The following is a 288,358-nucleotide window of genomic DNA, read 5'->3' as shown; positions in this document are numbered from 1 at the left end:
AGATGATACAAGGTCATGGTTATTGATAAGCAGAACTAGTGCATGTGTTTTGCACAAAGATTTTGTGATATGCAAATTGACTGTTGATTCCTCTGTTAAGCATCATCTAACACCTTTTCTGCTTGACAGGAAATAATTCTGTCTAATGCTGATACATTCTAATTAATTCAAAAGTAGCATTCCATCCTTCCAATGGATGCACGGCTATACTTAAACTTTAAAAAATGCATTTATTACGTTGCATGAATTTATTACGTTGACACGATGGGGATAATTTTATCCAAACTGGCTGAGTGAGAAACCGACAGAACTGCGTAAAATACTGGTTTTACATCCAGCCCAATATTACTTCCCATTGGCTTCAATGTTTTGATAGTTGAGTTAAGTCAACATTCCCCTGAATGTCTCTATAGAGTTAAATGCTAGTGTATTTTGACAGCTCTATAAAGAAAATCAAGAAATAAGGGCAAGTTGATCACCGTGAATCTGTTTTATGTCTCACTTAGAAAATTATTAAATTGTTGTGCCTCATTTTTCCCTCTGTAATTCAAGGGAAACGGATACCTGCATACTTCTAGTTCAGTTTGAGATAGGGAGATAGCACAGTGATTATGGAGCTCAGACACACCAGATCTGGCATAATAACCCATGTTTAAAGAAATATAAAGCTGATTTCCCATTTGGGTGTCCTCTCAGCTGTTAATAAACTGCTGCCTCAGATTTTCCATTTGTTAATGAAAATGGATGGAGAATCGAGTACTGTTGGTGAATGCTTTCTCAACCAGCGCTGCACATTGTCTGGAGCAGCTGACTAGGAAATCAGCTTTATAGCCACCACAATCTAACATGTATATGCAACATTACAGAAATATCGACAAATCGGAATTTAACAAGTTTATGTATCAATCTAGATAGGGAGGGAAGGAAAAATAAATAATTTGCTGCTTTGGCTATAAGTAAATGCAAAGTAAATGGCCAATTGTAAATTCATGCAGGTTGGCAAATATTAGTTGCAGATGCCACAAATAGATATGTTAGGGAGAGCAAATGCAATGAAACGAGGAGTTGGTTTTTTTGTAGAGAATGGTTATTCCAAATTTTAAGAATTTGTATGAAACATCACATATGAACCTATGAATTAGGAGCAAGAGTAGGCCATTTGGCCCCTCGAGCTTGCTCTGCTATTCAGTAAAATCATGGCTGCTCTGGTTGTGGCCTCAGCTCCACTTGCCTTCCTACCCCCAAACCCGTTGACTCCTTTGTCAATTACAAATCTAACTCAGCCTTAAAAATATTCAATGACCCTTCCTCCACCATTCTCTGGGGAAGAGAGTTCCACAGAACGGTCCAAATAAAATGATAACGCCCACCGTTGGCAGCTGGTTACAAATATTGTCCAATATAAATGGGTCATTAATATTAAGATCGATGATATAGTGCAGTGTTAGTTTATGTGCAGCCTATAGGTGATCCCACCATGACTATTAAACAAACCAGAGTGTACACATTTTACTTTAACAGCATCATGTAATATTGTTAATTTGAGAGGAAAATATCCTATTAGTTATTTATAACAACAGGCAGACAATAATACAGATTTTGGCCACTGCCTCAGCCTCATTAACAAGTTCTGCACATTGCACCATATGGACATGGTGACAGTAAATTCATATTTGGGGAAAGAATCAATACTTGCAACCCAAATAAACTGCACAAGATCTTTTCCATTCTGTAGAAGTAGGAGAAGGCTTTCTTCTGCCTGGGTGCATGAAATTATTCAATATAATTACTTCATACAAGGGATATAATTCTGTTTTATGAGTAACCTCACAGGATAGAAAGATCAAATGACTCCTGAGCAACAAAATGGAATTATTGAATAACATAGGTCTTCACTGTCAATGAGAAACATTGGAGCCTTCCGGTATCTCTGTGCAACACAACCTTTAAAAGGTCAAAGGTCAAAGACTGAATGGTTCATAATTATATCTATGTTTTCTTGATCAGCAAGCCTGAGGTCTCTGCTGATTGTTGCTTCTCACTACAATATATTTTCAATTTCTACTTTACAACACAACTTTATCATAATATTTCAATACATCAAAAAAAAATTTTTAATCAAATTTCAATACATAAAAACATCATTAGATAGAATAGGATAATAGGTAAGTTGACAAAAGGACAAGATTAAAAAAAATGGAAAAAACTCTTGAGAATCATTTGCAGTGTAAAATGTCTTACTGATTCATTATGAGCCTAATATGCACTCCTGTCCTGGCAATTACACTCCACAAAGCCTGCTCACAGTAAACTTTCATTAGAAACAAAATAAACAGAACTCCAGCCATGTGTCAACCCTCTGACTGCAAGATAATTATGGATGACAAAGGCCATTTAGTCCAGATCATCTCATCCAGAATGACATATTTATAAGGATCAGGAGTAGGCCATTCAGCCCCTTGAGCCTGCTCCACAATTTGATAACATTGCCTACATTATACCAGTGACTACAACTCAAAAGTACTTAATTTAATGTAAAGCGATTTGGGACATCATGAATGATATTATATAGGCTTTGTCTTTCTTTCATTATACCTGCATGCATTAGGGAGAGTGACTGCGGAAATGGTGAAATTGGAGGCCCAATGCTGACTGTCTAAGGATAATTAATCATAGAACATTCAACTGATGTTAGGAAAGTGACTACAAAAAAATTACTACAATTACAAAACACTTAAACTCTGTAGCTAATACAACCTTACCATTCTAACTTCTCTGGCACCAACACATACAATTGTGTTATACACAGAATTTGTAGCCTATCCATAGGTTTCATATGATGTTGCATTACATTTGTACTAAATAAATGTGCAAATAGTATTTTTTTTAATCTAATTCTTTGATGTGTGAGAGAACAGGCAAATTAAGTGGAAAAATGTAATTAATAAGTAACTGCAATAGCAAAACAAGAGTGTGACAGCAAAATCCTGAGAGAATTCATTTTTAGAAGCGTGTAAATCATAGGATTGAGTTTCTATAAATGCCCTTTATGGTAAAAGCCCTTTATGTGTTTCTATGCGATTTCAATAGATTTTTTGCCAAAGTTATAATGGATGATTGGGAATCCTGAGAGTTCTGACTTTTTTTAAGTTGGTTATTTCAGGTCTACAGCTCAGGCTGCTCAGGGTGGATGACTTGCAAACTCAATTTAAAACACTGAGTCTGAGCTTCCCCAAGTCCACTGGCCCTAGTGTTTGGTATCATCTGCAACCCCCCTCTCCCGGGCCCTGCATCCAGGCAGGTAGAGAGCATTCCATTACGCTACTGACTTTAGCCTTGTAGGTGGTGGAAAGGTTTTGGAGAGGCAGAAGAAGAGTCACTTGCCACAGAGCATCCACCCTCTGACAAGTTCTTCTGGCCACAGTATTTATAGGAATGGTCCAGTTCAGTTTCTGGTGAACAGTATGGTGGAGGATTTGATAATAGTAGTACAGTTAAATGTCAAGGGGACCTGGTTAGATTCCCTTTTGTTGGAGAAGGATATTGCCTTGCACTTGTGTGGCACGAATGTTACTTGCCATTTATCAGCCCAAGCCCAAATGTTGTCAAGGTCTTGCTGCAAATGATCGTGGACTGCTTGAGTATTTAAGGAGTTGAGAATGGTATTGAACACTGCGCAATCAGGGAACATCCTCACTTCTGACCTTATAAGGACATAAGAACATTAGAAAATAGGAGCAGGTATAGGCCATTCGGCCCTTCGAGCCCACTCTGCCATTCAATGAGATCATGGCTGATCTTCTACTTCAACACCATTTCCCTGCACTACCCCCATCTCACTTGATGTTTTTAATATGTAGAAATCTATAGATTTCAGTCTTAAACATACTAAATGACTGAGCCTCCACAGCCCTCTGGGACAGAGAATTCCAAAGATTCACCACCCTCTGAGTGAAGAAATCCCTCCTCATCTCAGCCCTGAATGGCCTGACCCTTATTTTGAGACTGTGTCCCCTGATTCTAGAAAACCCCGCCAGGGGAATCATTCTTCCTGCATCTACCCTGTCAAGCCCTGTAAGAATTTTGTATGTTTGAATGAGATTACCTCTCAATCTTCTAAACTCCAGAGAATAAAGACTCAGTCTATTTAATCTTTCTTCATAGGACAATCCCTCCATCCCAGGAATTAGTTTGGTGAATCTTTGTTGCACTCCCTCTATGGCAAGTATATCTTTCCTTAGTGTGGTAAAGTGGAGTACCATGTACCTTTAAGAGAATGCAAGTGGGCTAACCATGTGACAGTACTGACCAATTAATGTACAGCGCTGGCTACTGGTTAACGGTAAGTCTAGAGCTGGAGGTGGTTTTGGGAGCATGCAAGCATTTAGTGCTCTGCCTTCTGTTGTAATAAACAATCACGGTTTGTTCTTATGTCGGCCTCTCTCCGTTATTGATAGCGAGCATCAACTAACAAGTGTATATGAGGATGTGCAATTCGAGTTTACTTGTCTAGTGAACTCATAGACTCAAGACATAAAACTTAGGTAAGGAGACCAAAACCGCACACAATACTCCAAGTGTGATCTCATCAAGGCTCTACATAATTGTGGCAAGACACCTTTACTCCTATGCTAAAATTCTCCAGTAATAAAGGCCAACATACAATGTTAGCTTTCAGTTGCTTATGAACAAGAGCACGCAAGTCTCTTTGAAGTTCAACACTTCCCAGCCTCTCACCATTTAAGAAATACCCTGTTTTCATGAGGGTCATTGATGGGGCAGCTGAAAATGGTTGAGCCTAGGACACTGAACTGAGGATCTCCTACAATGATGTCCTGGGACTGAGATGATTGACCTCCAGCTCCCACAACTGTTTTCCCCTGTACTAGTTATAACTTCAGCCAGTGGTGAGCATTCCCCCTGATTCCCATTGACTTCAATTTTACAAACCTTGATTCCACAGACCTCGATTAAATCGCCCCTGAATCTCTCCAAAATACATAGAGACGGCTCTGTTAGCTATCTGGATAACCAAGTTATTTCAAACTGAAAATTAGCCTTATGCTCATCCTCTGCACCCTTTCTAGAACCTCAATACCCCTCATCATGTGAGGAGACTGAAACTGGATAAAGCATTCGAACTGAGCAATAACCAAAGACTTGCGCTCAGACAAAATGGTGGGCCTTTGTTTTATTGTGAACTGATCTGTGAATACACCTTGGTAACCTGTTTGCTTTAGCCATCACCATGGGGCTTTGGTCAGTCATGAATTTGATGCACTAAAACATTCAAATGTCTTTCCTTCACCACTGCAAGTTCATTGGCTTTAGTTCTGTTCGCTGGAGGGTGCAAGTAGCGCATGTCCAAATGCAGAAAGACCTGGACAATATCCAGGCTTGGACTGACAAATGGCAAGTAACATTCGTGCCACACAAGTACAAGGCAATGACCATCTCTAACAAGAGAGAATCAACCATCACCCCTCAACATTCAATGGCATTACCATTGCTGAATCCCCCACTATCAACACCCCGGGGGTTATCATTGACCAGAAACTGAACTAGAGCAGCCATATAAATACTGTAGCTAAAAGAACAGATCAGAGGCTAGGAATCCTGTGGCGAGTAACTCATCTCCTGACTCCCCAAAGCCTATCCATCATCTACAAGGCACAAGTCAGGAGTGTGATGGAATACTCTCCACTTGCCTGGATGAGTGCAGCTCCAACAACACTGAAGAAGCTTGACACCATCCAGGACAAAGCAGCCCACTTGATTGGCACCCCATCCACAAACATTCACTCCGTCCACCTCCGACGCACAGTGGCAGCAGTGTGTACCATCTACAAGATGTACTGCAGGAACTCACCAAGCCTCCTTAGACAGCACCTTCCAAACCCACAACCACTACCATCTAGAAGGACAAGGGCGGCCAACGCATGGGAACACCACCACCTACATGTTCCCCTCCAAGCCATTCGCCATCCTGACTTGGAAATATATTGCCATAACTTCACTGTCGCTGGGTCAAAACCCTCCTTAACAGCACTGTGGGTGTACCTACACCACATGGACTACAGCGGTTCAAGAAGGCAGCTCACCACCACCTTCTTAAGGGCAATTAGGGATGGGCAATAAATGCTGGCCTAGCCAGTGAAGCCCAAATATAAATGAATGTAAAAAAATATGTTCAGTATTTGATCTGCTCATATGTGTGACATTAATTTTCCTAAGTTAAACAAGTTGTCGCTCACGAAACCCTATGTGCAGACATCAGGCTGATTAGTTGAATTCTCCTTTTTTCAGCTGGAGTGTGATGTTTGGCTCTTCCCTCATGCTTTTAGATGCTTAGAAAAGGCTGCATATCTGCCATCATTATTTTAATCTCAATATACATCCAACTTGTTTATAACACATTTTGCTGACCTGGTCATCCAGTGACCATCCATTGGAACTATTCTAGCACTAGGAAGGACAATGATCAGTTAATTCCATTAGACAATTGGATTAGATATCTATGGGTAAATTATGAGGCTTCTTGCCGAGTAGAAATGGAGCATAAAAGCTCTGGGGATAGTGGAAAATGACTTAATGCCCTTATCTGCCATCACTGTGGCAGACACATCCTTTTCCTGGGACTATAGCTGGGTGGCTAGAGCACTGCCTGAAGCAGGCGGTATCCGAATTCAAAATGCAATCGGGGGTTTTTGACTTACATTATATTGGACTTTGTTTGCTATTTTTTGAGAGTACCAGGCAAAGCACACTCAATGCTTGTTAAGCCCAGTATCAGCCTGCAGTCCAACTGAAGGGGAGCTGACAGGTATGTTCATGTTTATTTATGTGGGCCTGAAAAGAGCAGGAGAATTCTTCTGGGCTGGGCTGGGCAGTCTGGAAGTCTGCTGCTTAAGGACCCCCTGCCCCTCCCCTCTCCCTTCCCCCCGCCCCCCCACCCCCCCAACCCCACAACAACACAAGATCACTTCCTCCCATAGACTTACCTTCTCCTGTTCAAATCTTTGAGTCGTTAGTCTGAACTCACAGGATATTATTTTAGACACGGTTATTTGTTATGCAGTACGTGCCACTTAACTAAAGCAGCGTATCTAAAAATGCTCAAAGTATCAGTGTGCAAAGTTTTGAGCTTTTAGTTTAGCTGCTATGTTGCGCTGTGAACATAAACTACATTAACCACAGTCACAGTTGTGACTTTAATTAAATATTTCTAAATATATTTCTGAATACTGTATATCTAGTAATACCAAAACCATGATGTGGATGTTGCATTATATGCAGGGTGAAAACACGCTGGTGTGAAGATCTGCATTTTGATAATTATAACAAACATCCTGTGTGGGCAAGAATATGGGGGACTTCAGTTGCACCAGTCACCAGCTACACCTTTTCACATTTGATATATGTGTGCCATTTACCTGGGTCATGGTGATATGGACAACATTCAGGGGAGAGATTACGAACACTATATGCCTAATTTTAAGTGTTAACCAAATGTTAGCTGCAAAGTTTCCCCATGTGACAGAAACATGTTGCATGAGAGACAGCAATGACTATGTTGGCCATCAGAAAGTTCCCCATCGCTTCACAAATTTGCACCTTTCTCTGCAGCTCCTTCCCCAGAAGCACATCTAGAGTTTGGGTAGCAGTTCTTGGCCTTGGTACTGTTGCAAAGCAGTCTTATTGAGCATAGACAGTATGAGGGAAGAATCGTGTTGCAGTCCTTTAAGAGTTGCTGCATGTATCCTGTCCACTTGTGAAAACACAAAGATTACAATATTATGATAACATTAACAAGCTGGTCTTGCTGAATATGTGCAGCACAGTTTCAAGACTATTTTCTTCATGATTGAGAACCAGCTCAGGAAAACCTGTCAGAAAGACTGAGCGACTTTAAAACCTGCTTGTGATTGACGGCTGTATTCGCTCGTACTTTGCCCTAGATTCGACTTCGAAGTAAAGACGGAAATTTGTGGGAATCCTGCAGCAAGTTTTTTTTAAATGAATTTCTGCTTCTGTTAGAGCAAACTGAAGCATGTGAACATACTGTGAATGCCTGAGCTCATATATCTGAGCCGGTTTTATAAATGTGCGCATCAAGGATCCTTGCCCATCAGCCAGCCTTAGGAAATTATAGTTGTACAACTGTAATATTCCCACACTAAAATTGATGGATGGAAAATTGATGGACGGGTAGTACACTTCAATTCCCTGACATACACAGTCGAGTTTTCCCACTGGCGGTGCAGCTTCATGAAACTATACATTTTCTCTTAAATGTGAGTCCCAGATTACAAGAATTGTTAAAAGTTTGGAACAATTTTTAAAAATTGTGTTTAAAGCACAGTTCAGAATTAAAGTAGTCATTCGTTGTGGTCTAACAATGAAAATACATCTGTATGATACCTTTCATGTCCTTGAGATATCCCAAAGTTATAACCAACAAGCGGAATCGTCCCAGATTTGCACTAAGTGCGATAGTGGGCGGGTGAAGCAGCGTTTTAACCGCCGGCTGCGATGGTGGTTTTTCATGCCCTATCATCCCAAACCCACTGCATTACATATGCATTCCCAGGAAACACATTGTTTTGATAGCGGGCAGGCTCACATTCGCCCACCATGCCATCACCTCGCCGCTTCAGCATTCCAGGTGCCATATTTAAAATCCAGCCACCTGCACATATCTCAGTGCTTCCAGCCCACGACTGCAGCAGGGAAGATGTCCACAAGAGGCAAAAAGACTGCAGCCCCCAGGTTTAGAGATGCGTCACTGGAATAACTTTTGGATGCCGTGGAGGCCCACCGCGATGTCCTCTACTCCCGCTCTGGCTGCAGGATGGGCAGCGGTGTGACCAACCAGGCTCGGGAGGCAGTGGCAGTGATGATCAGTGCCAATGCCCTACAAAAGAGGTCAGTCACCCAGTGCTGCAAAAGAATACACGATCTCCTTCATTGCACCAGGGTAAGTCACTCCTCTCACACTCTCAGCTCAAACAATCACAGGCCAATCACACATTCACAGGGATCTCACTCACTGCCAGTTCAAGGGACATCACCATTCACTCCCTCATACACACTGTCATTGTCCTCATCCCGTCCATGGGACCACCCACACAGGCCAGGCACACTTGTTATCTGGCCTGGCAGGCATCCTGCTTCCACTCTGTCCATCTCTATTCATGCAGGACAAGCTGGCACACAACAAGAGGGAGAGGTCACTAACCAGTGGAGGAATGCCTGGAATCAAGGTCCTCACTGACTTTGAAAACAGAGCCACCCAGCTGGCCAGTGTCGATCTGGATTGGTCCTGTGCTGATGGTGAGATTGGTGCTGCTCTAGCAAGTGCGGATCCAGCAGTGCAACATCCATCAGACAACCATGCTGTGAGTGATGTGTCCTCTTTCACAGGCCTCTGCCATGCACTAATTATCTTTCCTTGCTTCCACAGACATCTGGGAAATAGCTGATGGAGTCCATGACCCAGGGCCTCCAATCAAGCCCCAAAGAAACCTCTGAAGAGGAATCTGAAGGCACCCTCCTTGAAGTCCTGTCACAGCGCTCTAGACCAAACGTAAACTGGGCGACCGCTTTGCAGAACACCTGCGGTCTGTCCGCAAGAAAGACCCAAACCTCCCTGTCGCTTGCCATTTTAACACTCTACCCTGCTCTCTTGCCCACATGTCTGTCCTTGGCTTGCTGCATTGTTCCAGTGAAGCCCAACGCAAACTGAAGGAACAGCACCTCATCTTCCGACTAGGCACTTTACAGCCTTCCAGACTGAATATTGAATTCAACAACTTTAGATCTTGAACTCCCTCCTCCATCCCCACCCCCTTTCCGTTTCTTCCCCCTCCCTTTTGTTTTTTCCAATAATTTATGTAGATTTTTCTTTTCCCACCTATTTCCATTATTTTTAAATCTATACCTGTAATGACATGTCAGTCTTTCCACCCCATCCCCACTAGAGCTGTACCTTGAGTGTCCTGCCATCCATTCTTAATTAGCACATTCTCTTAGATAATATCACCACCTTTAACACCTCTTTGTTCCTTTGTCTGTGACATCTTTTGATTATCTGCTCCTATCACTGCTTGCTTGTCCCTAGAACCACCCCACCCTCAACTTCTCTCCCCCCACCCCCCCACCTTAAACCAGCTTATATTTCACCCCTCTCCTAATATTACTCAGTTCTGTTGAAGGGTCATGAAGCCTCGAAACGTCAACTCTTTTCTTCTCCGCCGATGCTGCCAGACCTGCTGAGTTTTTCCAGGTAATTCTGTTTTTGTTTTGGATTTCCAGCATCCGCAGTAGTTTTTTGTTTTTATCTCTATGATATGACCCTGGTCAGAGAGTGTAAGCGAGCTGCCCTCGGCCAGACAGGAGTCAGACATTCTCAGAGGCTATGTGAAGATCTATGGAGTGTCCTCACTGCATGTTGTCATCATCCTTCTACAATTGAGCGACTATTACAGCCTCCACTGCGTCTCCAAGACAGGGGCATTATCACAGAGGGTATATGTGCTGTTATAAGCCAGGCTGGAGTCAACAGATGCAACGTGAGGATCTATGGGGTCTCCTCACTGCATGCTGTCATCATGCTCCACAAATATCGCAGTTATGAGGGCCTCCCAAGCATGCCTGCCTTGTCTGGCCAGTGTGGGTGCCTTATCCCCGTCATCATCACCTTCAAGGGCCTCCTCACCTTCATCCCTGTCGGCATCCTCCTCATCAGAGGAGACCGCCACCTTCTCCATGTCCTTCTCAGCCAGCTCTTCTCCCCATTGCAGCACCAGGTTGTAAATGACACCCTCTGTGGACTGTATTGCAGGGCTCCACCAGACTGGTCGAGGCACTGGAACCTCATTTTCAGCATCCCGATGGTCTGCTCCAAGTTGCGAGTTGCAGCATGACCCTCCTTATACTTTCGCTCTGCTGCAGTCTGAGGCCGCCGCAAGGATATCATCAGCCATGTCCTCTGCAGGTAGCCCTTGCCCCTTAGGAGCCATCCCTGCAGCCTCTGTGGACCCTGGAAGACGTCAGGGCTCTGTGACCGACTGAGAATGTAGGAATCATGCACACTCCCTGGAAACCGTGCGCAGGCCTGTAGGATGCATTTGAGGTGGTCGCACACCAGCTCCACATTCAGCGAATGGAGTCCCTTGCGGTTGACGTAGTTGACCGTGTGTTGTGATGGAGATCTGAGTGCCAGGTGAGTGCGGTCGATGGCACCCCGCACCTGTGGGAAATGCGAGATCCGGGCAAATTCAATCGCTCTTGCATCCTGGCTGTCCTGGTCCCGGAAGAAATGCACAAAGTTGTGTCCCCTCGCCAAGATGGCATCTGTGACCTCATGGATGCATCTGTGGGTGGAGGCTTGTGATATCCCATAGAGGTCACCTGTGGAGCCCTGAAAGGAGCCACTGGCGTGGAAATTGAGTGCCACGGTCACTTTCATGGCCAGTGGCAGTGGATGTCCTCCGTGTTCCTGTGGCGCCAAATCCTGCAGCAGGTGTGACCGACCAGCCCCTGGACATGCTCAGTCTTCAGCGACACTGGTTCTCAGTTATCTGCAGGAATGAAAGACGACATCTCTAGACCCTGGGTGCCACTAAGCGCTGACCAGCAATGGCTCACTGTGGCTCTTCAGCGGCGTGTGTGGAAGCCCCAGCCTCTCCTCCTTCCTCGCTATGGGCAGCCAGGAACCTCAGTCACTCTCTCCTAAAACTACTTCACCAGGCTCCATGATCCTGATGTACTCCTCCTGCAGGATGAAAGAGAGAGAGAGACATGTGGGTTAGCATAGTTATGCTAGGAATCTGTCTTGGTTAAGTCTGAAGGTCTCTTAATGCATCCCAGAGAATGCTGATTCCACCCACCTCCGCCCCACTTCACCTGACCGATTGGCAGCGGCTTTGCCCATTGGACTACATGCTGTACTCTCAGCTCAGGCACAGGCATTCTCCTAACCCGCACTGCAAGGCTGCACTGTTAGCTTGAACCATGGGGGAGACTGGTCCAAACCGGGATGATGACATTTCAAGGGGCTGTGAGCGCCTGCACCACTGACTGCTCCATGACCAACTTTAGCAAGGAGATTGTACAATGTGCCCAGTTGTCCAACTGTTCTGCAATCCACTAAAACGCTCATTAGTTGTGCCTGAGGGGTGAAAAGCTCTGGAGCACTTGGTGGCACTTTGACGCCTCTATGTTGCTTGAGTGGGCAGATAAGCTAGGAGCCCGAACCCAATCATATCAATGTGGCTGTGCCTGAACTGTCTCAGTTGCAGAGGGATGGTCACTTTATACAAGGTGTCCCTAATGTGTGGCCACTTCCCTCGCCCACCTCACCCCCCACCCTGAATTCTTGTGTGCTACATTCAACCGCAGGGCAGCCCTAACCACCCCCCTGCCAAATTACCTCAACCGCAGGACTGCCCTGGCCCACCCCCCACCCCAAATCACCTCAACCACAGGCCATCTTCCCGCAATGTCCCTCAATTTTGAAGTCCAACAGGCGACCCTGCTGAGTGCTGTGCAACGTTACTGTGCACTCATCTCTGAGTTCCCCTCAAAGTGTAGCCCGTCAAGTGCATGCCTTTTATACGCTGCTGTGAAACACGTTAGCTTGCTTTCCTGCCGACGTGGGCGGGCGATCCAGCGGGGATGACGATTCCGGCGGGCAGGCCTAATAAGGATATGCAGATGTATTACAATGAGCTTCTCGACGTTCGATGGTGGGAAACGCGGCTCACCATCAGCGGGCTGAGCAGACAATCGCAAACTGGTTTCACACCATCATGAAACCAATCGCGCCATATCGACCGCTCGCACCATCAAATACGCTCGATGCCAGCAGGCAGGGAAAATCCAGGCCAATGATTTGTTTTAAGAGGAGCAGTCTTTGTTGTTATGCAGCATAGCATGGTCCCTGAGATGAGGAGAAATTCCTTCACTCAGAGAGTGATGAGCCTATGGAATTTGCTACCACAGAAAGTAGTTGAGGCCAAAACATTGTATGTTTTCAAGAAGGAGTTAGATATAGCTCTTGGGGGTGAAAGGGATCAAAGGGTATGGGGAGAAAGCGGGAGCAGACTATTGAATTAAATGATCAGCCATGATCATGATGAATGGCGGAGCAGGCTCGAAGGGCCGAATGGCCTACTCCTGCTCCTAGTTTCTATGCTTCTATGTCCCATAAACATGTGAGTGAGTGAGTGAATGAACAGTTCATCGGTTTTAATGGCAGTGGTTAAGGGAGGAATTTGGACATGACACCAGTAGAAATCCCTGCTCTTAAAATAGCCCCATGGGATAATTTTATGTCAACTTGAGTGGGCAAATAGTTTAACATTTCTACTTAAGATGACATCTCTGACACTGAAGCACTCTCTCAGTACTGCACTGAAGTGTCGATCTCAATATGTACTCAAGTTTTGGAGTCGGGTTTGAAACCACAGCCTTTTGGCCCAGAGGTAAGACAGCTACCAACTGTTAGCTCAGCAGGTCTGGCAGCATCTGTGGAGAGGAACACTGTTAACGTTTTGAGTCCGTATGACTCTTCAACAGAACTAAGTAAAAATAGAAAAGAGGTGAAATATAAGCTGGTTTAAGGGGGAATAGAGCATTTAAACCAGCTTATATTTCACCTCTTTTCTATTTTTACTTAGTTCTGTTGAAGAGTCATACGGACTCGAAACGTTAACTGTGTTCCTCTCCGCAGATGCTGTCAGACCTGCTGAGTTTTTCCAGGTATTTTTATTTTTGTTTTGGATTCCCAGCATCCACAGTTTTTTTGCTTTTAACCAACTGTTAGCTGATGGATAAATTCTGAGATCCTTTGCTGTCAGTGGGACCTTGCACGCAGTTGACAGGAATTGCAAAATCAAGGGCAAATTGCCTGGAATCTTCAATCATAGGAAGAGAAGCAGGCCACTCTGCCCTTCAAGCCAGTTCTCCCATTCAATTAAAACATATCTAATCTTTAGCTTTATTATCCTATTTCAGGTGAGACCTTAAACCGAGGCCCCATCTGCCTGCTTGGAGGATGTGAAAGATCCCATTGGCACTTTTTCAAAGAAGAGTTGGTGAGTTATCCCAATTGTCCTGGCCACTATTTATCCCCCAATTAATACCACAAAAACAGATTTTTTTAAATTCTTTCGTGGGATGTGGGCATCACTGGCAAGGCCAGCATTTGTTACCCATCCTGAATTGTCCTTGAACTATGTGGTTTACTAGACCAATGCAGAGAGCAGTTAAGAGTCAACTGCATTGCTGTGGGTCGGGAGCCAGTATAGGCCAGACTGGCAGATTTCCTTCCCTAAAGGACATTAGTGAAACAGATGGGTTTTTACAACAATCAATGATAGCTATCATAACTAACTTTTTAAAAAAAACATTCCAGATATATTAATTCAATTTAGTTGCTATGGTGCAATTTGAACCTTTGTCCCTAGAACATCAGCCTGGGTCTCTGAATTACCAGCCCAGTGACATTACCATTATGCCACCACCTTCCTGAATGTAATGATTACCTGGTCATTATCACACTACTGTTTGTGGGTGTTTGCTGTGTGCGTATTGGCCCCTGCGTTTCCTACATTACAACAGTGACTACACTCTGAAAAGTACTTAATTGATTAAAAGCACTTCAAGATGTCTGATGGTTCTACAAAACGCTATATAAATGGAAGTCTTTTTTTATTTCCCTTTACTTTTACTTATACCTTCATAGAGGCTGAGTAAATTGGGTCTATATTCTCTGTAGTTTAGGAAAATGAGAGGTGATCTAACTGAAACATTTAAGATTCTGAAGGGGCTTGACAGGGCAGACACTGAGATGTTGTTTGCCTGGCAAGGGAACCTAGAACAAGGGGGCACAGTTTCAGGATAAAGGGCCGGTCATTTAGTACTGAGATGATGGGAAATTTCTTCACTCAAAGGGATGTGAATCTTTGGAATTCTCTACCTCATAGAGTAGTGGATGCACCACCTTTGAATATACTTAAGGCTGGGATAGATGGATTTTTGGACTCTCAGGGACTCAAGGGATATGGGGAGTAGGTGGGAAAGTGGAGTTGAAGCCCAAGATCAGCGTTGATCGTATTGAATTGCAGAGTGGGCTCAATGGGGTGCAGGATCCTGCTCCCAGCTCCTGTGTTTTTAAGTTCTAAGACCCTGACCTAGCAAAAGTTTATCAATCTCAATCTTGAAAATTTAACTTAACCCAATATTCGGAGCCTTTTGTGGGTGAGAGTTCCAAGACCGGGATTTTCTGGCTCCGTTGCAAGTGGGACCCACCGGGGGCGAGGCGGTGCCCCAGCCATAAGTCCATTGACTTTCGCTGGGACCGGAAGATCCCAGCAGCGGGTGGGTGCGGAAAATCTTGCGCCAAATTTCCACTCCCTGCTATGTGAAAAAGTGCTTCCTGATTTTGCTCCTTAATGTCTTAACTCTAATCCTCTGTATTATAGTGTTTGTAGTAAGGCATTGTAGGTCAGAGGTCAGCAGCAGTAGGATAGGACTCAGGGAGTCGGCCATAGACATTGTCAAATGGCAGACTTTTGTGTTAAGGTGGCTTTTGAAAGTCGAAAGCAATGTTACAAAGCAGGGGGATTTAGCAAGAGGGCTGCAGAGGAGAATCCTGCCACCATTGGTTGAGGGAGGGGAAATGTGTTGTAGGCCACAGTAGTGCAGGCGGTGGAGGTAGGGCTCGAGGATGTTAAACAGGGAGGAGCAAGACAATGAAGGGATTTGTAAATGAGGATGAGGACCTTTAAGTTAGTGGGCTGAGGAATGGGAAGCCAATGAAAGTTGACAATTCTAGAGGTAATGGATGAATAGGAATAAGTGCAAGAAAGCTTGCAAAAAGTAGAGTTCTACATGAGCTGGAGCCTATGTAAGGCAATTGTGTACCACCTAAATACAGAGAACTCCATCCTGTATGACTATTGGAATGGGATCAAATATAAACAGGCAGCAGCCTAGCGATATAGGTCTTCACTTCTATATCCTCCCAATAACTAGTGCATATATAGCATTAGAGCAGATGGAAGTAATTGACACATGGAAAGAGAAAGGCCACCACAAGCTATTTTCATTGCCTTCAAATCAAATGTTTTTTCTGATTAGTAACTCATATTGATATTAGGACCTGAAAAGAAATCAACTGGTTTTCTTTCTTTCTTTCTTGCTCCTATGCCACAAGTGATGTGTGGTGCACTCAAGAAACCAATGGTCTTTTACCTCACAATAATATTGCTGTAGTACAGACTATCAGCCACCAGATGGCATGCTTATGCTTTGAGCCAATAAGTTCTGTTAAAGGAGCAAATGTGGTTTTTCAACTTTTATCAATACTCTCAAAATTTGTGAAACTAATTCTAAAAGTCTGGCCCTGGTCTGACTGATTAATAAATGAGCTTTTACCTCAAATTGCAATAGGTATATTTTTAAAAATGGCTTGGCCAGCCAACTGCCTGCATGTGTGAAAATGCATTACCATATTTGAGAAATCCATGGAAGCAGAGATTCCATTAGGCTGCTACAGAGCACAGGTTCTCTCTCTCTCTCTCTAGGGACAACCCACAAACCTAGGTGCCTTTTTGGCAAGATCCACATGTTGGAGACTCCTAGTGTGACAGGGCACTGTGCAATTTACCAAGGCAGGACACTAATCTTTTCATGCTTGTTAAACTGGAATCACTGATTGTTGGATCCTGTATCCTGGTTTGTTGGGACTTAAGGATCCAAATTGCACGCTTGTTTTGGGGTGACCAAGTTGGTACTATAGGCAGCAAAGATCAGTAGATCATTCTTAGAAGAAACACATTCTGTTTATTTGCAAAAGGAATTCAGCAGCTACACTTGTGCACATACAACTTAAAACTCTGTCTTTACACTTCAGACTCTAACTCAAGACTGCTGAAGACAAAGGTAGCCCGTGCTACTCTGTTATTGGATACCAAGATCATATGATCTTACATTACAACATTCTTCTTAAAGGGATATTACACATTAGATTATTACATCCCTCCCCCTTTACTCAGAAATACATTTTACGATATTACTCAAAAAATCAAATTTCTCACACAGATAAGTAATTTACAAAGTCAGTTTCCTTTTGTGTCTCAGCTCTACAGCTTCTGAGGTTTTATCTGGAACCTCCTTCACTGGAGTTGTCTGAGCATCTGGTTCTTTGGTAGGTACTTCCAAATCTGTTTCCTCAGTCGGCCGTTCAGACACATCTATACTCTTGAGTTCTTTCAACAGGAGATGTTGACTCAGTCACGAACACTGGTGGAATCATTTCTGGTTATTTGTTTCTCCTCTTCTTATATGATTCACATGTCTCCATCTGACCCGATCTTCCACTTACACATGGTAGGAAAGAGGTCCAGTTATTGCACTTATTTCACCAAACAATCATGTTGATCCTTCTCTAAAATTTTTCACTTATAACTTCTCTCCTATATTAAACATCCTGTCATGACTATGCCAGTCATATCCAATTTCCTGACTTCCCTGACTTCTTTCAATCTTCTCCCCCAAATTTGACATAATTAGGCTGAATCTCGACCGGGGACAGTGCTTCATCAACAATTCTGCAGGTGTGACACCTGTCGTTGTATGAGGGGTGGTCCTATAATGGAAAGGAAAATGTGCTAGTTTAGTCGCTATAAAATCTCCAGACAATTTCTTCATACCACACTTGAATATCTGAACCGCTCCCTCAGCCAGTCCATTTGAAGAAGGGTGGTACGGTGAAGTTTTTACCTGAGTACTACCATTGAGGCTGATAAATTGGTGGAACTCAGCACTCATAAATACCATTCCATTGTCTGATACGACCACTTCTGGTCGTCCATTGATTGCGAAACTTTGACGTAGCTTGTCAATTGCAGCAGATGTTGGCGACTTCATTTCATAAATGTCCATCCATTTTGAATGTGCATCGATGATAAGTAGAAACATTGTTCACCTAAAATGACCAACATAGTTGATGTATAATCGCACTCATGACCTTCCTGGCCACTCCCACGGGTGTAACAGAGCTGCTGGAGGTAACTTTTGCACTTGCTGACACTGCATACAACTTCTCACTTAGTCCTCTATTTCTCCATCCATCCCAGGCCACCACAAATAGCTATGTGCTATTGCCTTCATTCAGGAAATTCCTGGATGTGCTCTGTGAAGTTCAGACGACAATGGCTTTCGTCCTTTTGGAGGAACAATCACTCGTACTCCCCACAGTAAGATACTTTCCTGGCTGGTCATCTCATATCTTCTCTGAAAATATGGTTTCATTTTGTCAGATTCCTGTTCTTGTGACCAACCATGAAGAATTTGTTCTTGTACTTTGGATAAGACTGGGTCTCGACTTGTCTAATCTCTAACCTGTCTGGCACATATTGGTGATGAATCCAGGAAGTTCAATAATAAAACAAATTCTTGAGGAATTAGAACATGCTCATCTTTTACTTTCATGGGCAAATGACTGAGTGCATCTGCTTTTGCAATTTGACTTCCGGGCCTATGAATGAAAGTATACTCATACACTGCCAAGATCAATGCCCATCTTTGTATTCTTGCTGAGGCTATAGGGGTTATAGCCTTGTCTTCGCTGAACAATCCCAGCAATGGCTTGTGGTCCGAAATGATAGTAAAATGATGACTGTGTACACACTGGTGAAATTTCTTAGCACCAAAGGTGATTGACAGGCCTTCTTCTTCTATCTGAGAGTACCTCTTTTCTGCTGGATTGAGTGTTCTCGATACATATCCTATAGGCTGGTCTGATCCATCACCCATTAGGGGGGAGAGCACTGCTCCCACTCCATAGGGAGATCAGTCACATGTCAACACCAACTCTTTCTTCAGGTGAAAATGTACTAGAAGGGTAGGTGCTTGCAACAATTGTTTCACTTTTGTGAAGGATTCTTCCTGTGGTGTTTGCCAAGAACATTGCCGGTTTTTCTTGAGCAAGCAATACAGGGGTGCCAGTTCTGTCGACAAATTAGGCAAAAACGTCCATAGTAATTGATCATCCCAAGAATGATTTCAGTTTGGTTGTATTCTTTGGTGCTGGTGCTTCTCTAATGGCTTTCACTTTTTCCACAACTGGGTGTAGACCTTGAGAGTCTACCTTGTGATCTAGGTAGGTTACCTCTTTCGCTTGGAATGTGCACTTTTCTTTTTTCAAATGCAATCCCACCTGCAAAAACATTTCAAAACTTCTTCCAAGTTTACCAAATGTTCCTTTTCAGTGAGCCCTGTCACCAGAACATTTGAATAAACTACAACATGGGGTAGTCCCTGTAGTAAACTTTCCATGATTCTTTGGAATATGGTGCAAGCTGAAGATATGCCAAAAGGTAAATGGGTGTATTAGTACAACTCTTTATGTGTATTAATGGTGACAAACTTCCAGGAGGCCTTTTCTAATTCCAATTGTTGATAGGCATGACTCATATCAAGCATCGTGTAGGCAGTTCCACCTGCTAATTTAGCATACAAGTCTTCAATTTTTGGTATGGGGTGTCTGTCCAACTTAGCAACTTTATTGACTGTTAATTTGTATTCTCCACAAAGTTGAACACTTCAGTCAGGTTTGAGAACAGGTACAAGTGGTGCTACCCACTCTGAAAACTGCACTGGGTGTATCATTCCCAGTTTTCCTATTCTGTCCAGATCGGTGTCTACCTTTTCCCACATTGCATAAGGTACTGGTCTTGCCTTCATGAATCTGGGTGTTGCCTCTGGACAACATTAATCTTTGCTTGTAGCCCCTCAATTTTCCCAAGTTCGCCCTTGAAGACTGAGGCATATTTTTGTAGTAGCTCTGATAGCCCATTAGCTCTCAGTTGGAAGATTTCAGTCCATTCCAATTTAATTTCTTTCAGCCAGTTTCGTCCGAGGAGGCTAGATCCCTCGCCTGCTACTACCATCAAGGGCAATTTCTCTGTTTGACCTCCGTAGTGTACTGTGACTTTACTTATGCCCTTGACTTGTATGTCTTCTCCTGTGTAAGTTTTCAATTTGGCATCTGTTTCTTCCAAATTTAGTTTACGTTCTCCATGATTCAGGTATTAAAAGTATGCTCACCTATCACCACAGTGGACACTCATGTATCCACCTCCATTCTGATCGGCCTCTCATTCAATCTCATGGTTACATAGATAGGTTCTGTTCTTCCTATCTTTAAATTATACAATGAATAAATATCTGCATCTATTACATCAGGTTTTTCATGCTGTAGATCATATTGGGTTTTTGCTTTTGTTTGAAAGTCTGCCTGATTCTATCTTTACAATGATGTCTCATGAGGTGTCCGCTTCCATGACAGAAAAAAGCAATCGATTTTTTTAAACTGCAATTCATTACATTCATCAGGATAAAGAAGAAAAAGAGTGATTATGACATGTGTCAGGTAGAAAATACAACTGAGAACCAAGAGGAATACAGAAGGTTCAGAGGGGAGGTGAAAAAGCATATTAGAGAAGCGAAGAGGGATTCTGAGAAAAGACTGGCAGTCAACATAAAGGGGAAGTCCAAATTCTTCTATAGTCATATAAATAGTAAAATGGTGGTAAAAGGAGGAGTAGGACCGATTAGGGACCTAAAATGGAATTTACACATGGATGAAGGGGCCATGGCTGAGGTATTAAATGAATACTTTGCATCCGTCTTTACCAAGGAGGTAGATGCTACCCAGGCCATGGTGACAGATGAGGAAACTCTGTCACTAGAAGGGTTCAAAATTGATAAGGAGAAAGTGTTGATTAGACTGTCATCACTTAAAGTTGACAAGGCACTGGGGCTGGGTGAGATGCATCCAAGGATATTGAAGGGAGAGGACTGGAGAATTGCAAACATTACCCCCTTGTTCAAAAAAGGTTGTAAGGATAAGCCCAGCAATTACAGACCAGTCAGTTTAATGCCAGCAGTGGGCAAGATTCCAGAAACAATTATTTGGGATAGCATTAGGAGTCACATGGAAACATATGGGTTGATAAGTAAGAGCCAGCATGGATTCTAAAGGGAAAATAGTGTTTAACTAACTTGCTGGAGTATTTTGAAGAGGTAACAGAAAAGGCCGATGAGGGTAATGCTGTTGGTGTGGTGTATATGGACTTTCAAAAGGCATTCAATACAGCGCCACACAACAGACTTGTGAGAAAAGTTATTGCTCAGGGAATAAAAGGGACAGTAGCAATGTGGATACAAAATTGGCTGAAAAATAGGAAGCAGAGAATAATGATCAATGGATATTTTTCGGGCTGGAGGAAGGTTTGTAGTGAAGTTCCCCAGGGTTTGGTATTGGGACCCTTGCTTTTCTTGATATATATTAACGATCTAGATCTTGGTGTGCAGGGGACAATTTCAAAGTTTGCGGATGATACGAAACTTGGGAGTTTGTAAACTATGAGGAGGACAGCATAGAACTTCAAAAGGTCATAGTCAAGTTAGTGGAGTGGGCAGATAGGAGGCAGATGAATTTCAATGTGGAGAAGTGTGAGGTGATACACTTTGGTAAGAAGAACATGGACAGACAATATAAAATAAGGGGTGAAATGTTAAAGGGAGTGCAGGAACAGAAAGACCTGGGTGTATATGTGCATAGATCATAGAAAGTGGCAGGACAGGTGGACACAGCAGTTAATAACGCATATATTATCCTGGGCTTTATTAATAGGGGTATAGAGTACAAGAGCAAGGAGGTTATGTTGAATTTATATAAGACACTCATTAGACTTCAGCTGGAGTATTGCGTACAGTTCTGGGCTCCACATTATAGGAAGGGGATGAACAGATTGGAGAGAGTGCAGAAGAGGTTTGCAAGAATGGTTCCAGGGATGAGAAACTTCAGTTACAAAGACACATTGGAGAGGTTGGGTCTGTTCTTGTTGGAGAGAAGAAGGCCAAGAGGATATTTGATAGAGATGTTCAAAATCAAGAAGGGGCTGCGAAGAGTAGATAGGGAGAAGCTGTTCCTGCTTGTGAAAGGATCAAGAATGAGAGGGCACAAATTTAAAGTGATTTTCAAAAGAAGCAAATGCGACGTGAGAAAAAACTTCTTCACACAACGAATAGTTTGGGTCCAGAATGCACTGCCTGGAAGTGTGGTGGAGGCAGGGTCAATCGAGGCATTCAAGAGGGCATTAGATGATTATTTGAATAGCAACAATGTGCAGGGGTATGGGGGAAAAGGCAGGGAAATGGCTTTAGGTCATAATGCTCATTTGGAGAGCCGGTGAAGACACAATGGGCCAATGGCCTCTTTCTGTACCGTTAAAATTCTGTGATTCCGAGATTCTTTTACCACTGGCAAGATGGTCAATGGCCTTGTTGAGCTCTACACTGGTGGACTTGCTGTCCAGCTCCTCCATGACAGGGAAGACTGGAATGGCGCTGAGAGCTTCTTCAGTGACAACATTCTCTGCTGCATAGAGTTCGAGGTAGTGCTCCCCCCACCTTTCCATCTGCTTACTAGGCTCAATGATGATCATCGCTGTCTTTGTCTTCAAGGGAATTGGTTTGTTTGCTGCTGGGCCTGTTGCTTTCTTGATTCCTTCATACATCCCTCTAGCATCCTTGGATTCGGCAGCAGGTTGCATACTGTTGCAGAGTTTCAGTCGGTATTGATTAGCGCAGTGCCCAGTAGTGCGCTGAGACTTGATTCTGGTCACTCTGAGCACATCCAGGTTTTGTTTGCTGGGGACTTGCTTGTAGTTCATGAGGGCTCTCCTCTTGGTTGCAGTAACTGGCTCCATTTCAGTCAAAAAAGCCTCAAACCAGTCAGCATTCCTCTGATCTGCAGGGTTATAGATGGCGTTACGCAGATGATCACACTTCGACACCACACTCTGGCCTTGGGCTTTATTGTCCTGGAGAGCCAGTTTGAGGATGTTGAGGAACTCCTGGGTCCTTTCTGGGTCAATGCTATTGCAAATGTTGATCCGAGGAGGACATTTCTCCTTGTGTGGTATATTTTCCTTGGCTCAAGTCTGACCTTGTTACACACCAGAGAATGGTCAGTGTCACAGACCGTGCTGTGATAACCAAAAGTGACGAGGACACTGAAGGTGGTACATATGGTGATGATGAGATCTAACTGATGCCTGTGGCATGACCTCGTGGTCTCCAGGACACCTAGTGGCAGGGCTTGGTTTGGAAGTAGCTGTTCGTCACACAGAGTCTTTGGTAACAGCATATCTCCAGCAATTCCTGTCCATTTTTGTTCAACTTGCTGATTCCCTGGTGCCCTATGCACGTTGGCCAAGCTATGTAGTAAGTTCCCACCCATGTTACAACTGAGAAAATACCAACATGCATACCCAAGGCAACATTTTTAATATATAGGCATGTGCCAACATTAAACTGAGATAAGCTAGGTTACATTTTAAATATTTGCTTATTATCATCCATGGTCCAATTTTGGTTACTTCAGATTATCAGTTCATTTGTACCCCCATATCATTTAACTTAGATTCTGCTTTAACTCATGTTGCTTGTGAGTGTGATCTGAATAAACCAAAACTTTGTAAAATCTCCACTTTAAATGTAGGAATGCAAAAACCAATGAAAAATCCTGCTGAACCAGGAAAACTGGTTGTTGTAAAATGAGTTGGAATTCTTCTGTCAAGAGAGAAACTGAAACAGTTTAATATCATCACCATGGGTAAATGTCAGGGATGGATGGAAACCAGTGGGCTAGAGCGATGTGATCTTTTTAATATCTGTTAGTATACATCAGGAATTATAGAAACAGAACATCTAACCCTGTTCACTGTACGTTTTGGCAGCCTCCTAGTATTTCAGTTTATAAAAACCTGTTGAGGGAAACTAAATGCTGAACCTGATTTCCTTGGGTGTGTCAGTGTCAAAGTACAATGACGTGCACAAGTATCTCACCAAACTCTACTGCCCACATGTAGTAAAGGAAAATCTGCTTTAAAAAATTTGAATCCATTCCCATTTATTTGCCCATTCCTCAAGCTGCATGATATAAGCCTGGTGTTCTTCAATGTTTAAGATTTATTCGCTATAAAGAGTGTCAAAAATAAACTTTTTCAAACTTCCAGCCCATAACACCGAAAACAGCATTAAATAAGAAATGTAAGTGCAAATAGGATTGGGTAAGGCTGAGTTTTGAGGAGTGAATGACCAAGACTCAGACCCTGGGGTTTCAGCTAGTAGCTCAGCCTTGGAGCAGCTCTGTATCTGCAGTCTCAGATATGAGTGATTTAAGGAGACTTCAGCAGATAGAAAATAAGCCAATAAATAATAAACTACCAAAACAAAGTAAGTATTTTACCTGCTGGTATCAATGGGGAATAAGTTGATGCACCAACCAAACTTATAGCTCCTCCCACTCTAACTTTCTGCCCTTCTCCCCTTTAACCCAAATCTTTAATTCCATTGCCTCCCTGTTAGACTGAAAAATTAAGTTGCAAGGTTCTTGTATTTTTGCTATTTTCAGGTCCAAAATGGTACCCACACCACTTCTGGTGTGGGCTGTACTGGACTCCATTTTGGGTAGTTCATTACTACAGGTGCTGGAAGCAAGAAGTGTGCAGAGTAGGCAGATCGTGACATCAGTCTTTATGCAAAGCCGATTTGAACCTAATGGTGCCATTTTGGACCTCAGCTCTCCAGCTAATGCCCTCTACTTACCATGCCACACAACTGAATATGCGTTCAGCAGTGAGATCATCAACCACTTTCAGGTTAGATGATGATCGATTTTTCCTGGCTTTTGCTGAATTAGCAGTTTGGAAGTTTGTACTGTTACTTAAAGTTGCTGAAGTCTACTGGTGTGGCATGTGGTGAGGGCCTTGCTTCTCACTTCAAGGGTTCTGGTCAGGTCACTTGTTCTCAGTCATGGCTTCAATAGTTTCTATACCTCTTGGCTGGTAGCATGATGGAGAGAATGAGCACATATGGCATAGATCGATATTGGTAACAACTGATTTGTTTGAAGAAGGAGGAGGAGTAGGAGAAGGGCTTTCAGGAGGCAATTCTCCGCTCCCAGCCTCAGTAAGGAACAGGAGCCTGGGTTTTTTAGGATGCAGTGTTCTCCTGCCCCCGACTAAGAACTCAGTCGGGAGCCTGCCCATAAAAAAGCCAGCTGCCCCGTACTATTTTACGTTCAGCTGAGGGCAAGGCTTCCGCCCCCATCTGGGGTGGACGCCCCACCTTAGCGAGCTGCCAGTTAATCCCATTAGCTGTCAGCTCTGGGGCCACAGCAGTGACAGGTTCAAGTGGTGGCCACTGTTGTGACTCCAGACAGTCCCCAAAGAAGAGGAGGTTATGGAGGCCAGACTTAAGGTCAGCCCAGAGTACCGGCAAGGCTTGGCTGACAAGCCCCAGCAAGATGGGCATGGGGCTGAGTTTGAGAGGCCAGGGGGGAGGCTTAAACGGGGAGTATGAACTTGATGGGAGTGCCTTCAATGGGCACAGGGGACTCCCAAAGGAGGTCCCCACCCCTTGTCCTACACCAGCCTGCTCAGTAAAGCTGCTAGGCTACCGTTTGACATGGCCTTCCCACTGCTGTGGTAAAATAGTGGCATTAATTGGCCACTTAAGGGCCTCTATAGGCCCAAGGATGGACATGCCTCCACCACCCTCCCGTAAAATGGAAGACAGGTTGGGGACAGGCGGGAAGGAGGTGGGCAGGCCACGCGCTGGATTTTACAAGTGCCTCCGCACTCCCCGCCCCAGTTGGACTGCTCCATACTCCTTGAAAGTAACTGCAGGTTTTCTGACAGGTCTGCTGGTGTACCATTTTATTATGCATACCCATCAGCTTTTTCTTGTAGGCGTCCCATTGAAGCCCCCATTTGCCCTCTACTGAGGAACTTATGTACTGCATCCCTTTGGTGAGCTGATATTTGCACTATCTTTTCCCCTTAGCCCTGGCTGCAGTTTTACCCAGTGCCTCCCCACAGACAGAGCAGCCTCTACGTTATCCTCGAAAGAACGTGCAGGGCCAGCGTCTGAACTGGTGGCTGAGAGCGTGAGAGCGAGTGATGGTGTTTCTCCATTATCAACCTCCTCCTTCCCTTCCACTTCCAGCTCCTGCACCACCGCCTGGTCAGGTTGCAACTCTTGGATATGTGAAAGGAGAAAGGCACAAAAGATGGGATTTTCCGCTCCCGCTTGCGGCGAGCGTCATAGAGGGCGGAAGCGAAAAATATCGGCAGATTGCAAAAATCGGTTTCACGTTGTCTTAAAATCAGTTTGTGATTGTCCACTCCACCCTTCAATGATGGGCTGCATTTCCCAGTGCCACACATCAGGAAGCTAATTTCAATAAATTAGAATCTCATTATAATCCCTACTCGCTGGGATCATCACCCCCCAGCTAGATCATGAACTCACATCACGCCGACGTGTTTCACAACAGTACATAAACGACATGTACCTGGCGACCTACACTTCACTCGGGACTTTGAGGTTTGTTTGCCTTCCTTGCCCTGGGCAGCACTTGCAGTCATCAGTGCCACAGATCGCAGGCAGCCCACATTGCTTTTAAGGAGGCTCACGGGTGACTCTCTACCTACCAGACCAGCCATAAGGTGGGAGTGGCTTTTCAACACCTGCAGAGCTTAGTGCTTGGGGAAGAGGGAGAAGTGGCTTCAGGAAAGGAAAGAGGCTGCAGGGTGAGGGCTGTACTGGGGAAGGAGGGTATCCCAGGGTGTGTGTGGGGGCACATGTTGATCTGTGCAAGTGGCCTCAAGATGGTGAGGGCTGAGCAGGCAGTCCCCAGAGGAGATAAGGCCAAATGGTGATGTGAGGGTATGCGTGTGTGAGAGTGAGTGGTGATGTCCCTTGAGCTGGCAGTGAGTGAGATGCCAGTGAATGTGTGGTGGGCACGTGTGTGTGTGTGAGTTTAGAGTGGAGAGATGGTTGCCTTACCCTGGCGGCACGGATGAGATAATTCATCCTCTTTCTGCACTGGATGGCCAACCTCTTATGTACAGCATTGGCACTGAGCATCACTGCCACTGCCTCCAAAGCTGGAGTGGTGAGATTGCTCAACCTCCTGCGGCCAGAGCGGGTGTAGAGGACATCACGGCACTCTTCCAAAAGGCATTCCAGTGACGGGTCACTGGACTCTTCTTGGCTTTTGGGGCCATGTCTTCACTGGAGCAGTTCTGGGCTGCAAGCATTGAGAACTGTGTGGGCGGCTGTAGTTTAGATATGACACCCAGAGTGAGGAAATGGTGAGGTAATGGCATGGGGGGAGGGGGGGGGGGGGCAATTCAGGGTCGTGTTTCCTGTGACTGCATAATTAATGAGGCGGGAAGTAGACAATATGGCACAAAAACCCGCCCTTGCGGCTGGCGGGAAAAGCGCTTTTTTTCACACTGAGTGCAATTCAGGGAAAATTCCGGCCAAAGGTGAAGGAAAGGGAAGAAAACAAGAGGCACATGTGTATACAATCTGCAGTTTGTAAACCAGGGGAGATTGTAGGTTGAGGGAGAAATGGGAAATGAAAAGAAGGATTAGGAATGAACGTACCATCACGTTCACGTTTGCCTCTGGCCATTGGCCTCAGCCGGGTCGCTCCAATATTGGAGACCACCATCTACTCCACTTTGGTACGGACATACAGCCGTGCCTGACCCGCACTGGTTAGGTTATGCTGCCTGTGGTTTTGCACCATCTTGTCTTGGAAGAGAGAGGGAAGTGTGCCAGTGAGCGTAGTGCAATCTGTTTGGGTGATGTACCTGTCATGGTTGAACAGCTGGCAGTGTGTGCAAGCTGTGAAATGTTGGTTTGAGGCTTGTCTCAGAGCTAAGTGAGGTGAAGCTATGAATATGAGGTTTTGAACCATGATTGATATAGATTATTAGTAGGTGAGTGAAGGGCAGTGATCAATTGAACAATATGTGATGCTAATGGCTCAGGTATAAGGATATGGCATTAGAAGATGCAGTCACTGACCTTGACCACTCATATGAGATCATTGGACTTCTTGCATCACTGCATCCAGGTCCTCAGAGCTAGACTACTGCCACTGATGGCAACGGCTATTTGTTCCAACTGCCTTCACAGAGTTGTCTAGAAACCCTCCTGGCCCTTTGTGGATAGAGGACATTGCTCCTCATGTCCACCTCTAATGCCTCACTGGAGAAAATTAGAGCACACTCTCTGCTCTCTTGTGCCATTATTCAGTGCTCTTTCTGCTGGATCCTCTTCCCCAGTCGTTTCCAGAACCTGCTGAAGTTAAAACACCCTTTAAGATGCTCAGGCTGGTTTTAAGTGGCCTAACCGCTGAAGATTTTGCATCCTGTGCTTGGATGTGCAGCTATTCAGTAGCACGCTTAGTGCTGGCAGAGCACTGAAATCATGGCATTGAGCTGCCATGCATGCATCGCAAAGAATGGGCACAGGTTAATGATACATCATAATACTGTCAGAAATAAGATTGTTTTGGGACTGTCTCTACAAGTTAAGGTAAAATGGAGGAATGAAGGGGGTCATGTGATCTGCTCTGAATTCTTCCCAACAACAAGTTTGGTTGTTAAAGTTAAAGAGGGTCTTACTGGGAAGAAGGTGCTAGATGTTCGCACCTGTAAGCAATGGCAAGAGCATCTGTGCTGACTGTGGGTAGACTGTTACTATCACAGTGAAGTGATAGGGATGCCAGGTTTTATAAATGGTTATACTTTAAACTGTCTATTTAATTCCAAGCTAGAATGGAGTTGAGGGAGGGGGTCTAGCGGATAGGAAATTGGCATTTCTATGTGGATACAAGGTCCATGTGATTCACGTTGCCATGGAAAGAAGAGTCCATAGCAAGCCATTGTAGTGTCAGGTTACAAGGTTTCATAAGAAATCACTGAACCTCACAGACCCAAGTCAGTCCGCAAGAATCTAAGAGAGAAAGAGAGCAGAAAAATAGTGGCAGCCAGTCCCGCACCTGAAGCAGAGAAAACACTGACTCTATTGTTCACCATGCAGAATACGGTTGGGAGCTTGCACTCAGATTGAAAAGAATGAATTCTTGAGGTCCCTAAAGAGGATGGAAGATTCACCCAGCTTGGGCTAGAAGGAAGGAATCTCCAATGTAACCCTCACAGTGAAAGTCACTCCTGGACCTAGAAGTTACCCAGCTGGGAAAGGAAAATGGGAGCAGGTCATTTGGAATAGTAAAAGGGTGCCTAGGACTGGTTCTGGGAGAATAAAACATCTAGTTTGGGGACAGTGTAAAGTAGAACCATGGCAGAGGATTTTGGATGTTTCAGAAATTACATGGGGAAACTTTTCTGCAGTTGAGAGTATAAGTTGCCTACAAAAGTAGTGTTTAGTCATTGTTGCTTTTAGCTTGTCTATTATAACAAAAGTCTTAAAATTTGAAATATTTTCATGCGATCTTTTCAATCGGTCACTGGACTTCAAATATCTTTTTAAAAGTTATCAGTCTCTATGCCTGTTGTTGAGCCTTATCACATTTTGTGGCATTAATCTTTGGAATCCCTTTCTGAAGTTCATCTTCATCTTCACCTTTCTTTCTACTTTTAAAAATCTTCTCAAGACACATTTCTCTGACCAAGCTTTCAGTCCGAATTTTTCTCTTCCTGGGTCGGGGTCCACTTTCCTTACACTTATTGTGAAGCACCTTGGAACATTTCTTGACATTATGGGTGTAAGTCATCGCTGTAAATGATACTTTCATAACATACTAACCAAGTATTTATTCTTTCATCAAAGTTAATGATTTCTTTTCTCTTATCTTCAGGATGAGACAAATGAAATGATACTTCTGGGAACGCAGGTGATCAGACTTTGTGTTTTGCTTCAATTCTTTCTAATTGCAGGTAAGACTTAATTCAAGTCTAACATCATAAAAGACTGCAGTCACCATTAATTGCGGGGGGAGGACAAAGATAATAGAAAAAAAACCTAGAGTTAACGTTTCGAGTCCGTGTGACTCATATGGACTTGAAACGTTAACTCTGTTTTTTCACTCCACAGATGGTGTTAGGCCTGCTGAGTTTTCCAGCATTATCTGTTTTTGTTTCAGATTTCCAGCATCCGCAGTATTTTGCTTTTAGTACTTGCAGTAAAGGCCATTTTTATTTGATATTATGTTGAGTGTATGCAGGGGGAGGGAAGAGAGCAGAAATTGTGAAGAAAAGCACAAAACAATGAGCTGAGAACGAGAAAAAAAATCATGCAAGGGTAAGCAATAATTTGACGAAAAGAGGTCAATAAATGATAGAATTTTAGAAATTCTATCATTTACACAGGTTTCATTTAACAGATTGGTGCTGGAAGGTAAGAAATCATCAATACATCCAGACAATTTTACTTCTCTTCCGGCAAAAAGATTCACATTGGTCTTTATTTTTACTCAATTCGTTGAACTACAAACTACAAATGGAGTTTTATATCCAGTGCAGGGTACATTCATTACTGATGGGAGATTCTATATTGTTAATCCTTTTTGTTTTTACTTCAGTGAGAAGCAAACAGCTAACTGTGTTCCAAACACCACCAGAAATCAGAGCGCTGAAGGGGGGCATTGCAGAAATAAATTGTTCATACAGCGATACAGCTGAACAGTGGAGGATTATATGGAAGAGAAACACCAGTGAAGAACCATTCTGTCAACACCTGGAAAATATAAACAACTTTACTTCTCTCAGGCATTGTGCAAAACATGCCAACATTACAGTGGACCTCTCAACAAAATCCTCATTGTTAATCATCTATGATCTTCATTTAAATGACTCCGACATTTATTTCTGTGAAGTTTCTTTTGAAATACCTCCCCCTCCACAAAAGAAAATAGGTAAAGGCACACGCATTGCAGTGGAAGGTGAGTTTTACACCTACAACTCAAAAACACCATACATTTATCACTCCTCTGGTTTTAACATTGTGTGCTTAGCTGTATATATTATAGTTCAAAAGTAGAGGTAAAGGAAAAAAACTCCAATAGCAACTTGCATTTATATAGCAACTTTAACACAATAAAGGTATCAAGGCACTTCACAGGAGCAGTTTCAAACAAGATTTGGCAATGAGCCACATAAGGAGGTTTTAGGGCAGACAAGCAAATGCTTGATCAAAAAGTAGGTCTTAAGTGCTGTCTGAAAGGAGGAGAGACAGATAGAGAGGCATTGAGGCTCAGGGATGGAATTACAGAGCTTTGGGCCTTGGCATCTGAAGGTAAAGGCCAGAATTAGGGGAGCTGCAGGAGATTACAGGGATAGAGAGAGGCATGGTCATGGAGGGATTTGAAAACAAGGATGGGGATTTTAAAGTTGAGTCATTGTCAGATCGGAAGCCACTATAGCAAAAATGGGTGAACGGAACTTGGTCCAAGTTAATAAAAGTTGAGAAAACACAAATAGTGCATTCAATGTGAGGCAGGAGAGCATACTGTACTGAGGGACAGCCATACAGTAAAAACCTAAACTGACATTCCCCTAACATGTTTCAAAATAATTGTGTAACATTTTCTTTCCTTGTGTAAATGGTCAGGCCTGGTAACAAAGGAAGTTATATTAACTTTGGTTCACAAAATGAGAATGTATTTGGTACAAGAGGTTGTGTGGGGGTGGTGGGAAGTGCTGGGGGGTGGTGGGCAGAATGTGGTGGGCGTGGGGTGCGGGTGTGAATTTCAGGTAGCATCCAAAACAGTGCAAAGTGAGGCCTGAGCAGCCCTGCTCTTCCTGGCCTGGCCCCACCTTCTACTATAGGCTTCTCAATGCCTTTATAGAACTGGGAGGAGTGTTCACAGCACAAGCTCTGCCCAATTACACTCGATGATACTCAGGGTTCCAGAGCTGCCGCATGTTTAAGTTACCTCTCACTTGTTTCAGACAGGTGGGCTGCTCAACCACTTACGGGCTTGCCTGAAAATTGTATCAAGAGTGGGTCCTTGGGCATCAATGGGGTGGCCAGGGTGCCACCTCCTCAATCTTCAATTGCCAATCTTCTGTTTTTCAGATGAGCTACAGGTAGTTGATAGTTGAAAATTGCTCCCTATGAGTCCTCGCCAAGCCTGAGGGAATATTCAATACAAACTGAAAAACAGCCTCAGCGATAGAAGTCTAAATAACATGTTACAATTGATTTTCAGCTGCTCCCACTGTCCAGTTACGAGCAGAGACTCTGCCTTTCCCCAATGAAGACCTACAGCTAATCTGCACATCACTGGAGTTCTATCCTGAGAGCATTCAAGTGTCCTGGTTTAAAGATGGACAGTTAATCACCAATGGCACTAAGAATGGGACCCCCTATGCTAACAGTGATGGCTCATTCTCCATGACAAGTTTCTTGAATCTTTCTATATTTGACTGGAATGAAGGTGGAAATTATTCCTGTCAAGTGAACCATTCAACACTGTCTGCACCCATCACTGAAAGGATTTCTGTTAGTGACCAAGGTAAAAATGTCCACTTGTTTTGTTATAAAAATCTTAAGTTGTGTGATTCCAATTACGTTTTTGGCCTTTTATGATTTAAGTAAGATGTTTACATGAATGTGGCACTTATTCGTTGGATCATTCTCCACCCATTACCCCCTCCATGCCCAACCCTACCTCCTCCTGTATCCACCCCTGGAAAAAAAAACTATTTCCAAATTCACTTACATCTGCACTCTCAAAATCCCAACTCTCTAACCTTTGCCCCTCCATTTGCCACAATTTACCTGCTCAACTGCACCTTCACCTCCAGCTTTGATGCCCTAGTGCCCAATAAGACCAGTACTGTCTCACCATTACTCTCATTCACGCACAATTTGGCCACTAACATCGAGATAAACTGATCAGCTGTCTCTGCTGCTTCTCTCCCTTCCACTAGCCCACGAGCCAAACTTCCTCAAAAGCTACCCCAGGCCCAACCCTGAACTCACATTCTTCTCTAGTTTCCCTCCCAGCTTCCCTCAGGCCCACTCTGAGCTCATCTTGTCCTCTATTGACCTTATTTCCACTAAACTGCTGACCACACAACTTCCCCTCCTGGTCCCCATGTTAGCTGATACTATTCACGGTTCGGTCTCTTTAGATTCTGTCCCTTTCGCTTTTAAACCTGCCATCATTACCTTCTCTTAAAAGAGTAACCCTTTGTTGTTTCACGATGCAGCATGAGTGGTATTCACCACTAACAGGATGCTGCGTCAAGCCAAAAAGACATTCTGCCTATCACACAAATGAGTATTGTGGAATATGAATTTCAGTGCCAGTGTGATGGTAGGTATGTAAGCTGTACGTCCCAAAGACTGGCAGGTCATATCAATCAGCATGTCCCTTCCGCTGTTCACAATGAGCAAGATGTGGACCATACCCAACAACCCCTGCTTGTAAACCTCAAGACACAGTTTCTAACATTGGATGTGATTTGGCGATTGGACAGCGTTTGCTAAATAATCCTCAATGTGCTCAGGATTACGCTGACAACCAATTTAAAATTGTCAGTTGGGCTCACAGTGTGGCACATTTGTATGTTCTGGAAGCTACATATATTAATATGCAGGGCTCTGTGCTTTGCAGATAGAAGAAACATTGGCTGGAATCTTCCCAGATTTGCGCTAAGTAGCGGGCGGGTAAAACCTTGTTTTACTCACCAGCCGCAATGGCAGCTTTTCATGCTGTATCATCCCAAATGTGCCACATTAATTATTTATTCCCGGGAAACACGCTGTTTCCATGGTGGGTGGGCTCTCATCTGCCCACCACGCCATCACCTCGCCGCTTCAGCACGCCGGGCACTGTATTTAAAGTGCAGCCGCGTGCGCACCTCTCAGTGTTTCCAGCCCATGACGGCTGCAAAGAAGACATGGCCCTGAAAGGCAAAAAGACTGCAGCCCCCAGGATCAATAAAGCTACAGATGTGCCTTTTGTATGCAGTAGAGGCTTGTCATGATGTCCTCTACGCTTGCGCTAGCTGCAGGATGGGCAGCAACCTCACTATCCAGCTTGGGAGGCGGTGACAGCAGTGGCCAGTGCCAATGCCCTTCAAAAGAGGATAGTGCCGCAAGAGGATGAATGATCTCCTCCGTTCGGGTATCCTCTGAATGATCTCCTCCACCAGGGTAAGTCACTCTTCTCATCATTCTCAACTCACACACTCACAAACCTATCACACATCCACAGGGCCCTCACTCCCTGCTGGTGCAAGGGGCATCACCATTCACTGTCTCACATACACCGTCATTGTCCCCATCCCGTCCATGGGACCACTCACCACCCACACAGGCCAGGTATATTTATCATCTGGCATGGCAGGCGTCCTGCTTCCACTCTCTCCATCTCTATTCATGCAGGACAAGCTAGCACACAACAAGAGGAAGAAGTTGCAGACGGGTGCCGGAATGCCCCAAATCAAGGTCCTCGCTGACTTTGAAAACAGAGCCATCCAGCTGGCCGGCGTCGGTCTGGCCCATTCCTGTGCTGACGGTGAGGTCGGCGCCGCTCTACCTAGTGATGACCCAGCAGTGCAACATCCATCAGACAACCATGTTGTAGTGATGTGTCCTGTTTCACAGGCAACTACCATGCACTAATTATCTCTCCTTGCTTTCGCAGGTACAGCTGGGAAACATGACCCAGGGCCACCAATAAAGCCCCAAAGAAACCTCTGAAGAGGAATCTGAAGGCACCCTCCTTGAGGTCCCATCACAGCGCTCACCCACACCCTCCACCAGTGCAGAGACACACCTCTATACGATCTAGCTTTAGAATAGCCTCGGGATCACAACCTGGTGAGCATATCGCACTGTCTGATCCACTGCAGGTGGCAGCAGGGATTTCCCAAATGTCCGGCACTCGAGGAACTGCTGGAGGCCAGAAACCTGCTGAGTCCGAGTCAGATGATGAGCCTCTGGACTCGGTCATGTCATGGTTGATGGAGCTGCAAAGGCAAGCTCGGGAACATCGGAAGGGATATCTGCTGCATTCCTCAGATTGCAACACATGATGGAGGAGTCTGTCTGCCTTCAGTCTGAGGTGATAGCGCCGGCATGCCAACGCACTGAGGTCAACACTGGTAGGATGGTGACTGCCATGGAGACCTTGTTTCAGGACGTCGCTCCTGCACTGCTGCACGGGCTCAACTCCATTGCCGACATCATGGTTGATCTCCTACAGTGTGTACGCGAAAGGTGGACAGGGCAGTTTGATCTCACTCCAGCTGCCCCTTCTCCTCAAGGAGTCAGCCACAGGCCCTTGGGCAGCCATAGGGAGGAGGATCAGCTGATGCACACCCCGGGCAGGCGTCACAGAGTACCATCATTCTCTCTCTGTGTGCTCTCAGCACCTTTAAGGTGGGGCTGGCCCCCACCTGTTCAGCATCTGTGACCAGTGGCGCTGTGCTCCTGAAGGGGTCAGATGCTGAAGGCAAACAATGGATCAGATGCTTTTAAAGTTTCATGGCTACTTCTCGACGACATGACCCTGATCACAGAGCACAAGCGAGCTGCCCTCGGCCAGACAGGAGTCAGACATTGACAGAGGCTATGTGAAGATCTATGGAGTGTCCTCACTGTATGTCGTTATCATCCTCCACAAATCTAGCAGCTATGAGGGCCTCCTGAGCACACCTGCCTTGTCTGGCTAGTGCGAGGGCCTCATTCCCATCATCGCCTTCGATGACCTTCTCACCCTCATCCCTCCACACAGGGACCTCCATCTCCTCCTCAGCCAGCTCCTCTCCCCATTGCAGAGCCGGGTTGTGAAGGTCGCAGCAGGCAACGATGATGCACTACACTCTGTGAGGATGTATTGCAGGGCTCCATCAGACCGGTCCAGGCACTGGAAACTCATTTTCAGCATCCCGATGGTTTGCTCCACCAAGTTGTGAGCTGCAGCACGAGCCTCATTATACCGTCGCTCTGCTGCAGTCTGAGGCCGCTGCACAGGTGTCATCAGCCTCGTCCTCTGCAGGTAGCCCTTGTCCCTGAGGAGCCATCCCTGCAGCCTCTCTGGACCCTGGAAGGCGTCGGGGATCTGTGACCGACTGAGAATGTAGGAATCATGCACACTCCCTGGAAAGAGTGCGCAGACCTGCAGGATGCATTTGAGGTGGTCGCACACCAGCTGCACATTCAGCGAATGGAGTCCCTTGTGGTTAATATAGTTGACCACGTGTTGCGATGGAGATGCGAGCGTCACATGAGTGCAGTCGATGGCACCCTGCACCTGTGGGGAATGTGAGATATGGGCAAATCCAATCACTTGCATCCTGGCTCTCCTGGTCCCAGGTGAAATGCACAAAGTTGTGTGACCTCGTAAAGATGGCATCCGTGACCTCATGGATGCATCTGTGGACGGAGGCTTGTGATGTCCCATAGAGGTCACCTGTGGAGCCCTGAAAGGTGTGACCGGTGTAAAAATTGAGCACCGTGGTCACTTTCAAAGCCACTGGCAGTGGATGTCCTCCATGTTCCTGTGGCACCAAATCCTGCGGTAGCTAGCAGATGTGACTGACCAGTTCTCTAGACATGCGCAGTCTTCAGCAGTTCGTGGTCAACTACAGGAACGAAAGGCGGTGCCTACAGACCCTGGGTGTCTCTAAGTGCCGACCAGCGACGGCTTACACTGGCTGTTTGGTGGCGTGTGCGGGAGCCCCAGCCGCCCCTTCTTCCAGATGATGCTGCTCCTCCCTCTGCGCAGCCAAGAGCCTCAGTCACTGTCTTCTACATCATCTTCACTCTCTGTAAGCCACGAGGCATACAGCTAGTTCACCAGGCTCCATGACTCTGATGTACTCCTCCTGCAGGTTGAAAGAGAGAGACACATGGGTGTACTAAGAACCTGCCTTGGTTAAGTTGGAAGGCCTTTTACCACATCCTGGAGAGTGCTGGCCTACCACTTGGATGGCCAGAGATTAGTGCGCTGCATGGCTGCCCAAAACCCCACTCATCTCTACTCCACGCCAACTGACCGATTGGCAGCAGCTTTGCCCATTGGACTACATGCTGTGCTGTCAGATCAAGCACAGGTATTCTCCTAACCCGCACTGCAAGGCTGCACTGTTAGCTTGAACCATGGGAGAGACTGGTCCAAACCGGGATGTTGACCTTGCAAGGGGCTGTGAGCACCTCCACCAGTGACTGCTCCATGACCAGCTTTAGCAAGGAGATTGTACAACGTTCCCAGTCATCCAACTGTTCTGCAGTCCACTAAAATTATTTTGCAGTCTGTGCCCTAGGGGTGAAAAGCTCTGGAGCACTTGGTGGCACTTTTATGCTTCTGCATAATCACAGAATCAGAATCACAGAATCACCGTTGGCCCGTTGGCCCATCAAGTCTGCACCGACACATGAGAAACACCTGACCTACCTACCTAATCCCATTTACCAGCACTTGGCCCATAGCCTTGAATGTTATGACGTGCCAAGTGCTCATCCAGGTACTTTTTAAAGGATGTGAGGCAACCCACCTCCACCACCCTCCTAGGCAGCGCATTCCAGACAGTCACCACCTTCTGGGTAAAAAAGTTTTTCTTCGCATCCCCCCTAAACCTCCTGCCTCTCACCTTGAACTTATGTCCCCTTGTGATTGACCCTTCAACTAAGGGGAACAGCTGCTCCCTATCCATCCTGTCCATGCCTCTCATAATCTTGTACACCTCGATCAGGTCGCCCCTCAGTCTTCTCTGCTCCAACAAAAACAACCCAAGTCTATCCAACCTCTCTTCATAACTTAAATGTTTCATCCCAGACAACATCCAGGTGAATCTCCCCTGCACCCCATCCAGTGCAATCACATCCTTCCTATAATGTGGCGACCAGTACTCCATCTGTGCCCTCACCAAGGTTCTATACAGCTCCAACATGACCTCCCTACTTTTGTAATCTATGCCTCGATTGATAAAGGCAAGTGTCCCATATGCCTTTTTCACCACCCCACTAACATGCCCCTCCGCCTTCAGAGATCTATGGACACACACGCCAAGTTCCCTTTGTTCCTCAGAACATCCTAGTGCTCAAGTGGGCAGAGAAGCTAGAGGCCCCACTCTAACCTTATCAATGTGGCTGTGCCTGAACTGTCTCAGCTACAGAGGAATGGCCACTTTATACAAGGTTTTCCTATTGAGTGGCCGCTTCCCTCACCCACTACCCCCTACCCCGCACGTGCTTGTGTGCTACCTTGAACCGCAGGACAGCCCTTGGCCCCCACCAACGTGCCTCAACCGCAGGGCAACCCGTGCCCCCCACCCAAAAGGCCTCAACTTTGAAGTGCAACAGGCAATCCGGGTGAGTGCTCCGCTATGTTACTGTGCACCCACCTCCGGGTTCCCCTCAAAGTGCAGCCTGCCAAGTGCACGCCTTTTATATGCTGTTGTGAAACACGTCAGCGTGCAATCACACTGACGTGGGCGGAAGATCCAGTGGGGGTCCGATTCCATAATGATGTGTAGGTGTTTTAGAATGAGGTTCCCGACGTCTGATAGTGGGAAATGAGGCTCAGCATCGCTGGGCGGAGCGGACAATCGTAAACTGGTTTCACGACATTGTGAAAGTGATTTTTGGCTTTCTCGTCATATTGTCTCCTCACGCAGCCGAACATGCCTGACGCCAGCGGGCATGGAAAATCCCAGCCATTGTGCCTGTTTCAGCTAAACAAAATAAGTGACAGCCATTTGCTGGTTCATTCCTCAGGGAAATGCTTTGACCAATCAGAGTCAAGCTGCCTGGTTTGAATTTCAGACAATACTTGGCAGTTAACTGTCAGTCACAGTGCAATCTCCATGGCAACGTCATGACCAATCAGAGTCCACTTGCCATCCAATCAGCGCTCTCTTATACAGAATAAATTGTTATTCCCTTTGGTATTCTTGCGAATTGTCTTGATGAGGGCAAGATGAAAATATTTGACAAAAATATCTCTTCTTTCAGCAATACTCAAAATAGCATTTAATCATCATTTGTGACACAAAAGCTTAGGTTTTTACCACCCTTCACATCTTACGGCATTTACACACCTCAGTTAACGGGTGTATAACAATCACAAGTTGCACAATCGACAAAACATGTGAAATCACTCTTATCCAGGGATGTACCTGGGGTTTCAGGCCCCAGTTTCATAATGCCTTCCACCATGGATCTCCCTCTAATTCAGGTATCCCCTGCTCGAGTTCCCCGGTCTTTCGGGTAATTTGTTAGAATCTCGTAATTGAGCCTCTTATTTTATCTTTAAGATTGGTAAGGTGTTCTGGTGGTTGGGGAATATCATATGTGGTCAGTTCATGACCACTCATTCCATTCCCAATGGTGACATTAAGACCAGATGGCACATTAATCAGGTACATTTTGCATGTTCCAATGTCTCCTGGCCAAGTAGGTACAATGCATCTCTCATGCCTTATGGGACACGATTGGTTACTCATCACAAAGAGTTGATGCTTACTGCTGTAACAATATTCCCCATGCCCCTTATAAGCCATCCGAATGGGAACACTATCCAAGTCCTCAATTACCATAGTACAACTGATGGCCTCCTGATGTCAATTAAACCCGCACAAAGGAATTTCATGATCCAACAGGTTATAGGGACAGACCTACACATTCCTCTTCCTTTGAGAGCCTCCCAAATCTGGGGTTACCCATGCAGTCCCATCCATCCAGACTAGCCTGGAGGGAGGGTGTAAATACCTGATTCAACTGGAACCTTGAATGATGCCCAAATTCTGAATCCTAACTAAGGGATTATCTTTTGTGGTCTCTGGAATAATTGGGGTTAGCAATAACAATGCCATCTGCATTAACAAATTTTTGTCACAATCCTGTGGGACTGGAATCATTTGGGTTAGTTCCCTCATTAGTATGGTATCGTTTGACATCTCATGTTTGAGGCTCATTTCAGGTGCTCACCTGTAACCCAGGAGGGTAAATCCTTCTTATGATCTTCCTAAAGTTAGCCCTGGTCTATCCCACAAGCCAAAAACCATACATCACATAGATATCATTCTCAGCTGCCTGTCGAGATACATCTCTCCCTTCCTTGATAATTTCATTGATAATGTGGGCCTGGCGCTCCTCATCTTCCACTAGATCGCTTAACTTTACTAAGACTATCTCCTCTTCTGTACCTGCCTGTTTCTGAGTCTCCGCTATCCCCAGGATAATCTCCCCTAACCTTCGACTTCACTGTTGAGCTGACGCTTCCAAACTTGCTACATCTAGGCTATTCATTATGGACATCCCAGTGTGAAAAATCATGGCCCCATCATTCAGTAAATCTCTCCCTCATTTTTGTTTTTACTCCTGCTACCTCATTTCTCTCCTCCTCCTTCAGCATGTTAAACTTATTCCCTTTGTTTTTCAGTTCCACTGACCTCTCGTATTCCAACAATAACTGTGTTAACATTGCATTTGTGAGTGCATAGGTTTCTGGTAGACACCAGGATGGCAACAGCCCTTTGTCCTTCTGTCTATGACATCTTTGGTAATCTCTCCTCTGCCTCTACCTATCACTGGCCCCCTATCCAGCCCTACCTGTCCCACCCCCTCTACCAGCTTATATTTCACCTCATTTCTCTATTTCCTTAGTTCTGATGAAGAGTCATACGGACTCAAAACGTCAACTGTATTCCTCTCCACAGATGCTGTCAGACCTGCTGAGTTTTTCCAGGTATTTTTGTTTTTGTTTCAGATTTCCAGCATCCGCAGTATTTTGCTTTTACCAGGATGGCAAGGTTAGGTTACTTAAATTAATCATAACTGGACCAGATGTATAGGTTATGTCATGATAGAACTTGTCTTGGGTAGATATGATTACTAATCCATTGTTGCTCATAGCACTCTCTGAAGGGCATGACCTCCCTTCTTTTAATTCAGATAAGACTGATGGCCTGGATGCTGGGGGTCTTTTCCTTTGTTCTAAGCTCACTTTGGCGTTTGCTCCAGAGCAATCCACCCTCCCCGCCAAACCCCAGCATATAGAGCCCCATTTTTACCATCCCTTTCTTTCCTGCATCAGCTTCATTCACCTGCCAAAATGTTGGTTCTAATGGGCCTCCTACATAGTTCAAAATCGAAAGGTGCTGTTGTTCTGATCACACCATTTTTCAGGGTCTGGATCTATTATCTGTCCCTGCTACTTGCTCAGTAAGGTCCAAGACCCATGCCACAGCTCGTAAGACCCTTGTCCCTTTTTGTTGGTATAGTCCGCAAGCACATTAAGTTTCCTTGATCATACTTTTAGAACAAAGACATTGCACAAGCCATGCAGTGCAATTTGAAACTTTTTCTTGAACAATGGAAAAACCCCAAACCACTTGCTTTAACTTCATTTGTTTCAGACTCCATTGATAGGAAGTTGTAGGGAAGCTCAAATTTCATTCCCCTCAGAGAATACAGGTTGAACTAGTTTTTTTTTCAAATTGTTGTAAGTTTAAACTGCCATTCTTTTTTCAACTTCTTCAAATTCCAAATGAAACTCCACTGTTGTTTCTAAAGTCTTTCCCTTTTTTTTTGTTTTCCAATGGCCAATTTGCACCAATAAACATTTTATTATGAGCAAGTTTTGTTATCTGGAGTTAAAGATCTACACGTATGTAAAATAACAATTGAAGTTCACCCTGGGCAGAAATGAAATTCCAATTTTCACAACTCAACCTTTATCAGCCTAAACTTAAACTGATAGTTAATCAACTAAATGTAAAACAAAATAGCATGTGCCTTTTAAAGAAAACAAAAGGGAAAAGAAATTTTGTTGTCTTAGTTCTTCTTTCTTCAGGCACCTCTCTCAACCGGCTATAATTAGAAATTAAAGAAGAGGTGAATTTTCACAAATAAACAAAAATTTCAACATGTTTCCTCTCCATGAGGAGTTAAGGACAGCGGAGTGCCCCGAAGCTTCAAGCATTGACATTCACACTGGCGTTTAAAACAGTCAACACTGCAGCGGAATTTTACACTCTAATGATTTTAACAAATGATTAAACTTAAAACATACAAACCAGAGCACCAAGGGGTAACCAGCTTTTAGTTCAGCGACACAAAACACTGAAAGTTATTTTATTTCAGCTGTAGGTAATGTTTAAACAACAATCATTAGCTCTTAAGGAAGGTTCCTAAAGCAACAGAACACTAGTGGTAAACAAAAAACAGAATTTTCCATTCTCCTCCATTCCAACATAACTTAATTTACCTTTCCCTGCTTAAACCAATTAAAATATGAATGGGCATACATATTAAACACACACACTCAGAAAAAGTAAAAGGGTCTTTCATCCACATGTAGGAAACTTTCTTACTTGCACACCCACACACATACACACACACTTACACACATACACTCTCAAACACACACGCTCACACACACGCTCACACATACTCTCACACAAACTCTCACATGCACACACTCTCTCTCACACACACACACACACTGTCACATACTCACGCACACACACAAACTCTCTCTCTCACACACACAATAGTTATCTCCTTTCTCACATCATTTAAACATTTGATATGGGCCATTAACTTATTTCTTTTCATCCTAGCCATTGTCAGTAACTTTGAATATCCTTGCATGTCTTGACTTGTGGCTCGGTGAGATTAAGAGAAAGAGGCTTGTCCTTTTCATCTCCTGTTCTACCTTAATCTCTGGAGTTCCCTTCCTAAACCTTTCTGTTTCTCTACCTCTTTTTCTCTGTTTCAGACGCTCCTTAAAATCTACCTCTTAAACTTTTGGCCACCTGCTCTAGTATCTCCTTATGTGACTCAGGTTCAGATTTTCGCTCCCGGTTCGAGTGCGCAGAGACAGGAGAATTGCCCACTCTGCGAACCCAACCTCTAAAACTGTCTGTCCAAATGTCCAATTTTCGGTCTGGGGGTTGGGGTGGAGGGTGGCCGGGCTAGAATAGGGTTTAGGGCGGGCAACTCCAGAAGTAAAGAGTGGCTGGAGGTAGGCCCAACGCAGGTTGGGCAACTCAGGCACAGATAAAAAGCGGGCCTTCAGAAAAGCCCATTTGAGAGGTAGGTCATCAATGGTGAAGTCCCTGTGCCTCGAAGGAGATGTCATTGCCTTGTCAGGTGAGTTGCCAAGCTGTAAAGGTTGTCCAACTGTTAGCTGACCCTGGAATGGATGGCCCATCATGGGCTTTCCCTATGGGAGAATTGTCATTGTTGCTGCCTAATTAATGTGTACTCTACTGAACCACTGGAAGCACAGAATGGATTCACAAAACACAGCCATGGAGATAGCTTCGCCTTGCCACTAATACCTGTACAGATGTTATGCAGTCATGTAGATAGCTGCCAAGCCTCAAAGGGTGGATGAATGATGAACAGCTAGCGCCATGCTTATTATCCCATCCATTTCCACTTTTGCCACCCAGGATGCACCCACACTGTTGTCCTTTGACCAGGTCCATCACAGCTGCACACTGTCATGGCATTACAGTGTGACTAAAAGGGGGTAAACTAGTAGGGCTGTCAGTGGTCGCTGAACACAGCATGTTACCTTGGAATCACAGCCGCAACATACATGGCACCAAGCATTTTCTCCACCAAACTATTCCTGACAATCTACTTACCTTCCATAGTTTAAGACAAGAATTCATCAGGCCCTCTTCTGAATGCTTGCAGTACTTCTCAGAAAGAACCAAGTAATCGTGATCATTAGTATAAAATACAGACTGCATGACCGGAATTTTCTGGCCCCCCCCTTGGTGAGGCACCTCATGACGGGCAGTTGGGAGGAGCAATATGGCGAGAAGGCCAAAATTCATCTTCGCACCATCGTGAAATCAGTTTCCGATCGTCCGCTTCACCCATCAATGGCGGGCAGCGTTTCCCACTGCCGCACGTTCGGAACCTAATTTCAATACTTAAGCATCTCATTATTAGACCTGCTCACCAGAATCAACCCCCCCATGCTACATCATCCGGGCATATCAGCGTGATTGCACACTGATGTGTTTCACAATTGAACAAAAGTGACGTGCATCTGGCGAGCTGTACTTCCCTCGGGACTTTGAGGTTTTGTCACCTACCTTGCTTTGGACAGCACTTGCGGCTATCAGCGCCAGGCTTTTCAGGCAGCACCATGTCACTTTTAGGGGGGACCACGAACAGGTTTCTACCCACCAGGCCAGTCATATATTGGGGGTGGCTTTTCAACTGCTGCAGGGCTAGGACTTTGTGCTTGGGGAAGAGGGAGAAGTAGCCTCAGGCAAGAGAAGATGCTGCAGGGTGTGGGCTGTACTAGGGAAGGGGGTGTCCCAGGTGTGTGAGAGAGTGAGTGGTGATGTCCCTTGAGCTGGGTGTGAGTTAGATGCCAGTTAATGTGTGATAGCCTTGTGAGTGTGTGAGTTTAGACTGATCAGATGGTTGCCTTACCCTGGTGGCATGGATAAGATCATTCATCCGTTTTCTGCACTGGATGGTCGCCATCTTGTATTCAGCATTGGCACTGACCATTTCTGCCACTGCCTCCCAAGCTAGAGTGGCGAGACTGATGGGCCTCCTGCAGCCAGAGCAGGAGTAGAGGACATCGCCTCAGGCCTATACGGCATCCAGAAGGCATCCCAGGGATGTGTCACTTATTCAGGGGAGGGGGGCTGCACTCTTCTTGGCCTTTGGGGCCATGTCTTCACTGGAGCAGTCCTGGGCTGTAAGTTTTGAGAAGTGTGCACACAGCTGCAGTTTAAATGCGGTGTCCTGCATGAGGGAACAGCGAGGTAATGGCATGGCGGGCAAATCAGAGGCCACCCACCAGCAAGACGGCGCGTTTCTTGTGGCTACATAATTAATGAGGTGGGAATGGGACAATATGGCGTGAAAACCCGCCATTGCGGCCGTGGGTAAAATGACTTTTTACCTGCCCACTACCGCACTTTGTGCAAATCTGGGACAATTCTGCCCTATGAGTTATGTTAGTTTAAGTCAAGAGAAACCAAGCTGTAGACACCTGACCAATAATTCCTGTGGAGAATCGGCATTTGTTTCGAAGCAATTCTGTGAAATAAAGGTGATAATGATCTTAATAATAGGAAGATGACCCATGAAGGATGTTGATCAGGAATATAAATAGCACTAATTTGAGTTTGGACAAATTACACTATTTCAACTTCAATAACTGTTAGACATATTCCACTCACATTTGGTTGCACGCTAATGACCTTCCTATAACCCATTCTAATAGGAAGGCTTTGTGGGACACCAACTCTTAGCAACCTTGAAATCGAATTATTGCCTTGTTGAAACACTTTAGCTTCTTCAAACAGGTTCCAGATATCCCATCTCCAATAAAAACACTATGACCTCAAATTTCAGGTCCATCTTAGATATGGAATCAACACAGGCTGGGTAGGGGAGAGGATTTTACAGCAGCATCTGTTTCACCAGGTTTCTACCCCTTACTAGTTTCATTGCTAAGTCCCAGAGTGCCTTTGTACCATCATATTTAAAAGTCTGATTGGTGGGATCATTAGCTCCTTGAAAATCACTCCATCTCTGGCCAGGGTATGACCAAAAGTAAGTATGTCAATAGACAACAGCTATAAGTAGGCTCCACAAAGCTTATCCCAATAACAAGAGATTTCTATAAGATCAACTACGATTAGAGAGTTGGCCCATAATGAAAGGAGCATTCAGGAAAAACTCTGTCATTGAATTTTCTGATCAGACCAGCCTGAACTCTTCCCCCATAGCAGCCAAGTGCTAGTTTGAAACTCCACTGCTCCACCAGCGTTGCTAAGAACACAAGGCTGCACCATTTGTTTAAATGAGTAAACAAGTGACTGGCCCGCCCTGCCTCATTTGTGGTAATGAAGTCACGTTCCAGGAATTTCTGGGCTTTTGACTTATTAAAGGCGTGGCTTCCATTGTCAGCGTGCCGTTGACTCACCTGAGCAGGGACATGTTATAAATGGAATTTTAAAACATTTATTTTATTCTTATTTGCTGTTGGAATCCTCATCCCGCCCGTGGATGAGGTTTCCTAAAAAATCCAAAGGCCGCTTGGTCTTTTCACCTGTCCGCCAACCATAAAAATGTCCTTTTTAATGTTCTTAATAGGCCTTTTAATTGTCAGCGAGCGAGCTGCCAACTCCTGTGTGCGCTGGCTGACCGAAATATCTCGCAAATGTGCAATGACATTGGGACGCTCGCCCGACGTCATTACGTGTCATTTTAAGCTCGGTCAGGTCGGGCGAGCGCCCGCCCAACGAGCTAAAAGTTTCCCCCATGATGTTGTCATACAAATTTATTTAATAGTTACATTTAAAGCAAAAAAGTCAGATGAAAGTCTAAAGTGCTGCTTTATGGTATGCTATTCAACATAGTTTTTAATGCATGTCCTCAATAATTCTCAACAGGTTCTGCCAGTGATAAACAATTGTGGATAATACGAATAGCTAGCAGTCTAAGTGCACTGATGGTGCTTGTGGTTGTTGCAATACATTGTACGTGTTCAATTTCAAGTAAGTGCTCATGTTTTTTAGGTTTCACTCTAACTTTACTTTTAACCCAAAAAGAGTTGTTGTAGCCAGTACCTTTAGAGTTGATGTTAAATTCACAGCTGTAAGGCCATGGTTTATGATATGAAGCGAACACACAAGTCTGATGCAGTGGACTCTTCTTACTGAACTCACTGGTTCTTCAGGGTTCACAGAGGCTCAGGATTATCTGAGCCATTTACAGGCTAGTTTGTAATTTTCAAATGAATCTTACTGGAATTGTTGACAAACAAATTGAGCACTCAAAATCAGTAATCTGGCTCTGGTAAGGAGTATTTCAATATAGATTTAAATATTTACCCACATGCCCCTGTGAATTACCATCCCATCTTCTATTTCCCTTTTCTTAACAAAGTACTAGAACATTTTTTTTCTCAATAATTTATATAGATTTTTCTTTTCCCACCTATTTCCATTATTTTTAAATGTATTTCCATCCATTGTTTTATCTCTACCTTTTAGCCTTTTTCGATTCCTTCACCCCACCCCACCCCCACTAAGGCTATCTGCACCTTGCTTGTCCTGCTTTCTACCCTTAATTAGCACATTCCTTTAGATAATATCACCACCTTCAACACCTCTTTGTCGTTTTGTCTTTGACATCTTTTGGTTATTTGGTTATCTCCACCTATCACTGGCCCTCTATCCAGCTCTACTTGTCCTCCCCCCCACCCCCCCCCACCTTAAACTAGCTTATATTTCAGCTCTCTTCTATTTTTACTTAGTTCTGTTGAAGGGTCATTCGGACTCGAAACGTTAACTGTGCTCCTCTCCGTAGATGCTGCCAGACCTACTGAGTTTTTCCAGATATTTTTGTTTTTGTTTTGGATTTCCAGCATCCGCAGTTTTTTGCTTTTATACTTGAACATGTTGTTACCATCCAAATCTGTGACCATCTTCAAACAACTTGCTGTGTGAATCTCTCCAATCAGATTTTGTCCTGGCACAGCATTGAAACAAATTGTATCTGAACAAATTATATCTTCCGTGAACATAACTGTAGTGCATTATCCCTCCTGCACCAAACCTGGTTCAGTAGCAACACTCTCCTCTGAGTCAGAAGGTTATGGGTTTAAGTGCCACTCCAGAGATTGGAACACAAAATCGAGGTTGGCATTTCTGTGCAGTACTGGAGCAGTGTTGCAATGTCAAAGGTGCTGCCATTTAGATGAAATGTTAAAATGAAGGCCCATCTACCCTCTCTGCGGAACATGGCACTATTTCAAAGAAGTGCAAGGAGTGTTCTCCCCAGTGTCCTGACCAGTATTTATCCCTCTACCAATGGCATGAAAAAAACAGATTATCCAGCTATTATCACATTCCTGTATATGGGAATTGCACAAATTGGCTGTTATTTTCACACATGACAAAATAAACCAAAAGTAGCTGTAAAATTAGTTGCATTGTGCATTGAGATTGCGGAAGACCCCATACAAATTCAAGTTTTTTCTTTTTTTCTCCTCATCATCTTTGATTTCTCTGCAGTCTTTGGCAAGGTCGACCACACCATCCCCTTTTGTTCTCCAGCTCAGTGGAACTACTGATATAAACAGAAAATGCTGGGAATACTCAGCAGGTCAGGCAGCAGCCGTGGAGAGAAACAGGTTCAATGTTTCAGGCTGAACTTTCTGGGTCTTTTGTGGATGGGCTGGGAGGCGGGAAGGCTGGCAAAATGGCACAGGTAGGCATTGGGGGGTGCCCCCGTCCTCCCGCCTCCATGCCATTTTGCCAGCAGGGGGATATTGGCAGATCAGCTGCCGCCGGGAGGCCAATTGAGCCACTTAAGTTGCCAATTAGTGGCCACCTCTTGCCTCCATGGGCAATTTGCCTGCACGGGAGGGCCTGCTGCTGCATGTGGAGACTGCCAGGTGAAACTTGGTGGCCTCCCAGTGGGCACCAGGGTGGGAGGGAGCCCTCCTTTAGGGGAACACCATGCTCCATATTGTACAGAGGAGCCTCCTGGTCACAATGGCCACCCTTTTGGCTACCACGCTGCCTTTGCTCAGTGACACTTAACTGCAAACCGCAGGGCCTGTCTGCCTGGACCCAGCATCCGCCAAACCTACTTACCAGTCCTTGAAGTTGCCCTGCCATTGAGATGCCCTCTCCCTGGTGTTCAGGATTGGCCACTGTTAATGGCGGAGCTATTGAAGCTGCTGAGCTACCGGCCCTCTGATTAGACGGCAGACCTGTGCTGGCCACTCAATTAGCTGCCACTGGCAATATGCCTCCTCTGGTCCAACTGCTGGCTAAAGCAGGGTTGCCTCCCATTTTCGGTTCTTTCGGTGGGACTTGTGGCATCTCCACAAAATTCAGCCCATTATATCTGCTCTCTCCCTACAGAGACTGCCAAACCTCCTGAACATTTCCAGTATTTTCAGTTTTTATGTCAATTTTCCTACATCTGCTGTATTTTGCTCATGTATGTGGGATTACCCTTGCTTAGTTCCACTCTTATCTATCTGTTGGTAGCCAGAAAACTTCCTGTGTTCAAATCCCTTATGATATTGCCCATCCATCCCTATCTCTGTAACTTCCTCCATCCCTACAATCCCTTCACTCCTTGAACTCACCTTTCCTCTGACTCTGGCCTGTTGTGCATTACCCCTCCCTTCTTCTCACTATTGGAACCTCTGGCTCCCATAGTTTAGAATCTCTTCTATAAACCTCTCCACTTCCCTGTCCTCCTTTAAAATCCTCTTTATAATTCATTCTTTGAATAAACTATGGCTCTCCCCTCCTAATATCTCTTTCTTTTACTCAGCATTCATTCCTTTCTTTAATTTCTGGGGAACACCTTGGGACATTTCTTTCATATTGAAGGCAATTGAATGGCTTGCTAAGCCACTTCAAAGGGCATTAATTGGTCGTACTATCCAAAAGGCCCAGACTTGTGCCTCAGATGTAGTTAAATCAATGCATAATGAGATGGGTGAGGTGGGAGATATTTGGCAGAGGCCATTTTATTTATTATCAACATAATCAACATAATCAATTATTCAAACTGTTATTTGCTCTTTATTGTAAAGAAGAGCACAGGTGTTCTCTGTGTCCTGGCTAATATTTATACCTCAACTAATATCACTAAAATTGGATTATCTAATTATTATCACCTTCCTTTAACTGGGATCTTGTTGTGCAGGATGTCTTGAATATTCTTTGCTCCAATTCCTACTTAGACACTCCTCCTGACCCATTTGGCTGATTTTTTTATCCCATGCAAGTGCTTCTACATTCCTCATTAAGATTATCTCTGTGCCCTCCATTCCTCTTTGATAAGCAGGCCAACCTGTCCCTGACCACAACAATCCTCCTCTACAAAAACAAAAATACCTGGAAAAACTCAGCAGGTCTGGCAGCATCTGCGGAGAGGAACACAGTTAACATTTCGAGTCCGAATGACCCTTCAACAGAACTAAGTAAAAATAGAAGAAAGGTGAAATATAAGCTGGTTTAAAGGCGGGGGGGGTGGGGGGGGGTGAGGTGGGACAAGTAGAGCTAGATATAGGGCCAGTGATAGGTGGAGATAACCAAAAGATGTCACAGGCAGAAGGACAAAGAGGTGTTGGAGGTGGTGATATTATCTAAGGAATGTGCTAATTAAGGGTAGAAAGCAGGACAAGCAAGGTACAGATAGCCCTAGTGGGGGTGGGGGTGGGGTGGGGTGAAGGAATCGAAAAAGGCTAAAAGGTAGAGATAAAACAATGGATGGAAATAAATTTAAAAATAATGGAAATAGGTGGGAAAAGAAAAAGCTATATAAATTATTGGAAAAAAGGGGGGGGATCGGAAAGGGGGTAGGGATGGAGGAGAGAGTTCATGATCTAAAATCGTTGAACTCAATATTCAGTCCGGAAGGCTGTAAAGTGCCTAGTCGGAAGATGAGGTGCTGTTCCTCCAGTTTGCATTGAGCTTCACTGGAACAATACAGCAAGCCAAGGACGGACATGTGGGCATGAGAGCAGGGTGGAGTGTTGAAATGGCAAGCGACAGGGAGGTCTGGGGACAGACTGAAGGTAATCCTCCTCTACTTGACTGAACTTATTATCATTTGGAGTAACCTTTGTTTTAACTCCAGAAAATGGCAGAAACAGTCAGCAGATTGCACCTGAATCGTTAACTTGCTACTTCTCTCCATGCTGACCCGCCTAGTGAGTGTTTCCTGCATTTTCTACTCTTATTTCAGAATTTTTGCATTTACAGTTTTTGCTTTGGTTGTGGACAGGAGGGGGATTAATTTAAATAGCCCTGCTTTTTCCTCTCACTAACCATCCAAAAACAGAAAGGTGTTTTTGATTTCTGATTTCACCCTTTATAAGTGGTGGCATGTTTTCCCCAACCTTTCAATTTGGAGTGACCCAGTCCTCTACTAATAAACTAGAGATAAGGTAAAATAAAAGGGTTGGTTTACTTACACGCACACAAAACGCAGGAAGGGGCTTTCACAATGTCTGCCCCATTTGCACTCATACAATAAAAGAGAGATAAGGAAATGAAAGGGACAAGACCACAATACAAGTAAGAGTTATGGTTTCATGTGAGTCCAGGGTACAGAACCAAAAGTCCAGAGCTGATCCATCTTCCCAGAAGTGAGGAATTCCACAATTCCACACATGTAGAGATGAATGAGTCTTTTTTTTTCCTGTCATTGGATGTGGGCATCACTGGCAAGGCCAGCATTTATTTCCCATCCCTAATTGCCCTTGCTCAGAGGCATTTAAGAGTCAACCACATTGCTGTAGATCTGGAGTCACATGCAGACCAGATCAGGTGAGGACAGCAGATTTTCTTCCCTAAAGGGGCAGATGGGTTTTTACCACAATTGACAATGGTGTCAGACTTTTAATTCCAGGTTTTTATTGAATTCAAGTTCCACCATCTGCTATGGCAGGGATTTGAACCCAGTAGCATTACCCTAGTCTCTGGATTACTAGGCCAGTAGCAATACCACTACGCCATTGCCTCCCCAAATACAAATACACAAATACAGGAGTTCTGATGTTCCAGTAGTTCACGGTGTAGATAAGGGCCAGGCACTTTACCTGGACAGAGCTCTTTCTGCTACTGCCTGTTAGATGGTAAAATGGTAGACTGCCTGGGTTTAGTTCCACACAGCAATATTACAAGTTCTAGCAGCTTGGGGACGGTCTTGTGACATACCTCCCACATCTTCTCCTGGATGTTGGACAAAGGATGTATTTTTCCAGGTCTGGAATCTTGAAGTGTTCAAGAGAGCTGTCAAGGTTCCTTTTGTCCTTGCATACTGTCTCCGTTGACCAGCTCTGCCTTAGAAATGTAAAGGGGGTTGGTGCATCTCTTTGGAATTTGATTTTCTGCAGTCACAGGGGCATTAGCACCTGTTTAAAGATAACAAGGTTTCTGAAGGTTAGAAATTCCTCTGGTATTAGTCATGGCTAGTCAGGGTAAAGCCTTGATCCATGTAAAAAAAAAAATTTTTAGAGTAGCCTGGTAATCTGGTTCATTCAAATGTATGATAAGAGGCTTGTCACAAGGAATGAGGATAAAATTGTTTCCCTTGATAGAGAATTCTAGAACCAGGGGACATAGATTCCAGATAAGTGGCAGAAGGTGTAGGGGGGACATGAGGAAGAACTTTTTTACGCAGAGGGTAGTGGGTGTCTGGAATTCGCTGCCCAAGTTGGTGGTAGAGGCAGAAACTTGAAACTCTTTAAAAAAGTACCTGGATGTGCACCTTAATTGCTGTAAACTGCAGGGCTATGGGCCAGGTGCAAGAAGGTGGGATTAGAAAGGGCACCTGGGTGTCCTCGGGCTGGCATGGACAAGATGGGCCGAATGGCCTCCTTCTGTGCTGTAACTTTTCTATGGTTCTATGATTAACGTAGATATATATATATATTTCTTCCTGTCTTCTGGTCAGGACACTTTTTATTTTCTTTTAATACTATTGACTTCCTTCAGGTAAAAGTTGTTGTCATGGGAATCCACATTAATCCTTTCTCTTTGTAGGACATCTTGAAAATTCCTTATTCCAATTCCTATTCGGATACACTTCCTGATCTCTTCCTCAATTATATTGGTGACTGTGTTGATTCTGCTTCACCTGCTCTCTCTATTCTCAAGGATTGCATTTACTGTACCCACATTCCAATTCTTCATTCTCCAGGTTTACATGCTCCATCTGTGAGTCCCTTCTTGGACGATTTTGTCTCCACTGATCTAACTGTTTTCTATTAAGCAGTTTGCAGCTTATTCAACCTATTTAGTTCCCATGTGTGATTTATTGATTCTCTATTTTGATCTTCCTCTTTTTTTACCTCTGATTTTCCTAACCTTACTAAGGCACCTGTTATATTTCAATCTGGTGTTTTACTGACACGTACACACAGAAACGTTTTAACTTCTCATCTCCCTTTACAGATGTTGATTGTCTTATTGTGTATTTACAGCATTTTATGTTTTCATTTCAGATTTCTAGTATTGCCATTTTTCTTTCACCATTGCTATTCAGTAACTACACTACCAACATGTTGAATTTATCTACTGTTCATTTTAAAGCAAACTCTCCAGACTGCAGTTGACATTATTTATGTGCTGCAACCATTCTCTAAGAATTTTCCTGTTTGGTTTGTTGCAGAAAAAATAGCTTCATCGTCAAAGAAAAGAGCCATGCCTGAAAGTGATCAAAGTGCAAGAGAGCAGTCTACCTATGTTGATAATGTTATCTACTCACTGCTTGGCCAAGAGCACCCTTATGATATATGAACTGACAATCTTTTTAATCAAAGACTGTCTATTGCATTATTCAAAATGTTCAAAGGCATCTATACTTCATTTTGAAAATATCTATGACTATCTTGATGGCCTCCATTTTTTCTCTTTCTCATAAATGGAAACACTCTATGAGCGCAAAATTGGTTGATGTAGCAATGCTCCAGTATCACAAGGTCTTTCATGGCTTACTGAGTGTGGGCCATGCCACACTGCCGACTGCATCCTGGGCACCAATGGTGCTGAAGGAAGGTGCACACCGTGTGCCAGAACGCTGTGAATGGATGCTACCCTGACACGAAACAGTGTGAGGCCATTCTTTTTCTTCCTGTTTTGCTGCCACATCTGTGACACCAGACTACAGGTCATGTGATCCCATTTCCTCTTCAGGGTGAGCCTGGAGGGCTTCTATCACACCTGGGGAAACATTACCACCCTCCTGAGTCCACCTCAGTGACCAGAGCATTCAGTGCAGGGTCAAGGGGGGGGACCCTCTTGTTTAGCTGTTGAGACATCCTTTCAATGTTGAAAACTGGTTTTCTTTCTGGCAAGATTACAGGTGTACAGCCTCCCTTTAATAGGCAGTGAACCTTTAAGAGGAGCAGGCCGCCTGGATCATTTGTTTGGCTAACCATGCTGCTTGGGCCTCATGCTGTGTGCAGCTGCTGCAGGTAGATTGGCTGACAGAGAAACAACGCTGGAGTCACACGTGCTAATATAAAAGTCATGCAGATGAGGTGATAAACAAAAATTGTATCATCCCAACCTCGATCTGCATGGATGCAGACAGTTTGTGAAACATGAATCATGAACCCCCACCCCCCATCCCCACCAATAAATTGGCTTAAGTCAATTTCTAACATTCTATGACTACTCGATCAAAACCATTCACAATTTTCAAGACTTCCATTAGGTTACCTCTTAGCTTTTCTCTTTTCCTGGCAGTTAAAATCTTGCATATCTGATATCATCATTGTAAATCTTTATTGCACCTTCTTCAGTTCCTCTATATCCTTTTTATAATATGGCACATACGGCCTGCACTACTCCAAATATGATTTAACCAAAGTTTGATACAGGTTCAGCATAATTCCATTATTTTTCATATCTATCCCTCTTGAAATAAACCCTTTTGCTTGGTTTGCTTATTTAAGGCCTTACTAAGCTGTCTCACTACTTTTAGTGATTTAGTATTCCAGATCCCTTTGCTCCTCTACCCCATATACATTCTTATTTTTCAAGTAAAATGTGACCTCACCTTTAGCCATTTTGAAATTCATTTGCCAATGATATGCCCATCCCACACATCTATTAATGTTTCTTGTCATTTGTTGCAGTAGTAACTATGTCAGTTGGACGTGTGGTGCAGTGATTATGTCCCTGTCTCTGAGATAGAAATTCTAGGCTCAAGCCCCACTCCAGGATTTCATGGCCAAGAAGAATGTGTCCATAAGACAGGTTAAGTATCTGTTTGTAAGTTTTTTTTTCCAACATACGCCAATGGCAGACAATAAGATTGAGAGAAATACCTGGTCAGCCACATGACAGAAAGAAAATTGGAGCCTCTACAGTCACTATTCATAGCTCTGGAGTACAATGTGCATGTTGCCACAGCAACGTGGACCCTTCGGGGAGCCAGTTGGCTGCATGGCTAGCATGGATCAGTGTGGTGCCAACAGGATGGGGTTTGATCCCTGTTCTGGCTGGTTTAGATTCAGGACCTGCCTCCTTGCCCTACCCATGGTGGAGATTTGGTGCTGAGGGTTGCACCTGTCTTTGGGCAGAGAGCTGAAGAAGAAGACTGACTATCCTGCCTGTTTGGTGTCATTTGCAAATTTAGTAATTGTGTTTTTTGATTTCTTAGTCAAAATCATGAACATAAATTGTGTCCCAGCACTGACGCTTGTAGAAACACTTTCCACCTTTTGCAAATCTGAATAATCATCTATTATCCCAATTCCCAGCTTTCTGTCTTGCAAACAGCCATTCTGATACTCGTCCCTATGACTCCCCATGCTCTGATGTTATTCATTAACCTATTAGGTGGCACCTTATTGATGACCTTTTGGAAATCTAGATAAATGACATCTATTACCCTAACCCTTGATTACTCACTGTTAATTTTCAAAGAATTAAATGAGGTTGGTTTTGCAAGACTTTCCCTTTTGAAATCCATGCTGATTATTCATTATTATATCTTTAGTTTCTAGATCTTTTTCTATTTTCTTCATGAGTAAGGATTCCATTATTTTTCCTACCACCAGTGCTACGCAGACTGGTCTATAATTCCCTGGACATGTTCTATCATGTGATTCTTTGCACAGAAAATAGCATTACATTTTTGAAGTTGATTCACATTTCTTTCCCTAGGGCTGGGATATATACTGCAGACTATATTGAGCATTTTTAGTTCAGTGATTAATTTTAAGTCATGTTTTAGTTAGACCCAGTTTCTTGGATTAGCATCAGACTCTGTACAATGGACAGGAACACCATCACCTGCATGCAAGCACCACATTAAGAGGTTGATGAAAAAAGTGTTTCCTCCAAAGTTTTACAAATAAAAAGGAGTAAGACTTATAATTTTTAAAATAGGCCTCCCTCAGGTTCTCCAGACTTATTGATTTTTGGGAGCTGACAGGCCTTTCAAGCCCCCAGTATAGGAGCACAAAGTGTATACAGATTTCCAGCCAGGACTGAGCCTGTCGTCATATTAGAAAATGGTCAAATATTGTTGGGCATTACCAACATCTCAAATAGAAGTTAGGCTCCTTGCATTTATGAATGAGGAAACTAATGCCTGTTTGTGGAGATTGGTTCACCTAAGGCCAATGGAAATAACAACCAGGAAAAACATAAATGGATTTCTGATTTGCCCAAAGTCAAACCCATGCACCATTTAAGAGGCTAAGGTCTAATGAAAAAAAGGAAGTTGTTTTTTAATGGCATTAAATTTGAAATGTGACAAAATGAATTCAACTTCAATAAGCACAAACTTGGAGTTCATTATAACATTCTTTTTATTATGTAACTGTCAAACATATGGCACAGGAAAATGCATTCAGGGTTCAACAAAAAGCCAAAGTTCAAAGTTCAAAAATGTTGCTTATATCTGGTGCTTCTAACATTTCATTATACAGGACTGGCCTCTGCCACTAAAATGTTTCACATTTAAATGAAATAACAAACATGAACACATCATTGCCTCAATTGTTTGCTTCTCTTTAGTTTTAAAACTTCACCACCTTATTCATATATAGATGTGTTCTGATTGTATTAGGTTAGTTACAGGCAGCACTTTGGTTTATGACATCATTACATTCACCTTTATGGCTATAGACATTGCACCCGTTAAACAATTAGTTACTTACTGAGTAGATTTATTTGAGAATATACAGTTTTCCACATCTGTGACATTCCTTCTTAACTATGAATATGTTTAACTTTAACCAATTACTTTATTCAATCATAGCTCGCATTATGCCAGAGCCTTACTCATACAGATACCAAGATATTTATTTAGTATATCAAGAGAAAAGAGAGTAGAATGTACAGCCAACATGGCTCATATCTTAATGTTTAACACCCTTGTATTGCCTTCTCTTGACAACAAAATAGTTTTTCAATAAGTCATCTCTTTCAATGCTGAAAAAAAGAAAAATCGAGGCCAGATTTCGCAGGCAGTTGTGCAGCGATGGTGCATGTAGTAACTGAAGGTAAAGCCTCTCCTGCTGTCTATCAGGGGTCATGTGATGTTCTGGGAGGCTCTGACCAATGAGCCCTTAGCGTGGGCAATCCGGGAGGGGGTGGGGCTTCCTGATGACAATCCCGGCCAAGCATCTAGCACCTGAAAAGCTCTCTGTAATAAAGTTTATCTGTTTTTTTGTCCACTCTGTCAAGTCACTACATTTGGCAACGAGGGTAAAATAACTCCGATTCTGCACCAAAACCTTGTTAATGTGAGTACGTCGAATCTTAAGGAAAAGAAAGATACTACTCACTAGCCTTGCCACTCTTCAGCAGAATCGATCCTATTGATGTGACAATGGAAGACTGGAGACAGCATGTAGAGCACCTTGGTTTTTATTTTATAGTGAACATAATTACCGCGGAGGAAATGCAGAAAGCCATCCTTTTGAGTGTATGTGGAGGTAAGATAAACAATCTCGTTCGCAACCTGACAGCCCCAAACGCGCCCAATTCTAAGTCCTACAAGGAATGAGTGGACCTCATGAAAACACAATTCCAGCCAAAGCCATCTACAATCATGCAGCGTTTTAAATTTAATCCAGGGTTAGGGCCCCGGGAGAGTCCAACGCAACCTATGTAGCAAACCTAAAGCAGTTGACAGAACCGCGACTTCGGGGACACATTAGATGATACGCTGCGGGACTGATTAGTTTGTGGAGTTCAGGATGTCGCCATATAGCGCCGTTTACTCGCTGAGGTCGACTTCGATTTTAAACGCGCTCTAGATATCTCCCTCTCCATGGAAAGCGCTGCAAGAGACTTACAGGCTTTGCAACACATATAACATGGCACTGTTATTCATGTTGGGCAGGAACCTACTGCCGAGCGTGGCATGAAAACCAGACCCACAGCATCAAAGCGAGATGCACTGTCTGTTGTTAGAAACATGAAACGGCCTAGCAGAAACACTTCAGCAGTGACTCCAAATTTAAGTTGTTATAGATGTGGGGGTGACCACGGACTGAACACCTGCAGATTCAAGGAGGCAGGATGCCATTACTGCCATAAGAAAGGTCACATAGTAAGGCAATGCAGGACAAAGTTGAAACAGCCCATAAAGCAGCAAACAAACATGATTGAATTAAAATATACAGCAGAGCCTGAAGCTGCTGACACCGACATCTATTCCCTGTACAACATCACCGCTGTAAAAACTGAACCTATCGCTGTCATAATTCAAGTTAATGAGAAGCTACTAATAATGAAGGTGGATACGGGAGCCTCAACTACAGTGGTGGGAGAACACACTTCCAAATGCCTTAATAAAGGTAGGCAGCCACTAACCCTGGAGCGGACTGCTAAATTAAAGACATACATTGGAGAATCAATTCAGGTAAAGGGTATCACTACTGTAGCAGTGTCTTACAGGCAGCAGACAGCCCAGCTGCCTTTGATAATAGTGAAAGGAGAAGGACCTAGTCTTCCAGGCCGAGACTGGTTACAGAAAATCAAGCTTGACCAGTCTGATGTATTCTGCCTGAAAGCAGGAGGTGTTCCTGAATTGCTAAGGAAATATGACAGCGTATTTTGGGATGAATTAGGGAAGTTAAAATATGAACATATGAACATGCGAATAAGAAGCAGAAGTAGGCCATTCAGCCCCTCGAGCCTGCTCCGCCATTTAATAAGATCATGGCTGATCTGATAGTAACCTCAAATCTGCATCCCATCTACCCCCAATAACCTCTCACCCCCTTGCTTACCAAGAATCTATCCACCTCTGCCTTAAAAATATTCAAAGACTCTGCTTCCACCACCTTTTCAGGAAGAGAGTTCCAAAGACTCACGACCCTCTGAGTGAAAAAATTTCACCTCATCTCTGTTTTAAATGGGTGACTCCTTATTTTTAGACAGTGAACCCTAGTTCTAGATTCTTGCACAAGAGGAAACGTCCTCTCCACATCCATCCTGTCAAGACCCCTCAGGATCTTATATGTTTTAATCAAGCCACTTCTTACTTTTCTAAACTGAAGCGGATACAAACTTAGTCTGTCCAACCTTTCCTCATAAGACAACTGCCCATTCCAGGAATTAGTCTGGTAAACCTTCTCTGAACCGCTTCCAACACATTTACATCCTTCCTTAAATAAGGTGACCAATACTGTACACAGTACTCCAAATGTGGTCTCACCAGTGCCCTGTACAACTGAAGCATAACCTCCCTACTTTTGTATTCAATTCCCCTCGCAATAAATGATAACATTCTATTAGCTTCCCTAATTACTTGCTGTACCTGCATACTAGCCTTTTGTGATTCATGAACTAGGACATCCAGATCCCTCTGCACCTCAGAGCTCTGCAATCTCTCACCATTTAGATAATGTGCTTCTCTTCTATCCTTTCTGCCAAAATGGACAATTCCACATTTTTCCAAATTAAACTCCATCTGCCAGATCTTTGCCCACTCACTTAACCTATCTATACCTGTTTGTAGCTTCCTAATGTACTCTTCACAATTTACTTTCCTACCGATCTTTGTGTCATCAGAAAATTTGCCAACCATCCCTTCAATCCCTTCATCCAAGTCATTTATATTAATTGTAAACAGTAGCGCTCCTAGCATTGAGCTCCATGACATGCCACTCGTTGCGTCTTCCCACATGAAAAAGACCCATTTATGCCTACTCTCTGCTTTCTGTTAGCCAGCCGATCTTCTATCCATGCCAATATGTTACCCCCTATACCATGAGCTTTTATTTTCCATATTAGTCTTTGGTGTGGCACTTTATCAAATGCCTTCCGGAAATCTAAATACAGTACATTCACTGGTTCCCTTTTATCCACAGTACATGTTACTCCCTCATAGAACTCCAATAAGTTGGTTGAACATGATTTCCCTTTCACAAAGCCATGTTGACTCTGCATGATGACCTTGAGCTTATCCAAGTGCCCTGCTATAACTTCTTTAATAATAGTTTCTAATATTTTCCATATGACAGATGTTAAGCTAACTGGCCTGTAGTTTCCCACTTTCTGTCTCCCTTTTTGAATAATGGAGTTACATTTGCTATCTTCCAACCTAATGGGACCTTCCCCGAATCTAGGAAGTTTTGGAAAATTAAAACCAATGCATCAACTATCTCACTAGACACTTCTTTTATGACCCTAGGATGAAGTCCATCAGGACCCAGGCTCTTGTCAGCCTGCAGCTCCAACAATTTACTCAGTACCACTTCTCTGGTGACTGTAATTTTCTTGACTTCATCCCCCACTTCCATTTTCTGGTTTATAGCCACTTCTGGGATGTTACTTGTATCCTCTGTAGTGAAGACTGTAGCAAAATGCCTATTCAATTCATTTGCCATCTCCTTGTTTTCCATTATCCATTCTCCAGACTCACTTTCTATAGGACCAATGTTCAATTTGTTAACTCTTTTATTTTTAAATATTTATAAAAACTCTTACTACCTGTTTTTACATTTCTAGCTAGCTTTCTCTCATACTCTAATTTTTCCCTCTTTATTAGTCTTTTAGTCATTCTTTGCTGCTCCTTACATTCTGTCCAACCTTCTGGCCCTCCACCTATCTTGGCACAATTATATGCTTTTTCTTTAAGTATGATAGTATCTTTAACCTTTCTAGTTAACCACAGATGGAGCGTCTGTCCTTTGGACTTTTCTTACTCATTGGAATGTATCTATTCTGTGCATTCTGAAATATCCCCTTTAAATATTAGCTACTGCATCTCTATTGACCTACCCCTTAACTTAATTTGCCAATTCACTTTTGCCAGCTCAGATTTCATGCCCTCATAATTGCCCTTATTTAAGTTTAAAAACTTAGCCTTAGACCCAGTTCTCTCTCCCTCAAACTGAATGAAAAATTCAATCATATTATGGTCGTTGCTTCTAGGGGCACCTTTACTACTGAGATCATTAATTACTCCCACCTCTGCACAATACCAGGTCTCGTATAGCCTGCTCCAGAACATGCAGTTCCAAGAAACTATCGCGAAAACATTCAATGTACTAGGCTATCTTTGCCCATCTGACTTTTCTAGTCTATATGCAAATTAAAATCTCCCATGATTATTATGTGTCTTTCTGACAAGCTCCCATTATTTCTTCCTTTATGCTCAACCCTACCATGTGGTTACTGTTCAGGGATCTGTACACAACTCCCACAAGTGACTTCTTGCCTTTACCATTTCTCATCTCTACCCAAACTGTTTCCACATCCTGGTTTCCTGAACTTAGGTCACCCCTCTCCATCGCACCAATACCATCATTAGCTAACAGAGCCACCCTTCTACCTTTTCCTTACTTCCTGTCCTCCCTAAATATCCTGTACCCTTCAATATTCAGGTCCAATCTATGCCCTCCTTCAGCCATGTCTCTGTGATGGCTATCAAATTGTAATTATTTCTTTCTATGTGCGCTCTCAGTTCATCTGTTTTGCTTTGAATGCTACGTACATTCAGATACAGAGTGTTTAGTTTTATTCTTTTATTCTTTTTATAACTTCTAGTTTCATCTGTTGATTTACTGTTAGATCTGTAATCTCTATATCCCTTCCTGTCACGGTCTGCTTTTCATTTCTCCTAATAATACTTTTTTCTTTTTTCGGCTTCAACAAGGCCCAGCAGCGCTGTGTAATACCGGTGAAAATGGCAGTCAGCTGTGGGTGTGGCTTTTAATCACAGCACCACATAAACTGTACTAAGCAGATAGCTGCAGGAAAAAAGCATTGGAAAAGCAGATTTAATGGACATGATTAATTTTACAAATTTAAAATTTAGACATTTTTAAAAATTACAATAATTTTGATCAAATAAATCATTTTAAAAAGGGATATTTTAAAAATCTGAAAAATAATGCTACGAAGTCCTAGATTTTACGTTTTAGTAAGTGGATCAGATTTTTAAAAGGCTTCATGTTAAAAAAAAACGAATCCATTTTAATTTGCAAAGGATCCTTTCCGGTGTGAACCACCTCACTAAGCATTTGCTAACTGAGGGGAGGCTCCTTACACCAGGAAATATCAAGTCTAAAATTATCAAGTGCAATCAATTAATGATTAGTGAGCAATTCGCCCAAGCTCATGTTGGTTCCATACTTGCCGTCTGAAGTAGTGAACTCTTGAGAGTAGCATTGGTTGGACCACCCTGCCTTTCAGATTAGCACACTACAGGGTTTGCACTCTGGAAGTTGTGAGACCTCCAGTATCAATGAACCCTGTGCTATGACCAGGTGAGGAGGGTTCTAATGGCTCCCCTCTTTGCTCTCTCCTCATTTGAAGTCGAATGGCTCCCTTGTTTTTCCTCGCCTCGTTTGACCACAACAATTTTTTTGTTTGAAAAGGATGTGAGTGCTTAACAGTTTATGTGCTGTGATCATGAGAGAACCAGTAGGCCAGGTTTTCTTGAATCTAACAAAGAAAGAAGTTAGCTTTATTATACTTAATCCTATTTAAATTAAATAATAAAGTACGCACTGACTTTCACAGGCACACACTCTCGAAGTTCGCACCCATAATTACAAATTACAGTGTGGGGAAGGATAGGTTGGCCAAATTAGAGTCCATGAAAAAAGCAGAAGAGTATACAGACTGTAGTTAGGTGACTTTCCTGACTTCAGGCTGAATTTGATCGTCTTGATGCTTCTGATTTAAAGATGCAGACGACTGAGTTGGTCGTTCTTCGGGAGACAGTAGTGTTGGGTTGGGTTCTATTAAGAAATCTATGTCTGCACTTGGATGATCACAGTCAGTAAACAAGGCTCAAAGCTTACCAGGTGGGTTGGAGAGAAAAGTTGGCAGGAGGGACCCCGTTTAGGTCTTTTGCCTAAGCTGCTTGACCTCACTTCTGCTGAGAAAACATCTGCTTAAAACATACTGTTGTGGTCACTTTGACAAACGGACCACAGCAGTCTCAGGTACAGGTCACGATCGTTTATTCGAGCAATTGCAAGGAGAGAACCATCCCAATGCAGCTTGAGATAGCACTCTGCTAAATTACATGTATTCAGTATATTTATACATTATTGATCACGTATAAGAACAGTTTCCAGATTCCGATCTCGTCAACATATAGGTTTACATTAAACAGACATCTCTGGTAACAAGTACATGCACCGTATGTCCCTATTTGTTTTTACCCAGGCAGAGACCATCCCTCCTAGCTAAACTAGGACCATCTGTTCTTCCCCTATCTGTTGAAGAGCACACTTAATCTTAGTTGTTATTGTCAATGCTCTGACTCCAGTCCAGCTCCCAAGGCCTTTCTGTTGTTTGTAGGCCCTAAGGCTGTGCAAGGTTCATCTGGTAACCTTTAACTGTCAATGTGCTTGGTAGCACTGGCTGCTTGGAGATTTTAAGTAATTTGTTCCCTTTCAATAAGTTCTTACTGTACCCCTATATTCCCCCCTAAAAATACAAAGGGTTGGTTTGTCATGTGACCTTCCTTCTGCAACTGCCAGGCAATTCAAAAAATACATTGTCCATGTATTCCAAAGGTGACTTGATTAGCTCATGTCTGCAAGCTAACCTAGTCAGGGTTCCATTGTCCAAACGATGAGTTTCAATGGCTTACCGCTACAGTTGAATATCTGTGGTGATTGCCATAGATGACTTGCTCATGATACAGGAAGTGTGAGTCCTTCACACTCACCTGAAGTCATTGGGCTGAATTTTCCATGCCCACCGGCAGCAGGCATGATAGGTGGCGTTGTGCGGACAATATGGTGTGGTCGCTTTCACAATGGCGGGAAGGCAGGTCGCGATTGTCCACTCAGCCCGCCGATGGTGGGCTGCATTTCCCGCCAACAGTCATCGGGGACCGCATTATAATACATCAGCATATCAATTAAAGGCCATCCTGCCAGGCTCTTGGACCCCCGCTGGATCGCCCGTCCATGTCGGCGGGAAAGCACGCAGGCGTTGTGCACTTGGCAGTCTTCACCTTGCGGGTACTAGAGGTGGGTGAACAGAATCATTTTGCAGAGCTCACCAGGGTTGCATGGCACCGGGGGACCGGGGTGAAGTGCCGCCCTGCCATAGAGACGACTGTTGTTGGGGGGTTGTCGGGGGCAACTGCTGCCCAGCCTCGGAGGCGACAGTTGTTGGGGTGAGCGAGGAGGGGGGGCAACTGCTGCCCTGGCATAGGATCCCGCACACAAAAAAATCGAGGGAGGGGGTGCAGGGTAGGCAAGGGAAGTGGCCGCACAGTAGGGACACCTGTATAAACTGACCATTCCTCTGCAGCTGAGACAGTTCAGGCGCAGCCACGGTGATATGATTGGGGCTGGGCTCCTAGACTGCCCACCCATGCAAGCACACAGTGGATGACATCAAGTGCAAGGACTTCCATTTGCTGAATGTGCAGCTGGTGTGCCACCACCATAAACGTATCCTGCAGGTGTGCGCACAGTTTCCAGGGAGTGTGCACGACTCCTACATTCTCAGTCGGTCACAGATCCCTGGAGTCTTCCAGGGACCACAGAAGCTGCAGGGATGGCTCCACGGGGACAAGGACTACTGGCAGAGGCCATGGCTGATGACACCCGTGCGGTGGCCTCAGACTGCAGCAGAGCGACGCTATAATGAGGCTCATGCAGCAGCTCGCAACTCGGTGGAGCAGACCATCGGGATGCTGAAGATGAGGTTCCAGTGCCTGGACCGGGCTGGTGGAGCCCTGCAATACTGTCCAGAGAGGGTATCACGCATCATCGTCATCATCTGCTGCGCCCTTTACAACCTGGCACTGCAGCGGGGCTAGGCAGGCGCGCTCGGGAGGCCCTCATAGCTGCTAGATTTGTGGAGGTTGATGATGACATGCAGTGAGGTGTCCCCTTGTCTGGGCTTTGCAGATAGACTGACTCCACACCAGTGAATTGGGATGTGGAATGAATGGAAATTGGGGTTGCGAGTTCAAGTAATTTTAGTCTCTGTGTTCTTAAAATGTCTGTTTTAAAAAGTTCAATTCAGGTTTCTATCTGGTGGATTAAAAATTATTTGGTGTAAAGCCCATTTTTGTGACACCTGAATGTGTTGTCATTATTGGTACGGCAAAATCCGGCCCCATGTTAAATTTAGGGACAGTTCTTTTTCACTCCTTTCAATCTGATGTTTCCCCTTTAAAGTGTGACTGCGGGCAGAATTCTGTCGCAGCGGCTAGTGCCCCGACAGTGGGTCCAGGACCACACCGGACTTCTGCTTGAAAGCGGGATCACTGGCTATGCGCAGTCACGTGGCAGCCAGCCAAGGATACATTCAGAGTTGAAGGGCCCAGCTGATTGTGCAGTGGGGCAGGTAGGTAGTCACCAACCCCGTCATTACCTCATGGGGCTGAAGGTCTGGGTGTCATATTTAAACTGCACCCGGACAAGCACCCAGTCCCTGCAAGTAAGCAGCATCATTCTGGACTTTGAACTGGAGCTGCTCCCTCACCACCTGTTTTTTCCTGATCACCATTCAAAAGTGGAGACAAGTGCAGAGAACGAGTGGCCCCATGGCTTGGCGATGCCTCCCTGCAGGTTCTCCACCAGGAGATCCTATTTCCCAGCAATGGCAGCCAGCAACCCTCCTGCCTGACTGAGACGGCCTGGCAGAGATTGCAGCAGAGGTGAGCAGCTGTGGGGTCCACGAGCGAAACTGGGTCCAATGCCACAAAGGGGCCAATGACCTCATGCACTCCATGATGGTAAGTGGCACGGTGAAGTCACTGCAAAGTGACTCTCATGATGGCATCAAGCAATGCCAGTGGAGTGGTATGCCAGGCAGGAATTTGCGTTCTCATCCTCAGAATCAGATGGAACATGTGGATGGAATGTGTGGGAGGCCGTTCATGCTGTGAAAGTGGTACCAGGGGCAGGTGTGTGTGTGGAGAGCTTACTCGGGAGGTGACATAACAGCAGAAAGTGCTGGAAAATCTCATCGGGCCTGGCAGCACCTGTGGAGAGAGAAACAGAGGTGACAGGGAGGTGACATGTGCGTGCTCTTTAAAGGTTTTGCTGTCAATTGAGATGAAACTCACTTCTTCTGCAGAACAAAAGACTGCATAACGTAAGGGAGTGCTCAAAGATTGTTCCTGATATCTGCAAGTTGACCCCTGGAAGGGAGGACAAAACAAAAACAAAACTACCTGGAAAAACTCAGCAGGTCTGGCAGCATCTGCGGAGAGGAACACAGTTAACGTTTCGAGTCCGAATGACCCTTCAACAGAACTGCTGCCAGACATGCTGAGTTTTTCCAGGTATTTTTGTTTTTGTTTTGGATTTCCAGCATCCACAGTTTTTTGCTTTTATCCTGCAAAGGAGGAGGCTGTCAAACTGGTCAGGAAGCACGGCAGGTGCTCAGTTGCAGATGGTGAGGCCAAAGTGTCAAGACAACAGAGTAGGATGTCTCCAACCTGGTGTCGAGAACTGGGCATATAGGAGACTTGTGACACTGCACTGGGAAAAGGGATTGTGCATAATGGCAAGGTAATTCTTTGTGTTCTCCACTACAGTTCGTGACAGGCAGGAGAGATGACGTATACAGTCTGCAGGAAGACAGGACTCCATCTCGGAGGATGATGCTGCTCTCCAAGACGATGTACCATCACATCATTCCTCTACACCCTCCACCTGTGCAGGGACAGTCACGTCGGTAGGGGTGCATTTGTGATTAGACTCAGGGTCACAGTCTGGTGAACACATCAAGGACACGTTGCAGCAGCTGATGGAGGATTTGACAGCCAAGGTCCCTGACAGTCAGAGGACTGCTGGAGAAAGGGCCATGCTGAGCCCCAGGCTGATGATTGGAACGGCCACAAGAAACCAGCTGAAGATACAGAGACAAGCTGGGGAACATTTGGAAGAGATGCCAGAGGCCATGCGCAGCTTAGAGCGAACATTGGAGGGGTTCATCCAAACCATGGGTTCTCTCATTGCTCTGGCTTGTAAGTGCATGGCTTCCTCCAGGAAGAGTGTGGTGACTACCATAGAGAGCCGGGTCTAGCAGAACACTCAATGGTTATCAGATGTGAGCTTGGACCTGCATTCTGTCGGTCTGGCCATGGGTTGTCTACAGCGATGGCTAGGCAAGAAGGGGGCAAGGCACTTCAAACTCCCTGCAGGTACCCTTTTATCTCCTGGAGTCAGGAAGGTACCATCACTCTCTGAAAGGGTGGAGGAGCGCTAGCAATCTGCCTAGGGGATGTCATCTCATAGTGCACCAAAGGTGAGCTAGCACCTCTCTTCCTCTCTGTCAGTGACCCCAGGGCCTCCAGTAGGTGATGCCAAAGAGGGTGCACCTGCATAAGAGACCCTCAGCAGGCTGGAGCCCTCTAAGCCACAGGCCACCAGAGGACTCCCGCCAATGTAATCTCAAGCGACAGGCATAACACTCAGCAGGCAGCCTCCACCTCGGCTGTGGGTGTTGGGGTCGCACCAAGAAGAAGTGGCATAAAACATAAGCAATAAAACTTCAAATGGCACAAAGGTGGCACAGGTGTCCAATCATTCTATGACATTGTAAGTTGATGTGTATATATATAATTTTGTTGACTTTATTCCTGTGTGATAAATGTTCATGTTGTTGGGACTTTTTGTCATGCCAGTAAAGTTACCATATTCCTAACTTTCAAGATACAAACTTTATTCAACCTGAACTTTTTGAAATTGACTTTATGGACAATGTGCTGCAAAGGTGGCCACCGAGGGTCATGTGACCTTTTATGATTTCTGCACAAAGAATTAATTCAATTCTCTGGAAAGTTCTTAAAATGTAAATGACTGTGGGTGGAATGCCCTCCTTTGAATAGTCATGTTGGACTCAAAACCACTTGTGAATTTACATTTCCTATTGTTTGGATTGCCCCAAGCCTCAGTGTCTGTAAACTCGAAGCTTAACAAAAAGAGATATGAGGAAACCAATTTATCACAAGCAGGTGTGAACAGCCATCATTCACCACACCCCCAATTGTGTAGCAATGTCTTCTAACTTCAAATCATCCATCTAGACAATAGAAGCATTGATCGTATGGTCATGTGATCAAAACTGACTTCAGATAATAAATCTTATTATTCCAAAAACTATTCAGAGATATCTCAGTCTGGAAACCAACAGGGTAAGAGGGACAATTCCTCCAACAAAAGGAATAGAAAATGCCTGAACAACCAGTCAACCCAGGCAATGAGAGAGGGGGACTAATTTATCTTCACCTACAAAGATTTGCCTCTACAGAAACTTGACCATGACTTTGTCTGTAAACCCAGAGGCTTCCAACTTCCATTCATCCAAGGAACCACAAGAGAGAACCCATACAGGCCTGCAATAGTGCATCTTAAAGGACTAAATTTAAACATATGATTTGCTTCTTGTATTTCTGTTAAAAACCTAAACGAATGCTACTTCTCTAGAATCGATCTTCACTCGTGTGCATGTATCTGTGTTGTGTGAAGAAGTGGTTGTTTCTCATTGTGCTTACATTTTGTGGTGTGGTGTGAATAAACATTATCTTTTCTTCTGATTTAAACTTACCTGAAGGCTTGCTTTGTGTCATTACTGAACGTCACAACATGCAAAAGGTTTAAAACACTCCCTCTAAAACACACACTTTGTTGCAGACAACCAAGAGGTAAGGAGAAAAGAGAAAAGTTATCTCTCCACTTTTCTGCCTGTCATAATATTTTGGGGGCGCTTTTAAGGGCTTGGCACTTCATTGAAAATCAAAGATTGCTGCTGTGGGGGTTGTGGAGATATCACTTACTGTGGAACCTTGCAAGCAGTGGCAAATCTAAGCATCCTGATGCACTGTCATTTTCATGTTTGTCAACTTTTGTTTGGTTGGAGGATTGGAATCTCGCTGGCAAGCCAACATATGTCAATCACTCCCTTCTCACACTCTTAGAAGCTATTGCCTCAGTTGGAAAGTGAGCACTCACTTGTAGGATTCGTTTTGGGTGATCACAAACCAACAGCATATTGATGGAATGCAATACCTTTTGCTTTATGAATTCTGTTGGCTGTTCCCAGGGAGCTTTCATCAGCCTACCCTTGTAGCTCAGTGGCATAAAACACTGGAAAAAAGAAAACAATGAAAGAAAACCACATTTACTTCTGTAGTCTGTAACTTTTCAACAGCAATCATTCAGTTAGCTCTTAACAAAGGCTCTTAAAGCAACAGAACACTAGTGATAAACAAAAGTTTTCCATTCTCCTCCAGTTCAACATAACTTAATTTACCTTTCCCCGCTGTTGGATCTTGTGCCTTGGTTTGCTGGGACTTAAAGATCTGGGTTGCACGCTTGTTTCGGGGTGACTGAGTTGGTACCAAGACAGAGAAGATCAGTAGATCGTTCTTAGAAGAAACACATTCTGTTTATTTACAAAAGAAACTCAGCAGCTACACTTGTGTGCTTACAACTCAAAACCCTGTCTTTATACTTCAGACCCTAACTCAAGACTACTGACGACAGAGGCAGCCCATGCTACTCTGCTTGGATACCAAGATCATGTGATCTTACATTACAACATTATTCTTAAAGGTATATTACACATCAGATTACTACATCCCTCCTCCTTTACTCAGAAATACATTTTACAATTCTTCTCGAAATATCAAATTTTTCACACATAATTAATTTACAAAGTCAGTCTTTCTGGGAGTTTCCTTATCCGTGTAGAACATCTCAGCTCTACAGCTTCCGATGTTTTATCTGGAACCTTCTTCACTGGAGTCATCTGAGCATCTGGTTCTTCAGTAGGTACTTCCAAATCTGTTTCCTCAACTCTTTCAGGTATAGTCGGCCATTCAGACACACCTGTACTCATTTGAATTCTTTCAATAGGAGACGTGGACTCAGTCACGAACACTTGTGGAAACATTTCCAGGTATTTTATTTCTCCTCTTATATGATCCACATGTCTCCATCTGACTCGATCTTGCACTTTCACGTGGTAGGAAAGAGGTCCAGTTATTGTGCTTATTTCACCAAACAAACATGTTGATCCTTCTCTAAAATTCTCCACATATACCTTCTCTCCTACATTAAATGTCCTATCACGCTGTGACAGTCATGTCCAATTTTCTGACTTCACTGACTCCTTTCCACCCTCCCCACCAAGTTTGGCATAATTAGGCTCAATCTCGATCAGAGTCGGCGCTTCATCAACAGTTCCACAGATGTGACACCTGTCGTTGTATGAGGGGTGGTCCTATAATGGAAAAGAAAATGTGCTAGTTTAGTCGCTATAGAATCTCCAATTTCTTCATACCACACTTGAATATCTGAACCGCTCTCTCAGCCAGTCCATTTGAAGAAGGGTGGTACGGTGAAGTTTTTACATGAATAATACCATTAAGGCTGATAAATTGGTGAAACTCAGCACTCATAAATACCATTCCATTGTCATGAAGATATTAATGTACATAATGTTATTGGAAATTATTTTAAACTGGATCTGTAGTAGGGTCTGTGTCTGTGGGTGTGAGTGTGTGTGTGCCTTAATTGGATTAAAGCCAGCTAGTCTGGCTGCTTTGATGTATAATAGTTTTGAGATGTTAAACAGTAAGGTAAAGGTACATTTGCATTTTGTTGAATAAACCATTCAAAGACTGGGGGTGAAATCTTGCACCTAGCTAGGAGATAACAAGCAATATGTTTATATTACTAACAAAATTGGTACTATGAAAGGGGTTTATTGTTAGAAGAGGTGGAGTTCAAAAGGGCATGGGGATACAATGAGAATTTACATTCAAAGGGAAGGCTAGGTATATATAGAACGGAGTTTTGTGTGTGAGTCAGAGGCATGCCGCCTGTAAACCTACAACTGTGCGAAGGAACCAAATTGAAAGGAACCTCATTTTTGAATTTGTAGGATAAAATGTGCTTTGCTTGGTGTCTGTTTAAGTCTATAGGTTATTGTTGCCTTGGGGAAGATTTATCTGGGAGTGATTACTTTGGAGATTTGTTTAAAAGTTACTATGGTAGTAATTTGTAGACATGTGTATGTGTTTAATTCCTTGTTAAATTAATAAATGTTTGATTCAATTTATATAAAAACATCTAGAGGCTTGGTGGTTTCATTTCTTAATTCAGAGCTGCAATTCAAATATACCAATTGAAAATATAGGTTATGACAGTTGTTAAAAGTTTCCCCCTGAGATTTTAAATAACTCAGCCTTTACCAACTGCTGTGTCATAACACCATTGTCTGATATGACCGTTTCTGGTAGTCCGTTGATTGCGTAACTTTGACGTAGCTTGTCAATTGTAGCAGAAGATGTCGGTGACTTCACTTCATATATGTTCATCCATTTTGAGTGAGCATCGACGATAAGTAGGAACATTGTTCACCTAAAATAACCCACATAGTCGATGTGTAATCGCACCCATGGCCTTCCTGGCCACTCCCAAGGGTGTAACGGAGCTGCTGGTGGTAACTTTTGCACTTTCTGACACTGCAAAAACTTTCACAAAGTTCTCTATTTCTCCATCCATCCCAGGCCACCACAAATAGCTGTGTGCTATTGCCTTCATTCTGAAAATTCTGGCATGTGCTCAGTAAAGTTCAGACAACAATGGCTTTCTTCCTTCTGGAGGAACAATCACTCACGCTCCCCACAGTAAGATACCTTCCTGGCTGGTTATTTAGTATCTGCTCTGGAAATACAGTTTCATTTCATCAGATTCCTGTTCTTGTGACCAACCATGAAGAACTTGTTCTTGTACTTTGGGTAAGACTGTGTCTCAACTTGTCTAATCTCTAATCTGTCTGGCACATATTGGTGATGAATCCAGGAAGTTCAATAATAAAACAAATTCTTGCGGAATTGGAACATCCTCATCATTTATTTTCATGGGTAAATGACTGAGTGCATCTGCTTTTGCAATTTGACTTCCAGGTCTGTGAATGAAAGTATACTCATACACTGCCAAGATCAATGCCCATCTTTGTACTCTTGCTGAGGCTATAGGGGTATAGCCTTGTCTTCGCTGAACAATCCCAGCAATGGCTTGTAGCCTGATATGACAGTAAAATGATGACCGTGTACACACTGGTGAAATTTCTTAGCACCAAAGTTGATTGACAGGCCTTCTTCTTCTATCTGAGAGTACCCCTTTTTCTGCTGGATTGAGTGTTCTCGATACATATCCTATAGGCTGGTCTGATTCATCATCCATTCGATGGAAGAGCACTGCTTCCACTCCATAGGGAGATCAGTCACATGTCAACACCAACTCTTCTTCAGGTCAAAATATACTAGAAGGGTAGGTGATTGCAACAACTGTTTCACTTTTGTGAAAGCTTCTTCCTGTGGTGTTTGCCAAGACCATTGCTGGTTTTTCTTGAGCAAGCAATATAGCAGTGACAGTTCTGTCGACAAATTAGGCAAAAACGTCCGTAGTAATTGATCATCCCAAGAATGATTTCAATTCGGATATATTCTTTAGTGCTGGTGCCTCTCTAATGGCTTTCACTTTTTCCACAACTGGATGTAGACCTTGTGAATCTACCTTGTGACCTTTCACTCAGAATGTGCACTTTTCTTTTTTCAAACGCACTCCAGCCTAAAAAAAATTTCAAAACTTCTTCCAAGTTTACCAAATGTTCCTTTTCAGTGAGCCCTGTCACCAGAACATCATCTAAATAAACTACAACATGGGCAGTCCCTGTAGTAAACTTTCCATGATTCTTTGGAATATGGTGCAAGCTGAAGATATGCCAAAAGGTAAATGGGTGTATTAGTACAACCCTTTATGTGTATTAATGGTGACAAACTTCCAGGAGGCCTTTTCTAATTCCAATTGTTGATAGGCATGACTCATATCAAGCGTTGTGTAGGCAGTTCCACCTGCTAATTTAGAATACAAGTCTTCAATTTTTGGTTTGGGGTGTCTGTCCAACTTAGCCACTTTAATGACTTTTAATTTGTAGTCTCCACAAATTTGAATGCTTCGGTCAGGCTTGAGAACAGGGACAATTGGTGCTGCCCACTCTGAAAACTGCACTGGTTGTATCACTCCCAGTTTTTCTAATCTGTCCACTTTGGTGTCTACCTTTTCCCGCATTGCATAAGGTACTGGTCTTGCCTTCCTGGATCTTGGTGTTGCCTCTGGATCGACATTAATTTTTGCTTGTAGCCCCTCCGTCTTTCCAACTTCATCCTTGAAAACTGAGGCATATTTTTGTAGTAGCTCTGATAGCCCATTAGCTCTCAGGCAGAAGATTTCAGTCCATTCCAATTTAATTTCTTTCAGCCAGTTTCGTCCAAGGAGACTAGGTCCCTTGCCTGCTACTACCATCAAGGGTAATTTCTCTGTTTGACCTCCATAGTGTACTGTGACTTTACTTAAGCCCTTGACTTGTATGTCTTCTCTTGTGTAAGTTTTCAATTTGGCATCTGTTTCTTCCAAATTTAGTTTATGTTCCCCATGATTCAAGTATTTAAAAGTATGCTTACCTATCACCATAGTGGACACTCCACCTCCATTCTGATCGGCCTCTCATTCACTCTCATGGTTACATAGATAGGCTCTGTTCTTCCCACCTTTAGATTATACAATGAATAACGATCTGAATCTATTACTTCAAGCTTTTCAACACTGTTACTCACATTGGGTTTTTGCTTTTGTTTGTAAGCCTGCCTGATCCTATCATTAGAACGTCTCATGAGGTGCCCGTTCCAAAGACAGAAAAAAACATTTGATTTGTTTAAACTGTGGTTCATTACAAGGTTGTTTGCTTCCACCTCTGTTACTATTATGCCATGTTTTCTCTGCTTCTTTTTATTTGCCTGCTAGCAGTGGCTGCTTCCCACTTCCGAGCCTTGCACTTTCGTGCTCTTTTTGACTGAGGCCCCTCGCCCAACATGGGAGACGGCGCCATTTTGAGCTCCCTGTATGGCTTTCGAATCCTGCACTGTGCCTTCCATTGCCAGAGTGATTTCCAATGCATTCTGAAAATCTAAATTTGTTTCAGACAGTAATCTCTTCTGAATTGCATCTTCATTTATGCCAAACGATCTCTAAGCATATCATTGATATATATATCAAACTCACAATATTCAGTTAGTTATTTCACACTTGCCACATAACAAGCAACTGTTCCCGCAGCTCTATTCCTTGGCTTAAATTTGAACCGTTGCATCATCACCGATGGCTTGGGTTAGTAATGATTCTTTATGAGGTTCACTAAGTCATCAAAACTTTTCAAGTCTGGGGCACTGGGTGCCAGCAAATTTCAAATTAATCCGTATGTCTCACTCCCACATGTGGATAAGAGGATCGTGCGCTTCTTCTCCTCCCCCGCAATGTCGTTTGCCTGGAAGAAGAACGTTAGGCGTTCAACATAATGAAACCAATCATCCAAGGTTGGATCGAAAGTCTCCACTCTTCCAAATGGCGGCATATTTTGAGGGGATTGCTTCAACAATCAGGAAGGAAATTTTTCTTTACTTACAACTACCGTGCGAGGTACGGCCCGATTCCGGTTCTCTTGATTTCCTTTGTTCTTTCTTGCTTCTTCTCATCCTTTCGTGCTTTTTTTCTTGCTTTTTACTCTCGTCGCCAGTTTGTTGGATCCTGTACCCTGGTTTGTTGGGACTTAAGGATCTGGATTGCACACTTGTTTCGGGGTGATCGAGTTGGTACCAAGACAGAAAGACCAGTAGATCGTGCTTAGAAGAAACACATTCTGTTTATTTACAAAAGGAACTTAGCAGCTACACTTTTGTACTTACAACACTTCTTTACTCTTCAGATTCTAACTCAAGACTACTGACTACAGAGGTAATCCATGCTACCCTGCCATTGGATACCAAGATCATGTGATCTTCCATTACAGCATTCGTCTTAAAGGCATATTAAACATCACATTACTACACCTGCTTAAACTAATTGAACCAAACATATTAAGCACAGACACTCAAAAAGAAGTAAAAGGGTCTTTCATCCAAATATAGGAAACTTCCTTATGTGCATACACACGCACAGACACACATAGCTGAAGACTGGCACTGGTGATGGTGGGAAGGTCAGGAGGAGGCCTAGATGAATTGAGACTTCTGGTTGAAAATTGGTTACAAATGCATTAGCTTTCTATCTTGCGCTCATGTGCCCTATCATCGTGAAGATGAGGATATTTATGGAGCTTTCAACAATGGTAGAGCCCTGCTTGTGAATCATTTAATTTTGCATCACCATCTTGTTCTCCAATACTGACAGATATTGTTCCAGACTGCTAATGGCAAAGTGACCAATGTTGCAATGGTTTCTACACTGCCAAAGATCACGGTACAGGATTCTAATTCTACAAGTGTTTATTCCTGTACAGGAGCAATAACAAAGCTACAAGCTTTTACTTTGGGGGGGACTGCAGCTTCACTTTTCTTGCCCATGATGCATCTTGGAATAAAGTTGCCCCAGTTGGTGTTTTCAAGGGAAGTCAATTAATGTCTTCCACAGTTTGGCAGGGATTCTCGGTGCCCACCAGCTTTGGGTGTGTTCAGTGATGTGAGACAATAATATGGCGCAATTGGTTTCACAACGGCGCGAAACCGGTTCACGATCGCCCGTTCACCCTGCTGATGGCGGGCCACGTTCCATGCCATCGGATGTCAGGAACCTCATTGTAATACATCAGCATATCAGCTGGAATCGTTCTCCACCCACCCCGCTCCTGACCCCGCTGGATTGTCTGCCCACATCAACAGGAAAACATGCCAACGTGTTTCACAATAGCATATATAAGATGTGCACCTGGCGGGCTGCACTTCACTCGGGACTTCAAGGTCTGTTTGCTTACCTTGCTTTGGGCAGCACTCGTAGTCTTCAGTGCCAGGCTTCATAGACAGAACCACATTACGTTTAGGGGGGTTCACGGGCCCGTCCCTACCTACCAGATCAGCCATATGTGGGTGGCTTTTCAATGGCCACAGGGCTAGGTCTTGCTTGGCGAAGGGAGAAAAGTGGCCACAGGGAAGGGAATAAGCTGCAGGACGAGGGCTGTACTGGGGAAGGAGGGTATCCCAGGGCGTGTGTGGGGGCACATGTTGATCTGTGCAAGTGGCCTGATGATGGTGAGGGCTGAGGAGGCAGTCTCCAGAGGAGATGAGGCCAGATGGACATGTGAGGATATGTATGTGAGAATGGGTGGTGATGTCCTTTGAGCTGGCAGTGAGTGAGATGGCAGTGAATGTGTGATGGGCTTGTGAGTGTGAGTCTAGAATGATGAGACGGTTGCCATACACTGGCTGCACGGATGAGATCATTCATCCTCTGTTTGCATTGGATGGCCAACATCTCCTGTGCAGCATTGGCACTGATCACCACTGCCACCACCTCCCAAGCCTGGTTGGTCACATGGCTGCCCGTCCTGCGGCCAGAACGGGGGTAGAAGACATCCCGGCGGGCCTCCATGGTATCCAAAAGGTGTTCCAGTGACACATTGTTAAACCTGGGAGCTGCAGTCTTCTTGCATTTCGTGGACATCTTCCCTGCAGCAGTCATGGGCTGGAAGCACTGAGGTGTGTGCACGCGGCTGGACTTTATGGTGCCTGGCGTGATGAAGCAGCGAGGCGATGGCAGACAGGCAGGCGACTGACAGCCTGCCCGACATGGAAATGGCGTGTTTCTCGGGAATGCATAAATAATGTGGCGGGTTTGGGACGATACAGCGTGAAAACCCTTCATCGTGGCCGGCAGGTAAAACATTGTTTTACCCGCCTGCTACTGCACTTAGTGCAAATCTGGAACAATTCTGCCCTTTGTGTCTGTTCCTGGTATCATGTAACACCTCGTTATGCAAACAGGGAAATAGTTTTAGATATTGTAACTTAGGTTCAGCTGCAAAGTTATGTAGAATGGGTCAGAGATAATATTGCATCAAGTTGCCTGACAATGTTTGATGTCATGCATATCTACACAAATGCCTGGTCATTTTTTCCATTTTAAGGTCGGCTTACCTTTGCTGCTTTCTTAAGGTGTAACACCTTTGTATTCACTACTAAAATAAACTTAGTACTAAAACAAATTTTAGATAAACCTGGGAAGAACTCTGCTGATTAAATTAACCTATTGTTTTTAATCAGCTACCCAGCCCACTAGGTTAAAATATCATTGCTTCCCTTTACAGTCTGTTGTGGATTATTTAGCAGCACCATTGCATTGATCCATTTGACCCATAGGGCCCGATTTTAACTTACTCAAAGCCGATTCACTTACACAGTTAAAATCAAGCCCTTAGTTTTTCACCATGCTCATCAATTTCCTCACAGCTACTCCTGCTGTGTCACTGAAACTTCACTGAAAGTGACATATAAACTTTTTAATGTGCAGAACTTTAAAATAAATAAAATCAAAATACTGCGGATGCTGAAATGGAAACAGAAAATGCTGGAAAAACTCAGCAGGTCTGGCAGCATCTGTGGAGAGAGAAACAAGAGTTGACGTTTCGGGTCGACTCTTCTTCTCTCTGTTTCCCTCTCCACAGGTGCTGCCTGACCTGCTGAGTTTTTCCAGCATTTTCCGTTTTCAAGTACAGAACTTGTTTATTATCTAACTGGTTATCTGACATCCAGCCCTGGATAAGCAGAAATTTCTTCCAAATGAATATGTAGAAGACTGAGGCCATTGTTTTTGACTGATGACATTGGTGAGGAGCCCTCAGGCCGATGCTGTAGAGCGCTACAATACGAGCTACGCGACCAGATCCACCATCGAATAGAGCATCGATCTGCACAAGTTGAGACTTCGATGCCTGGCCTGATCGAGTAATGTCATGCAGAATGCTCCAGCACAGGTTTTCCTGGTTATGACTGTTAACCACACCTTACTTACAAAACAAAAGATATATCAGGATGGAAATTGGCCAATAACAAGCTCCACCTTAAATTTTTGTTTGACAAGCAGTTTCTTTACACGTCTTCAGAAACGATAACGTTAGTGAGCAGTGGCCAACACGATCCAAGGCTAAATAGGACTGAGAGAAGCTTAGAAAATGTAAGTAAATTAGTTTTAAATGTAACAAAATCTGTAAGCAAGTTAAAACTTGTGTTCAGGTTTAATCTTTAGTGCTGGAGTACTGTGTATACTGGAGATAAGTTGAATACGACTGTTCTTCAGAACTGCAGGAAAATAGGAGTTCTGCCCTGCGCTTGTCAGTGGCCAGTATTACTGTGTGCCCTGGGCAGCTATTTTGCCAAGCCTGATTAGGTCCATTGATGCCCACAGATGCATGATTTCTGAGTCTACATAGGAGCAAAAATGTTTTTGTTCCTTCCTAATCTGGAAAAACTGACTTATTTAGCATTCCCCCTGTCACCCTGGCTGAGATAAGAAAATTTAATACAGTCCAGGGATCAATCCAGGGACCTTCTTAATATCGATTGCCCAGCCTGATCTGTCATCAGAAAACTCGCAGCACCACATAACTAACAACAGCCTCCAGAAATTTCCTTAGGAATTCTCCCTATTGTTCAGGCTGGAGAAACAGGTCTTTATTTAGAATCATAGAATGGTTACAGCACAGAAGGAGGTCATTGTGCCTGTCGTGTCCATGTCAGCTCTCTGCAAAAGCAATTCACCTCGACCTCATCCCTTCAATTTTTCCATTTCTCTTCGGATAATTATCCAATTCTCTCTTGAAGGCTTTGATTGAATCTGCCTCCATCACACTCTCAGACAGTAAATTCAAGATCCTAATCACCCACGCTGTGTAAAAGGGTTTTTCCTCATATTGCTGATGCTTCTTTAGTTTTAAATCTGTGCCCTCTGGTTCTGGATGCTTCCGCCAATGTGAACAGTTTCTCCCTATCTTCTTAGGCCCTCCATGATCAAATCTCCTCTTAATCTTCTCTTGGAGAACAGCCCCAGCTTCTCCTATCTATCCACCTAACACCGCCCCCCCGCCCCACCCACCTTTCCTATTCCGGAGTCTGCGTGCATCTCCTCCCATTCATATATGTGGTATCCCATCCACCCCCTTGTTTGTCAGCATTTCAGTTTCCCTTGTTGGACTCCAACTTCCCACTTCTCAGTCACCCTTCTGCCTGCCATCGTTCCCTCTCCCCCATAAACCCCTTGCAACGCCTTTCTGTCCCTTTACCCTCATCTAGTATCCTTCCGCCACACACCCCTCTCCACCCCTAGTCGAACTGCTGGTCTTTCTTTGAGTGTTCAGCCCTGCCTGGGTGCCACTGCACAGTGGTGTCCTTCAGAACTACAGAGGCACCCAACGGGAGGAGACCAAACCTACACCACCACACTCCCACCTCCGGGTAGAAATGCTGAGCTCTGTTTGAAGATACAGCTCTGCCTGCGTGCCGCTGCACAGTGGTGTCCTTCAGGACTGTGGAGGCACCCAATGAGAGCAGGCCAACTCTAAAGCCCCAGCATTGTGGCATTCCACTGGCATCGCAACGAGACCAGCGCATTGCTGGGGCACATAGGATATGAATGTTGCACTCACTTTGAAGCCACAAGCGAGGTGAGGTCTGATCGCTGCACGCCACTCTTTTTAAATGTCATTCAGACCTGCGTGATTTCCAGCTTGCATGCCACAAGATTGGAAGGCGCCACATAATTCTGGCAAGAACCATATTTAATGAGCATTCATGAGATGGTAATGAATGCAAATTGCATTCACTCCACTAGTCAGCAGTATACCCAACCTGCCATTAACCCACCATCAGGAGAATTGCAAACTGTTTTCATGCCAGTGGCTTCCGATAGACTCTCTGCTCCAACTGCCACAAAACCCACCACAGGCAGGATGGGAAAATTCTGACATCTGTGTTGGGTGTACTCCTGTCTGTAGGTGGGGGTAGGTGTATCAGTGGTTTGACACAAAACACCAATGGTGTAACCATTGTCATCTGCCATCTCTCCATTGATTTTCCTCCTTACCCTCCAAAAAGCTCATATAGATGGGAAATTTGGATCAGAATGACCTTTGATGGTTCTAATGGATACTACAAGCTAATAGGGAAACAAATAGAAGAGGTCAAGTGATTACCACAAAGACTCATGCAGAAACAAAACAAAAATAGCAGTCCTGAAATGGCCTTAAAACTTCCAATTGAATCATCCTACTGAATAATTTGAAAGAACTCTATCTAACACTGGCCTCCAAGCAACTCTGGGAACTCAAAATGCATAGATATGATTTGCACCTAGTGTCTTGCATGCTTAAATGTCAGAAAATAGTATGTAGAATAAAACAATAGCATTCCACTTCCATTTTAATATTTTATTGAAGCTTCTGTTTGGTTCAGGTTTGAGTTTACAACCCCTGTTAGAAATGGCAGTGAACCTGCATGCAATGTGCAAGCAGGGCAGAAAGAATATGCAACAGATCTGTGCTCATACATACGAACGTACGAAATAGGAGTAGAAGTAGGCCATTTGGCCCCTCAAGCCTGCTCTGCCATTCAATGAGATCATGGCTGATCTGTATGTGTTTCGAGTTCTACATTCCCATCTAACACTGATGACCTTTGATTCCCTTGCCTAACAAGAATCTATCTGCCTCTGTCTTAAAAATATTCAATGACCCCACTTCCACCGCCTTCTGAGGCAGAGAGTTCCAAAGTCGCGCAACCCTCTGAGAGAAAAAACTTCTCCTCATCTTGGTCCTAAGAGAGTGACCGCTAATTTTAAAACAGTGCCCCCGAGTTCTGGACTCACCCACAAGAGAAAATATTCCTTCGACATTCACCTTGTCAAGAACGTTCAGGATCTTATACACTTCAATCAAGTCGCCCCTCACCATTCTAAACTCTAGTAGAAACAAGCCCAGTCTGTCCAGCCTTTCCTCATAAGACAATCTGCTCATTCTAGGTATCAATCTGGTAAACCTCCTCTGAACCGCCTCCAATGCATTTACATCCTTCCTTAAATAAGGAGACCAAAACTGCACACGGTATTCGAGGTGCGGTCTCACCAATGCCATGTATAACTGAAGGATAACATCCTTACTTTTATGTTCAATTCCTCTCGTATTAAAGGATAGCATTCCATTAGTCTTCTTAATTACTTGCTGTACCTGCATACTAAATTTTTGTGACTCATGCCATCGAACACCTAGATCCCTCTGCACCTTGGAATTCTGCAACTGTTTTCCGTTTAATAATACTCTGCCTTTTTATTCTTCCTGCTAAAGCGAACAACTTTACATTTTCCCACATTATATGCCATCTGCCAGACTTTTGCCCACTCACTCAACCTAAGTATATGCATCTGCAACCTCCTTATGTCCTCTTCACAACAAACTTTCCTACCTATCTTTGTGTCATCCACAAATTTAACTACCATGCCTTCACTCCCCTCATCTAAGTCATTGATATAAATTGCAAAAAAGTTGAGGCCCCAGCGCAGACGCCTGTGGGACTCTACTCGTCACATCCTCCCATTCAGAAAAAGACCCATTTATGCATACTCTCTGTTTTCTGTCAGCCAGCCAATCTTCTATCCATGCTAATATGTTACCACCTACACCATGAGTTTTTATTTTCCACCATAACCTTTGATGTGGCAGCTTATCAAATGCCTTCTGGAAATTCAAGTACAGCACATCTACAGGCTCCCCTTGATCCATAGTGCAAGTTACTCCATTTTCTTGGTCTGTTACATCCTTTGACAGCAATTTATGGCGGTGGGGGTGTTGCAGAAATGGAAATTAAGGTTATGTTTTGGAGAGAGTTAGTGGGTTAGATATTTTACAGAGGAAAGGATTGAAGGTTATGAAGGCTAGAGCGGACTAAATTCTGCAGTTGTTCTAATGGAATTCTGCTGTAAAATGGGTCAGGACCATGATGTGCTGGGTCCTGACTTTACAGTGTTGTTTCCTGGGTCGTATTGTGGGTGAAGAGATCTTAGATGCCAATGACGTAAGCTATGTGACATAGCTAGAGCAGATAAGAGGAATGAGTGTGCCTTGATGGTAACTTGGACACATGTTGTTTTCCACTAAATGGCTGACAAAGAGCTGTTCTTCATTGCTTACTTTGGTCCCAGTGTTAGGTATATAAATGAATAGGATAAGGAAAAGTAACAAGAAAAGTTGGGAGCAAAGCTATGGCTAGGAGCAAGCATCCATCCCCTGTTTCCTCTTTATTTCTCTTTACAATGGTGACTACATTTCAAAATGTACATAATTGGCTGTAAAGTGCTTTGAAACATCCTCAGATCATGAGAGCCACTATTTCAATGAAACACTTTCTGATTCTTTCATCTCTCAATATTTTCTTTTCCCTTTCTCTCAATGCCCACTCCAGGTTTGGTTGTCTTTGAGACCATGCTGTTGCTCTCTCAATTTCCAGTAAATTCCTGAGTATTTAACTCCCCTTCCAGGCCCCATGCTACCAGACATCATTGGTGGTTCCCTCTCTTTAGTCACTAAGCCTGTAGCTTTCAAAACCTCTGTCACCAACCTCCTGCACAAAATTCATCTCCAACTATCTTTTCTCATTTACAACTTCCTTTCCTCTCCAAAGTTCTGAAACATATTGTTACCTTCCATATCCAGGCCTATCTCATCCATATATCCATTTGGATTCCTCCAATCAGGCTTCTAGCCCTCCCACACTTTGGAACGGCGATTGCATTTAAAAAGTATTTCATTGGGTGTAAATTGCTTTGACATGCACAGTGGTCATGAAAGATGCTATATAAATGAAAGTCTTTTTTTCTTTCTTTCTTTCCTTCCTTTCTTCCTCTCTCTCCTTTTGTCATAAATTATGTTTTTTGTGACTGTGACCACGATGCATTTTCTCTCCTCATCCTCTTTGCAACCTTTGATGCAATTGACCATACCATTCTCTAGTACCTCTTCTTCAGTGGGGCTACCCTTGCATGGTGCCACTTTTTCCTATGCAATTGTAGCCATGCCATATATATCAATGACTTCTCTCCCCAACCACCTCAGGAGCCCCCCAAGAATACATTATTGACCTCCCGCTCTTCCTCATATACATAGCAACATTACCAGTAGATGTGAGGTTGGCTTCCGCAAGTACATTGATAACACCCAGCTCGATTTATCTGTCAATTCTCTCACCCTCTCCATTACCTCAGTATTTCTGAATTATTGTCCAACATCTAAGCTTGGATGAACCATAATTTTCTTTGGAAAGACCAAAGTCATTTTCACTGACCCCTGTTACAGCAAACTCCATACTCTTACCCCAACATCATCCCTCTACCCAGCCACTGTCTCAAATTAAACTAGTCTGTTCACAACCCTGGCATCTTATTAGGCTCTGATTTGAGTTTCCTACATCCTCTGCATCACAAAGAATGTTGACTTCTTCTCAATAACATTGCCCTGCTCCATCTCTACTTCAGCCCATGTACTGATGAAGACTCATTCATGCCTTTATTATCTGTAGACTTGATTAATCCAATGGTTTCCAGGCTAGCTTGTTAGAGCCCAAGGCCGGGATTTTCTGGCTCTGTTGGGGGTGGGACCTGCCATGGGCGAGGTGGTGCTCCAGCCAGAAGTCCATTGACTTGCGGTGGGACCGGAAGATTCTGGCGGCGGACGGATGCAGAAAATCCAGCCCCAAATTTCTCAAATGTCAGCTCTTCCAAAACTCGGATGCCCACATCCTACCTTGATCCAAGTTCCGTTTACACTGTTCCCCATTGGCTGAAATTTAAATTTCTAATTGTTTTATTTATATTCCTCCTTGCTGTACCCTATCTCTGTAACTTCCTCCAACTCTACAATCGCTGTCCAAATGTTCTACCCTCTGATGGCTGTGCATCCTTCCCAGCTTCCTTCATCCCACCATTGGTGACCAGACCTTCAGTCATCCAGGCCCCACACTCCGGAATTTCCTTCCTAAATTCCATCATCTCTTCTCCTTAAAACACAGTTTTTGTTTATGGCTCCTAACCTTTCCTTCTTTGCCTCAGTTGTTAATTGTATAAATTAAGGTTAAGCATTTACAGGTGGAAGGCATTCATTGGATGATTATTTGAATGCATATAAAGAGACTCTTCTTGACAATGATAGTGTGGATTAGAGTGAGGAGCTATATAATTGTAATGTTTTACTTTGTGAATAAATCTAAAACTGAGTAAAGATTGGCTTCTGGACTCCTACTTCACCAACTGGCAGCCAGGAATTTCACATTGTTCTTACACACGAACAGGAGAGTGAGCACATCCTGAGTGGGGCAAAGCCAGAGTGGGAATTCAGAATTTGGTGCAAAGCATGAATTAGGTGCATAGGGGACGAGGTGCTCTTTGCATTTTTGCCTTGCTATCCAACTTCTTAAATCTTCAGAGTGTGCTACAGCAAGAGAGGCTACAAGGGAAAGGAATCACTGGTAAGTAGTGGGTAAGGTATTTACTACTTTAATTGCTTATAGATTAAGGTCTTTTTGTGGTTTACCGTTTGTATATTCTACAGTAATGAGGATCAGGAAAGAAGGGCCCTAGAGTAATTGACATAAAAGGTTTAATTTAAAGGGATAAGTCATGGCAGGAGCGCTCAAAGCCGTGGTGTGCTCCTTGTGCTCCATGTGGGAAGCCAGGGACATTTCCAGTGCCCGGGACCAGCATGTGTGCAGGAAATGTGTCCAGCTGCAGTTCCTGGAAGCTCAGGTTTCAGAGCTGGAATGGCGGCTGGGGACACTGTGGAGCATCCGCGAGTCTGAGAGCATCGTGAATAGCATGTTTAGAGAGGTGGTCACACCGCAGATGAAGGGACTTGAGGAAGTAAGGAAATGGGTGACCACCAGGCAGTCCAAGAGAAACAGGCAGGTAGTTCAGGAATCCCCTGGGGTCCCGCGCACAGATCGGTATTCTGTTTTGGAGGCTGATGAGTCCGCTGGTTCCTCCAGGGAGTGCAGACAGAGCCAAGCTTCTGGCACCACAAGCAGCCTGTCTCTACAGGAGGGGAGGAAGGGAGGAAGAGCAATAGTAATAGGGGATTCTATAGTCAGGGGAACAGATAGGCGCTACTGTGGCCGTCAACGTAACTCCAGGATGGTATGTTGCCTCCCTGGTGCCAGGGTCCAGGATGTCACTGAACGGCTGCAGGGCATCCTGAAGGGGGAGGGTGATAAGACAGAGGTCATGGTATATGTTGGTACCAATGACATAGGTAGAAAGAGGGATGAGGTCTTGCATCAAGAATTCAGGCAGTTAGGCAGTGGACTAAAAAGCAAGACCTCTCGGTTTGTAATCTTTGGATTACTCCCAGTGCCACGTGCTAGCGAGCTCAGAAATAGGAGAATAGCACAGATGAATATGTGTTTTAAGAGTTGGTGCAGGAGGGAGGGTTTTAGATTCCTGGATCACTGGGACCGTTTCTGGGGAAGGTGGGACCTGTACAAGCGGGACAATCTACATCTGAACCAGAGTGGGACTAACATCCTTACGGGCAGGTTTCCAAGTGCTGTTGGGAGGAGTTTAAACTAATTCAGCAGGGGGAGGGGACACAGAATGTTAACAGAAGAGGGACACATTATAATACAGTAAAACAATCAAGTCAGAGGGAGTACTGCTGCAATAAGCTTCAAGGGAGTAAGGCAAGGCTGGGTGGCCTCTACTTTAATGCCAGGAGCATTACAGGTAAAACAGATGAGTTAAGGGTGAGGATTGACATGTGGAATTGTAATATAGTAGCCATCACTGAGACATGGTTGAGGGAAGGGCAGGATTGCCAGCTCAACATTCCGGGATATAAAATCTTCAGGTGAGACAGGGGAGGGGGTAAAAGAGGAGGAGGCGTTGCATTATTAGTTAAGGAGTCAGTTACTGCAGTAAGGAAAGATGATATTTTGGAGGGGGCATCGACTGAAGCTTTGTGGGTAGAGTTTAGGAATAAAAAAGGGGCAACCACATTATTCAGTGTTTATTATAGACCCCCAGATAGTCAGTGGGAAATTGAGGAGCAAATATGTGCACAATTTGTAGAGGTGCGTAAAAAGAATAACAATAGGGTAATTATATTAGGTGATTTCAACTTTGCCAACATTAATTGGGATAGACATAGTGTTTGGATGGGGCTTGGATGGAGTAGATTTCTTGAAATGTGTACAGGAGAACTTTTTAGGTCAATATGTAGAGCGTCCAACAAGGGACGGTGCAGTGCTGGACCTAATTCTGGGGAATGAAGCCGGACAGGTGGCTGAGGTGGTGGTGGGGGAACATTTTAGCGATAGCCACCACAACATGGTACAATTTAAGTTTGTTATGGACAAAGAAATCAATAAGTTGCAAAAATTGTTTTGGATTGGGGGAGAGTGCATTTTAGTAAAATAAGGCAGGATCTGGCCAAGGTAGACTGGGAACAGTTACTTGTGGGGAAATCTACAGAGGAACAGTGGGGGGTGTTCAAAAAAGAAATGGGGAGGGTACAGGCTCAACATGTTTCCTCTAGGGTGATAGGAAGGAGTAACAAGCACAGAGAACTATGGATGACCAGAGATATTCAGGTTATGATGAGAAGGAAAAGAGAGGCTTTAGCAGGTACAAGGGAAGCAGATCAGTGGAGGCATTAGTGGAGTACAGGCAGTGCAGGGTGGAGCTTAAGAAAGCAATTAATAGAGCAAAGAGGAGATATGAGAAAGCTCTGGCTGGTAAAAGTAGGGAAAATCCCAAGATATTCTATAAGTATATCAATGGGAAGAGGATAACCAGGAAAAGAGTAGGGCCCATAAGGGACCAAGGGGGCATTCTATGGATGGAGCCAGAGGACATCGCTAGAGTGTTGAATGAATACTTCACGTCCGTCTTCACCCAAGAGAATGAGGATAAAGGTATGGAACTCGGGGAGAGAGACTGCGAGGTTCTTAAGCAAATTGATATAGGGAGTGACAAGGTATTGGAGGTGTTGGCAGGCTTAAAAGTGGACAGATCTCCAGGTCCAGATGATTTGTGTCCCAGACTGCTGAGGGAGGCAAGGAAGGAGATCGCAGGGGCTCTGACCCAAATTTTTAATTCCTCTCTGGCCACGGGGGAGGTACCAGAGGACTGTAGAACAGCAAATGTGGTTCCGCTATTTAAGAAGGGTCGTAGAGATAAGCCAGGGAACTACAGACCAGTAAGTCTCACGTCAGTGGTAGGGAAACTATTGGAGAAAGTTCTGAAGGAGAGTATCTATCTCCACTTGGAGAGGCAAGGTTTGATCAGGGATAGTCAGCATGGCTTTGTCAGAGAGGGGTCATGCCTAACAAATTTGATTACATTTTTTGAGGAGGTGACCAAGTGTATAGATGAGAGTAGTGTAGTTGATGTAGTTTATATGGATTTCAGCAAAGCCTTTGACAAGGTCCCACATGGGAGACTTATAAAGAAGGCAAATGCACATGGGATACAGGGTAATTTGATAAGGTGCATTCAAAATTGGCTTAGTTGTAGGAGGCAGAGGGTGATGACAGAAGGATGCTTTAGTGACTGGAAGCCATTGTCCAGTGGCGTACCACAGGGATCCGTGCTCAGTCCCCTATTATTTGTCATTTATATAAACGACATAGCTGACTATGTGGGGGGTAGGTTTAGTAAATTTTCGGATGACACAAAGATTGGCTGGGTGGTTAGCAGTGAGTTTGAGTGTCTTGGGCTACAGGAAGATATAGATGGGATGGTCAAATGGGCAGATAAGTGGCAGATGGAATTTAACCCTGAAAAGTGTGAGGTGGTACACTTTAGAAGGAGTAATTTGACAAGGAAGTATTCAATGAACGGCATGACACTAGGAAGTTCTGAGGAACAAAGGGACCTTGGTGTGTGTCCATAGATCTCTGAAGGCGGAGGGGCATGTTAGTGGGGTGGTGAAAAAGGCATATGGGACACTTGCCTTTATCAATCGAGGCATAGATTACTAAAGTAGGGAGTTCATGTTGGAGTTGTATAGAACCTTGGTGAGGCCACAGCTGGAGTACTGTGTGCAGTTCTGGTCGCCACATTATAGGAAGGATGTGATTGCACTGGAGGGGGTGCAGAGGAGATTCACCAGGATGTTGCCTGGGATGAAACATTTAAGTTATGAAGAAAGGTTGGAAAGACTTGGGTTGTTTTCTTTGGAGCAGAGAAGACTGAGGAGCGACCTGATCGAGGCGTACAAGGTTATGAGGGGCATGGACAGGGAGGGGGGAGGGTGTGAGGAAAAACATTTTTACCCAGAGGGTGGTGACAGTCTGGAATGCGCTGCCTGGGAGGGTGGTGGAGGTGGGTTGCCTCACATCCTTTAAAAAGTACCTGGATAAGCACTTGGCACGTCATAACATTCAAGGCTATGGGCCAAGTGCTGGTAAATGGGATTAGGTAGGTAGGCCAGGTGTTTCTCACATGTCGGTGCAGACTCGATGAGCCGAAGGGCCTCTTCTGCACTGTGTGATTCTGTGATCAGTGTCCGTTCATTTTCCTCTAAAAAGCACCCATGTTAATGGCGCTAAGGGCTAGATTTTCCAGCCTTACTGGGATCGTCCGGTCCCGCTGAAAGTCAACAGGCTTTTGGCTGGGCCACAGAATCTCCCACGGTGGGTCCCGCCACGATGGGACCGGAAAACCCCGGCCTAAATCACTGTACGCTACTGTTCTTATTGAATATTATGCAACTTACTTTTTATGGATAAAAGCAAAATACTGCAGATGATGGAAATCTGAAATAAAACAGAAAACGCTGGAAAAACTCAGTAGGTCTGACAGCATCTGTGGAGAGAGAAACAGTTAACATTTTGAGTCTGTGTGACTTCTTCAGAGCTAAAGTAGAATTTTTAAAAATTCATTCACGGGATGTGGGCGTTGCTGGCTAGGTCAGCATTTATTTCCCATCCCTAATTGCCCTTGAGGAGATGGTGGTGAGCTGCCTTCTTTAACCGCTGCTGTCCCTGTGGTGTAGGTACACCCACAGTGCGGTTAAGGACGGAGTTCCAGGATTTTGACCCAGCGATAGCGAGGAATGGTGATATATTTCCAAGTCAGGATGGTGAGTGACTCGGAGAGGAAGAGGGCCCTGCGGGGGGCCCTGTGGGGTTGTCTGGGGGTGGGTGGGTGGGTGGGTCGTTGAAGAAAATGGCTAAAAAGAGGATGAAGAAAATATTTATATTAAAAATTTAAAAGAAAAAATGAATCAATAAATAAATAAAAACGTTTAAAATGGATTAAAAAAGTGATAAAGATGGAAGAGAGAGTTTATGGTCTGAACTTGTTGAACTTAATGTTAAGTTCCAGAAGGCTGTAAAGTGCCTACTCAGAACATTTTTTTTATCCTTTTTCCCCAACCCTCCCCCTCCCCACTTGTCACTTGTTTCTATGCTGTGCTTTCATAAAGCGCTGACCCTTCTTCTGCTATTAATACACCCTGCTATCTTATTTTAATACCACTATCAGCACATTCTTTAGTTTTTACACTACCATTAACACTCCCTTTGTCTTGAGTTCATGACGTCTTTGTCAATCTCCCCCCACCCATCCCTGACCTTCGAACTTGCTCCACTCCCTCTTAAACAGTATAAAATCCATCACATTTCTACATCTCTTTCATACTGGAGAAGAGTTATGTGGACTGCAAACGTTAACGCTGTTTCTCTCTCTACAGCTGCTGCCAGACCTGCTGTTTCTCCAGCATTTTCTGTTTCTATTACTTTTTATGAAAGCATTTACTTAGTCGGTGATTTTTTTCAGGATTATGTTTGTTTTCATAGTTGTTTTCACTTAAACTATTTATGAAATGAAAGAAAATTAAAAACAAATTTTTCAGCTTACATTAACACCCTGTGAATTGGCAACAATAATCATTACGGTTATTAATAAATTTGATCAATTTTCAGTAAAGCCTCGATCCCATCCAGCTATTGTAAGTGGCTTTGGACTTGATAACTAGAAACATTACTCATCTTGCTCCATTTTTCCTACAGACAACGCTGGTTTTTATTGCATGTGGTTCGAAAGATCTAAGGTTATTTCAAGCTTTGGCATTTACGTACTTTAGTCAACCTTTAATCGCAACCATAAAACAAGTTTCATGCGTTGCATAACCTTTGAACTGATTTTTCCGGGCCCTATGATGACGGCTCCCTGACTCATTTCCACCGCCGGAGAAGTTCCCTGTGGGTGGGCTACCAGCACCATGGGGGAAAGGCAGCTAACTGAATTATTACAGACCCAGTTAGATCCGATGTTTGCAGGTGAGCTGCTATTGTGCTGCTGCTGGAGCAGCCCCCTGCCATTCACAGAGGCCTCTATCTCCACCGAGACAGCCTCCCTGTGGCAGGCCTTCAGAGCAAGACACTCCATGCCCCAAAGGGGTAGGAAAGGCTGCACCCATGGTCCAAACAATCCATTCAGAACGCTATCCCCTCTGCTTCAGGAGGCTTAACAACTTCACTTCCAATAAATTTATCATCAATCACATGCCTCACTGGGCAACTTGAGATGGAGGCGCCCTTGCAATTCCCAACCAGCAGTGCTCGCCTTTGCCTGAGGCCTTGGGTGGATGCCGTAACAGTAGTAGCCACTCCCTGCCCAGCAGTGCTGCTGAGTGTAGAAGCGCTGCCTGCCTCTAAATGGCTGGCAGCTCTCAGTAGGTGGGACTTCCACCTCCTGGGTCCTTGATCCTGGTGGAAGGCCTGCTGCTGGCCTGTTAAGTGTCTGAGTGGCATAGGATGTGGCGGGCCTTCCCATAAAGAGGCAATGCAGGGGTCTCACTGGCTATCTAGCAGTTAGTTATAGACCCCCATCGCTGCCATAAGACTCCCTGCATACAGTTTTGGCCTCCATATTTAAGGAGGGCATTACTTGCATTGGAAGCAGTTGAGAGAAGATGCACGAGGCTCATTCCTGGGGTGAAAGGGCTGTTTTATGAGGAAAGGGTGAGCAGGTTGGGCTTATACACATTGGAATTTAGAGGAATGAGAGGTGATCTTATTGAAACGTATAAGATTCTGAGGGGGCTGGCAGAGTAGATGCTGAGATGCTTGTGGAGAATCTAGAACTAGCGGCAGAGTTTCAAAATAACGGGTCTATAATTTAAGATGGAAATAGGAAAGAATTTCTTCTCTCAGAAAATTGTGAATCTTTGGCATTCTCTACCACTGAGAGCAGTGGAAGCTGGGTAATTGAACTTATTCAAGCTGAGTTAGGTGGATTTTTGACCTTGAAGGGAGTCAAGGGTTATGGACAGCTAGGGTGAACAACTATCCCTTATTTTATGGGATTGTACCCTAACTGAGTTCATTGTCCTGTATCCTGGGCTGCGTGTATCCGGGATGCTGCTCTTCCTCTAATTCGGATGTTTAAATCTTCCACATGCGCAGTGTCCACTCTGCTCCTGCGCCCTCAGGCAAACCTTGCAGAACTCCCTCCGCTACCGCTCTCACAGCTCTGACAGCACACTCCCCCCGCAACAACGCACTCACAGCTATGACAGCACCACTCCCCATCTCGTTCCAATGGACCACCATGCCAGAATATCCCTTAATTTTCTCCACGAGAGTTGGTCACCCTGGAGCAGGCAAGGAAATGGAGTTAAGGCAACAATCTGATCAACCATAGGCTTATTGAATGGTGGAGCAGGCCAAGGGGCCTATTCTTGCTCCTATTTCATATACTCTTATTAACTGCGAGAATTGTTTCTCATTGCAGAAAGATAATTCTTAAGGAATAAGTTGGAGTGTTCAACTGAGAAATGAAATGAAGATTCTGTCTACATGTAACTTTATTTGTGAAGATACTTTGGATGCAACCTACTGTGAACTGAAGGAAGAACAAGGATGTTATGTCGAATAGTCTGGTTTTGTGTTTTTGGAATTTCCCAATTACGGAGCACAGGTGACATCCCATTTTATTGATGTTTTACATTTGTATGTTGGCTTTAACTACAAAATAAATCATGTTAAATTGGCTATAAATTCACTAAAATGAAGGGGAAGGTGGTAAAACAAAGGACAAATTAGAGGAATGGCCGTAACTTCCGAACTCCAGGGCGTCATAAACCTCCGCTGGGTAATTGTCCTGCACTGGAAACCATCTGAAAATTACAATTTAAATCGCAAACTTCAGATGGTTCTGACTGTCTTACATCAATAGTTGCCTAGAAAATGTTTGAAGAATTAAAATCACTTCTAGCTTCTGGGAAACTATTGGACAAACCCACACTGACCTCCCCAAGGGACTTCCCTCATACCCCTGAACCCCCAGGGGACTCGCCCATGCCCAACCCCACGGGACTCCTCCCACCACCCGGGACACCTCCGAGCCCCCATCCTGCCTACAGGACACCCCCACCACCCCCATGTGACTTTCTCCAAACTCCGGCTATTCCCGCAAGGCCTGACCCGACTCCCCCCCCCCCCCCCCCCCCCCCCCGGACCCCCCAAAGGCCTGGCCCAGCACAACTGGGCCCTTCCCAGACACCCCACCCCTCCCACCAAGGCCCGGTCCGACCTAACCACCCTCACAAGGCCCACTCGGACCTGACTCCCTGCCACCCCACCCCAAAGCCTAACCCAACTCAACTCAACTCAACTCGACACCCGTATCAAGGCCCAACCCAACATGCCCGCGCCCCCCTCAGGCCCAACCTGAACCAACCCTAGCCCCGATTCTCCCGACCCTACCCCATCCCCCAAAGCCCGGCCCGACCGGACCTGACCAGATAACCCCCCACTACTTCCAAGGCCTGACCCACTACTCCCAAGGCCTGACCCAACACCCCGCCAAGGCCTGGTTCAACCAGACCGACCCCTCCTCCTCCAAGGCCCTATCTGACCACCGCCCCTCACAAACCCTACCACTTACCTTGTACACTTACCTTGTACACTTACCTTGTACACTTACCTTGTACACTTACCTTGTCAAAGATATTATCCTGGCTGGACCTTTAAACTTACCTGGTTTACAGCAGCTAATGCTATATAAAAGGACTGTGGCTTACTTACCTTTGACTCTACGGCCCTTGACACTCGGCTGTGGCAATGCACTGCGTTGCCCAGATCTTGGTCGGCTGAGTCAAAAGGTCAGGCAAGATAGGATCGGCTGGATTTCCTGGTAAGAACTTTCGAGCAGAGTGGCAATCCGACTCCATTGCCACATCGCTGGAAGTTACGGCCCAATGTCTTTCACATAGCAGGTTATTAGACAACTATTAACAGTGCTTTACCACAGCTAACTATTGAGCACGTACCAACAGTGGGAAATCTTGCCCATTGACAATGCAAATTCCAAAATCATGGCTCTATTGCCCCTTATTTAACAGTACTGCTGGTAGTGTGCTAGAAAAACAACTCCTAAGACATCCTTTAATAGGGAATTAGATAAGTTCTTTGAAAATAAAGAATTTTTAAAGAGTATTGAAAAGGCAGCAATTGGAATTAAAGGGGTAGATTTTAACTTTCTGGCAGCCCGCGAGCATACCGGCATGATAGCAAAGAGGCCAGGACCCTTTTCAAGGTCAGATCTTATTGAAATAGAACTGACAAGCTGCCTGCTCCAGATGAGCATCCACGTGCAGCTGGCTGGATTCAGGGCAGTGCCAGATCAGACAACTAGGTAAGTCCAGGGATGATGTTTGGCGGGGGGTAGTGGGGGGGGTGGTGGTGCAGTTGGTGGTGGCAGCAGCTCAAGTTATTTTTGTGGGCCCTAAAGGGGGACTTCTCTCCTAGGCACCACAAGAATAACCTTCAATTTAATTTCCTGGGGCCTGTTCAGCTGTTTTGCCATTAAAAACTGGTGAAGCGTGCACAGGGTTGGACCTGCACAGCTGAATTTGAAAATGAGGTGCTGTGTACGTCACAGGACCATGATTCGGGGCTGGACTTTTACTCCTCGATGGGGGGCAAGTGCAGAAATGGGGAGGTGCAGAAATCCACGCCTCTGGCCAGTATGGCACTTTGCCAGCACCATCCTGCCTTGGGCCATATTCCCAGAGTGGCGAGCTGCCAATTAATAGCTATTTAAAGACCACATAAGGCCTATTGACAGAGGCCAACTGGAATTTTCCAGTCAGCCCCTGGGCCTCCCAGGGCATCAGGACTAGGCCAGCTGAAGTCTGCAGTCCAGGAAGGATTTGAGGCCCAGTGAGGCCCTCCCTGCCTGGTTGGCCACAGCTGAGGAAGGTTGATATGGCAGAAGGAATGTCACAACAACAGGAAACTGTGACTGAGTGAGAGCTACCTACAACTTCACCAGTTAACCACCGACTTAATGAACTGTTTAAAGAAGACCTTTTTTTTTTAAAGATACAAGAAAAGACACTGGTCAAAAAATGGCTTCCATGATGCTGTAAAGTTGACCACTTTTCTGTAAATTTTCAATATGAATTGCACTGTAGACCTGTTACATGGAATCTCACCTTTGGCAAGTGGGGGGACGGGGTGCAGTTGGTGTCAAAGTCGACTTCAGACAGGGACCCTATTGAAAAGAAGGCATTAAAGATGCAAAGTGCTGACATTCAGCTGTAGTCCTATCAAGACAATAGGAACTGCTAACCACCCAGATACTCATCAAACATTCCAAATCCCTGTGGAGGATGAAATAGCTCCCATTTCCTGTTGATTTATTTTTTGAAATGTGTCAAATGTTTTGGAGATGCAAAGAACAAAAAATGGGATTACTTGGTCTGCAACAACGAATGCAAGACCTGCTAATTGAATCCCCTTCTGGGAATACACAGACAGGAGTTTAGAAACTGGTTCTGCCAAGCAGAATGAAAAACAAAGGGAGAAAGAAACATGACAGTCATCTGAAAACACTGCTGGAAAAGAGCAGGAAATCTCTCCCTCTCTCTCTAAAGCTGAGAGAGTGTCTTCAACTAAGTGCCGACCTGAACAAAGTCAACTCCAGAATTCTACAGGAAACCACTAATTTCAAACGGCTGCAACATTCAACAATTTACACCTCAAAGACAAGCAAATTACTTAATCATATATTCTTTTAGCTTTCATTGGATTCTAACTTTCTTTCTTCTGATATCTATGTGTGTGTGCTATCGCATCTTTATTAGTTTTTTCTCGGGTTTAGTAACTAATAAACTTACTCTTTCTTAGGTTCACAAAAAACCTGGTTTGATTGGCTCCTTATTCACAAATAAATAAATTTGCATTGGAAAAGGTATTTACGGGGAAAAGAAATAAAAAAAAAACACTTTGTTGTGACCAACCGAGGGAGCAGAATAGAAGGGGAGCCAGCTCAGGCCTTCTCACCTGGTCTTAACAGGATCATGAGGCCTTAGGGGTTGAACTGAAGAATGAAAAGGGGCAACCACACCACTGGATGTGTACAATATGCCCCCAAACTATCAGAGGGAGATAGAAGAGCAAACATGTACGTAATCTCAAAGAGTACAAAAATAATAGGATAGTAATAGTAAGGGATTTCAACTACCCTAATATTAGAATTCATGTAAAAGGCACGGCAGGAACAAAAAATTCCTAAAATGCATTCAGGAGAACTTATTTAGCCTGTATGTAGCAAGCCCAACAAGAGAGGGTTATTCTGGACTCGTTTTTTGGGAATGAAGCTGGGCAGGTGGAAGGAGGTACCAGTTAGGGAGCACTTTGGTGGAAGTGATCATAATTCGGTTAGATTTATGATAATTATGGGATAAAAGTCCCAAATTGAGGTACGGTAATTTTACGAAGCTGTGATATGATTTAGCTAAAGCTAACTGGAAACAGTTACTTGAAGATAAATCAATGGGAAACATTCAAGTATGACCCCTTAAAGGAACAGGGTAGGGCTATCAAATCCAGAGCCCCCTTGATGTCAAGGGGCTTAAAGGAGAGGATAAAGAAAAAAAAGGGGAGCTTATGACAGATACTGAGGGCTCAAAACTGCAGAAAACCTAGAGGAGTATAAAGTGTTAAGAGGTGAAATTACAAAGGATATTAGGAACGCAAAGGGAGGGTATGAAAAAATATTGGTGAATAAAATCAAGGAAAACCAGAAGATTTTTATAAATACATAAAGAGCAGGAGGATGACCAAAGAAAGAGTTGGGCCTATTAGGGACCATAAGAGTAACATGTGAACAGAGTTGGAGGCCATTGACGTGGTTCTTAATGAATAAGGTATTACGAGGGGTCAGAGTAAGAGAGAATGTTATAATAAGGTCTAAATTAGGGCTACAATGCATCTATGTGATTGTGTGGAGTGTGGTAAATAAAGCTTCTGAGCTGCAGGCAAGATGGCCATGTGGAAACATGATGTGGCAATAATGGGGGCCTAGCTCAGCAAGGACTAAATATCCCTGGATGCTGGTGTTGAGAAATGACAGGGGAGGAAATACAGAGGGAAGAGCAGCACTATTAATTAAGGAGAACATTACAGTGATGGAGGGAAAGATCCTGGAGGGATCAAGGGCAGAAAGCATCCGATTAGAGCTAAGAAACAGTGGAAGCAGCATGACATTGCTGGTGCATTCTATAAAGTTATGGAAGAACAAATTTACAAGGAAATTGACAGGTTCAAGAATTATAGATAAAAACAGAAAATGCTGGAAAAACTCAGCAGGTCTGGCAGCATCTGTGGAGAGGGAAACAGCGTTAACGGCTGAGATTTTCCATGCCTGCTGGCATTGTGTGTGTTCGATGGTGTGAGCAGACAATATGGTGTGACTGGCTTCACGACGGCATGAAACCAGTTTGCAATCGTCTGCTCAGCCTGCCGATGACGGGCCATGTTTCCCGCCATTGGATGTTGGGAACCTCATTGTAATGCATCTGCATATCACTATTAGGCCAGCCTGCCGGAATTGTCCCCTCCTGCCGGATCATCCGCTCACATGCCGACGTGTTTCACAACATCATTTATCAGGTGTGCACTTGGCAGGCTGCACTTCACTCAGGACTTCAAGGTTTATTTGCCTATTTTGCTTCAGTCAGTACTCGCAGCGCCAGGCGTCACAGACAGCACCACTTATAGGGGAGCTCATGGGCAGGTCTTTACCTACCAGATGTAGGTGGCTTTTCAATGGCTGCAGGGCTAGGGCTTGCTTGGGGAAGGGGGAGAAGTGGCCTCAGGCAAGGGAAGAGCTGCAGGACAAGAGCTGGAGAGAAGGAAGGTAACCCAGGGTGTGTGTGGGGGCACATGTTGATCTGTGCAAGTGGCCTCAAGATGGTGAGGGCTGAGGAGGCAGTCTCCAGAGGAGATGAGACCAGATGGACATGTGAGGGTATGTGTGTGAGGGTGGTGATGTCCCTTGAGCTGGCAGTGAGTGAGATGCCAGTGAATGTTTGATGGGCTTGAGTGTGTGAGTTTAGAGTGATGAAATGGTTGCCATACTCTGGCTGCATGGATGAAATCATTCATCCTCTATCTGCACTGGATGGCCAACTTCATCTGTGCAGCATTGGCACTGATCACCACTGCCATCGCCTACCAAGCTGGAGTGGTAATGTAGCTGCCCATCCTGCGGCCAGAGCAGGGGTAGAGGACATCATGGCGGAATTCCACAGCATCCAAAAGGCCCTCAAGGGCTGCAGTCTTCTTGCCTTTTGGGACCATGTCTTCTTTGCAGCAGTCCTGGGCTGGAAGCACTGAGCGCGGCTGTACTTTAAATGTGGTGCCTGGCGTGATGAAACGGCGAGGTGACGGCATGGTAGGCAAATCAGAGCCCATCTGCCATCTAAACAGCGTGTATCCCAGGTATGTATAACTAATGTGGCAGGTTTGGGACGATACAGCGCAAAAAGCTGCCAATGCGGCCGCCGGGTAAAACATTGTATTCCCTGCCTGCTACTGCACTTAGTGCAAATTTGGGATGATTCTGCCCAATGTTTTATTATCACAATAATGTTGCATAGCAGTCTATTCCATCAGCACCCCCCCAGCCCTAAAATAATGATCTATTCTGTGCATAATCATTGCTGGTGATCCTTCAGTTTATGGTGAAGTAATATTGGTTGGTTTTTGAAATTTGGAAATTGGATCGTAAATTTCAAACACATTTGTTTCCCAGCAAAGACTAATTTTGCTCTATTTCCTTTTAGATGGGAGCAGCATAGGTATCATTTCCAAGGACGTGGTTTTGCCTTGTACATTTCAACCAACCCAGTTGTCTGATATAGTTCTTCACTGGATGCGCATTCTGTCCTCGAAGACCATTGTGGTTCACAGCTTTTATCGAGAAACAGATCAGTTATCCAACCAAGATCAAAGCTACAAAGGGAGAACAAAGCTTTTTACTGATGAGATAATGAAAGGGAATGCATCCCTTCAGCTTACAGGAGTTAACAAGACTGATGAAGGAGAGTACCAATGTTACATCAGTACATCAGAGGGGAAACGTGAACTGAACATCTTGCTAGAAGTGGCTGGTCAGATATATGTTATTTTCCATTGAAAATGAATTTTCTGTGAATTGGGTTGTGATTTGGAAATGAATAGAATGTGAAATCATTTAACTCTAATCACTTATCAAGGAGTCAAGTGGCGGAATTTTATGCCTGTGGGACTTTACGGTCCTGCCGAAGTCAATGGAGTTTAGAATGGCTCACTGCATTTTACAGCCCCGTCACCAGTCTGGCCAAGGAACTAAATTTATAATATCATCTCAAAATAAAACTAAGTGTAAAATAAACTTACATAAAAAGATAGGAACAGGAGAAGGCCAGTCAATGTCTTTCAATTAGTTCATAGCTGATCTGCACCTCAACTTCATTAATTTGCCTTTGATCCACATCACAAAGATTCCCTTACATATACTTCACCATGGGTCATGGTGAGATTTGAACCCAGGTCTCCAGAGCTATACCCTGTGATGCTCAAAGACTAGTCTAGTGACAATACCTCTACACCACTGCTCAGCCCTAGGAGGGCAAATGTTGCAGATATAATATTTCAAAGGGTGTCATGGTTTAGTTCAGCACTGACTAGGCTGAAAACATCCCATTTCAATGCATATCATTAATTGACGTGAATGTGGAAATTCAGGACAAGGTCAAGGCTGTGCTGACGTATGGAGCTGTCATCAAAATACAAAACCTTAAATCACTGATAAAGATCCTGGGAACGAGTGAGAGGAAATCTTGATAACAAAAGCAAGTGTAAAAGAGGCAGAGTTGTGGCTGTCATTTCTCACATCTGTTTTGTGACAGAGGTGTGGGCACTTGATGTTAAGCCCAGGCAGCAAGTGAATTGGAATTGATGCCGAGGTCCTAATGAATCAATTGACTTTATCACATCTCAACAGCTTTGGTGAGGTTTTAACTCACTCAAAACCGATCGCATACACGGAGTTAAAATTGGGCCCAATATCTCAATTGATCTTCTAAATTGCAAATCCTCCCTTTCCACTGATCTTTGCAGACTATTGAAGGAAAGTTTTGATTAGTTTGACATTTGTTTATGGGAAAAGTTTTGCAAGGCAAATGGCCCTTCAATACCTTTCAGAGGTGAATCTTGGGCAGGGACAGAACTTAACTGTCTAACCCATATCCTGGAATCAAAGCATTCACATTTTGTATCTAGTTGTCCAACCAGGGTGGGGGCAGGGTGAGCAATTTTGCTGCAGCACCATGTTGCAATGCAAGCAGTCTCTGCCGTGCTGTGAAAGAATGGAAACAAAATTTACTGGCTATCTGACTCTGCTGATGATTTCTGTAATGCTCTCGATCACTCAGCAGTTGATTGCATTGCTGCAACATTTTAAATCACCCCAAGGTTTCACTCAATGTTGGCTGCCAGAGGCACACAGGCATCCCTGGCTTCCATTATTGCTAAGGTACAAATGTTACTTTTTTGTCATCGTAATATAGCCGGCAAGTTTTGACAAAATTGATTATGTAGCTGCGCTCACTACCAGTGGTATTGTTAACAGAAGAAAAGAAAAAATAGTGCCAAGGAGTTTATATAACTAAATCTTGTCCCAAATTATGTCCCTATGATCCCAATTTAGTTTGAATAAAAACAGATCTTGAGGTAATTTGTTTGAACTAGGTCTTGGTTATTTCTTTTAACTGCTTCTGGAGTTAACCAGAATTGTTACAGATAAAAAGATGGACAAACTATTGAATCCTAAAAGGCAAATTAATCTAAAGTTATACTAATCTTAGACAATAGGTCCATCACATTTCACATTTAAAAAACAGTTACACAAATATTAGCATTTCCACTAATCGTAGGAGTGTTTCCACAATCCCATTGAGGTTATAAGCCTTAAAATCATTCTAAAAGTACATTACTATCCAGAATGTTTCTATGTAACAAGGGAGCCTAACTAAACCAGACTGATCTGAAATAGAGAGGATACAGAATGACAAAATAATTCCACAAGCTTCTTGATTAGATCAAATTCACTGAAAAATAACTGGTATTATTTATATTTAGAGCATGGTAAATATATTTTCCATAAATATATTAATAATCAGAACCAAGCAGTTGGAAAGGAGTAAGTGCGGTGGTCATAGAGATATATTGAGAATTTACTCAATGGTTCTGCAGAATGGGTGCCATAATTTAAGTGGTATCAGCAGATACACTGTTTACAAGGCGTATGCAGGCTTTCCATCAATCTTTGGTCAGCTGGTCAGGAGAATTTCAGGCAAAATTCCTGGTAGTAGATTTTAAGGAGCCTTTTGAAGGTTTGCAGAGATGAAGCTAAGTGGAAGGGTTTGGGGCAGAATTGAAAAGTGGGCAAGCAAGATGGCTGAAGACTAAGCTAAACAACATTAGAACACAGAGATAAAAACAAAAAACTGCAGATGCTGGAAATCCAAAACAAAAACAGAATTACCTGGAAAAACTCAGCAGGTCTGGCAGCATCGGCGGAGAAGAAAAGAGTTGATGTTTTGAGTCCTCGAAACGTCAACTCTTTTCTTCTCCGCCGATGCTGCCAGACCTGCTGAGTTTTTCCAGGCAATTCTGTTTTTGTTTAACATTAGAACACATATTAGAACAGAATTGGAAGAGTGGTGGATGCCAACAGGGATGCAGGGCTGGAGAAAGTTGAAGAAGTAATAAGGAGAGAGATTGTAGAGGATCTCACATGATGCTGGGTACTTTTCGTTATAAATATTCAAAACTTCAATATTTTCCAAAATAATTGATTATTCCAACTTCAAAGAGCTGACTGAGAATATAAAGCTCTGATGCCGTGCCATAAAAATACATTTAATTACTTGCCATCCACGATAGGAAGAAGGATAAATATGAGGAGCGGCAGGCTATTGTGTAGAAAGGTTGAAGGTAATTTTTGAGGAGAGTACTTCATATATTTCTTGCAAAATCTCATATTAATTCCCAACCTAAAATCAAAGAAACCACACCTTCACCTCCTATTTAGTTAATTTGATTGTCTAACAAATCCTTAATATGCTTCCCAAATGAATAACCACTATTTTATGTAACTCACTCGAGGACACTGTTCTTGTCATATTACTTGCCAATTTGTACATTTGTAAGGCGAACTAAACTTTGAATCATTAGTACATTGCAGTGTTTATTGAATTCACAACATATTTATTTTTCTTATATTTAGCTATAGCTCGTGTTCTCTCATTATATACTGTCAAATGTTGAAATAAAAGTTGGGTAACTTTTACTCTATCTACCTAAACTCATATAACACTCACATAAGATAAAAGCAAAAAACTGCGGATGCTGGAAATCCAAAGCAAAAACAATAATAAAAATGCCTGGAAAAACTCAGCAGGTCTGACAGCATCTGCGGAGAGGAATACAGTTAACGTTTCGAGTCCGTATGACTCTTCAACAGAACTAAGGGGGGAAAAAAAATTGTTTTTCAGCTCACACCTCTCTATCATCCTTTAAAAACCCCCCTGAAATCCATCACTTCGTCCAAATTTTGGGCTCTCCTTCCTAATCTCCAGTTTCTGTTATCCATACATATCATAGAATCATAGATTGGTTATAGCACCAAAGGAAACCTTTCGGCTTATCATGTCCCTGCTGGCCCTCTGAAGGAGCGATTCAACCAGTGCCACTTCCCTGCCTTCTCCCCATATTTCTCTCTCAGATATTGATCCAATTCTTCTTTGAAAGCTTCAAATTGACCCTGTCTCCACCATAGCCTCAGACAATGAATTCCAGATCCTAATCAGTCGCTGCATGAAAAAGATTTTCCTTATGTCGCCATTGCTTTTTAGCTAATTATCTTAATCCTACGTCTACTGGTTCTCAATGCTTCCACCAATGGGTACAGTTTCTCCCTATCCACTCTGTCCAGATCCCATATAATCTTGAATACCACTATCAAGTGTCCTTTCAACCTTCTCTTCTCTAAGGAGAGCAGTCCCAACTTCTCCATTCATTCGACATAACTGAAATTCCTTTTCGCTGGAACTATTCTTGTGAATCTTTACCGTACCCTCTCTAATGCCTTCACATCCTTCCTAAAGTGTGATGCCCAGCTGAGACCAGTGTTCATACATGTTTAACTTAACTTACTTGCTTTTATACTCTCTGTTCCTATTGATAAACCCCAGGTTAATGTAGGCTTTATCAAATGCACTCTCAACCTGTCATGCTGCCTTCAATGATTTATGCACATAAATACCTGGGTCCCTTTACTGCTTTAGAATTGTACCCTTTGTTTTGTATTATCTCTCTGTATTATTCCTACCAAAATGAATCACTTTGCACTTCTCTGCATTAAATTTCATCTGCCACTTGTCCCCCCATTCCGCCAACCTGGCTATGTCCTATTGAAGCTCTAACTATCCTCCCAATGGCTCACAATACCTCTAACTTTTGTATCACCTGCAAATTTTGAAATTATGCCCTGTAAACCAAGACCTAGGTCATTATTACATATCACGAAAAGCGGGAGTCCTAACACCGATCCCTGGAAACTCCACTTTAAACCTTCCTCCAGTCCGAAAAACAATCGTTCACCACTACTTTGTTTCCTCTCACTCTGCCAATTTCGTAGCCAAGTTGCTACTGTCCCTTTTATTCCACGAGTTCTATATTTGCTCACAAGTCCGTTGTGTGGCACTTTATCAAATGACTTGGGAAGTACCTTACTTTTTAAATGCTAATATAATATTATATATCACATATAATGCATATATTATTAAGTTGTACCTGAATACTTTTTCAGAAGCAGGGGGATTTTGGCTTTGTGTGATAGTTTGAAGTGAGTCATAGTGAATCAGCAAACTGTTTTATATTTCTCCTGATTTTTATTGCCATTATTACATGTAAAGCTGAATGGTAATATTTTTGAGAAGCTAAGCTGTCTAAATAAGGAATCAATGGCTTATTATTTCTTTCCAGCTTACTGGAAGAATGTAGAACTACGTCCCCCAAATATGCTGTCTCCTGCAGCCAATGTTACCTGCTCTGTATATGGTACTTATCCAAAGCCATCATTAATATGGCGAGATGAGGATGGGAATGACCTAACTGATGGCACAAGTTTAAAAGAATCTCTAGATGCAGAAGCACTTCACAGTGTTACAAGCATTTTGAAGATTGATCAAACATCAAACATAACCTACACATGTAATATTAAGAATGAACGATTGCAGCAGTCATGGAATGCAACCTGGAAAATGCAAGGTAACAATTGGTAAATAACCTTTAAAGAAACCTCCCGAACATTAGTTTTCAAGTATGTAAAATATTTTAGCATTGTTGTGATATTTGAATTGGATATAATTTGATGATTAAACAGTTTTTGTAATTGCAACATTTTCTGTGGCTCATATTTCCCTTTTTGTCAAATTAAGTGAAGGTGCTGGTGTACATTTTTTCTATACCCATGGGGTCAAATTTGAAGCACCTTGCTTTGTTGTTTTTTGCACTTTGTTACACACAAAGACCTAGTCAGATTGTAGGGTTGTAACCAAGTAATTTTTTTCCTAAGTCAAATCACAAGTCAAAAAATAAATTGAGTCAGAATAGAGTCCAAGCCACCGATTTGAGTCAACGACTCAATCAGTTTATATGATGCTTCAGCCAGCATTGTGAAGGACCACAATGGGAGTAGTCCTGTGGAAAAAAGCTGGTATCAAAACAATCTGGAGACCCGACCCATCTGGTTTGGATTTTCTACTTCTGCTGGTCCATATGACTTTCAATCCTTTCACTTTAGTGAACAATACAGAGTGGAAAATCTCAGCCAACTATGACCAATTTTCCTTCGTATTGTGCCACATATACACTTAATTTCAATGGTAACACTGTGAAAAAAGAAACTGAGACCCATAGTGCGTGATTTCCACTCCTTTTGTGCTTCTTGTGCAATTCTAGTTGCAAGTCAGGCAAGGGCAAAGCCACATGCGCGGGTGACAATTTTATCATGACTTGCCTGGTGGGAAACCAACAGAATCAAATGGATATAGATCCCAGCTGATATTACTCTCCATTGACATCAATGGAGAGTAAAATCTGATGGGATGTAAAACAAGCTTTACTCTCGAATCAGTCAGTTTCCCAACTGGCGACTTAGGGGAAAAATGTCCCTTTGGAGCATCAAAGCATCTGTCACACTTAAAATGACAGAAAATAACTTTTCTCTTTACACATGTTGCTTGATCTGCTATGTAATTTCAGTGTTTTCGACTTTGTTTGTTATGTCTAAAGCATTTGTAGTTTAGCTTTTTAAGTGTTAAACAAATCCTACAGCTGGCCCATCTAGGTTCCATCGTGAATTTGGGTGTCAAAGAATATAAGGTGGCTGAAACACTTGTGTTATGCCCCCTCTCCCTCTTGTTAGTTACTGCCTTCACCTTTAAAAGCAGAATCATACACTGTCTAGTTGCCATTGGTAGCATGGTGTCTCTTTACAATGATATGCCAGGTTGGGTGCTGCAGGTATTGAGAAGTAAAAACTGTGCAATTTGCAGGTGCTAATCTTAGGAGTTGGCAATTGTTCATCCTCTGCAGCCTTTTACTGAAAGAGATGGTACTGGCTGAGGGAGGTGCTGGTAGTGCATTGTGCAGTGTCATAGGCACCCATGAAAAGGTGGAGAGTAAGCAAAGGAATACATGAGCAAAAAAGGAAAGCTTATAGTTGGTATGGTGCATTAAAATGATCTGCTGTTGCTGGTTTCTACCTTGCTGCTCCTGGTGAGGTCCATTATTGTCTCCTGGCATTGTAACTACCATTTGGACACTGTTACTGGTATTAATGCTGTTCGCCACCTCCTGCAATGCTCTCCACACCACGCAGATAGGGAAATAAATAGTACATTCGCCCTAAGATTCACTTCCTGCAGCAAGATATAATACTGTCATCATTAATGCAGGGGACCCTCATGTTTCCTGCACTGCTATCAGAAATCTTGATAAATTACCAAAAGATCAGTGGCCTTTAAGTTTCTGGAGGCCTTTAAGGCCCATAGCAGTAGATTCGTTTCCCAACCCTTTTTGGGCATGTACCAAACCCAAGTAGTATAGATACCTAGTACACAACATGTAAATGGCCTGAACCCAAATGGATCAGATTTATTAGAGTTGGACATATTTAGTCAGTGCTCGAATAGAAAGATCAGCCGTATATGTATATATATTTTAAAAATGCCTTTTCCCACATTGAGAAGTTATCCCTCTTTCATTTGTTTCCTGTATATATTACAACACTGTAACTCCTGCTGCTGACTGGAAAGGCATCAGGAACAGTTGTGCCGCGCACTTGGCCAACACTTCATTAGAAGGCATCTGGATTTAGCACCTACGGGACTAGTTATTGCTGCCGGCACTGACACTACTTTCTCATTACCATTTTCACCCCTTACTGTCATGGTTTGCTATCCTGGTCTTCATTTTGAGGCATACTTTTAGGGTGTAGCATGCAAGCAAAACTGTAACTCCTGTATCGCTGTAACAGCATCTACACATGTGCAGGAAGTGTGTCCCTAGTGTTACAGCACAAATAAACACAACCATTTTACAATGAGCTCTCAATCTTTGGAATATTGACACTTGAGCACACAAAATGGGAAAAGGAAAATAATGTAACATGTTTTATATTACACATTAAATATTTTTGCTCTTTTTTAAGACAGATTAAATAAAACTGAGAGTGAAACCATCACAATTACTTGCGGCAATTTCTCCAAAAATGATCAGAATTTGACAATTACATGGAGGTTTAGGAAAACAGAAGTCTCCCCATTTGTGATGAAATGTGGATCAGTCCACCAGTATGGTGATGTATGCTCAAGTTGTAAGATGAGCCAATCAGAAAAGTTAAACAACACGCCATGTTCATTCCTTGAACTGCAGCATGTAACTTCGGAAGATGCAGGAGAATATATCTGTGAAATCAAAACCAGAGATACAATGCAAGTATTCACCTACATTTTAAGAATAGGTAAGCTGTCAATAATTATGTGCTTACAGAATAAAATTTGATAAACTATACTTTACCCTTTGATTGAACTAAAGCACCTGTGTTTTGTAAAACAGGTCTTCCATGTAAAATAAATGTACTTTCTTAAGCTGCCATCCTTGACCACTCTGGGCCAGAGAGTGGGCAATTTTGAACTGTAGAGCCTGGCTACGAGCTGGGTAGACTATCTAAATTCATTTTGGGTATGAGCATTGCAACAGGCAACTTGAGGAAAGACTTTCATTCTATCAGTCTGTACTGCATTTGAACCCAGCTCCTCAAAAGAAAGGACAACGAGGAAAGTCCTGAAAGCAGACTTTAGGGAGCTAGGAAGGAAATTGAAAAGCAGTACCTCTAAAACAGTAATCTTAGGATTACTCCCAGTCCCACGTGCAAGTGAGTATAGAAACAGGAGACAGAAATACCTGGAAAAACTCAGCAGGTCTGGCAGCATCGGCGGAGAAGAGCACAGTTGACGTTTCGAGTCCTCATGACCCTTCAACAACTAGTTCTGTTGAAGGGTCGTTAGGACTCGAAACGTCAACTGTGCTCTTCTCCGCCGATGCTGCCAGACCTGCTGAGTTTTTCCAGGTATTCCTGTCTCTGTTTTTGTTTTGGATTTCCAGCATCCGCAATTTTTTACTTTTAGAAACAGGATAATTGAGTGAATAAACATGTGGCTGGAAAGCTAGTGTAGGAGGGAGGGCATCAGATTTCTGAGGCATTGGGGCTGTTTCTGGGGAAGGTGAGATCAGTACAACCTGGACAGTTTACACCTGAACAGAACAAAAACAAAAATATCTGGAAAAACACAGCAGGTCTGACAGCATCTGCAGAGAGGGATATAGCTGACGTTTCGAGTCCGTAATACCCTTCATCAGAACTAAGACATATAGAAATTAGATGAAATATAAGCTGGTAGAGGGGGGTGGGTGGGACAGGTAGAGCTCGATAGGGGGCCAATGATAGGTGGAGGCCTAGAAGAGACTGCCAAAGATGTCATAGACAAAAGGGTGTTGATGGTGGTGATATTATCTAAAGGATGTGCTAATGGGGACATTAAGGGTAGAAAGCAGGACGAGCAAGTGGCAGATGGCCCTAGTGGGGGTGGGGTGGGGTGGGGGAAAGGGATCAAAATGAGCTAAAAGGTGGAGATGAAACAATAGATTGAAATAAATTTTAAAATAGGAGGGAAAAGAAAAATATATTTGTAAAAAATTTGTTTTAAATTATTGGAAAAAGGGGGATCGCAAAGGGGGTAGGGATGGAGGAGAGAGGTCATGATCTGAAATTGTTGAACTCAATGTTTTCCTTAGAACGGAGGAGGCGAAAGGGTCTCCAAAATTATGAGGGGCTTAGATAGGGTAGACCGGAAAGATTTGTTTACCCTGGCTGAGGAGTCAATTACTAGGGGCATAGATTCAAGGTGATTGGTAGAAGGATTAGAGGGGACATGAGGAAAAACTTTTTCACTCAGAGGATGGTGGGCATCTGGAATTCACTGCCTAAGTTGGCAGTTGAGTCTGAAGTGCTCAACTCATTTAAAAGGTACCTGGATCTGCATCTGAAGTACTGTAACCTGCAAGGTTGTAGACTAGGTGCTGGAAAGTGTGATTAAAATAAGTGGCTAGTTTCTTTTTTTGACCTGTGCAAACACGATGGGCTGAATGGCCTCTTTCTATGGTTCTAGAAGTGTAAGAATTTAATAATATTGGCATGTTCATATGTAAGTATTACATAGTGCAATTTCATAGTGAAATTCTTACACTTCTAGAACCATAGAAAGAGGCCATTCAGCCCATCGTGTTTGCGTAGGCCAAAAAAAGAAACTAGCCACTTATTTTAATCGCACTTTCCGTCTCCTTTTATTCTTAATTTTCTGGCTCACATATTACATTTACCAAGAGCTTACGAAATCAAGGAAAGCATTACATTTTGACTAGCTCCCTCTGATGGACACATATACAATTACACAATACAGTTTTAAATACAGGTCAAGTATCCTTTATCTGAAACCCCCTGAGCTGACTGAAGTTCGGATTTCAGATAATTTTGGTTTTTGGATATCGCATATAGACTTGCATTACAATAGCCTAAGCCTAGGCTAGCTATAGCCTGAAGCAAATAAAATAACTAGAAAAGTAAGATGTATCACTGTATAATAAATCTAGGCTACGTGTAATGAGTTTCTTTTTGACATGTTCACTACAAAAATTGCAAGGTAAACTGTGCAGATGAACAACTAGACTTCCCATGCTAAAGGTCGATGAGATTCAAAAAAAGTGTTCTTTTTGGATGTGGTCAGTTTTCAAATTTACAGATAAAGGATACTCAAGCTGTACTACACTGCTGAGTTAGAAAGGAAAACTGTGTTCAACAGACCATGAGATACACACACACGAGACCAGTCATCCCAGTGGAGATATATTTTGTTGAATGAAATTGCTGCCTTATATTTTCATCCTCCGTTTTACTATGATCCACCAATTTGAAGCAAACTCGGCTTAGAAACGCCATCTTGTTGATCTGGAGGTCCTTGACTATATCAATATTTTGCATTCCCTCTTCTATTCCGTGTATTGATTGCCCTATGTATGAAGAACATTCTGATGTTCAGTCCTAAATTTGCCTTTTACTCGTTAGATCAATTGTCACCCTAGTTCTACTCTCACAATTTAGTTTGATGCAATTTCCAGATTTTCCTGTTGTACCATTTACAGTGTTATATACCTCAATAAGATCACCTCCCAGTCAACTTCATTCGAGGCAATGTTTCGCCAGTCTTTCCTGTTGTTTCTGACCCAAGGGGCTGGGCATCAGGAGTCTTGGAATCAGCCTCGTGACTTTTCGCAGCACCACCTCCAGTATTTGAATGTCTCTTGCAAGACAGAACTGAACACAGTACTCAAAAAACGGGTTGCTTATGTACAACCAGTGCACTATATCAGAGGATGACTTCTTGTGATTACCATTTGACTGTTTTGGCCCTATAGCCTAGCATTTACCAACTTTATTGATTACTGTTCTGCATTGGTGTGATATGTTATGGCATCCTATGACACCATCCATAGTTATTTCTACATCATAATGAGTGCATACCTCATCCAATTTGTTTCTTTTTGAGTATTATTATAGTTGTCCTCAGTCGCTTCAAGCATTTTTATTAGATTTACAACATCTGCAGTTACTTTTTATTGAACTCCCCTATTTATTGTATTTCTTTAGTTTTAAATTTACAGATGTAATTTGTGTGTGAATTATATGAAGTTCGCTAAAGTGTACTTTGTTCAAATTTCAGACTCAAGAATGCAAGAGAAAAGGCAAAAATATCATTTTGGGGCAATTGCTGCTGTGCTTCTATTGATCTCAGTGATTGCTCTGGTACTTCTAAAACAATTGCCTGATTTGTATCGGTGTTAATAAAGGTAGACTTTTTACAAACAAAACCATAGTAGCATAGATGCAATTAAAGCCATAATGCCAGGTCACTAGTGCACTTAGCCTGCTAAATAAACATGCCTGTTATATACAATTTTTATTGAGTCTTGAAAGCTTACATACAAGACATGGCCTTTTTATAAACAAACTATGCACATGGAAGTAACAGTAAAGAAGAAAGTAAAATACTAAAATTAAATAGATAGAAATAAATATATTTAATAACTTTTATCTTCTTACAGATTGTATTTAACTGATACGAAGTCTGATATTTATATCACACCTTTCCTCTCTAGACGCTAAGAGTCGCGAGGCTGATTCCAAGTTGATACCCATCTCCTTGAGGTCAGAAAACAACAGGAAAGACTGGAGAAACATTGCCTGGAATAAAGTTGGTTGAGAGGTGATCTTATTGAGGTATACAACAAGTAACTGTTTCACTTTAATGGGAGGTGCTACCAACGAATCTGGGAGCTGATCTAAAGCTACATAAATCAGGACAACATCCGTATCTCCGGGATACTGTGGCAAATTTAGTGGGCCTGATAACTGTTCAGCTGCCTAAGTCACAACAAAGTGCTACTTTTTCTCATTTGGTAGATAGAGCTGCTTCAGTGACGTATTACAAGGCTGGCACATGAGAGCCCTGGAGTAAGTCTGTTCACTTCTGCTTGGGATATTCTGCCACTCCACCCCTTTGTGCCTGATTATCCCTTCTACATTTTGCCTCTGAACCCTCTTCTCCAAGCATACAATAGATGAAAACACCATCCTGACTAATAGGAAGTGTGCTGTAATATGCTTTGTTGGAAAATTAGTTAAACTCCAAGGCTCCTTTTTTTGGACTGAAGTGAGACCTGCAAGATTACCTCAACCTATTTTAGTTTCTTCACAGCAATAGTCTATTCCCCAGCCATACAATGCCATTGCAGAACTGTTTATTGATCACATTCAATCAACAATAGACAACCTTATTTCACCCGGACGTCTCCATTTTCATAGTGGGAGACTTCAACCAGTTTAACATTGATCAAATTCTACATGACCTGAACCCCAGTGCAATGCTATGGGATTGTGTTTCACAAGCAATCCTCCTCTCATCAACTTAGACGATGCTGAGACTGTGCAACAAGTGTGCATTAAACTATTAGAAATCTGCATTCAAAGTGATCTTAAATGGGATTGCCAAGTATGTGAAATGATTATGATGGCAAATAGAAGACTTCACATACTACGTCTTCTCAAGCATCGCGACATATCTCAAACTGACCTATTCACTTGTGATTAACAGTTACGTAAGAAACATTGTTGAATATGCAGTGCTGGTTTGGAATGCTGGATTTATCAAAAAGCATGTGAACAAGTTTGAAAGCATTCAGAAATGAGCGCTAAAACTGATCCTAGGGAATGCATACCAAAGCTAGTCTGACACAAACAACTGCATAAGTGTTCCTTTGTTGAAAGGCAGAAAAAGTTCTCATTGGGCTTTGCTGGAAACTCTTGAATCTCACCTTCCATTGCCTCTATCTCTTGCCACAACCACACAAAAGTAAGTGTGCAATCAAATTGAGAAAAGACACCATTCCACAAATGAGATATAGAACAAATAGAGTGCGAAACAACCCAATCATAAAACTCATAAATAATATGTAAATGATTGAGAATTTAATGAACTCAACCTGACAACATATGATCTATGATTTTAATACAAAATGTAGAGTATTGTAGACCTTCCATTTTTATTCTGTAAATTAAGATCTGCATTCTGCAATTTATTGCAATTATTTGTATACTGAAATGTTCAAATTTTGACAATCCTTTATTATTTTATACTTTTTATTTTAATGTTTGTCTTGTTATACATTATTATTGCTTGTTTTATTTGTACCATTGGTTAGATACACTGTTCAGTTTAGAGCCATCGGAATCATTTTGTTCAGTAACATTCCTTCTGGCTATCTGGTCACTTTAAATCTTGAAGTCACAGATTGAATTGTTTGGATTCAGATTCATGCATTTTTCAGAAAGGTGTCAAGCCATTCAATTGAAATACCCTACGTGACTGACAATCCAAGAATCTTTTTAAAGTAATAGATTTGATTGATAACTCTATTTAAGGTGAAAATGCATTGGGTCTGTAAGAGGGGTGGTGCCATTCAATGACTGTGTTTGTACAGTTCTGTACCCCAAAGCCTCCAATTATGGGCTTATACTTGGTTGCCTACAGAGAGTTTGGCAGAGTGACTGAAACCAGCAGGGGCTAACCAAAGGGTTCCATGGCTGCACAAGTTAAGTAACTGTAATAAATGTTCTGTGAATTCCTGGGTCTCATTACATTTACTGACATTTGGTAAGAAATGGCAAAGTAGTAAAAAATGCAAGATCCACATATATGCTAGCAGTCTGGTAGAACCCACTATTAATACTACAGCCTACAGCTTATTCCCCAATCCACCTTCATTGAACTAGGAAAATTAAGCTTCTAATCATTTTCTGCTATAACAATTTTAATGTTGTTATATTATATCAAGACCTGTGCTAGATTTATAGGAGAATTTTAACATAGAAGACAGTGTCTTGGTTCAGGTGCAGGCTTGTGTTGGGGGGATGGGGGGGGGAAGGGGAAGGTGTAAAAATCAGGGTAAAACAGCAAGTTAGGAACCCAGTTCCAACCCGCTACCTTGATTTTTCACTCGACTGTGTTAGGCTGCATGCGGCCAACTCCCTCAGAAGAGGCAACTTGCCAATTAAAGATATTAACAATTAGTGATATTTACAGGTTTTTGAATTTAACGTCTGATCCATGGGCTTCCTGAAACTTTCCGCTGAAAGCAAGATTATAACATGGTAGCAAACGAGGGAGTCAATTCATTTCATGGAAATGTAATAAATATTCCATACTCACAGCTGCTTTCTTATCTGCTAGTGGGAAAGCATGTTTACAGTAATTTTATTGAATGTACTTAATACACTTTGAAGTTTTGTTCTATATCATCAGGATAGGTGATGTTTTGGTTACCTTAAATTTACTAGTGACTGTTAAAGTCACCAACACCTTCAGCCTTTTTTCCTTGGGTCATTCTGTTGAAGACATATTCAGGATATCTAAATTTGCATGCCAAAAGTGCAGAAGACAGGTAACTGAGGGACAGCAATTAAATTAACATTGTCTGTGATGATGTTAGTTAGAATGAGCAGGTGCTCGAGTTTGCAGCTCTGGATAATTTCCCACATCTACAGGGCCAACTGCACATGGCAAATCAGAACACCCCCAGATCGCACAGGAGTATTCATCAACCACAAAGGCTTTCACTCCATCAATGTGCAACTGATGTCCAACCATAAAAAAAGATAGTTCTGCAATGTTGTGCAGAGTGCAGTAACCAGGGCCATTCTAGCGATCCTTACTGGCGCATATTGAAGGGTGGCTCTAGACCTGTCTAGGCACTTGAAGTGCATCTTTAACTTGCGAATGACTTGTTTGACCACTGACCTGGTGGTCATATACCATTCATTGTAGCACTGATGTGCTTCATTGTCTGAGTTCTGCAAAGAATATCAGCCAAGGTTTCAATGGTTATGCTTTGTCTCATAGAAGTCACCCCTTAAGTGTGCTTGTAAGTCTGAAGATGTCAGGGAGCTGGGACTAGCACAGGATGAAACCATCATGCATAGTTATGAATAACTATTATGACATAACGTTCAGCCAATGGAATGAGTTTCAAGGAAAGACATGAAATTTCATCGGGGTGACAGAGTGGGCATGATGTATGAACAGATCGGATGTGAGGAAGTACATAGCCAGAGGATGGATGGGCATGAAAGGTGAGAAGGGCTTGAACAATGCATTTGCAGCTTTGAGATTAGCGAACATTTCCCCGAAAGCTTAAACACCAGCCTTCTGAGAAGAAAACAAAGTTTGAGCATATATGTGTGGTATGAATCATAGTTTGCATTCAATTTTAAGCATATTTTTAATTTGAAAAGGTTTATTTTCTCAAGGGGGAAAGGAAGAAAAGTAAAAGTGTAATACAATTGTGTGGCTGTACACAATGAATTGAAAATGAGACAACATCTCTAGAGATGACACCATAGATTAAAACACTATCAAAATTCATTACAAAGGTGAACAGGAAGCAAACAAGTGACAGGAATGTGCAAGGCAAATTATTGCTATGTATTTGTGGTAAGATAATGTTGGTTACTTTGAACCCAAAACCTGCAAGTTTTTTTTAAATTTTAGAGTAGTGCTTTCCCAATTTGGTGAGGGACATTCATAAAAACATTGAAAAGCATATAAAATTTTAATATATTTACATTGCGCATAAGCTGATCAATAACATGATTAAGTTATTTTTTATGATTAAGATAAAATGGATTGCTGCCAGAATAATTATAGCTGTGATGCATTTGGCATCGGAATTCAGGACAGTAGTATGAAGACAGAATTGCATGTACTATCAATATAATTTTGAAAATTCAAGTTTTGTATTCTTCTCACTGGGACACAGCTATCATCCAATGTCAAAGTAATATCTACTCAAAAGATACAGTACTAACCCAAATAGTACATGTCTTGACCTGAACTATCTATACAATTAGTCAGTTTACAAAGGGTGTAATATGCTACATGTTGAGTCTGATAATGCAGTCAGAAATAGTTTTGAATTATTACACTAAATTTAAACACCGCAATATCATTAAGTTCTTGCCAGTGAATGTGCTCAAAACAGTTCAATTCAGCACTTTGGCAATATCAAATACTCACTTCTGAAGCAAATTTTTAAAAATATTATTGATATTTAATGGTTACAAATTCTTATTTAAAAGTAATTTGTAGTTTTAATCCCAAAGGGGAGATATATAATGCATCAGATGCAAGGATTACAAACAAACAAAGTCAATCCCCATTTCTCTCAACAATAAAATCCCAAGAAACAAGGTTACAGACTGAGATTTACTGTATTTGATTGTAGTTTGCTACTACTCAGGCTGTGAATCATTGCTATCATCTGAGAGTGTTTGTTGAGTTCATCCTGTTGGGCTTGGACCAGGGCTTCTTTTTGTTGCAATCGTGCTTCTACCTGGGACTTTTGCATTTCTAGAGATGACAACTGCAGGGCAAGACACAAAATGAACATCCATATCAGGCAGGACTGTGGAACAACAAATTTATTCATGTAAAACAAACTAATTTCTAGATATCTGTTGCTGAACATAAATACTTTCCTTATTCAGAAAGCAAATAACCAAAAATGATACAGAATGGTTTCAAGTGCAAAGCTCTGAGATGCAGAGAGATCTGGGTGTCCTAGTGCATGAATTATAAAAGGTTACGCAGGTAATAGAGAGGAATATGCAAGGAGATGCAATATTAGAGAGGAATACCAGAGTGCACAAAATACTGGGAGGGACAGATAGCACTGGTATAGAGAATAGTAAGTTAATAATAGGTGAAGTCAGGATGACGTGGAAAGTTACAATCTAAATCAGGGTTACTATATATGTTTGTGAATTCACGGAAAATAGTAAATAAGATTGGGGAATTATAAGTGCAGATTGCTATGCGGAAATACGATGTTGCAGAGATAACAGAGGCCTGGCTCAAGGAAGGGCAGAACTGGGTGTTAAATATTCCTGGGTACAAGGTATTCAGGAAAGACAGGAACAGAAGGAAAGGAGGAGGGATGGCAGTATTGGTTAAGGAGAGCATTGCAGTGCTGGAGAAAGAGAATGTCCCAGAGGGTTCAAGGACAGAATCAATTTGGCTAGTGCTAAAGAACAAAACAAGAGTGCAATTACATTGCTCGGTGTAGTCTTTAGACTGCCAACCAGTGAGAAGGATGTAGAAGAAATCAACAGGGAAATTGCAGAGAGATGCAAGCATTATAGAGTAGTTATAATGGGGGATTTCAATTACTCCAATGTAGACTGGGACAGTGGTAGTGTAAAGGGCGGAGGGGGGCAAAAGTTCCTAACTTGTGTTCAGGAAAATTTTCTACAGCAGTATGTGTCCAATCCAACAAGAAAAGACACACTATTAGACCTGGTTCTTGGAAATGAGGTGGGCCAAGTAGATCAAGTGTCAGTGGGGGAACATTTAGGATCAGTGATCATTGTAATGTACGTTTTCAGATGATCGAAAAAGACGCTAGGCAATCCAGAGTAAGAATACTTAATTGGACGAGAGCCGATTTTGATGGGAAAGAACGGAACTGGGCCAGATAGACTGGAATGAAAGATTGGCTGTAGCTGAACAATGGGCTACCTTCAAAACAGAATTGGTTCAGGCAGTCTAGGTATATTCCATTGAAATGGAAAGGTAGGGCAAACAAATCCAGAGCTCCCTGGAAGAAAAAGGAGATAGAAATTAAGAAGAAAAAGCGTGCTTATGACAGGTGTAAGGTAGAAAATACAATTGAGAACCAAGAGGAATAAAGAAGGTTCAGAGGCGAGGTGAAAAAGCATAGAGAAGAGAAGAGGGATTGTAAGAAAAGACTGGCAGCCAACATGAAGGGGAATCTCAAAGTCTTCTATAAGCATATAAATAGTTAAAGGGCAGTAAAAGGAGGACTAGGGCCGATTAGGGACCTAAAGGGGAATTTACACATGGCTGAGGTATTAAATGAATACTTTGTATCCTTCTTTACCAAGGAGGTAGATGCTACCTTGGCCATGGTGACAGGCAAGGAAACACTGTCACCAGAAGGGTTCAAAATTGATAAGGAGGAAGTGTTAAATAGGCAGTCAGTACTTAAAGTTGACAAGGCGCTGGGACCGGATGAGATGCATCCAAGGATATTGAATGAAGAGAGAGCAGAAATTGCAGGGGCACTGGCTATAATTTTTCAGTCTTCCCTAGGCTCAGGGGAGGTGCCAGGCTACTGGAGAACTGCAAACGTTACGCCCTTGTCAAAAAAGTTTGAAGGATAAGCCCAGCAATTACAGATCAGTCAGTTTAACTTCAGTGAAACAATTCACATGGAAAAATATGGGTTGATAGGGAAGAGCCAGCATGGATTTCTAAAGGGGAAATAGTGTTTAACTGACTTGCTGGAGTTTATGAAGAGGTAACAGAAAAGGTCGATGAGGGTAATGCAGTTGATGTGGTGTACATAGACTTTCAAAAGGCATTTGCTTCAATGACACACAACAGGCTTGTGAGGAAAGTTATTGCTCAGGGAATAAAAGGGACAGTAGCAACATGGATACAAAATTGGCTAAAAAATAGGAAGCAGAGAGTAATGATCAATGGATTTTTTCCGGGCTGGAGGAAGGTTTGTAGTGAAGTTCCCCAGGGGTCAGTATTGGGACCCTTGCCTTTCCTGATATATATTTATGATCTAGATCTTGGTGTGCATGGGACAATTTCAAAGTTTGCGGATGATACGAAGCTTGGGAACGTTGTAAACTGCGAGGAGGACAGTGTAGAACTTCAAGAGGACATAGTCAAGTTGGTAGAGTGGGCAGATAGGTGGCAGATGAAGTTCATTGAAGAGACGTGTGAGGTGGTGCATTTTGGAAGGAAGAACATGGATAGACAATATAAAATAAGGGGTGAAATGTTGAAGGAGGTGCAGGAACAGAAAGACCGCAGTGTACGTGTGCATAGATCATTGAAGGTGGCAGGACAGGTGGAGACAGCAGTTAATAAAGCATATAGTATCCTGGGTTTTATTAATAGGGACATAGGGTACAAGAGCAAGGAGGTTATGCTGAATTTATACAAGACCTCAGCTGGAGTACTGTGTACAGTTCTGGGCTCCACATTATAGGAAGGGTGTGAACACATTGGAGAGTGTGCAGAAGAGGTTTACAAGAATTGATCCAGGGATGAGGAACTTCAGTTACGAAGATAGATTGGAGAGGTTGGAACTGTTCTCCTTGGAGAGAAGGCGGCTAAGAGGAGATCTGATAGAGATGTTCAAAATCATGAGGGCACTGCACAGAGTAGATAAGGAGAAGCTGTTCCCACTCATAAAAGGATCAAGAACGAGAGGGCACAGATTTAAAGTGATTTGCAAAAGAAGCAAATGTGACGTGAGAAAAAACTTTTTCACACAATGAGTGGTTCAGGTCTGGAATACACTGCTTGGAAGTGTGGTGGAGGCAGGTTCAATCGAAGCATTCAAGAGGGCATTAGATGATTATGTGAATAGAAACAATGGCAGGGGTACAAGGAAAAGACAGGGAAAGGGCACTAGGTCATAATGCTCATTTGGAGAGCTGGTACAGACATGATAGGCCAAATGGCCCCCTTCAGTTTTGTTAAAATTCTGTGAGGTACAGCAAGTAATTAGGAAAGCTAATAGAATGTTATTGTTTATTACAAGGGGAATTGAATATAAAAGTAGAGAGGTTATGCTTCAGTTATACAGGACAATGGTGAGACCACATCTGGATTACTATGTACGATATTAATCTACTTATTTAAGGAAGGATGTAAATGTATTAGAGGCAGTTCAGAGAAGGTTTACTAGACTAATACCTGGAATTGAAGGGTTGCCTTATGAGGAAAAGTGGAACAGGCTCGGCTTGTATTTACTAGAGTTAAGAAGAGTGACTTGATTGAAACACAGAAGATCCTAAGGGATCTTCACAGGTTGGATGTGGAAAGGATGTTTCCTCTTATGGGAGAATCTAGAACTAGGGGTCACTGATTAAAAGGAAAGGGTCACCCATTTAAGACAAAGATTAGGAGAATTTTGTTTCACTTGGAGGGTAGAGTGTCTTTGGAACACTCTTCCCTCAAAAGGCAGTAGAAGCAGTATCTCTGAATATTTTTAAGGCAAAGGTAGATAGATTCTTGATAAGCAAGGGGGTGAAAGGTTATCACAGGTAGGTGGGAATATGGAGTTGAGGTTACAATCAGATCAGCCATGATCTTATTGAATGGCAGGGCAGGCTCAAGGGGCCAAATGGCCTACTCCTGCTCATAATTTGTATGTTTGTTTCTGCATTGGGCACAAATCGGCATCGCAAGTCACGCTAGTTTTCTGAAGCAATTTTCTTTTACTCAATTTTCCATTCAAATTCATTTGCATATCGCCAAACATAAAACCTACCATGAACCAGCACAACTAGGCAGCATTTCGGAGCTTTGTTTTGTATTAAATATATCAAGGAATATTTTAAGTGGTAATCTGATGCAATTTTAATAATAGAACTGAAAATGGGTTTATCAAATGGGTCTATTCCAACAGCTGAGTAATTTTATTTTAAATGCTGGAGAATGACTACAAAAAAAAGTGAACAATTTACTAGTTTCATTGGTATACACTGGTCTGTTTTTTAGCAAATACTTTTTTTTAATAATTGAAAGTTACTAGTGGCTTTAGCCCTAAAAATAGAACTTCAATTTTTAGTGCCTGCTTGAAGGCTCACAAGAGAAGCAATTAGCAGAAACTTGCAATGGTGATCAATTTTATCTGCTTGTGAGCAAAAGATCTTGGAAACTCAATCCGCGTTGGAAGTTAAGTGCATTTGAAATTCATGGGTCTTTTACACCAGTTTGATCAATTTTGGGCAAACCGCACTGGAAAAAACAAACAGCACAACCTAGCAGAGCCTCCAGGCCAATATATTTTTCAAATTACAGCCCAAATTAGTCATGAGTTCCAGAACATCACAAAACAAATTGAAACAGAATGAAATATTACAAGTAAAATTTCACAAGATATACAAAATGTGAAAAATGTATTTCTTTTTAAAGCTCAAACAATAATGAAGTGAAATTACAATATTAGCCAAATCAATTAGTTCATAAGTAAACTATGGGAGTGATTAGTTCATTTTCTCTATTCAAAAAGCAAGAGGAAATTGTGAAGAAAAAAAATTATTATTCACATCAACAAAAAATAGTAACATGTCAACATTAGTGCAATTATTTTCCAGTATAATTGCAGCAAATGCCAAATATATACTGTTGGTTAAGTTTACTTATGGTCCACTTTTGTACTTGTAAGGAAAAAGATGTTATAAATTTCATTATCGGGCACTTTGGACACAGTCAATGTAAATGACTATTGCTCCTTATACTTTGGATTAATCCCAAACTCAGAACAGCCATGAAGAATTAATTTCTCAATTTCCCCCATCACCCATTATTAAGGCTGTTAAATGTGGGTGCCAATTTATGTAGAATTATGGCAGGTGCTCCAACTTGGAAAGAAATTCTATCCAAAACAACTGAAAAAGGATAATCAAATTATCCTGTGCTGGGTTCAAAACAGTATATCCAAATCGAGAGGGAAAAGGCCACTTTCGAAGCCACTATTCTAAGCAGCCATTTTAGTTCCCCAATTAAATTTGTTATAAAATATTGAATTTGCCTTAGATTTTCTCTCAGGTTAAAGTCAGAGACACTGATTTTTCCTGTAATTGGACCTGCAATCCTTGCAATCAGAAGTTTATTCTCACTATTCAAAGGCTCGTCATATTATAGTATAACTCAGGGAGAGAGCAGCAACACAAACTGGATATTGTGATGCTCACATGTGCTTCTACAATCTTCTGAAAGGCAGACAGATTAACAATTCTAAATACATCATTTACCTTAATACTGAGCTCTTTCCTGGCTAACTCAGTTTTGCTAAGCTCCTTTCGGAAGGCATCAATAGCTTCTTCCATGTCCTCTTTCTCCTTCTCCGTTGTTTTTGTTTTTTCTTGCTGTGCTTGGAGCTTTTGTTCCAAGCCTGTCAATCATTACAAAAAAAAATAAGGTTAGTGGTTGAAGACTAACATGCAGAGTGCAGATTTATCAACACTATTACAATCACACATGCTTTTTTGTACTGGGTGCCTTTCTGCCACTCTGTCCTGCTTTCGACAGATTATGTAATATTTTTATCTTTTGAAAGGTGCCTACTAACCTGGTACTTGATTTTCCAGCCCATCAAGATGTCAAACTGAAGAAATAACTAAAATTGTAACCTTTCATTTAAACTGTGGAATTCACACCTGCAAGTGCTGCAGTTCTTTACTGTTCTTTTCTTTCTGAAGTTGTGCCCTCCTGTTAGACAGCTCCTTACTTCAATTTCAGTCACCAATATTAATCAAGCCCCTGGCCCATTCAGTCTGTTCCCTAGACAATTTCTCAAATTATTCACCTCAAGCTGCTTTCAGATGACAATCAGAATAACTTAACAGTTGGCACTGAATTATGCAGCTTCAGTATATGTACAGCTGATCAGATTTACACAACATGTCAATCTGCTACATTGGGTACACTGGCAAGTCCTCATAAACCTCAAAAATGGAAGAGCAGTTGCAGAGATATGACCTAATAGGAATCTTTCTGCAGTCCTGTCCTTTTGTGTTAGTGCTTGACATGAGCAAGGAATAAATGTAGAACAGGGTAAGGGACCTGAGACTTACAATCTTGGGTCATCTACTTAAAGTTTTGAAGCATGGTAAATCCACACCAGAAAGAAGCACAATTCAAATAAATTAAATGGTCTTTAGATAACAGGAAGTTTTATTACTAATTTTTTCCTACTATTCTATCTTCTAATAGCATCACACACACACACATTTCCAATGTCAGTTTTTCCCGATGAGCTTAGCCATTTGTAGCATAGAAAACTATACGAAAGAAAGGTATAATGTCACTCCATGGCACACTTCACTGTTCTGTTCAAATAGTAAATACATCTTGAAGCAAATGGACATAGATGAGTGACAAGCCAAAGACAGACCCAATAATTTATTGTCCTTTTCCTGTAACTGAATGCACAAATCATTTTTCTGCGCTTCCATCTCTGCCAACTGAGCAAGGCATCTAAGATTCAAAAAGAAAGCAAAGACAAGATATTTTACTGTTTCTTTAAAAAAATTTCCACTTGACAAACATATGATTTCAAGCCATCCTGACTGTCTTAGAATCTATAAATATTACATCTAATCACAGATAATCTAATCTAATAGGAGATGGACTTACCTATCATTCTGTTGTTTAAGGGAGTCAATTTGCTTTTTGAACAATTCACTTTGTTTGCTTAAGGAATTGTGTTCAATCTGAAGTTCTTCAAGTTGCCTTTCGACTGTCTCAAGGCTAAAAATAAAGATTGTGTCAATATGCAAATCTGAAACTGGATTTATGGATTATACTTTCAAGAAGTTATTCAGTGAAAAATACAATTTATGTAACCTATAAAAAAAAGTTACACAAGTATAATTATACTCCTGTGGACTGCCATACATCGCGGTTCATTCAGCCCACTCCCATAAAGATACATTCTCTCCTCTCCTACAATCCCCTCAGTGTCTCAAGTTCTTTTTCCTTGTGTACTACCCCACGCATCCATTAATGCCACTTTGAAATTCTTATAGGCAAATACAGGGCCTCCACATGATGGCACAAAACTGGTAGAACTATTGCTCTATGCCATACACAAAATCAATTCTTTAGCTGTTGTACATGAATCCTGATGCCACTGTAGTTCATTTTTTGAAATAACAAGAAGGAAAACTGCACCAAAAAATGAGCAGATATCACTCAACCTTACTTTTGAGCAAGACTTTTTGAAGTAACTTTTAAAGATTCATGTTCTTCAGAAATGGCCTGTAATTTACAATTGTGCTGATAAAGTTCCTCAATATCAGCCTTGGCACGGTCAGATTCCAACAGTTGTGTCTTCAGCACTCCATCAAGTTCTTCGTTTTTTCTCTCTGCATCCATTAAAAGTGAAGCTAACTGTCGTGCCTACAACTCAAAATATGTCAAATGATTTATAAAATGGAACAATTCAGAATGAATGTAGAGAAGGTATTACTACACAAATTAGAAAACAATTAGAAAATCCAATACTTGAGACATTAAATATTGTCTACACACCTGATTTGCACTAACCACTAAACATCACTGGTGCAATAAGTGCAGAGTGACAAATGATATTAGATAGGTAATCTAACACTGCTGCTATAGCAGTCTTGGTGTCTATGGTGGTAGTGAACAAGCAGGGTTCGCTATCAATGCATGTGAAAGTTGGCACCATGTTTGGAGATGATATTTCTGAGGAACAGCATACAGGGGCTATTTTAATCTATTCTGGAAAATACTCAACAACAAATACAGAAAATGCTGGAAAAACTCAGATCTAACTGAATCTATGGTGAGAAAAACAGAGTTAACATTTCGAGTCCATAAGACTCTTCTTCAGAGCTAAAGAGAAGTAAAAATGTGATGCAATTTATACTGTTTAAGTGGGGTGGAGCAGGTGAAACTGGATAGAAGGCCAGTGATAGGTGGGGGCAAAGGAGAGATTGACAAAGATGTCATGTACAAAAGGACAAAGGGGGTGTTAATGGTACTGGTAAGGGCTAAAGGAGGTGCTGATAGTGGCATTAAGGTAAGAAAGCAGAATGTGATAACAGCAGGGGCAAGGGTAAGCACCTGAAAAGAACAAGTAACAGATGGCCCTTGTGGGCGAGGGGTGGTGGGGATAAAAGATCGAAAATAGGATAAAAGGTGGGGATAAAACATTGAAAATAAAAAAATAATTAAAAAGTGGATAAAAATAAAAATTAAAAAGAGAAAAAAAAGGGGTTAAAGAAGGGGGTGGGGATAGAAGAGAGAGCTCATGGTCTGAAGTTGTTGAACTCAAGTGTTAAGTCCGGAAGGCTGTAAAGTGCCTAATGAGAAGATGAGGTGCTGTTCCTCCAGTGTGCGTTGGCCTTCACTGGAATATTGCAGCAGGCGAAGGGTGGACATGTGGGCATGATAGCAGGATGGTGTGTTGAAATGGCAAGCGAGATCCAGACCTTCTTGTTGCTTGCCATTTCATCAGGAGACAAATCTCTCACATCAACTGTTGTTCGCTGTTCTTCCTAGTTATTAACCTTATCAATTCAAACATGTGCATTTTAATTGGTCTGGAGTTTTGAGTTGAGCCAGTTTTAATTGGAACCATTGATTATATTAGGATTTGTAACTTTTGTGAGATAGAAAAGCATACAAGAATGCCAAGGATGGCCCTTTTCCAACTGAATATTTTCCAGTAAGATAAAAGCAAAATGCTGCGGATGCTGGAAATCTGAAACAAAAACAGAAAATGCTGGAAAAACTCAACAGCTCTAACAGCATCTGCAGAGAGAGAAACAGAGTTAACGTTTTGTGTCTGTATTGACTCTTCTTCAAAGCTAAAGAGAAGTAAAAATGTGATGCAATTTATACTGTTTAAGGGTGTTGGAGCAGGTGAAGCTGGATAGAAGGCCAGCAATAGGTGGGGACAAAGGACAAAATTCCCTGGCCCTAACCACCTCCTTTTCACCATGGACGTCCAATCCCTCTACACTTCCATCCCCCATCAGGATGGTCTGAGGGCTCTCCGCTTCTTCCTTGAACAGAGGCCCAAACAACCCCTATCCCACCACCACTCTCCTCCGTCTGGCTGAACTTGTGTTCTCACTGAACAATTTCTCCTTAAACTTGACTCACTTCTTCCAAATAAAAAGGTACGGCTGGGGCACATGGGCCCCAGTTATGCCTGTCTCTTTATGGGGTATGTGGAACATTCCTTGTTCCAGTCCTACTCAGGCCCCCTCCCACAACTCTTTTTTTGGTTCATCGATGACTGTTTCGGTGCTGCTTCATGCTCTCATCTGGACCTGGAAAAATTTATCAATTTTGCTTCCAATTGCCACCCCTCTATCACCTTCACATGGTCCATCTCCGACACTTCCCTTCCCTTCCTTGACCTATCTGTCTCAATTTCTGGTGATAGACTGTCCACCAATATTCACTACAATCTCACCGACTCCCACAGCTACCTCGACTACAGCTCCTCACACCCTGCTTCCTGTAAGGACTGCATCCCATTCTCTCAGTTCCTTCACCTCCGTCGCATCTGTTCCGATGATGCCACTTTCCAAAATGGCACTTCTGACATGTCTTCCTTCTTCATTAACCGAGGGTTCCCACCCACTGTTTTGACAGGGCCGTCAACCACGTCTGACCCATCTCCCATGCCTCTGCCCTCACACCTTCCTCTCCCTCCCAGAACAATGATAATGACCCCTTGTCCTCACTTTTCACCTCACCAGCCTCCACATTCAAAGGATCATCCTCCACCAACTCCAGCATGATGCCACCACCAAACACATCTTCCCCTCACCTTCCCTGTCGGCATTCCGTAGGGATCGTTCTCACCGGGGCACCCTGGTCCACTCTTCCATCACCCCAGCACCTCATCCCCCTCCCACGGCACCTTCCTATGCAGTTGCAGAAGGTGTAACACCTGCCCCTTTACCCTCCTCCCTTCTCACTGCCCAAGGGTCCAAACACTCCTTTCAGGTGAATCAGCACTTCACTTGCACCTCCTTCAATTTGGTCTACTGCATTCGCTGCTCCCAATGCCTCCTCTACATTGGAGACCCGAAAACCCCAGACCAATTGGCCAATTAAGATGCACGTGTTTGAATTGGTTCGGTTAATAACTAGGAAGAACAGTGAACAACAGTTGATGTGAGAGGTCAGTCTCCTGATGAGAATTTCAAAATTAGCAAAATGAAAAGGAACTACATGATTTACTGTAGTTTCTAACATTCTTACAGCCAAAAGGACTGGATAACTCAGAAGCAGTGCAATTTTCACCAAGTTATTGGTAAACACCACGCAATTTTGTTTAATCACAAATACTCAAAAATATTTAACCGTAATTGATTACTGTCCTTCATTTCCATAGAGTAAAAGAATCGCAGCTGCAAAATAGATTTCCAGTCTACTGACACTTCGCATTTGATAACAGCTTTTTTACATTATATATAATAGAAATTAGTATGATAAAAAAGTCCAACTGTACCTTACTCTGCCACATTTTGAAGATCCGCATAACCAGAATTTTACAGCCTAGAGTGTTGGTCTACCCTTAACAATACTACTTTGTACTAAAAAAAATTGCATTCTTATAAATTGAATTAAGTAATTTATATAATGCAGCAAATAAAAAGATTAGTTGATTTAAAAGACTGAATTAAGAGAAGGCAGTAACTTTTAAAATGATCTATCTCATGGTATATTCAAAATACCTCTGCTTCTGCATGGGCTCTCTGACAACGGTACTGGGCAATCAAACGATCAGCCTGTGCTAGGGCCAGTGCCTTGGCTTCCAATAGGTCCTGTAAACGATTTTCTTTGGACTAAATAAAAGAGTTAAACTTCAATTATATTCATGCTAAAGATTATGTTAATATTGAAATATTTCAAAAAGAGAGTCTGTGGTATTGTAAAATGGAGAAATCTAATGAAGTAAGGATGGTTAATGCCCCACTCTGTTCATGTGCCATTGTATCAGTGAGTGGAGGCACGCAAAGGAATAAATGAGGGAGCGCCACCTCTTCATGAACCTTGACAATTCCTAGCAATGTGTCAGACACACGAGACATAAATGGCCTTGGATGCATCCCACTGACATACGTGCAGAAGCATGAGACTAAGCAAAAGAAAGGGATTGCAGAAAAAAGGAGAGCAACCTTATCTAAAACTAACCCCTCAAGTTAAAAATGTTTGCTACACCACATAAAACATCAAACAGTCAAAAGAAAGGAAGATATTTCCTCACTCTATTTCATATCTCTCAGCTGTCATAGTCTCAACCAAGGAAGCTTAAAAGGAAAATGAATAAATTTAAAGTATTTGCACCCACAACACAAAAAATAGAAATGTATATGTAATAGTGGAAGGGCAAAACCCCCAAAACGTTAGGCTTGTGTGAAGAAATCCTGTCTGCATGAGGCCATAACTTCCGAGCTCCAGGGTGTCGTATTAGGGAGGTACCCAAAGATGCGCTGGGGAATTCCCTTTGGAAGTTCCCAGGTAAGGTTTGTAGGGCAAAATGCGAATTAAAAAGCAAACTTCGGATGGTTCCGACTGGGTTACATCAGTGTGAAAATGGATGTTTTTTTAAAAAAGTATTTTGGGGAATATTATGATATTCTGTAAAAAAAGGCTCGATTTCGGTGTACGATTTAATTAAGCTGGGCAAGGGATTGATAGGAGACAGGATGTCTGTGTTTGGAAACATGAAAAGGTTAAAAGTGTTAGGTTTGAGGTACAAGTAAATAGGTTAGGTCTAGCATCTGCATTTTTAGATAAGTTGAGAGGTTGTTTGAATTTCAAGGGGAATCAGAGATGGCAAAGAACTCTCTTCACATGCTGCATAAATTGTTTTCCCCCTATATTGGTATTCTTGCAAAGCATCCTGATGACTGCAAGGTGAAAAGCTTAGACGTCTGATTTTTCAGCAACACTCAAATTCTGTACTACCAAATGACTATTTTTATAATAATTTAGTAACAGAAGGCAATTTTTTCCCCCTCATCTTCCTTCTCTCCTCCCAAGTCAGTCTGCATTGCTATCTTATTTTCTGATTAATGAAGGTCATTATGCCATTACTTCCAATTAAGTTGTTAAATTTATAACCTTTCAACTTTTTTTTTTGCGCACAATCCTTCTTCATTGCCCGTCTTTTCTGAAACTGGCAGCAATTGAAATTTTTACTTTGCATCTCTGGAACCGTTTTGTAGAAACCCTTCGCTTGAGCTTAAACGGTTGACAGCAGAGGGGTGGTTGGTGAATGTAAAAAAGATACTGTCCTCACCACTGACATTGTCCATTTTTGCCAGACAGGTGTTCATATGCAGAATAAACTTTCACCAAGAATAATTAATGTTACATTAGCTACGTTTAAAAACGTCACCAGAAAATGCACCATTGCTACAATTGTAAGAGTAGAACCAGCAGGCCAATAGCAAACTAAAAATTGTTGCTGAAACCTGTGTTAAAGTTACACAAATGATGTTTACAAAATGTCTCTGAATATACTAACATGCACAAATAGATCTGATCACGATTAATGTCAGGAGTTAACAGTCCTAGTGTTGCCTGCCACCTTCAGGACTTCTGTCATAGGTTACACTGGCTACCATATTGGTGGTCAATCTGCCGTCATACAAACTCGCTCACTCTAAGCGATGGGGACTGTACTTAAAATGATTAAGAGACATAGAATGGATAGAGAAACTATTTCACCTGGTGGGGGGCGACCCACAAGAGAGCCTAATCTTAAAATTAGAGCTAGGCCATTTAGGAGTGAAATCCGGGTGCATTGTTTCACACGAGGGTTTGTGGAAATATTTCTTTCCCCCGTTTCAAAAGGCTGTGGTTACTGAAATTTGAAATTGAGGTTGATAGAGCATTGTTGGACACTCACCAAGCCTCCTTAAACATCACCTTCCAAACCCACAACCACTATCATCTAAAAGGATAAAGGCAGCAGACACATGGGAACACCACCATCCGGAAGTTCCCCTCAAGCCATTCACCATCCTTGACCTTGGAAATATATCGCCGTTCCTTTACTGTCGCTAGGTCAAAATCCTGGAACTCCCTTCCTAACAGCACTGAGTGTACCTATACCACATGGACTGCAGCAGTTCAAGAAGGCAGCTCACCACCACCACCACCTTCTCAAGGGCAATTAGCGATGGACAATAAATGCTGGTCTAGCCAGTGACACCCACACCCCATGAATGAATAAAAACAAGGTATTAAAAGGATATGGAACATAGGCAGGTAAAGGGGAGTTCAGGTACAAATCAGCCAGTGTCTAATTGAATGGCAGAACAGTTTGAGGGGAAGAATGGCCTACTCTTGCTCCTATGTTCTTTCTAATTGCTTTCATGTCTATTCTGGAGCAGTTTTATACTCTAGTACACATGGCATTTGATTGTACATGTGAGTCATCCCTTTTATCCTTTACAGAAAGATCTGGTTTGGTCTCCATTTTGTAGTTAGCCAGTATCACAATTAAACCATTTACTAGATTTTAGAAATTGCAGCAGTTTTAAATCTAGATAATAAAAATTATCCCCTTTTCCCTCACTTTCTCAAAATAGTATAACTATAAAATATAATAGCATTACAGTCAACATTACATCTCTATCTTAGCATTATGCTCTGGAATTCCCTCTAAATCTCTCCGCCTCTTTTTCTCCTCTTTTAAGACATTCCTTAAAGCTTATATCTTTGACCAAGGTTTTGATCCATGCCTATTTTCTGATGTGGCCCAGTGTCAAATTTTGGCTGCTAACACATCTGTGAAGTGCATTTCACTGTGTTCAAGGGGCTAAATGCAAATAAATGTTCAAAAATCTATTGAGCTACACAAAAACATGTTTACAAGACACTAAGGACCTAAGATTACAACTTCATACATTTTTTTCTACAGTTATAAAGCTCTTTACAACTTTATGCATATTGCTTTTCACACTAGTGAAGGAACACCAAACCATCAGACATGACATAGATATGTGCAGTGGAGGTAGATTATTAGGCTGAATTCAAAATTGTTACACTACAATAAAGAATTTTACTTTAAACTTGAAGGGATTAGAAAATGTAGCTTATGCTATCCACTACTACTGTGCAACTTCTATATCGGACTAACTGAAGAATAGCTCAACAATCCCACCACAATTCTGGACTTCTGTTGTCACAAAACATTCAACAAAGATACTAATGCATTATCATATTATTCACACTCAGTTGCAAAAGCAACTGCGCTGAAAGCAACCGAGGGAAAATTTTTAAAACGTTCCCTGTATTTCTTTATTGTTTTTCAACTTAAAGAGAGATTCATTAATGTAATAGCGTGATCGCTATTCCTATAAAATGTGGCACATGGAATTTTCGTTTTAACAATTTTCAACGTCGCCAGTTTAAAAAGATTATGCCATCAATTTCAACTGCTACTTACAGCAAGAGATGAAAGCTTCTGCTCATATACATCCATCACATCTGACAGCCTCACATCCTTGACTTGTTCCTTCAGCTGTGAAAAGATATTAAATGTATTGTTAAGTAGCTAAATAAAAACAAAGCCAATAAAGAATGCTCAGCAGAAAACTAAAAAATAAATATTGCTTACATAAAACAGCTGACGATAAAAATATTTGTGGAATTCAAACATATGGCCAAATGACAGATTAAAGTTCAACACTTGTGCTTAGAGGCCAGCTTTCGATATGTACAATTTCAGGAAACTATTACAATTAAAAAATGAACCTTCACTTTTTCCACACAATTCTGACAACTCAGTTTCTTAATGAGACTCAGTCAATGTAGCCCATTTTATATTGCTCCACTTTCCTCAATTAGACTATTACTATTGATTGAACATGGGGTTTGGTAGCATGGTGACTAGTAATCCACAGGTTTGGGGGAATGGTCCGGAGACACGAGTTCAGACCCACAATGTAGTTGACTATTAGCTAGCTTCTGAAATGGGTTAGGATGCCACTCAGTTATATTTAACAAAATGGCTTACGACCACCACCTTGTCAAGGGCAATAAATGACAGTCTTGTCAGCAATACCCACATTCCATATGAATTTAAAATCCTCCTCAACATCATCTGGAGGCTTGTGCTAAAAGTTAGAAGAGCTGACCTACAAGCTAATGAATCAACAGCTGGACATAATCATACTCATACTCAGGTTCATACCTTTCAGCAACTCCAGTAACATCCCAGGTTCCTTCATTTCAATCTCTAGTGGCAGAATGGTATAGTCAGTGGGGACTGGCTGTGGAAGACTTCAACATTAACTCCAGAAATAAAGTCTCATGGCATCAGGTCAAACATGGGCAAGGAAACTTCCTGCTGATTATTAGCTATTACTTTCCCTCAACTATCAGTTGGAAGAAGCACCGGGATAGCAAGGGCACAGATTATATTTTGGGTGGTAGCATATTAGAACCATGACTGATCCCAGCTATGTCGCTGCCAGATTGAGCCTGATGCAGGTGATGAGAGAACCAACATGAAAGAAAACCATACTTGAGCTTGTCCTCACCAATCTGTCGCAGATGCATTTGTCCACAACAGTATTGATAGGAGTAATCACTACAGAGGCCTTCTGGAGCCAAAGTCCCATCTTTACATTAAGGATTCTGCAGCACTACTAAATAGGAAAGATTTAGAAGCTCAAAACTGGGTATCGATGTGCTGTGAGCCATCGGGATGGTCTGAGGGCTCTCCGCTTCTTCCTCGAACAGAGGGCCGAACAATCCCCATCCATCACTACTCTCCTCCGTCTGGGTAAACTTGTGTTCTCACTGAACAATTTCTCCTTAAACTCCTCTCACTTCCTCCAAATAAAAGGTGTGGCTATGGGTACCCGCATGGGCCCCAGTTATGCCTGTCTCTTTATGGGGTATGTGGGACATTCCTTGTTCCAGTCCTACTCCGGCCCCCTCCCACAACTCTTTCTCTGGTACATCGATGACTGCTTCGGTGCTGCTTCATGCTCTCGCCTGGGCCTGGAAAAACTTATCAATTTTGCTTCCAATTTCCACCCCTCCATCATTTTCACATGGTCCATCTCTAACACTTCCCTTCCCTTCCTTGACCTCTCTGTCTCAATTTCTGGTGATAGACTGTCCACCAATATTCATTACAAGCCTACCGACTCCCACAGCTACCTTGACTACAGCTCCTCACAGCCCGCTTCCTGTAAGGACTCCACCCCATTCTCTCAGTTCCTTCACCTCTGTCGCATCTGTTCTGATGATGCTACTTTCCAAAACAGTTCCTCTGACATGTCTTCCTTCTTCCTTAACCGAGGTTTTCCACCCACTGTGGTTGACAGGGCCCTCAACCGTGTCCGGCCCATCTCCCGCGCATCTGCCCTCACACCTTCCTCTCCCTCCCAGAACCATGATAGGGTCCCCCTTGTCCTCACTTATCACCCCACCAGCCTCCGCATTCAAAGGATCATCCTCCGCCATTTCCACCAACTCCAGCATGATGCCACCACCAAACACATCCTCCCTTCACCCCCCCCTAGCAGCATTCCGCAGGGAATGTTCCCTCCGGGACACCCTGGTCCACTCCTCCATCACCCCCTACACCTCAATCCCCTCCCACAGCACCTTCCCATGCAAACGCAGAAGGTACAACACCTGCCCCTTTACTTCCCCTCTCTTCACCATCCAAGGGCCCAAACACTCCTTTCAAGTGAAGCAGCATTTCACTTGCACTTCCCTCAATTTAGTCTACTGCATTCGCTGCTCCCAACGTGGTTTCCTCTACATTGGAGAGACCAAACGCAGACTGAGAGACCGCTTTGCGGAACACCTTCAGTCTGTCCGCAAGCATGACCCAGACCTCCCTGTCGCTTGCCATTTCAACACTCCACACTGCTCTCATGCCCACATGTCCGTCCTTGACCTGCTGCAATGTTCCAGTGAAGCTCAACGCAAACTGGAAGAACAGCACCTCATTTTCTGACTAGGCACTTTACAGCCTTCCGGACTGAATATCGAGTTCAACAACTTTAGATCATGAACTCTCTCCTCCGTCCCCACCCACTTTCCGATCCCCCCCCACTCTTTTCCAATAATTTATATAGATTTTTCTTTTCCCACCTACTTCCATTATTTTTAAATGTATTTCCATCCATTGTTTTATCTCTACTTTTTAGCCTATTTCGATCCCTTCTTCCCACCCCTACCCCACTAGGGCTATCTGTACCTTGCTTGTCCTGCTTTCTACCCTTAATGTCACCTATTAGCACATTTCTTAGCTAATATCACCACCGTCAACACCTCTTTGTCCTTTTGTCTATGACATCTTTTGGCAATCTCCACCTATCACCGACCCTCTATCCAGCTCTACTTGTCCCACCCCCCCTTAAACCAGCTTATATTTCACCTCTCTTCTATTTTTCCTTAGTTCTGTTGAAGAGTCATACGGACTCGAAACGTTAACTGCAATCCTCTCCGCAGATGCTGTCAGACCTGCTGAGTTTTTCCAGGTATTTTTATTTTTGTTTTGGATTTCCAGCATCCGCAGTTTTTTCTTTGAAACATACACAATCATTTTCAATCATAAGAGGTGAATGGATAATCTATCTCTGCCTCCTCCTGAGGCCCTCATTATCACAGTGTAATGGAACACTCTCCACTTGCCTGGATGTGCACAACTCCAACAAAATTCAAGAAGTTTCATCTAGGACAAAGCAGCCTGCTTGCCTGGAACGCCCATCCACCAATTTGAATCTTCACTCCCTTCACCTCTGGCACAACATGGTTACAGTGTGCACCATTTACAAGATGCACTGCTGCACCTCACCAAGGTTTCTTCTTCCCAAATAAACAACCTCTATCAACAAGAAGGATAAAGACAGCAGGCGCATGGGAACACCCGCACCTCCAAGCCAAACATCATCCTGAGTTGGAAATATGTTAGCGGTCCTTTGCGATCGCTGCTTCAAAATTCTGAAACTCCTTCCCAAACAGCACTGTGGGAGTACCTTCTCAAGGGCAATTAGGGGTAGGTAATAAATGCTGGCCTCACCAGCGATGTCCATATCTCGTGACTGAATATTAAGATTAGATTAATGAGGTGCATCGTTGGTCCAATAGTTTTTCTAGTGCCTTCTGAAAAAGTGCCAGTAACAACCAGATGTGAGTACAGGATTAAATGCAAACTACAATGTATAAACAAATAACCAGTAAAGCCAATCAACATGCAGTACAAACCTCCATTCCTAATTGCAATTTATCAATCAACTCATGAATATTGGATCTGGCAGCATTGGTTGTACTTGAACATTTTGATGTTACAAAGCTTGCTGAATGCTGATGGACAGGAACTTTTTTCATTACATGGTCAGTGTTCTGCTGTTTGTATGCATTATTGGCAGCAATGTTTTCTCCAAGCCTGAAAGGAACAAAGCAGCACAAGTGTAAAATTTTTCCTCTCTTTCCTATATTCAGGGCAACATATACCCAGGCAGAATAAGAATACATGAGAGAATTGACACTACAATTTTGTTACAGAGCTGTGAAATGTATGATTTGCTACATAAAAGTTTCAAAACTCAAAATCTACAAAGAGTTTTAAATCCAGCCAAAACGTTGAAAAGAAAATATATTGGGAGAAAAAAGTAATGCTGATGTAATTCATTCTGTAACAGTTTTTGTATTGTATTTTAAGAAGGATAATTTATCAATGGCACTTAAGCACCCCCAACCCTAAAATCATTAATTCCAGCTAATTAAACCACTAAACCATAATTATAGAAGCTCTTCCCATACCTCAATTTAGTGCAATAGGTGGAATTTTGAGTGATCTGTGAGAACTGTGGTGCACTTGGGGTTCAGAAATCAGAATCGATATTGTGGGATGCTGCAAGGACTCACACTAAATGCTATTGGATGTTGCAACTAAATACATACTTTGCAGCTAAATTACATTTCTTGCGTGTAATTTGTGTCATAACAGATTAAGCAAAATTTCATCCCCATGTTTTGCTATGTAAAGGAATGCAGCTCTTACAAGTTGGCTTACTCATTTGAAAGTAACAACACATCAATACTGACAGTAAAAGTTATATTGTTAAAACATAAACCCTATAATTACAAAAAATGCTGAAAATGCTTAGCAGGTCAAGCAACTTCTGTGGAAAGGGTGTTAACATTTCAAGTCAATGACCATGCCAAATCATTGACCTCCATCTGTCAAAAGGTCATCAACCTGCAACAGCAACTCATTTTCTCTCCCCAAAGGTACCACCTGATCTGTTGATTATTTTCAGCATTGTTTTTATTGCAGATTTCCAGCTTCTGAAGTATTTTGCTTTTGTTGTAGCCTAATAATTACTGTCGGTAATATCCAATAAATGTTTAACATGCTTGTATGCCATTCCTCTGTCCCATTATTTTAGCTGAGGTGTTTTCCTATACAATGTAATTAGTGTCTACAATATGTATTTTTATTGATTTACAATGGTTATCAAACTGATGGTGCATGGTCATGTTTATCATTCTGAGTAACCAACAGAAAAAGCAAACCAAACACCTTGAACACTTACGTTATAGCAGGAAAATCAGGCAAAGGTGCTGCCTCAAACAGAATTTTTAATGCAAACTGTACATGTTCTTGGTGTTCGGAAGTCAAAGCAAACGACAAAGGCGAAGTGAGTCGTTGGTCCTGGAGAAACAGTCAAAAAACTGTAAAAAGCAATAACATTCATGCTTTGCATATACTTTTTACATTTCTCCTTTCCCTCCTGAAGGGGCCTAAAGAACGAGATGGCAGAAATTCATGATGATAACTAAAGATAACAGATTTACACAGAATTTCCTTACAGAAGTGATCAACATGTGCAATAATTATCACAGCACGTGGCTGAACAGGAGGGGTTTCAAAATGAATATAGAAGAGATCCTGGTATCTAAGTAGATTCATGGATTTTACATTTTGCAATTGATTAACAAAAGATCTCACTGAAAGAAAGGGGTCAATTAGATGGAATGGTTTGTGGAACCTATGGCTTCTTCGGTGTTAAATATCTTGCTATGAAATAGAAACAAAAATTAATTTTAAGTGTCATGGTACTTTAGAAATAATATGAAGCTTAATCCACATAGCTGAGGACCAAATCCTAATCCTTGTTGTACCTCACTAGTTACAGCCTGCCAACTGAAAATCTGTTTATTCCTGTCTTCTGCCTGCTAACCGATCCTCAAATCACGATAATGTATTTCCCTCCAATTCCATAAGCCTTAGTTTTGTGTATCAAGTGGCTAAGTGCTTCAACTTCACATCCTTGTGTTTAAATGCCTGAATCTCTCAGCAAAATACAGTTAAGTAACTTCCAGAGGAGTAGGACAAATTGGACAACAACTGCCTGATTTTTGGATTTAAGCTGGAAGCTGCTGTACGATTTACTCTAAGAAGGGTGAGCACTGATAACCCCAGTTATTATTACGTTCTTGGCCCTACTAAACACGCCATAAAAAAATATGGCTTTTCTATTCCAGTGTAAGTGAATTTTTAAGCAATACGTTTTAATTACTACCAAACAACCTCTTTGACACTGAAAATATGTTGTTTCAAGTGTGAAATCTCATTTCTTCAGACTTATATTTTATATCTTCAACTATAAAGTTTACTTTTTTTCTCTTTCTTTTCCACCTTTATTTTACTTCACACGTACATTATTAGCTTTGAATTAAATATGCTATTTTATACTGGCTTAGACTCAGGAGTACCTCAGTGTTCCTTCCCCTGTTGCTTGTATTCATCCTCATGACTTTGCCACATCTATTTCCACAAGCTTTCCCAGCTCTGTTTCCCATTAGCACTCCATTCCACTTGCTCTTGCATCTTATAAATCTCCTTCTTGCCCCTACAAATCCCCAAAATCAACCTACTCAGTGATGGCTGGTCCTTCAGCTACCTGGTTCCTAATGTTTGGTATGCCCTGTCTAAACCTCGCCTAGAGGAACAGTTTCCAGAGGCAGTGGAGTTGTTAACTATAGGACACAGACATAACATGAATGGCAAAAGAATCAGAGGTGCAAATTTTTTTTTTACATATCAAGTATAGTGCTCTGGAATGGATCAGTGATCCATTGTTGTGGATGCCACCCTACCTTAAACTCCCCATGAGTGCAAGTTGCCCACAAAAAAAAGAGCTATAGGCAGCTATAAGTTTAATGAATGGCAAGCGCCATTCATTCACCACTGACAATATCCAAGTCAACATCTTGCCCTGTGCTACCTAATTGTGACATTTTTGGACACAACTCAAGATGAACACTTTACAAGAAATACCTTATTTTGTAATTTGATTAATAAAATAGAAAGAAAAAGACATCTCATAAAAGTTGGTTTTTGAACCCAGTCTAAGTTTTACCTGCAATATCTTATAAAAGCTTGCTTCCATGTTCGGCACCAACTGTTTGAGTCTGTTCATAAGGCTGAGTGTCTTCAGGACAACTTCTGCACCTATTTTACTGTCAATGTAGAGCAGGAGGAGAAAAACACCAGTTTAGAAAGATGTCAATTACAAGCTAATTCTAGACTCCAAGTGCTTACTATAATTCAGCCAGAAATTAACAACTTCCATATACACTCCCTGATAAACATAAACAAATCAGTGCTCCATGAAACAATTTAGGAAGAATTTTGAAATTTGAGACTCACAGATGTATTTCCTGTACCTAATAATAGAAAACAAACTCTTTGGCAATTTGCATCTCTATCTTCTATCAGCTTGAAAGTATGCTTATTGAGTAACGACTCTCTTACTACATAAGCATCAACGGTATGAACAGATGACAAGATTAATTTTAATAGTATTTAACAATGTTTTTCCTAGAACTTATTATCCAAACAAATTCCATTTCCAAGAATCATAGAATGATACAACACAGAAAGAAGCCATTCAGCCTATCATGTCTTTGCTGGTGCCTTGGTAGAGCTATCCAATTAATCCCACTCTCCTGCTCTTTCCCCACAGCCTTATATGGTGTTTCCATTAAAGTTCGCTTTTGAAAGTAACTATTAAGTCAGGTTCTACTAACTTTGAGCTGCTCCATTCCAGAGCACAACACCCGAGTAAAAAAAAAAGTTTCATGTTGCCTCTGATTTTTTTGCCAATCACTTTAAATTTGTGTCCTTTGGTCACCAACCTTTCGGCCACTGGAAAGAGTTTTCTGGGAGGGATTGAGGCAGAGAATACCAAACATTAGGAACCTGGTAGTTGGAGGGCCAGCCTTTTCCGATTAGGTGGATTCTGGGGATTTGTTGGGGAAGACAGGGGATTTATAAAAAAAGGCAGAACATGTGAAACAGTGTGCTAATGGGAAATATTGAGCTGAAAAAGCATGTGGAAATAGGGTACAATAAAGCCATGAAGATTTTAAAGTTAATACATTTAACCACTACACCCTCTTCCGTTTACAAATATACCATCAATTTCATTTACAATGTTTGTGTTTTCGAACTGATAAAGCATTAACAGTGGATATGAAATTAAATATCTTTCCTTTTTGTGCCACTATTAAGCATTCCTATGTTTAATAGGCTTCACCTCCAACCACTCCTGCAAATTTGTTCAATTACTGCCAGTCAGTGAAGCTTTGATCAATTTTGATAGACCCACTGTAGATTCAACATAGAACAATTTCTCTTAAAGCGGTTAACAAATCTCTCAGCATAACACTTGTCGAACTTTTTTCAAGTATTTATTTCAAACAACTATTCTATTTCATATCTTAACATTTTGCTTGTTTTTTTAAACTTTGCAAGACAACCCCATAGCTTACCATAGCTCTACATCTGTGATATTGCTTCTGTAGCCAATTTCCATCCTATTGTATGTGAATTGATATTCCAGAATTGAGAGACAGTTTCTGGCTGTGAGAACCTTAGCAACCTGCAACTTGATTGTATCATCTCCACAAAGCAGTAAAATATAGTTAAAGAAAAGGACAAGTGTTTTGTTCATTTCCTCCTTCTTTGAATACAGTTCAGCTTTACATGTTCCAATTTTAATAGTCTGAGATTGGTTCTCAAGTCATTAGGTTGTTCTTTAGTCAAGTAAAAATACAAGTTTTAATGACCAGAAAAAGATTGCCAATCATTAGTATTTGTCAAATTAAACCCAAGTTTTAGCAACAGTAAATTATGCTGTTCCTCAATTGATTAGTGTCCATACAAAATGCTTCACCAGCACTTAGCAAAAGGACTGAAGGAAGCCTTATGACATTATTAAACTAATCTATGGTTACAAGACAAGAAATTCACAATGGCACAACATGCCAACTTCTATAAAAGGTAGACAAAACAAGGAACACATTCAAGGTGCTATGACACCAACTGGTGGAACCTAAAAAAAATCTGTAAATCAAGTTTTTATATTAACTAATTTATTACTTCCTAGTTGAAGGATTCAGAACAACTTTATTGAGCACTCAGATTCAAATAGTCAATGATTTTGTTTTTGCAACCCTCAGTTGCAGGATGGAAGTGTATTTACTTGTATATAGGGACTGAAAGAATGAAGAATATTATTCATCAGGAACAGAAGAAAATCTCAATGTTGAAAGTTTCCAGAGTGAAAATTATTCACACCCATTAGTATGTTTCACTGTATTTTAGCCCATATTGTAAATTTAATAAGGACAAGCTTCAATTCCCAGAAATGAATATAACAAATGGACAGAAATAGTTTGGAATTTTTAATTCCCCCACTACGTATTTAAGTGCTTACATTTCAGGTATATGCATCTAATCAAAAAAGGATATCTAATAGGACATCAAGAGCCTTTGTGATTCGATCATATTTCTTTTTCATCAGTGTCCCCTCTTGGGCATGATCCGGAGTCTGTAACTGCTCCAAGATAACAGGAAAAAGCAGCTCCATAAATGGTTCAACTGTAGTCCAAAGGGTACAATCCATTATTTCCTGGATAGTGTTAGAGAAAATAAGCTTAAATCACAGAATAAAACCAAGCCTGGGATAAATTATTTCATTACATTGCTCATTGTATTCCAGAATGATCCTGGAACAAAGAAAATCCCTGGTTTATTTTCTTCAATACCAACTGTCTCCTTAAATATCTCCCTTCGCTACCCGTGCCACAATCATCTCCAAGAACAGGTGGAAAGCAGTCATGGAACAACTTTATCACGAAGATTGAAACCAAAAGTTCAACTGCATCTGTCGCAACTTCCCTTACCAATCAACCAACCATTACCAAAAAGTTGAAGAATAAAAAGCACAAAGGAGTGGGGAAAGGACCACAGGGTGAAAAGAATTCTAGGAATCAGAATCAAATTGAAGTAATTATTTTGCTAGAGAAGCAAATCTGCAGGGAAATCACAGATGTGCAAGAACTATAGAACTGGGGGCATTTTAAATACCTAAATATTGATTGAAATGTTAGAATGAAAAGAGGAGGCATTTCTGAAACGTGTACAGGAGAATTTCCTTGACCAGTATGTTTTGGTCCAACAAGGAAGGAGGCATTGCTAGATCTGGTGCTGAGGAATGAGCCAAATGGAGCAAGTGTATTTTGGGGGATCATCTGGGTAAGAGTGATCATTGTATCACAAGGTTTAGATCAGTAATGGAGAAGAGCAACAAATAATCTAAAGCAGAACTTCTAAATGGGAAGAGGGTTATCATCAATGGGATGAGAGAGCATCTAGCAAGGGTAAAGAGGAGCTAAAGACGGACTGAAAGGCTGTTAACAGAGCAATGGGTGATCTTTGAGATGATGTTTCAGATACAGGCTAGGCACATTCCAACAAGAGGGAAAGGTAGGGGAACCAGAGCCAAGGTTCCTTGGATGACAAGAGGAAGAGGAAGAGGGAGAATATGATGCAAACAAAAAAGGTGTATGATGCATGTCAGATGAATTCCTCAAGCAATAACCAGGCCAAATATAATAAGCTAAGAGGGGAAGTGAAGAGGAAAGTTAGGCTGGCAAAAAGAGAATGAGGGCAGGATGCCAGTTAACATAAAAGGGAACCCAAAAATCTTCTATCGGAATGCAAATGGTAAGCGGACTGTAAGTAAGGGGGTGGGGTCTATTAGGGACAAAGTGGGTAATGTATGCTTGGAGACACAGGGCAAAGCTAGAACACAATCAGTACTTTGAATCAATGTAATGGATGTTATGAAAATTAATAGTCGGGATGTACTGGAAAGGCTGGATATGCTTAGACTTGATAAGTCACAGTAGTTGCTAAAGGAAATGGGGGCAGAGATAGCTGAAGGGTTTGCCATAAATCTTCCAATCTTGCCTAGATACAAGGGAGGTGCCAGAGGATTGGAGAGTGACAAATGTGACACCTTTATTCAAGAAAGAGTGCAAGGACATTCATAGTAACCAAAGGCCAGTCAATTTAACATTAGTGATGGGTAAGGTTTTAGAATAAATAATCAGGGGGAAAAAAAATCAACTGTAACTTACTTGGAGAGGTTTGCATTATTTAAGGAGAGCCAGCATGAATCTGTAAAAGGCAGATCATGTTTGACTAATCCAACTGAATTTTCTGATGAGGTAACAGGGAAGGTGATGAAGGAAATGTGATGGGTGCTGTCTATACAGATTTAGAGAAAACATTTGAAAAAGTACCACATAAATGGCTGGCTGCCAAAATTGAGGCTCATGGAACAGAAGGGTCAGTGTCAGCTTGGATAAAAAATTGACTTCAGGACAGAAAACAGTGAGTCTTGGTAAATGGTTGTTATTCAGATAATGACTTGGATATTGGAATACAGAATAAAATGTCAAAATTTGCTGATGATGCCAAACTTGGGAGGGGTGGCATACGGTGAGGACAATTCTAATCAATTTCAACAGGACTGATAGATTAGCAGAATGGGCAGACAGGTGTCAGATGGAATTTAGACAGCAAATTGTGAGATGGTACATTTTAGCAGAAGGGATAGACTTAACTGCACAGTTCTAAAGATTCTGCAGGGACTGATTGGGCGGGGGAGCAGGGGCAGGGTGGGAAATCAGTTGTGGAGTTACCCAGTTATACGAGGTATTAAACTGTCTAACAATTCCTGGATAAGTATTCAGCTAAGTCCCATGCAACTAGGCCAAATCTCTGCCCTGAACTCAGGGATTGGAGACATTTGCGGAGGATCTTGGGCAGCAGGCAATCAGTCACTTCCCAAACAATTCCCACATATGTCTGCAAGTCAGGACTTCCACAGGGACCTGATGCATGTCCCATCTTTGACAATCTAGAGACAGGACCATTTGGGCCAGAGAGTAATTAGCAAATCATATGGGATTTTGAGCTTCGAAGATATTGAGCATAAAAGCAGAGAAGTTATGCTGAGTCTTTATAAAATTCTAATGAGGCCGCAACTAGATTACCACATCTGCTTCTAGTCATGACACTTTTAGCACCCTTAGAGTGCAGTGGAGATTTACCAGAATGGTTCCAGGGATGAGGGAATTTAGCTTTAAGGTTAGGTGGAGAAGTTGGGTTTGCTCTCCTTGGAGCGAAGGAGGTTGAAGTGAGATTTGATGGAGATGTACAAGATTATGGTTTAGATAAGGTAGATAAAGATAAGCTGTTTGCCATTAGCTTATGTACAAGGGCTAGGGGGTACAGATTTAAGTTTTTGGGCAAGAGTTGTTGGGGGTGGGGGGTGTGCATGTGAGAAAGAACTTTTTTGAACACAACCAACGGTAATGACCTGGAACATGCTTCCTAATTAATAGAAATTTTGAAAACATTAAACATGCTATGATTACAATGGAAATAGGGAGAAATCCCATACAGTAATCCCAAAAAATGGTGAATGGAGAGGAAAACACCATGTGCAGAATACCTACATTCAAAAGAAGAATGACTAAAGTGTGATTAATGTTTCATTACTTATCTACATGCCACAAGTGACTTGAACATGGGTACACAAAAAGTCCAGGAGATGGGTGAAAACAAATGTACGGAACTGGATTTTCCACTTAGTTTAAGTTTTAAATACAACTGCCTGGCAACTGAGAGATTATGCTGAGTGGCAGCCTTGAATAGCCTTCGGAACCGCACACAATCTTGAAACACTGTCACATGGCAGCAACATCAGTAGCCCTCTGTTATCAGCACTAAAATTCATTAACAGAGTCAAATGGGGCTCATTTGACACAGTTTAATTACAAAAGATTACAGGCCCAGTTGTCAAAGCAAAGTTGGATGTTTATTCTTGCTTTCTTCTCTCCTCACATTACTTTTAAATTTTAGGAAAGAATGCTTGTTGAATTTTCCTAGTCTAGTATGATGTAGTGTTGCTGCAAGTATAGGTGTGGTCAAGTCCTGAAATGGGGCATTTCATAATTACATAATATGTAATTGCTAAATTTCATTCTGCAGAGCTATAACTTCTAGGCAGAGTGCACACCCAAGTCACACGCTAAAAACAGGAATATGCCATATTGCCTCTCGAGCCTGCTCCACCATTCAAAAAGATCATGACTGATCTGATCTTGACCTCAAATCCATTTTACTGCCTGTTTCCCATGGCTCTCCGTTCCCTCAAAATTTGAAAAATCTGTCCATCTTAGTCTTCCTAGCTGGGTTAGAGAATTTCAAATACCAACAGCCCTCAGAAGAAATTCCTCCTCATCTGTCTTAAATGAGTAACCCCTTATCCTGAAACTATCCCCCCAGTTCTAAGCATCTACCCTGACAAGCCCCCTCAGAATCATATATTTTAATAAGATCACCTCATTCTTCTAAATTCCAATGAGCATAGGCCCAACTTGCTCAACCTTTCTTCATATGACAAACACCACCTTCACCCCAGGAATCAACCTAGTCAACCTTCTATGAACTGCCTCCAATGCAAGCATATCTCTCCTTAAATAAGGAGATCAAAACTGTGAGCAGTTCTCAATTTGCCTTATTAATTACTTCCTGTAGCAGCATGCTTTTTGTGATTCATGGGCAAGGATGTGCAAATCCCTCTGTACTGAAGCAATAACAAGTGCTTTGTTATTCTTCCTACAAAAGTGGATAACCTCATTTTTCCACATTTCACTACATCCGTCAAATTTTTTGCCCACTCGCTTATCCTGTCTATATCCCTTTGCAGACTTGGTCCTTCTCACAACTTGCTTTACCATCGATCTTTTTAAAAAAAATTGTTCATGAGATGTGGGCATCACCTATCCCTAATTGCCCTCAGAGGGCATTTTAAGAGTCAACATGTTGACCAGACCAGGTAAGGACAGCAGATTTCCTTCCCTAAAGGACTTTAGTGAGGCAGATGGGTTTTTACAATGATTTTGTGGTCATCATCGAACTTTTAATTCCAGGCTTTTATTGAATTCAAATTCCACCGTCTGCCATGGTACGATTCGAACCGGATGCCCAGGACATTACCCTGGGTCGCTGAGTTACCAGTCCAGTGACAATACCACTATGCCACTGCCTCCCCACTTTGTACCATCAGCAACCTTGGGTACAATACATTCTATTTAACTTGGATGAAGGCACTGAGTGTTGAGATCCAGCACGGATCCCTGTGGCACTCTACCAGTTTGTTAACCTGAAAATCACCCATTTATCCTGACTGTTTTCTGTTAGTTAGCCAATTCGCTTACCATGCTATTACCACAATACATACCTCCTATCCTGTGCAATAACCTTTAGTGTGGCACCTATTCGAATGACTTTTGAAAATCCAAATTGGTTGGTTTCCCTTTATCCAACCTGCTTATTCCATCTTCAAAGAATGCTAATAAATTTGTCAAACAATTTTTCTTTCGTGAAACCATGTTATCGCTGCTTAACTAATTTATGATTTTCTAATTATTATTTCTTTAATAATAGATTCCAGCATTTTCCCAATGACAGATGTTAGGCTAACTGGCCTGTAGTTTCCTGCTTTCTGTCTCCCCTCCTTTCTTGAATAAATGGGTTTTTGAATCTGCTGGGATCTTTATAGAATCTAGGGAATTTTGGAAGATTATAACCAATGCTTCCACTATTGCTACAGCGACTTCTTTTAAATCCCTAGGGTAGGCCATCAGATGCATGGGACTTGTCAGCCCATTTTCAATGCTTTTTCCTCAAGTGATACTGATTACTTTAACTTCCTTCCTCCCTCCCTTTTTCCCCCTGTTTTAAATATCTTGGGATGTTTTTAGTGTCTTCTAGTGAATGGGAATACAAAATATTTGTTCCAAGCCTCCGCCATTTTCTTGTTTCCTCATCCTCAAAAGGAACCAACATATACTTTAGCTACTCTTCCTTTTTATATACGTAACAGAAGCTCTTACTGTCTGTTTTTATATTTCTTGCTAATTTACCTTCAACCTATTTTCTCCCTTTGCTTATAGTCATTCTTTGTTGGTTTCTAAAAATTTTCCAAATCTTCCGGTGTACCTCTCAACTTCGCAAAAATGGATGCTTTTTCTTGCAAACAGATACCATTCTTAACTTTCTTAGTTAGTCACGGATAGTTCATTCTTCTTGTAGAGTCTTTGTTAATGGAATATATCTTTGTTTAGGAATAAGACATGTCTCCTTAACTGGCCAGCACAGATAAAAGCATGATATTTTACTTGTCATTAGGTATTATAAACACATTTAAATAGATCTTTCTTCCCCTTCAAACATTAATTTAGGCATATTCAAAGACTGTGTACCTCAAACAACTCCTTCAGAAGAACCAAAGCCAGCAATGAACACCTGTCGGAGTTCTCTAGTGGTTGACTTGACCAATGGATAAGAGTGACAATTGGTTCTGAATGTTTAACATGTGATTTGAGGCTAGCTGCTGTACGCCGTTGCTCAGAGGAGGTTCCAAACATTGTATGACATAATATTCTCCTGAGACTGCTCACTGAACAGAAAGCAAGAAGTAGTTCAAGGATCTGAGGGAGAAAAGTTGCATTGAATCATAAATTTTTATACAATGTTCAATGATAAGAATGAATCAGTGCAGTGCCAATTTAACTTTAGCCTCTACTTTTCTGTATCTATCAGTGCACTCATTAGCTACATGTCACTGAAAACCAAATGGTTTCTGGCTGCACTATATCACAGCCGAGCTACTTGTTTTAAAATTGGTTACCTATAGTAGAGAAAAGTCCATGTTGTCTGTACTATATTGTCTGTTTTGTGCTGTTTCTTGGGATTGCACCTTACTGAAATATCAAAATTGGATCCAATAATACCAATCAAGTAAACGGAATTGCTTCGCTTCACTCCATTTGGTGATAATTTCGAATACAGAAAATATCAGGAGAGAAATCCTTGAGATATCAGGTCTCATCTGGAGAACAACTTCGGACACTGAACCTCAGGAAAGGTATATTGGTATTGAAAGGGGTACTGTGCAGATTCACCAGAAGGATAGCAGGGCTCGACATGTTAAGTTATAAGGCTAGTTTGCATAAACTTGGCTTGTAGTTCCTTCAGTTTAGAAGGCTGAGGGGTGATTTAATTAAAGTGTTTTAAATGATTAAGGTATTCAGTAGGGTGGATACAAAGAAACTATTTCTTCTGAAAGAATCCTGAACAAGAATGCATAATCATAATCAGAGCTGGGTCAAGTGTGAAATCATAAAGCACTTTTTCAGCAAAGGATGGAGGAAATCTGGAACCTGCTCCCCAAAACACTGAAGATGCTGGATCATTTAAAAATTTCAAGACTGAAATTGGTAGGTGTTTGTTGGATATGGATGGATGGAAGGAATCCCAAGCACTTAAGAATAACCGCAGGGCGGGTTCAATTCCAGGTCTCATCCCTGTACTTGTCAGCAACATGCCTGTTGGCAGAGTCTTCTCAGAGTTGGGCTCCTCATTGGCCACCTCCTCGTCTGCCATTAATATAAGGATGGTGGTGGGTTCCTGATGCTGCAGACCTCCACGGCAGTCCCACCAGCAGAGGTGGGTACTGTCAAAGCAGGAGAGGGACTGTGAAAGAAGCTCCAACTTGAGGCGCCCTCTGAACAGGCATTTATATTTTTAAATGTCACCACAGCTGCAAGGCAACTCCTGTGGAGGGAAAGCTCCTCTACAGGATAGCCAGCAGCAACAACTGTGGCACCCCCCCCCATCTCCGCGTCTCCAGCTGAGGCGAGCTGAAAGAGTCTCACAGGCCCCCTAGCTAGCTAGCTAGCTCCAAGTACTGCCAGACATCGACCTTTTCCGGGGTGGGGGTGCTGTCCAGGAAGGAAGCCTTTGATGATTCGCCTCCAGAAGTCTTCAAGCTTGCCTCCACGGGACAGGGAAGATTCCACCCAGTACTAGAGATATGGAGCAAACAGGAGTAAATGGAGTGAGCTACAGGTCATCCATGATCCAACAGAATGATGGAATAGGCCCAAGGGGCTGAATGGCCTACTCCTGTCGCTACCCCAGTATTAACCACATTTTTTTTTAAAGTGAGAAAAATGAATAAAAATAATAGCACACCCATGCACCAACTTTCAGGAACTGACAAGATACTGATTTAGAGCCAGAATTCAGCAAAGCAAATTCAAAAATCATAGCAGCACAATTATGGTATCGTTTGGCCACTTTAGTCCGACAAGTTTGTTGTCAGATCCAGAGCAAGTTCACCGACTTCCTCTGGAACAAATGAAGCATTGCATCTCTGCTGCCATTATGAATCGTCCACTTGCACATAGTGCCTGAATCTCTCCCACGAGTATATCTAGGTTGCAACTTTCCAACTTCAAATTCTGTATTTGGTTGATCTTCCCTCACTGAGATCTGGCGATGTTTTTTGCCCAACAGATACACTGATCATCAAATTCAGCCCTGACTCCACCAGTGTATTGAGGTGGCACAAGGATGGAGCAACCCCAATTGATCACATCTCCATTTGGGCAAAATTTCTCATGAGCATGGGGTCCTGAAAGCCCCCTCAGACATCTCCGGCTCAACTTCAGCAGTCTCTCTAAGATTCCTTCTGTGTCATTGCGCTCTGCATGGAGGGATTTCTTGTATGGGCTATTTCTGCTCAGTCAACAATTCCTTGCTCTTGTCTTTAGCCAGGCATGTCCTGGTGTTCTATCTTGCAGTTTGACAGTAGCTCAGACCCTCCCCCAACACAAGGCTCTCTCTCTTGGAGGATCCTTTCCCCCACTATTGGAAATTTGGGGACAGTGCTGCTTGGAGCACTGGTGTCAAACGTTACATTGAACCTTTTCAAGGATACCCAGGTCACATATCATTTCTGTTGGTTTTTCAAATATGTGGGATGTGAGAGGTTGAAGCCTTTGTTTTACTATCTAAGTGAGCTGCTTCTCAATATCTGGCTTCACTTCAGCCCCATACTCCTGATCTTTGGCCAGCTTGGACAGAATGGAGCAGACAAGTCAGAAGGCCCTCCATGGATCTGTCCTTGGCCTGGCAATGACAGCCATTCACAGTTGGCAAGATGAGTATGACCTGCAAAACAGTTACTCTTGCTATTTGTTTCTGTTCAATAGTTTTGTTTATGCCCAGGTTTATCTGGAAGAATGTGGTGATTACCAATCTTGAGGGTCTCAGGTCATTCATTACATGATTAATAGATATAATGAAATACTGCACAAGATTAACTCTACAAATAATCTAACCAGGTCAACTGAAATTAGGGAAGCCCTCTTAAGGGACACATTTGCAGTATTATTTGTCCAGCCTCACCTTTATCAGTCTCAATTAAACAAGGCAACAGTACTACTAGTTTGGACATTAAATGAAAGCTTGGAATATTCCCAAAGACAGCAAGAAAATTCAGCAAACATGCCACCGAAAGCAATTAGTGTTCAGATTTGTTCATTTTCAGATGATATAAGATCCATTGCTGTTCTGGTTATAAATTTTATTAGGTGCCAAGAGGAATAGATTTAAACTGGCGTTTTACATTGCAGAACTGAGGGTAACTATGAAAATAAACTCCAGGTTAAAAACTTTTGAGATAATAAATTCACATTCACAAATGGTGTATGTTTGTACAATAGGTACAGTGATATAGTTTTCCTTCCAGCACAAATAGGATGCAGCATAGCTGCAAACCTATCGTTCTTAAATGTTCCAAAGTCACTTATCCAAATATTGTAGAATGACAGCTTTTTTATTGTTGTCATTAAATAACTGCAAAGCTAAGTTCATGCAGCGCTAAGCGAACTTTAAAGCTTTAATTAAATATTGGCAAAGACCTGGCTGTCCTGTTGGCTTTTCATCAACATCACCAGCATATGGATGCCAATAACCTGACACTGATAGATCTGGAGTATCCCAAGTAACTCCCAGATGCACGCCACCTTATAGATCTCTAGCTCCTCACAAACAGAAAAATCATCTCAAATACTTCATAGGGCAGAGGGAAAATAAGGCAAAGAGAAAAGCTAAGGGATAAAAGAGTTTGAAAGGAAGGAAATAAATGGTAAAAAAGGAGGGATTTAAATAGAGTTCTGAATAGACTATAATGATCAATACAATGGTACAGTGAACAAAACACCCACACAACCATACTATACCACTTCCCATGTGCAGGAAGATGTCTCAAAGCATTTTATATTTAGGGAATACAGTGGACAATGAGGGTGTGCAATGTGTGTAATGGGAGGGAGGCAGAAGGAAAATTCCAACAGAAGAGAAAATGCCTTGGAATAGTTTTTTTGAAAGTGAAAGAGGCAGTGAGGTAGGCTGAACTAGGAAGACAGTGCTAGAAGGTAGGTTGAATGAGTAGCAACCAATGGTGGTGCAGAGGAAGTCAAGAATAAGGAATAACCTGATTTCAGAGGAATTAAGAGATTGCTGAGGTAGGTTAGGAAGGGTTTTGGAGACCTGAAAGAGATAATCTGTACCTTTCAAGTCAATTTACAGGAGCACAGAGATCCAGTAAAGTTCTGAAAGAATAAAAGCAATGAAAGTGCAGATAAGGACACAGCCTGAAATATTCTGAATAGGCTGCAAACTGCAGGCTGGGTATGTGTCAGAGAAATTGAACAGGGTTGGAATACCTTGAACACCACAACACAAAATGTAGGGAGAAAATGAAAGAGAAAAAGTATCACATACATTCATTCCTTTGAGTAGGGATAGAAAATTTCTTCAACGTTTAAGCAAGTTGTTTAGTTAAGTTATGCAGATGACAAAGTAAAACAAGAATAGTATGCGCAAAATCACTTTCAAAGATAACATTCTAGAGGACACTGCAATCCCAAACTTCAAAACCCTTTCTAAATTAAATAAAAATTAAACATTTATTCTTATATTTGTGATACACCTGAGAATTAAATAGCTCATACCTTGGTTGCTGAATCAGAGTCCTTACCGCGCAAAAGACCTAGTACTTGACCCAGGCATGATTTGAAGTGTTCATACCTAAGGTGAGAGAAAGGAACTTGACTATGAAGCCACGTTTTTCAACATCCACTATATTCTTACATTGCTGCTAGAAACAGGCCTATGTTTCAGAAAAAGAGGCTACATTAAATCTTCAGAAATGATTTTTTTTTCATTATTTTAAATTAAACATCACGAGGGATTTGCACTTTTGAGATTTAACAAACTGAAACAATAAGAAAGCAGCAATTATAAGCATGGAGACAAGACAATCAACTTCTACTTATTTCATTGTAAATTTGAGAAGGCTCTTGAATAAAAGGAAAGTTTGTCTTCCCTTCAGCTAAACTGTTAGTTAATAGAGCAATTACAAGAAGCAAATCATCAGCAGTTACTTGGAGTTGATGCTATCCTCAAAGAACTTACACACAAGAGACCAAAATTCTTGACAATTTTGCAAAAAAGCGGACTCAAATTACTATAGTCACTACAGAACAGTTAGGGCAAATCCAAATTCGAACTGTAGATGTGTGGATATAAATTTAGATTTCCTAACAGAAAGCCAAGATCATAAAGAACTTCCATTGTTATAGCACCTATCACAACTTCAGGACATCCGAAAGTGCTTTACATTCAATGATGTACTTTTGGGGTGTAGACAATATTGTAATACAGGAAACATGGCGGACAATTTGTAATGGACAAGGTCCTCCAAACAGCATTGAGATAATGACCTATAATTTGACTTTGCAATGTTGGTTAAGGGATAAACGTTGGCCAGGAAGAACACCCTTAAATTTTCTTCAATGGGATCTCTTACCTCTACTTACACGGTCTCGGTTCAACTTTTAATTTAAAAGTCAGCACCTCTGTCAGTGTAGCACTTCCTTAGTACTGCTCTGAAATATCAGCCTAGATTATATGCTTAGTTTCAATTGTAGCCTGAACCCAAAACCTTCTGACTCAAGAGTTGAGTGTGCGCCATTGAACAAAGATGGTTTAGGTTACATAATAGTTTTATCTTAATATTTTGACAGTTTCAAAGTAAATATGGTTGGCTCAATTTCTGCTTAACAATTTAGTTTGATGACTAATTTGCATAATTACAGTCAAATACAAAGCAATATAATGCTTTCTACATGCCCAGGTCATCCTGGCCAAGAAATGAACTTTTGATATGTACATTATGTAGGCAACTATGGCAGTCAATCTTAGGAACAAGTTTGTAAAAATGACAGAATGAAATAACTGACAAGTTAATCTGTTTTGGTGGAAGAATGAATGCTTGTCAGGACAGGAGGAGAACCCCTTCTCTTCCTTGGATAGTACCATAATATTTTATATCTACCTGAACAAGTAGACAGGGCCTCTCTTTAATGCCCAAGTGACAAAACATTCCAGTTAACAAAGCAGTGCTCCCTCAGTATTGTATGGCATATCATCCTAGTCTGGAGTAAGATTCCAACCTTAAACCTCCTGATTTTGAGCTAAAGATAGACATTTCAGGGGTTTGAGTTGATAATTGCAGAAAGCACAGAAAATTTGAAAAGACTACCAGCTGGGTTATTAGTGCTGTACACACAGCCAATAGTCAGGCAGCTCCTCTTCAGTAGCAAGTCAGTGATGTTATTTCAAGTTCCTGAGGATGGAAGAGATCTGAAATGGCTGATCTTAATGAATCCAAAACAATGACATTTTTACAATTGTATTTTGCACAAAAAGATTGGGCTGGCATTTTGAACAGACAGTATTCTCCCTAGATTTTCCTTCCTGTTTCAAACTTGTAGATCTGAAGGCATTATGGGAGTAATGCAGATCAAAATAACTAGTTACCAAAGCTTTTAATTTTGGACTGAAAAATTAGATCCACAGTTAATGATTAAAAAAAACAATATAGAGCTACAGCATTGCAGTTATGTGGCATTAGTTGCTCCCTGATCAGATATTCACAGATGCAATTTTCATACAATGCCAGCAAAGAACACTACCTTTGGAGGAAATCTGCAATCTTGGGATTCTTAAGGAGATCCACCAAAAGATCTACGGCATATTTTCTGGTTAATGTTCCATCTCCATTCACCAGAATATTAAAAATAAGTTGAAAGGTCTGGTGGATATTCTTGGCATGAAACAGCTGCAATTAAAAATAAGAAACACCGAGAGACAAAAATCAGAATGAGAGGATGGATATCCTGGTATGTTGTTCATTTGATCAGCAACAAATCTAAAATAATTTGAATGTCAAATTGCTTCTTAAATGCAATGCCTCCCTAAAGGTATTTGAGAAAGATCCATATTTTGGCAGGTAAATCCCTACTGCAATGTCTTTAAACCCCACCTACTACACCCCATCAGCTAGGTGTCCATGATGCACAAAAAAAAAGCCACCAACACCTTTTGGCTTCTCCAAACAGCTACTAAGAAATTTGTACAGGTATAATTTTGTTACTCCATACATTTCACACAAATAATGCATGCACACTCCCCAAAAACATTTTTCATTCACCCAAGTGCAGATAGCTTAATGGCAGGTTAATAAAGGGAAGGTTAATAAACAGGCATACTGTTTAAGTTTAGGCAGCTTTAACCAGTTTACAGGATCCACCAGTCTACCCAATTTCCCTAACCTCTCCTACCCATATTCACACCCACTTTTTTTGATCCAACCATCTCATTTGGCTTCTCTATTCCCATTGTCTGTCAGTCAAAGGCACCTTGGATAACTTCTTTGTATCCTTACCACTCTCATCCCCATTCGAATAGCACATCCTTCTGTATCCACCTATAAAACAACTCTCTTGCCCAAGTCACACAACGAAATTCACAAACTTAACAACTGTCTAGTCTTTTGCCCTTCTGTGATACTTCTGTCACGCCAATCTGCTCAATCATAACCCAATCGCCACCTTTAATATCCTTCTCCCCAGTAAATCCATTCATTTCTCTCACCATAGTGAGTCCCTGAATATGGATTTGAACATTTATGAACACACAACTGGGTTAGCTATTCATCACAAAAATCTCGCTGGACCACATCTAGCACAATTGGATCTTGTTCTCTTCTGCTAAAGCTGCTCACTACGTGATATAACACAGCTCTACCTCACCATCAGGTAGGTTGCTTGTTCAATACCCAGTCCATAATGGACTCAAACTTAATTCACATTAAACACTAGGAAGACCAAAACCATTATCTTCTTCATCAATCCCCATCATGCAAACTGTTTCCTAGCCACCAATTCTAGCCTCCTTCCTGGCCACTGTCTCAGGCTGAACCAGACTATTTGCAGCTTCTGTGTCCTATCTGACCCTGAACTGAGTTTTCGACCTATCTTCTCCATCATTGCCTTCTTCCATATCTGCCCTTACCTACGTCTACATCGACCTACATTAGCTCTCAGCCCATCAATAGGATTTTAAAATTCTCATTGCATTAAAATTCCTCCGTGGTCTTGCCTCCTCATCTCTAATGCTCTCCAACCTTACAACATTCCAGGATCTCTGTGCTCCTACAACTCTGGCCTCTTGTGCCACCCCTTCCCCCCTTCCCCCACCCCAACCAATGGTGGCCCTGCCTTACCTCCCTAACATTCTCTGTCTTTTCTCCTTTAAGCCATGCTCTTTAAAAATCTGTCCTCATGTCTCTGTGTCAATTTTTTTTTGAATATGTTCCTATGAAGTGTCAGGGGACATTTTACTACCTTAATAGCACTATATAAAATATTTACGTTTTCCTCAGTTCATTCATGCAATTATACTTTCAAGTTTATTAAAATTCTTTATGCCTCCTCTATGAAATTGATCCTAATTAATCAACAGAACAGCTGGAATACATGAAATATAAAATAGAAAATGGTAGAAAAACTCAGCTGTGGCAGCATCTGAGGAGAAAGAAACAGTTAACGCTTCAAGTCTGTATGATTCTTCTTTAGAGGTGTAGAGAGATAGAAATGTGGTGGATTTTATACAGTGGAAGAGAGGGGTGGAGCAGATGGATCAAAATAGAAGGTCAGGATAGGTGGGAGCTCAGGAGGAATTTGACAAAGATGATATGGACACAAGACAAAGGGAGTTAAAGACCAAGGTGCCAATAATGGCATAAAGGTCGATAGCAGAATGTGTTAATAGCAGAACAAGGGTCAGCGCTCTATGAAAGCAAAACAGAAGAACAAGTTAGACTGGCCTTGTGGGGGAGGGGGTTGGGGAAAAATAATTCAAAATGAAGGGCATGGTTCATGATCTGAAATCATTGAACTCAATGTCAAGTGCCTAATCAGAAGGTGAGGTACTGTTCCTGCAGTTTGTGTTGAACTTCACTGGAACATTGTAGCAGGCCATGGACAGATATGTGGGCATGATAGCAAGATTGTGAATTGAAATGGCAAGCGACAGGAAGGTCAGGGTCATGCTTGAAGCAGCGATTCACTTGCACTTCTTTCAAATTAGTCTATTTCATTCGCTGCTGACAATGCAGTCTCCTCTACACTGGGGAGAGTAAACACAGACTGGGTGACCGCTTTGTGGAACACCTTCTTTCAGTCTGCAAGTATGCCACTGTTACTTGCCATTTCAATTTACCATCTTGCTCTCATACCCACATTTCTGTCCATGGCCTGCTACAATGTTCCAGTAAAGTCCCACGCAAACTGGAGGAACAGCGCCTCATCTTCTGATTAGGCACTTTACAGCCTTCTGGATTTAACATCGAGTTCAACAAATTCAGACCATGAGCTCTGACCTTCATTTTGATGACCTTTCTCCCCAACCACCTCCCTCCACTGGGCCAGTCTGTAATTTGTTCTAATGTTTTGCTTTCAGAGATTGCTGACCCTTGTTATGTTATTAACACATTCTGCTATCTGACCTTTATGCCATTATTAGCACCTGCCTTGGTCTTTAACACTATCATCATCACTCCCTTTGTCTTGTGTCCATGACATCTGTCAAATGTATCCTGAGCTCCCACCTATCCCTGACTTATTTTACCCCACCTGCTCCGACCTCACTTCAACAGTGTAAAACATCACATTTCCACCTCTCTTCAACTCTGAAGAAGTCATACAGACTCAAAATGTTAACTTTATTTCTCTCTCCACAGATGCTGCCAGACCTGAGTTTTTCCAGCATCGTGTGTTTTTATTTCACATTTCCAGCATCCACAATATTTTACTTTTATTTTAGCTGAAATACATGATGTAGTACTTCTGCTGAAGCAGTATGATTGTGAGCAGTAAAGATGAACTAGGATTGAGTGAAGAAAATTACTAAATCAGAGATCAACTGATGTGTTCAAAAAGGACTGAATAGGCCTACAGTTCATCTCTGATCTTAACGTTTACTATATCCATGAACTCATCCAGCAAAAAAATGAAAACAAGCTTTAAAAAAATATATAGTAGTGCAATATTACTCAATGACTGGTCCATAAATGCTTAGTGGCAAAATGTATAGCAGCATTGATATTTTTTGATGAAAGGTCAAGAACAAGATCAATAAAAGGCATTTCAGGTCTTACCTTCTCTCCGACCTCTTCATTGAGTGTTAGGCTTGCCAGTATAGAAAGTGCAAAAACCACCACTGTCAAACTACTGTGAGCTAAGAATTTAATAAGAGACCGGTAAAATCCTTTTACGTGGTTCTGTGGAAATAACCACATTAAAATGAGACAATTCAAATGAATATTTATTCAATTGCTAATCAAATACTTTAAAATCTATTACTATAGTCTACTCTTAATTTGAATTTTTTAGCTTGAATTCTATTAATTCACATTGAAACTGCAAAATAAAACCTCACATTTAAATGTACTTAATTCAAATTCCCTCCCTCCAGTAAAACATGCTGTCAAATATAAATTTCAATTGTGACAAATATCAGGCTCTGAAGAAGTCATACGGACTCAAACATTAACTCTGTTTCTCTCTCCACAGATGCTGTCGAACCTGCTGAGCTTTTTATGCATTTTCTGTTGTTATTTCAGATTTCCAGCATCGGCAGTATTTTGCTTTTATTATAAATATCAGGCCCCATGGTGTTCTAGCCCTCTCTCATTAAGTGCAGCAATTCAGCTCTGTGGAAACAGTTTCAGGATGAGATCAAGTACATGGCTAGCCAGAAGTACAAAACCCTTGCCATCTAGGACAAAAAAGAAATCAAACACAGAGGAATGCCCAGGTAAATAAAAGCTGTAGTACAGAAAACTAACATTCCACCACTATTTTCCTGTAAGTTGAGAAGATAAAGAGATGATTGCCATTAATTATCAGCTACAAGGAAAGGATGAACATCTCAGCTTGTCTCTATGCCAAAATCGGTTTTGCTGAACTAGTTCATGTGGGCCAGAACAACTAACCTTCCTAGGTTAAACAAACTTGTCTTGTCAGAAAAGGTGAGCACGTACAGTGAAATTTCTACATTGTGATCAACCAGTTCAAAATCTGCTGCTCATTCAACCTCAGATCAAAACATGGAAAGTAGAATTGTAGAAACTGTCAACAGCTGAATGTATGATAAAATTTAAGATTTCCATCTCATGACAAACCTGAAGACATCTTTAATGCTGATGAAACGGGCTGCCTTTTCTTTAAAAAAATGTCTATTCAATTAGAATATCAATGATTAATGAAATGTTTAATGAAAATTACTTAGGTGAGGAAAAAGTCAAGCAGTGAATCAATATCATTGTTTACCTTAATGTGATTTCAAAGTGGGTGGGTGTGGATGTCAGTTGGAAAAAAGCTGTTCGATTCGGAATTCCAACTCCTCCTCCACCAATAATTTTATGCTGTTATTCTGCCCATAGCTTACTGTATAAAAATGAAGGAATCAATGACAATGGAACTCACAAGTACCACCTGCATCAAAGATAGTGGGCTTTAGCAGTGATAGCTCCCCAAAACAGGCACAGGAATCAAGATATACATTTAGCGTGTACCTGGAGTTGGCATGATGCAAGCAGGACTAAGCCTTTGTGCTGTCTGCTCATTTAAATGATTGCTGTGTGCAGCCAATGCTAACTGCGCGCATGCATCAGCAGAGGAGTCCAAAATCAACACTTGAAGCTAGCCTGCATCTCTTAAAGAGAGGTGGCATTTTTGCTGGAGCAGGTGCTGGGAGTGTTGCATGAGCTGAAAGACAGAAGAATGGCTGAACATGGGGGAGTGCAGGCAGCCAGATTTTCTGAAACTGCATTGGAGGTCTTGGTGGAGGGCATGGAAACAAGGAATACTGTGCTGCTTCCACATGGATTCAGAAGGCCTGCCAGAAACATGGTGAAAAGACAGTGGAAGCAGATAGCCGTGGTATTCAAAGCCAGGATTCTAGTCCCAAGGAATTGGATGCAGTGTCACAAGAGGTCTAATTCAAGTGTTGAAGGTCTGTAAATGCATCAAGTGCCATATCCTACCACTGATGCACAAGCCTCAGCCATTATTCAAATCATCACAACCCCACTGATAGAGTTTGCTGCTTGATGAGCAATCAAGATTCATGCTTAATATACCCCCTCACATCGTAGTACTGCAACCCTCACACCCACATCTCAAAGCTTGCACACAGCACGCACTGCCAGCTGTTAAACCGCAACAGTCACATCATCCAAACATATTTCACGGCACTCACTGACACACGTCACTCTCCCTTGCAGAAGGTGGTGCACAATCAAAGGCTGCAGGAATTAACCAGAGGTGGAGGGGCACACCCACATGCTCTAACCCCCATAGAGGAGACAATGAAAGCCATTATTGGGATGCCAGAATGGAGGCCATGACCAGCTGCTGGGCTGAAACCATTGAAAATAATAGTATCTTCATACTTAATTCTCCTTCTCAAATTCCACTTCCGCCTCATCCAACAATCTCTTTTGACATACAAGCTGTAAATGGTGTAAGGATGAACCCATGACTTTCCTCCTCTTCGCTCAGCACAACCCTATCCATTGGCCTTTGTCTTTTCAGATACCCAATAAGTGCAACTTGGTCAGACAGCTGAGGAAGACCAAGAAAGAGTCATGAGGAAGGCATCCTGTCATTTTATTTCACATTTGTAGCCATCAGCTCAGATACTGACATGTGCACATAAAAGGATAGAATAGAGGCAGGATCTGCAGTGTTATGGCCAATGGCAAAGTGGAGTTACTTAAAATTCCCAGATGGAAACTTTAAACAACTGTCATAAACTATAATTTTAAGTGTTATGTTTGAGATGTGACTCTAAATTCAGGAATCAGACCATCAGTTCTTGAGGTTTTATATTAAACTAATTGAAACATTTTATTAATTTACACAGGTTAAAAATATATATATACATGGCTACAAATTACTATCATAACTCCCAAACTAATCTCCATTAAGGCAACAGCAACCCATAGACTTAACCAAACACCAGACAAAGAATTTTCACCGTACGAATTCAAAATGAGGTTCCTTTCACTGTGGAGCTAGTTGGAGGCTTGCAGTTGCCTTTTGATCTTACATTGCCTCTGCTCTGCACATCTGAAAACTACTGAAGTTATACCTACCAGCACTGATTGTCTCACCAGTCTCTTTGAACTTTACCTTTTAACAATGAAACCCCATTCATTGTACCAATTTCATTAGTAATATAAACATATTGCTTGGTAGCTGCTAGAAAGGGTGTCAAGTTTTCACCCCACTTCTTGAATGCTCTATTCAAAAAAATGCAAATGCATGCTATCTTCTCTTCCATATCAAAACCAGTAACATCAAAGCACCCAGACTAGCTGGCTTTAATCCAACTAAGACACACCCGCAGGCTAAACCTCTATTTTAAAAGAAAAATGTTTTCCCAAATATTATACACATTAATAGCTTCATGACAGAGTGAAACACTGGCCACAAATATGCTGCAGCCAGGACAGTGTGCAAGGATAGCGCTGGTGTCAGCTTATCACCGGGAGAGATCAGACATGAGTTCTGCTGCAGAGGACTCTGATGAACACTTCAATAGGGCAGGCTATAGCAGGCAGCCAATAGGTATTTACAACAAAATATTTTGTGCTCTGAAAGCCTGCATTCAACGTCAAGGAATACGGAGGAGTCTGTCACCAACTTGACTGAAGATTTTGCATGCAGCTTGGAGCTCATCCTTTCCAGCATGGAAGTGATGGCCAACTCTCTCAACACATCTGTGGACCCAGCCACAGTAGCTTCTGATAGTTGATGTCTTGGCATCCACTGCTGCACAAGCAGTTTCTGCCAGATGCCGGAGTGCTGAAGTAGAAGCTCATAGTAAGGTCATGCAAAATCAGCTTGCTACCACACCAACTTAGACTGCTGCCATCATGGCTATAGATAAAGGTGTTCAAAGGGGCTTGCAATATGTAACAGAAGTTCAGCATTGCCTTCCAGCAAATTGCTAGGATTGCTGAGCTGCCAACCTAAGGGAGTGACAGTGGCTCTGTGGAGCATACACCTGCTGCCCTCTCGTCACTTCCCAACAGCCCTTGCTGTTGCAAGTCAGCCAGTCAGCCGAGATTGTTCATGCTGAGGTGGTGCAGCCTGAATCCAGGCCTCCTAGGCCCAGTGCTGCTCAAGGTCATCCTCCAAGGCTATCTGTAGCTTCCTGCACTGAAAGTTATCAGCTTTCCACCAGCCATATTGGAACCACAAGGGTGACATTATGTAGGAGAACTCAATGAAGCAAAGACACACAGAGAACTGGCACTAAGAGGGTGGACAATGACAATTAGTTGAGTTTTGTATACAATATGGCATTACTTCAATTGTAAATCTGGTTTGGAACATGGTGATATTTTGCATCATGGCCAAGAGGATGATGTGATAGAGTGGATGCAAAAGTGTGAAACTGTTGAAGAACAGGGAATTGGGGTTATAGTTACTGCACAGTAGTCACCCTTTAGTTTTCCCTGGTAGCTAAAATGCAGCTGGCACAGAAGGCTGACGCAAAATAAAGGCTTCATGACTGCTGCCAGGATACTGAGCATTGACCTGCATGATGTGCTGCCCATGGTCATGCATCAGCTAGGCGTTGCAGGAGTAGAATCCTTTTTTGTTCTGGTACATGGCAGAGTTGACACGTGGAGCCTGCAAACTGAGAAAATCGGCGTGCTCACTCCAACTGCTTGTCTCTGGCAACAGGGAATAAGATGAACTGTACTCTCTTGGAATAGAGAGTTATTGACCTCCCTTATGGCAACAGTAGATGGCATACTGCAGGGTGCTACAAACATCTCCAGCACAGTCTCAAAGGAGCCAGGCACAGAAAGGTTCATCACAACATTCACTTTCATAGCCAAGTGGCAATGCAGTCCTTCCTGCCGCTTAACACATGCTCAACTGTGCGAGTTTAAGCAAGCACGTCACCTGGACCATTAAATAACAAAATAGCAGTGTTGGGGTCAAGTCAGCATTGCGTGCTGCTTCGCATGTGATTTGCCTGCTCTGCATAGTTTCAGCAGAAGTTCACTATGCACATGCACCACAATGGTATTTGGCATGCTTCATCTTACAAGTGTGCATGCAATATGCAGACAACATTTCACACCTCTAATCTCACTAGCAGCACCCAAAATAACAAGTGTCATTGAGCCCAATTTCTCACCCAATATTTTATGCCAAATACGCCAATTTTAAAATTATGCACAATTGATCTGTGTTCCCTAATAACCATTTCCAACTACTTCATGTTCAATAAGGTAGATACACAAAAATTATTTTGTCTGGTAAGGAACACAAAGCAAGGGTGCATAACCTTAAAATTACCCCAGGCCATTCAGGATTGAAATCAGGAAGCATTTCCTCACACAAAGGATAATAGAAATCTGGAACCTTCTGCCAAAAGACTATGGATGCTGGGTCAATTGAAACTTTCAAGACTAAGACAGATAGATTTTTTGGGAGTAAAGTTATCAAGGGATATGGATCAAAGACAGGTAATTAAGGTTAAGGAACAGATCAGCCAAGATCTAATTAAATGGTGGAACAAGCTCGAGATGATAAATAGTATACAGCCGATGCAGAGGCAGTGCGCCTCTTGGTTTGCTGTTGCAATTACCATATCCACTTTCAATTCACTGATAATGGAGAAAAGAAAGCCTTGCATTTATATAGCACCTTTCACAATCAAAGAACGTCCTAAAGTGCTTTACAGCCAATAAACTATCTTTTGAATTGTAGTCATGGTTCTAATAATGTTGGAGGCCCTGACCTCTGACTGATGCAATTAAGCTAGATACTCTGACTGAACCATTTTCTGTGTTAAATAGAATGGACAATTTTGCAGGAAGCAAATGACAATTAATGTTTTATGAAATGACTGAACCTTGCAATGCACAGTTTGTATAGTGCTCGGGTTTTGAATAATGCGCTTCAATAGTTGGTTAAAAAAAAGTGTTCCCTCTACTGTTTCATTTAAATTGCTCAATTCAACTGGACATTTTTGTCAGCAGGCCAGATCTTGGAATTAATAGGAATAGACTCTACAATTAGGTTTACTGCAGTCATAATTTCAGTTTAGTATAATCCAAACAGAAAAAATATTACATTAATAAATAAATTCTTACCAAAGATCTTACGTGGGCTTGAACAGAAAGGTTGTGACGACACAGGTTTGCCATCAGCCCTAGGCACGGCATAGTTAGCTCATCTTCTGGGGCTTGACTAAATTAGAACAGAATTCACATTAATTAGCTCATCTGGAATTATTTCAATATGATATTAAAATGACATCTTTCTACCTGCAATAAGGTGCTTAAAATTAAGCTTTCAAATAACAGGACTGGTTATATCACTTCAAAATAACTAACAAATTGAGCTGGTAGTCATTTGGTTACATAACATCTGGTCTGTTTAAGTGTAAATATTGAAAAGTAGAATTCTAATTTCTTTGGATAAACAGAATTGGATTAAAAATATGTTGATAAATTCAATTAAAGCTATCTCACGAGTCAAGATTTCTAACCAGTTGACTGCATCTCGATATGATAGTATAAATCACTTGAGGATATTGAAATTAGATATGCTATTAGATTATTTTACATACAAGTTGTTGTAACAAATACATGGAATAATATGTCATGGTAGAAAATTAATATTTGCAAACAGGATGGTTGGAAAATTAATCCACCACGCATTAGGTAATGTCCCAATCTTAAAAAGGCATTGGAATTGGGAAGTAACACACAGATGTGTGTTACAAGCAATTCCTTGAATAAGCAGAAGTTAAGTAAGAGGTCTAAAAACAGTCAACTGCCTGTGATGCATAGTGTACTTAGGTAGCATAACAGACATGAGAAGATAGCACACATCTGTCCTCTAGACTGGGTAATTATATCTTGCCTGTATTTTGCAGTGCAGTTAATAAAATTTTAAAAGTAAACCTGTTGTCATGAGCTCGATTATCTGGTGGCCAAAACCACAATACTCTATCCTTCGAGTCAGCAGTACGACTTCCTTCCTTTTCATGTTTATGTAAGTAATATACTTCTACACTAGAGATTTTTCAATACAAAAATTGAAAAGTGAACTAAGATCTAATTTCCTTGATGTTAGATAATGCTGTTCACTATGTTCACTACTTATACTTGCTTGTAGCTATTACTAGTTTAGAATCATTGCCCTTAAAAGGTTCCGCTGAAGATACACAATCTCTAACTATATGTGTCCCATTTCTTTAAGAAATAGAGATGAAAAGCATAACATTACACATCTTAAACACCAAAAACTTGAACAGGAGAGAAAGGTGTGTAGCATGTTATGGACCGGAGGGGGGTTAATTTAAACGGCCCTGATTTCTCTACCCGTCCATAAACAGAAAGATGTTTTTGATTCCTTATTTCCCCCCTTTATAAGTGGTGACGTGTTTTCCCCAACCATTTTGTTTAGAGTGATCCAATCCTCTATTAATAACCCCGCAGCAAACTCAAGATAAGATAAAATAAGAGGGTTGGTTTATTTTACACACACAAAATGTAGGAAAGGGGTTTTGCAACATTCGGCCCTTTTGCACTCAATACAATAAAAAAGGGATAAGGGAAAGAAAGGGGTACAAGGCAAGATCACAATAAAAATAAGAGTTATGGTTTCACGTGAGCCCAGAATCAAAAGTCCAGTGGCATATCCCTTCAGAGGTTAGTGGGCTGAAGCTGTTGCAGGATGATTAGACTTTCCAGAAATGAGGACTTCCACAATGGGAGAAGGTACTCAGAGATGAATTAGTCTTGAAGGCCCAGGCACATATGTTCCAGTAGTACACAGTGTAGATGAGGGCCAGGCACTTTACCTGGACAGAGCTCTTTCTGCTGCTACCTATTAGATGATAAAATGGTAGACTGCCTGGGTTCAGTTCCACACGACAATATCTCAGGTTCGAACAGCTTTTGTGTTTGGGGGGGGGGGGGGGGGTCATGTGACAAAACTCTCATTTCTCCTGGGTGTTGGACAAAAGTTGTATTTTCCCAGGTCTGGAACCTTGAAGTCTTTAATAGAAGAATCAGGATTCCTTTTGTCCTTTGCAGATGTACAGTCTCCATTGGCCACAGCTGTCTTAGAAATGCAAAGGGATGTAGGTGCATTGTTGGAATTTGATTGTTGGTTGTCACAAAGGGCATTAGAACCTCTTTAAAAGATAACAAGGTCCCTGCTGGTTTCTGAAGGTTAGAATTTCCTTTGGTATGAGTCATGGCTAGTCAGGGTAAAGCCTTGTCCATTTTTAAAATAAAAATAATAATTTTAGAGTAGCCAGTTTGATGTAGATATATACATTATCCTTCCTGTATTCTGGACAGGAAACACATTATAGTGAAGACGACAAAGCAGAGTTCTGGATTAGCTGAATGTTGTGAAATGTTGAATCAGGGAGGTTGGTGTGGAAAGCATTGCAGGTGTCAAATGCAAAGGTGAAGATATGGGTAACATTTCAGCAGCAGTGGGGAAGAGACAGAGGTGTTAACAGACAATGTTCTGGAGATGAAAATGCAATCTTGGTGATGGACTGAATGTTAAGCAAGAAAATAACACTGAATTTAACTTGACAGAGCATCACAGATCAGAGTTTGGGCCAGAGATATGGAGGTGCTAGTGAAAGCATGAAGCTGGTGGGTTTGCTGTTGCTCACATTAAACGAAAGGAAATTCTGACTCATCCAGGTCCTGAGGAACAGTCAAAAGTATAACAAAGGTCTGCTTGGTAGTAATATAGGCAGTTTTGGATGTCACTGGCATGCACATAGAAGCTTACCCTGTGCTGATGTCACTGAAGTTGCTAATGACCAAACTGTAAATGATGAATAGAGGACGACCAAGTAATTGGGCTGTGGAACATACTCGAGGCAGCAGTAATTATGCGATGAGAAATTGTTAGTATACTGGCACAGATTTAAACAGAGCAACAAGATAACACTGTGGGGGAAAGGTAGTTGAGAACAGAGCTCAAATGTGTGAAAGGTTGAGGGGGATGAGATGGAACAATTGTGACACACAATGTTTTCAAAACTTTGACCAGACTAGTCTTTGTGCTTTGGGTAGATTGGAAATTAGATTTGAGGAACTTAAAACAGAATTTGTGAAAGATGTGAGCACATGGTCGTGTGACAACAACATATCTAACGATTTAGAGAGAAAGGCTCAGTAAGAGGTAGGATTGATGGAGGATTTAAGAAAGGATGACAATAATTGGCTTTGAAATATTTGCACTTAAGCAGACAAGATGTTGCATAGCCAACTGACTACCAGCTCTAATTTGTTAGTTAATTTGCAGTGATATGACCAGACCTTTTTATTTGAAAGCTTAATTTTAAGAACCTTATTGCAAGTAGGAAGATGTCATTTTAATGTAAAAGTTGAAAACAATGTGATAGGGAGGTTATTGGGCTAAGGGGGAAGTTAGACAGATAACAATTTGCTGGTTGAGGGGAGAAAGAGCGACTGAGAAACCAGGTGGTTAGTATCAAAGGACCAGCAATTTGGAAGCAATTGGAATGATCTGCAATAATTTAGACATTAAGGCAGAGAGTAAGAACTTCAAAACAATGGCTGCATAATACACACAAGTTATTCTATTCAGGTTACTAATAACAAGCAAATTGTCACAAACTTACATATGTTTCACCAGAAAGGCAATCAGCACATCAATATTTGCACTACAATTAAAAACTCTGGTATTGTAAGTCATTTTCTGTAGAAGCTGCAAGCTCTGTTGAAAAAGAAATGATTAAGTAACTTATTAAAATTGAAAACTGTGCAAGCAACACAGACCTTAAAAAATAAATAAACACAAGTCTCCGGTGCTCAAATTTTATAGAATTACTTTCAAGAGCAAGAAAACGCAGCCACGGAATTGTTAGCAAGTCCTTAATTATATTTATCTGAAACGTGTTTTCAGAGGTCTCTTGATTGCTTGTAATGACGTTTATTTATTCGCTAAATAACACCTGTTAAACAGGTTGGAATATAAATAAAAATCAGAAAATAAAACCCTACGCTCTGCTTTACACTACTTTGACAAAAGGGACAACAATTGTTATGCTGAGTGCGATGCCTGTTTAATCTTTAAATACCATAGAAAGGCAGTTAACAAGATGATCCTGGTCTGATATAGGAAGTAGTTTTAAAAACATTCAGAATTTCTAATAATTAAACACCTTATTCCATCCTGGAATCCTCTCCTCTTCTGCACCCCATGCCAAAGCTACAAAAGGTGGGACTACCAGTTATATGAGATTTGTACCTGCAGTACAACCTGCACATTGGGAGCTGTACTATAATGTTGAACCACTGCTGCAAGCGCACTGATGAGGTTGTATGTGTGCAAAGCCTCTCTGCTTTCATGGTCTGATGCTGGAATAGAAACATAAAAGAAAACATTGAAAAACTGGTACTGATGTCAGGTGCAATAATGTGAAATAGCGCCATATTAAAATGTCCATTTCTGCAATTATAAGTGCAACACAATGGCAGTGCAGTTCGTTAAACTATCAACCCACTTTATAACAGAGTGAGCTCCCTCACAGGGATGCCCTGATTTCAATGTTCTTCATAGGGAGATACCAAGCTGAGGTCAGACACTTCCACACAGTATGAATCACCACGGTTCATCCTCACACACCTCAATTACTGGTAACAGACCCTCAGAAGTTTGAAAGTGGGCTGCCTGTTTGGCTAGGTTGTGAAAACCAGAAAATTTAAAAAAAAGTCAAAGGATTTTAAAATCATCTTTTAAAAAGATACATACAATGAATCTTAAATGACTGTAAACCAAATTATACTTTATACACAAATTACAATGAGTAGCTTTATTAGATTTCATTAATTTGGAAGAAAAAGTCTCATCTGATATTTTTACTATGACTTGTGATAAACTGAAAGTCACAAAAATAGCTTTATGCTCAGGAATTTAAAATAACATGCAAAAGTCAGAGAGGGAGCATTTTTAACTTAAGTTCCTTATCCCAGAAAAAGAAGGGAATGTTGTTTGTCTTTCTACTCTTATTGTGAGTCTCTGCTCTCTACAATTTCAAAAGTATCTTAGTCCTGATACTCAAGTAGCTCTAAGTGACACGCTCTGTCTAAAACACGCCACATGCTTTTAATGGTTTAATGGTGATAAAATGTCCTATATCTCCCCAGGATATTTCCATCTGAGCTAAGTAGTAGAATATCAGAACATCTGATCATGTTTGCAGTTTAAAAGATTAAGCAAATTTATTAAACAAACCAAGAACAAGCTACTACAGAGGAGCAACATGTTACACTATAAACATTTGCAGCAGAAATTCCATAATTTAGCTCTTCAAAAGGAAAAACAAGGTGGCAATCGATCTGCTACTCTTTGGCAGAATATATTGTTTCTAGTATTTATCATCTCTGTGGGAGTGAGTCTGAACTAAATCCCTTGACAGTTCCAAATAACGTGTCTGCCCTGCTTTCAACTCCACTCGCTCCTTAAATGTCCCTGCGCTTGTATTCAATAACTGCCTACCACATTCAAAATTAATCAGCTGCCATCCACATAACTGAATACACCTCATTTTATATATATTTGAATATTGCTAAGATACAGGTTTTAATTGTTTTTGTTAACAGCTTTTCAATTCCTTTGTATTCTAAGTGGATTTAAAGGGATAGCCATCAAGCTAATACTAAGCAGGGATACTCACTTTTGTCAGTCTCCCCTTTCAGTCTTTCTTCTGCCAGAAGAAAGCTTCATGGGAGGTCTGTTCAGAACATTTATCTGACAGACTTGGCTTCAACTAATTGGCACTGAACAGGATGATCTTTCCCAGACTTGGGTGTTAATTGTGGAAATTGGAAAAAAAAGGGAACCATGAGGCTCTCGCAAATTTTCTCCCCTCCCTTTCTTTTTGGGAGAAAAAAAGACAACTCTTGCCCCCTTCCTTGCATAACATTTCTTAAGTACTGTATATTTATTTGTGAAGCAATAATCAACTTCATTCAACAAAGGATATAAACTAATTGTTCTCAAACCTATTCAGAGCTGGCTCCTGGCAAAAAAAGATTGTCATACAGCCTTCTGCACTCCACTAAAGTTATTTTATACTTATACTCTCATTCTGTCTTTCAGGTCTTTTGTTAATTCCCATTCCTTTGAGCTTTATCCCCTTCAGACTTCAAAGTCCTAGCTAATGTTTTACATCTGTGCAACTATGCCTGTTCTTTTCCTTCACATTTACCAATGCTGTTGGTTTTATTCTGATTGTGATTTATCACATCACTTTGTCCCACCTGTATTATGTCTCACCCCACTTGTAGACACACTTCACAGTTTGTGAACGAATTATTCTCTAAAGGAAACCCAAAAGTGATAAAATTTGGCATTATACACCCCTTCAACAAAGTACCCCAAAAGAATTGATTTAATTTATAAAGACTTTTTAATTTTTCGAGCCAGGACATTTCCATGAATAGGTATTAGCAATGTTTTAATATTTTCAACCTTCTCCAAAAATTTAAAGTACACACAGTTTCCCTCTCTTTACCTTTTACAGATATATAACACATATGCATGGTTGTATTTATACTCATAGCTATTCATATGCTAAGACGAATGTTATTATACAATATAAAGTCAACAATGGGTATTCTACTTGTGAAAATAAAAATTAAAAAATAAAGTTGTATTGAATCAAAGCATTCAATTTAATATAGCAAAATAAATCATACCTAATTGTGTTAGTAATCCAATAATCTTTAGAGTCAGTGTCACTTTTATGTTAGGATCACCAACAAGTTCCACAAGGCTATTCAGACATTCACTTGGTAAGCTTTGATTTGTTGCAAATACCATTACTGCTTTTGTTCCACAAATTACCTAGAAGATAAAAGAATATTTCAAAATTTGACTCCCCTGATATTTCTAGACTAGAAATAACCATTATGTCAAGGAAAGTATACTGAATGTAATCCATGGCTCTTCCAATCTGCTTACCCAGAAGCTTCTAAATCAGTTGCCATTTTAGCTACTATTGTCCATTATTCTGCTTTTCACTGAAATGAATATAAGCTACAGTATTTTAAACTGTAAATTGAACAAGAACAGGATTTGGCCATCCTTAAGATCGGAATGTTGCAGTGAACATTTGAAGAATACAGGATGCCCAAAACGCATCAATAACTTCAAAATGACAATTGTTACATACTTCTGTGATCATTTTGGAATTTTTTACCAGCGTAAGTACTTGCTAAGAGTTGAAAGATACTAATTTACAAAAGGGATGCTAGGAGACAACATCAGGGCCACTAACAGAATGACAGAGACAAATTCCATTTGTATCAAATGGTGCTCTGGAAATTTTGTTGATGTTTGATTCCATTACTCCAATATCCTGTGAAAGCCATAAAGCAGTGGTCTCTACTTTATATAAATTCTTTTTAACCCATGTATCTAAATTTATCCTTTACCAGACTTAAAGCTAAGAATACAAAGCAATGCAGTATGCAATATGTGTCAATTAGTCAGACAACTAGGCCCCCCAGTTCATGGAGCTGGTGGGGACACAAGTCCCATTTGCAATGGGAGTGTAGCCTGGAATATGGGCAAGATCCTGGGCTGAGATCCTGGTTTCTACTGACCAGAACTTAAAATTCCCGTTGGGAGCCTTGGACATCTGAAACCACATCAAAGGAAAAGGTCGAGAAGTTCCCAGAAGTTCCTTGTTCGAAAGGCCTAATGGAAATTACATTCAGGATCCAACATTATGAAGTTTTTTTGAGGGCCCAAAATCTTCTTGCAAGGGAATGGTGAATTTCTGTACTTGGAATTGTTCTACTAGAAGCCAAAGAGTTAAAAGATTTTTCTTCCCTTTAAGCCCATTTAGAGCTATATAGATTCTACTCAGCCTCAGAAGAGTAAATGAATTAGGCCAGGGTGGATGCTGCTGCATCCCTGTGGCCTGCCCTGACTAAGTGAATGACTTTGGTGAGAGTTTCATTCTGCTGTACTTACATAGGTAGAGCAGGCTCCCAAAAATTTCCAGGTCCTGATATTTCGTATTGGGTAGGGGTACATTAGGCCCCCTTGGCAAACCTAGGTTGGGGACTGATGGAGGCTTCAGAAATTGTTCATTGGGATAGAAGAAACTGTTGGTCTATTGTCACTGTGGAGGAGTACATGAGATTCAGCAGTATTGTATAGGGGGAGGATAAGATTTGTCAGAACTGCAGGCAAAGTAGTGACCAGATACGTGCATAGCTCAATTGTGGATTTCTGGTGTTTGTCAACAACAAAGGGAAGACAACGACCTGGGCCTGATGGCACTGGCTTGTAACTTACTAAGCGATCTCTCCAAACATTAAAAAGAGATAATCAGTAGTCTGCTGTTTTACCCAACTGAGGAGTGGCCCCTCCTCATTATATGGATTGCAGGGGCCAATAAAAAGGTTTTGTTGTATAGGACCACCAATGTGCTGGCATGATTGCTACGACTATAGAAGTAATGTATAGACTATAGAAGTAGTAGTATAGAAGTAGTGTTTATATTCCAGCTGTTAACCAGCCTACAAATCCTTCCACTACTTCACCCTATTTTCCCAAGGGAAAACCGAAGATAAGAAAACATTGTCCTCTCACAAATATCCTATTTTAAAATACACATAAGTATATTGTTTACCAGAATGAAGCTTTTGATATTGGTCTGTCAGGTTATCTTCAAATAAGTTTAAAAGCAACCAAATAATATTGTTTGAGTCAAAGAGATTCTTCAATGTCTCGTTAATAGCCTCAATTTTAAATTCTTGACATTGGAAATTTCAATTTGAAAAAAAAATGGTAAAGACTTTTTCAAAAATGAGGAACTACATTTTTAGTTCCCAAAATGCTTAATCAATTTAAATTGGCAATTCATCGAATCAGACAGCACAGGAGGCTGAGTTCATCCTACCATGTTCGTGGTGGTTCTTTGAAAGAGCTATGTAATAAACAGCTTGCCTCCTTTCAGCAAGGTACAATTAGCAATTAGAATAAGCACACTAATGCTTTAAAAAACAAAACGTTATCCCAGCTGAGGGCAGGGGAAATTCACGGAGGAATTCCTTCACCACACCTTCGAAAAATAGCATATATGCTCATGTAAAATCCAGTGTTTTTGAGGCCAAGTTTATAAGCAAAATGGAGGGGGTCGACTTATGCACAAATAACATTTTCGTGGGGTCAAAATAGTTTTGTGCTGGGGCCGACAAAGCGACGCCATTTTAGAGTGGCCTCCCTTGCTACCCAAGGCACATTCCCAGTGGCTGCTTCCCTGCCTGACTGTCCCACTTGCAGCTCCTTTCGCTCACTTCCTCCCTCTTGCCAGCCCGCTCCTGAGGCCTCAATCGCAGTGAAGATTTGGGAGAGAAAGTGGCGAGCAGGAGAGTTGGGCGGGGCAGCAGCGAGAGAGAGTTGGTGAGAGGGAGAGGGTCGGCCTGCAGGAGACGTGGTGGGCATGTGATAAGTAGAGTTACTATTTTTTGGCTAAATGTCAGGGGTCAACATTTACATGAGATCGACTATTACTTGAGTATATACGGTATTACGGGGGCAGTGGTGTAGTGGTATTGCCGGTGGACTAGTAATCCAGAGACCCAGGGCAAGTCTCTGGGGACCTGAGTTTGAATGCCACCACGGCAGATGGTGGAATTTGAATTCAATAAAAAAATCTGGAGTTAAAAATCTAATGACAACCATGAAGCCATTGCCGATTGTTGTAAAAACCCACCTGGTTCTCTAATGTCCTTCCCTTTTAGGGAAGGAAATCTGCCGTCCTTACCTGGCCTACATCTGACTCCAGACCCACAGCAATGTGGTCGACTCTTAAATGCCCTATGAAATGGCCTAACAAGCCATTCAGTTGTTTCAAACTCCACAAAGTCAATAAAAAGGAATGAAACCAGATGGACCACCACGCATCGACCAAGGCACCGGAAATTACAATGGCAAACTCAGCCCTGTCAACCCTTCAAAGTCCTCCTTACTAACATCTGGGGGCTTGTCAAAATTGGGAGAGCTGTCCCATAGACTAGTCAAGTGACAATATAAAATAGTTATGCTCACGGAATCATATTTTACAGATAATGTCCCAGACACCATCATCACCATCTCTGGGTATTTCCTGTCCCACCGGCAGGGCAGACCCAGCAGAGGTGGTGACACAGTGGGAGACAGTTGGAAAGGAGTTACCATGGGAGTCCTCAACATCGACTCTGGACACCATGAAGTTTCATGGCATCAGGTCAAACATGGGCAAGGAAGCCTCCTGCTGATTAACATGTACTGCTCCCCCTCAGCTGGTGAATCCTCCATGTTGAATACCACTTGGGGGAAGGCTGAGGGTGGCAAGGGCACAGAATGTACTCTGGGTGGGGGAACTTCAATGTTCATCACAAAGATTGGCACGGTAGCACCGCTTCTGATCGAGCCCTAAATGACATAGCTGCTAGACTGGGTCTGCAGCAGGGGGTCAGGAGATAAATAGGAGGGAAAAACATACTTGACCTCAAACTTACCAGCCTGCCTGCCGCAGATGCATCTGTCCATGATATTGGTAGGAGTGACCACTGCACAGTAGTTGTGGAGATGAAGTCCCATCTTCACATTGAGGATACCCTCCATCGTGTTGTGTGGCACTACCACCGTGCTAAATGGGACAGGTTTCGAACAGATCTAGCAACTCAAGACTGCGCAACCATGAGACGCTATGGGCCATCAGCTGCAGAATTATATCAACCACAATCTGTAACCTCATGACCTGTCATATCCCCCATTACCAAGACAGGTGATTCACCCCTGGTTCAATGAAGAATGCAGGAGATACCAGGAGCAGCACCAGGAATATGTAAAAATGAGGTGTCAACTTGGTGATGCTACAACACAGGACTACTTGAGTGCCAAACAGCAAAGCAACTAGCAAAAGACAGAGCTAATCAATTTCACAACCAATGGGTCAGATCTAAGCTCTGCAGTCCTGCCACATCCAGTCATGAATGTTGGAGGACAATTAAACCGGAGGAGGCCACTCCACAAATATCCCAATCCTCAATGACGGGGGAGCCCAGCACAGTAAAAAGCTGAAGGATTTGCAACAATCTTCAGTCAGAAGTGCCAAGTGGATGATCCACCTTGGGCTCCTCCAGAGGTCCCCAGCATCACAAATGCCAGTCTTCAGCCAATTCAATTCCATTCACTCCACTCCACGTGATATCAGGCAACGGCTGAAGGCACTGTGGGCCCTGACAATATTCCAGCAATAGTATTGAAGACATGCTCCAGAACTCGCCACGCCGTCCCAGTACAGCTACAACATTGGCATTTACCGAGCAATGTGGAAAATTGCCCAGCTATGTCCTGTACACAAAAAGATGGAAAAGTCTAACCCGGCTCCATCAGTCTACTCTCCATCATCAGTAAAGTGATGGAAGGGGTCATCAACAGTGCCATCAAGCCGCACTTGCTTAACCTGCTCACTGATATTCGGTTCGAGTTCCGTCAGGGCCACTCAGCTCCTGACCTCATTACAGCCTTGATTCAAACATGGACAAAAGAGCTAAACTCCAGAGGTGAGATGAGAGTGACTGCCTTCACAGCACGGCAGCATTTCACTGAGTGTGGCATCAAGGAGCCCTAGGTAAACTGGAGTCAATGGGAATCAGGGGGAAAAGTCTCAGCTGGTTGGAATCATACCTAGCACAAAGGAAGATGGATGCGGTTGTTGGAGGTCAATCATCTCAGTTCCAGGATATCACAGCAGGAGTTCCTCAGGGTAGTGTCCTCAGCCCAACTATCTTCAGCTGTTTCATCAATGTCCTGTCTTTCGTCACAAGGTCAGAAGTGGGGATGTTAACTGATGATTGCACAATGTTCAGCACCATTCACAAGTCCTCAGATTCTGAAGCAGTCCATGTCTAAATGTATCAAGACCTGGACAGTGTCCAGGCTTGGGCTGACGAATAGCAAGCAACAAACCATACAAGTGCCAGGCAATAATCATCTCCAACAAGAGATCTAACTATTGCCTCTTGAGACTCAATAGCATTACCATCGCTGAATACCCCACCATCAACAACCTGAGGGTTGCCATTGACCAGAAACTGACCTAAACTAGTCATACAAATAATGTGGCTACAAGAGCAGGTCAAAGGCTAGGAACCCTGCAGTGAGTAACTTACCCCCTGACTCCCAAAGCTAGCTACACAGCACAAGTCAGGAGTGTGACTGAATACTCTTCACTTGCATGGATGAGTGCAGCTCCCACAAAACTCAAGAAGCTTGACACCATCCAGAAAGAAGTTTGACACCATCCAGGACAAAGCAGCCCACTGATTGGCACCACATCCACAAACATTCATTCCCTCCACCTCCGACGAACAGTGGCAGCAGTGTGTGCCATCCACAAGATGCACTGCAGTTACTCAGCAAGCCTCCTTAGACAGCATCTTCCAAACCCGTGACCACTACCATCTAGAAGGACAGGGGCAGCAGACAGATGGGAACACCAACACCTGGAAGTTCCCCTCCAAGTCAGAATTCAATCCAGAATTGGAAATATATCACTGTTCCTTTACTGTCGCTGGGTCAAAATCCTGGAACTTCCTCCCTAACATCACTGTGGGTGTACCTACACCACATGGACTGCTGCGGTTCAAGAAGGTAGCTTATCAACACCTTCTCGAGAGTAATTAGGGATGGGCAATAAATGCTGGCCTTGCCATCAATGCCCACACCCCATGAATGAATATAAAATGTCATCTCTGAAACATAACCACATTTTAAGCTTTCACCCAAATCTTTCATACCCGACCTCTCTCAAATCACCCAGAGCCTAAAAGAGTTGTTCCATTAAAAAAGGCTACGTATTTAGACAAGGGTTTCATTATTACAAATGCTGACATAGGGAGGTTCCATTCTAAATGTTAATATAAAATGTTTTAGTCAAAACAATGGAGAGGAATTTAATGCCAATCAAAGTGGAGGGCATGAAGGAAGGAGGGAGGGAAAGCAGCAATGAGGGGGAGGAAATCAAAATAATAAAATGATCCAGCCTTTCAGTGTCAAAAGCATGCTACAGCCAATTAATTAATTGCTTTTGTAGTGTTATCACACACACATACCTCACACTTTATTAATACGTTTCAACTTTTCTTTCATACAGTAAGTGTTGTACTTACATCCAATTGCCTCTGTATTTGTAAAACATTGCTTTCAGTTTTCGCATTTTTATACTGGGTGATAGCCAGTAACAGAGATTTCATGGACGAAGTTGGATCCATTTCTAGGTAACAAAAAAGGGAATTTAATGCAGATTGATAGATTTCTCAATTTTAGAGGCATTATTATCAAAAAAATCTCTAAGGACTTTGTCTCTTCTCAGCATCATGTAAATATACGTTAGAATCTAAAAATCTAAAAGAATCAATTATTGCACAGGCCATTCAGCTTATCAAGTCCATGCCAGCTCTCTGTAGATCAATAGTCCCTTTTCCCCCTGCTCTATCCTCCTCACCCTGTTAGTTTATTACCCTTAATTGCCCAACCAAATGCCTTTTGAAATCATTCGTCTCCACTTTCATCACCCTCATTGCGAATGATAACCTAGAAATCATACCTGTGTAAAAAGGCTCTCATGATCCAAAATCTTAAATCTTAAATCTATCGCCACTAATTCTTATACCATCAGCTAATGCGAATGCTTTGTCTACCTTATCTAAACCTGTCATAATCTATCAAATCTCCCTATTCTCCTTTTCTCAATGAAAATAACTCCAACCTAACTTTGTAGCTAAAATCTCTCATCCCTGGAACTATTCTGGGAAATCTCATCTGGGCACTCATCCTTCCTAAAACGTAGTGACCAGAAATGGATGCTATATTCTAGTTGTGGCCTAAGCAGAACTTTATAAAAGGTTCAGCATAACTTCCATGCTTTTGTACTCAATACCTCTACTTATGAAGCCCAAGATTCCATGAGTCCTTTTTCAATTCTCGATAGATTATAGCAGTTAAATTTAAAATTGACCTGATATGAATGTCCAAGGATGTTAGAGTCATTTCATCATTTGACAGAAATATCTGACAGGCTTAACCAAGGTAACATTACACACATTGAAGCAATATTCTCGGTGATGATTCAGTTACACTCTAGTTTTCAAAATGGGCAACAATATCTAACATTTAAAAATTAACTTCAATGCAATTAAGATAATTCATAAAGGAAACCATTGAAATAATCTGATAAGAAAACAATGTAATCAGAGTGCAGTCAATAACCTGGAAAAAGAAATGGAAGTGTCACAAAGTACTGGCAAGATACAAGACTAGCAAATGGCAACGGTCGGTGTGGCTAGTGTCCTAGTGCGTAACAACCCTCATCAGGATCCGCTAGTTGTGAAAGTGAACTGACTATTTTGGTCATCCTTTTGATAGCATTTCAATTCAGATGAAAAATTAATTTACGGCATGTGGGTGTCGCTGGTGAGGCCAAAATTAATGCCCTTGAGGTGGTGGTGGTGAGCTGCCTTCTTGAACCGCTGCAGTCCCTGTGGTGTAGGTACACCCACAGTTAGGCAGGGAGTTCCAGGATTTTGACCCAGCGACAGTAAGGGGATGACAATATATTTCCAAGTCAGGATGATGCGTGGTTTGGAGGAGAACTTCCAGGTAGCGGTCTTCCCATGTATCTGCTGCCCTTGTCCTTCTAGATGGCAGTGGTCATGGTTTGGAAGGTGCTGCCTTCTGATGAGTTTCTTCAGTGCATCTTGTAGATGGTACACGCTGCTGCTACTGTTTGTCATTGATGGAGGCAATGTATGTTTGTGGAAGTGGTACCAATCAAGCAGGCTTATTTACCCTGGATGGTGTCAAGCTTCTTGAGCGTTTTTGGAGCTGCACTCATCCAGGCAAGTGGAGAGTATTCCATCTCTCAGAATCAGAATCAGAATCACAGGATTGTTACAGTGTAGAAGGAGGCCATTCGGCCCATTGTGTCTGCACTGGCTCTCACCATTTTAACCTAGTGCCAATCGCCTGCCTTTTCCCCCATAACCCGGTACATTGCTTCTATTTAAATAATCATCCAATGCCCTTTTGAATGCTTCAATTGAACCTGCCTCCACCACACTTCCAGGCAGTGCATTCCAAACCCTAACTACTCACTGTGTGAAAAAGATTTTTCTACCTTGCAAATTTGCTTCTTTTGCAAAACACTTCAAAACGGTGTCCTCTGGTTCTTGATCCTTTTACGAGCGGGAACAGTTTCTATCTACTCTGTCCAGGCCCCTCATGATTTTGAAAACTTCTATCAAGTCTCCTCTTAGCCTTCTCCTCTCCAAGGAAAACAGTCCTAACTTCTCCAATCTTTCCTCATAACTGAAGTGTCTCATCCCTGGAAACATTCTCGTAAGCCTCTTCTGCACTCTGTCCAAAGTGTTCACATCATTCCTATAGTGTGGCGCCCAGAACTATACACATACTCCAGCTGAGGTCTAACCAGTGTCTTATATAAGTTACATTTTATATATATTCATCATAACTACATATGAACAAGGAGGTGTAGGCCACTCAGCCCCTTGAGCCTGCTCCACCATTTAATAAGATCATGGCTGATCTGAAAGTAACCTGAAAGCTGCATCCCACCTACTCCTGATAACCTATCATCCCCTTGCTTACCAAGAATCTATCCATGTCTGCCATAAAAATATTCAAAGACTCTGCTTCCACCAACATTTCAGGAAGAGTTCCAAAGACTCACGACCCTGAGTGAAAAAATGTTGCCTCATCTGTTTTAAATGGGTGCCCTTTATTTTTAAGCCATGACCCCTGTCTGGCAAACCTTCGCTGAACTGCTTCCAACACATTTACATCCTTACTTAAATAAGGTGACCAATACTGTACACAATACTCCAAATGTGGTCTCACTAGTGCCTTGTACAACTGAAGCAGAACCTCCCTACTTTTGTATTCAGTTCCCCTTGCAATAAATGATAACATTCTATTAGCTTTCCTATTTATTTGCTATACCTGCATACTAGCCTTTTGTGATTCATGCACTAGGACATCCAGATCTCTTTGCACCTCAGAACACTGCAATCTCTCACCATTTAGATATGCTTTTTTTATTCTTCCTAACAAAATGGACAATTTCACATTTTCCCACATTATACTCCATTTGCCAGATCTTTGCCCAATCACTTAACCTATCCATATCTTTTTGTAGTCTCAGGTCCTCTTCACAACTTACTTTCCTACCTATCTTTGTCTCATCAGCAAACTTGGCAACCATCCCATCCATCCCTTCATCCAAGTTATTTATATAAATTGTAAACAGATGAGGTTCCAGCACTGCACCCTGTGGCACACCACTCATTACAACATGCCAACATGAAAAATACCCATTTATGCCTACTCTCTGCTTCTTGCTAGCCAGCCAATCTTCTACCCATGCCCATACATTACCCCCTGTACCATGAGCTTTTATTTTCCAAAATAACCTTTGATGTGGCATTTTAGCAAATGCCATAGAACCATAGAACACTACAGCACAGAAAACAGGCCATTCGGCCCTTCTAGTCTGTGCCGAAATATTATTCCGCTAGTCCCATTGACCTGCACCTAGTCCATAACCCTCCAGACCTCTCCCATCCATGTATCTATCTAATTTATGCTTAAAACTTAAGAGTAAGTACAGTACATCCACAGGTTCCCCTTTATCCACAGCACATGTTATTTCCTCAAAGAACTCCAATAAGTTGGTTAAACACAATTTCCCTTTCACAAAACCATGTTGACTCTGCCTGATGACCTTGAGTTTATCCAAGTGCCCAGCTGTAGCTTCTTTAATAATAGCTTCTAACATTTTCCCTATGACAGATGTTAAGCTAACTGGTGTGTAATTCCCTGTTTTCTGTCTCCCTCCCTATTTGAATAATGGAGTTACGTTTTGCTATCTTCCAATCTAATGGGCCCTTCCCTGAACCTAGGGAGTTTTGGAAAATTAAAACCAATGCATCAACTATCTCACTAGACACTTTTAAGACCCAGGCTCTTGTCAGCCCACAGCTCCAACAACTTACTCAGTGCCATTTCTCTGGTGACTGTAATTTTCCTGACTTCCTCCCCCACTTCCATTTCCTAATTAATAGATTTCTGAGATATTACTCGTATCCTCTATAGTGAAAACTGATGCAAAATACCTGTTCAATTCATCTGCCATCTTCTTGTTTTACATTATCAATTCTCCAGGCTCACTTCCTATAAGATCAATGCTCAATTTGTTAACAAGTTTCTTTTTAAAATATTTATACAAACTCCTACTGTTTTTATATTTATGGTTAGCTTTCTCTCATACTCTAATTTTTCCCTCCTTATTAGTCTTTTAGTCATTCATTGCTGTTCCTTATATTGTCCAATCTTCTGACCTGCCTCCTGTCTTTGCCCAATTATATGCTTTTTTCTTTAAGTTTGATGCTATCTTTAGCCTTTCTAGTTAACCAAAGATGGTGTGTCCATCCCTTGGAAGTTTTCTTACTTGTTGGGATGTATCTATTCTGTGTATTCTGAAATAGCCCCTTAAATATTAGCCACTGCATCTCTATTGACCTATCCCTTAACCTAGTTTGCCAATTCACTCCAGCCAGCTCAGCTTTCATGCTCTCAATTGCCCTTAAATTTAAAAACAGTCTCAGATCCACAATCATTTCCCTAATCTGATTCGTCCTATGCTAATTTACATGTGGCTCAGGTAATAATCTCAAGATTATGACCTTTGAGGTTCTGCTTCTTAATTTGGTGTCTTGGTTCTCATACTGACTGTGCAGAACTCCTTTGTCCTGCCTGTCGTTAGTACCTACATGGACCACAATGACTAGGTCCTCCCCCTACCCCTGCAGCTCCCCATCGTGCTGCAAGTCCCACCCCCCCCCCTTTGCAGGTGTCCCTCCCCTGCCGCCCACATACCCCCCCCGCCACCGCCCCCTGCAACTTCTTCTCCAGCCCTGAGCAGATGTCCTGCACCCTGGCACCAGATAGCCAACACAGCCACCCAGACTCTTGCTCTTTTTGCTGCAGACAATGGTGTCAATCCCTCTGACTATACTGTCCCCTACTACCATTACATTCCTGTTTGCTCCCCCTACTTGAATGCTTCCTGCACCTGATTTGTGTCTTGTAGGTGGTGGACAGGCTTTGGGGAGTCAGGAGGTGGGTTATTCGTCGCACTATTCCTAGCCTCTGACCTGCTCTTGTAGCCGCAGTGTTTACATGGCTAGTCCAGTTCAGTTTCTGGTCAATGGTAACCCCCAGGATGTTCAAAGTTTAGTTCATTTCCCATTTTTTGCATAGTGTCCTGGGCGTTACTGTGATGAATGTTACATCTAGAGTGTGTTACAATGCAGTTTTTGTAAACTTACCACCGAAAGAATACCTTTTTGCCGTTACGTATTATTGAGGTCGTTGAAGAATTAAATAACCCTCTTACTTGTTTGCTCTAATGAATTTGAATGTAGGTTTTTTTGTCACATTATTGTATACCAGTACTGTAAAGCACTCATAAGCCTTGCTAACTACTACCTGGGGGCGGGGGGGGGGGGCAGTTGGGTGTGTGAAGGGGAAGCGAAGAGACGGGGGGGAGGATGTGAAGTCATCACACGCCCCGTAACGGTCAGGGCGCGCGCGCTTTCCAGCCATCGCCAGCTCGCGCGCTCTCAGTTTAAATCACTGGCATTTACCACTACGAGGGGCGGGGGTGCAAATTAGAGCAAACCAGCATTCCCTCAAAATATTAATCCGCCAACAAAATTTCTGCAGCTACTGACGCTCTGTTGCTATCGTTCTAGTAATTTCGCTTGCAGTTATAAGAAGAAAGTTCCTAAACATAGTTTGTCTTTTCAAACTCGCCACTTCTACACCCCGCCCCCCTTACACAGTTTACAACAGTCCAACTGTCCAGGTAGCAGTTCGGCAGGTTGTGTGATTGGAATTGCGCGCATCACTATAATCACTGCTCCGCTTTAAAGAGTGTAGGTAAATATCTGACCTCTGAGAATACTTTTTCTTTTGCTGGAGCGCCTATACACCGCGGCAAGAAATTTCCCAGAAAATGAATCGTTGCCTCCTCTTAGGTTCCAGGCTTCGCCATCTTGCCGCTAGGCGCATGCGTAGCAGTTTGTCCCGCTGGGCGGGCCGGCGCAATGACATCACAAAGTGAGGATCCCGCCCCGTGTTGGGATTCCCGGCTGGTCACGAGCAACGACAACTCATATATATATATATATATATATAGCACCTTTAATGGAATGAAACATCCCAAGGCGCTTCAAAGGACCATTAAAAGACGAAGTATGACTCCGAGCCCCAAGAGGAGATATTAGATTAGATGCCTGGTCAACGAGGTATATTTTAAAGAGGAAAGAGAAGTATAGAGGTTTAGAGAGGAAATTCCAGAGCTTAGAGCTGAGGCAACTGAAAGCACAGCCACCAATGGTGGAGTGAATAAAATGGGGAATGCTAAAGAGGCTAGAGGGTCCAAATATTCTGAAGTTTGTGGAGCTTTTTTATTTGTTCACATGATGAGGGTGACTCTGGCTAGGCCAGCATTTATTGCCCATCGCTAATTGCCCTTGAGAATGTGGTGATGAGCTGCCTTCTTGAACTGCTATAGTCCATGTGATGTAGTTACACCCACAGTGCTGTTAGGGAGAAAGTTCCAGGATTTTGACCTAGTGACAGTGAAGGAACGGCAATATATTTCCAAGTCAGGATGGTGAGTGGTTTGGAGAGGAACTTCCACATGGTGGTGGTGTTCCATGTGTCTGCTACCTTTGTCCTTCTAGATGGTAGCAATCGTGGGTTTGGAAGGTGCAGTCTAAGGAACCTTGGTGAGTTCCTGCGTTGCATCTTGTAAATGGTATGCACTGCTGCTACTGTGCATCGATGGAGGGAGTGAATATTTGTAGTTGAGGTGCAATCAAGCAGGCTGCTTTGTCCTGGATGTGTCAAGCTTTTGCTTAATTTGGAGGAGATCGCAGAGATAGGGAGGAGTGAGACCATGCTGGTGAGATTTGAAAACAAATATGAGAATTTTAAAATCAAGGCATTGCTTGACCAGACACCGATGTAGGTCAGTGAACAGAGGGTGATATGGGAATAGGACTTTCTACGAGTTACTACATGGATCACCTTAAGTACACAGAGTGCAGAATGTGGGAGGCTAGCCAGGAGTGCATTATAATAGTCAAGCCTGTAGGTAACCATGGCATAATGAGGGTTTCAGCAGCAGATGAGCTGAGATGGGGTGAAGTCAGGTGATGTTACGCAGGTGTATTAGGCAGTCTTAGTGATGGCATGAAAATGAGGTCAGAAGTTCACTTCAGCATCAAATGTGACACCAAGGTTGCAAACAGACTGGCTTAATTACAGACTATTTCCGAGGAGAAGGAGGGAGTTGGTAACTAGGGAATGAAATTTGGTACGAGGACTGAAAACAAGAGGCTGGAGATGTACTGCAGTCAGGCAGCACTTGAAAAGAGGAGACAGAATTTATTCATTTTGAATGTGTATCTCTTAATCCTTTGGATATAGCTGAACTAAGTATGTACTCAAGTCAAATCTCTGGGAAAACTCACATCAGGAACCACCTGCTTTTAAGATCACAAAATGCTTAACAGGTGATGACTGCCATTTATCAACCCAGAGAAATTCTCCGCATCCTCTCAAACCCCTCCGCCTACTCTGTGGGGGGAGTTTTCCCAGGCAAAGGGAGGCAAGTTTGACTAAGTGCAGGGAGCTAAATCTCCTAAAATTGATATGGGATTGGCATCCCAACATCATTCACTTTCTCCTGTGTTTCACAGGGGTTGAAGGTGGATGGGAAACTCCCTTGGACCTGTTGGGTAAGTAATTAAGGCATTAAAAAGCCAATTTAAAAACTGCTTTCACCCTCAATTCTGGATTTCCCAACCAGGGAACCTGTTTCCTGACCTGTCACTGACTTGCGAAAGTCATTGATGTGAATGAATAGCGAGCAGCGAGAAGAGCTTCTTCAGTGAAATGGACAAGCTGGGAAACTTTGATCAGTTATGCTGAGGAGCTCCAGCCATGGACAGCTGAAAAGCACCCCCCACCTCCGAGATCAGAAGCAGCCCACACTTGTTTACTAGTGCAAACTGCATGGTGATAGGCCTACAGCTGGGTTAATACCACTTAGTGGGATGAGGCCCTTAAGTGTTCATTAATTGTCCACTTAAGGGCCTCAGTTAGCAGTGGGGTGGAAGGTCGACCACGGGCCACCCACCCCAGACTTAATCAAGGTGGCAGGGTGTTCATCTGCCACCCTCCCGTCTGATTAAATGCCCTCCCTGCCTTCAAACAAACCCCTTGAGAGGGCAGAAGATTCCAGCCTAAATCTGCAAAATTCAACCCCATGTTTTCAGACTGTTTGTCCAATATCCAATCCTGAATGAACCACAATTTCCTTCAGTTAAATTTTGGTCAAATCAAAGCCATATTGGGCTCCACTTACACCAGGTTGAGATCAGTGTCCTGGTGAATCCTAGGGCCATGGATAGGGCTTAAGGCGGGTGGGAGGGTTCAAGTGAAGGGAAATTTGGAAATCTAAAGAGAAAAGGCGTGACATCAAAACATTGCCTGTCTTTACCCAAATTGTCAGAGAGAGAGACATGAAGGGACAGAGAATTTAATGGTGATGGTGCATCAGTGAATAAAGTCCATGTAAATACTAGGATTAAAAAAATAATAGGCTCTTTCTATAAATCTGTGAAGCATTCGCAACAAGATAGATGAATTAGTGACATAAATAGAGATAAATGGTTTCGATCTAATCACCATTTCAGGGACATGCTTACAAGGTGACCAAGATCAGGAAATAAATATTCCAGAGTTATTTTCTATGCTACGCAACATTTTGAAAAGAAAGACAGAATGGAAAAGGAGGATGTGTAGCCCTGCTAGTAAGTGTTGACATATTGGCATTAGTGAGAAAGGATCTTGGCTTAGAAGATAAGGAAGTAGAATCAGTATAGGTGGAGATTAGGTGTAATAAGGGTCGGAAAACATGAGTTAAAGTAGATTATATGCCCCCTAACATAGTTATACATTGAACAGGGCATTAATGAAGAAATAATTTGAGCTTGTAACAAAAGCAATGGAATCATTGTGGGGGACTTTAATCTTCACATAAATTGGACCAATCAAATTGGCAAAGGTGGTCTGGAAGATGAGTTTGTAGAATGCTTCTGTGACAGTTACATGGAATAATACATTGTGGAACCAACTAGGGATAAAGCTATTTTAGATCTAGTATTGTGCAATAAGGCAGGGTTAATTAGTGACCTCATAGTAAAAGATCCAATGGGAAAAAGTAATCATAATATAATTGAATTACAAATTGGACCAAATCTTTGTACACTAAAGATGCGATCCGGACCCTATGGTAGTCCTGACGCAGGGTCCTCCTTGGGAATTGTGTGGGAGGTTTGTGCAAATGTCTCCGAATCTGAGTTAGAGTTGGAAACTTGGAACAGTTCTGTAGAACTATCTGGATAGCTACCCAGGAAACTTTAGACAGATTAAAACCTTGTCTAATTCCTGGGTAACTCCAGAACTGATCCCCGCCTCCCCCCCCCCCCCACCCCCCAATTCACTCGATGACCCCCCCCCACCAAGCGATCACCCTCCTGACCCCCTGACTATACCCTACTTCCGACTACCCCCAACCCCCCAACTGTGCCCCGGCCCAACTAGTCCGCAATCACCTAACTGCTCCCCGATTCGCCCCCACCAACCCCCCCCGCCACCCCCAACCCAACCCAACAACCCCTCCTGACCACGCTACCTCCCAGCCACCCGACCTGACCTAACTAATCCTTGTCCCAACCCGACTACCCCCTGACTTGATCCCATTACCCCTACTGACCACCCTACTGCCCCTGACCGATTACCCCTATTGACCACCAGGCTAACCACCGTCTACCTGACTGCCACCTGACCCAACCCATCTACCCCTTCAACCAGACCTGACTACGCCCCACCACCTGACTACAACCCCAAACAGACCTGACCAGCCCCCGACCTGGCTACCTCTTCCAACTAGAGCCAACTACCGTCTGACCCACTCATCCGCCTACCCACTCATCTGCCTCACCAGCCTACCCACCTCACCCAGCTACCCACCTCACCAACCCTACCCACTTAAACACCCTCCATCCTATCACTCACCCAACCTACCATCCTTCCCATTCACTCCTCCATTCACTAGCATTCAAAGACTGGGCATTTAAACTTCCCATACGGCAGCTATTGCTGTATAAAAGGGCATGTCCAGTCTTTCCCCAACTCTACTCTGCTTTGTTGAAATTCCCTGAAGGACACTGCACTCTGCATTTCTGGAAAAGCTGGGCTTGGAAGATCCCAGAAGAAATGTGGAGCAGCATCGAGTTGGGGGAATCTTCCAGCAAAGCGGCAATCCGACAATGATGGCTTTCCCTGAAGATCCGGGCTATTAAGTTTGACAAACAAGAATATTAAACTTAAATAAAGCCAATTGCATAGGTGTGAGAGGCAAGCTGGCTAAGGCTGACAGGATAAAGAACTAAAAGATATGGTGATAAACAATGAGAAACATTTAACTAAACAATTCAAGATATTCAACAAAAATACATTCTATTAAAAAACACAAATTCAGCAAGAAAGATCTATCCCTGGCTTCCTAGGGGTTAAGGATCATATTAGGTTAAAAGAAGAGGCTTATAATGTTGCAAAGAATAGTAGTAACCCTGAGGATTGAGAGTGTTTTAGAAACCAACGAGAGATGAGCCAAGAAGTTGATAAAAAGAGAAACAATAGAATGAGAGTTCACTAGCCATGAATCCGAATAGACTACCTCCTGCAGCTGACTGGAAGTGCGGCAGGAACATTAGCAATTCAATTAAAGAAATTAAAATATATGACAAGAATCAAATGTGCTGCAATGTCAGTGGAACAAAGAAGTGAGACAGAGACTATCCAAACAGTTGTGGTACATCCACTGTGTAGTAACTTTTCCCAAGTCAGCTACTGCCAGGCTGGTATCCAGAGTGGTTACTAGGGCCGAGTTCCTGTGTTTAAGTAAATAGATCAGCCCCAAGACCTACATCATCTCAGCAGTTTTTGATGCTAGTGAAAATACAACATTATCATGTTTATTCTTCCTTTCCATGTACCTTCCTGCTGGAATAATGTTGCAAAACGGATAATGCACCAAATTTTAGCAAGTAGTACAAAGCCACATGGAGGAAGAGGTGATTGTTGTGGCACAGCAGATGGTAAATGCCGAGCTGCTCAAATCCCAGAGGGAAACTTGAAACAGCTGCCACAGCTGTTTTGCAGTTTGGGAAAAAACGTGCCCAACATCGCCCAACATGGCCACCTTTGTGCGTGGCTGCATCAAGAGGTGCGTAGACCCTCAGTATGCAAACACCAAGTGTCACTACGTGCTGAGGTTCTACCTGTCCCCGGTGTTACGAAGGATGGGTCTGGCTACGCTGCCGCGGAACGCTCCAAGTAGTTGGACCGTGCCGTACCACCTGTCCTTCGTGGAAAAATTTATGCAGAGAAACACCTTTGACCACAAGTCCATCAGGCAGTGGTCGGCACAAAACTTCTTAGAGGCTCTGAGGGAAAAGGAGAAGGTGGATCCGGTGGGATGGTTCCCCGAGCAGACTGTCAAAGTCATTTGGCAGAATGCCTCATCGCCAGAACTTTCCAACAAGCACCAAGACGTAGCTTGGCTGGTGGTGAGAAAGGCCCTCCCCGTCAGATCCTTCCTACACGCCAGGAGTCTCACCCCCTCAGCACGTTGCCCTCGAGGTGGCTGTGGTGGGGAAGAGACCGTTGTTCACCTCCTTGTAGATTGTGCCTTTGCAAAGAAGGTCTGGAGAGAGATGCAGTGGTTTCTGTCGAGGTTCATCCCGAGCAGTTCTGTGACACAGGACTCTGTGCTCTACGGGCTATTCCCAGGGACACACACCAAGACAAACATCAACTGCAGCTGGAGGATCATCAACTTGGTGAAAGACGCTCTTTGGTCTGCCCGAAACTTGTTGGTCTTCCAGCGCAAAGAGTTGTCCCCGACCGAGTGTTGCAGACTGGCACATTCCGAAGTCCAGGAGGGACCCTACGTGCTGAGGGACGCACTAAAGCTTGGGGCAGCTGCTGCAAAGGCGCAATGGGGAAGGGTCGCTGCCTAAGACCTTTCTGCCACAGTGCACTGAGGGATTGGGAACTGTTTAAATCCCCTCGGGCTGTACAGCTCAAAATGAATGTCTACAAATGATTGTAATATTCATTTATTGTATTGATGCATTTCGTGATACAGGTTGTAAAAGTTGAGCCTGATTGTATTTTTGTGATGGTGATTTTGAAATGGTTTGAAATGTTGTTGAAGATATTTTATGAATAAAGTATATTTTTGCAAAAAAAAAAGTTTTGCAGTTTGTATTTTACTTCAAGATGTGTGCCTTGAATTCAGTAGTAATAAGTCTACCCAGTCTTAGAGGTTTTTTTTACAAAACTAAATTAAACATTTATTAATAAAAAGAAAATATTTTAAGCGCATACATAGGTCTACAAATTACTACTATAGTAACTCCTAAATCCCCTAATTAATCTGGCTCCCAGTTACGCCTCTATTAAGGCAACAGTAAAAACAATTAGATTAAACAGACATAGGCAAAGCACACAATACCCTGGACAATGATATTCAAAGTGAGTTTTCTTAGCTTTGGTTCCTGTAGACAGCAGCTTGATGCATATAGGCTGGAGACTTTTCACACTTGTCTTAGATCTTAGAATGCCTTCTCCCTTACACATAACCTCATCTACTTTATACACGTTTCTCCCTTTTTAATGCAAATTCCATTGTTCCCACATGTCTTTGCATCCACTTTTCTCATAACATAAATCTTTCATAATACCAATTTTATCAGTAACCTTTGGGGAAAAAAAGCTTAGCTTCTTTTAGCTAGGTGTAACATCTGACCATCTCTTTGAAATTCAAACTAATCTAATTTATCTAAAAATGCAAATGCCCCTCACACTTCACATTCTAAAACTTCAACCATGTTTACGTATTTAGCATTTCAAACCTAGCTTCCCTTTTGATATCTCAAAACGTCCAGACTAGCTGTCTCCAATTCAATTAAATCCCATGCACGCACACACACATTATTCAAACCCTGTATTAACCTACCTTTACAATAAATCTCAATATTATGAAAATTATTATATTTTCATGACAGCCCCCTCCTTACTGGAAAATGAACCATCATAATTTAAAAAAAACGGCTTCATTTTCTTAACCAACTTACATTACCTCCTATACTTATCCATATACTCACACTATTACATTACCAGATGCATGCATTAACATTTTTATATATTATATATATATAGAAATCATTCTAGTCCAGTGTCCAATTTTCCCTTTTGAGGTTCAAACTCTTGACAATGAATCTGCAATTAGATTTCCCCATCCAGCCACATATATAATCCGTAGATTAAATGGTTGCAGTAATAAACTCCATCTGAATAGCTTTGCACTTCTGTCTCGAAATTTGTCTGGAAAATTTAAAGAATTGTGGTCTGTATAAACAATTGTTTCTGATGAATTATTTGCAACGTAAATCTCAAAATTCTGCAGTGCTAACACCAGAGTGTCCTTTTCGGTTGTTAGATATCTTCTCAGTTGCAGATTCAACTTCTGTGAAAAATACCCTATCGCTTTCTAAATTCCAGCTTCATCTTCTTGAAACAATATGGCCCCAATGCCTATACTGCTTGCGTCAATGGCCAACTTAAGTTGCTTGACATAATTGGGTACTGCCAAAACTGGTTATCGTAGTCAATGCAGTTTTCAAACTGTCAAATGCCTTCTGACACTCCTCTGTCCATTGAAACTTCTTGTTCTTTTCTAATAGTTCAGTCAACGGAGCAGCCAGACTGCTAAACCCACTTATGCTCAGAAATCTCAAAACTTCTCATCTTGTTACAGGCACGGGGAAATCCACGATAGCCTTGACTTTCACATCTCTCAGAGCCAGGTTACCATGTCCAATGGTATGGCCTAGATGAGTAACTTGCGCTTTTGCAAATTCACTTTTACCCAAGTTCATTACCAAATTAGCTTCTTGTCATCGACTAAAAAATTCTTCCAGATGTTGTAAATGCTCCTCCCACATTTGACTGAAAACTATCAAGTCATCAATATAAACAGCACAATTGCTCAGTCCTGCAATTACTTTGTTTTCAATCTTTGAAATGTTGTAGGTGCATTTTTCATAACAAATGGCATGACTATAGACTGATATAGTCCATCCGGCGTCACAAAAACCGATGCCTCCTTTGCTCTCTCCAATAACAGTACTTGCCAATATCTGCTTAACAAGTCAATCTTCGTGATAAACTTTGATTGTGCCCCCATTGGAACTTCAGGAGCTATTCTCAGGATCTAATTTCTATATCAAAATGGTATAACAATCTGATGCACTCCCTTCCAGCTTTCATCTGCTAAAACATGATAAGGCTGCCATTTTCTCATTAAAACATTACCCTTAAGGTAATAACATTCTGGAATACATTCAGCTTTTGTTCTGAGTTAGCTGTCTTATATAACTGTCTTATTTGTGTATCCTTTTTCTGTAACTCTACCAATTTCCTTGAGCTAAGTACCTCAGCTGCATTGTCCTCCATTCTTTCTTCCTGAACAATCTTATCAAAAACAGTGTCAGCTAATTGGACTTCCACACCTTCTCCCTGCCTTTTAACTTCCTAGTCTTCTTGTTTCAACCTGTAAGCCTGTGAACACAATCTAGAAACAATCCAGGATGCTCTCTCTGCAGCACTTCTGTGGAAAACACCTCTACAGGTTGCTCAACTATCATAGGCATTACCCACATCTGTGACCCAGCTATATCATTACCTAAAATAAATTAAACCCCTGCAGCAAGCAATTTTTCCACTATTTATGAAAATTAATATATTTTTATGACAGTGACTATGTGAATAAAGTAATCAAGGACTGAAAATTCAAAATCTATATGCACTTCTATAAATCTGATGAGAGTGTAGCAGAAATTAGGCCTGTACCTGGATATGTCAGAAAACAGGTAGTCTGTAAATCAGTAATAGCAACTTCTATTTAAATAGTGCCTTTAACGTTAATTAAATGTCCCAGGACTCTTCACAGAAATGTTATAAATCAAAATATGGCACCAAGACACATAAAGAGATAGGTCAGATGATCACAGTCAAAGAGGTAGGTTTTAAGCCGTGTATCTTAAAGGATGAAAATGAGGCAGAGAAGTTTAGGGAGGGCATTCCTGAGCTTAGGGTCTAGGCAGCTTAAGGCATGGCCAGTAATGGTGAAACGATTAAAATCATGGATGCTTAAGAGGCCTGTCATGAAAATATAATACTTTTCATAATGTTATTGGGATTTATTATAAAGTAGGAATAGTAGGGTCTGGAGTAAGTGAGAGTGTGTGTGTGTCTTATAAAATGCTAAATAAGTAAACGTAGCTGGAGTTTTAGAATGTGAGGTGTAAAGGAAAATTTACATTTTTAGATAAACCAAAGTAGTTTGAATTTCAAAAGATAGGGTGAAATGTTACATTTAGCCTGAATAAATCAGTATGTTTATTTTGCCCAAATCTTACTGATAAAATTAGTACTATGAAAGACTTTTATTATTGGAAAGGTTAAGTCCAAAGTCATATTGGCCTGTAACTTCTGCCTTCCCCACTGTTGGATTTGGGCGGTTTTCCAAAGGTGCGCTGGGGAATCCCTCTGGCAAGTTCCCAGGCAAGGGCTTGCATGGCAATTGCCCAGAAGTGCACACTTCCTCTGGAAAATTGCGCTGCACTGGGAACCATCCGAAAATGTGATTTAAATCACAAACTTCGATGGTCCCGCCGGGGTTATACCAAAAACAGTTAGAAGAATTAAAACCTTTTCTAACTTCTGTGAAACTATTGTAAACACCCCGACCCCATGAGGCTCCCCCCGTTGCCCCCACTAACCTCCCCGCCACCGATCTCAGCACCACACCCCCGCCCCGATCCCAGATTCCACCCTCCCTCGCCCTGACCTCGGAACACCCCAACCTCGGATCCACCTCTGATCTTGGACTGCGGACCCCACTCAGACCTCAGAGCCCGGACCAACTTCCCCAGACTTCGGACCACCCACCCCAGTCTGGTCAATTTGCCTGGCCCTTTAAACGTACCTGCTTTATGGCAGCAAGTGCTGTTAAAAAGGGTGCATGGCCTCTTTGAATACACTGGATGTAGACTTCGCTGGGGCCTACAAGGATTCTTTCGATGCAGGCCCCAAGTAGCTCTGGCGAATCGAAGTGGCAATGCAATTTTCAAGAACAGGTTAGTGTGCATTTATTTCTTCTAATTCCTGCGTGCCAGCACTTTCCGTCGGAAGTTGCGGCTCATTGGAACAATGGGATTTACATTAACAAAAGAGAAACATGTATAAAGGAGATGAGGTTATGTGTAAGGAGAAGGCATTCTAAGATCTAACAAGGGTGAAAAGCCTCCAGCCTCTATGTACCAAGCTACTGCCTATAGGAATCTAAACTAAGAGAATTCACTGTGAATATCCCTGTCCAGGGTATCGTGTGCTTTACCTAAGTCTGTTAAAATCTATTTTGATTTTACTGTTCCCTTAATGGAGGTGTAACTGGAAGTCAGATTAATTAGGGGAGCTAGGAGTTATCATAGTAGTGGTTTCTAGACCTATATATGTGCTTAAAATTATTTCTTTTATTAATAAATGTTAAATTTAGTTTTGTAAAAAAATGTCTAAAACTCGGTGGTCTTATTACTACTGAATTCAAGGCAAGCATCTCAAAATAAAAACACAAATTGCAAAACAATTGTGGCAGTTGTTTCAAGTTTCCCTTGGATTTGAGCATCTTAGCATTTACCATCCACTGTGCCATAACAAAGCCAGAATTAGAGGAATGCAAGTATCTTGGAGGGATGTGGGGCTAGAGGAGATTATAGTCATAGAGTCATAGAGGTCTACAGCACAGAAAAAGGCCCTTTGGCCCATCGAGTCTGCGCCAGTCAAACAGGTACCTAACTATTCTAATCCCATTTTCCAGCACTAGGCCCATAGCCTTGTATGCCATGGCATCGCAAGTGCACATCCAAATACTTCTTAAATGTTGTGAGGGTTTCTGCCTCTACCACCCTTTCAGGCAGTGAGTTCCAGATTCCCACCACTCTCTGGGTGAAAAAATTCTTCCTCACATCCCTTCTAAACCTCCTGCCCCTTACCCTAAATCTATGCCCCCTGGTTATTGATCCCTCCACCAAGGGGAAAAGTTCCTTCCTGTCTACCCTACCTATGCCCCTCATAATTATATACACCTCAATCATGTCCCCCCTCAATCTCCTCTGCTCCAAGGAAAATAACCCCAGTCTATCCAATATCTTCTCATAACTAAATCTCTCCAGCCCAGGCAACATCCTGGTAAAACAAAAACAGAATTACCTGGAAAAACTCAGCAGGTCTGGCAGCATCGGTGGAGAAGAAATCAGTTAACGTTTCGAGCCTTCACGGCCCTTCGGCAGAACTGAAGCATAGTTAGGAGAAAGGAGAAATATAAGCTGGTTTAAGGTGGAGGGGGCGGGGGGAGAGAGAAGTTGAGGGTGTGGTGATTGTGGAGATAAGCAAGCAGTGATAGGAGCAGATAATCAAAAGATGTCACAGACAAAAGGGTCAAAGAGGTGTTGAAGGTGGTGATATTTGTCTAAGAAAAGTGCTAATTAAGAATGGAAGACAGGACACTCAAAGTACAGCTCTAGTGGGGGTGGGGTGGAAAGACTAACAAAGTTTTAGTTTTAGATTTAAAAATAATGGAAATAGGTGGGGAAAGAAGAATCTATATAAATTATTGAAAAAAAAAGGGGGAGGGGGGAGAAACGGGGTGGGGATGGGGGGAGGGGGAGTTTAAGATCTAAAGTTGTTGAATTCAATATTCAGCCCGGAAGGCTGTAAAGTGCCTAGTCGGAAGATGAGGTGCTGTTCCTCCAGTTTGCGTTGGGCTTCACTGGAACAATGCAGCAAGCCAAGGACAGACATGTGGGCAAGAGAACAGGGTGGAGTGTTGAAATGGCAAGCGACAGGGAGGTTTGGGTCTTTCTTGCGGACCAACCGCAGGTGTTCTGCAAAACGGTCGCCCAGTTTGCATTTGGTCTCTCCAATGTAGAGGAGACCTTTACAGCCTTCCGGGCTGAATATTGAATTCAACAACTTTAGATCTTAAACTCCCCCTCCCCCCATCCCCACCCCGTTTCTCCCCCCTCCCCTTTTTTTTCGATAATTTATATGGATTCTTCTTTCCCCACCTATTTCCATTATTTTTAAATCTAAAACTAAAACCTTGTTAGTCTTTCCACCCCACCCCCAGTAGAGCTGTACCTTGAGTGTCCTGTCTTCCATTCTTAATTAGCACTTTTCTTAGACAAATATCACCACCTTCAACACCTCTTTGATCCTTTTGTCTGTGACATCTTTTGATTATCTGCTCCTATCACTGCTTGCTTATCTCCACAATCACCACACCCTCAACTTCTCTCTTCCCCCGCCCCCCCACCTTAAACCAGCTTATATTTCTCCTTTCTCCTAACTATGCTTCAGTTCTGCCGAAGGGCCGTGAAGGCTCGAAACGTTAACTGATTTCTTCTCCACCGATGCTGCCAGACCTGCTGAGTTTTTCCAGGTAATTCTGTTTTTGTTTTGGATTTCCAGCATCCGCAGTAGCTTTTAGCTTTTTGTTTTTAACATCCTGGTAAATCTCCTCTGCACTCTCTCTAGTGCAATCACATCCTTCCTATAATGCGGATTCCAGAACTGCACACAATACTTTATCTGTGGCCTAACCAGCATTTTATACAGTTCCAGCATAACCTCCCTGCTCTTATATTCTATGCCTCGGCTAATAAAGGCAAGTATCCCATATGCCTACTTAGCCACCTTATCTACCTGTCCCGCTACCTTAAGGGACCGGTGGACATGCACACCAAGGTCCCTCTGATCCTTGGTACTTCCCAGGGTCCTACCATGCATCATGTATTCCCGTGCCTTGTTTGTCCTGCCCAAGTGCTCACATTTATCTGGATTAAATTCCATTTGCCACTGATCAGCCCATCTGACCAGACCGTCTATATCCTGCTGTAATCTAAGGCTATCCTCCTCACTATTTACCACCCCACTAATTTTCGTGTCATCCGTGGACTTACTGATCAACCCTCCTACATTCAAGTCTAAATTGTTTATATATACCACAAACAGCGAGAGACCAAACATCGATCCCTGTGGAATCCCAGTGGACACAGGCATCCAGTCACAAAAACACCCCTTGACCATCACCCTCTGTTTCCTGCCACTCAGCCAATTCTGCATCCAAATTGCCTTGGATCCCATGCTCTTACCTTCGTTATCAGTCTCCCATGCTGGAACTTATCAAAAGTCTTGCTGAAGTCCAAGTAGACTACGTCAAATGCATTGCCTTCATCTACACACCTGGCCACCAGTTCAAAAATTTCAATCAAATTGGTCAGACATGACCTCCCCTTAACAAAACCATGCTGACTGTCTTTGACTAACCCCTGCCTCTTCAAGTGTCGATTAATTCTGTCCCTTAAAATTGCTCTCAATAGTTTCCCCACTACTGAGGTTAGACTGACTGGCCTGTAGTTCCATGGTTTACCCTTTCCTCCCTTCTTGAATAATGTACCACATTGGCTGTCCTCCCGTCCTCTGGCACCTCTCCTGTGGCCAGAGAGGTATTGAAAATTATTTCCAGCGCCCCTGCTATCCTCACTCAACAGTCTGGGATGCATTTCATATGGGCCTGGAGATTTATCTACTTTTAAACCTGCCAGATCACTTAGAACCTCCTCCCTTTCTATGCTAATTTCTTTAATTATATCACAGTCCTTCTGCCTGATTTCCATACCCACGTGGTCCCTCTCACTTGTGAACACTGACACAAAGTATTCATTTAGAACCCTACCTACGTCTTCTGGCTCCACACACAAATTACCACTATGGTCCTTAATGAGCCCTACTCTTTCCCTAGTTATCCTCTTACTCTTAATGTACTTGTAAAACAACTTTGGCAGGTAAAATAAAGAAAAATCCAATGTTTTTTCATGCTCCCTTTTTGCTCTCCTAATTTGCTTCTATTCTCCTCTAGGGCTTCCGCTGTTTTGAGCCCTCGGTTTCTGCCATAAGCCTTCCTTTTTCTCTTTATCCAATCCTGTATATCCCTCGACATCCAGGGTTCCCTGGATTTGTTGGTTCCACCTTTTGTCTTTACTGGAATATATTGGTCCTGTACCCTCCCTATTTACTTCTTGAATAAGTCCCACTGCTCTGACGAAGATTTACCTAAAAGTAGCTGCTCCCAGTCCACTCTGGCCAAATCATATCTGATTTTACTAAAATAGGCCTTCCCCCAATTTGGAACTCTGATTTCTGGCCCATCCTTGTCCTTTTCCATAACGGAGTTATGATCACTATCTGCAAAATGCTCCCCCACTGATACCTCTATCACTTGCCCGGCTTCATTCCTTAAAATTAAGCCCAGGACTGCCCCCTCGCTTGTAGGACCTTCTACGTATTGGCTCAAAAAGCTCTCCTGTATGCCTTTTAAGAATCCTGCTCCCTCTAAACCTATCACACTATGACTAACCCAGTTAATACTGTGGAAGTTGAAATCCTCCACTATTAATACCCTGTTATTTTTACACTTCTCTGAAATTTGCCTACATATCTGCTCTTCTATCCCTCTCTGACTGTTTGGGGGCCTACAGTACACTCCCAACAATGTGATTGCTCCTTTTTTGTTTTTCAGTTCTACCCCTATGCCTTCATTTGAGGAGCCTTCTAAGATGTCAACCCTCCTTACTGCTGTAATTGATTCCTTGATCAATATTGCGATACCCCCTCGTCTTTTACCTCCTTCCCTGTCTCACCTGGAGACCCTATATCCTGGAATATTGAGCTGCCAATCCTGCCCCTCTCTCAACCATGTCTCTGTGACAGCAATGACATCATACTTCTATGTGTTAATTTGTGCCCTCAACTCATCTGCCTTATTCGTCAGGCTCCTTGCATTAAAATAAATACCATCCAACCTTGCCAAACTCCCTTTTGCCTTAACTGGCCTATAATTTCTATGCCTTCCAGACTCACTTGCTCTTCCTTCTAATTTTGGATGTGCATTTCCACCTGCTGAACCTCCTCTCAGGTTCCCATCCCCCTGCGAAGTTAGTTTAAACCCTCCCCAACAGCACTAGCAAACCTCCCCACAAGTATGTTGGTCCCATTCCGGTTCAGGTGCAACCTGTCTGCCTTGTACAGGTCCCACTGCCCCCAGAAACGGTCCCAATGTCCCAGAAATCTAAAGCCCTCCCTCCTGCATCATCTCTCCAACCATGCATTCATTTGGACTAACCTCCTATTTCTGTACTCACTAGCACGTGGCACCGGAAGTAAACCAGAGATCACTACCTTTGAGGTCCCGTTTTTTAATCTGCTTCCTAGCTCCCTAAATTCTGCTTGCAGGACTTCATCTCTCATTCTACCTATGTCATTGGTACCAATATGTACCACGATCTCTGTCTGCCCTCCCCCCTGAAGCCGCTCAGTGACATCCTTGACCCTGGCACCAGGGAGGCAACATACCATCCTGGAGTCACGTCTACGGCCGCAGAAGCGCCTGTCTGTTCCCTTTACTATCAAGTCTCCTACCACTATTTCTCTTCCCCTCTTTTTCCTCCCCGCTGTGCAGCTGAGCCACTCGTCGTGCCATGAGCATGGCTGCACCCCCCAGAGGAACCGTCACTCTCACCGTTTTCCAACACAGAAAAATGGTTCCCGAGTGAGATGCATCCTGGGGATTTCCTGACTACCTGCCTGACACCTTTCTTCTGACTGATGGTCACCCTTTCCCTCTCTGTCTGCACTTCTGTAAGCTGTGTGGTGACCACGTCTAAAAACATGCAATCCACGAAACTTTCAGCCTTGCGGATGCATCTCAGTGCCTCCAGCTGCCGCTCAAGCTCTGAAACTCAGAGCTCAAGTAGCTGCAGCTGGTGGCACTTCCTGCACACGTGGTCGGTCAGAACGCAAGGAGCATCCAGGACTTCTCACATGTTGCACGTGGTACATAACACAGGACTGAGCTGACCTGCCATGTCTCTAGTTGAAAAAAACCCCTTACTTTAAATTAAATACAGTAAAAAAAACATTAAATTATTTATGTACTTTAAATAAAAATTAGAACTCTTACCTTTCCTTAGCTTAGTCTATTTTAAACTGGAGAAAAACACTTACCCACTACTCACCAATCAGCTCTCACCTTTGTGCTGACGTCACTTTTTGAAGCTTCTACGCTCTCGCGCTGGTTCTGATCTCTCCGCCGCTGTCTTGTGATGTCATTCTTGTTATTTTCAACAAGAACTGACTGCAGGACACTCTTCCCAGACTGCTTCACTGTGATGCTGACTGCAGGACAATCTTCCCAGACTGCTTCACTGCGATGCTGACTGCAGGACACTCTTACCAGATTGCTTCACCACGATGCTGACTGTGGGACACTCTTCCCAGACTGCTTCACTGCGATGCTGACTGCAGGACACTCTTCCCAGACTGCTTCACTGCGATGCTGACTGCAGGACACTCTTCCCAGCATTACAGAGATACAGAGGGGTGAGGCCATGAAAGAATTTGAAACATGGATGAGAATTTAAAAATCAAGACATTGCTTAACTGGGATACCAGTATAGGACAGCAAGCACATGGGCGATAGGTGAAAGGAATTTACCACAAGTTAGCACATGGGCAGCAGAGTTTTAGATGACCTCAAGTTTACGGAGGGTAGAATGTGGGAGGCCAGCCAGAAGTGTGCTGTAATTGTCAAGTTTTAGCTTTGTTCAAAACATTTTTTGGCATATGTTCATTTCAAAATGTTATTTGTTTATTTCTATGTGCAGTACTAAGTGCTGCTTGTCTGAAATTAAATTTTACAGCCCAAACATGACTTTCTGGAACTTGATCTGTCCCATCTATGGCCAGGAAATGTTAAATTAAAGCAAGGGCAACATTTTCCCCCCGTTGGGGGGGAAATGCGGGAGTGGGCGTGAGTGGGCAGGTGGGCTCCCGATCAGCACCCCCAGTTGGGAGTGCACCACCATTTTACGTGGGCAGACCAATTAAAGCCCGCCCAGCGTGACGTCCACCAGGAAGCGCTATGCCCTCCCTGTGTGGGCATGGGGGTATTCCTTAGCCGGGAGTGCGCTCTTTCCGGATGTGTGCGAAAGTAGCAATGTGCTACCTCAGCGAGATCGCCTCCAATTTGAAACTTTGAATAAAGATTAGAAACAAAATTCCCACCATGTCCCCTAATGTGACACTTTCACATGAGTTGGGACATGTCTATAACTTTTATTGTAAAATATTTGAAGGGTTCTCAAAATTCCCACATTTTTCATATCATCAACAAGGATATGACTTTTGGACTTTTAAACTGCTGAGTTAAGTGTAAAACCCTGCAGACAGGAGGCTGGGCCCATGAAGGCCGGGAGCTGCACATGCCCGGGCTTATTGAGTACAGTGTGGATTGTTTTGCCTGAAACCAGACAACGAGAGGAGACAGAATACGCATTCTTCCCTTTAATACAATCAACCCAGAGAAAGACTTCACCTCACACAAACTGAAGCCCATCAAACTCTTGCATAAATAATCGCTACTAACTACTAAGGCAGGAAGGCACAATCAATTCAATTATGCGAACCCATCAATACTCCACACATACAATGGCTTTCAGTTCAAAACTAGTTACTAGGCAGGAAGACAATGATAAACATCATGCGAGCCCATTAAAAACAACGAGACTGGGGGAAGCCCACCAAAGTTAAACAAAGAACTAACCTTGATTTGGATTCCGATAAGAAATTCGAAAGACAGTATAACTGGCCAGTCTGTTACGAGGGAGAGAGAGAGAAACCAGCTAGCAGAAGGGTGAGGAGAGGGAAGCCAGCTAGCAGGCAGTGAGCAGCTGGGAGTGGTTGAAACAGAGTTTAAGCAAGAAGATCTGGAGGTTTTGCAGGCCCGCAGGCAACATCACGGTGAGGGGCACGGGGTTGCAGGCTCAACCGAAGACAACAAGGCCGCAACCGCAGCCCTCCACGAAGATCGACCACCCACAACCGTGTCCTCCACCCAACTGAAGAACCTTCGCAGACTCCACAGACCAGGACCACGTGGGGATGGCAGGCCCCAGAGGACAAAGAGCGTACCCCAAAACTGCAACTGGCTTACCTGACTGAATTTCGAACTGTCAAGGAGCCCTGGGATGGTGAGCATGATCCTGACCTCTCCTAGTTCAATTTAGTTAGGTTTTGGGGGTGGGACAAGGGTAAGGGGATTAGTAGCGTGATTTTTCCCTCGTTATGCCGTGTGTTCCCCATTCTTAAATAAGTGTACTTTGTAGGTCTGTATAATCTCAGTGTAATCCTAATGTTATAAGTTCATTTGTGACTTCAATAAACTCAGTTTTTCTTGCACCAAAACCAGTTGTCTGCTGCACTTTGTCACAACCCCCAAATAAATCCAAGGTCTAGAACCCAGGGAGTGGGAGCGATTCGAACCGTTCAGAAGTCAGAGGTGGAGCTGACACACACCACCACCCCCTACATATTCTGCATTTTTAAAATCACTCATGAAACCTCATCCCGCCCGTGGATGAGGCTTCATGTTTTTTCACAAGCCCACCTGTCTCTCGGCCTGCCCACCAACATTAAGGTTGGACGGGCAGGTCCATTAATGAGTTCAATTGGTTTTTTAATGGCCTTAATAAGCTGTTGACAGGTTGGTGGGCGCGCATCCGACTCCGGGTCGGCAAGCAGACCTTGCTCCCGTTCGCCTACCGGAAGATGCTGGCCCAAGTATCTATATAATAGCCTTGTTCATCTTAGCAATTTGTAAAGATGAGCCGGCAGATAGGCAAATTAATCCAAGTCTATATCATTTTACAAATAACCACTAGGTGTAGTAAGCAGCCCAGACCAAGTCACTATTTGAATTCTCCCTGTGACATAGTTATATTAAATAGAGCTATCAGATCTATCAGATCAAAGCTCTGCACATCCAGTCATTTATAATAGTGAAAGCAGACTGGGCACAGTGTGTAGCAGTTCGGGAACATTGTGAAGCAGGTCAGGATCACAGTGTAGCAGATTGCAGTGTGAAGCAAACCAGGATTGGTACAGTGTGCAGCAGGTTAGGAGCATTGTGAAGCAGGTTAGGATCACTGAGAAGCAGGTTGGAGACATTGTGAAGCATGTTTGGAGCAGTCTGAAGTAGGTCAGATCACTGTAAAGCAGGTCGGGAGCAGTGTAAAGCAAACCAAGATAGGAGCAGTGTGAAGCAGATTGGGAGTGGATTGGGCATGGATCTGGTTGTGATCTGTGAGTCAGGATTGAACTGGAGAGGAAAAGAAAGAAAAATAATCACAAAGTGACATCACAGGCAAGAAATAGCAGCAGGAGTAAGCCATTCAGCCCCTCGAAAAGGAGACACTTGGGGTGAGTACGCTAGTAAGCTTTTAGTTTAATTTAAATTAAGCAACTATAAAGTAAGACTTGATTAATTCGAATAAAAGCTAAAATCTAAAGCCAGTTTGATAATTTATCATATATTTAAAATCAGTGATCAATCAGATCAGGGCGCTAAAGTTAAAATTAGTTATTAGAGGATAGTAAAACTAAAGAATTATGATATTTTGAGTACGTTGAAATCTAAGTTTTTAGATGTAAGTGTCAAGTAAACCTCCCAATTAAAAGGAGTGATGTCAGCATAGGAGAAGCAGCTGATTGGTGAGTAGCTGGTTAGTCTTTATTTATTTAAACAGTAAGTTTAATAGTCTAATTAATAGACGCATGGCACAGCAGCTTGGAGCAGTGGAGTGCATATCTTGTTCCATGTGGGAACTCCAGGACACTTCTCATGTCCTAGATAACCACGTGTGCAGGAAGATAGTGCAAGAGAACGATGAGGTCCTTCAAGCACAGTTTAGGGAGCTAAAGAAGAAAATAGCGAGCAGGACCTCAAGATAATAATCTTCAGATTACTCCCAGTACCATGTGTACTGATTGTAGAAATAAGAGGATAGACCAGATGAATGCATGGCTGGAAAGATGATGCAGGAGGGAGGGCTTTAGATTCCTGGAACATTGGGACCGGTTCTGAGAGAGATGTACATGCAGGAGGGGTTGCACCTGAACAGAGCTGGGATCAACGTTCTTGCAGGGTAATTTGCTAGTGTTATTAGGGAGATTTAAACCAAAACATAATATTAGAGAGGAAAACCAAGGTACACAGAATTGAGAAAGACAGATGGCACTAGAGTAGGAAATAGTAAGTTATTAGGTGGGGACAGAGTAAGAGATAATGTAATAAGGTCTAAATTAGGTTTACAATGCATGTATGTGAATGTGCGAGGTGCGGTAAATAAAATTGGCGAGCTGCAGATGCAGATATCCATGTGGTGTGAAAAATTTATTTGGAATTGGAAAAAGAAAAGCTCACAACTCATGCATTGGATGGGAACGGTGAGGATGGCTCAGAGTCAACAGCTAGCACTTCAGATTTTGCAAAGAATATTTGCTTGAGACCTAAATTTAGTGAGGAAGAGGTAGAAATGTACTTTCTCATTTGAGAAAGTTGCTACAAAATTGAAATGGCCAAAAGAAGATTAGACTATGCTCCTACAAAGTGTTTTTGTGGGATATTGTGTCAATAACAGAAACCTGGGGCAGCATTTTCCCCCCATTGTGGGGGGGGGTGGGGGTTGTGCGGGAGCGGGCGTGATCATGTGGGTTCCTGATTGGCGCCCCAGATTGGGGGCGCACCGCCATTTTACCTTGTTAGGTGGAAATTAAAAATGCTACAAGAGAATACAGTAAGAATTTACTGAAAAGCCCCTAAAATCTCCAGGCAGACATGGCTGCTAAACATATTAAGAGTTGAAGATTACCAGATGAACATTGCACAGCCTTGAGAATCAGACTGGAGACAAAAGTATGACATAAATTAGATTAATTGTACTCCCCTCTCACATAGGGAAGGGGCAGATGGTTTTAGCTTAGATATGGGAAGATGAACAATTGGCAAAGAGGGGGCTTTGAAGAAACACAAACAGTCTTGAGTTGTAAGAACCAAGGTCTTAGCGTACGTGTTTTAATTCCGATTGAATAATATAATTATGTATACATCCTTTAGAATAATTGGTTAGCAAAATCACATGTTTATGTACTCAATGGGATAGAGGTAGCATGAAACCAGTGCGTTGGATACAGATTGGATGTATTCAAATGTACTCAAATGTGTTATGATAAGAAAAGATACAAAAGTAGTGAAATGTAATCAATCTGGGAGCTGGGTCTTCATTCTTAGGAATGATTGCGGCTCCCTTGCATATGCTTGAATAAAACCTGTTAAAAGGAAGCCTGAGTCTCTATGGTCGTTGCGGGATCGGAAAGTGTAACATCTCCTCTTCAGTGGCATTGTCAGCAGGATTCGCCTGGACCTCTGCAAAGGTGGAACAATGATCTGGTAAGTATTTTCATTTGAAAGATACTCTCCAGTTGTTCACGTCAGACTAGAACGGAGGTCTAATAGGGCGAATCTGAACGTTTCGGCCAGGGAGACTCAGGTGGACAGGTGGTGTGATTGAGCCTCAGGAGACTCAGATCTCGGGGGAACTGTGGGTCCCTGTTTTAGTGTGGGGTGATTGAGCCTCAGGAGACTTAGATCTCGGGGGAACTGGGGGACCCTGTTTTAGCGTGGGGCGATGGAGTCTCAGGAGATTCAGATCTCGGGGGGACTGCGGGACCCTGTTTTAGTGTGGGGCGATTGAGCCTCAGGAAACCCAGATCTCGGGGGAACTGTGGGTCCCTGTTTTAGTGTGGGGTGATTGAACCTCAGGAGACTTAGATCTCGGGGGAACTGGGGGACCCTGTTTTAGCGTGGGGCGATGGAGTCTCAGGAGATTCAGATCTTGGGGGAACTGCGGGACCCTGTTTTAGTGTGGGGTGATTGAGCCTCAGGAGACTCAGATCTCGGGGGAACTGGGGGACCCTGTTTTAGTGTGAGCCGATTGAGCCTCAGGAGACTTAGATCTCGGGGGAACTGCGGGACCCTGTTTTAGTGTGGGGCGATTGAGCCTCAGGAGACTCAGATCTCTGGGGAACTGTGGGTCCCTGTTTTAGTGTGGGATGATTGAGCCTCAGGAGACTCAGATCGCGGGGGAATTGCAGGTCCCTGTTTTAGTGTGGGGCAATTGAGCCTCAGGAGACTTAGATCTCGGGGGAATTGTGGGTCCCTGTTTTAGTGTGGGTGATTGAGTCTCAGGAGACTCAGATTTCGGGGGAACTGTGGGTCCCTGTTTTAGTGTGGGGTGATTGAGCCTCAGGAGACTCAAATCTTGGGGGAACTGTGGGTCCCTGTTTTAGTGTGGGGTGATTGAGCCTCAGGAGACTCAGATCTCGGGGGAATTGCAGGTCCCTGTTTTAGTGTGGGGTGATTGAACCTCAGGAGACTCAGATCTCGGGGGAACTGGGGGTCCCTGTTTTAGTGTGGGGCGATTGAGTCTCAGGAGACTTAAATCGCGGGGGAACTGTGGGTCCCTGTTTTAGTGTGGGGTGATTGAGCCTCAGGAGACTTAGATCTCGGGGGAACTTGGGTCCCTGTTTTAGTGTGGGGTGATTGAGTCTCAGGAGACTCAGATCTCGGGGGAATTGCGGCTCCCTGTTTTAGTGTGTGTGACCATTTAGTGTGTGTGTGTGTGGATATGGGCGAGAAGAACGAACTCGAGTTTTTTGCAGAATGGGGAGGTCAAGGAACCATGTCCATTCACCTCGCCAAGAAGCATAGAAAGCTGATCAGCAAAATGAAACAACAAGGTTGGCAGCCGAGTGATCCACCGTCAAGCTCTAAGGAGTGGTGGAAAGCTCAGATTAACAATAAAACTGACAAAGCCAAAGTACTCATTTTGAGACTGTATCCACAACAAACTAAACTAATACAGAAATATCTCGGCCAAGTTGTGCCGGTCGTAGCGGCAGATTGATTTCTCCCAGGGGCCACCAACAGATATTGGGAATATGTGGAAGGATAATTGGGATCTGAAAGGTCCCCTACTGAATTTTTGTAACTTAAAAGAAATGAATTGATCTAAGTTTCAAGAGCTGTTTGTGCTGAGGAGAGGGAGAGAAAGGGGGTACCCCTAGGGGGTTAGTGAGCAGTGACAGGCAGAATGAAGAGGGCATTCCCTCCCATCCTACAACTACCACATAGGCCATTTGAAGAGGAGAAACTACAATCCCCGACCAATAGCGACCAGAGAGACTCAGGCTTCCTTTACCAGTTTTATTCAAGCATATGCAAGGGATCCGCAATCATTCCTAAGAATGAAGACCCAGCTCCCAGATTGATTACATTTCATTACTTTTGTACTTTTTCTTCTCACAATACATTTGGGTACATTTGAATATATCCAATCGGTAACCTACACATAGGTACCATGTTAAAACTATCCTATTGAGTACATAAACATGTGATTTTGCTAACCAATTATTTTAAAGAGTGTATACATAATTATATTATCCAATCAAAATTAAAACACATACGCAAAGACCTTGGTTCTCACAACTCAAGACTGCTTGTGTTTCACCAAAGACCTCTCGTGTCTTTGTATGTCCTCCCATAGCTAAACTAAGCCATCTACCCTGTCCCTATCTGAGAGAGGAGTATACCTAAACTAACTTTATGTTAAGTTTTATCTCCAGTCCAGCTCTCAAGGCTTCACCGCATCGTTGCACCACTTGAATGTTTCTGCCTGTGACTGGACATTAGCTCATCTCTGAAACTGTGTAAATCACATTAACTCAAAGCTCCTTTGTGTGCAATGTCCATCTGCTTACCCTCAGCTGTCAATAGGTTTAACATCCATGGCTGCTTGGAGATTTGAAGTGTTCTTCAGTAAATTCTTAGTGTTCTCTTTTAGCATTTTTAATTTTACCCTAACACAGAAGCAGAGGAAATGTGAGCTTCAGTCAGTTTGATTGTCCCTATAGGTGGAGCCTCCAAGATCCCTTTATTCCCCCCACTGCTTCTTGGAGTTTCATTTAGAGTTAAGTTCAATATTATAGGAATATAAATACATAAATGTGGTTGTTTTGTGAAAGGAAGCATTTGTATGTGAGCTTTAATGTGTTTTCTTCCCTAAATTGTCATTTGTGTGTGTAGTTCAGTGTAGTGTGTAGTCGAAAGCTCCATATTAGATTAATGGAACAATGTACGCAAACATTCCAAAGTTTTGAGTATAAGGTTTGAGTTGAGATTTCTGGCAAAAATTGCACTTTGAAGGTATTGTAAAGATAAAACAGGGTTTGCCTTTGTTTGAGATGAACCAACCCTTGTACCACCCTCTTGCAGACTAGTAGGGAATAACCCTCATCACCAGCTTCCAAGCTGATTGGGATTGATGCATATGAGTTGGTATTCTAAAATTCTGAGGGGAAAAAGTTACCTGAAATTCAAAAGGATTCCAGGAAAACCAAAAGACAAAAACACATAGCCTAGGTGGTTCCAATAGATAAAAAGGGGTTTCTTTTGAAGAGATTAATTAAATATGAAAGGAAATCTGCATTCCAACAGCACTGGAATTTGAATTTGGGACAATCTTGAGATGTAAAATGCTGTGTAATTTAACAGGTTAATTTTGAATAACGAGGATGCTATCCAAAGATAAAGAATGTGTCGATAAACATATGGGACTTCTAATCTGGATACAAATCAATACACATGAGAAAGAGTTTTAATTTTAATAGTGTAAATTACAGTTCTTACAAAGTTTAAAAATTTGAGGTTTGATTCTTGATAAAGTTCTCAAAAGGGAATTTTCATTTTAAAGGGTTTTTGACAACAATTGGCACTAATTCAAATGCTGCAAGCTTTTGTATTTGTAAGTCTGTTCCCAAAATGTGAAGTTAAGCTCAAGACCTCGACAAAGTTTGGGAGAAATCCAATTTTTGGCTGAGTTAATGAATCTGGAATAATTCTAAAAAAACGGTCAGACACAATTTAGTGGGTTACTTTGGAGACAATAAAATGTTGTTTGAGAAGAAGATAAGGAAGCAAAACTTGTCAATGCCTGATTTCTGTTTTAAAACTGTAATGGAAATACTTTATTGGACTGTAAAGTCTCTCCAGACAACCTGAACAAGATAAGATGGTAGCTGTTGCATGTGTAAAATGGTATGAGGAAAGTAGGAGAAAGAGTTAGGGAAAGAGGACATAATGTTCAAACTGTTTTAAGGGAACTGAATTTGATAATCTGGCCATCAACTGAGACATTGGAACCACACAGGGGGAGAAAAGCAAAGATCTAGAGACAGAGATCCCCATTAACATGGAATAGTTCATATGGCCTAAAAAGTAAGGAAACATTTTAAATGATCAAGACAATAGAGAAACTGACCTCAAGAGAATCTTAGAATGATCGTGGTCAGGAAAAAAAAAACCTTAGAGTTAAAACTGTTCAGAATCTGTAGTTGAGGCAATTGAAGGGTAAGGAGAAATAGTACTTAACAACAATTTACCACAAGATGGATACAGGTAAAGGGAAAGCTGGGAAAAGGCTAAATAGATGTATTACTGACTACATTAATGTGCCTGCGAGCTACAAAAAGTAAGACCACAGGATTAACACCATTATGACAGGCAGAGTTAAGCAGCTCCCAGAGAGAACTGGAAGAGAAGATAGTGAGCCATTGAAAGATAGGATAAGAAGGTGCATTGTAGAGTTGTATAGACAGCTTAAGGAATTGGGGTCTGACATGAAGCAGCAGCAGGAGATAGTAAACTGGAAGGAGTGGGGTGCCTACCCAGATGGATTCAGATCAGGGAACTCATTTCACAGGGAGGGTCATAAAGAAATGTGTAAACTTATGGAGATTAAACAGAAATTCCATATTCCTTACCACCCCCTGAGTTCAGGGATGGTGGAAAGGATGAACCGAACTTTAAAAACATCAATAGCAAAAGTAATTCAAGAAACCAGGAAAAGTTGGGCAACAGTGTTGGCCAATATTCTGATGCGCCTTAGAGCTATCCCAAGCAGGGCCGCTGGGTTCACCCCATTTGAACTAATGACAAGGAGAGCAATGCAGTTGCTCAAGGGAATCATAGTAGGAGGGGAAGATGTAGGACCACTGAAAGGAAGGGTGCGAGACTATGTGAGGGAAATGAGTAAGCAATTGTATGAGTTATGGAAGCAAGTCAGGAACCGACAGATGATTAAGGAAATGGAAACAGGCGAATCCAAAGAGCAACAACGGACCCCCCAAGTGGGGAATAAGGTAATGGTCAAGCTGAACCCATAACAAACTGGGTTTGCACCCAGATGGTATAGACCATACGAGGTAGTTATGACAGCTGATACGTGCGCACTTGTAGATATGAAAATGGGAAATAAATGGAGGCATTACACACAGTTAAAGATATATGATGAATCACCAAGTGGTAACCCGGACAACGGGAGCCAATGTTAATGTTTCCACAGGTCCGTGATCCTGGCTATGGGCGTGTCAGTGCTGGCATGGGAAGCACCAACGGGCAAAGTCAATAATGACATCTGCCTTCACCCTGGGCAGTACGTACTACTTCCCCGAGGAGGAAGTGGGGAATGGATAAGAAAGCCCAACACCTGGATTACGGATCAAGTCACTACACGGAAAGATCAAACGAACAATTGGGAACAGGACCCCCACGTGTGATCACACAAAGAGTTTTAAGAGTACTTTACATTTAACAGCACCAGGGCAGCTGGTTCGATTGACACCCTCGAATGTCAACAAGGGAACTTCACAGGGTGGTGGTATATACCCGCGGGCAAGGACAATGATAAAATGACAAATGCACTCTTGAGGATACACCCCAGCGGGAAATACACACCCAGTAACACCTCACTAAGCATAAGCATAGACACGAGTGGTAGGGTAACAATAATTGGGATTTACGACAATAGAACTGGACTGGGTTGGTGGTATGGGGGATGTAGAATGTACGTGCCTCCTACCAGTTTTTCATCAACAAGCATTTGGATGTACCAAGAGATTAATGTGACTGCCGGATGGACAGACCTACCTCCCTTTGTTTGGGAACCTGGTCTTGAGGGACAATATTGTCAAGAAACATGTAAATATGTAATAGATAGACATGATTGTTATGATATACGATGTTTCACTTTGACGACGTGTAGATATCAAAGACCGACTCAATGTCCAGATGTAGTAAGTCCGCCCACAGATCGGATAGTCAGGATAAGAAAGTCGAAACCACTACTACATGATGTAACTATGGTCTCCTTGGAAGTAACATACAATATCTCGGGACTCCTGTCAGTGTTACATACTACTTGTCACAGTTCCATAAAATGGGCTAGAAGCCAACTGAAGAGGGTAGTTAAAGACCTATAAATTTCGAATTGTCCTGGGAATTAGAGCAAAAGCACAGGCCAGGTTAAAAAGAAGTATACTAGGAGACATCAGAGGGCTATTTGGGAGTGCCAATGCCATGCTTAATTCAGGTCAGATCTATGATTTAAATGATGATGCCTCCTGGGTGGCTGCTGAGACTGCCTGAGGGTTACATTACAGTGTGCACGGAACAGAGCATGCCCTGGCAGCCATGGAGATACAAGGGGAAGGTCTCCTACGGATCCTTAGGCAGACCGCAGACGGGATAATAGACACAGCCGAATCACAAGCCACAGGGAGGGCATGCGATATGCTAGCGCGAAATCTAATTGATGGGGTAAAATCCGACAGTGAAGATATCAGGTTCAGAACAATTCCCGAACACATGTTCAAGTCAGTATACCAACTAAACCTCATAAATTTATGCAAGGAGCGGCAGGAGTTGGTGATTAAGATCAAGATGGAGGAGAGGATGGAGTTATAAAATTTATCATGGCCTTTCCCCAAGAACGTCATCCAAACAGGGCTTTCCTGAACAGCTATAGCTTTGAGTCCCTAGGGGTAGCTAAAGGGGGGATGGTATTCCACGTAGGGCTACGTGGATATATATCCTATGTAAAAGACATGGTACTGATGAGTACTAGAGATTGTTGTACAGAATCAAGAAATTACATTGTGTGCTCATGCCAAATGCTGGAGGTATTTACAAACACAAGCAAAGTTACATTCACCGCTTTACTGACTCAGGAAGCATTTAAGGCAATTCAGATGTCCTCAACTCCATGGTGCTTCATGACCAGCGAGGCTGAGTTCCTTTATGGGGACTTACTTTGTGCTAGCAGCTCAAGTTTCTGCCTACAGGTGACCGATCCTTTTACTATGGGAGACTTCCATTTGCCAGGCAGAACCACAGGATACTTGTTTAGCCCTTGGTGGGATGACACATTGTTCACTGATCAAACTCCTGCTAGAATAGCACGCCTGGTCAAGCAGGAAGCTACAAGAATAGCTCAATCGTCAGTAGAAGCTTCTAGGGAGCAAATTGCGAGGGGGCGTGTGCAAGTGGATTTAGCCACCCAATCGGCCAGGAGGTTAGCTCAATCAGCTACTTCTTATGCTACAGCCGGAAGATTGATGAATTGGTGGGAGATTGTTAGAATGGGTATGACGATAGTCTCAGGAATCATGCTCTTATGGGCTCTTGGACTCTGCTGCTACCAACATGAAACCTGGAAAAGGACACTCCTGGCACAGACAGCAACAAACCAAAGGTACGCATCAGTTCCCCGACCTATGCATACTCCAAGGGAGAAAACAGGAGCAGGGAAAATTAGGTTATACAGCCCGATGGTTTAGGATTCCTCTGGTGGTCTGGACGACTGGCCACCCAAAGGACCAGAAGAGGAATTCTCAACTTAAGGTGTGGCCAGCCTTGGCTTTGCCAAGGGCCAAAAGGGGGGACTGTAAGGGGGAAATTAAAAATGCTAAAAGAGAATACGGTAAGAATTTACTGAAAAACCCTTAAAATCTCCAGGCAGACATGGCTGCTAAACATATTAAGAGTTGAAAATTACCAGATGAACGTTGCACAGCCTTGAGAGTCAGACTGGAGGAAAGGTACTAGCATGGATAGAAGATTGGCTGTCTGGCAGGAGGCAGAGAGTGGGGATAAGGGGGTCCTTCTCAGGATGGCGGCCGGTGATTAGTGGAGTTCCGCAGGGGTCAGTGTTGGGACCACAACTTTTCACTTTATACATTAATGATCTAGATGAAGGAACTGAGGGCATCCTGGCTAAGTTTGCAGATGATACAAAGATAGGTGGAGGGACAGATAGTATTGAGGAGGCAGGGAGGCTGCAGAAGGATTTGGACAGGTTAGGAGAATGGGCAAAGAAGTGGCGGATGGAATACAATGTGGGGAAGTGTGAGGTCATGCACTTTGGTAGGAAGAATTGAGGCATAGACTATTTTCTAAATGGGGAGAGAATTCAGAAATCTGGAGTGCAAAGGGACTTGGGAGTCCTAATCCAGGATTCTCTTAAGGTTAACTTGCAGGTTGAGTCGGTAGTTAGGAAGGCAAATGCAATGTTGGCATTTATTTCGACAGGACTAGAATATAAAAGCAGGGATGTGCTGCTGAGGCTTTATAAGGCTCTGGTCAGACCACATTTAGAATATTGTGAGCAATTCTGGGCCCCGTATCTCAAGAGGGATGTGCTGGCCCTGGAGAGGGTCCAGAGGAAGTTCACGAGAATGATCTCAGGAATGAAAGGCTTAACATATGAGGAACGTTTGAGGACTCTGGGTCTATACTCGATGGAGTTTAGAAGGATGAGGGGGGATCTGATTGAAACTTACAGAAGACTGAAAGGCCTGGATAGAGTGGACGTGGGGAAGATGTTTCCATTAGTAGGAGAGACTGGGACCCGAGGGCACAACCTCAGAGTAAAGGGAAGACCTTTTAGAAAGGAGATGAGGAGAAACTTCTTTATCCAGAGAGTGGTGAATCTATGGAATTCATTGTCACAGAAGGCTGTGGAGGCAGGGTCATTGAGTGTATTTAAGACCGAGATAGATAGGTTCTTGATTGGTAAGGGGATCAAATGTTACGGGGAGAAGGCGGGAGAATGGGGTTGAGAAACTTATCAGCCATGATTGAATGGTGGACTCGATGGGCCGAATGGCCTAATTTCTGCTCCTCTGTCTTATGGTCTAAACACAATCCTTACAACTGAGGGTTCTGGATCATGTATTGGTGTGCTGAAGGGAAATGTACTTACTTCATCAAAGCAATACTAGGAAATATTGGTCTTCAGATGATTGGAGACTGGACATGCCCCGGAAGATGTCTTACGTGACCCCTTGGAAGTCCCAGCATAAGGGCACCGGGGAAAGTCCTGGGAAGTTTGAACTTTCAATAGGCAATTCTCCCGTTTTCCAGGACCCTCCGACAAAGTCTGCTACCAGAGTCAGATTTTGGTTCTGACTTACTTACCTGGATAATTACCCAGGAAATGTTGGACAGAGAAAAACCTAGTCTAACTCCTGGATAACTAAACAACTGGCCCCTCATTCACTCACACCTCCCTCCCCTCCCCCTGACTCTACCCTTGACCTCCAATCTCCCCCGACTTCCCTTCTGACCCCCCAACTCCCCCAACCCAACCTGAGTAGCCCCCAACCACTTGTCTCCCCCCGACACATCAATTCCCCTCCACCAACCCAACTCCACCCTCCCCCCGACCCGGCCTGATTTGATCCTACCATACGACTCTTCCCTGATTCCCCAACTATCCCCCCAACCCAACCTAACCTGACTACCCCCAGCCCACTCACCGACCTGCCACCCTACCCACCTGCCACCTTACTACTTCACCCACCTACCCAATTCACACACCTGCCACCCTGCTGGAGAAATGTAAGTGTGTATTTTTTTGTCTGATCAGTGTTGGAAATAGGGGTTCTGACCCTGATCAGAAGATCTGGGCCAATGTTGTTCCTGATTCTTCACTTTTGACCAATATTCTTAACTCCCTTTATGTATTTGCCCAAACTATCCCTGTTAACTGCTGTTGCTCCTTCAAAGAGGCCTGCCCATATCTCTCCTCCAAAGAAAATTGTCTCTTCCCAGAGAAAACTTGACTATCCTTAAGACAAATGAAATTGAAAAAAAAATATTTTTAATATTTCCTTACTTTCTACTTATACTTAGTGCTCAGCAGAACCATTCAGGACAACCTCTCAAATTAGGATAAAACAGGAGTTTCTGTAAAGCAGGAAGCAGCAAAAGCAACAGAAATAAAGATTGGTTTGGTGCAAAACATTTTATTTGACTCAATATTGTATAGCTTCTCACAATGATGGTAAATACAGTATAACACTTTAAAATTTAAAGAAAAATGCTCATTTCCCTTTTTTAATGTAACAACAAATTATCACATCTCAAAAAGGTGAATACAGAACTGTGTCACATCTTAAAAATTAAAGAAAAATGCTGTCTCTTGATCTTTTTTAGCTACAAAGAATTCTACATTTTTTTTGGTAAGAATCCAAAGTCAGTAACTTTTTCACTCTCTCTTCCAGTACACAAACTCCAAACTCTACTAGATAAGTGCATAGCATCCAACACACCATATATTTTCATAGTTAACATTTCGAGTCCTTCTGACTTTTCTTCAGAGCTAAAAAAAGCTTACCTGAAGCTTACTCTGAGGAAGAGTCATAAGGACTCGAAACGTTAACTCATTTTTTTCTCTCCACAGATGCTGTTAGACCTGCTGAGTCTTTCCAGCATTTTCTGTTTTTGTTTCAGATTTCCAGCATCCGCAGTATTTTGCTTTTATATATTTTCATAACCTGTGAAATGACAGTTGTCTCAGTGGCATCGAAAATGGAAACCATCTTGCTCAGGTGCAGTGTTGCTTCAGGCAATGAATGGCACCTGGGTCTTGCAGCTCGATAATGGAAATGATGATGGATGGTACAAATTGGACCCTCCCATCCGAAAGACTGTGTCACTGCATAGCAAGTGTCATCATCCAACAAAAGCACAATTGTCTAAGCTACTGTCTCGGCTTAGCGTTGAAAGACTGTAGCCACTTTCTGAAAATTGTTCGTGTTCTCCAAGCAGTGACGTTGTTTTCATAGTAGGTTGGAAAAGTTTCCACATTGTTAAAGCAATGTGGGTTTTAGCTTTTCTCACTCACCTTACACAAGCACAATTTTCTAACTCAATGTCAATCTGCGCTGTCTTTTTCTCATTTTGCCGCAACTCACTTCTCTCCTTTTTTTGCATAGTTTGATCAGGAATAGCACAGTAGAAAAGGCCAGTCTCATCACAATTGTAATACAATCAGTTAGATACTCAGGTAACAAACCTGACAATATTTCTTCAGTCCATGCATCAGAAGTGGGTTGGTCACTATCCACTCAGCTTTTTGTAGATAAGGCTTTCTCACTTTCCATTGGCACAGGAATTCATTTAGCCATTTAATACTTCAAAGCATTCCACACCAAGTCCTTTGGCAAGCGTATTAACTTTAGCTTTCAATCACCAAGTTGGATTTTCTGAGCTCCTTTGTGACTAAATCACCAAGGCAGTGCTTCATCAACATCAGCCATCTTCCTTCTACACTTCCATTTTTAACCTATTTTCCTTTCTTTTTGACATCCTTTTTTTATTAAAATTAAAGGGACCCACAATTCAGAAATACCATCCTTCTGTGTGGCTAGCTTTTGAATTTATAATACCTCAAAACTGTTCAAATAATCTACTTATTCATGCAAGTGACAAATAATGGTGCTTTTTAAAAACTGAGCCAACTGGAAATTTGACTTCCTCCCTCACACACAACACTAACAAACAGGTGGAAACCAGGTCAAACCGGTTCTCGAGCATAATGGCCACAGAACCCAACAATTTGAGAGAGAATGCCTTAGGTCCAAAGGTGACGGATCTTGTTAAAGTGGGATTTCTATGGGCCAAAGTTGCATTTCAGCAGGGAGTGTTATAATCAAACAATCTTTTCACAATTAGAAACAGAGTAAAAATGGGGCTTTAAAAATAATTGCAATAAATGAATTGTAAATAAATAACTGTGACTGTAATAATTTTATGATGCCTATGGAGAACTCTAGCTTAATAACCTCATTGTATTTACTCATTTGCACAGAAACACAAATGAAAATAGTAAGATCTTTTTATATACATTTTCCACCAGAATCACCAACATCAAGTATGGGATAATTTGTGAAAATCTTCTCAACCCAAAAGCCAACACTTAACAAGGACTCAGATTTTGTGATTGTAATGCTGTTGAAACTGTCAGTGTTCAACATCACTGGAACAGTGAACCTGATAGCAACTTCTGGTGCCCACACCTGTGCAGTTAAACACGGAAATCCAGAAATTGCTGTCAGTGATTCCTGTTCCTCCACAGAGTGCACTGGTGAATTCCCAGCAGATGGAAATCTTGGATTTTTGTGAACTTCCACTGTTTAAATACTAATCCTGCTGTAAAAACGTCAGAAAAAATTATACCTTGTTAAATTAGATCAGACTAGGTTTCTAATGGCATACTAAATAATGAATGCTGCTGAACAACCTTTTTAGCCTTCAAAATCTAATTTTATATTTGTGAAATATATGTGAAATGTGTCAACTTTCTCCATCATGAAAAATGCCATTGGTTTTTCATATGAGATTATTTTTAAAAGCTTGTTTACAATATTTCAGTTTCCACCTTAATCCTATGTGTGCATCCCAATCTTCATTTCATTTTCTGTAAAACAATTAAAAAGTGAAGGATAACCAATGCATTTTACTTCCTGTTTTCCTATCTGTCAGAATTCTTTAATATGATTGGCTGCTTGATGTCATCACTGTTGCTGGACACTGGAGTTTCCCAAAGTTGGCAGCAGAATCAAATTAACGTCAGAAAAGGTAAAATGCAAGCATGGGATGGGGTAGTTTCTTCGAGGTCAGCAGTCAGTGTCATTAGTTTGCCACTGACTGCAAAATTGAGCCCTCAGAGTAATTTTCTTGAGCAAATTACATTTGCCTAGAAATTTTACAAATCAGTGACTATTAGGAACATTAAGCTATTTACAGTATATGAAGGTTGTCTGCTGGGGAGGGAGTGAAGCTAGAGAAGCTGTGTGTTTTATGCCATATTCATATTGCATCCAGTTGTAATTATAATGCACTTAGGTACAAATTATGCTGCTGTGTATGTCTCCATTTTTTTTCTACAATATTTATGCTACGTTAAGAAAAAAGAAAATTGTTCTTCCGTTCAATAATTTTGAACATTTTCAATCAGGGAGGACTTCTACATAGTCAGCACCATCAACATCTGCAAAATAAAAGATAAATGAATAATAAAATACGGGAGTACATTGAAAGACCATTTCAATCATTTCAGTGTCCCTTTTACCTACTTTCTGGCAAAACTGTTTTTTGTTCCTTTATTCTGTTTTTAGATCTCTTCAACTCATGCCACTTGCAACAGCTCAGAGGATAGGCACACATTAATGTTAATGTACTGTAATTATTCCATATAGTTGAAAGGAGATGACTCAAAGAAGCTCCAATTGTCACCTCTGATAATATTCCCTCTAATAACTTATTAATAACATAAATTCCTCAAACAATCAATGAAGTCTATTGAAAAAAAGAGTATAGAAGAATGAAAAGTCTGGCAATGGCTGTAAGCAAAATACCTAATAATGCCTGGTCTTCATTAAAGGATGTTGCCTGTTTTGTTACACCCCATCTGCCAACTCCTCCACCCAGCTATTACACCTCTTTACCTTACTCTTTTTTACTTTGATCATATACATAATTTATTATTGAATTGAGGTCATTTGATAACTGGAGTTAAGCTTTTTAAGCTGCATGTGGTCTACTTCTCACATGATAACGTGCCCAATGTGACTGCTGTCACTGAACAGTTAGCAGCACTCATGAAAAATATAGGCACAAAGTGGAATTCAAATACCTAATAAAAAGAGCGTGTCACACGTTGGCTATGCATTCAATCTTTTTAGATGACACATATGACCTTATAATATACCACTCATTTTATAATATAGGAACTCTGCAATAGATGCAGACATATTTACTTATCGTATTCAGAAATGATTAAAAATAGAGCAAAAGATTGGCGGCTACATTGGATAGTCCCCCCTCCCCTCCTGAATTCAGGCACAGGAATGGCAATGTGTGAAGAGTGTGATATGCGATTATTCCATGCCCAATTGAGCAATGCATGCAGCATACAACCTTGGTACTGCTCATTTCCATGATTGTGAGCTGCTGAGTGGCCGGATGCCTTTTCGGGGAGTCCAAGTTCAGATGAGGTTAAACTGCACTACTTAAAGTCAGACTACATCTCTTAAAGGCTAAAAACAAAAAGCTACTGCGGATGCTGGAAATCCAAAACAAAAACAGAATTACCTGGAAAAACTCAGCAGGTCTGGCAGCATCGGTGGAGAAGAAAAGAGTTGACGTTTCGAGTCCAACATGACCCTTCAACAGAACAAGGCTCATGTTGGACTCGAAATGTCAACTCTTTTCTGCTCCACCGATGCTGCCAGACCTGCTGAGTTTTTCCAGGTAATTCTCTTAAAGGCTGCCTGCAATAGGTGCTGAAACTGCTTAGGCAACATTGAAAGAGCTTCAGGAAGGAGTCAAAATGATGCAGCATGTGCAGTGTGCCCCCAGGCTTTCAGATCCTGGGATTGGGTCACTGGTGCAGGAGGTGGACTGGAAGAGAGATGTCCTTTTCCCTCAGGAGGCCCTCTAGACAAGTGCTTAGGAAGCATTGGGAGTAGATGGCCTTGGAAATCAATGCCGCCAGTCTGGACACAAGGATCTTGATGCAGCGTCACAAGAAATTTAACAATGTTACACAAATGGTCAAATCAGTGAATGCATTCTTATGTGCCAAATTCTATCAACTGCACCATTAGGCTCACACAATGCTCAATCCACCATACTGTCTTCACTTTGATACCAACAATTAAGATAAACCTCTCATTCATTTGCTTCAGCTCACCCCACACAACTAACACTGCTGGAAACTGCACACTCACACACCTTGCACACACTAACAGCCAATCTCCTGAATACATTGCAACACTGACACATTTTCCTCTCTTTTGCAGGAAAAGGTGGTGGATAATATACAGCAGCAGCAGCAAACTGGACGTACGGCTGCATATGCTGATCTCTATGGCTGCTGACTTAACCAGCTTCTCACGGCTCCTTCAACAACCCAATACTTCCACTGATTCTGCAAAAGTAGATTGTCAAAACTAACTTGCCTGCAAATTGGATGATGATTCCTTTATATAGCATTGGTTGGGGTTCCTCGTATTTAAGAGATGATGTTAACCAAAATGACAAGGTCCAAAATGGCAGATCAGATATCAAATCATTGTTTGTTGCTGACTGATGTTATAATCTGCCACTTTGCATACTTCCAGTGTACGCATGAAACACCTGTGCTATTGCCCTCTACAACATAGTGATCAGGGCGCACCTTGCCAGAAGTTGTCAAGAGTGGCCTGCTGCTGTCCTCTGCCATTATTTTTACTTGACAGGCTCTTGTTGAAACCATCAGGCACTATAGAGATGAATCTCGCAGCCAAAAGCTATTACCAGTGAATGGTTATATGTTATGATCACAAAATATGTTCCATGGCGTTGGTATTTTCAGTGCTATAGGTGCTGTTCAGTATGAAAATGGTATCCACCCTGCGAATGCACACTTCTGCTGCAACTTATATTGGATACCATTTTGGTGAGGGCATGAGCCTGGATTTTAGGAGTTTGTGCCGGAAAAATGCAGAGTAGATAGATCGCAATATCCGTCAGCGCATAACGGTTATTTGACAACAACACTGTCATTTTGGAACTTGCTGCTGAAGCTAACACCATCTCTTAATTATGCACAGCTGAATACAAATTCAGTAGCAGCAAGTAGCACCCACCAGTCTTGTTTAAAGAATTCATCAACTACTTTCAGGTTAGTTGCTGATTGATTTCTGGACTCAGTCTGAGTTTATAGAAATGCGTGAGTTTTCTAGTACTATAAGTTGATGAAGTTGACAAGGAGTAGTGCTGCATGTGGTGAAGGCCTTGGTTCTGACTTCAAGGATTCTGGTCAGACCACTAGTTCCCAGTCATTGGTGCTGTAAGATTAAGGGAGATTAAGCAGAGGCAACACAGAGGAAAATCTGGATGCAGAGGGTATAGAAGTGGGAGAAGTATTCTCAGCAGGATCTCTTATCGACCCAGCATCTTCAGCAACCATTGCTCTTACCTCAGTCTCAGTGAGGAACAGTGTGTGCAATGTCTCCATTTTACAAAGGAGGTGCTCACTGAAATCTCCAATCTGTTACAGGCAGACCTATAGCCTCAGAGTAGGGTGAGGACAGTGTTGCCAGTGGCTGTGAAGATGATTGAGGTAATCAATTTCTTTGCATTGGGATCCTTCTAGGCTGGAGCAGGGGGCATCTATAACATTTCCCAGTTTGCCATTTACTGCTGTATAAGGGCAGTGACTGATCAGAGAGAAACATGCAGAGTGTGCACGTGGCTTTGCCAGGATAGCAGGCTTACCCATGATGCAAGGTGCCACTGCCTGCGCATATGTACCTTTGTAGGCGCCAAATCTAAATGCAGAGATATATCGCAAATGGAACTGCAAAGGGTTCCACTCCCTGAATGTGTAGTTAGCGTATGGACACCTCATCATACAGGTAAATGCCCAGTATCCTGGCAGGAGTCAGTCTGCCTTTGTCTGCACCAGTCTGCTGTTCCATCAATATTTCAGCCACAATGTCAAAGAGTGTGGCTGCTGGGCAACAAGGGCTACCTGCTAACCATTACACTGCTGGATGTATTCTATAGGCCATTGATTAGTGGCAAAGATTTAGAGGAGCAGATTTTCTGGGAAATTAGTGAGGTTCAAGAACTATAGAATAGTGATAATGTGAGTATTTAATTATCCTAATAAACTCTGGGATAGCAATAATATAAAGGGCAGAAAGGGAGAAGAGTTTCTGAAGTGTGTTCAGGAGAATTTTCTTAATCAGCAAATTTCCTGTCCAATGAGAAGAAAGGCTTTGCTCAATCTAGTTCTATGGAAATGAAGTGGATCAAGTAGATCAAGTGTCAGTAGGGGAACATTTAGGGAATAGTGATCATAGTATCATAAGGTATAGATTAGCAATGGAAAAAGAGGAGCAATCTAGAGTAAACTCAATTAATTGGAGGAGGGCCAATTTCAGTGCGTTGAGGCCAGGCCTGTTCTGGGTAACATGGAATGCAAGACTGGTAGGCAAAACTGTAATGGAATTATGGACTATCTTTAAAAATGAGATGGTTCGGGTACAATTGAGGTACATTCCCAAGAGGGGAGCTACCTAGATAACAAAAGCAATTAAGGGAGGAATCTTGTGGAGGTGATTGGGGCCATGGCCGCTGGCTAAAGAGCCCCAGGAAGCACTGCGTCGCCTCTTTTCAGGAAGGTCCACCACATCTTCCACCGCTCAGGTACTTGACAGGATAGCAGCAGGCCTTTCCCTGGAATCAAGGACCCCAGGGGCAGTAGTCCCTGCCTGCTTATAGCTGCCAGCTAATCAAAGACTGGCAGTTCTTCTGTATTTAGCAGTGCTACCCCTGGGGCAGTGGCTGTTGCTAGTATGACAACCACCTGACGCTTTGTATCGAGAAGGGACCCAGGCGGGTGAATGTGGCGGGAAGGGGGTTGCGGGGTGTGGGGGTAGGGGATGGGGTGGCAGGGATGGGGGGGGGTCAGCAGCAAGGGCAGGGCAATTGATAAGTCATCATGAACAGATGTGATACATCCAAGGATGATAAGAAATTAAGGTACAAATTGTGAAGCCTTCCAATCCCCCATAGATACGGAGGTAGTGCAGGAGAACTGGGGATGTTACACCCTTGTTTAAAATAGGCTGTAAGGATAAACCCAGCAAATACAGGTGAGTCAGTTCAACATCAGTGGTGGGAAAAATTTTAGAAACAATAATTTGAAACAAAATTAACAGTCACTTGGACAAGGGTGGATTAATTAAGGAAAGCCACTATGGATTTGTTAAAGGCAAATCACATTTAATTAACTTGATTGCATTTTATGATGAGTTAACTGATAGAGTTGAGGTAGTGTAGAGTTGAGGTGGTGTACAAGGAATTCCAAAACGCGTTTGATAAAAAGCCCCAATCCAGGCTTGTCAGCAAAGTTGAAACCCATAGAACAAAGGGTAAAGTAGCAGCTTGGATATGAAGTTGATTGTAGTGGTAACCACTTGTTATTAGGAGAGGAGGAAGGTATACAATGGGGTTCCCCCGGGGTCAGTACCAGGACCATTGCTTTTCTTGATATTTATCAATGAATTAGACTTGGGTGTGCAGGGCACAAATTCAAAATTTGGAGGTGACACAAAACATGGAAGTATTGAACAATGAAGAGGATAGCAATAGACTTAAACAGGACATAGACAGGCTGGTTGAATGGGCAGATGCATGGCAAATGAAACTCAATGTAGAAAAATATGAAATGATATACAGTTGGCCTACTGCACTGTTCCTGTGAGGCTCAATGTAAACTTCAGGAGCAGCACCTCATATTTCAATTAGGCACTTTACAGGTGTCTGGACTCAACATTGAGTTAATCAATTTCAGCCGTAAACGGTCCTCTATTTTGTTTCCTTTTCTCTACTGGTTTCATTTTTTTTCTTTAAGTTAGCAGCATACCTGCTCCTGGAACATCTTTTATTTCTTTGTTTCTTTTCTTGCCCCATCACCATTACCTTTTGGCCTGGAAGACTAACTCCTCCGTCATTCAATCTCTCCTGTCTTCCATCCTATTACAGACCTTCATTTGTCCTTGTGCTACCCACCTCTTGCTTTAACCCTATTACATCTCTAACCTTTGCCAGTTCTAATAGGTCACAGACCTGAAATGTTAGCTCTATCTTTCTACACAGATGCTGCCTAACCTGCTGAGTTTTTTTTTTCCCAGCATTTTCTGTTTTTATTTTCCAATTTACAGGGCTTTGGTGAGCCAGAATACTGTGTGCAATTGGTCCCCATATTTAAGGAAAGATATACTTCATTGGTGGCCATTCAGCAAAGGTTCACAAGATTGGTCCCTGGGGTGAGATGAGAGGCTGAGTAAACTGGGTCCATATTCTATGGAGTTTAGAAGAAGATGAAGTGACCTTATTGAAATATTCAAGATTCTGAAGGAGATTGACAGGGTAGACACTACGAGGTTGTTTCCCCTGGCTAGGGAATCTAGAACACGGGGGCGCAGTCTCAGGTTAACAAGCCGATCATTTAGGACTGAGATGAGGAGAAATTTCATCACTCAAAGGGTTGTGAATCTTTGGAATTCTCTAACTAGAAAGGGTGTGGATTTGCAATAATTGAACATATGACATATGGCTGATATAGACAGATTTTTGGTCTTTCTGGAAATCAAAGTGTCAAGAAGATATAATAATTTTCATAATGTTATTGGAATTTATTGTAAAGTTGTGTGTGTGTGCATGTAAGTGACTTGATTGAATTAGAGGCAACTGGTCTGAAGGCTTTGATCTAACAGAAGATAAGCTAGGTTTGAAATGTTAAGTAGGTAAACAGGTGTAAAGGGAACATTTGCATTTTTGAATAAACCAGACTAGTTGAATTCAAAGGAGGGGTGAAATGTTTCACCTAGCCAGGAGAAGTTAAGAAACAGTGTGTTTATGTTTCCCAAAGATTATTGGTAAAATTGATACTGTAGAGATTTTTATTATGAGAGAGGTAAAGTCCAAAGGCATAGTGAAACAATGGGAATTTGCATTTAAAGGGGAAAATAAGGATAAAGGAGAGAAGGCTATGTGCAAGGGCAGGAATTCTAAGATCTAACAAGTGTGAAAAGCTTTCAGCATCTAAGCCTCAAGCTGCTGTCTACAAAGGACTGAAGTTAAGAAAACTCACTTTGAATTGGACTGTTCAGGGTATCGTGTTTCTTTGCCTGGGTCTTTTAAAATCTATGTGTCTTACTGTTGCCTTAATGAAAGTACAACTGGGAGTTAGATGAACTAAGGGATTTAGAAGTTATCATAGTAGTAATTTGCAGATTAACGTGTATGCTTAAAATAATTTCTTCTATTAATAAAGGTTTAATTTAGTTTAGTAAGAAACCTATGAGACTCGGTGATCTTATTACTACTGAATTCAAGGCATGCATCTTGAAATTTATTGAAATTGCAAAACAGTTGTGGCAGTTGTTTCAAGTTTCCCTTTGGGATTTGAACAGCTCAGCGTTTACCATCGGCAGTGCCATAACAAAAGGATATAGGAAGCTGGCAGGAAAGTGCAGTTGAAACCCATGATCAGCCTGATCATATTGAATGGCGAAGTAGGCTCGATGGGCCATGTGGTCATCTCTAGCTCCTATTTCTTATGTTCTTTATAAAACAATGGTTCAATCTCAGCTGGAGCATTATGTTCCCTTCTTTAGAAAGGCTGGAAAAACTTTAGAGAGGATGCAGGGACAATTAATGAAAATGGTTCCGGGGATGAGAAATGTCAATTATGAGGATAAAACAAAAGAACTTAAGAAATAGGAGCTAAGTAGGCCATACATCCCCTCAAGCTTGCACTGCCATTATATAAGATCGTGGCTGACCTGACCTTGACCTCAAATCCATTTTCCAGCCTATTCCCCATAACCCTTGTTTCAAGAATCTGTCTGTCTCAGCTTGAATATATTCAAAGACTTAGCCTCCACAGCTCTCTGGGATAGAGAATTCTTAAGATTCACAATCCTCTGAGAGAAGAAATTCCTTCTCATCTCTGTCTGAAATGGGCATCCTCTTATTCTGAAATTATACCCCCTAGTTGGAGATTCCCCCATGAGGGGCAACACCCTCTTAGCTTTTACCCTGCCAAGACCCCTAAAATTCTTAAGTTTCAGTAAGATCACCTCACATTTTCCTAAACTCTAATGAGTGTAGGCCCAACCTGTTCAAACTTTTCTCATAAGACAATTCCGTCATTGCAGGAACCAACAAGTGAATCTTCTCTGAACTGCCTTCAATGCAAATATATCCCTCCTTAAATAAGGAGACCAAAACTGTACGCAGTACTCTAGGTGTGGTCTGCCTAATACCCCTGTACAGCTGTAGCAAGACTTACCTACTTTTACACCCCATCCCCTTACCATAAAAGCCAACATTCCATGTGCTTTCCGAATTGAATGAATGGAGAAGTTGAGAAGAGATTTGACAGAGGTGTTCAAAATCATAACAGTTCTAAACAGTGTAGATAAAGAGAAACTGTTCCCTTTGGCAGAAGAGTTGAGAACCAAAGGACACAGATTTAAGGTGATTGACAAAAGAACAAGGTGACATGAGAAAACACATTTTTATGCAGTGAGTGGTTAGGAACTGGAATGCTCTGCCTAAGAGGGTGGCAAAGGCTGATTCAATTGTGCCTGTCAAAAGGAAATTGTATAAACAGCTGAAGATAAAAACAAAGGCAGGGGAGTGGGACTAGCTGAATTGCCCTTGCAGAAAGCCATTGTGGACTCGATGGGTCAAATGGTTATGGCATAGAAGGAGGTAATTCTATGATCCTAACCAGCTGGTTTAGGATTCTGGAGTGTAACCCAACCACACATGTTCAGCATGCATATAATGAGAGCTCTACTGCCATAAGACACATTATTGAACAGGCCACTCGGGTGTTTAAGTAATGTTCCTGCTGCCTGGACCGCACCGGTGGAACCCTACAGTAATTGCCAGGCATGTGTCACTATTCATAATGATTTGCTGTATCCTGCACAACTTTGCCATCATGAGGGCAAAGCCCTTGCTATCAGGTGTGTGGCGAGCAGCTGAAGGAAGATCTTTTACATCCACCTGAGCAGGCAGGTCGGCCTCGGTTTAACATCTCATCCAAAAGATGGCATTTCCAACAAGGCTACTGCCTTTCAGTGGGACAGACTGCAGATGGCCTTGCAGGATAACCTTATGCTGCTCTGCCGCTAGCAGGCCCAGCTTCAGACTGCAGCTTCTTGGCATAAGCTGGCAACAGGCTGGGCTCGCTGGTGGAGAGGCAAGAGCAAGGTCACTGATGAAGTGGCAGTTGTGAGAGCACAAAACCCTGAGAAAGTACAGCAGGTCAGGCTCTACCGATCCACTAACAGTCCCCTGGGATGATGCCTCAGCTATCCTAGTAATCAACTAGAGGATAGATTGCTGAACTGCTGAGAGAGCATTTGAGTGAGCCCCTTTGAACACAGGTATTAGCTGTCATGATGGTAGCAGTCTGTGAGCTTGCATGACACCAAGCTGGGCTTGCATGGCCATAAGCATGCATCTCATGACCTCATTGTGAGCTTTCACTGCAGTACTGAATGTTGTGTGGCTTTTGCTTGTGCTGAATTGGAAGCTGAGACATTGGCCACCAGACACTGGATCATGGTCAGGTCTGCAACTGTTCTCATGGAGTTGACCATTACTTCCATACTGAAGACAATGGGCTCCAAGCTCCACGTTTAGCTCTTTGCCAACTTGGAGCCAGACTCTTATGCTGCTGTCTAAAGTATGTGCACTGCCAAAAGCTGAGCTGGTGACTGTGAGTGTGAGGTTGTGTGATTAATCTCTTGATCCTCTTACGTTTCACTCTTCTTCATTCCTGCCTGACCAGGGGTCAATTCTTGGATAGCTGAAAGGAGAAAGGCACAAGGGTAGGTTTGTGGGGAGAGGTGAAAAAGGGAAAGCAATAGGTTCATGCTTGGACCATTTGCAGTTTGTAAATCAGAAGGGATTGTGGGTTGAAAGAGAAGAGGATATGAGAAGGTGGATTGAGGTGAAGCATACTATCTTCTTCAATGGTTTCAGCCTTGCCACTAGCCATGGCCAGCTGTGGCAGTTTCAGTGATGGCTAGCACCACCTTCTCCATCGGGATGAGGACATACAGTCGTGCCTGTCCCCTGTGGATTTGGAGCTGCTGCCTGTGGTTGTATATCACCTTACCCTGCATCGAATGTGGTGCAATGAGTTTGGTTGAGGTGCTTGTCAGCTGATTATATAGCAATGTGTGTAAGCTGTGAGATGTGCTGTGTGTGAAGATATGGTGAAACTATGAATGCTAGTTGTGAGTTGTGATTGATATAGATGGTTAGTAATGAGTTGAGCATGTGAGATGAATGGGTCATTAGTAAGGATATGGCATTTGAAGACGCATTCACTGACCACTCATGTGAGATTGTTGAACTCCTTGCAGCACTGTATCCAGGTTCTCAGGGCGACACTACTGACATTGATGCAGTGGCTATCTGCCCCATTGCCTCACAGCATTTGTCTGGAGAGCCTCCTGATACCCTGTGGATTGAGAACATTTTCCTCTTGTCCGTCTCCTGCACCTAAGCCTCAAGTGATGCACCAGAGAACCTCAGATCATACTCTCTGCCCTGTTGTGCCATTAGTAAGTTCACAATATCTTACAAAGTCACTTGCAGCACCTGCTGCAGCAAGAATGCACTTCCCCTTTTAAGATGTGCAGTCTGGCTTTATGAGTGCAGACTATAGCCTTGAATGGTGCGAGCCTCACACAAACCTAGATCCCCTGCTGAGGCATGCAGCCACTCATCAGTGCATTTAGCACTGAACTACATGCTACAATCTTTTAAATTAGTAGGCAGCACAAAGTTTGCATGCCACCTGTATTGGAAGCAATGAGTGTAGACTCATCATACATTAAGATCCCCGCGCCCGCTTTTGGGCCTTATCTAATGCTTCCTCCTATCATTCTATGCCATTCTATTCATGACTTTGGTCACTTATTTTTGCTGTCAGATTAATAGCACTTATAGAAACTGGTATAAAAAAAGTACTGTTTAAAATACAGGAAGATCTCGCCATACCTTCATAATCATTAACGTTATCCTCCTCCTTAGTTTTGCTTTTTTCCAAAGGGCAACATAATTGAGTCACAAGACCTTTGCCAGGTTTTTTATAGTAAGCAGTTAAATCAGCCAGGGTTTTGAAGAACTTTTCTTTGACTCCATATCCTGTCTGTACAATGAAAATACAATACATTCTGTTAAAAGCTAGCATAATCCATTCATGTTCACTGAATAGTCCACTTCTCAAAGTGTTTTCATATACAAAGAATTGCACAAACCAGGGCTTTGTATTGAAATAATACAGTAGGCTTCCTGTATAAGCTTCCCAATGCTCTTATGCCTCTTTCACTGTCAGGAAACTCCTCATTTTTAAATAAAAAATATATTCTCTGCATCCTTTATAAAATGTCTTTTTATATAAATAATAAAGAAAGTATTAAAAGATTCTACATGTTGTAATTTCAAGGTTCATTTACGTTTCTTCTGTGAATGCTTGTTCAGGTGTGGGATGTCAGTGATAGAAAACAGTAAGGGCAAAATTTTTCGCTGAGTGGGCGGATGCGCGCGCGACTCGCTCAACCGTAAAATAGCACATGATGAGGTCGGTCGAGCGTCCTGACGTCATTGTGCACTCACACGATATTTCAGTCGGCAGGTACGCGCTAATCTTGGAAGTGCACCAGCAGATAATTAAGAGGGCAATTCAGCCCATTAACGGCACAGTTAACAGAGATTTTTCATTGCCCGTCCAATGTTATGGTTGGCGGGTGGGTAAATCGGCGCCTTTGCATTTTTCAGGAAACCACATCCACGGGCAGGATGAGGTTTCCGTGATAAATTAAAATAATTTTCTGTGGACAGCAGTTTCATTATCTACATTTTCAGATGACTGATTACAAAGCTTGGACACTTTTTCCCGGTTTCTGTGACCTTTAATTTAGATTGTTCAGGTCTTCAGTTCCCTGAGGCAGCTCTCTGCCTTCAGGGAGCTTCCTGTGAGCGCTCTCCCGCGCCTGTGCTGACTTCAGCACTCCTTCTGCCCCCACCCCGGCAGCGCTGAGCCTTTCAGCACGTGTTTCATGCTGGCTGGCTGTTAATTGGCCTGCCAATGTGAAATCGCAGTCGGGAGCCGATCGCGGTCGGCGGTCCATTCCCTGTCCGCTCCTGGGCCCGCCAATCACGGCACCCGCCAAACTAAAAATCCTGCCCTAAATGTTTCTCCCTTTTTTGCCTACAGAATTAACATCCATCTCTCCTGATTTAGGTAGAGCTTGATGCTGTAGGTCAACACCCACTAGGATTTCAATTAAAACTAGCCAGCTCATTTCATATCATAATCTTTCAGCAGGTTAAAAGAGGAATTTTGTCCCACTTTTGAGGCTATTTTGGGTGCATATGAGTTGGTTCCTGAGACGTACTGGCAGAAATTTAGGAATATGAGGAAATAGCCTGGTCAAACTTATATTGAGTTTGAGAGAGTAAAACAAAGTAATTTTGACTGGTGAATTTGGGCATTAAAGGTAGAGACAACATATGCAGCTCTTAGAGAAGTAATTCTTTTGGAAGAATTTAAAGATTCAATTCCTTTGGTAGTCAGAACCCATGTCATGTGGAGGGACAGAGGGTTAAAATGGTAAGGCAAACAGCAGAAATAGCTGATGATTATGCGTTAGTTCATAGATCTAAACCTTTCTTTCGTCACCCTTTTAAATCAGAGAAGGATAGAAAGTGGGAAGATGAAAGGAAGGTAGGTAGTCAAGGGAGAGAAGGAACACTTGGAAATTCTCAGGAAGTTTTTTCTCAGACTAAAAAGGAAGGTGCTGAGGGTAGAAATGACACTTTATTGAGGTGTTTTCATTGTAATAAGGTTGGGCACACAAAGTCAATGTGTTGGAGGTTACAAGGAAAATCTGTTGCAGTAATTGGAATGCAGAAAAATTCTGGAAGTAAAAGTACTGTTGGTTCTGAGGTCCAGGCATAGGAAAAAACAATGGTTTGTGTAAAGGTAAAGCAGGAAGGATCAGTGATAAGCAAAGAAGTGGGAGTGTGTTCACAATTTACCCAAGGGAGTTCTGAAGAGCAGGTTGCAGGAATGTTTAAAGATTTTGTATGTGAAAGGGAAATCTTTCCATGTGTACAGGGTGGAACAGGTAAAGTTATTAAAAATTTAAGAGACACTGGTGCTAATCAGTCCTTGATGTTATGGGATAGTGATATTTGTTGTTCAGGGGGAGTATTGCAGGAAAAGGTGATAAGTGGGGTTCATGGAGATGCTAAAGCTATTCCATTGTGGAAGGTAAATTTAAAGAGTAAATAGAAAACAGGTGAGGTGATTGTTGGAATATTGTGGAAAAATTGCCCATTGCAGGGGTTCAATTTATTTTAGGTAATGATCACAATGGGTCACAGATGTGGGTGATGCCTAAGGTAGTCAAGCAGCCAGTGAAAGGGGAATTCAACAGAGAGGTGTTGCGGACAGAACATCCTGGGCTGTCTCCAGATTGTGTAGTAACAAGATCACAAGCTCACAGATTGAAACAGGAAGAAGAGGAAGTTAAATGGCAGGGAAAAGGTGTTAAAGTTCAATTAGCTGATACTATCTTTGATAAGATTGTTCAAGGAGAGAGAATGGAGGAGGAGTTAATGAGTAAAAATTCAGAAACTTATGTGACAAACTTTGGAGAAAGAAAGAGCATGTGAGTTAGCTCGGGAACATTTAAAGATATCACAGCAAGTGATGAAAACGAAGGCAGGTAGGAGAGCCACAGATTTGTTGCTGGGGGAAAAGTGTTAGTTTTGTTACCAGTACTGGGTGAATCATTAAAGACAAGGTTTAGTGGACCTTACAGAATTGAAAAGAAATTGAGTGAAGTAAATTATTTAATAAATACACCAGATAGAAGAAAGAAGCGGGGGTGTGCCTTGTAAATGTGCTTAAAAAATACTTTGACAGGGAAGAGAATCAAAAGGACATATTAGTGGGGGTAGATAAGGAGAAAGAGCTAGAAATAAATGATGCTGAAATTGAGTTTCCTCTAATCAAATTGGATAATGAGGGGGTACTTAAAAATTTAAATGTAATATTGAGTTACCTTCCAGACAAGTGTCAAAGTGATTTGGAGAATAAGCTGGGGAGAACAAATTTAGCTGCACATGGGCCAGAATTTTTTGGCCCCACCACGGTAGGGATGGATCCGTAACATGCAGCGAGCCATTGTAAACTCCATTGGCTTCAGCTGGACAGTAAAATCCCACTGTTGTAAAATTCCGGCCATGATGTAAGTGTAGGGGATTCATTTTTAAAAAGGCAACATCCTTATCGATTTTAAGTCCGGCAAAATTGGCACAAGTACAGAAATAGATTGAATTCATGCTTCATAATGACATAATTGAGTCTGGTTGCAATAACTGGAGTTCGCCTACTGAAACCAGATGGAAAACAAAAACTGTGTCAGAATTATTGAAAGGTGAATGCAGTGACAAAAGCAGATTCATATCCTATTCCACGGTTGGAAGATTGCCATTGAAAAAGTGGGGCAATCAAAGTTTATCACAAAGATTGACTTGCTGAGAGGATATTGGCAAGAACCGTTATTGGGGAGAGCAAGGGAGATATCGGCTTTTGTGATGCCAGGTAGACTATATCAGTTTAAGTCATGCCATTTGGTATGAAAAATGCACCAGTAACATTTCAAAGATTGACAAACAAAATAATTGCAGGACTGAGCAATTGACAACATGATAGTTTTCAGTCAAACGTGGAAGGAGCATTTACAACATCTGGAAGAACAATTTAATTGACTGCAAGAAGTTAATTTGGTGATGAACTTGGCTATAAGTGAATTTGAAAAAGTGCAATTACATATCTAGGCCATACCATTGGACTTGGTAAGGTGGTTCCAAAAAATGTGAAAGCCAAAGCCATTGTGGATTTCCCAGTGCCTAAGACAAAATGAGAAGTTTTGAGATTTCTGGGTATGAGTGGGTTTTATTGGAAATTTGTACCAAATTTTATCAGTATGGTTGCTCCATTGACTGAACTATTAAAAAATAACAAGAAGTTTCAATGGACACAGGAGTGTCAGAAGGCATTTGACAGTTTAAAAACTATTGACTATGGCACCAATTTCGGCAGTACCTAATTATGTCAAGCAATTTAAGTTAGCCATTGATGCAAGTGATGTAGGCATTGGCACTGTACTGTTGCAACAAGATTAAACTGGAATTGAGAAACCGATAGGGTATTTTACATGAAAGATGAATGTACAACAGAGAAGATATTGAACGATCAAAAAGGAGACTCTGAGTATGGTGTTAGCATTGCAGCATTGGGGTTTTTGTTGCAAACAATTCATCAGAAACAATTGTTTATAATTTTGAGACCAAAGTGCAAAGTTATTCAGATGGAGTTTATTACTACAACTTGCTGAGTTTGTTTTAAGTCTAAAATCTATTTTGGACTGTTGCTTAAAGTGCGTGTGTAACTGGGAGTCAGGTCAGTTAGGAATTTTAGGATGTGTTATAGTAGTAAGTAATTGTAGTCATATGTATGTGCTTGAAATCTTTTACCTTATTAACAAATATCTTAATTTAATATTTTTTTTAATCTCTAAAGGTCTTGGTAGGCTCATTATTTCTGAATTCAGTGCACAGATCTTCTCGAAATAAATACAAATTGCAAAACCGTTGTGAAAGCATGACCAAGTTTCCCTTGTGGATTTGGTCTGCCTGGCACACATCATCTGTCATGTCATAACATATATACAAATTTGAGCCTAACCACTCAACTAGGCATGATACATTGCTATCCTCTGAAGAAGGTTTTTTGGAGTACAAATCAGGGAGCTCCACCAACAACGCACCCCCCACCCCTCCACCCTCGCAACCATCTCATGCAGAGCAACTTGCCTGCACAGAAGAGAAAAAGAGGTGCTAAAGCAAAAAATACACACGTATAGATGTTCCAAGAAATAGTTGATGTTGATTCTTATCAGTGATAGATATCTTAGGTGCTCAACACCACATAGCATGTGTGGGTTTACTGCTGGCTATTCAACAAAGTTTAAATATAAACAAGTCTGAACACGTTCTGTTGTTTCCATATTTTAAAAAGTTCCAAATTTAAAGTGCATCAAACTTGTTAAATTGTACAAATCTATTTATATGTTTATCTATTGCTGAATAAAATTAAGAAAAATTAATTTATTACATTTTTTGTGTTTATTACAATTGTTCTTCAATATTCAGGAAGAGTGACTCAGCTAACTGATCATAGAACTCTATTGTCTTTACAGGTAGAAAAAGTAGCTGGTTCAGAAGTCAGATCCGAAAGAATATTATCACATGGATTTAGGAAGCACATTGATATGAATACTAATAGAATGCCTCTGTAACCCATTTCACATCAGGGGGAAGATTTTATTTCCCTGGATGTCAAAGTTAACCTTTGAAGCCTTGAAAAATCTCCCCAAAAATGGGGTTGACTTATTCACCGAGTATAAAAGTGAACCACTGGCGTGCGTTTGGGAGGTCGCTATTTTTGTCATTCGCCATGCAGGGTGGGGGTTTGTGAGGGTGTCTTAAACTCCTGCCTATCTTTGCAACACAGCCCATATCACCTGCTTGATCCCTTGCACCTAGTTATAAGGTAAGGGGAAGTAAAACATCTATTTGTGGTGTGAAAAATTAAGGCTGACAACTCATGCGAGTATAGCAGCTGAAAGGGATGGGGGTGGGGGGTGTCAACTTATACGCCGAGTACGTGCAAAAACATGATTTTTGGAGCTGACAAAATGGAGTGGTCTTATCTACCAGATCGACTTATATGTCGCAGTTTACATTATGTGCATGGGCAGCTATTGGTAGCAGTTGGTGAACCAGAGTTTAAGAGAATGGCCTAGATCTCCTAAGAGTTAACTTTGCACCTCAAGTACATATTGGGTGAACAATTGGAAAATTTCCTCTCATGTTTTTGAAAAATCATTTTCTGTGCTAGATACTGCAGTGAAAAGCACAGTCATAGATCAAATACCTTTAATTGCACTCTTACCTGAACCATAAAACGTCCTCGATGATTTTTAAAAATTCTGTACGTATATACAATTCTTTTAAAGCTAAAAGAGACAGATATTATCTATGAGTATCATTGCACCATATCGATTACTAAACTACAAAATAAGCTTCAAATAAGTCATTACAGGACTAGTGTTGAGTGAATTGTATCACCTGTATATGCTTTTGCATCTGGCACTTGTAAGAGGCCATTAACATTAGAGCACAGAAATTGCTGCTGGAGACTCTGCTCCAAGAGCAGAGCTCCAGTAGACATAAGCACAGGCGGGAGATTCGATAACAAAACTATTGCCCTTATTGGACGTACCACATCCATGTTAATGAGTCTCCACACCAGCAACAGAACCTCACTATTTCTACCTTTATGATTGTGTGGTAACATTCTGTGATATAAGTCCAGAGTTGAGGCCCCACCTGACTCAAAAATGAATTGGATTGAGATTTTCTATTCCAGAGAGTGTCAAGTCTTCGCTTCAGTATCAAGTGAGGTCTTAACGCCAGACTTAGGCCACATTTGTGCAATAACTTTAGTGAAACAACTTTGTCCCAAAACTAAACATTAAATGCAGCCTAAAATTCCTTAAGCTCTGGCATGCCATAAAACCTCTTGCAGCCATTGTAAATTCTCACCTGATTCATATATACTGCAGCCTGAAACCATTCAAACAAGTCTGATAATTAGTGCATGTTGTGGTTTTTTTCAGACTAACAGACTTCCTTTCTCTAAACGTATGTAAAATTCCACTGCAACACCACACACAAATTTGCACTTTCACACAAAAGAATTTCAACCAAAGCAACAGTGGCAATAACTGTAACAATTTTTTTTTAGTCCGATGATTTCTAAAAGAAGAATAGTTGATCAGGATGAGCATGATCATTTATTACTCCTTTAAAGCAGTCTGATATAATTCATTATTTATCAACCTTCAGCCCCCCCTACTATCTTGCCATAATTAGTAAATTTATGATAAAGTAAAATGAATCCTAGGGAAAATGCAAAGTAGAAATATCAACCCACTTATTAATTAATTCTAATAATAGAATTGTTATGTAACAAAGATACAAGTAATTAAAAAGCGATAGTAACTGAGACATACAAAGCAGAGAGGTCCTTGGTTTGATCCTCAATACTGAATTAGCTGATCTCAGCTGAGGTGTTGGTATGAGTACAATTGAAAGAGAAAGGGAAAATTGGTTTGGGGTCTAATTCCTGATCAATAACTACTGCGTGTAGTAGATACATTAGATGAGGACTAATAAGGGTCGGCCGCATTTGTCTGTTCCCTTTTGAAATTTATATCCATAAGATGTTTTGCTGAAATACATTTTTGACTATATTTTTTAACTTCCAGTAAAAAATTAGACCTGTAAACAAAACTACATGTTTATCATACCAGTACTTACTAGACACTGAGACATAAAACATTAGGAATGGTTTCACTCTCTCGCAGTAAATAACTTCCGTCTTTCCCATTTGCTGCAAATAAAATTTCACAGGCCTTTTTGCTGATGTTTCCATGAAAATACGGGAGTGATGTTGCATCAGACATTTAGTCTGGCTTTTAACTCATGCCTTCTCTTCCATTCACATTTGAAATCTTGTTTCTTTGTCTTGAGATCTCAGTATTCACTGATGAATAAAAAGTAAGGATGTTACTTTGTTCCGTTCTTAGTAAAAAGCAAAATTAAAGATTATTAATTAAACTCAAAGTTCTGTGTATTCAGTACAAAGCTTGAGCGTGGATCAAACCATTGAATGAAATGCAGAAAACATGATGTAATGGTTAGAGAGGTAAAGTCAGGTAGGGAGAAATACTGGCTGGATTCTGTCAAGCCGACAGGAGTCTTGTCCCATGGTTGGAGAACCCCACCAGTTCTGTGGGGGTGCCTGATGGAATCAGTGCCCTAGCGGGCCTTCCCCATGAATGAGGCTCCCAGCAATAAACGTCTTGCCTGCCGTGAGCTGCCGGCCAATCAGTGGCCTGAAATAAATACAGAAAATGCTCAACAGGTCTTGCAGTATCTGTGGAGTGAGAAAGAGAGTTCATGTTTCACATCAGTGGACTTTAGTATTGATGTCAGGAGGTTTTTCTGGGAGTGAATGATACTTAGAATAGACTATTGGGCAGACTCCATTTCCTGCTCCTCAGCATGGGTACTGGATGCAGCCCCAGTAGTGGCCATCGTTCTTGGTGGCACTACTGGGACTGGAGAAGTAGCTCTCGAAGGTAGGACTTCCTGCCCAAGGCAATTAACACCCCTCCAAGCATTAAATGCCTGTGGGGTGAGCTGCTGGAGCAGGGGCAAACTTGCCCTGACTTTTTTGCCAGGGAAGACAGGGACTCCGGCACCCTGTCAAATCCAGCCCATAGTAATCCGTACACATTCAGACAACATAAATATTGGTAAACTGCAAGGGTTTCCATTCCGTTGATGAGAATCTGGTGTGTAACTACAAGAAAAGGTTTATGCAGGTGGATACCAGGGAGCTGCCATAATGCTTTCATCCTGCTTCATGAAATGCATGAGCTGGACTCCCCGGTCCTCTCTTTTGTGTTGTTATAATGCTATAGGCACCAATCACTCATAAGGGATTGTGTAAACACATTGTGGTTCATTAATTTAAACTTGGCACAAGGGAACATTTATACAAAGGTAGGAAGCTTGAAGATATCAGAGCTGTGCTGTGTTCGGCTCACAGGCAAAAGTGAAACTAAGACTGGATTGCATGACACACTTCCCTTCTAGTGATGTCATGCTGCTATCCTTTAAAGCCATATTACAACACTCCCTGCAATCATGGGCAGTGTGCATGGAAGGCCTACCAGTATGTTACAGATTTTCTGCTGCCCCTTAATGATTATACTTTTTGTTGACAGCGTCCAGGGTACAACATCTGCATCCAGCAGAGCAGAGTTTGGGGAGAGCTACGCCTTCTGATGCAGATTCACCAGAGCTGCCATCACCACCACTGCCCTCCCTTGCTCACTTATAAAATGTAAGTCACCAGGTTAAATCCCAATTAACTATCTAGCTGGATCTGAGATGGTGTATGGCAAGCATGAGTCTTGAGTTGGTGCATCCTCAGAAAGAATCACTTTCTCTGAGGATTTGTCAGCTGGGAAGTTCACCAACTGCTGCTATATGTGTGAATATTGCAACTTATCATTATGAAGATGATTATATTCCACTCACTGTTGGAAATCAAGTCAACATGATTGAGTGTTGTATGACATGTCGGACACTGATATTTAGGTAGCTGGTATGTCCCAATCTCTCCATCTCTGATGGTCAGCAACACCAAAATGCCATTGATCTCCAGCCCTTCCTACTTGTCAGCTATTAACTAGGAAATCTGTGGATGATCACTTCTGATCCTCTTCCTCTGCTTTGTGTTCTGTGCTCTCTCTTTCTGGAACAGGGGAAGGACTGTAATGGGATGTACTCACTCAATGGACACATTGTATAAGGGAGGGTGACTATTTGGTAGAGGCATTAAGTTGCATAAGATCAAGGTGGGTGGCAGTGGTGGATTGGTAGATGGGGATGTGAGGAAATGCACAGAAAGAGAATTATGGGTGTGCTTGCAAGGGTAAGTGGGTGTGAGAAATTATGTGATGGAGTAAGTTTGACAAGTTTGAGTGCAGAGGGTGTAATGTGCACAATAGGATTCAAGTAAATGTGCAGCTGGTTAGGTCATTAAGATACTTTCTGCAACGAATTCAGGAGCATTGCATAATGTTCCTGCCCCAGCCCTCCTGCTCCCTCTCCAACCATGCCTTCAAGATGGCAATAGAGGTTTCTTCCTCCCACTACTCGGGATGAGTATCTCTCACTAACTCACTACATCCACCAATATATCAAGCACTTGACCTTCCTGAATCCATGATGAAACTTTTCTGTCTCCTTGTTCAAAGTCCTCCAAATTCTATCTATGGATTGGCTCTGAAATACCCCAATTGACAACACATTATGCCAGTCCATAACCTCATCTATTGTCATGTATTCCATGAAAATTAGAAATAGGTGGCTGTTAAAATGCCACAGACAGATTGTAAGTTCCTTGGATTTCCCACCCGATGTCATATCCCCTTGCTCTTTATCCTCCTTGGAGTTATTATCCAGATCATTGAGTCCTTTTTCCTGTTGATGGAGTTTGGCAACCAGCATGTCCTAACTGGCCTCAAGATCCAGAGAGATGAGGAGTTCATAAATGTTAGAAGAGGCCTCCTTCAAGACTGAGTCTGCCCAGTAGGCTTCCTGGGGGTGGTTCAAAGGCAGGCCACATTATCGAACAAGCCTTCCATTACAAAAATGAAGCTGGCTACTGGAAATGTCTTAAGCTGTTTCATAGACATAGGTTTCTCAGGATGGCTCTTTCCCCATTAAATTGTCTCCGCTCTTTACTGGCATTTCTGAGAGCTCATCAGAGACAAGAATCAGGAAAATAAGTCCTATTATGTGGTAGCAAGACGTCTGACAGGCTCATTACCATATATATCACTGTGCCTGATGCAAAGAGAGGATTCAGGGTGGAAAGGCCAGCATAATTGTTATAAATATGAACCTATGAGCATACAAACAAGGAGCAGGAGTAGGCTATTCAGCCCCTCGAGCCTGCTCCACCATTTAATAAGATGATGGCTGATCGGATATGAACCTGAAATCTACATCCACCTACCCCCAATAACCTATCACCCCTTGCTTACCAAGAATCTATCCACTTCTGTCTTAAAAATATTCTAAGACTGTGCTTCCACTGCCTTTTCAGGAAGAGAGTTCCAAAGACTCATGACCCTCTGAGTGAAAAACTTTTGCCTCACCTCTGTTTTAAATGGGCGACCCCTTATTTTTAAACAGTGACTCCTAAATGATTTTACGTCGTTTTATATCATACAATTACCAAAATCACAGCACAGAATGATACTTGGTTCATATCTGTTCAGTTGGAATTATCTTAAATGAATCCTATTTTTCTGAACTTTCCCTGATTTCTTTTGCATTCTTCTTTTCAACTGCTTACCCATTTCTCTTTTAGATAGTCAGACCCAGGGTTCTGAGAGGATGGAAAGGAAGGTTTTCACCCTGAGCTTATGCCTTTTTTCATGACTTCATCAACCAGTGGAAATAATCTGTCCATTTACATGGTGCCGTGCTTAACCCTGATATAAGATTCTGACCACATATCCGTTCAATCACCAAGACTACCTTGCTCCACGTCATAACATTGCCCTACTCCACCTCTATCTCAGATCTCCTGCTGTTCAACGCCATTTCCTTGTTTTTGTTATCTCTGGACTTGATTGTTAAAATGCCACAGACAGATTGTAAGTTCCTTGGATTTCCCACCCGATGTCATATCCCCTTCCAATGCTCCCATCTTCCACCCTACATTAACTTATCCTAAATTCTACTGTCCATATTCTAATTTGCACCAAGTCGGATCCACTCTTCGCCCATTTGCTGCTCATTTTTAGAATTCTTATTTTTTAAAGAAATTTCTCCATGCCCTCTCCCCTCCCAAACTCTGTAGCCTCCTCCAACCCTACAATCCTTTGCGATCTGTGCTCCTCAAATTTTTTCCCCTTGCACATCTCCAATTTTACTCACTCCGCCATTGATGGCCATGCCTCCAGTTTACTAGGCCCTAAGCTCTAGTATTCCCTCCCTAAATTTCTTCACCTCTCTCCTCTTTTAAGACACTCCTTAAAACCTACCTTCTTGTCCAAGCTTTTGGTCATCTGTTCTATTATCTCCTTACGTAGCTTGTTGTCAAGTTTTGTTTGACTGGCACCTTTTAACAGTTCACCATGTTAAAGGTGTTACATGGGTGCAAGTTCTTGTTTAGCAGCTGCAATCTTGGTAGAAAATGTGATGTCTGGTGTAGTACGCTAGACACGGTGTTCAGTTATATTATATGTAAATTATACTGCAGAATTCACAAGAGTAGTGCGTCAATACTACTCACAGTGATCTCTTGTCTGTAAATGTGGGAGGATTAGTTCCATGACAACTTAGTCTAGTTTCCAGTTTGTGGCCAGATCAAATTGCTACTATTCAAACTTCAGATATGATACAATCACTGAATCAAAGAAATCTACAGTCTTTACATAGTTTGTATTCTGACTCTTAAAAATAACAAAAATCTCATGAATCTAAATTTGGCAATTTCACAGGAGGTCAGTATTTTCAAATAAAATAAGATTCTCAATATTCTATACGAATATTCCTGTATGTTTTGGTGGTTGCTTCTGCATTTTTGCATCTATTTTATATTTAAAATCCACTAAAAGGTGGAAATTAAGAAATTACACAGGTATACCTATATTACAGATGTCAATCTGCTTTGCAATACCAACGTATAATTTGTGTGTCCTCTCCACTTCCTTGGTAATTACACTACTTTTTCAAGACTCTAGTGAACTTTGTTCTGCCCTTCCTTGCCTCAGTCTGGCTGAGCCCTTTTGTGCCTTGACAGCTTTGAAGATTTCTGTCCTGCTTATCACACACTGTCCATTCTCTGCCTTGCTCACCTCTCTAGCTGATCTGTCCTACATTCCATCTGTTCACTTGCTGCCACCCTAATTATCGCTCTCCCTCTTTTTTGGATCTCACATACAGAGCTAGAATCCATGCGTATTGATCTAGATTGAGCAATAGTAAGCAAATAACATACTTCTGGGATTCTCAACTGGTTTGAATTTCAATGCTGGACAAGAGGGCATAGATTCAGAGTTATGAAAGGCAATTTTAGGGTTAGCATTCAGGTATTTCTTTATTGGGGGTGATTAATAGCTTGAAAACATTGCCAGGAAGAATAGCTGTACAGAACTATTAGTTAAAACAATAGTTGCTGTCTTAAGATGATTGTAGGGTTGGTATTTTGGGTGGACAAGCTTAAAGTGGTCTTATGGATTTTTTGGAAACAAAACACAATGGGGTTTTTCCATGTATGTTCAAATCCTGCCCACAGTGGATCTCAGTGTCCAACACAGTGGATCAAACGTTTAGTGGAGCAGGCTCCAGGGGCTGAATGGCCTACTCCTGTTCCTAATGTTCTCATGTTCCTCTTTGTTCCAGCCTACAAGTAATGTTCAAAATTACTTCTGCTTAAAATTTAAAAGTAACCATTTTTTTTCAAGTTGGTATGTTATTTGCTTAAAGCCAAAAAATCTGCTCAGGAAGCAGCTCTTAAAAAGCTGTTGCTGTGCATTAGAAAGACGACCGGTTTTTGTGATGCAAAGAAACCCTCTACTGCAGGAACAAATGGCTACAAGGAGAAATGTGGGCAAAACGGCCCCATTCTCTGACAATGGAGGTCCCCCTGCAGCAGGTGCAGCAAAGCAGGGTGGCTCTTTTTGGGGAAAATGCCATTACTCTGAAAAGTTAGGAGCAAAACACACAGAGGGAAGTGATTGGACAAATGAATCCACTCTTCCAGGTTTGTTGTACTCAGACTAAATGAAAAAGAAGTTTGCTGGTATCGGTGGATGTTCTGAAGCAAGTGCACTCTACTGAACATGCTTCCTCTTCCTACATGGAAGGAATGGCCTGAATGGAAATATTTCTGTCCTGCATTCTGAGGGAGATGGCATGGAATTAATTCATTTCACAACACTCTTTCATGCAACAGAAGGTGAAGGTCAGCTCACATACAGTACTGTTGGCAGAATGTCCATTTATAAAGTCCTAGTTCTGACAAGGGGAAAAGGAGTGCTGTTTGAGATGCTGAGTAATTTCTATCATCTTATTGAATGTCTCTGCTTACTTACATTACAGTTGTGATTATGCTTCTAAAGTGCTTCATTGGCTTCGGGATGTCCTGAATTTGTAAAAGGCACTACCTAAATGCAACTTCTTTCGTTCTGTTTCTATTGCTGCATCACTGATATCGCTGCAGTCATAGAAAATGGATTTATGATATTGCCACAGAGTGAATGACATCTTTGCAACCTATCTCAGGGGAATCCCAAAAGAATGATGGAAGAAATGCCAAACAGCATTCTTACACAAACATTGTAACTAGTGCTACTGAGTTCTTGGGTAGTCACTTGCCATTGCCAAGTTTTACAGAAAGGAAGATCATTCAGAGAGGGCAGGAACAGTGAACGTTATCTACATCATTGGTAATCTATCAATTGCTCAGATGTATCCAGGTAGTGTGCCTAGTACAAGCAGCATGGCAGGAAAATGGGCCTATGAGGCAGATTCTGCCAAGATGGCCATTCATCCTCTCACTTCAAATAGGCTTCTCAAAACATTGAGCAAGTGACAAGAGGAGGTACACACAGAAAGTCACTGCATTGTTGGATATGGCTCCATTTGTTGCACTCTATCATGTGACCCTGGATTTAGATGTTCAAGGCCATGAGTAATCCAACAAGTCTGCATCACTCCACCTTAACTTGCTCAGTTTTCATATGTATGTTTTTTTCATTCATTCAGGAGATGTGCACTTCGCTAGCTGGGCCAGCATTTATTGCCCATTCACAATTGACTTGAGAAGGTGGTGGTGAGTTGCCTGAACCGCTGCAATCCATGTGGTGTAGGTACACCCATAGTGCAGTTAGGAAGGCAGTTCCAGGATTTTGACCCAGTGACAGTGAAGGAACGGCGATATATTTCCAAATCAGGATGGTGAGTGGCTTGAAGGGTAACTTCCAGGTGGTGGTAATCTCATCTATCTGCTCCCCTTGTCCTTCTAGATGGTAGTGGTCGTGGGTTTGGAAATTGCTGTCTAAGGAGCCTTGGTGAATTCCTGCAGTGCATCTTGTAGATGGTACACACTGATGCTGCTGTGCATTGGTGGTAGATGGAGTGAATGTTTGTGGATATGCTGCTAATCAAGCGGACTGCTTTGTCCTGGACAGTGTCCAGCTTCTTCAGTGTTGTAGGAGCTGCACTCATCCAGGCAAATGAAGAGTATTCCATCAAACTCCTGACCTGTGCCTTGTAGATGGTGGACAGGCTTTGAGGAATCAGGAGGCGAGTTACTCGTTGCAGGATTCCTAGCCTCTGACCTGTTCTTGTAGCCACAGTATTTATATGGCTAGTCCAGTTCAGTTTCTGGTCAATGGTAACCCCCAGAATGTTGATAGTGAGGGATTCAGTGATGGTAATGCCATTGAACATCAAGGGGCGATGGTTGGATTCTCTCTTGTTGGAGATGGTCATTGCCTGAAACTTGTGTGGTGCGAATGTCACTTGCCACTTGTCAGAACAAGCCTGGATATTGTCCAGATCTTGCTGCATTTGGACATGGACTGCTTCAGTATCTGAGGAGTCGCGAATGGTGCTGAACATTGTGCAATCATCAGCGAACATCCCCACTTCTGACCTTATGATGGAAGGAATGTCATTGATGAAGCAGCTGAAGATGGTTGGGCCCAGGACACCACCCTGAGGAAATCCTGCAGTGATGTCCTGGAGCTGAGATGACTGACCTCCAACAACCACAACCATCTTCCTTTGTGCTAGGTATGACTGCAACCAGCGGAGAGTTTTCCCCCTGATTCCCATTGACTCCAGTTTTGCTAGGGCTCCTTAATGCCACACTCAGTCAAATGGTGCCTTGATGTCAAAGGCAGTCTCTCTCAACTCACCTCAGGGGTTCAGCTCTTTTGTCCATGTTTAAACCAAGGCTGTAACAAGGTCAGGAGCTGAGTGGCCCTGGCAGAACCCAAATTGGGTATCAGTGAGCAGGTTATTGCTAAGCAAGTACCGCTTGATAGCACTGTTGATGACACCTTCCATTACTTTACTGATGATGGAGAGTAGACTGAAGGGGCGGTAATTGGCTGGGCTGGATTTGTCCTGCTTTTTGTGTACAGGACATACCTGGGCAATTTTCCACATAACCGGGTAGGTGCCAGTGTTGTAGCTCTACTGGAACAGCTTGGCTAGGGGCACAGCAAGTTCTGGAGCACAAGTCTTCAGTACTATTGCCGGAATGTTGTCAGGGCCAATAGCCTTTGCAGTATCTAGTGCCTTTAGCTGTTTCTTGACATCATGTGGAGTGAATCGAATTGGCTGAAAACTGGCATCTGTGATTCTGGGGACCTCCGAAGGAGGCCGATATGGAGCATCCACTCGGCACTTCTGGCTGAAGATTGTTGCGAATGCTTCAGCCTTATCTCTTGCACTGCTTTGCTGGGCTCCTCCATCATTGAGGATGGGGATATTTGTGGAGCCTCCTCGTCCAGTGAGTTGTTTAATTGTCCACCACCATTCATGACTGATGTGGCAGGACTGCAGAGCTTAGATCTGATCCGTTGGTTGTGGGATCTCTAAGCCCTGTCTATTACTTGCTGCTTATGATGTTTAGCACACAAGTAGTACTGTTTTATAGCTTCACCAGATTGACACCTCATTTTTAGGTATGCCTGGTGCTGCTCCTGGCATGCCCTCCTGCACTCTTCATTGAACCAGGGCTGATCCCCTGGCTTGATGGTAACAGTAGAGTGGGGGATATGCTGGGCCATGAGGTTGTGTTCGAGTACAATTCTGCTGCTGCTGATGGCCCACAGCGCCTCATGGATGCCCAGTCTTGATTTGCTAGATCTGTTGGAAATCTATCCCATTTAGCACGGTGGTAGTGCCACACAACATGATGGTGGGTATCCTCATTGTGAAGGCGGGACTTTGTCTCCACAGTGACTGTGCGGTGGCCACTCCTACTGATACTGTCATGGACAGATCCATCTGTGGCAGGTAGGTTGGTGAGGATGAGGTCAAGTATGTTTTTCCCTCTTGCTGGTTCCCTCACCACCTGCCGCAGACCCAGACAGTCTAGCAGCTCGGTCAGTAGTTGTGCTACCGAGCCACTCCTGGTGATGGACAGTGAAGTCCCCCATCCAGAGAACATTCTGTGCCCTTGCCACCCTCAGTGCTTCCTCCAAGTGATGTTCAACATGGAGGAGCACTGATTCATCAGCTGAGGGAGGGCAGTACATGGTAATCAGCAGGAGGTTTCCATGCCCATGTTTGACCTGATGCCATGAGACTTCATGGGGTCCTGAGTCAATGTTGGGGACTCCCAGGGCAACTCGCTCCCAATGGTATACCACTGTGCTGCCACCTCTGCTGGGTCTGTCCTGCCTGTGGAACAGGGCATAACCCAGGTTGGTGATGGGAATGTCTGGGACATTATCTGTAAGATATGATTCCGTGAGGATGACTATAAGACCATAAGACATCGGAGCAGAAATTAGGCCGTTCGGCCCATCGAGTCTGCTCCGCCATTCAATCATGGCTGATAAGTTTCTCAACCCCATTCTCCCGCCTTCTCCCCGTAACATTTGATCCCCTTACCAATCAAGAACCTATCTATCTCGGTCTTAAATACACTCAATGACCCTGCCTCCACAGCCTTCTGTGACAATGAATTCCATAGATTCACCACTCTCTGGCTAAAGAAGTTTCTCCTCATCTCTGTTCTAAAACCTCTTTACTCTGAGGCTGTGCCCTTGGGTCCTAGTCTCTCCTACTAATGGAAACATCCTCCCCACGTCCACTCTATCCAGGCCTTTCAGTATTCTGTAAGTTTCAATCAGATCCCCCCTCATCCTTCTAAACTCCATCGAGTATAGACCCAGAGTCCTCAAACGTTCCTCATATGTTAAGCCTTTTATTCCTGGGATCATTCTCGTGAACCTCCTCTGGACCCTCTCCAGGACCAGCACATCCTTCCTGAGATACGGGGCCCAAAATTGCTCACAATATTCTAAATGTGGTCTGACCAGAGCCTTATAAAGCCTCAGCAGCAATTCCCTGCTTTTATATTCTAGTTCTCTCGAAATAAATGCCAACATTGCATTTGCCTTCCTAACTACCGACTCAACCTGCAAGTTAACCTTAAGAGAATCTTGGAGTAGGGCTCACAAGTCCCTTTGCACTCCAGATTTCTGAATTCTCTCCCCATTTAGAAAATAGTCTATGCCTCAATTCTTCCTACCAAAGTACATAACCTCACACTTCCCCACATTGTATTCCATCTGCCACTTCTTTGCCCATTCTCCTAACCTGTCTAAATCCTTCTGCAGACTCCCCGCCTCCTCAATACTACCTGTCCCTCCACCTATCTTTGTATCATCTGCAAACTTAGCCAGGATGCCCTCAGTTCCTTCATCTAGATCATTAATGTATAAAGTGAAAAGTTGTGGTCTCAAAACTGACCCCTGCGGAACTCCACTAGTCACTGGCCGCCATCCTGAGAAGGACCCCCTTATCCCCACTCTCTGCCTCCTGCCAGACAGCCAATCTTCTATCCATGCTAGTACCTTGCCTCTAACAGCATGGGCTCTTATCTTACAGAGCAGCCTCCTGTGCGGCACCTTGTCAAAGGCCTTCTGGAAGTCCAAGTAGATAGTATCCATTGGCTCTCCTTTGTCTAACCTACTCGTTACCTCCTCAAAGAAGTTTAACAGATTTGTCAGGCATGACCTCCCCTTGATGAAACCATGCTGACTTTGCCCTATTTTATCATGCACTTCCAAGTATTCTGAAATCTCATCCTTAATAATGGACTCTAAGATCTTACCAACGACCGAGGTCAGGCTAATCGGCCTGTAATTTCCCGTCTTTTGCCTCACTCCCTTCTTAAACAGGGGGTTACATTAGCGATTTTCCAGTCCTCTAGGACGCTCCCTGACTCCAGTGATTCCTGAAAGATCACCGCTGATGCCTCCACTATCTTTCCAGCTATCTCCTTCAGAACTCTGGGGTGTAATCCAACTAGCCCAGGTGATTTATCCACCTTCAGACCTTTCAGTTTTCCTAGCACCTTCTCCTTGGTAATGGCCACCATACTCACCTCTGCCCCCCCAACTCTCTTGAACTTTGGGGATGTTACCCATTTCTTCCACCGAGAAGACTGATACAAAGTACCTATTCAGTTCCTCCGCCATTTCTTTGTTCCCCACTACTACTTCTCCAGCGTCATTTTCCAGCGGCCCAATGTCCACTTTTGCCTCTCTCTTACCCTTTATATATCTAAAAAAACTCTTGCAATCTTTTATATTACTGGCTAGTTTACCCTCACATTTAATCTTCTCCCTCCTTATTTCTTTTTTAGTTGTCCTCTGTTGGTCTTTGTAGGCTTCCCAATCCCCTGGTTTCCCATCGCTCTTCGCCGCATTGTATGCTTTCTCTTTAGCTTTTATGCTGTCCCTGGCTTCCCTTGTCAGTCATGGTTGCCTTGTCCTCCCTTTAGTATGCTTCTTCCTAGGGATGAATTTTTGCTGTGTCTTCCAAATTACTCCCAGAAACTCCTGCCATTGCTGTTCCACTGTCTTTCCTGCTAGGCTCATCTCCCAGTCAATTCTGGCCAGCTCCTCCCTCATGCCTCTGTAATTGCCTTTATTCAACTGTAATACCATTACATCTGATTCCAGCTTTTTCTTCTCAAATTGCAGGGTAAATTCTATCATATTATGGTCACTTCCTCCTAAGGGTTCCTTCACCTTAAGCTCCCTTATCAAATCTGCCTCATTACACATCACTAAATCTAGAATTGCCTGTTCCCTAGTGGGCTCCACCACAAGCTGCTCCAAAAAGCCATCTCGTAGACATTCCACAAATTCCTTTTCTTGGGATCCACTACCAACCTGATTTTCCCACTCTACCTGCATATTGAAATCCCCCATGATCACTGTAACCTTGCCTTTCTTACACGCCTTTTCTATCTCCAGGTGTATCTTGTGCCCCACATCCTGCCTACTGTTCGGAGGCCTGTACACAACTCCCATTATGGTTTTTTTACCTTTGTGGTTCCTCAACTCTACCCACACAGATTCTACATCATCTGACCCTACGTCGTTTCTTGCTATCAATTTAAGTTCATTTCTTACTAACAAAGCAACCCCACCCCCTCTGCCAACCTGCCTATCTTTTCGATAGGATGTATATCCTTGGATATTTAGCTCCCAGTCCTGATCCCCTTGCAGCCATGTCTCCGTGATGACCACCACATCATACCTGCCAATTTCAATCTGCGCCACAAGCTCATTTACCTTATTTCGTATGCTGCATGCAATCAGATACAACACCTTTAGTCCTGTGTTTCCCGTCCCCCTTCTCATTGTTGTCCCTTTATCTGATGTGCTTGAAGTTAGATTCCCTGCACTTTCCAAACACTCTGTCCTATTTTGTGTTCTGGAGATTTTAATAGCCTCTCCTGGGCTCTCCTTTCTTTTCAGTTTTGTCATAATTTTCCATGAAATTGAATCCACCCCCCCACACACTAACCTGCTGCTTTGTTTCCCATTAGTCATACTTCTTGGAGTTTTACCCTTCCCTTCCCCCCCACTTTCTAGTTTAAAGTCCTGTTGACCACCCTATTTACCCTTTTCGCTAGAACATTGGTCCCAGATCGGTTCAGGTGGAGACCATCCCAACAGTACAGATCCCTACTGTTCCATACTGATGCCAGTGCCCCATGAAATGGAACCCCTCTTTCCCGCACCACTCCTTTAGCCACATATTTACTTCCCTTATTCTTGCATCCCTATGCCAATTTGCAGGTGGCTCGGGTAGTAATCCGGAGATTATAACCCTTGAGGACCTATTCATTAATTTAGTTCCTAGTTCCTGATAATCCCCAAACAGGTCCTCTTTCCTAGTCTTACCTATGTTATTTGTCCCGACGTGGACCACAACAACTGGATCCTCCCCCTCCCTCTCCAATATCCTTTCAAGCCAGTCAGAAATGTCCCTCACCCTGGCACCGGGCAGGCAACATACCATGTGGGACTCTCGATCCTGCTTACAAAGGATGCTATCAATTCCCCTAAATATAGAATCCCCTACAACTACCACTTGTCTTTTTGCTCTCCCCTCTTGAATGGCCTCCTGTGCCATGATGCCGTGGTCAGCTGGCTCATCCTCCCTACAGCCCTGTTCCTCATCCACACAGGGAGCAAGTACCTTGTACCTGTTGGACAAGGTCAAGAGCTGAGGCTCCTCTGTTCCTGAACACAGGATCCCTCTACCTGCCTCACTTGCAGTCACACCCTGCTGATCCTGACCACTGACCGAATTTGAGGTACGTAATCTACCGGGTGTGACCGCCTCCTGAAACAAAGCGTCCAGGTAACTCTCCCCCTCCCGGATGTGCCGCAGCATCCGGAGCTCAGACTCCAGCTCATCAATTCTGAGCCGGAGTTCCTCCAGCAACCAACACTTGCTGCAGATGTGGTCACTGTGGCTCGCAATGGGATCTGCCAGCTCCCACATCATACAGCTACAACACATCACCTGCCCAATCATCTCTACTTAGTTAATTAATTTATTAATTAGCTTTGCAGTGTTTTTTTTTACAAATTTGGTGCAGGTTTCCTACCAACCAATCAGGTCACAACTTTCCTGTGACGTCACTTTTTCAGTTTTGGCTTCAGTTTCTCTGTGCCCCGAGGTCACCGCTCCGGTGCTCCTCCCTCTGAGTCTGATACCTGGAGACAAGGCCGTGAATCCCCGAGGTAAGCTAGATTTATACTTACCGTTCTGGTGCTCCTCCCTCCGAGTCTGCTCCCAGGATTTATTCACCAATCAGCTGCTTTTTCTTTAAAATCCCTCGCAGGTCTGGTGTACTCCTGAAGGCACTGCCTCTTCCCCTCTCTCTTTTTTTTAGGTTTGAGGAGGAGGGAGGGATGGAAACAATACAGCAATGTAATGTTTGGGGCTATTCCGTTCTTTGACAGTGGGTCCTCCTCGATTCCCTCCTGAGTCGCAGTGTCTGCGCTGACTTCTCCCAGAATGCTTCAGTCACTTCTTACCAGCATCCTCTGTTGGATCTTGTCAGGCTGTTGCTTGACTAGTCTGTGAGACAGCCCATAACCATCTTCATATGTTCCACACACTTGTTACCCGAGTCGTTGATAATTCCAACTGGCCTCCAGATGTCAAAACCTGAGATTTCAAATCCCTTGTTCTCATCTTTAAATCTCTCCCTGGCAATGTTCCATTCCTCCTCTGCAGTTTTCTCCAGAGTTATGACCTAACTTAGCTCTTCCAAATCTGGTTTCTTGCGCCATTTTCTTCTGTCCCTCCATCCACCTACCCGCAGCCACCCCCGCAACCTCAGCGGACACCCCCACCAACGCTCTGTTACAGCATCCGTGGCAACCCATTCAGGCAGTGCACGCCTTATCTAGAATTCTCTTCTAAAACAATTCTGCTTCATTTCTTCATAAAAACCCCTTCAAATTTAAACTTCTTGATACGATCTGTAATTTTAACCCCACTTCTTGCTGATTCTCCTCAAACTCAGTAAAGTGCTTTGGAAGATTTTTGTTACGTACAAAACCATCAAAACATAGGCCTGAGTTATTCGCTTGTCGGGCGCGCGTGATCGGCAGGCCCAGAAGCGGATAGGAAACGGGCGCCTCAACCGCGATTTTACGTTGGCTGCCCAATTAACGGCTAGCCAGCATGTAATGCGCACTGCCATTGGGGGTGGGAAGAGACCGAGTGTCAATGTCATCGCGGGTGCTGGTGAGCACTTCCAGTGAGTTCCCTGGAGGCAGACAGCTGCCTCAAGGAGCTGCAGACCTCCACAGAATAATCAAAACAACCAAAATGCTGCAAAATATGCCCATGCAGCACAATCAAGCACCTGAAAGCAAACCTCATTTAAAAACAACCAGTCCCCAGGTATCTCTTTGTTATTCTATTTCCCCACGGAGATTTCATCCTGCCCTCGACCGAGGTTTGAGCAAAAATATAAAGGCCGCCTGGCCGACTGGCCTGTCCGCCAACTGTAAAAGTGGACAGGCCATGAAAAATCGCTTTCAAGTGCCTCCCTAATGTGCTTAATTGCCCGCTTAATTGTCGGCGAGCACGCTTCCAACTGCTGCGCGTGCCCGCCGAGCGAGATATCGCATGAGTGCACGATGAAGTCGGGACCCTTGCCTGACGTCATCTCACACTATTTCGCAGCTGGAAGGGTCAGGTGCGCGTCGGCCCACAGGATGTAAAATTCTGGCCACAAGTACTGTTGTTGTTCAATCATTTATATGTCCAAACATCTGGTGTACACAGTATATTTAGAAGAATTGTCTCTATTCCAGTCACCAACATACGCAATGAATCCGGAATACACACTGTAATAAGTAGGCTTCAGGCAGCAACGACAACTTCCATTTATGTGACATCTTTAACGATGCAAAATGTTGTAGCAATATTGACCAATATAAGGAAGAAAATGCTACATGTCAAAATGTTACTTCTGGTGAACATTATTATATTAATGTGATAGTTGGAATACAAACAAGACAACGGAAGGCAACAGAGATGTCGTTCTGAGACGTATGATGAGGGTTAGATTTGAGAAACAACTACAATTCCTTGGGCATAAAGTTAGGAGAGCGAAACTAGAACATCTGGTAGTGACTAGTAAAGTTGAAGGCAGCGGAGCAGGAGGGAGACAATGGAGGAAATACACTGATAGCTTAAAAAGTAAAACAGGTACAAGACTTGAGAACAACAACAAGATGTTGGCCGTTGTCAAAGATCGTGAAAGATGGAAAGCCATGACTGCCGACATTGCAAAACGTGCTCTTGAAGAAGATAAGGAAGAATGGAACAGGATTTTACTATTCCCTTGGCAACATTGTCCATTATCATTCCATTGCTACTGGTAAAAAAATCAATTTTCATGCTAAATCTCAATTTTGCACAATCCTGTCGGTAATGGAAATAAAACATTTGCTTCATGTAATGGCAACTTCTATTTTCTTCAGCTTTCAGTGGGAGATGCTCAGGGAACAGCAGCAATTATTCTGCTTATTCAGTGGAATTTTTTTCCAATTTTCTTTTCTTATAAAGGATGTGGGATATAGTTCCATCGATACTGGCCATCTCCCAGTATATTGCATGTTCATCATGGGTGACCCCAGATAGTGGAGTGTCAGTGTACTATTCCAACATGAAGGGCATCGCAACCAAGCCATATTCCGTCTTCACCTGGTTTGACGCCCATACAGAGCTAAACTACAATCCCACCCGCATCGTGTTTCACACCAAAATAATGGCTACATTATTTTATCTGGTAGTATTAGCCTCTGTGGTCGAAACAGTCAGTAAAGGGCACAAAACAAAACAAAAAAACACATATGGGTTATCAGTGGAGCTATCTGGCATTTCTCTGAGTCAACATGAATCACCAGAAAGTGATTAATAGCAGACATTCTGGATAATCATTTTCCATCTTAGCCCTGGGATATCGAGGCCAATTATACTACTAATGCCGCTGTTCTAGCTGTGATCAGCTAGCTCAGCACAGCTTAAGGTACAAATGTGGAACTTTCTTAACCTTCAGATTTAAGATAACTTTGCTGATAACACAAGACTGAAGTAAAATTCCACCAATACCTTAATAGCGGCATTGATGTTCTCTGACAGCATTTGGCTTCTGTTGGTTCAGAGATGCTCAGCAAAGGGAGTAAAATGAAGAAAAGCACAAATGGCTGTAGATTAGTAGTATACCTTTATCTGTGGAGCTACCGTGACCCCTTCCCTTCTCTGAATCAGTATAAGAGACCAAATATTGATCAGGCGTGGGCACCTTGAATAATTATGTTATTTCTTAGCCTGGAGATATTAAAGGCATATTTACCATTTATATTTCAGCCCAGGCTTTGTTCAGCCAGCTCACTACAGATCAAGTTTCAAATCTAAGACTTTGAGGTTAATATGGTTGGTGAGCTGCAGGCACATAACGCCACGTGGGAAAATGATAAAGTGGCAACAGCAGAGACCTGGTTCAAAGCCACAAGGTATACAGGAAAGATGGGGAAAGAATAAAAGGAGTGAGGGTGGCTGTATCGATCAAGAAATGTATTATAGCACTGAAGAAGGATGATGCAGATGAGGGGCCAAAAGCTGAGTCTACTTGGTTAGGATTAAGGACAGTAAAAGAGCTATTACATTGCTGGGTGTATATTGAAGGCTACTAAATAATGGGAAGAGGTAGAGAAGAAAATTTGCAGGCAAATTACAGAAAGAGGCACAATGTACAGTGTAGAGATAATGGAGGACTTCAATTACCCAAATATAGACTGGGATAATAATGGTGTGGAGAGCAAAGAGGGGGAGGAATTCAGAAATGTGTCCAAGAAAAAATTCTCAATCAGTGGGCTGAATTTTACAGGCCACCCAATGGCGGGAAAACAGGCACACTGCTAGCCCACCCACCATGATTCTATGAGAAGCAAGGGAGGTGTCAAGTGGGCCACCTATGGCCCAATGAGACCCATAAGTAGGCAATTAATGTTGAATTAAGAGCCTCATTCCCACCACTGCCACGATTTAATGGTCAGCAGGAGAGGCCTTCACCCAAAGTGTAGTTTGGCATGTTTAACAATGTGAGTTGCTGGTCAGTGCATTGGAGGCCCCCCACAGTTTTTCCAACCGCACCCACCCTCCACCCAGCCCTGTCCAACATGCCCCCACCCAACACCCTTACTGGGGCCTGCCAACCGAGGCCAGCATTTATTGCCCATCCCTAATTGCCCTTGTTCAGAGGGCATTTAAGAGTCAACCACATTGCTTTGGGTCTGGAGTCACGTGTAGGCCGGACCAGGTAAGGACAGCAGATTTCCTTCCTTAAAGGACATTAGTGAACCAGATAGGTTTTTACGACAATTGGCAATGGTTTCATGGTCATCATTTGACTTTTAATTCCAACATCTGCTGTGGTGGGATTCAAATCTGGGTCCTCAGAACACTACCCTTGGTCTCTGGATTACCAGACAAGTGATAACACCATTACACCACCGCCTCCCCCTAACTGGCCCAGTTGGATTGGAGTCAAAAGCTGGGAGGCAAAACAGTCATTACACAAAGATGAGATGGTTCAGGTACAGAGTAGTCACATTCTTTTGAGGGAGTATATTAAGATCATCCAAGGCTTCCCTGGATGACTAAAAGTATAGAGGTTAAAATGAGACAGAAAAAGGATACTTAGCACAATTGTAAGATTCATAATGCAATAAAGAATCAAATTTAGTATAAAAAGTGCAGAGGGGATCTAAAAAGGGGAATAAGTGGGACAAAGAGAGAATATGAGATTACAATAGGCATTAACGTAAAACAGGATGCAAAAGTATTTTGTAAAGACATAAATAGTAAAAGAATAATCAAAGAAGGGTGGAACCAATTAGGGACCAAAACAATCTTCTTGTGGAAGCAAAGGGCATGGTGATGTACTAAATGAGTATTTTGATATGTCTTCATTAGAGAAGGGAATGTTGCTCCTGTAGCACTGAAAGAAGAGGCAGTAGCAATGTTTGATAGGTAAAAATTGATAAAGCTTATGTACTTAAAAGGTTGACAATTGGAGTAGAAAACTCACCTGGTCTGAATGGAATGCATTCTACGTTAAAGAGGGAAGTAAGGCTGGAACTTGCAAAGCTCTGGCTGCAATCTCGCAATCCTCTTTAGATGTGGAAGTACTGCCTGGGTGATTGCAATTGTTACAGCCCTGTTTAAAAAGGGGAGAGGGATAAGCCAGGGAACTACAGGCCAATCAGCCTAACATTGGTGATGAGAATACTTTTAAGGACAAGAAATGGAAACTGAACTGGAGCAGCCATATAAATACTGTGGCTCCAAGAACAGGTTAGAGGCTGGGAATTCTGCAGCGAGTAACTCACCTCCTGACTCCCCAAAGCCTGTCCACCATCTACAAGGCATAAGTCAGGAGTGCGATGGAATACTTTCCACTTGTCTGGATGAGTGCAGCTCCAACAACACTCAAAAAGCTTGACATCATCAGGGACAAAGCAGATGCTTGATTGGCACATCATCCGCCACCATAAACATTCACCCCCTCCACCAGTGATGCACAGTAGCAGCAATGTGTACCATCCACAAGATGCACTGCAGCAACTCACCAAGGCTACTTCTACAGCACCTTCCAAACTCACAACCTCTATCACCTAGAAGGACAGGGCAACAGATGCATGGGAAAACCACCCCCTTCAGGTTTCCCTTCCAAGTCACCCACCATCCTGACTTGGATCTATATCGCCCTTCCTTCATTGGCACTGGGTCAAAATCCTGAAACTCCCTTCCGAACAGCAATGCAGTGTACCTACGCTGCATGGACTGCAGCAGGGCAAGAAGGTGGCTCACCATCACCTTCTCAAGGGCAATTAGGGATGGGCAATGAAAATACTGGTCTAGCCAACAACGTCCACACCCCGTGAAAGAATAAATTTAAAAAGGACAAATTAATTGGCAATTGGAAAAGTATGGGCTAATAATGGAAGTGAGCATGGATTTTTGTTGAAGACAAATCAAATTTGACTAACTTGAGTTCTTTGAAGCAGTTATGGAGAGTTTATAAGGGTAGTACAATTACCCAAAACCAGGTGTATATGGACTATTAAAGGGCTCTGACAATGTTCCACATAACAGACTTGTTAGTAAAATTAAATCCCATGGGATTAAAGGAACAGTGGCAGCATGGCTAAAATATCGGGTAAGGGATAGAAAGCAGAGAATAGTAGTGATCAAGTAGTGGTAGAATGAGTAGTGGTAGTTTTTTAGACAGCAGGGAAGCATGCAGTGGTATTCCCTAGAGGCCAGTGTTAGGCCCACTGCTGTTTTTGACATACATTAATGACCTGGGCTTGGATGCACAGGGCATAATTTCAAAGTCAAGTGATGAAACAAAACTCAGAAATGCAGCAAGCAATGAAGGTGAGAGTAGCTGATTTCAGGAGGACATAGACAAACTGTAAAATGGGCAAACACATGGCAGATGAAATTTTAATGCAGAGAGATGAAGTGATACATTTTGGCAGGAATAATGAGGAGGTAATATGAACTCAATGGTGCAATTGTAAAGGAGGTGCAAGAACAAAGATCATCAAACAAATCTTTGAAAGTGGCAGGACAAGTTGAGATGGCAGTTAAAAAATCTTGGCTTTATTAACAAAGCGAAGGAGAGCAAAAGCAAAGAAGTTATGCAAAATCTTTTATAAAATGCTGGTTAGGTTTCAGCTGCCGTATTGTGATCAATTTTGGGCACAACACTTTAGGAAGAATGTCACAACATCAGAAAGATTGCAGAAGAGATTTACTAAAGCACTACCAGGGAAGAGGGACTTCAGTTATGTGGACAGACTGGAGAAGCTGGAATTGTTTTCCATAGAGCAGAAAATGCTAAGAGGAAATTTAATAGAGGGATTCAAAATAATGAATGGTTTTTATATATCAAGTAAGGAGATATTGTTTCCACTGACAGAAGGGTGAACAACCTGATAGCATAAGTTTAAGGTGATTAGGAAAAGAACCAAAGGCAGCACAAGGAAACATTTTTCTTTTACACAGCAAGTTGTTGTGATCTGTATTGAACTGCCTAAATGGATGGTGGAAGCAGATTCAATAGTAACATTCGAAAGACAACCAAATACTTTTGGAGGAACTTTCCTCATCATAAGGAACTAAAGTACAATTGCATTAGCAAGGAGTTCCACATCATAAAAATGGCTATGTTGATGTTTTCTGATAGCACGTAGCCTTTGTTGGTTGAAATGCTGAGTAAAAGGATGCAAAATAAAGAACAACACATGGGTTTTGTCAGCCAAATTGTCTTGACCCTGAGCCAGTGGAAGGCAATAAAGATTGATCTTCTGAGATAGTGAAGAAATATAATGGGGGAAATTTAACCCCCTCCCCCACCCCTGCAAACCAGATGGATTTGAATTAAAAATGTAAAAGAAATACTCAACCCCAACAAAATCCCTCTTGAGCCTGCCGGTTTCATGTTTTAAAGGAGGCAGAGTGTGTGTCGGATACCAAATTGTGCACAGGAGGCAGTTTGCTCATTTAAAAATTTTAATGAGACTGTGCGATTTAAAGGAGCCTGGGGAAACCTTGTAGCTGATGGGAGGTGAGGAACTCCTGTAGCAATGCTCTAGGCTGAGATGATTGGTCTCCAACAACCACATCTTTCTTTGTGCTAGTTATGATTTCAACCAGCCAAAGAAGAGTTTTCCTCCCAATTGCCCTGACTTCAATTTTACTAGGGCTCCCTTGATGTCACATTTGGTCAAATGCTGCCTTGAGGTCTAGAGCAATCACTCTGACCTCAACAATGAAAGTCAGCTTTATTCATATTTGGACCAAGTACTAAGGTCTGGAGCTGAGTGGCCCTGGTGGAACTTAAACTGAGCTATGTTGAGCAGGATATTAGTAAGTGTCACTTGATGGCACGGTCAATGACACACTCCATTATTTTGCTGATGATTGAGAGTAGACTAATTGGATTGGATTTGTCCTTTTTTTATGGACAGGACATACTTGGGCAATTTTTCACTTTTTAGGGTAGATACCAGTATCGTAGTTGTACTGGAACAGCTTGGCTAGAGGAGCAGCTAGTTCTGGAGGACAAGTCTCCAGCAGTACAGCCAGGATATTGGCAGGGTCCATAACCTTTGCTGTATCCAGTACGTTCAACTGGTTTTTGATACCATGCGAAGTGAATCACATTGGCTGAAGATGGCTTCTGCTATGGTAGGAGGAGGTCAAGATGGAGCATCCACGGCACTCTGGTTGATGGTTATAAACACTTCAGCCTCATCTTTTGCACTCATGTGCTGGGCTCCACCATCAGGGATACTAATGAAGCCTTCTCCTCCTGTTATTTATTTAATTGTCCACCACCATTCATGACTAGATATGGCAGGTCTGTAGAACTTTACTCTGATCCGTTAGCTGTGAGATAATTTATCTTTACCTGTAGCATGATATTTCTGTCATTCAGTGTGTATGTAGACCTGAGCTGCAGTTGCATTTGGTGCCTCATTTTTACCCTGCTAGATCAGCTCTGAATCTAGCCCATTTAGCATGAGGTAGTGCTACACCATGCAATGGAGACTGCCCTCAGTGTGATAATGGGACTTCTCCACAAGGACTGTCATGGTCAGCTGCATCTGTGACTGGTGGCTTGGTGAGGAAGCCATCAAGTAGGTTTTACCCTTTTGTTCATTCTCTCATACCCTGTCACAAGCCCAGTCTGGCAGATGTGTCCTTCAGGATCGCCCACCTTGGTCAGCGGTGGTGTTACCAAGCTACTTTTGGTGAAGGATATTGAAGTCCCTCACGCATTCTGTGCCCTTGCCATCCTGAGGGCTTTTACTGTGTGGTATTCAACATGGGGGAGTCTTGATTCATCAATTAAGGGAGGGTGGTAGATGGCAACAGCAGGAGGTTGCCTTGCCCATATTTGCCCTGCTGCCATGAGACTTCAATGTTGAGGACTCGCAGGGCCACTCTCTCCAGGCTCTATACCACCATCCCACCATCTCAGGTGGGTCTGTCCTGCCTGTGGGACAGGACATACCCAGGGATGGTGATGGAGGAATCTGCACATTGGCTCTAAGGTATGATTTTCTGAGCATGACTATGTAAGGCTGTGGTCTGGAGGACAATTTTGGCCTAAGTTCCCTGATGTTAACGTGGAGGAATTTCCAGGGTTGTCTTGTCCAGTGCCTAGGTCAGTGTGGGATGGACAGTCTGATTTTATTCTTCAACTTTTGTGTAGCCATTTGTTCCAACTAAGTGGCTTGCTAGGCTATTTCAGGTAGCAGTTGAGAGTCAACCACATTGCTGTGGTCTAATGTCACATATAGGCTAGAATGGTTCAGGACAGCAGGTTTCCTGCCTTGAAGCACGTGGATGCTAACTTTTTGTGTTTTGTGCACAAGAGCACCCAGGTCCCTCTGTGCTGCACTTTTTAGGAGTCTCTCTCCATTTAAATAATAATCTGCATTTTGACTCTTCCTACCGAAGTGCATGACCTCACACTTTCTTACATTGAACTCCATCTGCCAAGTTATTTCCCACTCACTCAACCTATTTATATCCCCTTGCAGATTCCTTATGTCCTCATCAGAACACACCCTCCCACCTATTTTTGTATTGTCAGCAAATTTGGATACATTACACTCTGCCCCTTCCTCAAGTCATCAATATAGCTAGTAAATAATTGAGGCCCTAGGACTGATACTTATGGCACTCCACTAGTTACACCTTTCCAACCTGAAAAGAACCCATTAATCCCGACTCCCTATCTACAGTGTGTTAACCAATCCTCAATCCGTGCTAATACATTACCCTCAATACCGTGAGCTCCTACCTTCTGCAATAACCTTTTATGTGGCACCTTACTGAATGCCTTCTGGAAATCCAAAATACATGAAATCTACCGGTTCTCTTTTATCAACTCTGCTTGTTATATCCTCAAAGAACTCTAGCAAATTTGTGAAACATGATTTCCCTTTCGCAAAACCATGCTGAGTTTGATTGCATTAAGCGTTTCTAAATGTCCTGCTATTTCTTCCTTAATCATGGACTCTAGCATTTTCCCAACGACAGAGGTTAGGCTGACTGGCCTATAGTTTCGGGCTTTTTATCTCCCTCCCTTCTTGAACAGAGGCGTCACATTAGCAGTTTTCCAATCCATTGGGACCATTCCGGAATCCAGTGAGTTCTGGACTATTTTGATCAATGCCTCCACTATCTCTGCAGCCAATTCCTTTAAACCTTTGGATGCAGGCCATCAGGTCCTGGCGACTTGTCTCCCTTTAGTCCCATTAATTTCTTAAATACTTTGTCCCTCGTGATAGAGACTGTTACAAGATCTTTCCTCACATTAGCTTCTTGCATATCTGATATCTTTGGGATGTTTATAGTGTCCTCCACCGTGAAGACTGATGCAAAATATTGGCTTAAATTATCTGCCATTTCCCTGTTCCCCATTATCAATTCTCCAGTCGCATCCTCCAAAGTTCCCATGCTCATCTTAGCCACTCTCTTTCTTTCTACATACCCGTAGAAGCTCTTGCTGTTTGTTTTTATAGTTCTTGCCAATTTACTTGCATTATCAATTTTCTCCCTCTTTATTAGCTTTTTAGTCATCCTCTGCTGGTTCCTAAAAACTTCCCAATCCTCTGGCTTACCACTAGTTTTCGACACTTTGTATGCCTTAGTTTTTGATTGGATACTCTCCTTGATCATCTTTGTTAACCACAGGTGGTTCATCCTTCTCATCAAGCCCTTCTTTTTGACTGGGATAAATTTTTGCTGAGCCACTGCTCATCCACTGACTTTCCCCTTAGCCTATTTTCCCAGCCTGCTTTAGACAACTCTTTCTTCATACCTCTATAATTGCCTTTATTTAAGTTGAGGACGCTCGCTTGAGACACAAGTTGCTCGCCCTCAAATTGAATTTGAAATCCTACCATATTGTCATATTGTGATAGCTATCCCCCAGAGGATCCTTAACTACGATATCTCTTATTAATCCCATCTCATTACACATTACTAGGTCTAAAATAGCCTGTTCCCAGGTAGGTTCTGCTGTAAGAAACAATCTCTGATACACCCTACAAATTCATCTTCCATGTTACCCCTGTCAATCTGATTTGTCTAGTGAATATGTAAATTAAAATCACCCATGACAATTGTAGCACCCTTCTTATACGCCTCCATTATTTCCCGATTTATACTTTGTCCACTCTTCGTGGGCCTATAGGTGACTCCCACCCGTGACTTCTTCCCCTTGCTATTCCTTATTTCCTCCTAAAATGATTCCACATCACGATCTACTGCACTTATATCACTACTCACCACTGCACTGATATCTTCCTTTATTAACAGAGCTACCCAGCTCGTTTTCCTTTTTGCCTATTTTCTGGAATGTCGAATACCCTTGAATATTGAGTTCCCAGTCTTGGTCACCCTGCAACCACTTCTCTGTAATAGCTTTCAAGTCATATTCATTTATTTCTATTTGTGTCATCAACTCATCTATCTTGTTACAAATGGTATGTGCATTCAGATAAAGAGCCTTAAGCTTTGACATTTTACCATTATTACTCCTTCTGGTTCTAATTTCTACTGCACTTTTCTGCTTATATTTTCTGCCCCTTCCTGTCAGACTTTGATTATCATTTGCCTCTTCAATACCCCGCACCTCTGCTTTATTGTTTCTTTTCGATTTCTTAAACTTCTCTTCAATTGAACCCTCCCCACCCGCTGCCACCACACCCCCACCCCCAACCCCCACTAATTAGTTTAAGGTCATATCTACAGTCCTAGTTATGCGATTCGCCAGGACACTGGACCCAGCATGGTTCAAATGAAGCCCATTCCAACAGAACAGCTCTCTCCTTCCCCAGTACTGGTGCCAGAACCCATTTCTTCCACACTGATCTTTCAGCCATGCATTTACTTCTCTCATCTTATTTACCCTATGCCAATTTGCACATGGCTCGGGTAGTAATCCGGAGATTATTGATATATCAACACATTGCTGGGAAATTTGTTACATCAGGATTATATGTGCATGCTATTTTCACTAAAAGGCTGTGATTTATCACATTGTATGTTAAAAGCTATTGACTTCTCAGGACATTCTTGTCAGGACAGGAACGTGCATGTGGATCTAACTGCATGAAGGTACATAATAAATTCTATTTTCAAAAATCTAACCAGGTCGATTCTTTAGCATTTGAAATAGTTTGTAGAAATTTTGCTGGTTAAAAGCCATCATAAATAATCTGAGTTTTTAAGTATCAAAGTATATACAGTAATGACCAGGCATGTTAATTTACGGCATTTGTCCCCACTTCATAACTTTACTAAACTTGATCATATAGATTTGTCATTTGAAAGGCAAGCTTACCTTGTCTTCTGTTGGATGTAATCTTGTTTTGTTTAAAAGTACCAAAATCAGAAAAGAAGACAAAAGGTTATGTTTAAATCATAGAACATAGGTCATTTGCTTAGAAAAAGCTTTGATGAAATGTTGGTCAAACAGGAATTTAAAAAAAAATTGCGTTAGTAATGTGACGCTTGGCTACTTTGCCTCAAAAACCACAGAATCCTCTGTCTGGACAGCAGATGGGTAGCAGCCTCCAATGTATCTAAATTTGTATACATTACTACTGTGTAGAAACTGGTAAACACTGAATTATATTTAACGTTGACAGTGTAATAAAATATTTATGGTCCAAGTAGGAAAACATTATTTTCTTCAATTATTGGAGGACACGTTCTCTTAATTTTACACATTTCCAATTTGTAAAAGTTGCATGTGGCTAGAGTTTCCTCTAAGCATCAGCCATGACTCAGTTGGTAGCACTCTAGTCCGTGAGTCAGAAGGTTGTGAATTCACAGTGCCATCCCAAAGCTTAAGCACTAAACCTAAGCTTACATTGATTGCAATTGTATTATCAGAGGTGCTATTTTTTGGATGGGATGCCAAACATCTGCCTTCTGCTGGACATAAAGAATCCTATGACACTATTTCAAAGAAGAGTAGGGGAGTTCTCCCCGGTGTCCGGACCATTATTTATCCGTCAACCAGCATCACTGAAAGAGATCATTGCCGTTTCATCTCAATTGGCTGCCATACTTCCTACATTATAAGAATGACTGCCCTTGTAAAGTACTTGGTCGTAAAACAGTGCGGGCCATCTCGAGGTCATGGAACGTGCTATAGAAATGTTATTTCTCTTTCTCTGTTTACTAATTATAAACGAATGGGGAATTTAATCTTTTCCATCAGCCACACAGTATTATCCTCTTAAATTCATGGGAGCCAATCAGAAAGCAGCTTCAACAATGCTGCTGCACACTTCTCAAGCTGCATTGAAATCAGTCATGGAAATACTTAGTACTCTTCTTTCTGATTAACTAAGGAGAGCACAAAGGTCTAGAAATTGGGTTGGCCCAATTTTTGAATGTGGGGGTTGCAATTCGCAACTTGCCCACACCAATTCAGATTGTGATGGGACAACATATAAAATTCATGTGCCCAACTTATTCAGGAACCACCCTCAGAACTAAATGGGAGCAAGTGGAATCTGACCCAAGAACCTGGCAGCAGTATCGCAAGAGATCTAATAATCTCATGCAGGTAGTCAAGGTAAATGAATGCATCTTCACATGACATCTCCCACTTATCATTACCTCAGCCTCTCACGCTGCTCAATGCACCCAACCCTATCACCCCAACAGCATCCTCTGGCACTCAGAACTCTTGCTAAACATCCAGACACCCCACCTTAGTATCACACACTTAACAATGCTTCCAGCCTCACACCCACATACCTTCAGCTATGCAGCTACGGCAGGAACATCATCCAAACACAATGCTACACAACCGCTTACATCCTGCCCTCTCTCAGGATAAGGTAGCACACAATAGGAGAGACTGCAGCAGAACAGGCAGTGAACAAGGGTGCTTGCCTTCTGAATCCCACAGGGGAGATGGTCCTCCGCATCATGGTGCAGTCTGTGATGGGGCTTGTTGCATCCGATGCCACTGAGAACATTGAGGATGACAGTACGTTCCTGCCTTATGCCTTTCTCAACTCCGAGCACAGCCTCACCCCAGCTATCATGATGAGAAAGTTGCTGATCATATGATCATGGACCTTTTGCTTCCTGTATCCCCTGCCCTCACACCAACCTTCCGTTTCTGAGTTCCTGCTTTCAGAAACTCAAGAACTGCCACCTGCTCAGTCACAGGAGCCCCAGAAAGAGCAAAGAGAGCAACAGTACAACACTGATGAAGAGGCCCCATCACTTGGTCTGACACTTGTAGGCACTGATTTGCTCTGTTGTTGCTACTTGTGATGTATACTGCTAGGACACCATGAAGCAGTCTTGGTGAAGTTACAAAGAAGTCTTTATTAACATTACTGAACTATGTACATATTTACCATAAAGCGTAAGGATATGAAAAGAACTCCATATTAGGCTTTACATGTTGCGACCTATCTATAGACTGCCCTTCGCTCTAGGTCATGTGTCTTCTTACATCACTGTGCGGGCAATACTGTACTCAGTCCCATGTTAACCCTTTCAGATCCTTCTACTACAAGCACCAGCTCAGCTATTGGCACTGCATGTACATTGAAGGCTAATATAGAGTTGGGATCAGGATCAGCATTTATTGCCCATCCCTAGTTGCCCTTGAGAAGGTGGTGGAGAGCTGCCCTCTTGAACCACCACAGTCCAAGTGGTATAGGTACACCTATAATGCTGTTAGGGAGGGAGTTCCACGATTTTGACACACCGGCAGTGAAAGAATGGCGATATATTTCCAAGTCAGGGTGGTAAGCAGCTTGGAGGGGAACTTCCAGCTGGTGGTGTTCCCATGTGTCTGTTGCCCTTGTCCTTCTAGATGGTAGTGGTCATGGGTTTGGAAGGTGCTGTCTAAGGAGGCTTGGTGAGTTCCTGCTTTGCACCTTGTAGATGGTACACACTGCTGCTATGGTGCATCGGTGGTGGAGGGAGTGAATGTTTATGGATGGGGTGCCAATCAATCTGGCTACTTTGTTCTGGATGGTATCAAGCTTCTTGAGTATTGTTGGAGTTGCACTCATCCAGGCAAGTGGAAAGTATTCCATCACACTCCTGACTTGTGCTGTTTAGATGGTGGACAGGCTTTGGGGAGTCAGGAGGTGAGTTACTCGCCACAGAATTCCTAGCCTCTGACCTGCTCTTTTGCCACAGTATTTATATGGCTAGTCTAGTTCAGTTTCTAGTTATTGGTAACCCCCAGGATGTTGATAGTGGGGGATTCAGCGATAGTAATGCCATTAAATGTCAAGGGACGATGGCCAGTTTCTTCCTTGTTGGAGACGGTCGTTGCCTGAAACTTGTGTGGTGCAAATGTTACTTGCCACTTGTCAACCAAAGCTTGGATATTGTCCAGGTCTTGCTGCATTTGGACATGGACTGCTTCAGCACCTGAGGAATTGCAAATGATGCTGAATGTTGTGCAATTATCAGCAAATATCACCATTATGACCTTATGATGGAAGGGAGGTCATTGATGAAGCAGCTGAAGATAGCTGGGCCTGGGACACTACCCTGAGGAACTCCTGCAGTGATGTCCCTGAACTGAGATGATTGACCTCCAACAACCACAACCATTTTCCTTTGTGCTAGATATGACTCCAACCGGCAGAGTGTTTTCCCCCTGATTCCCATTGACTCCAGTTTTGCTAGGGCTCCTTGATGCCACACTCAGTCAAATGTTGCCTTGATGTTAAGGACAGTCACTCTCATCTCACCTCAGGAGTTCAGCTCTTTTCACCATGTTTGAGCAAAGGCTGTAATGAGGTCAGAAGTTGAGTGGCCCTGGTGGAACCCAAACTGAGCATCAGTGAGCAGGTTATTGCTAAGCAAGTGTCGCTTGATAGCACGGTTGATGACCCCTTCCATCACTTTACTGATAATCGAGAGTAGACTGATGGGGCGGTAATTGGCTGGGTTGGATTTCTCCATCTTTTTGTGTACAGGACATACCAGGCAATTTTCTACATTGCCAGGTAGTTGCCAGTGTTGTAGCTGTACTGAAACAGCTTGGCTAGGGACATAGCAAGTTCTGGAGCGCAAGTCTTCAGTACTATTGCCAGAATGTGGTCAGGGTACATAGCCTTTACAGTATCCAGTGCCTTCAGCCGTTTCTTGATATCATGTGGAGTGAATCGAATTGGCTGAAGACTGGCATCTGTGATGCTGGAGTCCTCCAGAGGAGGCTGAGATGGATCATCCACTCGGCACTTCTGGCTGAAGATTGTAGCAGATGCTTCAGCCTTATCTTTTACACCGATGTGCTGGGCTCTCCCATCATTGAGGATGGGGATATTTGTGGAGCCTTCTCCTCCAGTGAGTTGTTTAATTGTCCATCACCATTCACGACTGGATGTGGCAGGACTGCAGAGCTTAGATCTGATCCGTTGGTTGTGGAATCCCTTAGCTCTGTCTATCACTTAGTGCTTATGCTCTTTGGCACACAAGTAGTCCTGTGCTATAGCTTCACCAGGTTGACACCTCATTTTTAGGTATGCCTGGTGCTGCTCTTGGCATTCCCTCCTGCACTCTTCATTAAACAAGGGTTGATCCCCTGCCTTGGTGGAACTGCAAACTTGCCAAGGGTAAAGGATGGTTCATTTGCCAACTTACCAGTTGGGGGATTGGTGAAGTTCTGCTGCAGGGGTCTCAGATGAGGACTTTATTGGGAACCATACAGGAAAGAACTGAATAGGCATGCACATCAAGGTTCAGGGTGCAATGGTGACCTGCCACTCAACTAACAAAGATCATGGAAGAATCTGCTTCCAGCTCGGCACAGAGCCTGCCTTCTTCACACCTTCTGCTCCAGCTCCCTGTTGTTCTGCAGGCCCAGAGACACTGCCACTACTTACTTCAGCTTTTGTATAAACAAGTGACCAATCCTCTGCCTTCCCTGTGAGCTTGAGGAAACACTCACCGGAAAATGCAGGAACTCACTAAGATGCCTCCAAAAACACTCAAGAGTACTTTCAGATAATTGTCAATAGAAAAAGCTCCAAAAATTTACCACCTGCTATCAGCTAGAGTGCCCTTCAATTTAAATAACACTGTTGCAATACCATCTTGGGCTGTGTAATGTCAGGACAACACCAAATCAATGTCTGCTGACATTTGCAGAGAACATCTCCGTGTGTGCCCAGATCCTCCAGCAATGCCATGCAGGCCATGCAGGAAGCAGCCGGCGGTGCATTCTTGTCCTGGGAGAAGAGGGTACTTGGCACCACGCAACTGAATTTAGCACCCAAACAATCCAGAAAGTGCCTTTGACAGTCAAATTTCTGGGAAACCCAATGTCATTTGTCCCTGATTGCAATTTTAAGTTTTACAAACGAAATGGGCTGAATTTTACCAGCTCCCGGGAGGTAGGTTGAGAGGCACAGAGGCAAGTAAAATCAGGGAGCGCTGGGTCAGAACAGCTCCCCAACATCATCCCACCATTGTGGCATTTTCCCGACGGCAGTCGACCCCAAGGCTGTTCACCCCAATAAAGCATGCAGCCAATTTACATATGTAAAGGTCTTATGAAGGGCCATTTTACATGGCAATCATCATTTTGCTGACAACTGGGTGACTTCTTACCATGTAGGGAGATCACCAGCTAAAATGGAGTGTTGTGAATATCTGATTTTTGCTGTAAAAAGATATTTTGTTGTCAAAAGCTTTTGTCTTGCACTCATCAGAACAATTTACAAGAAAATACCAATGTCAAGGATCAACATATTTATACTGTATGAGAAGGGAGTGCTGATTAGTTGGCAAGTGGAATCCAATTGGTGGAGGTGTTGCCATGGAGAGTGTACCAGTTGATGGTGATTGACAGTTAACTGCCATGCATTGTTTGACATTTAAGCCAGGCAGCTTAATTCTGATTGGTTAAGGCATTGCCCTAAGGATTATCTAGCAACACCTGCTGTTTGCCACTGAAAAGTGCCCAGTCTATCTAAGATTACCCTGGAAGGTCATGGTATCTCAAAAATTAGAGCAACTGTTTCATGCTGCTATTATGCAGTAATAACATGAGTGGTATTCACCACTAACAGGGTGCTGCTGTCAACCCGAAAAACTGTTCGGCCTATCTCACAACTGAAAAATGTGGTGCATGAATTTCAGTGCCAGTGTGATGTTAGGTATGTAGGCCGTACGTCCCAAAGTCATGCAGGTCGTATTAAACAGCATGTTTCTGCCGCTGTTCACAAAGGGCAAGGTACAGACCTGAGCCAACCAGCCTGTGCTTGAAATACTCAAAACACAGTGTCCAACATTAGATGTGATTCCATGACTGGACAATATTTGCCAAATAATCCTCAGTGTACTAAGAATTATGCTGACAATCAATTTAAGATCATCAGTCAGGCTCGTAGTGTGATGCATTTACATATACTGGAAGCTACATGTATTAATATACAGGGTCCTGTTCTTTGCAGACAGAAAGAACATGCACACACATTGGGCAGAATTTTCCCCCCGTTAGGGCGGGGGAAGTTGATGTGCGGGCGCGGCACCATTTTGCGTGGGCGGGCCAATTAAGGCCCGCCCAGCGTGATGTCCGTAGGGAAGCACCATGCGCTCCCTGTGCAGGCGGGGGGGTGAATGCCTAAAATCAAGAATGTGCTCTTTCATGCATGCGCACGAAAGAGCACACTCATCTCCCTGAGGCTAAGTGCTGCCTCAGGGAGATCGCCTCTACTTTGAAAAATATTAAAAATAGAAAAAAAAAATTCTCTTACATGACCCCTCATGTGACACATGAGTTGGGACATGTTCATAATTTCCAAAAAAACTTTATTAAAATTTTTAAAAACCTACATGAAAACTCATCCCACCTGTAGATGAGGTTTCATGTTTTTTCTACTTCCCGCCGGGGCTCCTGGCCTGCCAACCAACCTTAAGGTTGGACGGGCAGGTCCACCAATTACTTTATTTGATCTGTCAATGGCCTCCATTGGCCATTGACAGTTTAGCGGGCTCACAGCTGATTTTGCTGCGCCCCTGCCTTCCTGAAAATCTAAATGGGGCACGGTGACGTCGAGAGTTCCGCCCGACATCATCCCGCGTCATTTTACACGTCGGCGAGTGGACCTCGTCCCCGCCCGCCAACGGTAAAATCCTGCCCATTATGACTGCTTCAGCTAAATAAAATAAGTGACAACCATTCACTGGTTCATTCCCCAAGGCAATGTCTTCATCTTTTTTAAAACTTAATTTATATTTTATTCATTCACAGGATGTGAGCTTCGCTTGCTGGGCCCGCATTTATTGCCCATCCCTAGTTGCCCTTGAGAAGGTGGTGGTGAGCTGCCTATTTTTAAATTCATTCATAGGATGTGGGCATCACCTGCAGGCCAGACCAGGTAAGGACAGCAGATTTCCTTCTTTAAAGGGCATTAGTAAACCAGATAGATTTTAACAACAATAGTTACATGGACATCATTAGACATTTTTTAATATTCCAGATTTTTACTGAATTTAAATTCCACAGTCTGCCGTGGCAGGATTTCAAACCCAAGTCCCCAAAACATTACCTGCGTCTTTGGATTACTAGTCTAGCGACAATACCACTATACCATCACCTCACCACCTTCTTGAACCGTTGCAGTCCATGTGGTGTAGTTACACCTACTGTGCTGTTAGGAAGGGGGTTCCAGGATTTTGACCCAGAGACAGTGAAGGAACGGCGATATATTTCCAAGTCAGGATGATGAGTGACTTGGAGGGGAACTTCCAGGTGGTGGTCCCATCTATATGCTGACCTTGTCCTTCTAGATGGTAGTGGTTGTGGGTTTGGAAGGTGCTGTCTAAGGAGCCTTGGTGAATTCCTGTTGCGCATCTTGTAAATGGTACACGCTGCTGCTACTGTGCGTCGGTGGTGGAGGGAGTGAATGTTTGTGGATGTGATGCCAATCAAGCATGTTGCTTTGTCCTGAGGGTGTCAAGCTTGTTGAGTGTTGTGGGAGTTACACTCATCCAGGCAAGTGGGGAGTACTCCATCACACTCCTGACTTGTGCCTTGTGGATGGTGGACAGGCTTTGGCAAATCAGGAGGAGTGTTACTTGGTGCACGATTCCTAGCCTCTGACCTGCTCTTGCAGCCACAGTATTTATATGGCTAGTCCAGTTCAGTTTCTGGTTAATGGTAACCCCCAGGATGTTATAGTGGGGGATTCAATGATGGTAATGCCATTGAACATCAAGGTGCAATGGTTGGACTCTCTCTTGTTGGAGATGGTCATTGCCTGACACTTGTGTGGCACAAATGTTACTTGCCACTTGTCAGCCGAAGCCTTGATATTGTCCAGGTCTTGCTGCAGTTGGACATGGACTACTTCAGTATCTGAGGAGTCGCAAGTGGTGCTGGATATTGTGCAATCATCAGTAGACATCCCCACTTCTGACCTCACGATGGAAGGAAAGTCATTGATGAAGCAGCTGAAGATGGTTGGTCTGAGGACATTACACTGAGGAACTTCTGCAGCGATGTCCTGGACCTGAGATGACTGACCGCCAACAACGACAACCATCTTCCTTTGTGCAAGGTATGACTCCAACCAGCGGAGAGTTTTCACCCTGATTCCCATTGACTCCAGTTTTGCTAGGGCTCCTTGCTGCCACACCTGGTCAAATGTGGCCTTGATGTCAAGGGCAGTCACTCTCAGTGCACCTCTGGAGTTCAGCTCTTTGGTCCATGTTTGAACCAAGGCTGTAATGAGGTCAGTTGCTGAGTGGCCCTAGTGGAACCCAAACTGGGTGTCAGTGAGCAGGTTATTGCTAAGCAAGTGGCACTTGATAGCACTGTTGGTGACCCCTTCCATTACTTTACTGATGATGGAGGGTAGATTGATGGGGCGGTAATTGACCAGGTTGGATTTGCCGTACATTTTGTGTACAGGACATACCTGGGCAATTTTCCACATAGCCGGGTAGTTGCCAGTGTTGTAGCTGTACTGGAACAGCTTGGCTAGGAGCGTGGCAAGTTCTGGCGCGCAAGTCTTCAGTACTATTGAAGCAATATTGTCAGGGCCCATAGTCTTTGCACTATCCAGTGCCTTCAGCCATTGATGTCACGTGGAGTGAATCGAATTGGCTGAAGACTGGCATCTGGTTTGTTGAGGACCACCAGAAGAGGCCGATATGGATCATCCACTCGGCACTTCTGATTAAAGATTGTAGCAGATGCTTCAGCCTTATCGTTTGCACTGATGTGCTGGGCTCCCCCATCATTGTGGATGGCGATACCTGTGGAGCCTCCTCCTCCAGTGAGTTGTTTAATTGTCCACCACCATTCACAACTGGATGTGGCAAGACTGCAGAGCTTAGATCTGGTCTGTTGGTTGTAGAATCACTTAGCTCTGTCTATCACTTGCTGCTTATGCTATTTGGCAGGCAAGTGGTCCTATGTTATAGCTTCACCAAGTTGACACTTCATTTTTAAGTGTGCTTGTTGCTGATCCTGGCATGCCCTCCTGCACTCTTCATTAAACCAGGGTTGATCCCCTGGCTTGATGTTAATGGTAGAGTGGGGGATATCCTGGGCCATGAGGTTATAGATTGTGTTCGAGTACAATTCTGCTGCTGCTGTTGGCCCACAGCGCCTCATGGATGCCCGGTCTTGAGTTGCTAGATCTGTTCGAATTCTATCCCGTTTAGCATGGTGGTGGTGCCACACAACATGATGGAGGGTATCCTTAATGTGAAGGTGGGCCATTATCCCCATAATGACTGTGTGATGGTCACTCCTACCAATACTGTCATGGACAGATGCATCTGCAGCAGGCAGGTTGGTGAGGATGAGGTCAAGCATGTTTCTCCCTATTGTTGGTTCCCTCACCAGCTACCGCAGACCCAGTCCAGCAGCTATGTCAATTAGAACTTGGCCAGCTCAGTCCGTAGTGGCGCTACCAAACACTCTTGGTGATGGACATTGAAGTCCCCCATCCAGAGTACATTCCGCGTCCTTGCCACTCAGCGTTTCCTCCAAGTGGTGTTCAACATGGAGGAGCACTGATTCATCAGCTGAGGGAGGGCGGTATGTGGTAATGTAATCAGCAGGAGGTTTCCATGCCCATGTTTGACCTGATACCATGAAACTTCATGGGGGCCAGAGTCAATGTTGAAGACTCCCAGGGCAACAGAGGTGGTAGCACAGTGGTATACTGTATACCACTGTGCCACCGCCTCTGTTGGGTCTGTCCTGCCGGTGGGACGGGACATGCCCAGGGATGGTGATAGTGATGTCTGGGGCATTATCTGTAAGATATGATTCCATGAGGATGACTATATCAGGCTGTTGCTTGACTAGTCTGAGAGACAGCTCTCCCAATTTTGGCACTAGCCAGATGTTAGTAAGCAGGGCTTTGCAGGGTCAACAGGGCTGAGGTTGCCATTGTCATTTCCAGTGCCTAGGTTGAAACTGGGTGGTATGTCTGGTTTCATTCCTTTTTTGAGACTTTGTAGTGGTTTGATACAACTGAGTGGCTTGCTAGATCATTTCAGAGGGCATTTAAGAGTTAACCACATTGCTGTGGGTCTGGAGTCGCATGTAAACCAGACCAGATGAGGACGACAGATTTCCTTCTCAAAAGGACATTAGTGAACCAGATGGGTTTTTTACAACAATCAACAATGGTTTCATGGTTATCATTTGACTTTTAATTCCAGATTTTTATTGAATTCAAATTCCACTATCTGCTGTGGCAGAATTCAAACCCAAATCCCAGGAGCATTATCCTGGGTCTCTAGATTACTAGTCCAGCGACAATACCACTCTGCCATTGCCTTCCCAATCAGAGTCATGCTGCCTGGTTTAAATTTCAAACAATGCTTGGCAGTTCACTGTCAGTCACTATCAGTTGGTTCATTCTCCATGGCAAAGCCTCTACCAATTATAGTCCATTTGCCAATCAATCAGCACTTTCTTCTCATACAATATAATTACATTGTTTCCTCTGACATTGGTATTTCCTTGCAAATTATCCTGATGAGTGCAAGACAAAAAGCTTCAACAAAAGTCTCCTTTTTTCAACAGTATTCAAATTCTGTACTACTAAATGACTATTAATATCTGATTTCATAATTCTGTTTTAGGAAATAAATTAAATTCCAAAACTAAAAGTTAAGTTTAGATAAATGGAAACACTTGGTTGAGAAACTGATAAACGGTCCTTGCATAATTACGATTCATAGGAAACCTGTGTTTATTTAATAAGGTGAGAGAAAGAAGTGACAGAATTTTAAAAATGGACAACCCATCTCTGAGCTCTTGGCAGGGACAGGAAGTCTACAGTTATTTCAGTGAGGGATTTTAATTATTCATGTAGTTCCCAGAACAAAAAAGCCAAAAGCACTTTTGTAAACAAAGGGGTTTCATGGTGGAAATAGCAAGTCTGGAAATGTAACTCCATTAGAGATATAGATTATCCAAGTGGGTCACAGAATCAACAGGTCATTTTGAAGGTAAAAGATAATTAGTTAACGTTTTTGTTTGGAGCATAGGAAGGCGCTTTGCTTTAATTTATCTGTGTATGTTTGCTCACAGAAAACAGGCAGTCGGCAAACAGCATGGTTGGACCTTGGAGAAGGCAGACTGTCAGGTGCTGTAAGGCAGCTGTGGGACCAAGAGCTATACAGGAGCTGCAAGAGCAGGCAAGAAGAAAGAAGTTTTTAAAATTCATTCATGGGATGTGGGCTTCGCTGCCTAGGCCAGCATTTATTGCTCATCCCTAACTGCCGTTAAGAAGGTGGTGGTGAGCTGCCTTCCTGTACTGCTGCAGTCCATGAGGTGTAGGTACACCCACAGTGCTGTTAGGGAGGGTGTTCCAGGATTTTGACCCAGCGACAGTGAAGGAACAGCAATATATTTCCAAGTCAGGATGGTGAGTGGCTTGGAGGAGAACTTCCAGCTGGTGGTGTTCCCTTGTGTCTGCTGCCCTTGTTCTTCGAGATGTTAATGATCTGCTTTGAGATCCCCACACGGGGCAGCGTCCCTTCGCCAGCTCGGGGTGGGGGTGGGGGTTGGAGAGAGGGAGAGGCATCACAGGCCAAAGAAGAGACTGTGGGAGGAAAAGGCTGCAACTGCAGCACCAACAATCTCCCCGGAGAGGTATAGAAGCATATAAACATAGAAAATAGGAGGAGTAGGTCATTTGGCCCTTCAAGCCTGCTCCATCGTTCAATGTGATCATGGCTGATCCTCTGTCTCAATACCATACTCCCGCTCTCGTCCCATTCCCCTTGACGTCTTTAGTGTCTAGAAATCTATCTGTTCCCTTCTTAAACATATTCAGTGACTTGGGCTCCACAGCTTACCTGCTGTAGGCCCAAGGCCTTCTGCATACCTCAGGTGCTGCTGAGGCTTCAGAGCTGCACGCCCTGTCATTGAGCTGGCAGCATCGGGGGCCCATCTGTCATCCTTCATTGGATGGCTAGCCCACAGGTGGTCAATTAAGAGGCCATGTGTGGTAAAATTGCTGACTGAGTCCTGCTACCAGTCAGTACAGCCTCAGGACACACTTTTCCCCCTGACGTTGGAGTCCCCTCTCAATCAGCTCAATATTTCAAGCATTTAAGCTCCTTGCTATTTGTGAATCTTAATGACTAGGTCTGATATATATTCATACATTTCCATGTTAGTAAATTACTAAAAGTGTAAAATGTAGATCACATCTCATATGTTGCTGGTGAAAGTTTTTAAGCTTTCAGCTAATTTAAGCTAATTCAAAGAAAATGTAATTCAGTTGTACTTCTGAGATTGAAGATGTTTTAAAAGCTTGGGTTCATATTTGTAATATCTTAAAGAGCCTCATTATTTTTCACTAAGTTATAAAAAGTGATGAATTATGCAAGTATTATTGCATTTAATAGAAAATATAACACAAACAAGAGAATATCAGTTTTCCTTTATTGCTAATGCTGACTTTTTCACTCAGTTAATGATTATGCACAAAGACACGTAGGGGCAAAAAGGGTGGACTTGTTATCCTGAGATAGGAGGGGTATTTGTTTAAGGCACTGTCTATTTATAGGCAAATGGGGGAGATGATGTTTAGACTATGGTGCCCACATTGACTGAGTTACATAGTGGAAACATTGGAGATTAGCTGGTCTTTGATATACCTTACAACTGCCAGCAGGGAGCAATCCACATGTTCTGGTTTCTGTAATTCAGCTTCTGCTGGAGTCAGCACCTCTTTAGCCTTGCCAAGCCACAACATCTTTTGGATGGTAAATTTGTGAACAGCACTGCAATGGAGACCCTGGCTCTTGAGAAAGAAAATATTACAGAATAGGAAGTAGAGAAGTAAGCTAAGAAAATAGCCAGTTGTCCCATTGCCTACCAAAACCCGCAACAGACACAAGGGAGGAAGTCATGAAATGTTCTGACTATGTTTAACTTGTACCTTATGTGCGTGCAGATAAATGTTAAAATGAAATTGTAAGCTTTGTGGGAAAACCAGGAAAGGATTCTTAGAGCATAGCCAGAATAAAATTAACTTTGCGCATGATTAATTACATAAGTATGGTGGCCAGCCTGTTTTTTTTAACTTCCCTGTTCTTTGTGAATTCTCTTTTCTAGGTCTTGTAGACTGTTGGTTGTGTTTTAACTTGATGCAACATGTCTTGTAAAACTGTCTGTCTTGCATCTGATGTAATTATCTAGTTAACTTACTGATTGCCTGACCTATTGTGAGATATAACTGCAAGCACTGATAACGGTTGATGCGTAACTACCTGATTGTTCCAAGGTTATAACTCAGATAAAAAGGATCAGATGTCATCTCATGGAATGAATAGTACATTGTTAGAAGAGATAAGGGACAATCAAGAAACTGTATGGGTAAACAAAATCAATTAGCTAACCTAATTATAAGAGAATAAAGAAGGGCAAGTTAATAGGATCACTGTGTGAATATGCGGGAGTCCCGTAATTGTATAGTGTAAATATTGCTTGTTGTACGCTGTATCATTGAGCAGATTTGTTGTGATCTGCTCCCAATGGCCATTGTACTGTTCAGCGCTAAATAAATTGTACTTTTTCTTGAAGTAACCTGCAGTTGCTGATTTATTCTTGACACTCTGATGCATACAGCGGAACTCCACCCAAAGAGTCCAGACATTGAAAACATGCTTTCAGCACCCCAATGGTCTTCTCAAACACCAATCTAGTAGCTGCAAGCATCTCATTGTTCCATCACTTTGCTTGTGTTTAGGATCTTACAGGGTTAAAGCTCCAGCAGATAGCTCCACCCAAGACACTGAGTAGCTCCACATTGGAAAGTCTGTACAAACTGGGTTGAACTTCCAAATTCTATGCCACTTTGCTACCTAACTTCTGACCAGACTGAAACCTGAAACAATAATAATATTCATTTTTAAATAAATAAACGACAATGGTAAACGGAGAACTGGAGAGTGCCTATGTACACAAGACACATCAGGAACTTCCTAAGGGAGTTCTCCCAATCAAGTACCAGAACTTTAATGGAAGAGCGGCGAGTACCATAGAATAATGCATAAATGAGTTTTCCACTAACCTTCCATTGTTACAGCTGCTGATCGGCAAAACTCCAGAGAAAATTTCTGACAAGAGCATCAAATTCCCCCAGTGACCATTAAAAGTAAAAATTCAACCTCTACGTTCCTGGCACATGTAGGGAACATATATGATAAAACTGCATCAATGAACCTAGAATTTTATTCCATTTTAATGAAAGCAAAGAGAAAGATAAAATGATTGCAGAGGAAGCAGGAGTGGGGGAAGATGGGGTCTCAGCACAAGACTTATTCACATAGGGTCTTTTGGGAGCACTTCTGTTTATCTCCACCGAAGCCAGCAGCATGTGGAAATAAGGTTAATGAGCTGCAGACACACAGGCACAGCTGCAGGTTGGCACTGGGATCACAGTATAGCGGTTGTAACAGAGACCTAGCTCAAACATTGGCTGGAAGAGAAACTAAACGCTCCTGGCCACAATGTATTCAGGCAAGCTAGGGAAGGAGGTGGAGTAGAGCAATAAAGATCAAGGATAATATTATATTTCTACAGAGGAATTATATATTAGAAGGTTCAAAGACTTACCCATTTGATCAGAGCTAAGGAACTCTGAGCTGTTACATTACTGTATGCTTACTATAGACCATGAAGTAGTGAGAAGGAGATAGAGGAATAAAGCTGTAGACTAAGTTCAGAGAAATATAAAAATAATAGAGCAGTTTAATAATAGCAATTAAGGATACCGAGGGAAGGAATAGTGCAATTGCAGCAGTGCTGGTCTTAATCTTCTCTTAGTGATGTGACAGAGATTCCAGAGGACCAGTGAATTGCAAATGTTACGCACTTGTTCAAAAAAAAGGGTGTAAGAAAATATCCTGGTCAGTCATTTGAACCTGGATGATGCAGTTACTTGGGACAAAATTAACGATCACTTGGATAAGTGTGGATTAATTCAAGAAAGCCAGCACAGAATTGTTCAAGGCAACTAACTTGTTTGACAAAATAACAGAGAAAATTGATGAAGATAATGCACTTGATGTGGTGTATCTGGACTCACAAAGGGCATTTGATAAAGTTGCAAATAATGGGCTTGCCAGTTGAAGCCCATTGAATAAAAGGGACAATGAAAGCATGGATACAATGTTGGTTAAGAGATGAATTTTATGGTGCCCCGCCAGCATATTTGGAGGTAGTGGGGCTTGTAAAATAAAATGGGTGACCTGCCTGCTGTCTTCCCGCCTGCCCTGACCTGTCTCCATATTGTTTCTCCCAAACAATATGGAGAGGCAATAGAATATAAATGGCAGTATTTTAAGCAGGGTACAAGAGCAGAGGGTTTGGGGGTGCAAATTTTCAAATCTTTGAAGGGGACAAGGTCCAAAGAGGTTAAGGAAGGGTATGGAATACTAGCCTTTGTAAATACAAAAACAAGGCCTAAACCTTTCCAAATCATTAGTAGATAGCCTCAGCTGGCATTCTGACTACAATTCTGAGCACAAAATTTCAGGAAGGATGTCAAGGACTTGGAGAGGTTACAGAGAAGGTTTACTAAAATTATGCCAGAGACGAGAGATTCAATTTTGTGGAGACCTAATAGAGATATTAAAAATAATGGAGGGTCTTGATAGAGAAAATAAGAATTAACGATTGTCTCTGGCAAGTGGGTCATTAACCAGAAGTCTTAGATTTAAAATAATTGGTAAAAGAACTAGAGGGAAAACAAGAAGAAATGTTTTCTCACAAAGGGTTGCTCAGATCTGAAATGCACTACCTGAAAATGCAGTGTAAGCAGATTCCATAAGAAATTTCAAAAGGCAATTTGACATGTATTTTAACAGGATTATTTTGTAGGCTTATGGGGAAAACATTGGGGTATGGGACTAAATTGGATAGCTCTTTCATAGAGCTCGCACAGGCAAGATGGGCCAAATGACATCCTTCTGAACTGGAAGACAAGGCTTCTCAGCCATTTTATTCAATGCCCCCAATCCTGTGCTATAAAAATTCCACGGACCCCATGTCACACGTATTTTTTTCTGTCTAAAAATTTGCTTTACAATGAAGGATATATATTTGTTATTATTTTTGTTTTACTTACAAAATGTAAAACTTGTTGCTGGTGCTGAGTGACAATTCTGTCAAGGCACGGTCATATGTTCGGTAAGCACATGCGCACATAATTGTCAATTTTCATCTTAGCTCAGTACTTTGTTTTCACTGATGTTATTGCTGAAAATCCAACTTGGTGTAAGAAGGTTGTACTAAATGGTACCAACACTTTCAGTACTACAGAAGAAATAATGCTGTATTCGTCAAAGCATTCACACCAAAATGTCACTTTAACAGTTTCCAGTTTCCTGGCCTTAATTGTCTCCTTTTCACCATGTATGTTCAATCCCTTGACATCACCATTCCCCACTAGGGGATGCTGAGGGCTCTAAGCTTCTTTCTTGAATCAATCCTCATTCACCAACACCCTCCTTCCCTGGCCGAATTTGTTCTCACGTTGAATTACTTCTCCTTTGACTCCACTCACTTCCTCCAAATAAATGATGTTGCTATGGGAACATGTATATGTCCAAGCTATACCTACCTTTTTGTGGAATATGTGGAACTTTCTTTATTCCAATCTTACTCAGATTCCCTCCTTCACTTCTTTCTCAGGTATGTTAAGGTGTTGTTTCCTGCTTTCACTCTGAAATGGAAAATGATATCAACTTTGCTTCCAATTTCCACCCTTCACTCAACTTCACATGGTCAATCTGCAACACTTCCCTTCTTCACTTGTCCCTCTCCATTTTTTTGGGATAAACTATTGACCAATTGTTAAGATCCTTGCCGATGTGGACAAGCTAGATCCCAGGATGGAACCTGGCTTGATAGATCCTAACTTTTAGTTTTTGTTTAGAAACATGGAGAGTGGCTACTGAACGTGGTCACAGGAGTCAGCTGATGAACTTTAACAAAAGAATAAAACATTTATTAAACAAGAAAAGACGAACTATATTACAATATTCCTTCACACACAACTATACCTTTATGGATATATACAGATTCATAAGGATGACACAAGTTACAAAAGCTATCTTATACTCTAATGTTCACAGTAAGTATACAGACCATGTAAACCAATAGGTGACCTGTGGTCAGGCACACCACACTCTGAAACCAAGTGACGGATGCTGCCCCAAACACATGTTATGGATCTCTCATCAACTCCCTGCAGACACTTGTCACACCATGAGCCAACTGGTCTCACTGAACTCCACCTTTCACACGGGGGTTTCCAATTTCGACTCTCGAATAACCCGCTTTGGAATCTTCTCCCAAATTACGCTTTCTCTCTGACGCCTTCCACAAGGGTCTACCTCCAGGGTTTCAATTTTTCCCTCTGATATTCCTCTCTCCTGGATCGCCACTCGCATTCAAGTTTTGCCTTCCACATGCTCTCTCACAAATGCTTAGCTGTGCCAACAGAATACCACTGTGTCACATGCCCATAGTAGAGTTACAGACCTGCAGCTGTCTTCTTGGATCTTCTGTCTTCTTGAAAGCCTGTTTTAACTTTATGTCTGCATCCTGCAGCTTTCCCCCTTTAAGCCTGGAGCCTTCCTCTATGCTCCTTGATTTTAACTTCACTTAACAGGACCTTTTCCAGGTTCCTGTTCTTTCCCTTCAAGGTCATTTTGGCCTTTCTCTTTTTCCTTTAGGACCTCCTCCCTGCAGTTCCCTCTCCCAGTAGACTGCTGACAATTTAGTATCTCCTTTGAGAACGAGAGCTCACTTGACATTCACTTTTGTTTTAACTTTAGAGCAACTCATTTAAGATTCTTAGACGTATTTTCCTCAGCGATCTTCTAGTATGCCCAGCTACGGAGAGGTTTAAATTGCTCCCTTCACGTTAGAGCAGAATGAACAACTGAGCTCAAATTGTTTTCGGTTTCTTTGTGTCTGTGTGGGGCCTCCCTCGCTGGACCCCTGTTGCTAAGTAACAGCTCAGTTTTATTCTACCTTGCGTTTGTTTTAACTCCCCTTCAAAATGCAGGCATCTTTTAAAGCGAAACTAAATCTCCCTTTCTTAACACACCCCCAATATAGAAATACAAATTAAACTTAAACTTAAAGCTAAAACTCATTCCTAACATCCATAAATACAAATATAACTTACTTAAACTATCTTTAATTCCTAAGTCCTTTCCTCCTGAAAGAAAGAAAGCTTCACAACAGTGACCTTACATCTGCCACACACAACATAACAGCACAAACCTCTAACAATAGCTTATTACATACTATACAAATAAATTTTCGATCTTGTTTCAGAACTACACATCATATTGTACAAATACAAAAATGTGCCTAAACAAAGTCAATAAATGTAACAAGATTAGCAGAATTTGTATATCATAGTATTGTCATAGCTCACCCCATTGTGTTTCTTTTTTCTCTTATTCCCAGTCTTTAACTCAGCAAAGAGTGTTTAATTTAAGTCCACAGCCCAATCATCCTTTTTGTTAGCTGTAGGCATAATTCTATCCTCAAGTTCATTTTCTGAACTCAAATGTGGTCAATTCTCATTTTGATTTAGCAAAGTCAAAATGGCATTTTTGTGTATTAACATCTTATTTCTTCTCTGGTCAAAATCTCTTTTCGCCATTTCAAGGATGTTGTTGAGATGCTTTTAATGTTCTCACAAAAAGGTTTTGCACTCCTGTTTGGTTTGATCTTTAAACTTTTTATGATCTTGTTGTTTCTCTCAATCCCATTTCGAACAGGTATTTTCCACTTCTTTTTGGGCAGCATCAATTATTTTCTCCCTTTGGAGTTTGATAGTTCATTCCAACCCTTCAACTCTTTTGCATAATCCACAAACTATATCATGGCTCTCCTCTAAAGGTTTTGAAATGTCTTTTACAAACTGTCTACTTGCCTGAATTCCAACTGCTGCATTTTGTGTATTAGCACTGGCAGGCACTTGTAAATAAGTGTCTCTGGTCATTGACCTTTCCAGATCATTTTGCGATTTCAGTCCTTCTTGTTGACAATTCTTAATTCCCAATTCTGCAGGCACTTTAATTGTTTTACATTGTCCTTTACTGAAGTTGATACATCAGTAATGTTACTTAGATCAGTTCTTTGCTCAATTGGACCACAATTCGGCAAGCAATTTTTATTCACAGGAACAACTTCAGAGCTGTGACACTCCATACCACACACCTCTTTAATTTTCTCCAAATTGTATTAAAGTTCACGAGTCTCATTACTCTTTTCATGATGAAGTTCTAACAATTCCTTAGTTTTGGTTTTTAATTCTGCAACCAATTGTTCTGATTTACCAACAATTCCTTTTCTTGTTCATGGCATTTTCCACAATATTTCATTGCAACTACTTACGCTTAAAATTCGTCAAGTTTTAACTGAAGATTGACCTTCATTAATTTTTCTTCGACAAATTTATCATTTAGATGTTTCAAATTCTCAGTCAAGCGTTCTATCTTCTGAAACTGATTCTCAATTGTTCTCACCAATTTGTGGTTTGCATACTCTTTCACAAATTAAAATTGGTTTTCTATGCTAATCAGGGGTTCCTAAATTGCTTGTTACTGCAATAAGTGTTTCATTTTTAGTCACAGTAGTTTTCAGAAGTTGGCTAAGATCAGCATGATCAACCATCTGCTGCAATACACCTGTTGCCACACTAGCCAAATCATTACCCAGAATAAAATCCACCCCTTCAATAGGTGATTTAGGGATAATTCCCACCGTAACAATTCCATTTAAAAAGTGACCTTGTAAGTTGACTTTACACAAAGAAACATGTTCATAAATTCCATTAATACTTCTTATTAATATTTCTTCTTTCTTAAAACTATCCAGAACACAAACTGTACCATCAGCCACTGTCAATGATTTATCTGCCCTAGTATCTCTCAAAATTTTAATTTGTTTGCTTATTTTGTTGGAGGAGTAAGGAAACACTTCTCCCTTTGAGACAAAACATCCAGAACCTCTCACAGCCTGACTTCCTTCACCAGTAATCAAAGAAGAATTTTCTGGACTATCCTGAACCATATCTCCCTTTCCTGTCAGTTCTGAGGGAACATGTTCCACCTGAACCACTGCTACAGTTTTAACAATCATTTCCTTTTCTGGTGCTACCTTTCCTGAGGATTGCTAGGTGTTCCTACTACAGCAATAGGCCTACCATTTAGTTTCCAACAATCTGCCCGAACGTATCCCACCTTGTTACAATGGAAACACTTAGACCTCCAAATGTCACTGTTATCCTCAGCACCTTCCTTTCAGGTCTGAAGAGAAATTTCTCAGGAATTCCCAACTGTCCCTTCTCTTCCCTGGCTACTTGCATTCTTTTCATCACCTTCCTATCTTGTATCCCTCTCAGGTTTATGGGGATGATGGAGATTTATGGACCAGTTCATAATCGTCAGACATTTCTGCTGCCTGTCTAGCTGTTTTTACCCTCTGGTCTTCAACATGGGTTCTAACTGCTAGAGGAAGTGAATCTTTAAATTCTTCCAAGAAAATTATTTCTCTAAGAGCTTCATACGTTGTCTCTACCTTTAATGTCCTTATCCAATGGTCAAAATTACTTTGCTTTACCCGCTCAAACTCAATATAGGACTGCCCAGGCTGTTTCCTTATGCTACGAAATTTCTGCCTGTATGCTTCAGGGTCCAATTTACATGCACTAAAAATAGCCTTTTTCACTCCATCATAATCTAAAGATACCTCTTCTGACAGCGATGCATATATGTCATGAGCTCTACCCACCAACCTACTCTGTAAGAACAATGTCCAGAATTCTTTTGGCTATTGCATTTGTTTAGCCATCTTTTCCAATGAGATAAAGAATGACTCTACATCCCTTTCCTCAAACTTTGGGAGGGCTTGTACAAATTTAAACATCTTCCCACTGGGCTTTGGGCTGGAGCTGGTTGTTTCACCATCAGAACCTTCCTTAGCATCTGAGGTCTCTTTTTTTAAAGTCCAGCCTTTTAAGCCAGTATTCCCTTTCTCGTTCCTTCTCTTGTTCCTCCATTGCTAACTTCTCTCTCTGGAGGTCCAATTTCTGCATTTCCAATTCCCTTTCTTTTTCATTTTCTCTCTCTTATGCCACCAGTTCAAGTTTTTCCTTTGCAACTTAATTTTAGCCAATTCAATTGACTGACCCCCTGAAGAATGTGGTCTCTGTGGTATCCCTTCCAGTTTCAAATGCTGCACTTTTATCTCAACTATGTCTGCTTTCCTCACCCCACAGTTAATTCTAACTCCAACTTACCACTAATTTTGTTAGCTTACTCTTGGTTAACCTATGCAAACCAGTCAGGGTTACATCTTCCATCTGTAACTAAGTCTTAGCAACCTCCAAAGCCATTTCAAATTCCAACCCATATCCTATACCCCACAGGAACTCCAACTCCTAAGTCCAGTAACTCTGTACCTCCACATATTCATTTTTTAAGGATTCACAGGTCCCACCGAAATTTCCAATCTCGGATTTCCAATCTCACAAGAGACCCCACCTTATAACTATAATCACAGACAAGCCCCCACTTTGTTATGATCCCATCTGATGTTACTACTGGACAAGCCAGATTCCAGGATGGAACCTGGCTTGATAGATCCTAGCTTTTATTTTTGTTTAGAAATGTGGAGAGTGGCTACTAAACATGGACACAGGAGTCAGCAGATGAACTTTAACAAAAGAATAAAATATTTATTAAACAAGAAAAGATGAATTATATTACAATACTCCTTCACACACAACTATACCTTTACAGATATATACACATTTGTAAGGATAACACAAGTTATAAAAGCTATCTTACACTCTATGTTCACAGTAAGTACACAGACCATGTAAACCAATAGGTGACCTGTGGTCAGGCACACCACACTCTGAAACCAAGTGACGGATGATGCCCCAAACAGATGCTATGGATCCCTCAACTCCCCACAGACGCTTGTCACACCATGAGCCAACTGGTCTCAATGAACTCCACCTTTCACATGGGGGGTTTCCAACCTCCACTCTCGAAGAATCCACTTTGGAATCATCTCCCAAACAACGCTTTCTTTCAGACGCCTTCCTTAAGCGTCCACCTCCAGGGTTTCAAACTCCCCTTTTGAAATTCCTCTCTCCCGGTTCACCATGTGCATTCAAGCTTTGCCTTCCACTCACTCTCTCTCAAATGCTCAGCCATATCGACAAAACACCACTGCTTCACATGCCCATATTAAAAGTTACAGACCGTCAGCTGTCTCCTTGGATCTTCTGTCTTCTCTCAAGCCTATTTTGCTTTAAGTCTGCATCCAGCAGCTTTCTTCCTTTAAGCTTGGAGCTTTCCTCTCTGCCCTTTGCTTTTAACTTCACTTAACAGGACCTTTTCCAGATTCCTATTATTTCCCTTTGACGAGAAGGTCTCCTTGGCCTTTCTCTTTTTCCTTTAGGACCTGCTCCCTGCAGTTCCCTCTCCCAGTAGGCTGCTGACAACTTGATACTCCCTTAAGATCCTAGAACTCACTTGACATTCACTGTTTCTTCAACGTTAGAGCAACTCATCCAAGATTCTTAGACTTATTTTCTTCAGCAGTATGTAGTATGTCAGCTAGAGACTTAAACTGCTCCCTTCACCTTAGAGCAGAGTAACCAAATGAACTCAAATTGCTTTTGGTTTATTTGTGTCTGTGCAGGGCCTCTCTTGCTGGACCCCCGTTGCTAGGCAATAGCACAGAGTTTTTTTAATCTTGCGTTTGTTTTAACTCCCCTTCAAGAGTTGTAAACATCATTAAAATATAGGCATCTTTCAAAGTGAAACTAAAACTCCCTTTCTTAACATACCAATACAGAAATACAAATTAAATTTAAACATAAAGCTAAAACCCACAGATAGAAATATAACTTACTTAAACTATCTCTGGTTCCTAACACAATAAAAGCCTACTGACTCCCACAGTTATCTTGACTATAGTTCCTGCCATTCTGCTTCTTGTAAAGACTCTATTCCATTCTCCCACTTTCTCCATGTCTGTTGCAGTTGTTCTGACGGTGCCACCTTCCATACTAGCATTTCCAATATGTCTTCAATTTTCCTCAACCAAGGATTCCCCTTTACCATGGCTGACAGGCCCTCAACTGTATCCATTCTATTTCCCACCCTTCTTCTCTCAGCCCTTTGCCTTCCCACCCAGGACCATGGTAGAGTTCCCCTTGTCCTCACCTTCCACCTTAGCAGTCCTCAAATTCAATGGGTATCCCTGTCATTTTCACCACCTCCCGCATGATGCCACCAGCAAACACATCTTGTTCCCCTTGTTTCAATATTTCAAAGGACCTTGTCCCTCCATGAAACTCTGCTCCATTCATCTATTACCCCCAACACTCCCTCAGTATTTCCCGCAGCATTTTCCCATGGAAGCACTGTAAGTGCAATACCTGCTCTAAATATGCCTTTAAATGAAACAGTGATTTACTTGTATTTCTTTCAATTTAGTATACTGTACTCACTGCTCACACTGCGGTTTCCTGTATATTAGGGGACCAAACGCAGATAAGAACATCTCCTTTAAGCCAGCAAGCATGAGTCCAAGCTTCCTAACATCTGTCATTTTAATTTTCCATCAATCCCACACTGATCTTGGCTTCCTACAGTAATCTGATGAACTCAACATAAGCTCAAGGAGCAGCATCTTATCTTTCAATTAAACACTTTACAGCCTTCCTGACTCAACATTGAGTTCAAACAATTTCAGACGTAACCTCTGATCTCATTTTTTCAGATGGTAACTGTTCTGCTATTTCCCATTTACAACTTCTCTGGACCTATATTTAGTTTCTTTACTGTCTTGTTCCCAAACTCTTTGAACTTGCAACATCGTCCTTTTTATCATCTAATCCCTTCTGCCTTCTATTCTAGCACAGGCATTCCCTTTTGTTCTTCCCCCTCCCACCTGGAGGGAGAGGGAGGGGGAGGGAGAGAGAGAAAGGGAGAGTCAGGCTTTGCCTCTGCACTTGCTCAAAACCTGTTACATCCCGAACTTTTTCCAGTCCTGCTGAAAGGTCACAGTTGTGAAGCATCAACTCTGGTTCTCTCTCCATAAATGCTGCCTTATCTGCTGAGTATTTTCAGCATTTTCTTTTATTCAACTTGTTACCTAGACCAGAAAAATGTGGTTTCAGTTTCTGTATTTTTTTGAGAAGACAAGCCTCATTTCTAGACTTTCAGTTTCATTATAAACGGGACAGTTCTTTTTGCTGAGCAACAAAAATAAATTCTCACCTTACATAACTTCATACTCAACCTCATTTCAGTATGACTGCAAAGTAGCCCAGTTTAGTCAGCCAAATGTCATCTTTCAGGTCCTTGTAAGTTCAGGTTTTTTATTAGCTAAGTGAGTACTTACTGTTTTCTTAAAATGAAATATAGTGGTAAGCATTCTGCCTTGAGGTGGCCATGCATCTTAACTCTATGCATGAATACAGAATTTTAAAATCGAGGTGTTCACCAGAGCAGCAACCAATAGTAAATCCTCACTTAAAAGTCGTAGTTGTTTTCCCTAAAATCAGTGTTAACACCTAAGTTATGTCCTTTTGGACATTTGTTGCCTGGAAAAATCAATGTTCAACTTGTGCATGTGCAGCACTGTTCCTTCCTAGCTGCAATAACTTGCAAAGTAAAATAAATAATTAAATATAAAATAAATCCTGTAGTTGGGTACTTTAGGATCTTTCTCATCAGAAAAACATTAAAGCATTATAATTAAAGATGCTGTACTGTACATTCCTAAATGTCTACATTCATCAATGAAATAACCTATAAAATATAATAAATTTATAAATATAAATGAAATACCTTCCAGGAGTGGAGACAGCCAGACCTGCGAAAGGCACCTCTACTCATGCAGCGGATAAATAGAGGGCAAGGCTCGGAGCCTTCACTCACCTTCCGGGGGCGGAGACAGTCGGACCAGCAAGGGACACCTCTACTCAGGCAGCGGATAAATAGAGGGTGAGGCTCGGGGTCTTCACTCACCTTCCGGGGGCGGAGACAGTCAGACCAGCAAGGGACACCTCTACTCGGGCAGCGGATAAATAGAGGGTGAGGCTCGGGGTCTTCACTCACCTTCTGGGAGCGGAGACAGCGGACCTGCGAGGGACGCCTCTACTCGGGCAGCGGGCTGAGTTTGAAAAAAACATCCATGAGTGACATCACAGGAAAACTAAGTTCATTGGTTGGTGAGAAGCTGCTTAGGGAGAATGTTTAAATAGCTTAAAACTAGAAAAATGTATCATTTATAAAGAAGTACCTACTTGGATTTCAGTAGGAACACTAGCAATAGGGAAGTGAAGTTAAATCAAGTTAAAGTGAAATAAAGTAAAAAAGTAAACCAAAGTAAGATAAAGTTAGCGTGAGTGCAGTAAAGTTAAGTTACTAGAAATTTATTCTACTCATTCCACTTACTCTAAGTATAATAAATAGTTTTTAGAATTATGGGATGGCAGGTCAGCTCGGCCAAGTGGAGTGTATATCCTATGGTATGTGTAAAGCCGTGGATGCAACATGTGTCCCTGACAAACACATCTGTAGGAAGTGTCACCAGCTGCATAAGCTTAAGCTCTGGGTTTCAGAACTTGACCGGCGGCTGGAGTCACTGTTGTGCATCTGCGAGGCAGAGGACTATGTGGATAGCACATTTAGGGAGGCAGTCACACCGCAGGTCAGAAGCGTACAACCAGAGAGGGAAAGAGTGACTGCCAGGCAATCTAAGAGAACCAGGAGGTAGTGCAGGAGTTCCCGGAGTCTATCCTGCTAGCTAATTGGTTTTTCATTTTGGATGTTGATGAGGGTGATGGTTCCACACGGGAGCGCAGCCAGAGCTAAGCCTGTGGCACCATGGGTGGCTCAGCTGTACGGGGGAGTTGAGGGAGGGAGGAAGAAGAATGGAAGGGCAATAGGGATAGGGGATTCCATAGTCAGGGATCAGACAGCCATTTCTGCAGCAGTACATGTGACTCCAAGATGGTGTTGCCTTCCTGGTGCCAAGGTCAAGGATGTCACGGAGCGGCTGCAGAACATCCTTCAGGGGGAGCGGTATCAGCCTGAAGTTGTGGTCCAGATTGGTACCAACTACATAGGCAGGAAGACGGATGAGGTCCTGAAAGCAGATTTCAGGGAATTAGGAATCAGAATCACACAGTGCAGAAGAGGCCCTTTGGCCCATTGAGTCTGCACCGACACATAAGAAACACCTGACCTACCTATCTAATCCCATTTACCAGCACTTGGCCCATAGCCTTGAATGTTATGACGTGCCAAGTGCTCATCCAGGTACTTTTTAAAGGATGTGAGGCAATCCGCCTCCACCACTCTCTCAGGCAGTGCATTCCAGACTGTCACCAACCTCTGGGTAAAAAGTTTTTCCTCACATGCCCCCTGAACCTCCTGCCCCTCACCTTGAACTTATGTCCCCTCATGACTGACCCTTCAACTAAGGAGAAAAGCTGCTCCTCCACCCTCATAATCTTGTACACCTCGATCAGGTCACCCCTCAGTCTTCTCTGCTCCAACGAAAACAACCCAAGTCTATCCAACCTTTCTTCATAACTTAAATGTTTCATCCCAGGCAACATCCTGGTGAATCTCCTCTGCACCCCCTCCAGTGCAATCACATCCTTCCTATAATGTGGCGACCAGAACTGAACACAGTACTCCAGCTATGGCCTCACCAAGGTTCTATACAACTCCACATGACCTCCCTACTATTGTAATCTATGCCTCGATTGATAAAGGCAAGTGTCCTATGTGCCTTTTTCACCACCCCACTAACATGCCCCTCCACCTTCAGAGATCTATGGACACACACGCCAAGGTCCTTTTGTTCCTCAGAACTTCCTAGTGTCATGCCGTTCATTGAATACTTCCTTGTCAAATTACTCCTTCCAAAGTGTATCACCTCACACTTTTCAGGGTTAAATTCCATCCGCCACTTATCTGCCCATTTGACCATCCCGTTTATATCTTCCTGTAGCCCAAGACACTCAACTTCACTGTTAACCACTCAGCCAATCTTTGTGTCATCTGTAAACTTACTAATCCTACCCCCCACATAGTCATCTATGTCGTTTATATAAATGACAAATAGTAGGGGACCCAGCACAGATCCCTGTGGTACGCCACTGGACACTGGCTTCCAGTCACTAAAGCATTCTTTTCTCGTCACCCTCTGTCTCCTACAACTAAGCCAATTTTGAATCCACCTCATCAAATTACCCTGTATCCCATGTGCATTTGCCTTCTTTATAAGTCTCCCATGTGGCACCTTGTCAAAGGCTTTGCTGAAATCCATATAAACTGCATCAACTGCACTACCCTCATCTACACACCTGGTCACCTCCTCAAAAAATTCAATCAAATTTGTTAGGCTTGACCTCTGTCTGACAAAGCCCTGCTGGCTGTCCCTGATCAAACTGTGCCTCTCCAAGTGGAGATAGATTCTCTCCTTCAGAATTTTCTCCAATAGTTTCCCCACCACTGATGTGAGACTCACGGGCCTAAAGTTCCCTGGCTTATCTCTACAACCCTTCTTAAATAGCGGAACCACATTAGCTGTTCTCCAGTCCTCTGGCACCTCCACCGTGGCCAAAGAGGAATTAAAAATTTGGGTCAGAGCCCCTACAATCTCCTCCCTTGCCTCCCTCAGTGGTCTGGAACACAAATCATCTGGAGATTTGTCCACTTTTAAGCCTGCCAACACCTCCAATACCTTGTCACTCCCTCTATCAATTTGCTCAAGAACCTCACAGTCTCTCTCCCCGAGTTTGATATTTCATCCTCATTCTCTTGGGTGAAGACGGATGTGAAGTATTCATTCAACACTCTACCGATGTCCTCTGGCTCCCCCCATAGATTACCTCCTTGGTCCCTAAAGGGACCTACTCTTTCCCTGGTTATCCTCTTCCCATTGATATACTTATAGAATATCTTGGGATTTTCCCTACTTTTACCAGCCAGAGCATTCTCATATCCCCTCTTTGCTCTCCTAATTGCTTTCTTAAGCTCCACCCTGCACTTTCTGTACTCCACTAATGCCTCCGCTGATTTGCTCCCGTTGTACCTGCTAAAAGCTTCTCTTTTCCTTCTCATCGTATCCTGAATATCTCGGTCATCCTTGGTTCTCTGGCCTTGTTACTCCTTCCTATCACCCTAGAGGGAACATGTTGAGCCTGTACCCTCCCCATTTCCTTTTTGAACACCCCCCACTGCTCCTCTGCAGATTTCCCCACAAATAGCTGTTCCCAGTCTACCTTGGCCAGATCCTGCCTTATTTTACTAAAATCTGCTCTCCCCCAATCCAAAAGATTTTTTTTTGTCTATTTCTTTGTCCATAACAAGCTTAAATTGTACCATGTTGTAGTTGCTATCACTAAAATGCTCCCCCACCACCACCTCAGCCACCTGTCTGGCTTCATTCCCCAGAATTAGGTCCAGCACTGCGCTGTCCCTTGTTGGACCCTCTACATATTGACCTCAAAAGTTCTCCTGTGCAAATTTCAAGAAATCCACTCCATCCAAGCCCTTAACACTATGTCTATCTCAATTAATGTTGGGAAAGTTGAAATCACCTAATATAATTATCCTATTGTTATTGTTTTTACACATCTCCGCAAATTGTGCAATTTCCTGCTGACTATCTGGAGGTCTATAATAAACACCTAACAATGTGGCTGCCCCTTTTTTATTCCTAAGCTCTACCCACAAAGCTTCATTCGATGCCCCCTCCAAGATATCATCTCTCCTTTCTATAGTAACTGACTCCTTAACTAATAATGCAATGCCTCTTCCTCTTTAACTTCCTCCCCTGTCTTGCCTGAAGATTCTATATCCCAGAATGTTGAGCTGCCAATCCTGCCCTTCCCTCAATCACGTCTCTGTGATGGCTACTATATCACAATTCCACGTGTCAATCCTCACCCTTAACTCATCTGTTTTACCTGTAATATTCCTGGCATTAAAGTAGAGGCCATCCAGCCTTGCCTTAGTCCATTGAAACTTAATGCAGCTGTACTCCCTCTGACTTGATTGTTTTACTGTTTTATGATGAGGAAATTAAAAAGCAGGACCTCAAGAGAGGTAATCTCAGGATTACTCGCAGTGCCATGTGCAAGTGAGCATTGGAATAGAAGGATTGATCGATTCAATACATGGCTGGAGAACTGGTGTAGGAGGGAGGGCATCAGATTTCTGAGGCATTGGGACCGGTTCTGGGGCAGGTGGGACCTGTACAAGTTGGACAGGTTACATCTTAACAGGACTGGGACTGATATACTCCCAGGGAGATTTGCTAGTGCTTTTGGCGTGTGTTTAAACTAGCTCGTCAGTGGGGTGGGAACCTGAAGGGGGGCCCAAATTGGAAGAAAGTAAAGTTGCTAACAGGAAGTAGTAGTGAGACTAGAAGGCAGGAGAAACAAAACAGAACATTGAGAATGCTTCGAATGCGAAATGATATCAAAAAGACCAAAATTAAGGGTATTCTACCTGAACGAGTGCAGCAATCACAATAAGGTAGATGATCTAAAGGCACAAATAAAGGTAAATGGGTATGATATAATTGCCATTACGGAAACATGGCTCCATGGTGACATGGGAGCTGAATATTCAAGGATATTTGACGTTTAAGAAGGACAGACAAGAAGGGAAAAGAGGTGAAGTT

At 42.5% G+C, this 288,358-nt stretch overlaps 3 protein-coding genes across 9 annotated transcripts; 1 reads left to right on the top strand and 2 right to left on the bottom strand.

Annotated features, from left to right (window-relative positions):
- Window positions 1–57,037: 57,037 nt before the first annotated feature.
- LOC144692016 (V-set domain-containing T-cell activation inhibitor 1-like) lies at window positions 57,038–109,543 on the top strand. Its single transcript, XM_078560574.1, has 6 exons — window positions 57,038–57,349; window positions 91,472–91,657; window positions 97,815–98,141; window positions 103,063–103,347; window positions 105,794–106,105; window positions 109,422–109,543. The coding sequence occupies exons 2-6, from the start codon at window positions 91,600–91,602 to the stop codon at window positions 109,541–109,543; spliced, it is 1,104 nt and encodes a 367-aa protein (XP_078416700.1). The 5' UTR covers window positions 57,038–57,349; window positions 91,472–91,599.
- Window positions 109,544–113,532: 3,989 nt separating this feature from the next.
- Window positions 113,533–179,801, bottom strand: cip2a (cellular inhibitor of PP2A). Of its 4 annotated transcripts, none has more exons than XM_078560025.1 (22): window positions 179,668–179,801; window positions 173,807–173,910; window positions 167,330–167,477; window positions 164,877–164,986; window positions 164,248–164,342; window positions 160,715–160,811; window positions 154,688–154,810; window positions 151,161–151,306; window positions 149,136–149,211; window positions 144,534–144,761; window positions 138,661–138,820; window positions 137,679–137,820; window positions 136,265–136,364; window positions 134,435–134,553; window positions 133,101–133,281; window positions 129,316–129,390; window positions 125,588–125,698; window positions 122,068–122,264; window positions 121,500–121,613; window positions 121,258–121,340; window positions 120,116–120,255; window positions 113,533–114,675 (listed from the first exon to the last, which is right to left on the bottom strand). In XM_078560025.1, the coding sequence occupies exons 2-22, from the start codon at window positions 173,906–173,908 to the stop codon at window positions 114,505–114,507; spliced, it is 2,718 nt and encodes a 905-aa protein (XP_078416151.1). In that variant the 5' UTR covers window positions 173,909–173,910; window positions 179,668–179,801; the 3' UTR covers window positions 113,533–114,504. The 4 variants fall into 4 exon arrangements, with proteins under 4 accessions (XP_078416151.1, XP_078416153.1, XP_078416152.1 ...); XM_078560027.1 differs by lacking the exon at window positions 179,668–179,801 and adding an exon at window positions 179,110–179,213; XM_078560026.1 differs by lacking the exon at window positions 179,668–179,801 and adding an exon at window positions 179,042–179,172.
- A 32,320-nt stretch (window positions 179,802–212,121) lies between these two features.
- On the bottom strand, window positions 212,122–283,818 carry LOC144691688 (SH2 domain-containing protein 1B). Of its 4 annotated transcripts, none has more exons than XM_078560031.1 (6): window positions 283,501–283,818; window positions 275,223–275,324; window positions 232,168–232,393; window positions 230,738–230,801; window positions 224,707–224,857; window positions 212,122–214,108 (listed from the first exon to the last, which is right to left on the bottom strand). In XM_078560031.1, the coding sequence occupies exons 3-6, from the start codon at window positions 232,311–232,313 to the stop codon at window positions 214,068–214,070; spliced, it is 402 nt and encodes a 133-aa protein (XP_078416157.1). In that variant the 5' UTR covers window positions 232,314–232,393; window positions 275,223–275,324; window positions 283,501–283,818; the 3' UTR covers window positions 212,122–214,067. The 4 variants fall into 4 exon arrangements, with proteins under 4 accessions (XP_078416157.1, XP_078416155.1, XP_078416158.1 ...); XM_078560029.1 differs by lacking the exon at window positions 283,501–283,818 and adding an exon at window positions 276,146–276,299; XM_078560032.1 differs by lacking the exons at window positions 275,223–275,324; window positions 283,501–283,818 and adding an exon at window positions 276,146–276,299.
- Window positions 283,819–288,358: the final 4,540 nt, after the last annotated feature.

The sequence above is a fragment of the Cetorhinus maximus genome, chromosome 16 (genome assembly GCF_964194155.1).
Source record: "Cetorhinus maximus chromosome 16, sCetMax3.hap1.1, whole genome shotgun sequence".
In the NCBI taxonomy this organism is placed as follows: Eukaryota; Metazoa; Chordata; class Chondrichthyes; order Lamniformes; family Cetorhinidae; genus Cetorhinus; species Cetorhinus maximus.
Note: the sequence above shows the minus strand (reverse complement) of the source record. Positions and strands in the feature narration are given on the sequence as shown.

Coding starts and splice junctions, on each gene's coding strand:
- LOC144692016 (XM_078560574.1), top strand. CDS start 91,600: ATGTTATGTCGAATAGTCTGGTTTTGTGTTTTTGGAATTTCCCAATTA. Junction 98,142..103,062: donor CATCTTGCTAGAAGTGGCTG/GTCAGATATATG, acceptor ATTTCTTTCCAG/CTTACTGGAAGAATGTAGAA. Junction 103,348..105,793: donor TGCAACCTGGAAAATGCAAG/GTAACAATTGGT, acceptor CTCTTTTTTAAG/ACAGATTAAATAAAACTGAG.
- cip2a (XM_078560025.1), bottom strand. CDS start 173,908: ATGGATCCAACTTCGTCCATGAAATCTCTGTTACTGGCTATCACCCAG. Junction 167,478..173,806: donor AAATACAGAGGCAATTGGAT/GTAAGTACAACA, acceptor TTTATCTTCTAG/GTAATTTGTGGAACAAAAGC. Junction 154,811..160,714: donor AAGCCCACGTAAGATCTTTG/GTAAGAATTTAT, acceptor TTATTTCCACAG/AACCACGTAAAAGGATTTTA.
- LOC144691688 (XM_078560031.1), bottom strand. CDS start 232,313: ATGTCTGATGCAACATCACTCCCGTATTTTCATGGAAACATCAGCAAA. Junction 230,802..232,167: donor GTTTTATGTCTCAGTGTCTA/GTAAGTACTGGT, acceptor TGTCTCTTTTAG/CTTTAAAAGAATTGTATATA. Junction 224,858..230,737: donor GAGGACGTTTTATGGTTCAG/GTAAGAGTGCAA, acceptor TTCATTGTACAG/ACAGGATATGGAGTCAAAGA.